The sequence below is a fragment of the Pipra filicauda genome, unplaced genomic scaffold (assembly GCF_003945595.2).
Source record: "Pipra filicauda isolate LSUMZ 115617 unplaced genomic scaffold, ASM394559v2 scaffold66_size7647185_pilon, whole genome shotgun sequence".
In the NCBI taxonomy this organism is placed as follows: domain Eukaryota; kingdom Metazoa; phylum Chordata; class Aves; order Passeriformes; family Pipridae; genus Pipra; species Pipra filicauda.
The window spans coordinates 5,431,266-5,643,370 of NW_024104831.1; the positions used below are offsets into that span (position 1 = coordinate 5,431,266).

The following is a 212,105-nucleotide window of genomic DNA, read 5'->3' on the forward strand; positions in this document are numbered from 1 at the left end:
GTAGTTGCAGAGGAGTTTTTTCCTTCCTCTCCCTCCCCCCCCAAACTGCACTACCAAGTCATTCATTTTAAGAATTGATTTCTTGTAATATGTAGGTTTTGAAATTAGGTTTGAATCCTTTGCAATGCAGTTTTTTCACACTTTCAAATGAAAAAAAAAAACAACAAACCTAAGCCAAGAAGCCAGAGGTACTTAAAATGTAATTGATTTTGCTTAAAGAAAAGCAATTGAAATCCCTATGTACAATGATGCATTATTATCATGAAGATTTATTGAAGTTGAAAACTAGAGTAAGAAAGCTATCATCCTGCAAATAAACATTTTTAAGGCAAAAAAAAAAATCTTAATTACAGAGTTATAAACAATACTTCCCTACTTCCGAGGAAGTGTCCAGCATGTGTTCCTCGGCAGCCTCGGCTGCAGAGTAACTCCCAACCCCAGTGCCACTGTGAGAGGATTATCTGTGCTGTGTGTAGAGGCTCAGCACTGCTTGGGACAACAGGGACAGTTCATCATCCTAGTAAAATTACAGATTGATTGTTCTACGCTCATAATGTTCATCTTGATTTAATATGCTTCATTCCAGTTGCATATTCTGGTTCAATAGTGGATTGTTTTAAAATAAAAACAGCTGCAGAACCCCTACAGCAGATGAAAACAGTGGTAATTCATTAACAGTCTTTATAGTAAAGTTTATTAAAGTTGATGTAATTGATTCTGATGATTCAAGGTTTCTACAAATCTCAGAAAAGCTGCTTCAGAGGAATTGGATTGTGTGCCCTGGGAATTGAACAGCTCATGGAGAAAACTAACAAAATAACTTTTCCAAGTAACTTTTCTGGTCTTCTTAAGTGACCATGATTTACTTCCAACAGAATAGAATAGGACTTACCTTGTTCCCTGCTGCTGTTTCCATATCCAGCATGGGCATGACACTGATGTATTTTGAAGCAGTACCACTTGGCCACAAGCAGCCACCTGCCTTCCCCCAACATCCTCTTAAGTGCTCTTCAAACATTAGGGGCTGCACATGCTAGAAAAAAATGGGACCACCTGAGCAACAAGGTGACTGCGAGTAGAGAAGCAGCAGCAGCTTTGTTCCAAGTGAAAATACAAAGAATGTCATGGCCTACAAGTCCTGACAGCTCCAGGATCTGAGCCTGGAAAGGCTCAGCAGAGTAGGAGGTTGACGTGAGGACACAGCACCCAGGTGTTGGCATCATGCTGCCTTTTCCTGGAGCCTCTGTCAACTGCCATCTGCCACCTTCCATCATATCCACTGCAGGTGCCAGGGGATGCTGGATAAGCACCACTGAGGAATGAGTGCTGGTTGTACTGTCCATGTTTGCTGTTGAGAGTATGTGGGGTGGAGCCTCAGGGCAGAGAAAGAGTAGTTGGAAGATCCTGTCTTCTCTCTGCAGTTCCTAACGATGATTATTGAGAGCAGTAGTAAGACATTAACACAGTAAAGGTGCAGCTGCCAGTGTTGGGATTCTCCTAACTTTGTCAAGCTCCCTTCCAAGCATTTACTGTAAATCCCTCTCTGGTTAGCCTTCTTTTACAATTTCTGCTCCTTGTAAATGTCTTATTTTTAAACAAGCCACCATATGGGGAAGGCAGGAAGCAGAGCAACCACCAGGCTTGCCAACAGCCAAGCAGCAGAGGCTTTGCCTCAGCTGAGAAGCAGAAATGCTGACACGGTCTAGCACCTTGCTGGCCAACTAAGCCCAAACGAGCTTCTTTCCACTGTGGGGGCTGCCATCCTCCCTCTGCGTGTGCTCAGCGCACATGCACACACACACAGAGCCTCCCCTGTGACAGGAAACGAGGGTACCACAGCCAAATGGGCCCTGCAGGTTCAGCAAATCTGGCCTTGGGTAACCATCCAGCCTCCAGCTCCAAGGCACACTGGCTTTGCAATCAGTCAGACCTGGGTATTCATTAACAGTGCTCTCCTAAGCATAAAATTGACTTTTCCCCTCACTAATTACAAAAACCAGTATAGCCTTCCCTTTTGAGTCAGACAAGGTACTTGCCTGCACAGGAGTCCTCCCTGCTGGATTGGGTCCAGAGAAGGGCCACAAAAACAGTCAGTGCTGGAGCTCCTCTCCGATGTGGAAAGGCCAAGAGAGCTGAGGTTGTTCAGTCTGGAGATGAGAGGCTTCGGGGGGAGACCTTACTGTGGCTTGCTTTCAATTTATGAAGACAGTTTGTAAGAAAGACAGAGAGAGATACTTTATCAGGACCTAAGGACAAGGGGCAGGTTTTGAACTGAAAGAGTGTAGGGGTTAGACTCCATATGAGGAAGAAAATTTTACAGTGAGAGTGGTGAGACACTGGGATTGGTTGGCCAGGGAAGTGACAGATGCCTCATCCCTGGTAATGTTTAAGGTCTGGTTCGATGGGGCTTTGAAGAACCTGATCTAGCAATAAAATGTCCATGGCAGAGGGGGTGGAATAGAAGACCTAAACCATTCTGTGAGTCCGTGGTGCAGTGAGGAGGCTGCTATTTGCCAGGCAGCAGTGCACAATTCCCATCAACTGCAGCAAGCTCTAACTGTTCTACCATAGCAAAAGCTTGATGTGCCCAGCCTTGTTATTAATCCACAGTGGGTTTGAAGTTTTGGCTCCTTGCAAAAAATTACAAAATTTAAATTAAAAAGAGAGAAGCATGCTGTAGCTTGGCTGAGTGACTCTACCTGCCAGCTATTTACACTGGTTGCTTTTGGAATCTTTATGGGGTAGGGAATACACACAAAAAAATGAGAAAAAAAATAGATAAGGGATTTTAGAAGAGACAGCAGACCTACCTAAGCTGTTAAAGAAGTTACAGCCAGTCTTCTCTTTAAACAAAAGTCTTTCATCTGTCCCAGAAACCTACTCTGCAGGATGTTTGGTTTTTTTTATTTTATACTTCCACATCTATTATGGCAGTAGGAAAAGCCCCAGAACAGGTGCAGGAAGCCATATGCTTGCTTCATCAACAGGCTGGAGCAAGGTAAAAAACAACTTTAAAAGTGCTACACAATTAAATCATCCAACCCTGTCTCCATCTAGGTGGGTGGATAACAGCTGGCTGCAGGAAACAAGCATTCTGAATGTAACAGGAGCAGGATCTGACAAGGAAAAAGACCAAACTCCTACTATTATTCCAAGTACAGTCCTCAAAATAAACCCTTGACACATAAAATAGAGGAATTGAAATCATGGGCCACTGAAGTAACTGCTTTGCTGTTACAGCTGCATAGTTTCCTGGACTGTTTAGGCAGTCTGGGTGGTCCTTCTATGATCATCTCTGCCCTGAACTTGAGTACCTGAGGTTCAGAACACCGAAGTCTGACCACAGAGAGCAACCCTCACTATGGCAGGGCGATCATTTGATGTTCAGAAAGACAGATTTTTAGAAGACAATACAGGTTCTGAAGAATGAGACAAGCCCTGGAGGGACTTTCCTGATCTGTGGTTCACCTGGGTCTTGGGCTGATCTGACCTCTCTGCAAGATCATCCCTGGATTTGGTGACAGCAGCCATGGATGCAAAAGGAGCCAGAGGCACAGAGGCGGTTTGAGGCTTTTCCCCCAAATGACAGTCTGTGCTGTAAAGTCAAAGAAGCCTGCCCAGGGCTCAGGTCTGTGAGCATCCCAAACCCACCTAAACGGGGGCCACCTCCCCACATCACAGCAGGCCCTTTCCAGCTGGAAGAAGAGCCAATTGAACAGTACTCAGAAAGTACTCAGGCCTATGGTCACCACTACTTTTCACCAAACCACAGCCAAGCTCACCTGCAAGATATACACAGCCATTGCTGTTCTTCATGCAGGGAAATAATTACGAAAAGCCTGAACTGAACAAAATCTTTTTGTCAATTCTTAACCCTCCCTCCTCCTCTCCTACTGAGCACTTTGCTGCTTTTGCTTTCATTTTTAAGGGAAGTGACCCCAATCTCTCAGAGGCAGGAGACCTCTTGACTTCACCAGCCTTTGCCAAGTTCATAAGTTACTGCTGCTGTGCTTTAAAGCCTGGACAGACATCAAAGTGCACAGGTCCATCTCACTGCTCACAGTTTAAGCCATGGAAAATGTTTTTCTTGCCAAAACAAAGTATAAAGGGAAACAAGATTAAAAAGCAAACACAAGCATTCAGGAAAAAAGGCTGCACTGACACTGCATCACAGGCCCCCTCTTGCCCCACCCATTTTAACAGCCTACCCTATTAGCAAATATTAAATGCAATTGAGAAACACTAAAAATCCATAATGGGTCACTTTCTACTTGAGATTCGGAGGAGAAGATTGAACTGCCTGTCCTGGGGTGGTTTTTAATGAAGACTGCAGCTTGTCTGTAAGTGGTTTGGGTTCCCTCTCTGTTCCCCATAAACATGTGAAGTATCTAATGCAGAGCTTAATTGAGGTTGAGGTACATAATGTTGTTTTCATTCATAGCTGTTATCCAAGTGAAAAAAAGGAAAGTGTTTTAAGATACAAGAAAATGCTTTTATGGCCCCAAAATAAGTCTGGTTGTGTAGCATACAAAACAAGTTCCTTTCTGCAAGGTACAACTGTCAAAGTGAAGCAAGTCCCTTTCTGCAGGTAAGACTTAATCCAATATAGACACCATCAGCAATGACAAAATCTCTATCAAGGAGCCTAAATTTCTGCACCAGGGCATATGAAAAGAAACCACCGGACCCACAACAGCATCAAGTAGCTTGGGGCCAGTCTCACCATGACTCAGGATGATGTGCCTGTCCCCAGCTCACTGCCAGAGCCCAAAACAACACTACAGTGCTGCCGGCCTTAAGGCCTGATGGCTGCAGGATACCAGGTCCCATCCTCTTGGTTTGAACAAGGAGGAGAAAATATCTCCCAGACATTAGAGATGGTGGAAAAGACTCCCACACAGGAGGGGCCACCAGAGCCCATACTTACCATGTTGCAAAATGGAGACTCCCATGATGGTGAAGGCTGAGAGCTGGAGAACAGCTCCTGCTCCACTGCCAGACCTGCATCCACAGGACAGAGCCAGAGCCCTGGGGCTGTGTCCCATGAAGCCTCTGGTCCGGACAGAGTTACTGGGAGGCAGCAGCAACTGACAGCAGCTGGACACTCCTGCTGCCAACACCACTGGCCATCTAGGGAGGTCTGCAGGGACTTGGCTCTGGGTCACTATGGAGACACCACTGAGCCCTGTTTGGTCAAGTGACAAAGTGGTGGCTCAGCTTTGGTAAACAAGGCACAGGGTGACGTTGTCAAGCTCAACCCCAGAGATGACAAAACCAGGGGCCCACCTACAGTGAGCCCAAATAAGCAAAGTTTCAAGATCAGAGCCCTGTGGGGAACTCTCACAGTGCTCTGGGAGACCTGGGTGGCTCCAAAGGGGGCTGTACACAGCCCGGGGAGCAAACAGGAGGAACTGGAGGCTGCATGCAGTTGCAAGGCTACTATCTCACTGGGATCAGAGCTGTGGTGGGAGAGCTCACAGCTGGAACATTGCCAGTGCTGGACAGGGGCTCTTTAGGTGGGACCAGACAGGATGGTGAGGAGGGAAAGTTGCCCTTTATATGGGAAGGCATGGATGCCTTGGGATGAGTGTGACCCAGATGAGAGCTGATTGGCTCAGGATTAGAAGGCAGACCAGGATAGGTGACACTGTGGGGAGTTCCTGCTGCAAGAGCACCTGATCACACAGGACTACATGAGGCCACCTTCAGAAAACTGGGAGAAGTCCCACATGGACAGGCCCAGTTCCCTGGGGGCCTTGAACCACCCTGAGATCTCCTGGAGGGACAACACGGCAGGAGCCAAGCAAGCCAGGAGATTTCTGTAATGCCCTGGTAACTTCCCGAGACAGTCAAGGAGCTGGTGAGGGGAGATGCTCAGATCTCCTATCTACAAACAAAACACCGGGTCAGGAACAGGAAGGTTAGGGGCCACTTTGGCCAAAGATACCACAAGATGGTAAGGTTTAGAATCCTGGGAGGAAAGGGGAAAAGCAAAAGCAGGATCACAACCATCAACTTTAGAAAAACAGACTTTGGCCCCTTCATGGACCTGGCTTGGAAGAATCCCATGGGGTACAGCCCTGAAAAAGAGTCCAGGAGACCTGGTTGATTTTCAAGGATCACCCAACTCCAAGATTAATCCTTCCTCTCTACTCGGCGCTATAGAAGGTTCAGGGGAGAATCTTGTCCATGTGAACCAATACCTGAAATGCGAGGAGGGGGAATTGGTGACAAAAGAGATGAAGCCTGACTGTTCTCAGTGGTACCCAAACACAATGGGCACAAACTGAAATACAGGAAATGCCATTTAAACATATCAAATTACTTTTTTTTTACTGTGAGTGTGGTCAAACACTGGAACAGGTTGCCCAGGAAGGTTATATGGTCTGTCCCTCCAAACCCAACTGGACACTGCCTGAACAACCTGCTCCAGCTGACAATTAGGACATTTTTGTTCACAGGGATTATATCCACAAATTGATTTTCCACATCCAGAATATTCTTGCAACTCTATTCAACAGTCCCTAATCCTTAAGACACATAAATCTTTAGACATTTATTTTCCCTCAGTGCATTTCCACGGGCACCACAGGGCAGCTACGTAAGTACCAAAGACCCCAGGATGCCCCACACTGCAGTACTTACAGGATTCCCACACAATATTTTTTTCATATCTAGTTTGTTGTCCAGTCTAGCAGGTACATTTTCTCCCTTACTGAATACAAAACCAAATCATGCTACAGTGGCATTCAACAGTCTTTCAGTCAGGATGCTACCAAAGAGACAGAGTGCAATCTACAGATGGCCTGATTTAGAGAACAAATGACATTTATCCAGGCTAATGATCCTCTGGAGTACTAAAGCATCCATTCTCTTCCTACCCAAAGAACATTCTGTACACAGAAATACAGACATATAGGGTTACCCTCCAGATCAACTACAAGCAGAGCCTAGGCTGCCTTTGCTTTCCCATTGTTTAGCAAGTGCAAGACCTACTGATACTATTTTCATCACTCCTCTATCTCTGAAGGTTTAGTATTCCCCTGTACAAGAGGAAAACCAAAAAATCCTCCCTAGAGGAAGGCAGGTTTCTTAGGTACACAATTCAGAAAGTATCTAAACTATCTCCCTGGAATTCTTCACTTGAACCAAAACTAGGAAGTGGCAATCCCTAAAACACACCTACATGTGCCATCCAAAACATCTCTGTACTGTCACAGAGATGTAAAGCTACACCTGAAACTTTTTCCAGCAACTGACACAAAAATGCTGAATGTTTTTCAGCATTCTCAGGAGGTACAATAAATTAGAATTCAAAGGAATCACAGAAGCAGATTCAAGCTTTTTTTTCTTTTCCCTGTTTTCTAAAAACAATATTCAGTTTCCAAAGGCAACACTACTTTTTAACCTTTCACAAGAATGTTCCTCCTTCCCTATGTAACAAGCCCAAAGACCCTATGGAAAGGGAGGCTGCTACTCCCCGGGAAAGCTCTGTATCACAAGAAACAAGGCAGAACTAGAAATTCTTATCCGAATAAAAAATCAGAAAGGAAGTAATTACATCACCCAGCCTTTTGGCACCAAACCTTAACAGAGAGTCTAATTTCTCTGAGTTTTCTACTCCTTGGAGAAAGGACCTCTGTCCATAAAAATCTCAAAAGCACTCCGATCTCACCTGCAGAAAGCAGCTGAACACCCAGATTTAGTTAACATGACTGTTAAGCCAGGCAGTCTGGGATTTCGATGATGCCATTTACTTACAACTTATCTGGAGAAGTAGAAGTTTGTACTGGGTTTTTGTAGCTAGGTTTTGGTAGCGGGGGATGCTACAGGGGTGGCTTCTGTTAAAGCTGCTAGAAGCTTCCCCTGGTGGAGCCAATGCCAGCCGGCTCCACGATGGGCTTCCTGCTGCTGGCCAAGGCTGAGCCCATCAGGAGTGATAGTAATGTCTCTGTGGTAACATATTTAAGAACAGAAAGTTTTTGCACAGATGAGAATTCCAGCCAGGGAAGAGCAGAGTGAGAATATGGGAACAATAATGCAGACAACCAAGGTCAGTGCAGAAGGAGGGGGAGGACGATCTCCAGGTGCCGGAGCTGAGGCCCCTGCAGCCCATGGAAGACCATCAGGGTGCAGAGACCCACCTGCAGCCCTTGGAGAAGCCCATGCTGGAGCAGGTGGGCACATGAAGGAGGCTGTGACCCCTTGGGAGGCCCAAGATGGAGCAGGGTCCTGCCAGAGACCTGCAGCCCTTGGAAGCCCACACTGGAGCAGGTTATTCCTGGGTGGGACTTGTGGCTCCTGTGGGGGACCCACATTGGTACAGCTCATTCATGAAGGACTGCACCCCATGGAGGAGTGACCCACGGGACAGCAGTTTGGGAAGAACTATTGCCCGAGGGATGGACTCACGCTGGAGAGGTCCATCAAGGACCGTATCCTGTGGGAGGGACCCCACAGGAGCAGGGGAAGGACTCCTCTCCTTGAGCAGTGGCACAAACAACATCTGACCATAAGCCCCATTCCCCATCCCCCTGCACCACTGGGGGGGGGGGGAGGGACAACATGGAAGGAAGGAGGGATGGAGGGAAGGTGTTTTTAAGATTATTTTACTTCTCACTCTTTTGCTCTGATCCTGTTAGTAATAAATATAAGTAATATCCCCACTTTGAGTCTGTTTTGCCTGTGATGGTGATCAGTGACCTCTTCCAGCTCTTATCTCAACTCATGAATCCTTCGCTGCTTTTTTTTTTTTCTCTCCTCTGTCCAGTTGCAGAGGGGAGTGAGAGAGCAGTTGTAGAGAGTATCTGGTGTCCAGCCAGGGTCAACCCACTACAAAGTTATAAACAAAGGTACAAGAAAGAGATTACTATGGGTATTAGTAAACCTATATTGCCCTGAGCAAACCCTGTTTCTCAACCAACAGCTGCACAAACCACTGCAAAGTTTAACCACACACTTCACTATGCACATACACAAAAATAAAACCAATTAAACCCCCTCAGAACTTAGTTTTCTACAGGAGCAGTTATTAGCCTAATTGTGCATCATTAACAAGCTCAGTCTCTAATTCAAGGGGAAAAAAACCAAGATTACCCAACTCCCTCTTCTCCCAAGCTTCCAGCTCCTCTGCATCTGAGCTTCCAAGTTGCAGTTTCAAGGCATACCATTTATCAGCAGAACTTGTTACAATCCAAGGTAAAATTTCAACTTGTTCTTAAAAAGGGGATCACCTGTCTACCCAGCTTCATGTGATTGCTGTTCTTTCTTGATGACAATTGAATTTGCAGTTTAATTTGCATGTTCACTCACTTCCACTGTGGCCTTTACTAAGGAAACACTCTACCTTCTTAATCAGTGTTTTCCTCTCAGCCCCACTTGAATGACACATTAGTTCTGTGACCGGTTGCACTACAAAAACACACTGCCTATTCTCCAATTTCTTGCTATCTCTTCATAATTACAGTGTTATTGAGGAGGTGGAAAAAAACCCAAACAACTAATAAAGCCACTCAACTACCCTTGCCTTACTCAAGACTCACTGACATTTGACAAACCAAAAATTTTCAGAAGCCAGAAGTTATCCTCAAAGATCTATTCCAGACAGTTTAAAAGATGTGTTAACACCCTAGTTAAAATTACTGCAGCATCTGCTTTTTTAGTAAGGCAAGAATACTGATGATCGTTAAAAACCTCCACCTCTTTAAAGTCAACTGAAATTTAAAATGCCTCAAATAATCATGAGCTAGTAAGGCTTATAAAAGCATCTTATTTGAGCACATCCTTTGCAAAATCATCTAATTTTAAACATATCAGTATTGAAAAAATCCACCTTTGCAAATTGGCCCAGTACTTAATTATGCTTAGTGCTAAAACAAATCCATATTTTTAGTGCGAATTCATCTATTTTCATATTCCTACTGCTTTAAGATTCTATGTCTGTTAAATATAAAGCTCGTATTTCATATATATGCATTTACTAACCAAAACTAAATTACTCTTTAACCATCAAGTTAATCATGTTGAACTCCTACACAGCTTTCCTGTTTTTTCCAGTACTTTATTCCTATAGCTCTTCCCTGGGCCTTCTCCAGTCTCTCCCAAACTAGAGTTTTCCAGGACTGGAAACAGAATGCAAATTCCAGGACTAATGCAAACAGAAACAAGATACACATATATTTTAACTGCATGACAGTCTCTGATCACAAACAACTTTCTTCAGCCAGGCACCAAGTATGGATGGCTGTATGTGTAATGTGTGTAATTTCCCAGCTTTAACTCACTTTTTCCTTGTGTTTAGGTTCTGGAAAGACACGGCAGGAACTTTGGTTATTTTCTTCCACGTGAGTAGCTTCAAATCTCTGCTTGCATGGCTGTATTTTGCAAAGCAAGCCAGGCTGTTTTACAACAGTAATTGATATATACTTTTACAAGTTATCTGTCATCTTCAGGCTGCTTGGGCTTTACCTCAACATAGGAATGTACCAATCCACTACCATGGAATAAAGCCAGAAGCTAGTTTGCTAAGACTCAATAGCCCTTACTTGCAACTGAATGGATTAGAGATGTGGGATGGCAATTTGTGTTTATTTTTTATTACTCCTTATGCTTTAATACTGTAAAGATATTAAGACTCTACCCTTGCGCCACTATCTGGCCCTTCCCAAGATCTGATTTGTCAGGAAGCCATAAATCACTTCCCTGACAACACCCTGCTTCCTAAAACAAGGTCACTATCCATTACACCCTATCCCCAGCACACATAGCCAAGGGCTCCCCTTACACAGTCCCCCAGTCTCTGAAGAGAGTTCAGTTCCAGGGCCATGAATTACTAGAAAATGTAACATTCAAGTCAATGAAGATCTTTCAGTCACAAAGCAGGAATTCAAGGCAAAATTATTTCATTAGGTCTCTCAGTACTTTTCAGACTGGTTGTTTTGGCTTTGAGGAAGACATAGGCAGTAAGTTACACACAGCAAACAAATTAAAAGCATGGCTAATGTGGGAAAAAACCCAAAATGTGACTAACCAGCTGAGGCCTAGGTTCCCAGGGATGGTTAAAATTTGCCCGTGATACAAGCTGCATCACATCTTTTCAGAGGAAGCTAAACCCTTTTGTCAAAGTACTTCTTGAGAAAATGCCCTCCCACTGAAGGACAGCCCAAAACTGCTGCAGCCAAATCCATTTAGGGGACAAGGCAGTCACAAAGCTCTTCCCAGTAGCCCCTTCAAGCTGATGATGAAATGGCTGAAATGCTGCTTCTGACTGAAGGACACCGAGTATTTTTGTAGCAGGGTGGGATCACAGAATATCCTACAGCATATCCTTAGTTGGAAAGGACCCACAAGGATCATCAAAGTCCAACTCCCAGCCCTGCATAGGGCTTTTACTTCAGTTTCAGTTAATGATTTTAACACAGTCACATAGAAACCCTGTAATCTTTGGGATATTGAAAACCTAAATTTCCGCTGACTGACAACAGCAAGCACTAAACCATTCTTGATGGTTACTGCCATAGTGCTCTTCAGTAAACACCCACTCTGGAAGATTTACATATTTTTAAATATTATCCTTCTTCCTTCCCTCACCCCCCATCTAGAAAGAATTATTCTGCAAGTCAAATGACAATCATTTGACTCATACTAAACAACATGAAACCAAGACTGTCAGTAGATTTACACCACATCCTTTAGGTGTTTAGTTTAGTTTCACATAGTGAAACATCTAATGGCTTTCATAATTTTCAACAGATAACTTGAAATTAGCCATACCACAAACACAGCAGTAAATACAGTTTCAAATAACTCTTAACTGATTTTTTTCTGTGCTGTGAAGAAAGATCTCATTATATGTAGAAATAAAATATGCTATTTAAAGCATATTTAAGCATTCGACTATTTTTTAGGATTCTCCCCCCCCAGCAGAGCATTATGCAAAAATCAATAAATATTACCTTGTTCTAAAGACAGCATGGTTGACATTATTCTAGGTGTAAATTTGGAACAATATTTAACTTCAATCTCATCCTATAGTATTTCATGCACAGTTTCCAAAACAAATAAATGAGGCACTGCTTTTTTGTGTTGTCCCCACCATTTTTTTTAACTATAATTTTTATTTAAATAAGACACAGGAACTTCTATACCGAAAAAAATACAAAACAAAAGCCACACATTTCCTTGTGTAAAGCAATATTGTGTGATAACTTGAATACTGTTCAGCACAGTGGCTAGAAATAACAGTACAACTATGTACAAAACTTTAAACAATATTTGACAAATTTCTACAGCTGCATGTAGAATACAATTGAGATAAACAACTGCTGGGAAATTTACATGACAAAGCATTAGCTTTAACACATTTGGTTCAAAACCTCCAAATCTGCTAAGAACAAATGTGCAATTTAATTAATATTTAGTTTCTCGTGGAAAAAATATAAAGAACATGTTATGGCATTGCAAATATTGTACAGAGTTCAGCACTGATCTAAAAACCACTCATCATATCCCCTGGTAACCTAACACCAATAACTGAGACTACAATTTCTTATCTGGACACAACCAGACCATAAAAAGTTCATCATACTGCAATGTTAATCTAGAAAGAAAAATATTAAAAGGAATCGATACTTAAGAGTATTTCCTCCCCTTTATCTTCAGTCTATAAAATATCTAGTGTTTTCACCTAGGCCTGAGATTAGTAGGGTTAAAGATGGTTGCTGTGTTTAAAGGATTTTCACATGAAAATGGTTAGAGACCTTTTTCTCCTACTATATTTTCTGAAAGGGGAGTCAAAAACCAGTAACTGTTTTGTAGGCTGCAAATTCCACCTTGTAAGATAGCACAAACAAAAACTCAGTAATAAAAAGAAAGCGATGCTTTATCTCCAAAGACAGCACATATTTAGTGAGTAGTAACTGGTGGCTCTCACCCCCCCTCCAACCTCATCTTCAGAAAAGGAAAAGAACATAAAGGAGCAAGTTTAAATGCTCAGGAGCTGCAGGCTACTAATCTCTTCAATTCCTGGAAAAGGTGAACTTTATTCTCTTAGGAGCAGACAGCATAAATGTAGTTCCACTGAGCTGAAAGCAACAGAGCAAGAACATCGAGTTATTTTGCCTTTGGGGTTCTCTTTGTATCACAGGAAATTATCTCTGACAGCAATGCTCCTTTTTCCAGTACAATAGAAGAGCACCACGAACCTGATCTTGCCATGTACTATTTTGAGAAAATGTCCAGCCTGCAAAACCAGGATTATTTTACATGGATTTTTCTTTTATTCACACTTAAGGAGAAGGGAAAGCACACTTTTACACACACAACTTAAGTAACTGAAAGTTATGGGAGAAGCTTTAAGTAACATGAACTTAAAACTATTCTTTTCCCCACCCCTCTTAGAACACCCACTTGCTACTTTCGGACTTTAATCCAAACACAATTACTCACTACATAAATAAAACACTGCTCATCTAACACTGCTTGACAAAATCTGAAAACCTATTTCCAACCAGCAAATGAATGAACATTTCCAAAAGAGAAACTAAACATTAATTTGACTTTTAGACAGTAACAGTAGCATTTCACATCCTTAACTGCCAACAAAAACCATGAGAGGAAATCCCCATCAACCCCTGTGAAACCTGAAAGCATTTCTGTCCTTGAACAAAAACATTCTTGTCTTTCAAAATCCTCTCACACACAATGTGGAATGTTTCTCATGTACAGCCTAGTACTGAACACTTTATTTGCAACAGTTTAACAGTCATTAACTGAGCAACACCTGAAACCTTTAAATGCCACATTTTTACATCTATTGAAATGAAAGTAAATGCAACAGTTGTTTTACTTGTAAGCACATGACAACGTGATATACACCACAGATTTGCTGGTTCTCCTCATGTTCACCCATGTCCAGGGTCACTGTTCACCTGGATCTGAATGCACTTATTCCAAGAAAGTGGAATGTAATGAGGAAATATTAATGCATAAAACAAGGAAAGGCAAAAGAGTGATGTTCCCTCTTTAGCTTTGTAGCTGTAAAATATTTTATATTCCAATATGATATACATTCCAAGTTACCTGAGTTTAGACTTCAAGAGAAGTACCTGAAGCTAGGCCATAGGGTGGGCACTGTGCAACTGTTGTGGCCATTTTTTTTTTTTTTTTTTTGCATTGTGTGTATTACAGAAGTTAGAAACAAACACCTGGATCAATTGTAAACATAATCCTGAAGTACAGTATTTTCCATAGGACACAACACAGCAAGACATTTTCTATTCAGACAGGCAACATTTTTTTTATATATATATAGAGAGAAGGAGCTTATTTATACTGTAGAATTTGAAACAGAGCACAGGACACAGTACTAATCTGGTCAAACGTACTATGAAATGCATAGTCTCCACTTAAAACGCTTAATGATATATGGATTCTGCAGGCATTACTGCTTTCTCACAAAAAATGCTGAATACGGATTCTGTCCCTGCCAAGAACAGTGTTGAGATATTTTTTCGAGTGCTGCTAAGTATTCCGTGTTGTTCTGAAAGGTTGCCACCTCATGCAGATGTATCTGAGCTACGATCTCCTCAGTCCTTGTTTCGGGGCAGAGGCCTGCTCCGCCTTGTCTAGATTAACACGTAGCTCTGAGCAGAGGAATGCTCTTCAGTCTGAATTTCTTGCAAAAGCGGCTGCTGCTGCTGGGACGGCTGCTGTACCGGGACCTCTGTGGAGTCCATTGTGCTGGTGTCATCTGACAGAGATGAGAAAGAGACCCGAGACGAAAGCTGCTCAACAGTCAGGGTGCTCAAAGCTGTGCTTTGTCCAGAGTTTGGAGAGCTCTTCAGTGTCAGGTCTGAAGCAGGAAGGAGGGGGCCCAGAAGTTTTACAGGACAGAAAGCTGATCCGGTTGGGATGAAATTAACCTTGTTTTTGTCAGGACATGAAAAGAGAGGGGCTGAGACAGGCTGACGAGACCTACAACGAGAAAAAAGATTATATATCTGGCCGAACGAGATGTTTTTTACGTCACGAACTTTGTGGTTCTACATGTTGCTAAAATGTGAATGACAAGGAATGGGATTAATTGGACAGAGGGGCAAACATCTTCCATATTGGTAGTCAGCTAACTGATCCACAGCATTAAAAATAGTACAGTCACAAAAATGACTTGATAATTACTGGACAAACATGCAACCTCCAGCAAGAAAAATCTGCAGTACATACGCACATGAAAAATTGCAGTAATTTGGAATGGCACAAGTTCTTCTTTGATAAAAGCAATGCAGCAATAACACATTTAGTCATTTTAAATCCCTTTAAAAACCTCCATAAAATAGACCTCTCCTTTCTCATACTCCATAATTTATTTGGAGGCTTTCTCCACAACCCAACACTGCTCCTTCACCATCCAGCAGGCAATGAATACTGTCAGAGCAAGAAAGATCCCCTATTTACTTCTTTCATCCACAGGAGCTAAGCATGCAACCTCGACAGCATGTGCTGTGTTCAAATACTGCTGGGTCTAAGGAAAAAAGACATGATGTCCAACGGTGTAATTTCCAATTTCTTGCTCAGCAAAAATATTGAGCAAAGTCTGTGTCATAAGCATACTACCATCTACAAACCCTTTACATATGTTTCACTTCATTGTATATGTTTTATACGCATTAAAATGCAGCCTATTCATGAAACTGATCATTATGACAAGGAGAGTTTCTGTTTAAGCCGTGAAAATTTAAAATCTTATTAGAAATATACAGAAAGAGGTTTATAAATGTTTAGGAAATTAATGTACCTTATTTTTTCTGCTTGGAGTTTAGTTGCCTTTTATAAATGCACAAAAAGAGTTAAAAGACTCCATTTCCTCTTCAAACCAATTTAAACACTTCAACTTCTCTTCTGTACAAACTGTAAGAATAGTTTGCTCCTGAAAAACCCATCAGCTGGAATAGTTTATTCATCTGCAGTTGAATAGGCTCAGTAAACAGGTTTACTGCTTTGCAGATACCAGCTGATATAAAAGGCATTACTTACGACATTTCCTCAAAGACCTTCACTCGCTCACATCCCTCTGGGGGCTCTCGTTTGAACATGTAGCTGTTGTTTGGTTTGGGAGATGAGGCATACTTGGGCAACGGTGAGCTACTCCCACTGTCTGAAAATTTAAAGCAGTTATATTACTAGAGATTGAGAGTGCTTTTTAATTAAATTCGATTTCCAAACAAGATGCCTTTTTTCACAATTTAGCCACTACGCCGGCTTGCTTCTACCACAACGCTTCCTTTATTGCAGGCTATTTCTAACACCCTTGTACAGTACATTTCTTCTGAATAACAGCTTCAGTGCAGGAGTAATCTATCATATAACAACACGTAACAGGAGGATATTTTTATCCAGAACACTGCAATCAGAACAAAGCAGAGCTGTGATCCTGGAAACAAATACATTCTTTATTACGTAGCTCAAAACCCATAAATGAACAGGGTAATATGCATAATACATGCAGAAGAATTATGAGTGGTAATGATAATATAACTTCTCACTGTATAAACAGTGTTACTGAAAATGTGTGCATACAACATGTATCTTATTTTAAAATAATACTTTACTGGAATATTGACCTCGTTAGTCTCATGAATAGTTCAGAAGTTGCAAAGAAATAATGTTCGTAACACAGGTACTGATACCTCATCATTACAATGCCCTACCTTACTTGCTTCATATTGTGAAGTTGTTTTAATATCCAAAATAAAACTTCTACAGTTTAGTTCTCTCATCACTACTAGCTATATGATACAGGTATACTTCATATATCTAGCCATCTGTGTATATTTTAAGACAAACTCAGATAACTTAGGACAAAAGGTAAGGGGCAGATATATTTGTACTCAGAAAACATCAGAGAGAAAGCTCAAGTCTGATGAAGCACAAAAGTTTGAAATATTAAGACTATGAAAGGGCTCACTTTAAACAGTCATGCTGACAACACGATAGTCAATGCATTAAGGAAACAAATTAGGTACAAAAATATTCATAGAAAAATAGCTTTCTGCAGTAGCTTCTACCTTTTCAAAGAACAACAACTATCTCAGGCTAGTACTAGTGGTTCCCTATTCCCTGCTTGGGATTACAATGAAAAAAATGAAATAGCAAAATTAAAGTGGATCTCCCAACTTACTAACACACTTTAACTGGAGAGAAATAGCTGCTCTTGCTTTAGGTCCTTTTGAGTCTTTCCACCAATCTGGGGTACCTTACCATTTTTAACTCAGTTTATGTTTACTTTGCTGTTGTGCATGCGTATTTTGCCTTTTCAGCAATAGTGGAAAACCAACCCAAGCTTCAAGAACTATGATCTAGCTTCACTGAAGTGTACAAAGTTGTCTTTAACAGCTTGCAAAAAGTAGCTCCATAAACTTTCGTATTATCATGACTTAAATACAAAGACTAATCTTTAGACATGTTAAAACATTTCTGCTTCCTCTTACAAATCAACTCAAACATCACACTCCCCTTTGAAGATTCACTATGAAAGATATGAGAAGGAAAAAAAACCAAAACAACCAAACTGAAGTGAACCTCAGCAGTATATTGATTATTCAGCTCTTTCCTGCCATAGAGTGAATACAGAACTTCCATTTACAGAATTTTCAGTGTTAACTATGAAGGCAGAAAACACTTAAGAGATGATACAGATATTTGCCAAGTTGGGAGCATGATCGTCCTGTTGGCATCTTTTCACTGTTGGCCCACACAGCTCATTCCAAACACAGAAATCATTAACAGAACCCAGACAGTTTGTTTCCTCCTTCTAATATTTAAAATTGAAGATCCAAGTTTCTATTTAAAAAATCTGAGACATAAAATGCACTACTGTTCATTCCACCAAATAGTGGAAAACCGTGGCAGCACATCCAAAGGAAGAATCAAACAGAATTCAAAGTTAAGTCAGTTCTTGGAAGATTCAGTCTTGTCTACTAGCCAGTTCAGTTTTCAATCAAGGTTTTCGTTTAGTTAGCCCTGTCTGGCTGAAACTTTCTATACAAGACAGCTGCTAAACAACTCTCTCTCTTTACCCTCTCTGCTTTTAAAGTTTGCGAAGCTGTTAGACTTTCATTTTGACCAAACGCGTTGCGTGCCACTCTTCCAAACACACGTGTGGTTGTCAGGAGGCTCACACGTGCACACTGGCTGTTGGTCCAGCACGTACAGCAGCAGGGCAAGAGCAGAAGGGCACTGGGAACACAGGCCTCGAGTTGAAGTGGCAAGAGGTGGAATTCACAGCTTAACCCAGCCTCCACTTGTGTATCCTGTAAGCTCTTAAGTGCTAAACTGTCACGTTATTAATCCTTAATGACACTGCAAATAAATGCACGTTGTCAAAGTGTTTTACGTGCAGGTTTGTTACTCTCTGTGGCCCCATGGCCGAGCCTTTAGGCCTGGGCTGTGTCTGCGCCTCGTGGCTCCCGTCAGCAGGGGGTGCCCTGCGGGCGTGTTCCATGCCCCCCATCCCACCCCATCCCGCTGACAATGATTGAACATTAACAGATGGAACCTTTAACGGGAGTTTTGTTACCACAAACACACAGCAGACAATACGGAGCCCTATCACGTGGAATTTCTAAACATAAATATTTTAAACGGATATACTCTGTTATCTAGAAAAGGTTTTAAGATTGTCATTAAAACACTAAAAATACTGTATTAACCAGAACACTTAATATCCATAATTATAGCCTGCATATTTTAGAACAACAAAGGAGGCTAACTAAAAAAGAATCTGTAAAACATTTTTTTAAATGACAAAACTTTAAGGAAACAAGAAACTTTGCCAGTGAGCACACTGGGATTTGTTTTAATAGGTTCAAAAATACCTTTGCTTTTTAAGACTATTCTAAGACTTAACTAACAATCTTAATTAAAAAAAACTATGAATCAGATGCCCAGAATTTAACAAGTGTCTTCAGGTCATCTTCATGAATGTGTTGCTTGTAAGAGTCTACTAGCAACAGTGAGAATACACAATGCACCTAAAATGCACACAAAAGCACCTAAACCGAAAGCCCTAAAAACCAGGTCATACTATATATTTTTGTACAAAAAAGCTCCTCCAAATTTCATCCTCTTATAACTTTGGATGCTTTGAACTTTACCTCTGCCACAGCTGCTGAGCATGCTACGCAGCACTCTGAATTATAATCTCATGGACCAGAACACCATAAAACAGATCTAGTGAAACCAGTAGCTTTAATACAAAATCATACAGCCAGGTGCCATTAAAATACCTTCTCTCCTCTAATCAATACTGTTCAGTATCACTGCTCCATTCAGAACAATACTGTCTGAAAATTAACTTTCACTTTCTTTTGAAAAACTCAGTAATTTTGCAGTTTCTTGCACAAAAGGTAAACCCAACAGCTGATACGGTCCGAAGGGCAGCTGTGAGGGCCTCAGGCCAAAACACCACTTTGCACAAGAAATAAAAGATGCTTTAGGAATGTAAAGCAGTGCTGTGTCTGCACAGAGCACTGGCTCCTCTCACTGCTCATGTCTTTCAGTTAAACTACTAACCTTCCTCTCCCATTCAGCAAAACACCCAGAAGCATTATTAGCACTGATAATTGTATTTTTTAATGGTAGTGTCAAGTTATTCTCATAGAAAGGAAAAAAAAAATCTTGGGGTTGAAACATCTACATTTGGTTACACAACAGCAAACTCACTACAGTTTTATCCCAGCATCACAAAACCCTTTAAAACGAAGGTCTGAAAACCTTCACAAGTTTTGGTCTTATAAAGCAGTTAATATTCACAACAAATGTAATAAAATGTCTCTCGAAATTTGCTGTTCCCATATAATTTCTACCTATATGCCTCATTTATCTGTAATTTAACTATTTTGAAGATAACATTCTTATTCAGAACAACTGGCCTTCAGGATCTTGACGACTTGAGAAAGGCATCTTTCTGACTATACTTTTATAAGCTCTGAACAAATTACTTTCTCTCAGAAAACCACACCATGTTTTCCTAATTTTTACCTTGCCTTTAAAGACCTAAGTTGTGATGAGCAGTTCAAGCTTTTATCTTTCATGTGTATGAAAGATAAAATTTTAAACTAATTTAAAAATGCCATTATCATGACTTTACAAAGCTGGCTGTTTATCGCTGTCACCTACACACTACTACTAGAGCAGACTTTTGATACAGGCCCAGCATTAAAGCCACCCTTAAAACTGAAATCCACAAAGAAGTAACTACTCATAAATTTTACTCCAGTTAGCTATTCAAAAAATCCAAGACAGGAGATAAAAACCCTTGAAAAGCATTAGGAAGGTTAGATGCACTATTTCAAACTGTCTTCACTTGCTACAGCTGACAGCGTACCACTAAAAATTTCTATTATTGTGATAAGGGAGTACTAACGGCAAAAGAAATTTTTCATTTCCTCACTTTTTAACTTTTATTTGCTATCAGGACATATAGGAACCAATTTACCTATCAAGATAGATTTTTGTGTGCTAATACTTTAGTGGATGTTTCTATAGTGATTTGGTCTTGACAACACATTAAAATTCACGTGTGTAGTATAAGAAAGAAGTAGGGTGGGGGGAGCTAATATCACTGTTATTTTTGGAGCACGGCCAGCTATCATGTTGATCTAAGACTTTTACTTTAATGTGGTTAACTTACACATTTGTACACACCCACCCTCAATTCAAGATTTGGGCAGATGGATTTGTTTTCATTTTGTCTTTTTAAATCCAAGACAGGAAAATACTACTTTTCATAAACCAAGAAAAGCTAGTATTTCTCCTGACTTCCCCAATCTTATTGACAGATTCCTTTAAGAATTATTCAACAGATAGCATTTACAAAAAAGTTTACCCTCACTTACAGCCTCAAAATACTGTTGTCTTTAACTCATTTGTAAATCTATGCTAAATCTTAACATTTTTCATTTCCTCTGTGAAACTTACTACTCTTAGCTTGCATGTTTTACCCAAATTCTGCATCCTCCAAACTAAAGTCCATGTTTCAGCTAGCTGACCAGAAGCACAAGGGTAATTTCATTAGTAAACAGTTGTCAAAAAAACCCAGTCTTTTTACACCGGTGCCTCTATTTTCACACTACATGTTCTGTCAGTAACTCTTAATTACTGGAACACCAGTTGTACTCCCTCTATAAAACCAAAGAACATTTTACAGGACTTCAAAAAACAGCACAGCATATTGACATATAAACACATAAATTATTCAGAGTTTCTGAGTTGTTATGCAACATACATAGAGAAGTAATTACTCTCCATCAGGTTGTTCAAACTCATATCTGAGCTTCTCACCAAATAGCTTCAAGTGGAATGCAAGAGTTCAGAAGCAGAGTATTTTCAAAAGCAGTCCAAAACTTCATCACCATTTTGAACAGCAAGTAACTCACCCACGATGAATATACAGTCTACCACAAATCTTCTTGAAACCTTTTTTAAACATAAACATGTTACAGTCTGAATTCTTCACATTAGAATCTTCATAAATAGTTAACTGTTTGCTGTGCTCCTCTGACGTATTTATGGAAGATGTTTGTGAAGTTCCACAAACAAGAGGGAAAAAGATATGTAAACAAACAAAACCAATTTTAAGGTAAATCCTCAATCCCTCCACAGCCATCAAACAAAAACAAAAACTGATGTAATGAGTAAAATGAAGGTAGTTGTAAAAGCAGGACATCACATGCCTCCCACAGATAAAGGCAGGCCATTCTACTCTCACCTTTATCACGGTCATAGAGTAAATCTTCTGTTGAACAAGGACTCCCATCCTGAGATTCAGGAGGGCAAAAGGGAGAGACACATGGTGAGTGACTGCTGCAGCTGCTGCTGCGCTCCTGGACAGACGGAGTCTGAGTGTCAATGCTTCGTGTACTACTACTACGATAGTGAGCAGGTAACGGGGCCCTTCGACCGTCAGGGATATCCAAAGGCTGCAAAAGAGAAACGAAGCAATGCAGGTTACAGAGAAAAGATCAAACTCATAAGCAATGTCAGCCAGTAGCACTCGTAAATGAAGGCCTTTAAGAACAAGAAGCCATTTTTCAAAGAACAGGAAGACTTTACACAGATGCAGTGTGCAATGGACACAATATACATTAATTATGCTGAATTCTGGGACAACGTGCACATGTTCCAAGGCAACTACATCTTCTTAACACAAAGTTAACACCAAAATGCACTGCAACACAGGCTAGTATTATGTTTTTATGTTGTTTCTGATAATTTAAAAAGTCAAACCTCACCAACAAATGCCTCTAATTATACTTAGTTATACAATTTTCAATAAAAAGGTCACTGTTATTCTAAAAGAAAAACAAGTACCCTGACAGAGAACACATTTGGATAAAAGGAAACAGTAGAAAATGTCAAATACAATGACATACTATTGCCATGACAACCAACTGAAATACAACTATAAAAGAAACCATCCATGTTTTGCTAGTAAGTCATAATTCTCTAGCACAGCCCTACGTTCCATCCTTTACTTCTACAGAGGATGCACACACAGGCTTATAACAAGGTTCTCAACCTCTGCCTTGAACCTAAGCTAGTAAGCTCTGCCTGCCCATATCAGCATAGCTGGCACTGGCCAGAGTGATATTGCATCCCATTCTGCAATATACTGCGTAGACATGTTCACAGCAGCAGATTGGCACGCTCTACTTACTTGTCCTTCGTAGTGGAAAATTAGTTTTTATAATGCAGACAGTGCTGCTTTAAATGTAAGAAATCAAATGGGAATTATAGTTTTGCTTAGAAGTGAAAGGGAAAAAATGCCTGCAAGATTTAAACATAATTTTTATCCTCACTTCAGTGAGGATTGTGACCAAGCCACAGAGAACAGCTTAAATGTTCTAGCTACAAAAAATGTCTTTTTCCTTCTCACTTCAAGCGAACATTTTTATTTTATTGCCTTCCTCTTGCCCATATATTCCAAAACCATTACAGCTTGTTCCAGAGCCTAAAATTCAACCCCACACTTTTGCCAGCAACAAGGACATGAAACCTATTGGCCAAGTATCGCATTCTCCCCTTTTCAGCAAGTCTATCCAGAAAACTACCACATATTAAACAAAAAGGCAGACATAGCAGAGCAGAAAGATCATTTTCCTCTTATGAGCCTTCCAGTTAATACCATTTCATATTTCAATTAAGAGCAAAGAAACACACCATAAAGAGAACATTACAGTTCCTACATCAAATGCTGTGAAGTTTGGGCACAGCTGTGTGGTCTGTTCCAACAGCTCAGTTCACATTGCAAATGCGTTACAACATGACTACATGTTGCTATTCCCATCACCCCCAACAGGCCACGACTCATTTAATGCACAAGAAAGACCCGAAGCATTGTATCACTTGTTACACCACAGAAGAGAGGTTAAAAAACAAAACTGAAGCAAGAAGAACTGAAGAAAGAAATTAGTCTTATAATTATCATAACAAAAATACAAACCTGCTATGCAGAACAGCATTTTTATTTCTGTCTCTGCCACAAAACTTTTGTGAGATGTCAGAAAATCAACTGGATTTTTCTGGATGCCCACTTTATATAGGTCTGATTTGCAAAAGTCTTCTGTGTTCACAGATGCAGAAGGAAACTATGGGAGCTGCACCTTAAACTTCAAAAAATGGGATGAAGTATCCTATTTACCTAAAGAGCCACAGTATAGAACCCTGATGGATTTGTGTTTCTCCATCCATAAAGTGTATATAATATCTTTCTTCTCATAGAAGTGGGGTAAAAAAAAAGAGAACAAAATTTCACACACTCTCCTATTATACAGAAGCAAAACCTCAGAAATTCAGATTTCTGACTTCAAAGCAAAGCTTAACAGTAAGCATGGGGACACGAATCTAATAAGGAGAAAAGAAGAACACCAAACAACTGCTCATGAAGGGCAAATACTATGCTCTACGTAACAGGTAAAGCAAGGATTCCAGGCAGGGGGAAAAACAAAAAGTAAGTGATCACATAATTAAAGGCTTTAGGATAACACAGATGTTCTTCCACACCTGGATGAACAATGTAATCTTAGGTAGTCAGGAAGCATATCCCAAATCACATATTTCAATCCCCCCTCAATTAAAGCCTGAGATACAAAAATACTCCATATTTTTAGACATGTATCTAAATATACACGCAAGTAGAAAAAGCTAAATATTTGTCATTCTTTCCAACTACAATAACTTTTAAGGCATAGAAAATGCCAGTGAGTATTTCAGATTACTGTGTTTTTGTATTTATTTTTCCCTTAATACTGAATCAAAGTTTTGAGAAGTGCAAAAATCTCCATGAAAATACCAACTAGAAGTATTCTGCTTGTTAAAAAACTGTATGTATTAAACCAAATCAACATAAAAAAACCACTTTCAAAGTTAATTTCCATGAGTCATGCCCAAACTATTGTAAAACTGAAGTTCTCACAACCTTACAACATCAGAAATAGGGTAACTCATTTGGTGCAGCTGCTATTAGTTTCCATAATGCCCAATGCATGGAAAACAATTAGAAACTACTGCATTCTGCTGGTTTTGAGAGTTTTTTTGCAAGAATGTCTAGTCATGTACTAACCTTATGCCAAACGCATTCTGACAGGACACCTGTCAGCCCCTACAGGACAGTGTGTTCTTGGACACAATTACATACTGCTCTCATCTCCCTGCAAAGGTATGGAAATGCTCCATCTGACAACCACATGTATTTCTGAATACACTGTTAATATTCACCACCTTGTTGTCAGTATAAATGTTTTTGCTGGAAAAAAAAACAAGAACACCCAACTTAGGAGGAACATCAGGAATGCTATAAGGATATACCACTGGAAGCCTTAAAAAATCTGCTCCTCACAAGCTGTACATCTATTTTGGACACAACTTCTTGAGAACAAAGCATTCAATGCTTTTGATTTTAAAACCTTCCCCTTTGGAACACAAAGGTGGACACAGGAAAGTGCTTCTTCCTACTGGCATCAATGAAGCCATCAATGCACTAGATGAGGTTGCAAGTGCAAAAACCATAATGCATCCTGGGAAGGAACCCTTGGAAAAAACTCAGACTTCTCAGATGAAGGCTATGAAGATAAAAGTAAAGCTTCTCTGCATCTGTGAAAATTAGGAAAAAGTCCTTTTATTACAGGATTAAGTTTTCTGATAGGTTCATAAAACCATCTTGCTATCTCTTTCCAGAAGCATTAGAAAGCAAACAAGGAAAACAGTAATCATTTTATTTCTGTTGTGTGACCGTCCATCAAAATTGCCTCATTTCTAGTTATTTCTGTACACTTGAAAGATAACTCCAGTACTATGTTTTTCCTAATAGGAGACCTATGAGCCCATGTTCTGCTACAGGGCACTTTCCATGATTTTCATAATGTATTCTGTAAGAGGGAACATCTCTTATCCCCCAATCCCTACATTAAGGGAAATAAGTCCATCATCTTATTGTACCACAATCTCCAGTGTTTGTGTTGTGGAGTCACAATGGGTTAGAGAACAAAAGCCTGCCACAACTTCACAAAGAGCTAATTCCATCTTACAAGTATGGTGGGAACAGAGACACACCATCACAGTTTTTCAATGTTAATCAGGAAACTACAAAAAAGGAAGGAAAATATATCCAAGAATTTTGAATAAATGCATTGGAACATGAATTAAAAGTTTATTAATAAATTTAAAAGAAAGATGATTAAGAAGTCACTCAATAAAGTCAACTTAGTTTTATGAAAGCAAAAAGAGAACATCTTTAGCTAACTAAGCAAGATGAATTATCTGAAAAAATATACACATACCATAGCTAAACTGCAAAGACTAAAATATTTTTAATGTTTTGGCCACTTACAATGCAATCCCTCTAAACTTGATGGTCAATTAGGTTATTAAAACATAATGACATAATGACATTACTAATCATAAACTACCTTTGTGAAACACAAAAATAACAGGACAATAATTTTTTTACTTTCATAAGTACAATTTCAATCAACATTAAGATACTATTAAAAAAACAAAAAAGAAGGTTTCATAGAACTATCAGAACTAAGTCAGCATGAGAAAAGACAGAAAACATTTTCAAATGGATCTATACATTTTTAAAGTAGGATTACAAAAATTCAAGTCAGCAAAAGGAAAAATAAAGTATGTAATGTCATGCCCTACAAAACTAAAAACAAATCTAAAAAAAAAAAAATTAAATTGATTTGCGTATCTGAAGATGAAGCAAGCATGAAACTAGGAGGAAAGTTTCATTGGTTATCTATTTGAACTGGGAGCTAAATTCAAAAAGTAATTCAAGTAATATCTATAAAACTATCTTTGAAACTGCTTTAACCTTATATTTGTCCTATATATCACCTGATTTCAATATATATGAATTAAGAAACAGCTTGTTAGAGAAAAGAAAATTGTAAATTTATACTGAAGAGAGACCAACAGAAAAAAAATTCAAGAACATTAAAGTAAAATTTTAAAAATTAACAAAGTTAAAATGCATTTTATTTTACTTGGGACAGCCCAAATGTGGTTATCAAAATGAAAGAAATCACAAAGCTACTAATGTAGTACCTAAATTTGGAAATAATGGATAAAAATTGAAAATTGGGTACTGAGCTGCAACTAAACTAAAGATATTATTCCTTCTCAGTGGTTTTAGCAGGATTTGTGTTATTCCTCATATCTCTCCTGGCAAGTGAATACAGATTCATATTAGGGCACAAAGTGTTTCTGCAGCTGGATAGATCAATTCATATGAAAATTAAGGTTTGAACATGCACTGTTAGAACTGTGAAGTAAACGTGGAAACAGGCTAAAAGAAACCAGTTGAAAATGTAGATGCACATCCATTACAAGTGAGTCTATAGAATGATCTATCCTTCACACATCACCCAAAGCAATCAACTACCTTTGATTGCTCTTTTAAAATAGTTTCTAAAAATACAGAACACTACAGCAAGAATGGCAGAAAACAAAGAAAAATTAATTGTTTCTCTAGCAGTGAAACTAATGAAATTTGGTTTCCTATGGTTTATCTTTTGTTCAGTAATTCCTAACCTTTAACCTAGCTACCCCACTCCCCCAGGCTAAAACACAGCTAAACTGTTGTATTAGGAGAAAGTTCACCAGCAGTAAGATTAAGTAAATTACGATCTTGTTATGATCCTCTATAAGCAAACTGAGACCTAGTAATCTCAAAGACAGCACTAGGAGTCCCACTTTAGGTCCCACATGGCCAGACTTTACAGAAATTAACAGTTACATAGCAGGAAACAACCCTCTGCCCACAAAGATGGACTTGACTTCAAGGGCAATGTCTGATTTATGACTTTCTTTTGTGTCTGAAAACTCTTGCCAGCTAAATGTTTGGAGGAAGGGTTCACTATTGCCTTGGTTTTGTAAACTGCTGAGCACCTCTGGCCCAAATCCAACAATGCACTTAAGTATGTGCTTAACTGTTTTGCTGGATCAGAGTCAGTACATTCAGTAACACAGGAGAGCTCTGCATCCCAAGCAATAAGCTGTTAAAAACCAAGGACAACATTTACAAAGATGATCTGCCTGATAAATAAATGAAATATCCTCTCACTATAGGTTATTACAACCCTAGCCATAGCAACATCAATGGTTCCACTGCAATACATACATTTTAATTCCCTCTTTGAAGATGGTGCAACAAGGTTTATTGATTTAGGCTTACCGTTTCAGTTTTCACATCTGATTTTTTTTTCCTTATTCCCCTGTTATAATACACACCTCTTCTAAAGGAATAAGACATCCATAGGAAAGCAAACACCATAATACTTCTACTACTACAATATTCCAATCTTAAGGCTGGTTTGCCCACACAAGTAAGACTCTGGAGAAGCCAAAATTACTCCAAAACTTTTTAAGTTTACTACCAAAACGAAGAACTACAAATATCAGGTTTTAGAATCTTAAACCTCTGATTAAAGTTTTATAGCTTGACTCATATACTGAATTGCTATTACATGACCATTCATGAGAAAAGCACCTACACTTTGGAGAAGATTAGAAAAACAGTGGAGTAGTTTATTCCACAGCAGAAAATTTTCATTGGCTATTTAGGAAACCATGGCTGTAAACCAAGTATTTCACATTTAAAGTGTCATCAAAGAACTAAGATCCTTAATGACAACTCCAATGTTCTAATGCAAAGCTGCCTCATTTGTTAGTATTTCCCATGCAGAGCTCTCCCACAGGTTTCATGGAAGTAAAATGGTCCACATTCAGTTTATGGGGAAAAAAAGCATTAAACAAAAAAAGGAGAGCATAGCACAGCAAACTTACATCTTTCTCAAGAAAAAGAATGCAAAAAGAAGCAAATACAATAATCTTCTGGTCTCTAATTATTTATTACTGCAGCCTGAAGTATCTGAATTTTCAAGCACTTGCACTTTGCACAAAAACTTTCAAGTTCTCTACAGAAAGGGCACTCTAAACAAAGTATGTTTGGGCAGAAGCCCTTTAAAAATAAAACAGAAAAACCAAAAAAAACCCCCACCATGTTAAAACATTGAAACAAAGTTTTCAAACAAACATTTCTTTGAAGAAAATTATTTGTAATTTCAGCCAAAAGGAAAGTTTCTCACGAGGAAGGTTTTCCATGTGTTTATAGATTACAAAGAAAAAACCACCATAAACATGTTACTATAAGCTTACCTTGGATACTTCTTCTTTTCCACTGTTCTCCTTAATGAATACTTTTTCCAGTTCAGGACTTATTCCTTCTACATTACACGGCACACGTGACACAGTTGATTTTGGCACTGAAATGTTTGACAGTGGCACGGGGACTGATCTGGAAATACAAGCCTAGAAGGTAGAAATCAACATGATTTGAAAATGGAATAAAGACAGAAGTCTGAGACCAATGATAAAAACATCAGTAAGAAACTGTGTATTAATTTTGCCATCTAGAAGATCACCTTCACTTGGCGAATTCAAATAAAAACAAATGCCTGTATAAATCTAAATCCAATAAAATCACTTCTACTTAACTCATAGTAGTATTCTATAATCAAAGCATTCTACTACTTCACTTATCAGTAAGTAGACATATATATGTACTTCCCAGATGCAAAGACTATGGAATACACCACAGGGGAATGGAGAGCATGTGGAGCACTGACGCTGATGTTTTAACACGATCAAAAGGCATTTCATAACATTGCTAAAGCGTAACAACTGAAATATTCACTTAATGCACTTTTATTCTCTTTTGGTTGGCTTTAGCAAACGAAAAATAGAACATTCATTCATTAGCTTATAGCTTTTCAGAACTTCATGTCAAAGGTTGTAAGAGAAATCATCCTGAATTTAAGAATCAATCACATAAATAAATACAAATATGGCTTTCAGAAAAGCCTGTTGGAGCGGAGCTCTGTTACTAACAGAAAACATTCACAGGAGTGCACATACATCAACCCTGAAAGCTTCATCTTGGCGGCAGCTACACTGACGGCCGTGAACAGCGCTCGCTTGTCACTGTGTTCTCCTCTTGCTCACAGAATCACAAGATGCTTAAGACAAAATGTAAAAATTTTTTCTGAGTTCTTATCAAGTGAACCTTGCACAATGTGCAGCTCCAAAGGTGATCTGCAAGCATTCTTTGACTCTGACAAAACACTACCTGCAGGACAGCTTCATCAGAGAACACCTTGAGAAATCAAAATGTTGCACAAGCAATGACAAAGTAAGCTCCAAGTACTAAGGAATGCCATGAAGAAACATATGTCCTAGGTAGGTTTCAATCCAAAGACTGTTTGTACTGTGACTATAATGGCACAGGTACTTGCCACAGCTTACTTTGAAATGTAAAGCAACCCCTTTCCTGTGCAAAATGTAGTAGAATCCCTTGTTATAAAGGCATAAAAGGTTCAGGACGAATATCGAATTCCTATATGTCTTCATCCCAAGATCAGGTTTTAACTACAAAATTTTATCCAAACAGAAGAAGGACCATAAAGGATCAGCCATCACAGCTCAACCACTCCTTTATAAAACACAAGGTAGTTAAAAAGGCAGTCAGGAAGTAGGAAATACCAGGACAGAACCAACATTTCAGGTGTTCAAACAGGGGCCTGTTACTAACACGGTCCAATTTAAGGATCCAACAGGTGAAATTTAATCAGGCTCAGATGTCTTGAAAGCAAGTACATATTGCTGGAAGCACAGCCTTATCTGGTCACGCTCAGAATTTTTACAGCATCATAATACATTTCAGTTGCTATCCTGCTGCAACGCTTCTTTTTTTAATTATATGACGACCATCAGATAAACTTCAGCGAAGATATGGTAGCATCAGACTGTTAAGCATTTTTGTGTGCCACACAAGAGCACAAACAGAAGACAGATGGGAAGGCTCAGCAGGCCATTCTCCCAACCCTGATAAGGCAGGAGGCTACTTACCTGAGTCTGACTGATTGCTATATGGTTGCCATGGAGAGGTGACTGACGTTCTTTCTCTTTATTGTGACGGCTACTCTGCTTACTGCGCTGAAGCTGCTGCCTCAGTTTGGCAATCTGCTGGAAAGAAGTTCAGGGGAAGTGAGAATGAGTTACCGAATGGGTAACTGCTCAAATCTTCACATAGAAAATGAATCATAGACATTTTAATTCTCTTTGGAGGATTTTATAGGCATATAGGATTGCCTTTCCTTGAAGTATGAGCATTAAAGCTTCTTTATGCTTATCAGACACTTTCTCCAAAGTATCTGCCCTATTCACCAACCTGAATACACCAACAGGCTGAGTTTAATTACTGAATTTTCCCATTTACACACAAGGACTGCAATAGTTGATGCAAACAAAAGCAGTAAGAATGACAATTTGTAGCAATTTCTGACCTATAACTGGTTTAAGCTGAGGACTTTGAAGCCTGCAGTTTAATTTATTTGATCTTAAACCAAACCAAAGTTTTTCAATAGTAATTCATCATAAAAGCAAAGCGCCTTCACAAACAACTGACAATCAAAATGCATTACTCATCTTAGAGACCTTATTTAATACATTTAATAGCATTTCCCTGCAGGCTAAATTATCACAGATTCCTTGAGACAGACAGAATTATCTTTTCTGCTGTCTGCTGCAAAGATGTCTAATCAAAAGTTACATATTTTAAATGTCAAATACAACTAAAGACATTATCCATTTGACCTCCTCCCTAACAAGAAACCAAAGAATTTCATTTGGGGATTCCTCCACTTACTTATTCCTCCTGGGAAATTTCTACATGAAAGCAAGCATTTACCTCTATAAACACTGTCTCAGAAGTTTAGACTGTGTAAATTCACATAACAGGTACAGACTCTTCCTTAAAACTGGATAATTTGTTCCCTTTGGGCTCAAATCCCACTGTTCCTCAGGCTCAGCACACTGGAATAAAGGGCCACATATAGCCCCATTTCATTTTTAACTCAGAAAGAGATACAATTTTTAAAAACCTGAAGGGCAAGTAAGGAGAATGAATGCACATAGAATTCATATGTCAAAGAACTTCTTCAGCTGGAAACTAACCTCTCTTTCTGAGTGACAGCTTACAAGTACACACACTGTGTGGTTAATTCGAAGCAGTTAAATATATCACTAGTACTCTTGCAAAGCAACTCTGTGGTACAGAATCACTTCAAGTCACTCTTCAAGTGTCAGAGATGACAGTGTGGTTTGGATGGAGCTTTGCTCCAGGCCGTGGAATTTTCCTTGTGATGTTTCTGGTAGCACTCACTAAAGAACAATCTACCTTCGAGGCTTCATATCACCTCTTGCCACAGCTCATTACCCATATTCAGAGAACTGCTACTCAGAAATGGCTGAAAACTTTCATCTTTCAACAACAAACAGTTCAGACTTCCAAAAGGGTCTGAGTATAAAACACATCAAGAAAAACAGAGCTCTAATACAACTGAGTTACTAACACAGATGAGCTACATTTAGAGAACTGGTTCATAATCTCTTGATGAAGGGTGCAACTCAAGCACCATGTTGGAAGAAATTTTGCAGTCTGAAGAGATATTTCATCTCTAAAAAAATAAATTTGTCCAGAACTTCCCCATTCTCCCTGTAGGAGTACCAGCCACTATGAAACCTAACTCCATAGATGAAAAACCAAGCAGGTAAGTATACATACATCTACAAATATTTATGTCTTACATTGGAATGTTGGAGAATGGAGAGAACTGGGAAATAATCTTCATCTTCCCCTTTAAAAATTTAAAAACAGTAGAGAAAAATGATGTCCAGATCAGAAGACAGCTGTGGATAGAGATGGCTGGCTACAATAATAACCAGAAAGCATAGGGAGTGCTGTATATAAATCTTTCACTTCTACTGTGTCTCCTTGATGCTGAATACTTCCTCCTAGTAAAAAGTTAAATGCACTGTTTTCTTTAATTTAAAGGAAATCTGGTTTCTGGGCTTTCCCTAGGAGCACACTATTCAAAAAAACTACCTACACAATTCCACCTCAGAGATCTGGCTGACTGATTTCTGTCACAAATAGCTTGCAAATCTTTGAGAACACAGCCTCTCACTGTACAATTCAGATAGTGAAAGCACTAAATGGAAGAGTGTTGATAGGCTGGTATGTCTCTAGGCTAGCCAAAGCCTTGAAGCTCTGATACTGTGAAAGGAATCATGGATCCCTGCAATTTAAGGTTCTCTCAGCCACCTCAAGACTATGTATATTTTGGCAGACAGTAGGTTCTTGACAGTAACAGACAGAAAGAGTCATCCGGAAGAAACAGAAAGATGAAAAATTGTTGAAGAATTTGACTGTATCTGGAACTGATATGATCACTTAAGCCAAACATGCAATGCAGAGAAGAAATAGATATGCCTTTTCAGAACATATGTCCTTAACCCTGAACTTGAAGGACCATGGATGTCCACGATGTGGTAGTTACCACTGGACAAAAAATGAGAAAGTAAAGATGGGCATATAAATTTCTTATTTATGCTCTGGACATGGGAGACAGAGGCTTGCCAGTACAGGCAACCAGCAAGCAGGCAGTGTTCGCCGAGTATACAAAATCCTCTAAACTAAATTATGCTCCATCTCTTCATCAAGGGGAGATCACAATGAATCTGCCACTTGCTAAAGATAATCCTGAAATTGCAATAGCTTTTTTCTTCTACAAGACTACCTTTTAATTGCTGATTATTCTCTGTCTCAAACTGAAATAAAGTCACTACTACTAACAGGAAGAGGTGCAGTAACAACACGCTCCATTTTCACAGAGCAGTTAAAACAGAAAGGGCTTGGGACACCACTTCCTTCACACGCCCAAGTCCTGACCATGAATGTGACTGGGGCATACACAATAATATTAAGGAACACACGTAAATCAGCACAAAAGATTTGTATCCTAAAGCATCCACTCGTCAAAGACATCAAAGCCTTACACATATGTGCATTTGGGTCCATAAAATATTACAAGTATTTTGGTATACCAATTCAAATGGTCAGCCTTTCTTCTTCCAGCAACCATTCTCTGCAATGTTGCTCATGCATCGGAAAGACTCTTTTCTTCACCTACTTCAAAATAATTTATAAAAAAACCCCAACAACAAAAATCCCCAAGAAAACACAAAGATTAGTGCATCTTATCAGAAATAAACCTACACAAAGTCATTCAGGGCACAAACTTTCAGTTCAGCTTTGATGGTTTACTGTCATACAGCAAAAGATAAGATGACCATCCCAGATTATTAAAAAAACAAGCTAGGAAAAAAACCTATAAATATATTTTTTGCTTGCTGAATATTTTTACAACTCAAAGTGTACTTGAAATAAATACGAATTTTGTCTATGCCACTTGTAATATGCATGCAATAGAATATAACTAATGGCAAAAACCTGAGAAATAACCAAATTACCTTGGTTCTTTACAACACTGGGATAATCTGAATATCCTGGTAATTCTTCCCTTTTGAAGGGACCTAGATGCAGACTATTAATATAAAGGAACATGTCACTCTCCACATGTTCATTAATATTTACCAGTCAACAGGCTGTATTTCTCCAGGTCAGGCTACACAACATGGTAACTTCCTACTGCTGAACAAACCATGAACCCCTTGTTAATGAGTGAGCTCCATCTCATTCATTAGCCATTTGTTAATAAACAAGTTAAGAGTAGGTCAAAGAGCAAAACAAGCATTAGAAATTCACTCTAAACCTTTGAATACAATCTTTCAATTGGTATATGAAAGCACATAAGGCATGCAAGCTCTCATATTGAATTCTCTTTTATTCCCACATCCTTTTCAAGTACTCTGTTGGAGCAGAAGGGACCTTCCAATGGGGGGCTGCTGGTGTCCATGTAACAGGTACAGCACACAGAGCTGCTTAAGGGAAGTGAAGTATCAACTGTCTGAAATATGTCTTTAAAAACCTATACAGAGCAAAAACTACTTGTTTTAAATAGTGGGGTTTTCCCAGTTCTGGGTAAATTTCAGTTCAGGGTAAGCTGTATCTAAAATTGTCCCTGAACAACTTCAAAGAATTTCAAACTAACTCTTCAGGTTGCAAGGGGAAAAAAATACCAGCAGTTCAAACCACTACTTGGTCTGTGTCCAGTACAAAGACTTGAGAGCAATCTCTATCTCTCAGTCAAGATGTGTATCTATTAAAATAACGTTAAAGCAGTTTGGCATTATTTTATGCAAGTTAACTCAAGGCTTTGTAAAATCAAACAGTTCACCCTTTAGAATAAACAAATTTTTAAAAAGTAGATTTTGTCAAGAAATTATTAAAAATGTACACTCTATCATTACAAAGTTCATAGTGACAGCAGGGGACATTTAAATTTTTAATAGACCCACTACAGGAAAGCAAACAGTGGTGTCTCTTTCAGTGCTAGACAGATTCGATCCTAACACATACCTATTTCAATCAAGGGCAAAATAAGCTTCACTACACAAAGTGAAATTCCTTTTTTAAATGGTAATACAGAATTCATTTTCTTGCTTGGGATCTTAAGTCTATACCACACCGACTTTTAGTTTTTATAACGCAGACCTTTTTCAAAGAGCTAACCAGTTGTATTAAACAAATCTATTTGATTGTAACAGTACTCAAACTAACCAAGGAAAAATATTTTTTTAAACTTAATAGCATATTCACTCTTATTTTATCAAAATCAATTAAAATTCTGTGTACAAGTGTTTGGCTAGTTTATGTCAGCAATGTAATAAAAAATACACGCTAAAAATCACTCCATTAATTGCTGAAGCAAGAAAACATGAATCCAAACTCTTAAGACAAGCCAAGGAAACTACACACAGCTACCTACATGTTTACTGTTGAATGCTATGGGAAACAATTCAAAATGCTGAGCAGAACACTGTTACCTACGTTACACATAACAAATGCAGTCGCCCAGGAGAAGGTGATATTTTTATATCCATTACTTAAGCTCTTGCTTTCAGGTGTCCACAGCTTTGCCAAATTTTCTCTGAAGTCTACTATGCAACGTTCTGCTCTCCTATCTCCTTCCCATCAAGAACTTCATTACAAGTAGCAGAGGTGTTTTAAGAATGCGATTCAGAATGAAAAGGGGTCAGAAGAGATTTTTACCATTTTATGTGCCAAAACACATTATTGTAGCTTTTTCCCCAAGAAGCTCTGTTTTCCAGTGCTTTGGATAAAAAAGCCAAACATTTGCCTGGGGGTTCTTTATGCTGCAAAGGTCCCTTGGAAGAATCTTCGCATTTGGTGAAGCTTTAGCAAAAATTTCAGTCTGCACATGTTCAAGAAAGATGTCTGGAACTGGCAGTACATTTACTAGTAATTCTGTCTCTAGTGGGTTTTACAGTTTGAACAGAACTGCCCCAAAGAATTTATCCTTCCAGGAACTGCAGATTACTGTGGCACAAAGAAACTGAGTGCCTAGAAACTGTTAGTATTGAACAAACTCTTAACAGCCCCCATCCCCCAGGCTTAAAGGTGAGCAAAAGGAAAAAGAAAGGGATAAAACAGAAACCAAACAATGCAGAGACAGAACTGATAAGGAGTTGGAAAGTAACAGAGTAAGAGCTCAAACAGGGGAAGGCAGGTGAGTATTGGCTGAATAATAAACACACAATGACACTGGGACTATGAACTTGAGGAACTAGAAGGGCAAGAAAACTGGCCTGAGAAGCTGGAAAAAGGAAAACAGAGGAAGAACTGTAAGCTGGAGAAGACAAAGGCAGGTTTGAGAGTGAACAACCGTTGCAAAGTTTAGATAGAAACAACTCCCTTCCAACACAACCTATTTTGTCCATTGCAGTGTTCTAGCAAAAAAAGGAACTATGAAACACATTGGTCACACATTTCTTATCTTTCTCTTGTGGTCAAGTACATAAAGAGGGTGGCAACCTAGCACAATAGGTCACTGCTATCAACTGGCAGAGACTTGCTTCCATGCTGAAGGTTTCACTATCACTGACAGCCACAGTCCTGTGGCGAAGAAGAGCTGCTTATTGCACAACCCGATAGGGAACTGCCAGAATATGAAGGATAGTGTCTCAGTAAAAGCAAGGAAGTGTTATCCTAGAAAAACAGATGCTACTTCTGTCCATGCCATAATTTCTTCGTGCTGGTGGACTGTTTTAAGCCAAGACTTTTCAGAAACAAAACTCCTTCTGCACTAATTTCTGGTCACTTCATTTGTGATTCTGAGTGCTTCCTCACAGCTGAAGTCATCCAGGCAACTGAAGGCCCATGTACCAACACATCAAGGTTTCATAAGAGGTACTCAGTGAGGTGGGAACAGACAACCCTCTTTGGATTAACCTCTCTTTGGCCCAGCTCCTCATCTATTGCCACCACTGGATTGCAAGGTTATTCTGTATTTGTCAAATCTGATTTTAAAATTAAAGTAATTAAACTCCTTTTGACAACTACTCTTCCTATCAATGGCTTTGCAGAAGGGAACTATATACTGCCTCTAACATTATCTCCTTAGATATTGCTCTCATTTTTGAATGCCCTATTCAACAGGGAGTCAGGAGAGAGGATGCAAGAAGCCTAGAGTACCAGTGAAAAGTTCCACCTCATGGGAACATGCTGCAAGACTCATTTTATAAAAAGAAAAGCGCGGTTCTTGAAGAGAGGCTACACACTTCCTGACAGTGGCATGATGCCAAATGTAGGCCACTTATTAGGTTCTGGACAGACCTAGTTACATAAACTCTAGACAAAACGGAGGTTATTGGGAAAAAACTGTAACACTGTCATTTCAGCTGATCTGGAGAACATTTTACTATATCTACTTTCTCATGATGCAAATCCACTTCCCTTTTGGTGGGTTCTTCCTAGTTGCAATTGCAGTCTATAGCAAAATATGTATGATTAAAGTGCTCATACCATTACTGTACCAACACTTTTTCATTTTTGAAAGTGGTGTCCTCTCTATCTCTAACCTAAAACCTGAACAACATTTCTAAACAAGAATATGCTAACATACCACCTTACACTCTGCCTCCTTCAGGAGAGCATCATTAAAGAATAGAAAGCTAATTAAGGTAACCCTGAACAGAAAAATTAGTAAGCAACAAGTTGGTTCCTCAATGCTCACTCCGACCACTCTTTCACAGCAGAAACTTCATAGTATGCAGGGAGAAATTTCAACAAGCATAAAATAAGAATCACTCGTCAAAACTACTCTTACGTTGGAGGTAAAATCTGTTTCAAAAGCAACAAAGGGGAGGGAAAGGGTGCAGTTTCCTGGACTCCAGATAGGGCTTAAAAAACGTCTTGGGCTTATCAAAACTTGAAAAGCTCCACTTTGCAAAACTTCTCACCTCTTTCAGTTGATCAGCACTTCCCCATGATGCTGAGCGCTGATGTGATCTCTTTTCTGCTCCTTCTTCAGCCCAACAGCTGGGTGTCTAGAGGGGAAAAAAAAAAAAGAAAATACACTGTACTTAATTCTCCAGGTAAGAAAAACTTCTGGCACAAATTACTGCTTTACCATTTAAGCAGCATCAGAGTTTAGGCATTATACATGAAGAATAAACTTCAGAATCTGATATGCAGCAGTAATAGTCTCAATAAATAAAAAGCAATATAAAAAACCAAGGCTTTGTAAACTTGCATTTACAAAGCATGAGGACAATGCACGTTACTGAAGAAGCAATCAGAGGCCTGGCAATCCCAGAGACCATTCTGCTCAGGAAGGAAGCTGGACACCACCTTGGGGAACACCACAAAACCAATGCCTGCAGCTCCTTGTTGCCCTGCAAAGGTAGGTGGGAGCAGCCCCCCAGGGCCAGGCCACCCTACACAAACGTGCCAGGCCAGGCATGGTACCATCATGCACAGAACTGTAATTTCAGAGCACTGGCTACACCTTCACAACCACCACACTGCCACAGTATTATACAGCCTACAGCCCCACACCTAACTCATCAGTGCTAGTATTTAATGTGATCGGTCTCTCTGTGTGCACAGGGCTACATATCCCACTTGTGTTTTCTGCACTTTCCATGGTTTCAGCAGGGCTTTTTCTCTGTTATTTTTACACCATCAGGAATATGTCACCCAAAGGCCCAGTAAGCTGTGTGGATGACCAGAAAGCAAAACTGAAAAAATCTGTACTGAACTTTTTGCTGCATGTTCCCAGACAAGAAAAAACAAGTCCTTATATAAAATATTAAGAGTTTTGTGTGCTTGTTACATGATTCTGTCATATAATACCCCCTTCTATTTGAGTGTGGGGAAGAAACCAGGAAGGTAATATGGTTATTGAAAAAAAAATAAATCAAAAGTGAAGAGTTAAAACAGCTACTTAAAAATATGTGGAAAACACAGATGTGCCTTAGCCAGGCAATCCTTGACTCTCATCACCCAAAGCACAGCCTCTGTCACATGAGTCTGCTAACTGTGTGTGCATCCACTTGCTCTGCATTTTAACACAGCCACGTTCTAAGTAATTACTTGTTTTTTGCAGACTGGGTACTTACCATCTCCCTGAAATGTGTGAAAACCATTGTGTTGGTTTTAAATGGTTTTTAAAACATTGAAGTGGCTTGTAGATTTCTAAGGAACTAGAGAAAATGGGAAAAATTTGGTTCTTTTTCAGAATCATGGGCTTTCACAACCTATTACAACTTACTTTCCAATTTAAATTGTTCTTTTCTTACAGTATTTTACTACATCCCAAGTACAGCTGGAACCATACAATTATACAGAAACAGAAAACTAGCAATGCAAAGGGAATTTTATGAAAATTTATCTTCCAAAGAGTGTTTTCTGAATACAATACTGCTCCATAATTTGGAGAACAACTCCAGGATGAAGGAGAAGCAGGCATTTGGGGTGTTTAAATACTTACTTGTAGTGCAGGAGGGTATAGCAGGGATCACTACAAACTCACAGCCTTTCAACTACATCTTAATAAAGAGAAAAGATACCAAGAATCTAAAAACCCAAAGTGACTTTCTCAACAAAGAGAAGTACACTGTTCAAAAACAAAACAAATATGTAGAAAGCAAGAGCTTGCTTGTATTTTTTAATAAGCACAGACACTGATCCAGATAGCAAGGACAAAAAATAAAGTAGTAACAACACCCTGAAGACCTTCAGCAACACCACCAGTGACTGTTAGCAGAGAGGTAAGACTTCTTATATTGCAGTTGAAAATCAAAAGTAAAAATTAGAAAACATCCATTCATTTAATACTAAATTTTGTACTTTCTCAAGTATGCTTTGACATTCTCTTCCACTCAAATACTACCTCCCTTGAGACAAAGATTACATGGTTGCTTCCACCTCTGGTAAATTGAGTCCAAACACAAGCTTTCAATAATATATATACACCATCGGTATACAGGGGGTAGACTCTTTGTGAGCCTCAATTTTATTAGCAGCATTAGATTACAAATACTATATGATCTTTCTAGCACAGTATTGAAGTCAGGCAATGTTATATTACTGTGCTATTTGGAATCAGATGGAAAAAAAGAAAAAGCATTAAAAAAATAACATAAGCGGGTACCAGAATATTATAGCGAGCTAGTCCTCCTCAAACCCTAGAAAATGCTGTTTCTAATTTACTGTAATCCACATTATATGAAGATTAGTTTGGGGTTCATAACCCCAAATCTTGATATTCGAGCAAAAGCTTTTAAAAAAGCAAAACAAACAGAAGCATTTCAGACTTGCTGCATTCAAATAGAAATTCTGTTTTTTAAAGTTTAGCTCACGTATGACCACCTCGTATCTCATTTAAATGCTGTCAATTTAGATCACAAATAAAATGGAGGTGTATGGCACCCATGATCTGTCACATTTCATGAAAACTGTTTTCTCATCTTTATTTACAACTTCCACAAAACAGGCTTATCCATGGAAGCCTTCACTCGAAGCTGCAAGTGTACTTCCCATGCGTTAAACATATTAAAAAATAATGGAAGTAAAAATATAACTCAAAATCGTGTTCGAAGAAAAATGCCCGAGTCACAATAAACAAAACCAAAGTTGCCACATCTCAAGTCAGGAACACAGTAAGAGAGGTCAGGCACTACCTGCAAAACTGGTAATAGTTCAGAGCAGAAGCAAAAGTATGCATCACACAAGTATGCACTGAACTTCATGAAGGAGGATTAATCCTGGAAGTCTGAGAAACTAAGATTTTAGGAGAACGTTGAAAATATTACATAACACATGCTGCAGCTACAAGAGGTGGATGACTAGTTTTCAAACTGTGAAGGTTCGTGGTCCACTTCAGCTGACACGTGGGACAGGACGTGCTGAAAACACCATATATGGTTGGTCTCTTAGTCTTCACGTAAACCTCAATTACCATCATTCTAACTCACCCAGCCCCTTAGAGATGAGCACTTCTTCCAATACATTAAGTAATTCTGCCTTGCTTTTCCACCCATGTCAGGGACATACACCTACATTCTTTCCACTTCAATTAGATCAGAATGACTGCATAGAATACCAACCTACTTAAATCTAAAATAAGACTGAATTACTCTAAATGTCTCACATTTTATTGACAGTCCTTCCCTTCAATTACAATACCTAGCCTGCATCCCAGAATATCTACACAAGTCTAGGTTTTACAGGGGAAGCAGTAATGTTTTTGAAGAAATTCCACATTCAGAAGAAACCCAAGAGCAACACTAGAAGATAAAACTGATGGGTTTTCAGATATTTCCAATGTATTCAAAGGCCCTCTAGAAATTTTATAGAAAGAAATGGCCTAAGGAGTTAGAAGTTAATTTGACTGCAGATGATAACTCCTAAACATAAGACAGGTTAAGTAAAGTTAGAATGATAAATTCATAGCTCTATGACACCTGTATCTTCTTCCCTGTAACTTCCGTCCAAAGTACATCATTAAATTATCTCATAAAAACAATGACAACTAATACACCAATAAAAAAGTTTCATGGAATTGAGCCTCTTGGTTTATGATGTTCATTTTAGAGCAAAAAAATTTCTACCCAGAAGGAAAAAAAAAAGTGTCTAATGAGGGCTAACTACATTAAAGCCTTGACCTACACGTAAGAAAAACATATTTTAGCCAAGCATTTCAACCTAATAACTCTGTATTATTCTTTAGATGAGAGAGAAACAAAAATTCTGAGAGCCATTTTGCAAACTGCCTTCATTTGTGTAATACCTAATTGCCATATACAATGAGAAAGGCATATCCAACAATACTGGACTCCAGTTTAAGTTGTCAGTTGGAAATCACTGGCTAATATTCCATTTGGTCATTTGTTCATTTCTTTGCATTATTTAGATTGAGAAAGATTACATAGACCAACTTTAACTGGCAATATTTAACTGGCATCAACATCATGTTTATCTCTAATCTCTCCTTTTTAATTTTGTAAGTATCTTTTATATTATTTAGCTGCTGTCAAATAATTATATTAATCAACTCTGACAATTATCCAAATGTTTCTGAAGATTTCAAGGTTAGGGATAACCATTTGAACATTGAATTATTCCATACACTGTGAAGGGTGATGAAGCATGAAGAAGTGGTGTACAAAATTGCTCCCAACAGAGACAGAAAAAACGGGGAAGAAAGCTATACTGAGTTTTAAATGACCTTAATGAAAAGTTCCGATTTTACAAAAAGGAGTGGAAAGTAGGACTGTGGAAGAGCTCAGGAAGGGGATCACAAAGTATATCAACACATGTACCTTCATATAATAGAAAGTTTACCTGTATTTCTGAAATACTTAAAACACTACTAAATAAAACTGCATACCTCTAATTATCCAAAACATGCTACTTCCTAAAGATCAGTTAGTTCTGTGTGTATGCAAACATACATACACTAATATAAACACATGCAGAATTCTGAGAAATACTGAACAGTATAAGTATCACAATGCATAGTGTAACAGTATATTTTTCCAAAAGCAAATGTAACAACCTCACTTCTCTATTTTAAATCAAAACATTTGAGGTAAGTAAGAGGGACACACAGAAGTATGAACCAGAGCTCCTATTCTCCAAGATGCAACAGAAACTAAACAAAACAAAATTCTGTTCCCTCTATTTAAATAGTGAGATATTGTTGATTTCTTTTTAATCGTGGTTTTATTTTAGAAAAAGAAGTGTTTTATTCATGAGCATTATATAGGTTGAAAGAACTTAAGTGGGGAACAAGGACTTGGAATAAAACTCATTGAGGGCTCATCTGATCACAGTGAAGACCAGAAACTGACTGTCTTTTTTTAAAAACAAGAATTCTAAGAACAGCCATAATCATCACCTTAACAAAACTGCACAGAATTTGGATTTTAAATTAGTTTAAATTAAAATTTGGATTTTAATTAGGGACTAAAGGTACCCTTGAAAAAGAAATAATTATTCCACCTACAATGTAAGTTATATTGACAGCATTGTTCACGAGTTTAGAAGTAAAACAAGAGATAATTTATTCCCCAATGAAACATGCTCATAAAAAAATAGTTTACTGATTTCCATTATCTTTTTTAATTTATTTCGTTTGTAACATCTTCCATTCTGCTAAACTACCAAGTGTTATTATTTTTAGGTAGTGTACACTATATGAAGTCCCATGACTTAAACTACTACTTAGCCAACAAACATGAAGCAGCAGAAGCACTTGTGCTGGTACTCAGGCAAAGTACAAGGCTTTAATTTAATTTAACTTAATTTGCCATGCATGCATCCTATCAACAACTTGGAAATCAACCTTAGTTCTTGAAATTAGATATACTTCAAACTACACAGAGCTCAAACAATAGAAAACCACACACACAACCAAAACATAAGACAATGTTTTATGATCATCTACAAGCCTCTCTAGGAGCGTTTCATTTGAAAACAAAACAAAAAACCAAACTGGAAATCACTGTGCAAATCACTATGCTTGTTCCACTTCACATATTCATATGGTCCCAAGTAGTGACTCAACCTAAACACTGATACATGCTCGAGTTTGGCTAACATAATTCTTTGTTAGAAGATATCCACCAACCCTGCTCCTATCCCTTTGAAATAATACTTTAACTTGCAATGACAACAGTACTGCCTCTCTTCTCTGTTACATTTGATTATGCTGAAAAGGTAAAACTTCAGTTTCTGAATGAGGCAAAGGGAGGCAGCCAACAGTTCACATAACCTAAACACTTACTTGAGCTCACTAAGAAAGCAATTTTACTGCCAAATACTTGAAGCTCAAATATTTATAGAACAAGTTTGTTTATCTTTTCTGTAACTGGTGAAAAGGTTTGTTTGTGAATGTTAAAATATTCTATATTTTCTATTCATAACAGTACTTGCAAAGTTTGATATGGATATACGTTTTAAGAGAGGGGTTGAGAAATACGATAACTACAAAGCAGGCTACTGAAAATCTCCTAAGTAGAAATTATGGTTTCAAACCAGAAAAGATCTTCAAGGAATAGTATTGTAAAAGGAAGGCACCTTGAAAGCCAGTCCAGGATTTAGAGCTTTTTAGGTAAATCTTTCATGACAGTAAATATGACTGCTGCTTCTTTTTTGCTAAAACTGACTGTTTTTAAAATAAATAAGCAGGACATGAAGACAGCATTTTCTTAAAGGGTCCCATACAGTTCCTAAAAATTTTCTTGGAACATTTTAATCATCAGACTACCAAGTTCATTAAATAAGATTTCTGAAACATACAGATAGATCTTTTTTCTTTTCTAAGTATTCTATGCTTATCTTTCCCCCATCAGAGGACTTCCTGTGTTGCATTACACCGTATTTTGAAGAGATGAAGAAAATTATATCTACTTGTCCAGAAAACTTCAGTATTACACAAAAAACTAGAATCACAGAACCTATTTAAAGATCCACAACTATGGACCAGAATCACAGCACAAGAGATAAGCAACTAATTAAAAACCATCCCTACACAGCCTATAGACTGAAAATACAACCAAAGAGAGTTAGTTTCTTTTCATTTCCAATTTAGTTTGGAACACAAACTCAGATGACTGATGACTTACTCCATATCCCAACAGCACTGCTGAAAAATAAAGAATGCAGCTCCTCTGCTAATAATTTGGGAGGGTTAGAATTATGTGGGTTTTATTTGTTTGACAGTGATTATCTTTGACGGTAACAAGCTCCAGGATGAGGAGGAAGTAGGCAAGAAACAACATTCACCTTTCTAGCCAAAGAGCAGTATGAATGCCACAGCAGCCCACCTGCCAGAGGTTCCTGCTAAGGACAGAGCCCTGAAGAGAATCCAAGGCTATCAAAAGGGTATCAGGCCATCAATAACCTCAAGTTAGCCTTCCCTCAATTCCCCCCCGGACACAAATACACTTTTTGAGACTGGCAGATTTTTTACCCCGATTTAGTAAACTCTTTAGTTTGTCAGCCACTGCTATATGGAATTTTTTTCTTTTTTTTTTTAAATAGCACTCAGCATAATTTTGCATATAGCAGCTTAAAAATAAACCAGATACAAGGCTGAGATGGAAATCTGCTTATTTAGCCTCAACAGATCTGCCCACATACCGAAAATTATTTTTAATAACTGTTTTCTAAAAGCATAAAAATATTAACATCACACACCATGTTACTGCATTGACACTGCTTAAAAAAAGACTACCGTACCCTATTTTAGGGTTTCATATTTATAGTAAGATTACGTGAATCCACATTTCTTCAGAATTAAATTGAGTAGACATCAATTAATTATTTGAAACATCTCTGTTGTCTTGTTTTACAGCTTTTACCTGAGTAGATTTATCTTTCATACATGAAGGGTAGTGTACATGGGGATCACGTGGCCACTGTCCTGTGAGGTAAGGTCCTGTTATTGTGTCCAAAGAAGAAGTTCGCCTTATGGTACCAGAAGTTCTGATTTGCTGGGATTTTGGCCTGTCCACTGTAGAAAACCAGAACAAAACCAACAAAAAAGTCAGGCTAAATTTGATGTGAAATGTTAAAAGCTAGCTATGACAAATAATGGCAAGAACACATCAGAAACCTTTGTCTCAATGCCAAGCTGAAAAGAATGCCATCCCATCAAAGCAAATAAAAGACAAAGAAGAAAAACAAATACAAAAGAGAAAACAGTCACAAAACCCCCAATGCTTAAAGTGTTTATATCTGCAAAGAACTGGGCTACTTACGCTATATATTTTCATCAACAAAAAACATCAAGCAAATTAAATACAGTGATGATGCAATTCAGGAAAGCCAGACACACAGAAATAGAAAATATAACATAGTATAACATTAAGTTAGCTTGCTTAGCTTTCTAAATACTAAAACACAAACCATGACAAAAATTATGGTTCTTAAGAAGATGTACATCCAATTTATTGCTCTTGTGTACGTCATTCCATATTATTTACAAGATCCCACTACAGGCCTTAGCAAGTTGAGAGCATGACTGTGTCTTTCCCTCTGACAGAGCTCGGTTCAAAGCAGCTGCCTTGCTCGCTTTTGCTCATCACAGTGCCTGTACTTCTTGACTCCTTCCTGGACTTCTCTCCCCATACACCTAGATCATGGAACACTTCTTGCATTTCGTTTGGAAAACAGAGTGTGGGGTGATTTGTGAGATTGATGTGGGAAAGAACAGTTTTAGACCATGTTCTCTTGATCATCCTGCTTTGTCCTTTAGACAAAATTACTTCATATACTCATTTTCTAGACTTCACATTAACCAACCTAAGCCCTACATTGCAGCTACTGTCTGTTTTCCTCACCCCTACTAAAATAAATTAGCAAGTATGCTAATTTCCAAATTAATCATGTGCTATGCACTGATCTGACCCACCAAAACCCTACTCACTGCTCAGAACATGAGAGCAGACCTGCTGGCACACTTCTGAATACAAACATGACCACTGGCCTTCACAAGCATTTTCAATATCACCTAGAACTGATGGATCTCCAAAGGCTGAGTCAATCATCAATGTGGTATGTAACATTCAGAACAATTATTTGGGTATAGCTTGCACTAATACAGCATGGTTATAGATATATGAACATGACAATGTTAAAACAGACCATTTTAGACAAATATAAGCCACTGAAACACTTCATTAGCTACTCATTTCAAGTGAAGAATTCTAAATAATGGCATGAATTGGACATATGGTAATACATCATGCTGCCCTTTATGCAATATAATTGTTCTGACTACCTTAAATATAAATCAAATCCCTACCATTTCAAACAGAACTATCCTTACAGAATTCTAATTGTGACCAATATGCATTTTAAGAAATATCTTTGAACAATTAAAAGCAGCATGAAATCCAAAATAAAGATGACAAATTTTAAAAACGAAACTAGTTTTTACATTTGCACTGAAACACAAGTGTACCTAAGGGGTACACAGCTACAAAGCATTCTTCCAACTGTCCTTGTCATGCTATGGCACTACGCTACTCTCTTAGGTAGCCCAAGTTTTGAAAATTTCTCAAAAACACTTTTTAAAATAAGTTAGAGACAATGCACAGATAAACAGGCAAAGACAATGTCTGAAGATGAGGAAATAAAGACTAAGTATACCTTTGCAAACTTTACATTTAAAAAGTCTTGCTGCCAAAAGAAACCAACCAAGAAAGCACAAGCCCAAAAACCACAAATAAAATATATACAATCAGATAATGAGCTAAGGTCTGTGTCTTGTTCTACACCCAGAGGAAAGGCAACAGCAATCCCATAACGACTAACATAATACCATTACAACACAACAGAAAAAAAAAAAGCACTACCAAAAGTTACTACATTTTTGTTTTTCCATGGTAATCTTGGAAGTGGACTGCAGGACACTGTCAAACCCTAAAGCCAGGAAAACAAAAACTTGAAGACATGGTTTAAAAAGTCCCTACTCTTCTTCAGCATTCCTATGACTTACAGGAAACAAACCACTTCTCAAATGCACGAACCAATTCAAGTTAACACTAATTTAATGCCATCCCTATTCCACTGTTGTCTACGCTCTTTCCATTGCCTTCAAGACGGCATGCACAGATATGTGAATCCACCTACTACAGTGATTCACTGAGTTAAACATAAAGACAACTAAAATGCATTCCCTCAAAGTCATAAATACACAGTTTTCCCCATGACAGGCAGAGTTGACATAACAGAATGGGCAGAAACAACCCCAGGAGAGCGAGAAGGAACAGCAAGGCTGCAGCAGCATTGAGTTCTGTTCAATAATAGTTTCGGCTCCTCCCCCTTGATATCATTAGATCATAAAAAACACAGAAAAAGGGATCTGTAAGCATGAAATTTGAAGGGACATCTACAAATTAGCATTTGACAAACTGTCTTGTACAGTAATGTACTTAGAGATGACAGGATGTCACAGAGAGCAGCATTGTACTGGACCACAACAGTGGCACATCAGATCAGCTTAAACTGATCTCTAAATATTAAACCTGCTCTCAGGATTTATTTCTTAATCTTGCTTTTCTCACCTCATCCTAAGTCTGGCTTCTCACTATGCTAGGGAGCTACTACAAAACTTTCACTTCTCCCCAAACTTTCATTATCAATGAAATGTTGATGCTACTGTCATGAATATCCTTCTCCAGACCAAATCACTTTCTCTGGATAGAAAATTAATGCTTCTCACAGAATCAAGTACCATCTGACAGCTGAAGCACTTCAACAGCTCCTGGACACAGCCAACACACTTCAGTATTCAAAAAGGCTTCAACACTATCAAGACATCTCTAAAGTTATAGACTGATTTTATGCAAGTTTCAGACTACACCTCATCTGACAATATCTAAGCATATGAATGAGTGAGTAAGAAGGATTCTATTGTCTTCCTCAGTAACATCTAACACATATCACAAGAAGCTCAGCTCTACCTCCAGAACAGGTGAACTTGGGAGAACAGCACTGAAGCAGTGTAATGTTACCTGAAAAAGTCAGCTAGAAATTAGAAAAGCAAAATATAAGCTCGCAGGAAGGTAAAATACCCCATGTGTTATTTAAAATATGACACAAGAGCCTACTGCTACACTATTCTAGTTATAAATAACATTACACAGAATGACAGAAGGGTCCACCTCAATACTACAGTCGGTGAAATTCGGCATGATCCTACCTCCCAGCAGGAATCAACTAAAATAAACTGCATGAAATCACAGTTCTGCATGCTGGATTGAGAGCAAAGAGAATCCTAGTTATACCACCTAGACTGACTGAAAAAAGGTTTTCATTTCTCTGACAGCAAAATGTAATTCAGTAAGAGACTAACACGACAGTTCTTTTGAAAAGGACATAGGGCTCAAATAAAACCATCTGCTACAGCTCTAAAATGAAGAGCTTACCTTCCCATCCAGCATAGAGGCAGCTAACCTGTGCATAATCTGAAAGCCATGTTCACAGTCCATTTTTAGCTTAAAGAATGCTTTGTGCCACACGTACATGGAGGAAAATCACCTGCAGCTGAAGAGCACTGGCAGCATTATAAAAACTGCTTCAGCTAAATCCAACAGAACTTGTCTGTCAGCATCTTTTCTTCCCATCTTTCTCTCAGCAGCGAGCAAATGCTGTTCAAGTTTGGCAAGAACTTTTCCATTCACATCCTTGCATGGATATAACCAGCTTCAAAAGACTGAATTACCTTAGGAACTTCTCAGATGACAGAGACTCTTCTCAAGTTGAGTCAAAAACATGAAGTATTAATATTGTCATCTCATGATTGATGTCAGCTAATTGTGACACTCTCTCGCCATAAGATTAGACAACATTCTTGCAGTAAGATCTTGATTCTTCTCTTGAAAGTTTGTTTTAACTTAAACTATCAAGCCAAGAAGCCAAGTTATGACATCATGAAATATCAGTACTAAATTCCACAATAAAGTTTCATGAGATGTTTCTCTTCAGTTTAGTTACCAGCACTCTACACAACATTCTGGTTAAGAGCTACTACTGAAGTGAGTCCCAAGCTTAGGACTCATCCATTCCTGAAGAATTTCAGATTTTACATATGAAATGAATATTAATTCCAAAAATACTCAAGACTCTTGGAAGTTCTCACTTCAGTGGACATCCCCAGTCTGCTTAAGACACTCTTCAAGAGCCACGAAGTCAGAGTTCTAGCGTCCAGTTTGAAAGATATGCAGAGACTGTATATCACCCTACGGACGAGTATCAGGTATTTCTAGAGCATTCCTACCGGACATGACAACAAATTTACAACAATCTACAAACCCAACCAGATGCAGAAGTGTCTGTGTGAATGCCTCTTAAATAATGAAGCACCTGGGAATGCAGTCCAAGAAATCATAAACTAGAAATGGAAAGCTGAATATTAAAGAATGGTGACCTTTAAGAAGGATGGCCCAACACCACTTAGGTCACAGTTCCCACAGCAGCTACTGATGACTGTCACACACATCTAGCTAAAATTCCCCTCTTCTGTTACACCTTGTTCAAGCATGAAAGATGGACACCTCTCCTCTTCCTTGCTTTGGACAGCGATTCCTTGAGTACCACAACAAGCAGATTTTCAGATTCAAGACGAGTAAGTCTAGGACAAGTCTGGGCAAGGGGTTTTGCCTTTCTGTTTGCTTTTTAAGCAAGTATATAGTGACACTGCACTGATTCCTGAATGTATATCTGATTGGTCTTTTCTGCTCTGATTATATAGGTAGATGGTCAAACTGGTGCATGTTTATTTGCAGAACTTGTCTCTATGACTTTGCGAGGAAAAAGACTGAATAATGGGGATTTAGAGGCCATTCCAAAAAATATTTCAATCTTCACTCTCAAGAAGGCTTTTCTCTTGTAACTGGAGCCAAAATCTCTCATGAAAAAGATTAACAAGGGATTTGGGGTACCCTGAAGTTTTACTCCAGAGGACAGATCTACTGGCTCAAAAGACATTTCCCATTTGCCAGTGACTGACAGACTTGTTTCTGACCCAATCTGCAAACTGGTTGAATGACTGCATTAATGGTTCAGAGCACACTGTTTCCCATGTACTGTTCATAGAAAATAACTAAAAATAGGATTTTAAATAGCATCTTAAAAAAACCACTACACTCTAATATGTAATTGAAAAGACGTGAAGTTACTGCACTTTCCTTCATAATTTCAAATTATACAGCTTAATATCTTTAGTAGCTTAAAACAAAGCAAAACACTAGCTTTTTCAAACATTTAAAATGCAGTACAATATTTTGCTACCAAAATTATACTTGTAAGAGGATATAAGAAGACACAGTCATTTTAAGTTACCTTCTGATACATCTCTAAAAGTACTGTACATTCAGCTCCATACAACGTCTGTCTTCATTATGTGCACCACATTGGTTTTGGTTCAGTTGTACCAACTTCAGAAATTATTCCCAAGTTTCTATTTTTAGAAATCAAGAGAGAGAATGACTAAAAATGAAGAGAGAATGACATTCTGAAGTAAATACTCTAAACAGACTGACACAATCCACTCTTAATTTCCTCTCATTATCCTAACTGAATAAAAAAGGCACAGAACAGCACCATAATCTAACCAAGGTTCCAAAAACCAAACTGAACAAGCAGAAAACAAGATCTCTCTTGATGAGATCTAAGATCTTTTCAGAAATCCAGGTCCATAAATTATGTTCTTTCTACATGCAAAAATCTTCAGGGGAGAAAAAAAAATAAAGAGGGGAACTAGTCTTCCACACAGATCATTCTACAGTTTGGTAGTCGGGGTAGATTTGGTTTTGTACCTGACAAGGCTTATGAGGATTCAAACTGAACTGCATAAAACACAAGTCTGTGAAGACAGGAGGTAGCCTGTACTGGGAAAACAAAGTAAAACAAAACTAGCTTGGTGCTTCAAAGGAAAATCGTACACACTGACCCACAGTACAGGACTTAGAAATCAACCACATTGCTTTGTCTTTTATCAATATGACTAACACATCTAGAGAGGGAAGAGGTCTTCTCATTAGTCACTGAATCCAACCAGCATACCAAGGCATTTCCTTCCATCAAATAGGCTTCATGCACAACCCTTCAAGGACACATAGCTCCATTCACCTAACTGCACATACAAGAAGGCACAAGGCACAGAGCTAGGCTACAGATACCCAGAGGAAGTGGGACACGTTGGATGAATTTACTGGCATATTTCACTGGACCTACAGCTGACTCAATCTTGGTTTCCTATGCATGTATGTTGAAGTGAGGTCTCTCCTCCTGTCCCTTATTCCTCTCAATTACAGATCAAGTAAAACGTGACTGCAAATATCTTTCAGAAGTCAGATTTTGTTCACAGCAAAACTCCCCTGTTTAAAATCAACATTATCCTTAAGATCAAACATAGAAAGAACGCTCTAATCTCAGTAAGAAAAGTAAACAAACCATCTGGCAGAAAGTTTCAGTGCTCTAAAGCTAAGTTATTCGTCTAACAAGGATTACTGCTGGCATGTATAGGACCTGTGGCATTTAATATCACAAAAGCCTGCTTTGTTCAACAGATGTAACCTACACATTTGCACTCTTCTAACAGGACGCCATGTAGGTAAAACACTACTTTCAAATCTTTCAGATTTTTATGCATTTCACATGTTTAGAATTTTTTTTTCTTAAAGTTATTACTTCAACTTTAAACACCACACAAATACCTAAATTTAGTATCATTTAATAAAGTATCTAAAAATGTTCCTAATTTAAGAATTTAAAACAAAATTGACTGGAGCTCAGCAGCTAAGTACTTGAGAAAAAACACACCAAAACACACAATCGGCCGTTAACTGTTATGTACTTCAGTAGATACAGAAAATTTTCCTCATTTTAGTTCATTAATTTAGATCTTCTGAATGATCTGTTCTATCTATCCAATACTGAGAACCAATTTGGGAACCAAAAACAGTACTAAAGCTTGGGGTGTTATTTTTTTTCTTCCAGTATATTAATAAGTAAAGTCTTGAAGGTCATTATAAACACAATTAATTCAGTAACTAAAGAAACTACCACCTTTGTTGAATAAATTTGGTGACACTGAATGGATGTCTGGTGTTGTTATAACAAAAATACTTAAAATCTAAGATGTAGAAAGTGAGGGGTTTGTAACACTTTATTCTAATTCCACTTTCCATAAAAATGCAGTTGGACATAACAACAAATTAAACAACTTAAATCAGAATGCATGATTCACCATTTTCATAATCAAAATACTCAAAGAACTGTAATCAATACACGGGGGCTATACAATGCCATCATAATGATCAACAATTATTAGAGATAGAAAGCATTCTCCTAGCTAGGGCTAAGTATACTAAACAAGAATAGTAATCTAATCTGAAAAAAATATTGAAAAACAGAAATGTAAAACCAGATTAAAACTGATTGCCTACATCAGTGTCCAACTTTAATGGTTAAATAAATTACCTTTTCATTATCAGTTTAAGACACAGAAACAAAGGACTAGAAACAACTTCCTAAACCTGGAGCCCACTTCGCAGCTATCACTGACAAAACACAATAACTTCAAAAAAGATTACAAACTCAGTCTTACAGCAGCTGAGTATTTTGCCCTCATGATTCCTACTGGAAATGTGATCCAGGAAGATTTTTTTCCCCTGATGGTTTCAAGTCTTCTTATAGTTTTCTATATAAACATTTACCATCTCAAACCAATTCACTAATTGTGTTCTAGCACTAACTTCAGCTCTTTCTTCTCAACTCTCCATCCTCTGGATTCTAAAAAAGCAACTGTATTTTCACGCAGAGCAGATTTTTTTAGCATCACACAGTAGAACTCCTAACCTAGTAGTCCTTCTCTGGGTCTGCTCCAGTTTGATTTTACCTTTCTTGAATTGTGGAGCACCAGAGGAGCGTGCAGGATCCCATATGATGCCTCATCAGGCTCCTGTGTGGTCAGCTACTCTTCATGCAAGACCTGCCCTGTGCCCAGTACTTTTTCAGTCACTTCTTGTTGGCAGTTTAGAGATCTCATGATCACTCAACTCCACCCTCCAGCATTTTCAAATCAGATGTTCCTCCTTTGAGGAAAAGATATTCTGCTCAAGTACAACCTCGCATACATATACCTCCCCTTTTTTCTTTTTAACTTTTAAATCTCACTTTTCAAACTTATTATTCCAATTCCCATGGTTCTTAAACTCTTCTTGCATAATCTTCCTGCGTACTAATTAAACCTCTCAAAATTCATGAAGCATTTCATCACCCTAATTTTAAAATTTGCCTAAGCAGATAAGATCTACTTCCCATCTAGGAAATCAGTTTTCCTATCAAAACCACCAAGTTAGCATGACACAACTTGGAAGCTCATTTTGCACTTCAACAGTTCTCTCTGGTTTCCACCATCCCTTCAAATTTCTTCTGACGTTTCACCAACTGGTGTCTACATTTTAGAACTGGATGCAATGTTTTTCACATATTTAAAACACCAGCATTGTATATTCTATGCTCAGGTATCTACTATCAAACGGTGTCACCTCCTATTTACAAGATTGCCTTAGAAATTTGAAGGCAAGTGTCAATTTCTGAGTAGGCTTTTCTAAAATCCTGCAATGGAGATCTCTGAATTGACTTTATTAAAATATGCAATCTGTATTTATTATAGTCTCAGTTATTCCTAATTCCAAATTACTCTCATCTTTTACAATTTTTTTCCTAAATCTTTCTGGGTTAAAAATCACTGCCATTATGGAAGTGATTTCTTAAGACTTTGTTCTGGTGAGCAGAAAGCATTGAAAAAAATATCTGTGTTATTTCCTCTGAGATTTTTTCCTACTACTCCTTAGAGTTAATTTTGAAACCATACATTCTAGCAAATCAGTCTCAGATCACTCTTCATCTTTTTTTCTTGGTATCGAACAGCTGCAACTACTTTTTCCTTATTTTCCAATTTGCTTGTTTCTACTGTCTGTCTTAAAGCATAAAAAGTCTAAGTCTGTTCGGGTTTTAACAATTCTCACTTTCAAAAAGTGATTGATAATACGACATTCTTTCCTCAGTTCTCCCTGCTGTATCTTGCAGGCTCTCTGTTTATTCCTAGCAGCCTTTTTGAGGTAAGTGTCCAAGCAATCAGATCAAATCCTTGAGGTTTTCTATGTCTGAAAGACTCCAATAGTGTTTATATTTTTCATTAAAACAGATTCTCTTTGTATTGAAGACAGTGTAACACTGTTCAGACAATTTTTCGAACTATTTCCTTCTGAAATCCAAAACTTTACTCCAGATTTATAGATTTTAAACAATATCTCTATGTAGGATCTTTTGTTTTGCTATATATGCATGCAAATTTGCAGAACTAAACAAAGGCTAGATCTAACATTTACTGTATATACAGTGTCAGCACAATCATTTCTTCCCCTTCTCCCACATTTTCAATTGCCACACTTGGTAATTCCTATCTTCAGTGTGGCCAATCTGAGTTTCTGCTACAAGTCTTGCAATCAAAAGATCTCTCTGCATCCTTCAACTTCATATTAAAGGCTATACACAGCACTAAACAAAATCATGAGACTCCAATCATCTTAATAGGCTATATCTGTCTTTGGAAGAAATTCAGGTAGATGTATGCATCAGTTTCTCACATCTAATACTTTAAATAATATATGGACTGCACACATTGATAAACAATTTGTTTTGAAAGAATGAGTCTCTCTTTCTTACAGTAATGCTTAAAGTTTATTTGGATCTCCAGTGTGGACAATGTCCTACATTGAATATGTGTCTCCAGTCACTTCCTCGTATGGATATTTCTCAAATACACATTACTTTTCAACATGCACTAGTTAATTACATTTTTGCCCATCAGAATTTTTTCTCTTTCAGATTAGGACTTTTTCTTGTCCCCCTTGAAAAGAACATCAAGTATTTCAAATGTATTTTATGGTTTCTTTGTGGGGGAAGAAAACATTGCAAAGATAATTATTCTGGGTACAGTATCAGGTACAAAAAAGGAGCCACTGAAAGTGAAATACCAGAGAAATCAGAGGATGAGAGAAAGAAAGTATAAGGTATTCCATTGTCAATTGCCACAGTTAAGCAGACACAGTTATCAGTTAAGAATGAAAATTTAAGACCTTCAACAGAAATTTACTGCTGTGAAGACAGTTTCTCCTTTAACCTGGCAAGCTTCCCAACTACTGTGTAAACCTAAGTTTCATTCTGCATTCTTCAGCAGTTAGCTGATATTTTTAGAGTCACACTGGTCAAAGTCTGTTCCGGGGCACTCAGCATAAAGCTGGGTTTAACTTTTAGTGACCAAGTCAACTCTCCATTGCTTTGAAAAGCAGAAAGTTAAGATAACACGTATAACAAAAGATTTGGAATAATATATGCTGGATACGGAGGTGTAACACCTAAATGCATAGTGTCAACACTGCAAAGCTTCCTGGGTTTCACAATGTACTTTCCAGGGCTCCAGCCTCCAGAAAGACTGATTAGCTGACACATGGCACTGAATTTAAGTTGACTCTGTACAAGAAGTGCCCTCACCAAATCCCTCCAGAGCACAGACTGCACCACAGTATAGATACCTCCTATAATCACCAGCATTTTCTAGTCTTACTGGGTTAGTGAGGTCTGCTGTGACATACAGAAAGGGTGTCACTGAGACCATGCTAAATACCTACAGAAACTCATAGGTCTTGTGCAGCTGGCTCCTCCACACTGTGTGTCTTTGTGGCCTGATGTCCGGAAACACAGTCCAAAATTTACAAGGTTTATCCAGCAACATTTCTGATCCAGCATGGGTACAGTGCTTCATCTATTGAAAGCAACTGCACTGTTATCCCTGGGAGCTACACGTTCACAAACCTGGGCATATATGCACTTAGTAGCCAACTGCTGACTGCATGACATAATTTGAAGAAGTAGAGTTTGTATTTACAGACTAATTTCTGCAGACTACAATTAATTGAATTAGCTAGTGATCAAATACTGAATAATCAAAACTTGTTTTCTGATAAGAATACATTATTTCCAAATCACAGCTTAGTCTCCAAATGCTGACAAAGGTTGAGAAATTAGAGTTTTGAATTTTTTTTAGTACTGCAGCCTAAGCATCTGTATTAGAATATTTAGCTTTTTTCTAACCATGAAGCTTTCTTAAAAATGACAGTATTCAGGTAAGCCAGCTAGCAAACCTTCACAAATTATTTATTTCAGAACTCCAGAATAAGCACTGTACACCAAAACAGAGATTAAAAGGCACACAATATGACAATACCCATATTGCCATACCATTTAATTGGTTCACAACTGAGCGGTTACTTTTACAGGAAACATTTCTAAAAGACAGATGTAGACATACTGCATAAATTAGTTTCAAGTTTGTAGTACGAACACTAGTGATCTTGCAATGAAGGCAGAAATTAGTGTTAATTCTTGAAATTCAGAAGTGCATCTACAACTAACGTCCTTGCTTAATGCCTGGTGGTGTGAGCAAAGGAAAGGAGGATGCAGCTAACCTTGTTCATGCAGGCGACTTGCACTGTTCAAGGAATGGGACACTTAACTAATTATTATTCTGGTCTAGACTATCTCGCTGCAGATTGAGAAGAAAATATCCTACAGTGGATTTCAAATTATTCAAGAACCATGACAGAGCTGCTATCATACTGTTCTTAGTCACTGCTCTTATGAGTAAAATATGACACACCTCCTAAAGAGGAAACAGAATATGCAGTTTGGGTAAAACCAGCTTCAGGTTGTGCAAAACAAGTGGCATATAAGAACTAATGCTGTTAAACACTCACTTGTATTTGATTCAGAGAATAATACCCATTGCAAACAGCTACTCTTCAATTTAACACTCTCAACAGTGAAAGTTACGTTCTTATAAACACCAACACCTTTGTTAGCACACATGCAACACTAAATAAGGAGGTCTAATACAGTACCTTGCATTAAGGTTTCAAAACTAGCAGGCTCATAACATTTTATGACCTACTGGGAAGCATGTACAGTCTCCAAAGCAGCAACATCTAATATGGAAAGCTAATTAAGAGATCTACTACAACAAAAAATGTAAACTTTCTATCAAAACCATCTTCACTGACCCAACACCAACTGGTTAGGTTAACTCCTATTTACAAATTGTTTGTGCGGGAAACTTACGTGTAGACACCCACACCTCCTCGGTGTATTTTTCTCCCTATCAGAGAAAACTAATCTGTTTCTAACAGGGTGACAATAGTTTGGTACAAAGCAGCAGCAGCAGCTAATAAGAAGTGGTGCATAAAAGGAGCAGAGAAAGTGAAGGAGTGAAATGAACACAACCAGGGCAGAGACAGGATTACAAGGCCAGAGACAGCAGGCTGAGGGCACTCCCCAGCATGGTCTCACCTGGCCTGGCTGTGTTTCCAGATTTTCCAGGAGCTACATGCCTTCTTCTGTCTTAGTAACAGAAGACAGACACAGTCTGAGCAAAGTTATCACCAGACAGTCCAAGGGGACAATGTAAGGAAACAGCTCTAGTCCTAAATCCAGATCACACAGCTGGTAGATTAAGAAAGGGTTCCTGACAGAGCATGTATTTCAGTGTCAAATATGGATTAATGCTTCCATGGATGAGTTCACAGCTTTGGAAAAATAAGAGCTGGAGAGACCAACTCACCATTCAAAAGGATTGCTATTACACACTGTATCATGATACTCTGTGTGGTATCCATACTGCAGAAGTCTCAAATTGTCATCCCTTTCAGGACCCATCAGCTATTTTCACACTTCAGCATTTAGTTTCCAATTCAAAAATAGTCGTAATACAAATACTAGTAATGAACTTCAGAGTCAAATCAGATGGGGAAAAAAGCATAACTGAAGGACAATCTAATTTGGGAAGAAGTAAATACACACTGGGAATTATTACTCTGAATTAGATTGTTAAGTACAAACACCCATTTTCTTTCACCCTAATTTCCAATTCTCCTCAGTTTGCAACTGCCCATACCTTAAAAATGGTGACACAAAAGAAACGGGCATAATCTCAGGCTGACAAGTTGCTGTGATGTATCCCTTCTAATGATGAGATATGAATAATATTTTACTTGCCTGAAAATGCCTTAAGCCATTAAAATGCCTTAAGCTTGTTTAGGCACTACAAGTTTACATGAGAGGCAGCACTGAAACAGAGAGAACTCAATGCATTTAAACACTAACATTAAAGCAAGATAACAATCATTAACAGTTAACTATCTTAATCCTTGAGCCAAATTTTCCAGTTGTATATCTTTAATACAGCATCATTTTATTCATCTATAAAAGACATTTAAAAAAAAAACCAACGCTAATTGATGTTTAAACCCTACTACTTTAACAACTTCTCAACATATGCAAAACCTATGGGGAACTAACTATTGTGTCAAGTGCTGGCAACACTCTTTTCTACCAAAGCAATTGCCAACTGATTTAAACAGGAACTTTCATTTTTCACTACGGGTTAAAAAATGTTATTACCTTCTTCAGATGAAGATCCACTGATGAAGTCCCATTAAAAAAGTATTTAAAATATTCACTTACACTGAAACATTGGGGAGCATATACTCTATTTCCAATACATCTGCATTGTTACAACTACTGCTTTCAAGTCCAGACTGAACTTAAACTTCAGAATTACTTCATCAGTTATCTTTATTATTTTTTTCATTATATGTAGAGTAGTATCATGAACTCCATTTTAAAAATAACTGGCTTTCCACTGTGAATTTTAGCTATACAGCAAAATGTGTCAGTCTACACCTGGCAAACACTGATTTTTTTGGTAAGATTTTAAGATACACTCCCTTCATCTACCCTCTCTGCATTTTAAGATCTCTTTTAAGAACCTCCAGTCCCCCCACTATCACGGGAAAGAAAACAACAAAACACAGGAACCATGAATTTCAGAAACCAAACCGCAGTATTTGCCACTGTCTTACTATGCACAGATGTTGGCAAGTAACTTGAGTTTAGCCATACATAACGCACATACATTACTTGCTTACACCCAAAGAATAAGAATTAAAGGTCAAGTAGTGATTTAAAATAGGTATATGCATATACTTTGTAAGTTATTTTTTTCCATGAGGCAGGGAGGTTCTTTCTTCATAGCTAACGCCTTGCCACAGCACTGCTCAAATTCAATGGAGAAAATACCTTTCTATTTTTCTTTCCTGCAGTTCAACACCTGAAAGAAGCTAAATTAATTTGTTTTAGGAAGCATATTTATACAGGACATCTAACACACTATTCTCACTTAAAGTGATGTTAAAACATGTAACTAAAAAGCCTTTCAGTTCAAGACAACTGGATCAAATTTAGCCAGTGTCTATATTCCAATGAAAGCTATTTTGAGAAGAGAGAGGGACAAAGCTGGAGCAAAACTGTTTTGGCCATACAATTATGGGAATACTGCTATTATTCAAGCATCAGGAAATAGGAAGCGTCACAAAAATTACTTCCTTACCTACATTTGTTAGAAATAAAGGAAAGGTCTTCTTGATCTTTTGGCTTATGATGCCAAAATATTGGATGGCTTGAATCCAGGCTATTAAAACACTTCTGCCTTTTGAAGTTTGAATTTTAGGGTGGGGGGGTTTAATACCGATATCCCTTACCAGTCTAGAGATCAGCAATATTGTCTGTCTTATGCCACTCCTCACTCCACTAGCCTAAAAAGAGATATATATACTTCTTACTCAGGACTGGGTTATGCAGTTGTTTTGCATCTTTTCTAATTCCTTTCTCTCACTAATGTTGGCAATGCTTCAGGAGTTATTTTGGGAAGTAAAAGACACTGGGAACCTTTAACAGCCAAATTGATTACAGAATTTTTCCTATGTCCTTAAAACTAATGTTTGTCTTCAGAATTTGACACGGAAAAAAGTTTGTGCCAGAAACTGTGTAAATGAAAGTCAGAAAAATATGAAGCATAATATTACAGTACGACCAGAGTTAATACTAAACAAATCAAAGCATTTGATGAAAAAAATGTCGAACCTGAATCATACAGAAATCATTTACACCCTCCACGTAAACAAAATATTCACACGATGTGAAAAAAAGCCACCCTAACAGGAAACTCACTCTCATATTTATACAAGCTACTTTACATAACAACAGAAACTACTGATTTTATCCAGGCAAGGCAAAAAAGAAAACAACTTGCTTTTTTTCTTTAAAGACACATCCACAAGCAAGTAATAAGTTCTGTTTAACAGGTCCAAGGGTTTGGCTTTTTTTGATTATTACTGGAATGTACTTTGTCATAAACCACACAGCTTCAAATTCTGTTGATTATGTTATGTACTCAGAGTTCTATCAGATATATTCCCTCTTAGAAAACCATGTGTTATTACATTCAACCAGATGCTTTTTCCATTGCCAACTCTCCAAAACATGAACACACACTATAAAAAAAAAATAAAAATCTGCTAGTAAGGAATAAACATGTTTCAAGAAAGAGGAAAGGAGCAGACTTGCACACAGCAGGTTTATCCTACGGTATCAGAAGGTTTTTTGCTATCTTCTTCCTTTTTTTTTTTAGCACCCTGAAAACAGTATATAGCATTCATGATTTCTTGCCCATTCAGTATCAATACTACCAAATACTAATACTGGCATTGACGGTTTCCAAACAACTAAAAATACCCAAATTTTCTTAAAGGAAATATCATCAAATTATTAAATGTTTACATTCTAAATACGCAGGGTGCTGCTGCAGAACAAAAACATTTACAGTATGGTAGAAAGAAGGGAGAGAAAAAGATGATGATGGGAAGAAAAACAGAACATGCTGCTTTCATTCATGTAGTGGTGATGTCAGTGTCTGCAATGGTAGTTGCAGTGACCTGTAGAGGCTCAAAGCTGGAGTGTTTTCACAGAAATCTCCTTTATAAAAAGAACCTCTGGCAAATTACTAAAATATCCACAACAAAATGGCTTAGTAAAATAGTCAGTTCGAGGAATCTATAATGGAAAATCTAAAGGGAAGGGGCAGGTGTCTTAAGAAGAAAAAAACATCCATCCATCAGAATCATAAGCAGTCTCCAGAACGAGCATATTCGTGAAACAATCCAAGTCAGACTGCAGAGCCAAAGACAAACATCTCCTGCCCTGGTGAGAAAAACAACAGGATTAAACCTACAGCCTAAGCTCACATTTTACAGCAGTGGGAAATGGCTTTGAAAAACTGACAAAAAAAACTTAATCAAGCCACTTCCCCAAGACTTGCATACTGATAACAACTATAAATAGCTGGAGTAGTACATTGTTTAACAAGCCACAGCAAGATGGTCCATGTCTGAAAACAGAACATTTTTTAATTTTTTTTTCCAAGTCCTCCATTATTACTGCAGCAGTACTCCAGTTCAGCAATCAGTTTTCTATATACTACTATCACCACACAGACTACAAGCAATGCTTTTAGTACCATACATCATATACTGAAATGCTGAGGAACGCACAGGGAAACAAAGACAAAATACTGCCCCATGGCATGCAACTATATTCCAAATTGTGCAAAAACAGATTTAGGTTTTGGGGGTAGAAAGGGCTAGGGGTTGGAAACCTTTTTTCATTCCCAAAACTGAAGAAATAGAGTATCTTATTACCCGGCCCGCTAGAAAATGGTGCCTGTATTTCGGTAAAATAAAGCTGTTGACGTGTGCAATTGTGGTCATTATTAGGGCGATCACGTTGTTTTCATTCATTCATTCAGGATTTGCTAGAGGATGTCAGCTTCTGCAGCAGCAGCTGGCTTGACCTGGAGGAGGGGGAACGAATTCCTTCCAGCGCATACAGATTACAGGGTGCGCTTCTTAACGGACCGTTCAGGATTTTATACACTGCACCCATTAAACCGAATTAAGCTATGTGTGCTGTTAACGAGGTTCACCGGGAGGCAAGCTCAACCAAGTTGAGTGACGGAAAAGTCATTCAGTACTAATCTACAATCTGATTTATTAAGGCTAAAATAGCCCACAGATGAAGATTGAAACCACTTTCTAAAATTAAAATGTCCCCTCCAACAAAAAAATTCGTATGCAGTAACGAAATACTTCACAGCTTTGCAGTAATTTTCCTTGCTTGCAGGTAACTGCCTGCATTCCTCCCTCTTCAATACACCTTAAGCGTAGACTTTATACACTGCACCACTACAATGTTTTCGTCCGGGTTCCCATAATTAAATAATTTAGAATGCTCATCATCAGCACCATCGCTACTCATATGCACTGACTTTTTTTTTTCTCTAGTTTTCCATTAGCATTTTCAAAAGATTTAAGAAGGAAAAAAGGAAATCTACATTTAATGCTCCATACCGTGAAAAAAACTATGATCTTTAAAAATAGAGCTTGAATGAAGCAAAACCACTGAAGCTCAGTTCCATTTTCAAGCATGCAAAACTTCTGCGTAAACAGATGATCTTTTTCAAAAATAAATTACAAAGTATCTCTGCTCAGATTATAACACAATCCATTTGGTCATCTGCATAAACGGATGCATAGGGCAAATTAACTATGCCAAACTGGTACTGACATTTTGCTCATTCGCAAAAAACTGCCCCTGTCCTAATGACAGATCTGCCCAAGTTAGAAATACTACAGATCGTAAGGTTTTACTACACAGAAAAACTGAAGGGGGGAACTGGGGAGAAGGTAAGATTCCACTGCTACAAAACATGTTGGCACCCAGCACCGACCACAATTTGCCACAGAAATCAAACACAGTAAGACTTATGGAAGGGATAGAAAAAGCGAGGGGTATTGAACCATATAAAACGTTCCGAGAAAGAGATGATGTGAGACACCTGATAGCTACAAGAGGATAACATGAAAAGTCCATTTAGTCTGATTCATTCAACTGCTAAAGTGATGGGGGAAGGAGGGAGGGAGGTAAGATGGCCACTGCTACTTTAACACATTCAATAATTTAACAGACAACCTGACGCAGGTTAAGTTGGACTTGCTGGGAATCAGTTTTACATTTTCAACTTTACAGGCCTATTTTGGCTGCACCGGAGGTGGGTTTGTTTGGTTTTGGAGTTGGGTTTTATTTCGTTAGGATTTTTTTACAATTTCAAGGATTCAGTATTAAATATCACAAGGAGACTGTTATTTGTTTTTAAGGATCTCAGTATGGGAATTTCCTTGGTTTGGAGTCTGTGCTTGAAAACATCCCATCTTTTAACCTAAGATGCTATAAAAATGCAAGTCTAAGAAATTAAGCTCTGCAGAAAGGAAGAGCGTTTGAGGCTTGGGTTTAGCACACACTTTGGAACTCAGTTGTGACATCCCAGATATAAATCTAACCCATTAACACTCCTACTAAATAGTTACAGCTGTAGACAGGGAAGCGGGTTAATTTTAGGCTCGTTCCTCTACTACACACCTCCGCTGCCAGGGCCAGAGCTCAAGGGTAGAAAGAAGGAACACGGCGGTCGGAGCCCCCGATGCTCGCCCCCGGAGGGACCGGGCTGGGCAGGGGGAGCCGCCGGAGGGGGACCCCTGGGCCTCGCCCCGGCTCCGGTCCTCCCGAGGCCCCGCGGATGAGAGCACAGGGGTGTTCTTCCCAAGCAGGATCTCCACCTCGACCGAGACGGAGGATGACACTTCAGGGGGCGCCTCCCCCCAACCTCGAGGGAGGGCAACGGGACGAAATGTTTTTTCCCCTGCTCGGCTGCACTCCTGGCAGGGCAAACGCGGGCACGACACCTGACCCGGGGAGGGGGGGGAGAGGGAGTGTTTTAGGACTCACCCTCGCTCCCCAAGGCTCCAGAGGGGCTGTTCCGGCCGGGCCGGGAGTCCCCCAGTCTCCCACCTCCTCTGGCCCAGGGGGAGGGCAAAACGCAGCCCCACAGCGGGTAGCAGAGCCCGGGGTGCCCGGAGGCTGGGCGGCCCCAGCCCATACGGCAGCCCGGGGGGCAGGGGAGCGGGACCGGCTTTGTCCCGGTGCTTTACCTCTGTACACGGGGGAGCTGGGGCTCCGTCTCTCAGGTGAGCTGCTCCTCCTGCTGCCGCCGGTCTCCGGCGAGCGCCGCTGCCTGCCCTTCACCTTGCCCGGCTCCGCTCCGCCGCCTCCCGCTGCCAGCGGCGGCGTCGCGCTAGGCGGCGGAGGGGGGCTGCCCCCGCCGCGACCCCCCGGCCCCGTGCCGCTGCCCACCGAGGCGGAGGGGGACCGGGTCGGGCTGTGCTGGTTGCCCCGCAGGAGCTGGTACGGGACGGTCGCTCGGATGGGCTGGAGCAGCCGGCTGGTCCCCGCCGCGCCTCCCCCGGCGCCGTTACCGGGGCCCCCGGCCGTGCCGCAACCGGCAGTGGGGGACCCGGCGGCGCCGCGCCTCATCCTCTGCGGCGGGGGCTGGTGGTGGGACGGGGGAGTTTGGGAGGAGCTGGACGAGGACATGGCGGGGATGCGCAGGACCCCGCGGGTCACTCGCTCCGACGACTGCGGGGAACCCGAGCTCGGCCTCCGGCGCCCCGCATGCACCGGCCGCGGGGAGAGGAGGAGGAAGGGGGGGAAGGAGAGAGGGGGCGGGGCGGGACAAGCGCTGCACGGCCCGAGGGAGTCTCCGCGCCGCCTGCCCAGCTGCCCCCGGCGCTTCCTATCGGCGACGGCGGCTGCTGCTCCCACGCCAGGCTCTGGCCATCGCTGCCCGCCCCAGCGTCGAGAGCACCGGGGGCGCTGCCGAGCCCAGCGGCCGCTCACATCGTACAGCGCTGCCGGCTCAGGGTGGTCGCCGGCGGGGCGCGACGAGGGTACACGCTGCCCGAGGAGGGAGGATGGGGAGGGGGGGAGGCGCTCCCAGCCAGCTCCTGCTCCAGCTCCTGCCCCCGCCGGCGCCACAGAGCTGCAACGACCACCATCCGCTCGCCGCGCCGCCCGCCCTCCGAATGGCACCGCGCAGCCCCGGCGCCTGGCCGCGACGGGCAGGGGCGGCGGGCGCGCACGCCCATTGGGCGCCACAGGAGCGCCAGCGCAGGCTCCATTGGCCAGCGGCCCTGTCGCTCTTAGCATTTAGCCAATGAAAGCGCGGCGACCCGCGGCGGGGGCGGGGCGTCGGGGCAGGGGGTGTGGCCGGCGGCGGTGGGGGCGGGCTGTGGGAAGTGGGATGTGGCGGCCGCGGGAGGGGCGGGGACGGGCCCGGGCTCGGTTTGGGATGAGAGGGGTTCACCGCCCGTCGGGGGAATGGGGGACAGCAGCCCCTGAGGTGCCAAGACGCGCTTCTGAGTTCACAGTGGACTTTATGGCGATGCAGACTTGGCACTGACTAAAGAGAGCCAGTGCTCTGGACCGAGTCTTGCACTGCCCCTATTCCCAGAGGACTCTCTGCCTCTCCTCGCTCACTCCACTCCCTTGCGGGGACGGCTGAGAAACAGCCAACATTTCCTGCAACAAAGTTTATTCACACCCATCAAGCCTTTAAAATATTGTTACTTCTGTTAGAAGATCAAGACGTTCTTCAAAGTCTAAAGTGTAGTTTCATCGTTTCCTATATGTGTATATGGAATTAATTTTTTTTTTCCTAATGTACGTCCAAAAACAGTTCTCAGAGAATGTCAAGAGGAAAACAAAGAGTTTTACAGTAATATTTTAAAAAGTGCTTTTGTTCTAGGAGAAAAAGCTCCCACAAGATGAATTGATAACACAAGACAATGAGACAGAAACAAAATAAAGATTAGGATGAGTAGCTTAATAGCTAAGAAAATAAATGGCTGTAAGATCAGAAAGATAAGTTGAGCTGAGTCCATCAAGAAAGCAGTGTTTATGTTGGATCTGATGCAAATAGGATGCTAATGGAGGTGAAGGAAAATGCAGGGAGTCTTGCTATATGGAGGAAGTCAGCTCAGTGTGATGGCCTCTCAGATTCAAACTGCAGGCATTAAGAGAACAAGAAGGACACGGAATATAGATAGAATTAAAATAGTTGGTGTTTCACAAGCTGTATTCTACTATATTAGCTACTGCCTTCCAATCTAATCAATCAAAAGTGTCACAAAATTAACTATATCCCTTGTACTCTTTTTGATTATATAAGAAACACTCATAATGGTCTTGCACACTTCAGGTTACTACACTTTATAATTCCAAAACTGTCCACAGTAATCCTTATCCCTTGGTAGCACAGGAACCAGTCGATAGTCCCAGTGAGAAACTGTATTCTCGGAAAATGCTTCTATTCATGGGCTGTTAGCGAGACTTTGTTTGCACTAGCACCATGTGACGCAGTCGCCGCGGTTATGTTACAGAAAGGGTTGGAATAATACACCCCACATCCACATGAACATGTGCTCAGTCAACAAAGCCACTCGTATAAATTAATTTTAAGAAAAATCAGCAGCCGTGTATTTTTCCATTAGTCCAGTCTTTTTGTTTTCTGTTAGCATGAGACGATTTTTTTTTTATAACTGGACTGTAGAGACTTTTTCCCTCAAGTATTTTACACTGTGCTTAATCACAGCTATGAAGTGCATCTAGTTTTTCTGCTTCAATGCACTGGGATCAAAATGGCTGGAAAGCATTCACCTGTAGTAGCCATCTGCCCACACTGACATCAGTAAGCACATTTTCCTCTGTCTGTAACTTTGTCAGCTAACATTGCTGAGACCGTAATGTCTTATAGACCAAAAATCGTTCGGTGTCAGCTGAGAGAGAAGGTGCATCTTTGACTAAGACAATAGCTGATATGTTCCAGCTATTGCCGGTGCTTAGGGTCACATCAGAATAAAATAAAGATGAACTAGTATAACTCTTGAACTTATCTGTTTAGAAACTGTTTTACAATGCCTAAATTTTGCAGTTTCCATCATGTTCTTGCCCATCAAACAAGCAAGGTATTTGAGCATGAAGAACAGATGCATAAAGACAAGGTAAATGTCTGACACAAAGAAAAGCCCCAAAACAAGAACACATATACACCACACCACAGCCTTACAGTTCAAACTGAACCAACATTTTGCCTGCCTTCAAAGCAACTGGAGAAGAAAAGATCAACTGAGACTGCTTCCGGTCAAATGGTTACCAGGCACATCAACAGCTGTACAGGGGAGACTTTGCTCACCAAAAGTTATTTCCGTCCTCATTCCTTCTTAACTAGAGTTAGCATACATAGTGTAACAGCACAGTGCCATGTGCCCAGGAAACAGTGATTTCAGAAAAGATGAAGAAAGTATTCTTACTTGTTTTAAAGTGGAATACCAACTGCTGAATTTTTCAGTATGTTTTTCATCTAGGTTTCAGAGTACTTCCCTTAGGGAATACCATTGCTCTGTAATATTCAGAAGATATTACAGGGAAAGCGAAGCAAAAACTGAGCTCCCATCAGAGTCTTCATATCTTTCAGAAACCCATGTTTATTTTAAATACCCTGAGACAACTTTTCAAAAGCCATATAAAAGGCATTTCTTGCTTTTCTTTTCCATTTTAAGAAACTACCTTGTCATCTGGTATGTGCTTCAGGGAGTCTATACTGGAGGTAATGGGTATTTCTGAATCTTAAATCCTTCTGGGAGACACAGAAATCGTTAACAAAGCTTCTGGGAGAGGCATCCTGAGAACAGTGGAAATTATACATCACAGCAAGAGCATGAGAGCCAGGGAGTGAACTTAGGGAGTGGGGCAGTGACAGGCAAGTGTGAATCAAAGCTACACACATCTTTTCTACTATTATCAGTTGATAATAGGCTCACCTCTCAAGGTCAGAAACAGGTTTGAGTGCCATGAGCCATGGAAACCGAGAAGTTTCAAGAAGTCACTAGACACTGCGCAATCCTAATCCTTATTTTGTTCCTACTTCAAGGTTTTAGAGAGGAAAAACTCTTAAAATCTGGACATAGCTTTTGTTTCTAGGCATTTACCAGGTCGTAAGGCCATCAGTACTCTGCTCCCAGTGTATCTACTTGCTTATTTCATTATTTTTATTCCTCTCTTGTCTCCCTCTATGTTTTCTTTGCTGCCCTTTACCTACTCCACTTAGAATCAAGTCCTTTGTGACCATCTCTGAAGTATTCACACAGCACCTGAACAAAAATAGTAATGAGAAAGACTGCATTGATTTTCACATATGTTCAAATCTATCCCCTGCGTTTCACTTATTTGCAATAAATATTCAATTGGGAATATTATATTTGGGAAGAGAGAAATAACAAGAAGTACTTACATCACTGTAATATTCTGAAGGAGATGATGACCAGAAAGCATTATCTGTAGCCAAAGACTAGAATAACCCCAAATGACCCAAGGTACAACTCTTAAATGATAAAACTGAGGCTAAAACAGGCTTGCCTCAGTGGACTTGCAGCATCCCTAGGCAGGAATGGGAACACCACCTGTAGTAAGGGCCCCTGTGTGAAATGCTCCTGCTATCTGGAGCTGAATAACTCTGCTGAAGCAAGAGTGACATGTTTTCCTAGAAAATACCTGTCTCAAGCTGTGGAGGTGTTGGTTTAGTTTTTGGCCTCTTTTGCCTTTAAACAAAGTTCTAGCTAGAATAACCCAGGAATGGGAAATATATATATATATATGGATGGAATTATTTTTACTGCAAGGTTTCGCTGCCTTCATTATCCCCACTCCATCTCGTCACAGCTCCCAAATGATGCATGGCACAGATATGATCTACTGAGATCAGCCGAGCACTCTCTATCCCCAGGCCTCTTGGATTTACCTTGTAGTTGGGACCTCAAATTCTCCAGGGCTGCTGATACAATGTCATTATCTCCACTGCTGGCTTTGTTGACACTCGCCAGGGAAGGGACTTCCAACTCGTGATGACTTACAAGTCTCTACATGCTCAAGTTATCTTCCAACAATAAAAGGAAACCCACTACTGAGGACTTACCTTAACATTGCTGGTCATCCAATTTAGGGCCAAACATGTGGTCAAGTGTTAGATTTCCTTTCCTCGTGTCTTTGTTTTCCTGGATATGGGGAAAAGGGATTAAGTAAAGGGCTGTTAAACCTATGGTCCATCAGTATTTATACTAGGTCAAATTTAGTATTTAGGAATACTCACAAACTGGAAAATTTCAGAATTAAGTTTAGCATCAAATTTCAGTCAGAAGGTATTATAGTACTGTCTTTTTAGTCAAATGCTATTGTTACTGTATTTCATTCAGTGCATAGGATTGTCACTGTGAGTAAGGACTGCATAATGAACAATCCAGGAAACTACAGAATAAAAAACGTAAGATTTTCCCTTAAGAAAATTGAATACCTTTTTGGATAATTATCTTTTATTTCCTATCTGTCAGAAGCCCTTTTGTGATATTGAATAACTCACTTAAAGCAGAATCTGCCCATTAACATTACCTTTGTTATAACAAAGTCTTATCTCATCTGGAATCAGACCTACTGCTACATCCTCTTCTCTTCTTCAGGAAAATAGGCCAACCACTTGGGACTTTTGAAGTATGTATTCCTTAGGCATCTGCTCTAACATAAAGGCAAACATTCAACTCACAGCTAAAATCACCATACCTTTCTGGGCTCTGCATTCAGTCTCGAGTTTTTCTTTCTATTCATTGGTACAGGTGATTCCATTCAACACTTCCCTTTAGCTAGCAAGTTAACCATGTCAGACTGTACCCTGTGACAAGCTGAGTTTTCTCCAGCCAGCAACACTGCCCTACATTACTACTTTGAATTTGGCTACTTGACTTAATCACCATCTCCACCTCCCTTCCCCAGTTCATCATCTGGAAAAAAATCAAATTGGTACAGCTGGGACTAAGCCCAACTTCTTTCACAGGAGAAGCTGAGGGGTTTTGCAGGTTTGTTTTCCCTTTTTTCCATTTTTAGGCAATTGGTACAAGAACACTTGTGGACAAGTATGTGTGGTTGCTATACACCAAAGTGAAGCTGACTGAAAGAGTGTAAAATGGTCAATATTCCAATAACCTGCCATGTCAAGCGTAATGGACACTTCTAGCATTTCTTTACCTTAATTTCTATTGCCAGTCTCTTACCTGTAAAATATCAATAATAATAGCAAAATAATGCAACACGTCATGTTGCACAGACATAATAAAAATAATTCTTCCTAAAACGTCTCTCAAGCTATATCACAGAACCATCTGTGAGGAAACAAATTATGTTTTCAAAGTATCTTAGGTACTTTATATTACGTACAGCAATAATACTTTGAATGGAAAAAGTAGAAACAAGAAGCAAATACCGGTAGCAATTTGAATATATTTATATTGTTATATCTATTACCAATCATACCAATATAATAAAAGAAAGGAAAAGCACCATTTCATGCAAGCAGTTACCTTGCTAAGGATGTTAGGAAAGAACAAATGTACTGTATAGTACTTTGATTTATATGATATTTAACTTTTTAAATGAGCAGCATCCCCTTAACAAGATAGATTTGAAGGCATTATGATCCATTAAAACAGTTATAAGTGTCTGATAGTACAGTCCCTGACATCTTTCTACTAAGATTTCTTGATTTGGTCTGTATCTGGTTTTGTGTTGTTCTTTTTGAACTGCATTAGGCATGAATGCCCCTGCCACACCAGTGCCCTAGCTGTCAGGTTTGTGCTGGTGTTAATAAGGGTACATTTCAACAATTCTGATTTGAAAAGCAAATCTGAGAGTTCGGGAACTTCAACCTTCATTTTAGAGAGTCCTTTTCTGGGTTGCTTCTACCTCTCTTTTTATCCTACGTCACTATTTCTCACAAATAAAGCCTTGTTCACTACAACCTTTCCTTCTAGGCACAACAAACAGCACTATACTTTATTTGGAGCTTATCATCACTGTTCCTTTACCAGCCAAATGGGATGCTGTTGAGTGATGTGGTAGACTCCACAGCTACTACTGGAAGATAAACATGCTGTCTCTGAGTCTTCAAAGCAGGAGAATATTCTCTTGTTAAATAGATATTGCAGCCTGGTAAGAAGAATAAGAATCAAATGCATTAGAGACCTACATTACTTTAAGAATTTTAGGGTATGCTACTCTGTAAGCAATGTTCTATTCTGTACATACAACAGGTCCAGAGCAGAGTCACAGCACTGAGTCAAAAGGCTGGAAATAATTATTATTTCCAGGTAGGTAATATGTTTGCCTGGAGAACAAATATTTATTTGTAAATGTGTTTTGTTGGTGTGACAGCTATAAAACAGGCTTTAAGAGTTTGACTAATGCTAATTTACATACAATAAAAGTGCATTTACTTAACTGTAAGGAACAAACCTGTAAAAACAAGGAAGTGTGCAGTTAGATTAAAAGTGTACCATTGAGATGGCACAGTATTTAAGTGAAATATATGATGCATTTCTGTTCTAACTGCATGTTTCCTTGGATTTGTGAGTCCATGCCACAGCTTTAATTGTATTTAAAAGCAAGTTTGGGGATGTGAATTTCCTTTGTTGCTTTTACATCCCAAACTAAAATAGAATGCAAAACTTAGGCATCATTAAAAAAAAAGAGAAAGGAAAGGGAACTGCTAGTACGTCTCAGAAGCTGGGATAATCTCCCATGGGGAGAGGTGGAAACCTTATTCCATGAGTCATGTAATACCAAATAAACAAAGGACTGGAGAATAAATTGTAAGACATTTTTTTGTTGTTCTTCATTGATAGAGGGAGGGCTACTTGACTTAATGGAGCTTTTCCTTTTTTTACGTTCTATAGTAGTTGAAAGCATGTACAATGTTATGGATATAGTTTATTTATCATTGTCGTTTTGATTCTTGCTGTAAGTGTAGTAGAGTTAAGGCATGAGTAACTTTACCCCCTGGACTGTGAAGTAAAACTTTATTTGCAAGATCAAGCCCTCGAGAGTTGCTGAAATTCAGGATCCTCTTAGGTAGTAACTACACTGATGTAGTTACATAATGGCTTAATTACAGTTCCATAAAGGGTTTTGCACACCCGACTATCACAGGTCCTGCTATTAAATCCAATACTTTAGTGACAAAACCCTGAGGAAGGCAGCTGAGTAAGCTGTGTATGCTGGCATGGCATGCTCTTGGTCTCCAGTGAAATCCAGGAGTCTGATAGAAGGCAACAAATAACTCCCTTGCATTGGCACAGGTCCTGTCTGTAATCAAACATAATTATGGAATCACTACCAGTCAGAGCTGTTATAGTCTTGCCTGTAATCAAGAACAGCATTATTGCAACAGTCATTACTCTCAAAAGTAATCTGAGATTTACGGATCCTTGGAAAGAAAAGCATTGTTTGGCATCTATAAGTGTTACTTGCCCATAAAGAAAGTTCTTCCTCTGAGAGATCAGAGCAGTTCCAATGAAGCATATCTTTTGGATAATTTCTTCAGATTCTTCATAGTCTTAAATGACAAAAAGCACACATATTACTTGAAGAAATTAAAACTTGGATTTGCCAGCCAGGTAGATGTAGTCACACATTATTTCCATGAGATATAATGTAACCACTACTGGTGGAGATAGAGCTACTACAAATACACAGTGGGAAACAGTGTGATCATACAGAAACTGAACTCTGATGTAATTGTTCAATTATTATAAGCCCAGGATGAAAAGTTTCAAGGGGAACACCTTCTCCTATAGTACTGAGTTATGGCTTTGACTCTATGTACCTGTCTTATTTGAGAGGTAATGTTAACCAGAAAAATGTATTTGGAAAAATGATGATATGTGAAATAACTCATTATAAGACGTCAAGAGAAAGGGAGTAAGAAGTGCAGTTGATCATGCAATGGTAGAAGAAGCTGTATCTCTTAATTTTGGAAAGAAAAGGGGAAAAGAATTTTTTTGTGACTACTTAGCTCACAAAGAGACAGAAGAGAGCTGGATGTAGGAGGGAAAGCAATGGGTGAAGAAAAAGCTTGTTACATTAAAAATGTTACCTCAAAAGGTTTGGAAATCCATTAATAAAACCACCTCAAAGCTCCCCAAGGAAATTGGGTGTTTTCTTCTACTACTTACATAGGTGATCTGTAGAGTTGATCTGGAGGGCACAAGAGCTGATGCAGACTACTCCTCATACCAAGCCTCTGAGGTTAGGAGTGTCAGCTCCTGTTTGTGTATATGGCGACAGTTCTGCCAAATACTTTTCAGATATAGCAGCTTTATCAGTGAGAAAGATCTGGGCTGCCATGCAAATATAATCCTCCCAGTGGTGTGTCAGGCTCAAAGAAGGGAAGAAGGGTGTGATTATCATTCCAGAGGAGCGTAATATGAACCTATGCCTCCCATTCAGTCAGGTGATGGTTAGATCAAGGAGGCTTCTGCTCTTTACTCACCGTCTTTCTTTATTTTTTTCTCTCTTTCCTTTTTTATTTTTCTTCCAGCAAACAACTTATCTTCATATTAACTCCTTTTATTATGTACATTTAAGATGTCCAAAGCATGAACCAATGTCTCAAGGCACAGTGGTCCTTGGAAATGGATCTCCAACTAGACAGACCATCAGCAGAGTATTAGGTGGATGGGAGTTTCTTGTCTTGGGATGTTGGATATTTTCTGTCTCTGATTAGCATTTTACCAAGATAAGTTTTCACTGAAAACAGTCTAATGGAGTCTGTCGCCGTACTTTCAGCTCTGCTAAGCCTAGTGCCTCAAGATTTCACTAGCAGCTATGGTCTGGGACACACAAGCCTCCAGTCCCCATATAAGGGTGACCCACACGTTTGATTGAACAAGTCTTAAAGGCGAATGTTGTCTGTTCTGTCACTTTAAGGAAGCAGGTCCTCACCTAGTGAAATCAGGTGTGTGATCTCCCAGGTCTCCTCAACTCCTGTATATCCATTTGTTGGGGTTTTTTTTCTCACAGGAAGGACAAACACATCAAAGAGCAGATGGGAGAATGGCCATCCTCTAACCACATTGGGTAGTGCTTATTCATGGGTCATAATCCAGAAACAAATTATCTCTGTGTGTTTGGGGTTTTGTTCTGGTCTTGTAGGTCCAGTAGTAATGATGGAAGCCTGGAATTTAATACACAAAAAAGTACAGAAAAGTAAGGCTGGCAAAACTCAAGATTAAACAAGTAACTACGGCATGACAACAGCAAGATCTTGATCTTTAAAACCAGACAAATTTCTGGGCCAAAGGGCCTTTCCTCACTGTAGGCTGCATAAAGGAAGGAGTGAAGGCAGCTGCAACCACCTCAGTTTCAGAGATGGGGTTCCCAGTAGTCAGTCCTGCAAGAAAACACCTGGCTGGCCTTAACGAATGTTATTTTCTAGAATGTTCCCTGAGCTCTGCTGGCAGGGAAATATACCTGCCTTGTAAGGAAGAACATAAAGAGACAGTTCTCAAACAGCACAGGGTTTGACTTATAAAAGCTTTCCTTAAGGGCAGAATTAATTTTATATCATAAAGATCTATTATATATTCTGTTTATACAAGTATAAAGCATTATGGTTAATTAGTTGTGGTGCAGACTCCTGAAGCAGAATCTGGTTAGAGAATAAACAAAACACTCAGTCAGCTGCGACTGTGGTTAACAACTTGCACTTTCATATCACCTTTCACATTTAACTCCCTTGAAGTGATTTATATGTTATGCAATCCAGTGGGCTTGAGCTTTGTGTTTTTGCTGGTTATTAGGTCTATATAAAATTATAATATGCTGATCAGAAATGGTCGAAGATTCTCACACCTCTAAGAGATTAAATTAAAAATATTCTCTAACCAACTTTAATGCAACTGTTTTCTCACTTATTGGTTAATCATGATCCTATTATGTCTGGCACTGTATATACACAGAACATAAGTACTTCTCCATCCCCTTTTCCTGTCCTAATATTGACAGTTCTAACTGGAAGCAGTGGGAATCTCTATCTACGTCATTATCCTAAAAATAGGGGTGAAATCCTGAGTGTGAAAAGATGTTGGTAGAAGTGTGCAATACTATATAGGCTTTGTTTTCAAACTATATTCTTATAATATGTAAATCCTATGAAATGAGCTAACATGCCACAATATTAATGTCTCAAACCATCTGACGTCTTTGAACTTGATTATTTTTTTTTGCCATCACATCATTTAGCACTGAGTCTTATTGTCGTGTATATGCTGCAACAGGTGTCTGGGCAGAGTAAGTGTTTTTGGAAATCTCATCAGTGTCATGGGATTAGAGCTAAAAAAAAAATGAAATTAGTATTATTTGTTGTGTCATGGGATACTGTACTGGTTATTGTGCATGCCCAAAAAGGCACTTCTTAAAGCAAAAATAGCTTGCAGTATTTATAAGGGAAACTGAAGGAAAAAAAAGGAAGAAGAAGGAAGCAAGAGTATGTATTTAGTATAAACTAGATATCCATACTGTAAAATGTAGCACACAGTAGATTTAAAAATCTACAAATACATTAAAATGAGCACTCCCCACTGAAAATGTTACAGCCAGATATTATTTCTGTTTCCTGAATGCATCATAAAAGTAGTGGGATTTAAGATAACTTTGAAGGAAGGCTTTGTAGGTTTTTTTAGAGTTTATTTTGTGGTTAGTTGTCTAGAAGAAAACCTGAAAGGTGTATATGAAAGAACTTCTGAGAGACAGAGATGTATGGGCAACTGAAAATATCATTGTCAGCTTGGAACAACAAAATGCACTTTAAGATACAGGACAAAATTATAGATGAGTGCCCAATGGATGCTCCTAACTTATATTCAAAATGGCACTGAAGGGGAATGCCAGAAAAGGATACAGAGACAGGCTGATAAAATCATAGAGAGAAATCAGGAAAGTTATCTTGACTTCGGTGTTTTAGGCTCAAGTGGAAACCAAGTATGGGTAATGAAAAGTTGAGAACTTGCATTGTAGAGATGACAGTTGCATTGATGCAATCATAAGAAATCACCTAAGACAACACACGAGTAGAATAATAAGAGGTAAAAAAAAAGAGCCTGATGAGATATCTCTTGAAAGTTAGGATGGAGATCTGTCCTGGCTGAAAGTAGAATTAAGGAATTGACAGTCATTTGAAAAAGCAAACAAGAAAAGATGGAGACTCAAGATAGGACAGGATTTCAGAGTCACAGTATGATCAATAACATCACAGGCCATGGAAATGGAAGGAGTCCTGAGATTTGGTCACATCACTAAGAATGACCTCAAAAGATCTGAGTGGAGTGCACACAGCTGAAATTAAAGACGACTTGGGAAAAGGTGAAATCGGCAAAAAGCCATCTGAGGTCACAGTTTCAGGCTATGTATCATTTTATTTCAAAAATTATAGACAGGGGGAAAACTCAGCAGAAATATGAGGGCAAATTAGGTCAAAAGTAGAATTTTAAAAAACATGGATGAGATAGATATCATTCTATGTGTGTTGGCATGTCTGTGAAGAGTTAAGACAAACAAAGAACAAGGGAAAAAACCAAAACAAATAGAAAATTAAAAGATTACTGGTAAAGGAGGAGGGCTAAAAAGAAAATCTTACAGGAATTGCCAGAAAAAGGGATTGGGAGTAAGAGAAAACAGTGTGAGAGTGAATGAAAGGCAAAAGAACATGGATTTGTTGATTAGATCTTCTCTTGAAAATGAAAGAACTGATAACATGGATAAGAAGAGGCAGAGGTGTGTGAAGATGATTTCAGGAGAGCATTATTTAAATTAAGTGTTTGTATTTACAGATTAAATATCTTTTTGGCTTATAAACATGGAGAACCCATTACATAATTTGAATCAATGTTACAGATATGTAAAAATTTAAAAACTTCTTCCAGTCTCATGCCTGAAGTGTAAATAATACTAAGATCCTTGGACAGTGACAGAAAATTTAAATATTATCTTGAATTTGTGTGGGAACTGATTATTTTTCAAGCAAGTATCAGAGAGTCAATTTTTGTCTTCTGCCACTCAGGAAACAGATGTAGATGTGTAGATGAAAACAAGAAGACATTTTCAAAATTGTTACTCCCCAGTAGTCTCTTTCAAGTGACAAACTTTCCAAAGAAGAGTTCTCATTTACAAACTCCGCTCAAACATTTCATTACATTTAAATTTCTGTATTTTGTTGCTATTTAGCATATATAGCTATAGCATATATTTAGCATGTATAGCATAGCATATATTTCGCTATGCTAAATAACACTAAAAATATCCCACTTTAATATATGCAAATAAAGAATTTTAATTGGCATTAGTTTCATAGAAACATTCAACAACTTGAATAGGTGTACAGGAGGGATGAGCCGTTATGTAAAGTATAACTGTAAAGTTATTCACACCAGTGTGATCACTTTGATCCACACATTGGATTTGATGCATGGAATGGACATAGCTGTGACATCTGAGCACCATGTTAATACACTCCTCTCACTTTCAAACGTTTACAGTAGGCAGGTAGGCTCTTGGTATTGGTGTATTGGCTTTAAGTGTGCCCATCGTCCAACACCATTTTTATGAGGATGTCTTAGTGTTTGGAAAATCCCCAATTTTCCCAGAGCTAGCACAGCCCTTGGTAGCCCAGCTGTGTCCCCCAGCTTGCGTGGGCTCTTGGAGCCGCTGGCATGCAGCTCCACAGCCACAGAAATAAAATATAACTTTGCTTCCCTCCCACTGCCTTTCTACTTCAGTGCAGGGGGAAGGGAAGATATTTAGTATTGAAACTAGAGGGAGTTCAGGTAATAATAGCATTTTAGGAATAAATTATGAAGATACACATATTTCAGGCAGTTCCAACCTGCTCCTAAATTACAGCCTGTAGTGCATCACTCCCCTACACACTTAGTAGAAAAGTAATGGGCTGAGCCTATGTATAAACTAAAATGTAACATGTTCAAAGAGTAGCATAAATTAAAAGTACAGAACAAGCTGTTAAAGCCATTTAAGTTTAACTTGAAACCACCATTTTCTTTCCCGATGTGCAGCATACTCACAACCATGAAGCAGCAGCTCCAAAAAACATCGTTCTCCAACATTCCAGCATTTATGGGTGTGCCTTAATAAAAAAGATTCTGCAGAAAAAGGAAACCTGAATCTTTAGGAGAAAAGCATTGATTATATAAGGACACTATTCCAAATTCATACAGATTCAGAAAGAAAGGGAGTTGCTTATTGTAATTACGTGACAGACTTTGAAGAAAATCAAGGAAGTTATTTGATATGCCAAATTCTGTTATATATCAGCAGTTTGGAAAGAGAAACCTTGATTTCAATCAACTGTTATCCTATCTCTAAATATTAATGATACATCAAAAGTCTGATATAGTCCATGGTTTATTTGAGGAACAAACTTCTTGAGGAACAAGAAATGAATTAGATTATGAGAGTCAGAATTTTGAGTTAAGTTTCATATTCACATTTCTTATTTTCATCCTGAGTTACTTGAGCATATGACATACACAGAGAAAATGTGTAACTATTTGCACCAATAAAACATGCCAATGGATTTCTACAAGATGTTTTTTCATGCTTTCCCAAATCAATCCTAAATGGCTCAAATTCTATATGATTTCTTAGAACATGTCTTTCGTACTGGTTACAGCACATTTACTCTGGAAAGGCAAACAAGCCCTATCTAAGGCAGTTCTGCCCTTTGAAGCGTTTATTTGTGAATATCCTTTTTGCTAATAGTACATACATCAATCCTTTTGCCAGTTTTTCTTCTGAACAGATATTTCCTGTCACTCCTATACTACTTGTCCTGGAATAGTGTTTCAGTCTTGAAATAAAACACTTTGCACAAAATTATTTGCTTACAACACACATGACATATGGGGGTTGACACACTTGGAGCCACAGCTGCAAGATGAGATTAGACCTCACTGCATGGAAACTATCAAGGTTGATTTCAAAGGAGTGTTGCTAGAGGCAAAAGTTTGCTTTTCTGGTATAGGAAAATCAGAACAAAATTCATCTTTACAATGGGGCTTACTCCATAAACACTTGTTAAAATTGAGATGGCCTTTTTCTAAGGAATTTCTTGATGAAGTTGCATCTCCTCTTCACAATTAAGTGTCTCTCAAATAAGTTGGTGAGATCATAAATACAGAATCTATACATTGTAAGAGACAAAATAATCTATGACACTACCTGAATAACAGTGAAACTGAAGGATTAACCTGCTGCTTGGTTTTGGTAAACGCATCATGGGTGTGAAATTCAAGCACAGCATGAGCCCTTTGCACAGCACATAACACACAGTGGTCCAGCTCACTGCTCGATCGTCAGGATGGATTCCTGGAGGACAGGCATAGGGATCAAGTGCTTGGGCTTCTCCCTCTCCCTACTGGAGAATTTGGTTCCCCCTCACCAACTAAAGAACTGTCTGGGTTGGCACATAAGGGCAGACTGCAATGGAAAGGACTGTTTCTGGAAAGAGGAGGAAGCCAGAAAGGATTCCTCCAAGCAGTACAGCTCACCCAGCCAATGCAGTGCCAATCTGCCACCTTTTGCAATGGGATTCAACCCAAAAATTCTTTCCTACCTCTCTGGCAGTACCTTTTACCTGAGAAGAGCAGCTGCATATCACCTGTTATCAAGAGAGTTGTTGCTGGCCAGGAGACGTGTTACTCCTTTCTGGTTTTCAGTTTTAATTTTCACCTGCTGTAGAGAGATAAAATGAATTCCAGTTTAGCTTGACAATCCTGCCTGCACAGGTGTGCTGTAAGAATACCACTGTGGTGTTCAGCTGGGTGAATGTTTTAGATGACTACAGTAATTATCAAAAGTACCGGGTTTAGTTTCCCCCCACTTTAATCTGCATCAGATTTGCCAAATAGTTTCAGCTGGTTTTTTTCCCCCCTAGATAACTAAAGCTGGAGGAGGAACCAAAAAGGCTCATTTGATGCAATACCTGGTACTTGAATGATGCAGAACATGGGAGCTGTACAGCCAAGACCTTCCTTTTCATGAGCTTATTTGAACTGAAATTTTTAATTTCCTATCTAAACTAGTCCTCTAACTACCATGTTATATTCCTTTTCTACATGAGGTCCTCAGTACCTGCTCCTGATACTGATGTATTTTGTGTATGTAAGTAAATATCCAGTGTGGAGCAGCACCTCTACAGGCAGGGCAGGGTGAAGGCCATCACCTTGAAGGTGTCCATCTGCACAATTCTCTGTCCTCCTCACCGGGGAAGGGAGGCAAGAGCCAGTGCCTCTCCTTCTCTGTCATCCTTCTTTCCATCCCTTTGTTCCTTTGGCAGAGAAAAAAAACCACGTGAGGACCAGAAGTACGGAGTTTGTGTCTTACAGGGTTGGGCTCTGACTGACTCACTCATGCATTTTATGTAGAGGGAGGATGGAAGAGTTGCAGCAAGGGAGACTGAGCAAGATTCAGCTCTAAATATCCCATCTTCTGAGACTGGAGGATCCCTCCAAATTTAACCCAGGTTTTCGCATCTCAGTGGGTGAAGTAGCACGACCATGCAGCTGTTTAGCAGGGGGAACACCCAGCTCCAGATTTCTGTGAGCTGAGTGCTTTGATTCTTCTTGTTCTAGCTACTTCTAAATAAAATAAGCAATTTCTTGTCAAAAGGAACAACTTATTCAAATTGGGATTTCTCCAGTTTTTCTTTTCATCACAAAAAAAGAGAAAAGGAAATATTTTGGGTCAGTCTAAACAAATTTAATTTACTTTTTCTGTTTGGCAACTGATAAAAAAAATTGCACAGTTCTAGTTCCACTGATATCACTCAACAATTTTTATAAATATAGCATTTAATTTGAACTCTAGAAAGCATTAGCACAGAAAAAAAAATCCCTAAGATACAAAAGTATGCCTAGATGTTTTCTCTCTGTTAGTACCAGCTGTGTCAGTCAAATTAGGCCTTCTGTAATGTCCTTGTAGCCTACAATTTTAAATTCCCATCCAGCTACACCTACGCCACTCCTTTGTTTCCAGTAGCATTAGATAGGATTAGATGAAGAAGGAATCGAGTCTTCAACGTTAATTAAAATATTGTTGATGATGACTAGGAAGGCATACTTTGAAACTATAGGTAAAGAGATTTAGGTGCTCAGTGTGGGGCAGTGGTGCTCTGGCTTTCAAGCTCCTGACCTCTGGAAGAAAAATGCCTCGGGTTTCTCATGGCAGTGAACCTGTGAGCTAAACACAGAGTGAAGTATGGCTGCTTCAGCTTCCCCTGGAGGCTCTCAGCCTCTTTTTTCTCTGGAGGCCCCATCTTCTCAGTCTGGTGCTGTTACATCTTTAATAAGATCAATAATCTTTCTTGGCTTTAGCAGCTTCATGAATTCTGATTAAGCCCTGGGACAGTGGCTGTGTATTAAGAATAATAGGCAAGAAGAAGACACTAGTGTCTCAGTCCATGAGACATGATAGTTTCTTCTTTAGGCAAACTGTTATTGATGTGATCTTGGGTTTTCTCAGCATGGCCTCTGTAAATAAAGTGCTAGCACACAGTACACTTACTGTTTGGCTCCTTTTCCCTGCAGACCAATTTTTTCTGTGGAAGATTTACTCTAATTGTTCCATGACTACTAATGTGTTTAATTAAGGCTCACGTGGTTAAGTCTTCAATGAGAAAATTAGACGTGCTTACAAGAATTAATATAGTAAGAAATCACAAAGCTACAGTCAGGAACAAAAAATTGGAATGGTCTCTAGCACTGCTTTTCAACCATAAAACCAGTGTGTGAGCTTCTGCATGTAATTACAATTCAATTAAGTATTTTGGGGAAAAAAGCCTGGCACTGACAGGATACGTCATCTGACCACAGGAAGCTGTGCTGACAAAAATTCATAAAGTGGAAATTGGAAACCCATACTCAGAAGCTTTCCTATATTAACAGTTTAGTGTCCAACTATATAATATATAATTTATGAGAATTCTCTATTGTGATCTAGACTTCCATATTTTGCAATTTATTGTTCTTATTTCAGAAGAAGTGAAGACCAAACTATTCTCTGATTTCTGAAGCCATTTTTTATAATTTTTAATATATACATCTCGTGGTAATTTTCCAAAAACCCCACTTTGCAAAACCCAATTTTCAGTTCTCACTAGTGGGTTCACTTGGGCTCAATTCTTGGCCACAGTTTTCCTTTTGAAGACAGAGAAATTTTCAGGGAATTAGGCATTTGGGGTGGGGAATGATGCAATTGTGCAGAAAAGTAGATAGAATTATATTGTTGCTTCACTGTTTTTTGAGAAACCGTCATCTAACTGCAGTTCTGGAATGATTCCTATTGTCAATTTTTGAGATTTTATGTAGCCAAAAACATCCACAAATCTTGTTTCCGTATGCCGAATGTTTTGTTTTCTACAGCGTAATATATACTTTGTGTCCTTCTGTGACTACAGTAGTACCTAAGCATCTTGGTTTAACAACTTTATGGGGTTTGTGTATTTAAACGCTTTCATTTCTGCTACTTTTTCTGAAATGGGCTATGTGGAAGAATATTCTTTGTAAATCCCGCTTTTGTTTTCTAATATCTACAACTAGCTGTAAGTATCCTCTCCACTAGGAGCCTTGAGAGATATAATACATGCCCAAAATACTATATTTGGGAGTAAACCTATGATGGAACAAGAATAAAAAAAAAAATCTTTATTTGGGTAGGAATCTGTGCCTTTTAAGAAATAGAAAGGGAGGAGAGTGGCCAGAGAGTATTAAAACATTGACTAGGCTAACAGGCAGTACCTTACTGTTTGAAAATATGCAGGAATGCAAGGAGAAGGGGCAGCCAGTGAGCCCTCTGGTAGCTGCCATGGAGAAGGTGACCCTGTCCTTCAAAGCAGTTACTTCTACAGTTAGATTGGAAAGCAGATATCCACAGCCTTGGGGAATAGCTTGCAGCAGGATAAATATTCCACAGAGATGAAGCTAGGGGAAATTGAATTCAGAAACAGGGAAACTAAAAGTAGATGGAAAAGAGTCTGATAAGGAAAGGTGAAAGAATAATCAGTGTGTAGTGACTAATAGAGATATTTGTTTTCAAGTTATTTCAATCAAGATGCAAAACCTTCCTCCATTAATTTCTGTTTGCATTTTAAAGTAGTTAGGCAGCTTGGACTCCAGGTATCTGGAAGATAGACTAACCTGGAAGCAGACTAACCTGCTTCTGGTCAGTTCAAGGGTGACATAGAAGTGTATTCAAAACACATTTGTTAAAAAAGTAAACTCCACTGAAATTTACTTTAAACTTTCGTACACTGTTTTTCCAAGAACTGTCTGAGTTTTCTGTAACTGAAAAATAAAGGTGATGGTGTGGGAAAGCTGAATTTTTATATGTAAGTGTTTTTATGTTGCCTTTTTTTTTTTTCTTTTAATAATAACAATAACACTCCTATTGATTGTCTGGGTCTTTCATACAGCAAGAAGAAAAAAAAATGTTTAAAAACTTCACTGTACAAGCCTGAGTACTTACCACTACTTTAAAGTCACATTAGAAGAGAATGACTCTTGAGCTGGTGGTACTCTTACAGATCCCAGTATGACAACAGGCGAGAAGTGCCAGAAAGGTCTATAACAACACCAAGGACAAAGATGAGGACCTAAATCTGACCAGCACACCGTTAACTTCAGTGGACTCTTACCTCTCACTTGCAAGAACTCAGTTTATGGTGTTTGAGCACAACTGCTTTTTTCTCACCAGTTCCACACACAGAGACAAAACAGCTTTGCCAGTGGTGCAAAATAAAGGAAATTTCCCTCTTTGTCCTTTGTAAAGATTCCTGTTTCCAGCTTAATTTAGCTTATGCTGCTTTACATGTGCAACAAGGTTTAATTACATAGAAGCCAAGATGAAATGAGGAGCCTGGTAACCATGGAGATTAGAGATCAATAATATAATACAATACTATTTGTTTATAAATTATCCACAGCCTGCATATGCTTTTGTAAAAGGGGAGTAGGGAAGTGAGATCCAGGCAGCATACTCAATTTATTATTTTTTTCTAAAATGAAATGTGATTATGCTTTCAGGGGTTGACCACCTTCCCATTAATAATGTTATTTTCAAATTGTTCAATACAGTATGGATTAGGGGAGATGACTGTTTAGAGGAGAAATATAAAGCTGCTCAATATAGAAGCCATATAAATATATGAGTCATACAAAGCTACATATATCAATATAGGACTCTTATAAGGCTACATCTGAAGGCTGTATAGTGAAAAGTGCTTCTTCTTTGGACCTTAGTACGCACTAGCAGGCTGTGTTATGTCTCATGGTGTGATTAGGGAAAAGTTATGAAAGCATGTGTACAAGATACAAAACACAATTCACAGTCCTAATTCTTTTCTCATCTTGAAGCTCACAAATGGTGGCAGTCATAATTTAAAGTCTATCTCAGATAGTGATGGTGAAGAACCTGGAGGAGATTTCAAAACTTTATAGTAACTTTTCCATTTGGATAGCTAAGACATCTTTTGACTAAATATTGTTTATCTTCCTCCTTGCTTTAAATGAAGCAACTAATCAGTTTTACTGAGAATATTTTCCACTGGTAATTCAATAGTCGTCAAAATTTAAACTCTTCACATGCTTTACTATTCTGGTAACTTTCAACTTGTAGGGAAAAAATTGTTTGTCATTAAAATAGCTTTCAGTGTTTTGTTGTAGTTTGTTTTCAAAATTACTTTGCCAAAAATGAATATTAAAAGTGGAAAAGACATTTTACGTTATTTCACAGTTTTAAGTAATGCAAGCCCAGAAGTGTTTCACTCCATGTTGAGTTTGTTTTCTTTCAATTTGGAATAGTAATTGTAAAAAATCTTCCAAAAATGCAACATCTCTCTCCACAACATTTACATGTATAAAAGGCAAAGTCTGGAGAAATAAGAGCAATTTCAGAATAATTTATTTTAGTGTTTCAGTATACCCAGAGAGCAAATGAATGTAGGAAACTAGATAATTCTTGAATAGAAGTATTGTTATCTGATCTGCATCAAGAAGCTAAGAGGATAACTGATTTTATGACAAATCCCACTTTTGTAGCAATTATATAATTATTATGTAATTGCTATAACAAATCCCTGGTTTATGATTTCACAAGAACATTCAGTATCTCCTCATCTCGAGTCTGTGCTTGCTGTGCTCTTGTGGTGAAGTCCTATTTAGACACAAGGGGAACATGTTAGCATTTCAACTCAGGACTCTGTCTCTAGAAGATTCCAACTTACCGTGTTTCCATTTGAATCACAAAGCCATCTCAGAGCATGCAAGCTGGTTTCCCATTGAAGGAAACTAAACCAGAATACGTGCTGTGGAATTCAAGGGACACTCAGCCTGTAGGGTTAGAGCAACAGCAGTCTTAAGTAGAAATGCATGTAAGAGCAAGTGTTAAGCCTTCAGCTTTGCTATTTTTTCACTCTACAGATCCACTTCACTTGGCAGCATTACTTGCTGTAGTGTGGACATGGCTAATTAGAAGCATTACTACTCTTATGTATGAACAAAGCATAGTGTTATATGACCCTGAGCGTCATCTTAAACTGATGTCCATTTAAGAGGGTGGATAGGGCTCAGGATTTTCTGAAAACCTCCCATCCTCCAAAGATGCAACCATCCTATTTGAATTTCAAACCCAGCTATTCCATTGCTCGCTGCTCCCTCTGCATGCTTGCTCACCATGTTAAGAAACTGCCATTACACTATGTCCACCCTGAGACAGCTTACATGCTCCCTTAGTAAGCAGCAGATTGATTTTAAGTTGGCTCTACTGGATATCAAAGTGCCTAAAGGCACTGGTCCTGGTGGGATGTGAATGTTTGCCCAAGGACCTCCAGCCAAGGAAAGGTACTTCCACCACGTGCAGGGATTGCACTGCTCCACCTGAGGCGTGGAGGGAACTGCAGTGTTGCTGTGGTGAACCCAAGCGTGTAGAACTTGTTTGCCCATGCCATCAGGCTTATTTCATCCTTCACTCTGAGCCAACACCTGGAAACTTGTTTTCCGATGGTATTTGATGATGAACAGACTGTACTCGAATGATCTCTCTCAGAGTGTTTTTTTCCTTAAAACCTTCAGTTCATTATAACCAGCCTCTAAAGGTAGAATACGTACTCTTCTGCTTCAAACAGAGGAGGAAGGCAAGGATTTAAGCCTGAGTATGAAGATCGTTTATTGAAAGCCATCAGACTTCTGCTGAATGTGAACTTTGGGAAGAGATGCTCTGGGATGCAGAAAGCTGTATCCTGAAGGCATGGACCTGTGATGGTGCAGGTGGGGATTTACTGAAGTGCAGCACAGCTCCTCCTCTACCTGCCCAAATTCTTTTCAATTGAAGGCGAAATGGGGTAAAAAACAGCAGATGCCTTGACCTTGATGTGCACTCAGGATACAATTTGAGTGTGTATTGGAGGCAGGAAGTAAGTCTTTCTGACCCCTGAATTAGCTGTATAATTTCTAGCAACTGCAAGGTAGGGGTCTTTGTCCATGAGAAGCAGAGTTCAGATCCGGCAGGAGCTTGGAAATGGGAGCAACAACCAGTCATGGGAGCAAAGTTTTGCCTTCATAATCAAAAAAAGTTCCTGCCTCCCAGTTGATCTCCTTGCTTCTACTGAGATCAGTGATCACTCTGTCTCCAGGGTCAGCAGGTGAACCCAGTGAGGGGCTGCAGGCCCCTGTGGCAGCGAAGCAGGCAGCTGGTGAAACATGCTGGCCTACAAAGCACAGCTCTTACATTGGCTGCCTTTTAGGAACAGCCACTTTGCTGAGCTTCTGGAAATACTCCAGGTGTAGACTATTCCCCCTCAAAGCAGCAGAACTCCCATGCTATGCTTAGCATTGCGATCTTAATCCTCTTTTAGATTAGCATGAAATGGCTTTAATTGTCTAGATTTAAAAAAGAACCTTAGGACAACATGAATCCAGCTCTTGCCCCAAAATTCATTACGTCGGGTTGAACTGCAGCCCCACCTGGGCTATCCACAGCACAGGGGTTCAGCTGCCCCAGCATTCTGATAGTTGAAACCATTGTGGAAAAGGTATAGATGATTGTACCAGCATAATTCTCAGATATTTGCTAAGAGCAGAGAAAAGGTGAGACAGAGTTGCCCAAAAATGGAGATGAGATACAATTGCAGGGCGTGCACTGTTGACTGGAACACACAAGATGCAGACGGACTCTTTGGCAGGCATTGCACACATAAACAGCACATTTTTAAGAAGCATGGAAGGCAGCCACATTTTAATAGACTTTCTCCCTGTCCTTTTTTAAATCCTACTTCAAAGAAGAGGTCAGCACAATTCCTTTTGCCTGAGCCTTGTTCTTGGAAATATCTAAGTCATTTAGACTAAAAAAAAAAGTAGGAAAATGTAGACTACAAAGAAAGACCTGGACGTGATCCCCTACTAAGAGAGATCACTGTTTTTGACTAGATTTTGCCAGCAATTTCATTATGAGAATTTTCTCCTCATTTGACACTTGAAGTCAGTCACAGGCAGAGGGATAGAGAAGGGGAGTGAAGAAAAGACAGTGATCAAAATAATAAAAAATTTGGTGCCACCAGTGCCTCTCTTAAATGACAAGAAAAAGATAGTAATGTGTTTTCACACTAAGTCAGTACTGACATTTTAAAAAAACTTTAAAACATACAATCAGGTTTTGTAGTTAAGATGGGAAAACATTTTAAATTGGAAATGTGACTTTAATCCCCTCAATTAAATATAAAATATTTAAATACTTAACCTGATTGCTGCCAACTGCAATTTCCTATAATAAGAAATTATGAGGATAAAGAACAGTTCTTAAAGGCACATGCTTCACCTGAAACCAGCAAAGATTCAGGAAACTGCAGCTTTGTTAGTGTATATAGCCTCTTCCTCCCTTCACACAAATTACAATTGGGAAAAGTTCAAGGTACTATTTTTTTTACATGGCATTAAAAAACAAAACCAAAACCAACCTCCTTTTTTTCTTTTAAATTCATGTGGACTCTCTGGTAGCTATATTATTAACAGCAGATATGGCAAAATGACAGAGATTTTCAGCCAGTAGAGTCATATGAAGCATCTGACATTTGAATTAAAGTACATGAGAAAATTCTTCTGCTGAAGACCAATCTCACTCAATGTAGAATTCACTCTTTGTGAATAATTACCTTATGTATCTATCTATATCTACATATATAATATAATCCATATTCCCTGTCTATGTACCTTTTACATTAATTTTGGTATAATATTTAGGACAAATCCTGTTCTTAGTTGTGGTGGTGTAAAATATAACTTTGCTGAAATACGAGTTCATGCAAACATCTCTTTTTCCTTTCACAACTGCTTTTCTTGTCTGTGCATAAAATATCTCTGTGCTGCGGACAAGATGTAGGCACCAACTGGCAACTGAGCAGTTATGTGAACTCAGAAGTCTGTTTTCTCACACATTTGGAGAAAGCAGCAGATTGAAAGGCTCTGGTTGCTGGCCTACAACTAAGCACTATATTCTGAATTCCACCTCAATCCATTTGAGGATATGTGGTCATTATAAATTGCCTTCCTCTACATCTCTCTTCTGTGAACTGCAGTTCAATTCATGAGTAAAACTGTATTGACAGAATTAAGTTTTATTTTTATCTGACTTTTTCCTTAAATGCTGCATATTCTAATTTCCTCCTCCTCCCTCCTCCATGGCTGGCAACAGACCAGCTCTTTCATTACATTTGGAGCAAAGAAACAGCCCACTGAATCTTCCCCAGGCCACATCATCAGGTCTTAAACACTTTAAACAAATCAAAATACTTATTGAAAAATAAATGAATTCCCATTTGTAATACAGCTTTCCACTGCTAATGACAGGTCCGATCTCTGCAGACTGAATTCATCGGGAGAGAAGAAGGACAATAAAGCTGAGATAGATAACTTTGGCCTGTTCCAGACGTTGCTGGAGCTGTCTCTGGCAGCAGCTGGCTCCCTGCATAGACAGCCAAAGAAAGAGAGCATAAACCAGAGGGTTATTCTCATCTTAATATTGGACAAAGAGCTCCTCTTTCCCTTCTCTCCTCCCAGCAGATGGAAACTAGGATGACTGGGATTGTAATTAAGCACATCAGCATGGAGGAAACAGAGAAGAGAGATTTGTGTCTGAGAAATTCCCCACTCAGACTTTCTGGCTTGAGCCAGCATACCATCAGGCACTTAGGAAAGGCACCTATGAGGCCAGATTGGATGTATCTGGGACAAAAGGCCCAAGGTAGGAAATCCTCAGATAAGAATCATCCCTCTTCTCCCTTTACCTCAAATTTCATCATCTTAATAATGTAATAAACACTGTGGAAGAGGCTTTCTCTAGGTCAGAGGAGTTTAAGATCAATAGATATATATAAGGGTAAAAGGTAAACAGGGCAAGCCAAGTGTTGCTGAATTACTGTGCTCTCAAAAACATTTCTCTCAGCTATTGCAAAGTAGACCCTCAGTATTTTTAAAAATAAGAGCAGAGTGCGAAACTGCCACCTTTTTTTTTTTCCTGATGAAAAGCATAGGACATTTCCAAAAGCATAAACATTTTCAATGTCACCAGTGCTCTACATTAAATCTCACTGTGGGCATGCCTTCTCTCATTTTCTATCGCTCTGGCAATGCCAACACTGATCTAGTTTGCTGAGATAGTTTTGCACAGATTACCTGTTCTGATACCAGATTCGGAGTAAGTTCTACAAGAGTGGACTGTTCTCTTGGAGACTGACAAATTACTGGGTCATGATCTCCAGACTACAGTGATATATCAGAAATGGATGGTGTTTCAAAGGATAACTTTTTCAGTGTTATCTTCATAGTTTGTTTCTTTGGGGAAGCAAATATTAGTTTGTGTATGAGCCAAAATAACTCTTTGAAGCAAGATGAGGCAGTAGGTGCCAGAAAAGCCTTGTTCACTTAATTGCAATTTATCTAAAAACAAAATAACCTATTTGCAAATTTCCAAGTAAGATTTTATCCTTTGCTTGAATTAGCTCATCTGTTTAAGAAGGGTGGCTTTTATTCTTCCTAACAATTATTTTTATATTGGAGAAAATAATCTTTGTACAGCTAAATTGCTGTTGCCAAGGACACAGTGGGAACACTTTTCCTGCTCTGTGCCATGAAGACAAGACTATATAAACCAACCTAATACCAAAAAGAGACACTGTGCATGTATTCTTATAAATAGCCAGAGACTTCCATTGCTACAAGAGATCCTTGCAGAGCAAGTCTTATCTGATTTCTTTTTGATGTCTGTGGTGAACAAATCAGTCTTGGGATGACTTCTTCTTCTAGGAAGTAACCTTTAGCATCATGTCTGAAATCTCCCCTTTTGGTTTAGCAGGGTGAAATGGCACAGGCAACCTCCTAATACTGGCAGATCACCAGAAGATGAATTTGCTCAGATTAAAAAAAGGCAAGTTTTTTCCCAAGAAGACAGAGCAGGACTTCAGCACCACCTTGCATGCTTAGAGGAGCTGTGTCAGGTATTTGTCATCATGTGGCTGGTCATGTAGCAGATAGGAGTGGAAGTCGGTCAAGTCTGCATTGTTTTTACCCACAGGGTATCTATTTACAACATCCTTTTTTTTAAGGACTACCACCCTGGAGATGTTCGTCTACCAGGATATGCCCCATGACAGAAACCATCTGTCCAGTCCCAGTTGGATGGAGCAGAGTATCTCCCAGGAGGCAATGAACTGATGTTTCTAATATAGGACACAGCTTTCATCCGAAGAAGAGGCAGCCACTGGAGGTGGCGGTGAAGAGGGCTAGTTTGAAGAATCAGAAGTCTTAAATATGAAGGTGAACAGTTTTGGACAAACATGGTATCACGGAAAATGGCTTTTTCTTAGAATTTCTCTCAGATTTGTACAAATCAATAGCTAGAACAACAGTCTGCTACACAAAATTTCTTATGGAATTAACTGTAATATGCAATAACTTATCTAGCTGGCCTCTAAGTAAACAAAACTACATCAACCATCTTTGTTCGTTCGCTCACTCTATTTTTTAGAGCTGTCCTAAGATTTAAAATTTGCCTTCAATTTAATTTATGGCATTAAGATTCAAGATGAATTGAATCTTGAAGACTTAAGATGAAAATACTGATGAATCTTAATACTGATTTCTACCTTAAAGCATTTGAGAGATCTACAGCAAAACACTGCATTTCCATTTCTCAATCAACAGCCTCTTATTTGATGCCATTTAAAAACCTGACGGCAACTTCTAGCTTTGGAGCAGTTACTTTAACTTGATCACTGTGTGGATGCATATATTGCAAACTACATGTGGTAAAAAGGAAGTATATATAAAAAGGAAGTAATTTTGAATCCCTCTATTAATTAAATATCAGTTGCCAATAGGACAACTTCCTACTTTGTCTACCCCCAAAACACAAGTTAAATTACAACATGAGTTGAACTACATAAAAAAATAGAGAACATTAACCCTGTGTGTCCAATTTTAGCCATAATTATACTATGACTGATATGTAATATCTGGAAGTACTGTAATGCTACTTGAAATAAAATTTGACAGTCCTTTCTGGCAAAAATTTAATTCACATTCTGTTCCACCCTATCAAGTAGAGGGAGAAGTGTAAATGTTTCTCATTTGAGAAACAACTGAAGGAGAACTAGCCAAACTACAGAAGACATAAAAGTCAAATAATAACAACAAGATGATACTTTGAATCAATTGGTAAGATAAATATTAAGTCTTTGACACAATCCCTATTTAAACATAACATAGACAAAATTGGAGTTGCAGTAATCTAAAAATATCTTTAAGAGTAGAATAAGCCAAGCAGATGCACCAGTAGTTTCTAAAAACAGCTGAGAAAGGAAATTACACTACAGTTCTCAAAACATCATGCGTTACTTCATTTCTTAAGGAAAACAGATTAATAGCAGAATGCTTCATAAAAAGGCTGACACATCGATCAGATTGAAGTTCTAACAAGTATCAGTTGCTTTAAATAAGTAATTCCCTTCTCACTGTGATGGGCTATTTCACCTGAGGCTTTGTTTTCTGAGTCCATTTGCTTCTTCTTCAGTGAGATTTAGATGGATGCCCGAAGCTGACCTCCCAGAACAGTTACATGAACATTCGGATGCACGTGGCTACTCTAACCATAATGCTGATAGCCACAAAGAGTTGGATGAAGGATGTACATAATCGAGGCTCATTTTTTTTGTTTGTTTGCTTGTGAGCAGTTTCTTTCATGTTCTGTTATTGAAGTACATGTGTCAACTGACGAGAGGATAGCCTTGTAAATTAGATCTTTGATCTCAAGAGTTTATTTTATCTTTGCAGCAAGGAAAAGTGAATTGAATTGGCTGACAGAACTAAGCCCTCTCTTGTCTCTGGTCTACAGCTGCTGCATCCTTCTGGGGTCACCATAACTTCCACTTCCATCACTAGATACTCTCTTTTGCTACAGAATTAAAAAAAGGCTTCTTCAATATCTCATCATAACCTGCTGAAAGCTTTACAACTTCTGGTTTAGTTTATGAACCATGCAGCTGGCTCAGACTTTTGCTTCTGCAGAAGGGATGCATTTGACAAAACACTGAGCTGTGATACAGCAAAGCTCTTCGAGCTACTCTGATACTGTGTCAGAAAATAAACTTAAATGAAATATTCACTGACTGGTTTTTGGAGTAGAACACTGTTTAGAAAGGCTACTACATGGAAAGCTGCAGACTAAAAAGAAGTATTTTCTCTGAAATGTTGAAAAGAGTATGTGATCTATCATTACTCTCCCATTACTTTTGTTAATGAACAGAGGCTTTAAGCATTAGGGACCACTGTGCTGTCTACTACATGTACACAAAACAGACTAAGGGGCATAATACTGATTTACGTCCAGGATTAGTCAAGGTCTATTGCAATCCCCAAAAATGTAGAAAAACTCTCCATTAATATGCTTCAGAAAACAAAGTTTAAAGCGTTTGTTTTTTAGGAGTTCTTAATGCTTAAAATATTTATACATGGAGGAAAAAAATTCTCCACACAGAGGTCAAAGTAGTGCTTTGGATCTTACTCCTTTTTAGATCATTCAGCCAGCCCAGCAGCACATGCTGGAGAACTGGACCAGTCTTACTCATTAGCATCAGGTAGTGTCAAGAAAAACTTCATGTACCTGTATGTAGAATCTAAAATGTGTGCTCCAGAACTAAACAGACAGCAAGATGCCACGCCTAGAAGATCAAGTTTACTTCTTACACTCTTGGCATCTGAAATTACTGAAATTATGAATTGACCGAAATCGCAGTTTCTTTCTATGGGCAGTAATGCTTCCAAGTTAACTGACTGTCAACACAACAGGAACAAGGGAGCAATTTTTCTCTCCTTCCAGTAAGCATGAATACTTACACTTCTTCTTCTGGATAGCTGTGATTCAGACAGAAGGAGAGGTAAGAAACTGTCTGTGGGAACTCATCTCTCAGAAGAAGGATGCTGAAAAGAAAGAGGTAGTTCTCTGGGAGACTCAAAGAACATAAATATCTATCTCTGGTAGAGAAAGAACATGGTCTCAGTGGAGCATACAGACAAATCAATAATTTTGCTTAGTTTAAGGAATTTGCCATATTGATGGGAAGAAATCAGGCCTAACATACTTGCTTTCTAACTTTGCAAGCTTAATGCTTAATGCTGATGAAGAGTTGCAGCATAGCAGGTGGCCTGAATGAACTTGGCTACTAAACCTTTGTCTTCTACGGCACCAAACAGGAGTGTACCTTTGGAATTTTAGGAGGATACTCTGCCTCTTTCTTGCTGTACAGAAAGTCTCTGGCTTCGAAAATGAATCTGGTTAATCTGGAATTGCCCTGTCATCCGCAGAAGAGTTGCAGTTACTTACCCCTAGGAGTTGCATTTCTGGTTCCTCTCCATACTCACTAGGCTGAGCAGAGGAAACACAAAGCAAGATGAATTACTGTGTCATAAAAAAAGGGTGGTTGTGGGGATGAGGACAGTTTCTCAAGCTCAAGGTTTATGCTATTGTTCAGAACAACTTGCTCATCTTGCCCAAGAGACTGCTATAGTGCTTTTGTGAACATAACAGGTTCTCCAGCTAAAAATGCAAAAACCTGTGTGTTATTTTGAGATACTGTAATTGCTGTGGTGAATGTGCTCTTTGCCTTTTTCCTTTAGTTGCTTTAGGTCAAAACCTCTCCTCTGTGACCGCACAAGTGTATATTTGCTGACTGTCATATCAGGGTTTGGATCATACTTTAGAGAAAAGAGCAGAAACTGGATCTGTAATCACTGCCTGACCTGCCAGACATGGCATTGTCTGGTTCCATTGCTGCATTTGTCACTGGGGAGTTCTCTGTAGGGACCAGCTCCCACTAAGCCTTCTGTCAGGCTGTTCTGGATGCAATTATTCTTTGATTTACCTTTGAACATGTGAGCTTCACTCCCCTTTTTCTACATTTCAAATTACACTTTTCCAGACCCTGTATTTACAACCTTTCCAGAGAAAATAATAAGAGTCTTTTTAGGTTTGACTTATTAAAAAGTTCAATAAGAAAACTATCACACAACACAGAGTACACCTTTTGCAAGGAAAATGTAGAGAATGGCAAATGAAGCTCAAATTCTCCCATGAACTAAAGTAACTAAATATTTAACAAAGGAGGCACAGGAACACACCTCAATCTTTCATTATTAGTCCTAGAGTTGGCAGTCTGTTGTAATTCTGATGTTAATGACATTAGCTATTAAATTTCTTTCTGTTCTGTCAAAAAAATTTACATATATATGCATAACACAAAGCAAACAGTTCTATTCATGTTCTGATTATTATATACAGAACATACAGAAAGGAGAGCCAAGGTGATTTACTGTTTTGATATTGATTTTATTAATAGTTTTTAATTATTTTTTTAAAATTAACTATATTCCTTCATCCGTAGTCAAAGGTTTGAATAACAATACATAGAACCATCCAGTATTTGTTGGTAGTGACAGATACACATATATTCACACATATGCTATGCAATAATCAGCGTATGATGTCAAACATATCCTACACAAGCAATTCACATCTTTTGTGAACTGAGACTCTTCGAAATCTTTAATGTTTTGAAGATTTTGTGCCATCTTCATGTTATTAGTGGACAAATAGTAGTAGTCATAAATCTTACTAATTTATAACAGTTTAAATGTATTCTTTTTCTTGTCCCAGTGGGAAGAAATTCACCTTCACTGTCTGGATGCAATAAGACTTCAATTGACTTTTAGGGATGAACTCAGGCAAGAGAGGTGTTTGAGCCTCAGCTCTTGCTAAAGAGCAGTCAGAAGACACATTCCTAGTACCCTTGGCCATTACTAGTACCCTTGCTACTCTTACCCTTTATGGAAGATGATTAAGGTGAAGGCCAAGTTTTAATCTACCACCCACATTTCTCCTCCTGCTGAATACAACCTCCTCCCTACTCTCCTTTGTCTCTCTTTTTCTTTTGAAGGGGTACTTGTGAGTGTAACAGAGCTCAAATCTGACAAGTTGTAATTATTTAGATAAATCATCTAACTTTAGGCAAAAAAATGAATGCAAAAAATTACATGCCAAGTCAGCTAGCAAAGAAAGAACAAGTATTGTGAGTTTGTTTGGTCTTCAACAGTGCTTTACAATTCTGCTTCTAGACTAGCTGAGCTGCATAAACATTTCAGATTCAAAATAGATAACTTGAATGGAAACATACTATTTGCAGAATGAGCCATTTTTTAACTATTAGATATAAAACAATAATTAAAATTAAAATTAGTGCTTCAGGTATGCCTTAACTAGAAAATTCAGCACACAAGACAGTTCTGAACAACTTTGTAAATGAATTGTTCCTTCTAAGAGGCCTTAGTACTTCCCAGCTCTCAGCCACACTATCCTCAAAGCAGTATCAGGGACGCCTCCTAAGCCATCACAAGTCACCAGCACAGCACACAGAATCCACCAGATGAAAGTGTGATATAATTTATTAGAAGGACCCCAATTTTTAAATGACACTGAAAAGATTTTCAAGAATTTTCAAGTTCAAGTTCCCATGAAAGCTGAATGGTCGTGGCTGTAGTAAACAATACAGATGAAACCACATGGTAACTCTCACACATAAAAAATAACTCACTATTTTTTAGCATCTTTTTATTGTAGTGCAGCACAGATACACTCCCTAAAACAATATCTTCAAAACATTTAAGAACATAGCTGTCAAAAATATTAAATACATACATTAAAAAAAATCTAAACCATGAATATTTAACAACCTAAGATATATTCACAATATAATTTCTTCATCATTTACAGTACTTACCTCAAATACTGTAAGAGGATGCAAGTCTAAAAATATATGTATTTTAAGCTACCACAGAGCATAGAAAATATAAGAAAATATCCACTAACATTTGGCACAATATAAATATTGCACCCCAAGAGAGAAAACCAGTGTAGTCTTTTGTGTGCCACAGACCATTCTTCATCACAAACTGTGACGTTACATCAGAGAGCTGTTGCTCGTGAAACAGCAACTCTGGTGTTAGTCAGGAAAAACATGCTCAAAGCTTGCGAGGGACACAGTGGTCTGTGAGAATGCATGTTTAGGTACTTAGCAGTTTAATTTAGTTGGATAAGAAACAATGTAATGTTTTCCTGTTGTTAAACATTGCCATCTGTATCTCTGGCACACAAATTAAAAAAAGAAGGGTGTGACCATTAAAAGTACGTGTCCTGAGATTTCCTTCTTCAGGGGGCAAAGAGGTTAAAACGGAAAAGCTGATCTGTATATAAATCAGGAACACATGTGGTAATGAGAACAAACAGCAGCCAACAGGCAGGCGGGGAGAACTTCTCCGGGCAGGCACAAAATGAGATGGACAAAATACCATCTACTGGAAAAGGGAAGGAAGCAACTAATTTTCATTTTAAAATTGGTAAGTTTAACCAATTTTAACTAATTTTTAAGTTTAATCTATTAAGTCTTCAAGATTATTTAAGGACTCATAATTAAGTCTGAGTTTTAAAACTCGGTTTCACAGAAAAGTTGTCTGTCCAGTACTGCAGAGCAGCATTGCTTTAGCGTTAATATTGGTTTCTATCTGTACAAAATCAGAGCTGATCTCAACACATGTAACAGGATCTATGTGTTTGGTAACTGACTGAAGTAACAGAACAGTGCTAGCCTTCCTCTAAAGTTATGAAATGTTTGTGTCTGCAGCCTACATATTGAAGTAGATATCAATAGCCAGTCTCCTACTCAGGCTGAAACAGTTGCTCGATTTCTTTGAGGATAAATAGAATATTTAACATATTAAGTTACAGATCATTTAAAGCTAAGAAATATATCACAGTTGTGAAAAACAATCCATTTGATACACCAGTGGCAGGCCCCCAAAATATTAAGTCGATCCAAATAAGTCTTCATCTTCCCTTTAAGACTTATTCCTCGACAGAGGCAGAGAAAATAAAGAAAACATTATGGATCACAAAGCACTGAATTTTCAAGGGTAAAGTCATACCAAAATCTTGATAAATTATCATTGATGTCGTAGGTGAGCAATCGGTCAGGAACGTCACTCTGGGTGCCCTGCACTGCTAACACGTGTGGTGCTAGGGCAAAGGGTACGTCGCTCAGCAGGTCTGACATGAAAGGGCTGCTTTCCAAATTTTGACTCCTTTGATTTCCCACCTCTGCACTTGGTACAGTCAACTGCGATCTCTGAAGAGAACAGAAGAACAGACGTTTAGACACCACAAATCATGCAACTACGGCTTTGTACTTAGAACCACAATGACCTACAATAAAGGGAAACAAAACAAACAAAAAATAAATAAAAGCACATTCAGAGTTCAGTTCAGGTAGATCTAAAAGAGCAGTTCTCAATACACATTGATATAATTCTTTGGCTCAGGTTGGCCTGAATTAAGGCTAAACCAACAATAGATCTTTTGGACTGATTACTGAGGTATCTCCACCTAATGTTACTCTGCATTTATGAAACCCATATGGCCGGTGGACTTTTTGTCATTATGTTCAGTCTGGTTTAGGGGAAATTACTTCATATAATTCATTTCATAACTGATGAAGCTCCATCTTTTGTTCCCCCTGTGCCTTTTCAGAAGTTGTCCAACAAAGGCATGACTTTCATGATAAAAACACTCCTATCTCAGTTATATCAAAATATTAATGACGTTGCTTTCCAATTTGAAATAGAATTGCACAATTGGCTGTCCATTATATGGCAATGCATTGCCAAGTATGTTCTTTACAGAAAAACACAGCTGAAACTTCAAAAAAAGCCAACAGCAACCCCTGAACCAAAAAACAACAATGAAATAAAGAAACTCTGCCATACAGAAGAAGTCAACACAATTTACAGAAAATTGGAGCTGATCAGATGCTGGACCCAATAGACTTGTAAGCTTTCATACTGACCTGCCATTTTAAAAACACAGAAAAGACTGTTTACTCTGCCTCTGGAAATCAAATCCAACCTGTTTTACTATTTATAGCAATAAAATGCTAAACAAAGTCATAGCTCTCACATCAGGCACCTATAATGACATTCCTGACGAATAACAAGCTCTGAGCAACCTGATCTAGTGAAAGGAGTCCCTGCCCACAGCAGGGGGCCTGGAACTAGATGATCTTTAAGATGCCTTCCAACCCAAACCATTCTATGATTCTTTGATCTCTAGGAGTAAGATGTTTGTTATAAGAATTTATATTTTATATCAGCAAACATACAGAAATATTTAGTAATTTGTTCAAAAGTGCTTAACAAGTCATGTCAGAGGCACAAACATAGAAATTAATTTCTGATTGCAGTCCCGTTTTCTTCCCTTCAACCCACCACACTAAATACACAGAAAAATCCAAAGCTTATACTGTTATTAGGGAAGGAAGAGCACCGAAAGCTTTAAACACTAATGTGGTGTTCAGCAGATCATAAGAGTTAAACAGATCTAGTCGTATGGAGATGGCTTTAATCCTAAATTATACCATGATTTTTAGGGGAGTTGTGCTGCTCAACATCTGATCTATGCTGGAGTTGAATGTCACAGATCGTGGCTGTTACAGAGAACAGGTTGTTGCTGTTTGACAGAAGGACAGTTTGGGTGGTGGGATGGCAGTGGGTACTGTGTTTTCTAGCCTGGAGTATGTAACACAGCTAAGCATTTAGCCAGGGAAAAGACACTCCATCTCCTTCCCAAAGGAAGGACTGGATTTGACTTGAACATAACCCGAGTACTAGTAATTCCTTACACAACCCAAGATTTTATCTAGTAGAACAGATAAACCAACGCTAAACCTTCTATTAACGTGCCAGCAATGAAACAGATACTCTTGCCAATCTAAGCCTGTTCAGAGCCAGTACTTATCTTGGGTGTTGGAGGAAGCACACTCCTCCACAAGCTGGTGGGACAGAAGGGGTTAGTGGTGCTGCACACTCTGAACTCATTTGGAAGCTTTTGTTCATACTTGCAATGATTTGAAACCTAAAGCATATGATAAACTTCCCAAGATCTGTCACTATCATATCACAGGATAATAATGTAAATTTTCTGAAGGTTAAGAAGTTTATTAAAAGGAATGACTGCTACATGACTGCTACTAACCTTACTGGTTATGATCCAAGACAAAAGAGGAGTGATATTCTCTAAAGCTACTTTAATTCCAGCATGTCTGTACTACATAATTCCTACAGCTATAGTTTACAGATGTTTCTTCATGTTCTTTATTTCCCCTTGCTTTCCTTTTCTCAGTTCTCTGTTCTTAGGAGTAGCTAACAGCTCTTCATAAAGCTACATGCAACAGCAGAGGCAAGAGTTGATAAAGTTGAAAAGTTTTGGCTTTCCTTACTGATTTTGGGCAAGGAAAATAGGAAAGCTAGCAGGGAAGTCAGGAAGATGGCCTGTGTAGCTCTACTACTACAGCTTTCAAAGCTTGGAGCGAAAAAACCATGGGCAATAGCACCATAAGTCTGTAAGTTCAGGAAAAACCCTAAAATCTCTTGTACTTTTATAATGAGCCAAGTTATCTCCAAGATGAAGATAAGCAGCTCTTGAATTAAAAGAGATACTAGCTTCTCTAGCTGCTCATTGATAACACTTACAGGGAAGTCTTCCTTCTTGTCAGGGCCAAATAGGCTCAAGGTATGCAACATAACAAAATTCACAAATATCTTCCACTATAGACATATTCTATTGCAAAAAGCACTGCCAAACACACAGAACGTTTATTTATGTTAATGATATTTATCTGAAAGAACACCCCACGACACTTCAAAGGAGTACTTAAATTTGTAGCTACTGTAAACTTAAATACTTCCCTTAATTTCTACTGTGCATGAATTAATCTGAGGGGGAGCCAGAAAGCCCCAAAGGAAAAACAGGGTTACATCGAGGAATCAATTAAACAAGATCTTCAAAGACCCTTCAGCCTCCCTCCGTTCCTGCATTCCAGGCAAACATGATCCCTCACTCACTATCCTCTCTATTCCCACCACTCAGATGATAATCAGAAATCCCTAGAATCTAATGTTTATTTTGATTGGCAAATTATACTTTTATGAACACCTGTTTATATCTTAATTGTCTCACAAGCCAGATGAACGTGATTTACAATAAGAATTAAGACTATCATGGGTTAAAACTAACTTGAAAAAGAAAAAAAAAAAAATCAGAGAGAGAGCAAAGCATCTTGGATCTTCTTTTTTCTTCCAGAAACCTTACTTTTGTTAGAATAGTGCTAAAGGGGCAGCCCTGGAAATTAAAATCCTTTCTGTACACAGCAGATACATGTATTGACAGCGACAGAGCAAGAAGTAGCTTTTCTTGTTCCCAAGTCCCACTCCATATTTGAAAGCAAGACTGCAGTAAGGAAGGATGAATTATGTTAGAATTATTTTACTGTTCAAGTATCATTTTACCATACTCCATCTCTGCTTACTATCAGTGAGGTTCTTAATAGTCTACTATTTGAATACTATCATAAACAAAGCCTGAAATGGCTGAGAGCAACATTGTACAGATAAGTCAAGAACAAAGAAAAGTGTCAGGTCAGTATAACAAATGCCACAATCTGATCTTAGATCCAATGGTCTTTGGGTCTCACTTTACCCAACCCCTCATGAGAAGGTTTTGGACCCAATTATGACAAGATCAGTTTACTGCATAAATGGAAAAGGCGTCAAGATTTCCTATTTTAGTCTCACACATAAACCACTACTGTCTCTCCCACGAAAAATGCTATTTTTCATTACCTAAAAAAGTTCAAATTCACTTTTAAATTTTTAACAAGTCACATTTTATATTACTTTCATTGGACTGATATCCCAACAAATTATGCACTGGGAAAAATACAAAACCTAGGGAAGATGATCTGTTAGTCCAGTATGAAAAACTCAAACCTGGGTTAACCAAAGTTAACCTGGAAAGTTAACTGAAAATAGGCTGCTGCAGACTTGTTGCATTTTTAATTTAATTCCTTGTATATTGTGGAGCCCATCCCTTTATCTAGTACACAGTGTGCCATATGTGTTACGGCATATATTATATTATCTATTAGGTATCTATATACAAAGAAAAGAGTTTCATTCCTGAAGAATCCAGGTTTCAAGAAGTAATTTTTCAGTTCTGCCTACTGCAGTCATTACAGGCAGTAATGACTCTTTAGCCCTTGGCTATGCAGGGCTATTTGTGAGCACTCCTGCAGTGATATCTAGATATCGGCTTCATGTGCAAGATTCTACCAAACAAGACATATTTTTGTGCTTCCAAACCATAAAGATATTCTTTAAATGAGCTAAGACATATTTCATTTATATGCTGGAGAAGCCACATGAGTGAAAAGACCTCGATGAAGCAGGCTTTCATAGCACCTGTGGTAATGTAACAAAGGAACTGGACACTCCAAGAGAGAACATCAGTCACCCCTTGGTGCCGAGGTCGCCCAAGCTGCTTCCAATGCAAACACCAGCACAAAGCAATGTGATGCAACCAAAGTCAAGGTTATGAAATGGCTTATGCTTTCACGCATGCATTCTTCAAGCACATATAGAACTGCAAGACCTAGAGAATTTGATATCCCACATTAGTCACACTGGTTTCTACTTAAATGTCTAACTTACTTATCCAGAATACAATCCATTCAGAGCATATTATCTGGACATTAGCTAAACTAAGCACTGCCAAATGGTATGACACACAATCCTGTTATGAGAAATATTAATTGAATGGACTGAGAAGATCCACCGGTTTACGTTTCACCAAACACCAGGGAGTTAAAAGAATCAGTTAAAATTACATAAGGTATGGAAATAAAATTTAATTCAAATAAGCAAGGTGTCTTCTTCATTCCTGGTTTACAATCCAAATGAACAGGGATAAAAGAAACACAATGTAAATATATACAGTAGCTGGCCACCAGATACTAATTGCAGTCTGGCAGCAAGGGTGTTAGATGCTATTTTGAAATTAACAAAGTATAAAATTATCCTCTAAAGAAAGTTATTCCTTTTTGCTCTTTTTTTAAAAGATGTTTCTCAGCTTCCTTTAAAAAACATCTAATTTGCTGCATGTCTTTGTATTAACCATAAAGCCTGCCAAGAGTCTCGTAAAGATGAAAAAATGCATAGTTTACAATGTACTGAGAAGCTGGATTTATAGTGCTCTGAAGGAGAATCAAAGATCAGTGCTAGCATTATATTATCATCCAAACCATTGAACAAGGTTTTCTATAAAAAAGTGATTAATTAAAAAAAATTTGTACTTTCTGTAAGAAAGGGTGGTCTTTTTACCAGAAACAGACCCATTTTTCTTTAAAAAAGAGCCTTGAGAAACAAACGGTACCTTCAGTCTTCCAGAATATTTAGTAAATATCCAGCAATATCATAATTATGACAGAGATCTGCCATGCCACTGGTGACATACAAGAATTATCCTTATTTCAGGCAATTTCATAGTATTACAGGAAATATTGTATCATAAGATATCTGAGAATTTATTTAGCATTGTGCAGTAATTTTTTGATGTATCTAGAAATGGAAATTGCCTTATGGGATTGTTCTTCCAATTGTGTTTCAGTTCATGCTTTTTAGGGTATTCAATGGACCTTCTTAGAAAATCTGTAGGAATTCCAGAGTATCTCCATTGATGACAATGATTCACTTTTCAAATAAGAATGGTAATGGCGAAGATGAACAGAGGGGAAAAGAAAAATGACTCACAAGGTTTGTATCCAAAAATTTAAGCTGAGAGAAGAGAATCACAGAATCATTTAGGTTGGAAAAGACCTCCAAGATCATTGAGTCCAACCTTTGACTGTTCACCACATTGTCAACTAGACCATGGCACTAAGTGCCACGTCCAATCATTTCCTCAAAACCTCCAGGGACAGTGACTCCACTACCTCCCTGGGCCATCCATTCCGATGTCTAATCACCCCTTCCATGAAAAAATTCCTTCTGATGTCCAAGTAGGATCAATAAAACCTTGCTGGAGGTGGTGAAAGTGCATGACATGACAGGTTTTAAGCGCCACAAAAAAACCCAGACCAAAACATTAGCAGTAAAACACCCCAAGACACCAATAAGTATGTGACCTACATCCTTACCAAACTGTAAGAAGGGAACAAAACCACCTTGACAAACACAATACAGATGCCTCTGAGATGGTTCAGAAAACCACATGTGAATAACGAGAGCAGCTCTTCTTTTGAGGCTCATTCAAAAGTTTAGTCAGCATCTCCTCCAGAGACTCAAGAAAAAAGTTACTCCTCGCTGGGAGAGCAAAATTAGATGTAAGAAGTGCTGGAGATCTTGCAGTAGATTGTTGCTATATCCAAACACCCTCTGGTCACTTGCTTTCTTAACAGAAATGCAATGGCTGGGATTGTTATACTGGCCAAAGACTGGTGTTGTCAGGGTTTGCAATAGAGCACACCCTGAGTTTGGGCTTTTGTTTCCAAGCTTCTTATGCCTCTCATTCTGTAATACAGCACGATTTGTCTTTCTTAAAGAGCTCCTGCTACCTGTACAAATTTATTTTATTGCTGTTCAGAGCAAAACAGAATCAGATTTTTAAATAAGCATTTAAGAATATTTTTACTGATTTGGGACATATATTTTAGACATTTTTCTTTCTCCTCTAAAACATGCTTTTCAGCTCTTTGTTAGATTAGAATGGAATCCAGGTCAGGTTAATGTCACTAAAATCTTAAAGAAAAAATTCTAAAGAAATGATGAAAAGTATTTCTGACATTCTACAGTTTTTTGTTACAGCAAAGCACCTGACGGAGTATCCTGGCCTGCAAAGAACAGTAGCGGAATCTTTGCTAAACCACACTTTAAGTATCAGTAACGATGTATATTTGTACATCCTTACTGACATTAAAGCAATTAAAAAAGTGTAGTTATAGGAACAATTCTATCATTTGAATGTAGAATAAACTTGCTGTAATTACTATGTGCTTCTTGCCCTCTCAAACAGCTATAAAACTGTTACTCTTTGCAGAGGGTAAGAACTGCAAAGTTGTCATTTGAACTCTGGATACTCTGAGTGTTCCACAGTTAAAGTGTGTTAGTTAAATTATCCTAGTAAATACTAGAGATGCTTGTGAGCTTTATTTATGAACTTACAGAATGTAATTCTACCCTGAAAAGTATTCTTAAGTACCACAAAAGACTTCATATCTAATGTCTAAACCAACTATCTCATTTGTTCATCCTAGAAGAAAAACACCGGGATTTTTTCGTTAACAATTTTGTAATCTCAAGCCAGTACAAGATGAAGGTTCTGTTTTTACTCAATCCCCTATAAGAACAATTTGGCATAGAAAATATTTCGGGGGGGGGCTAGTGATAAATTTAGCAAATATATTGAACTTAATATAACCAAAACTGTATAATAATATTTTTATTTCAAATTCCTACTTTTACTCCTTTATTCCTAACTCCTATTATTTATTTCATTCAATAATTGTTTGAAGACAGAGAACCAGAACATCTCAAATGTGAGCGTCTATAATGAGAAGCTATAAAACTGTAAACAAAAAGGGATAAGATGCAACATGAAAAAAGACTGCAAACCTAAGAGAAAGCAGAAATAAGAAGAAAGCAGAAAAGGATTCTAAATCTTTATTAAAAATGCTAAGTCTTAATTTCTCACCATTAACTAAAGTAATTATGCTCTTATCTTTCCTTCTATCCCAACCAATTTCAGCACTTTTGAGTATGATAATTGAAAAGCTGTATCAGCATTTATGCTCCCTCAGTAACAGGGTTCCTCTTCTTGCTGCCTCCCTGTCCCTCTCTGGAGGCCCCTGAGCTTTACAGGTGAATTTTGGACAACATTCCCCTCTGCAACATGAATATTGTGATAAGAATTATTTCAGAAGAAAGAAAGAGGTGTGGGTTCAGTAAGGAACAGTTTAGTTCCTCTGTTCCTTCAAAGTACTACACAAGCTATTCATAGCAAAGATCTCATACATTATAATAAGTAACATGAACAATATTCAGCACATTGTGCTTCTGCCAGTGCCAGGAAATGGTACTAACTAGGCCAGATTTCTTTTTCTGTTTTTTCTGTAGCATGTATGCTGGAAGATTAAAAAGTTCATGAAAATTACTATAGCAAGTGAACTGCAAGCCAGAAGAATTGTAATTGAAAATGCAGGCAGCTCTAGCCATCCAGAAGTGCATTCCACACCATCAAAAATGAGAAGTGAAGGACAAGTCAATATATTGCAAAATGAACAGACAAGTCTGATAAATGCTGATAATGGATTTGTTTTGTAACATCACTGTCATCCAGAAACAAAAAGTACTTACATTTATTTTGCTGCTGCCTTCATGATGTACTACAGAACTCAGAGAACTGAGTTTCAATATAACCAGAGAATATACTAGGAAATTAATTTAATATAAAGCTTTAATTGCATATTGAAATAAACAGTATTTAAATAATCTGTTTTAATTTAGCAGCTACATTTGGTTGATGTAGTTAGTGACAGCAAGATTTGAGATTGTCTCTACTGCTTCAAGCAAAAAATATCCTGAAGACTTTTTGGGAAGCTGATGTCCTGAATAGCAGGAGCTTAGACAAACTGGGTCTCAGCATCCATGTCTCTCTACCTCTTGTTCCCAACCCCTGCTACTGTAGAAGCTCCAACAGGGTAACCTGCTATGGCAGGACAAAGATGACAGCTTCTCTGAGATGGTAGATGCCCATGAAGCAGAAGCTCTAAAATGAGTGTTAATATTGCATTGTCTCGTTATTCTACTATGTGTATGAAAATCCAAGGATTTGAATGTGAAAGAAGGCTGTCTACCAAAAAAAAATAAAACATAAAATAGTAAGAAAATATTTAATAAACATGGTTTCACACGAAAAGAGAATCAATAAATTTTTCAGCAAATTAGAACAATTAGCAAAAGTATAAACTAGAATTTTTTTTTTTAGAAGAAAAGGAAATCTGGAAATCTCTCCTTGAGTAACTGAGGGAGCCAGCAAATGTCAGTGAAATGTCTCCCCAGAATGTCAATATCAATGACAGGAAAAAGACAGAGGCATAACAATTTCCATCAGAGGAAAGGAAAAGGAAAGTATCTTGGATTTGGTTTTCAGAAAAGAAGACAAGCAGAGTGAACAAAAAAGAATTACTAGTCTGAACCCAGGTGAAGCTGCCTAGAGCAATACCTGGGAACAACATCCTCAGCCATTTCAGGAGTTTTGTTAAGTAATTAAACCCTTGGATCTTCCTAACAGTCTCTCTCCTCAGTCTTGAAGAATATAAATGGACTAACACAGACATGTGAATAAAAATTGCTGTACTAAATGATATGTTCTGAGATTTTTACTGTGTTGCTTAAATGGCAACCATGTGGCAAGACTAGCAGTATGTTCAGTTTACAAATTTAAAATATTCTAATCCCAGAAAAGTGAATTAGGCAAGTATCTCCTAACACAATTTTCCACCTGCTCTCTCCATAGAGATTTGAGTCAGTAAGGAAAAGGAAGGATGGATATTTGACTTTCATTTACTCCATACACAGTCTGTGGTTGGAGCACTTGTCAACACCACCTTCAGTAAACAGGTTACCAGGAGCCAGAGTTTGTAAAGCTTCAGTCTGCAAACAGCAACAAGACTGAGTTGTCCTTAGCACTTACTGCTCAGGCTTTTGAGATTCAGGAATAAAACTGTGAGGACTCTTAAAGCAGTAAAGGGCAAAATAATTAATTAAATAAATAAAAGGAAACAAATATTGGTCATTTCTTTCAAATAAGGTGGCCTCTTTGACCCTCCTGGTTCTCTATGGCTGGAAAATAATTGGACCACAATGAAGAGGAAGAAAGGTGCTTTTTGTTTTTTTAACATAGATCTGTTTTTATCAAGCAGGACTACTAATCGCATTACAACACCAGAAACATATTCTTAACATTTGTAACACCGTGGGAGCAAAGAAAAGAAAATTGCAAACAATAAACTTACATTTTATCTTGTCTTTTTAAAAAGTGCTTTAGAACAAAATTTGACTATATGCTTCCCTATGCACAGTCTTTCACAGGGAGGACAAGAATTGTGAAGTTCTGGTTTGGTTTTTTTAAGGTAAAAATTACATCACTAGTCCATTGTGGTGACAGGATCAAACCACACTGATGGAAAGTACAGAGAAACATATTCCTGTCTTATCAATACTAGCATTCTGGCCTGAAATGGGGCAGTTTTCATGTCATGCTTCCTTTCCATTAAAATGGACTGCCCACTGCTGTTTGTGGTGAGTTTTGTGTTTGGTTATTCTTTTTCCCCTGGAAGTGGCAGTGCAACTAACCTAAAGACCTTGTTATTTTCCTTACTTAGTTTTTAGAGTAATTATTAATAAGCTATCCTATACTACAGTCTTTCACCCACCGTTTTATGCTAATGCATCACATTGTAAATATCACTGTACCATCAGGCTATATTCGCACACAATCTCATCAAGTGATGCATGATCTACACTGCATTGTAGATCAATTTTAATATTTGGAAAGCCCAGAAGGGTTGCTCTGAGAGGCAGGATGACTCGCCGATCGATTTGTTGACAGCAGCAAAGTGAACCAGCATTACTGGCTTTTAGTCTAACCACATGTATTTGGGCAAGAGACACACGATAATCAGTACTTTTATCTGGGGATTAAGCTATTCAGAAGATCCCGAAATTAGAGAAAGGCTAAAAAACGTGATGGGAACATCTGGGCACCCAGTTTGAGCATCTCCTGCTACAAATAACCAACCAGTGTAACTGAATAAGCACATAATTAAGTCAGGCATATAGTGAGTGCCTGCCCAAGCTAAATAGGGAGGTATGCAAACTGTGCTTCTGGATACATGTGCCTTCATCACCATTTGGTGTGTAAGTTACTTTACTAAAGCCTAGCTCTCAGTGTAAAGAGGCTGCAAATCAGGCCAATTATACTACTTTATGAATTTATTACCTGTGGGTATGTACATTGCTATTTATAGACACTAAGTTATGAAAATATACCACACTTGTGTGTCTGTCATTCTTTCCCCAGAGGATGTGATTTTTGTCTTCTGTTGCTCAAACCTCACAAATTGTACAAACTGGCTTCAGCGCTGACTCCAGACTCCACAGGCAGGGCTGTGGGAGGAATGGATGCTCCAATCCCTTTATTGTGTTTACACGTATTTGGTGGCCAGACAGAATATTCACATCCCACTTTAAAAGACTCTAAGGCTTCAGCAATTCTTATAATGATCTCTCAACTGAAGTTAAACAAAGGGTTAAGAGTATTTCGCACTTGCAAAGTGCTATAGAAAAGTGCTTTGTAAGACAGCACTGCACTACTTTTTTGAAAATGAATTAAGTTCAGAGAGGAAGTTGGTGACAACCAGGTCAATTCACCTCTCCCAATTCTCACTCAAGTTCCCTATATCTAAAAATATAGTTTTCCTTTAAGAGAAAGACAATGGACATTGCATCTTGATGGTATTGTCATTGCTAAGTATCTGAAATAATCCCAGCTGTGTGTCATGTTACACAGATAACAAGCCTAACTATTCACTTCAGAATTGAGAAAAACCCTACAAGATTATAGTCTTACAAGACACCCCCAGGTGTTGATCCTGGGTCAACAGATAGTACAAATCAGAGTTTATAAAATGCTGTTTGTGAGGCCACTGCAACTAATCCTTTGTGACATGAGAAGGAGACTTTCTCATGGATGATCATATTGCTTAAATTTTACATATGTATGTACATATACCTAATATTTTTATACATAGTATATACATAAACCCTGCCCTTCCCCCTGCCTTGCCCAACTGCTGAGGGCAGACAGAAGTCCACTGGTCCGTATGTTCCGGAGATCTTCCTATTATGAAAAAGCCTCTTAAATATTTCGGTCAATTATCAAACAGATAGCAATATGAACATTACAGTATAATGAAGCTTCACAAAGTAAATATGCTACTGCATAGTGATAGTTGTAATATGTAATAGTTGTTCTTTTTTTTAGCTGAATGGGCTATTTACCTTCATTCTCAATAAGATCACAACCATATACTGTGCCCTTCTTGTCATATGGCAGCTCTACTTCGTACATAATTTCCATCTGTGGCTGCACATGGATCCTCTCAAAAAACTGCCAGCTATTTACCATACGTGCAAAGGATGAAGGAAGCTAAGAAAGATCATGTCCACTGCAGCTGCCTCCACTAAACACAAGTCATCCTTCTTCGAAGTAATGTTAAAACTTCACTTCTTATAGCTTATGATCATGCATGATAGTTGAGTACAACACAAGATCTTTCTTCTGATGGTACCAGCATTCAGAGAAAAGTACATGCTTGATGACTTGCTGCAGACAGTCTTATTCCAGTCCCTTTTAAGAGTGCATTATTTCATTAAGTGATTACTGCTTTACATACGCAATTAAGAAGAGAGAAAATATGGACCAACATGCTTTAAGAACTTTATCTGTAAAAAAGAAGGTCTTAGAGTTAATATGACATATGACAAGCAATTAATCTAACCAGGCCATGACTAGAATTCTACCTTATGAGACCGTTAAAAAAAAAAGCTGAGCTAAGCAGCAACATTTTTGATAGACACTGGGTTTTGTCAAAAAAGAGCAAACTAATCACAAACGATGTGGTCACAATAATTTTGAAATACAAATACTTCCTCTGAAGTAAACGTAGGGAATTTAAATTGATGCAACAAATCTAGCCCAGAACACCCCTCTCGAGAGTTTAAATATGACACTCCCTGAACCACAACCTAAGAGTTAGGTGACTGAACAGAGACAGGATCAGTAATACCTCCTTTTCCAGTAATTTGTAAAAATAATCCAGACACCCAAGCTTTAGTTAAAACCAGGTAATAATAGCTCAGATAGAATCAACTAATTTTAATAATAATAATAATAAAAATAATAATAAATTAAAAACAAGATAACATTAATATATTCATGCTCTGAATTATACCATCTGGTCTGCTCTAAAGGATATCTTAAAAGTCTATCAAATTCAGCAACACTTGTTAATTTCACTAGAAAGGTAAAAAAAAAATTAAATTATTTTTCCCCTATTCTGTTTATTCACAACTCTCATTAGCTCTTCCTTAGTATTTTATATCTCATAGTATTTCTGTCTTTTCAATTGACTCATATGTCCCCTGACCAGATGCCTAGGAAAATATTATTTACCTCCATTTAGAATCCTCACATAGCAGCTTTACAAAGGATGACTTTAATGAGGAGGATATCTGCCAGACATAAAAATATTTTTTCTAATTTATTTAGATTCTTGCCCAAAATGGTGCACACCATTATTGATATGCAGAAAACCATAGATAATTTTAAACTTCATTCAGGAAACACGGGCTTTCTATCTGCTATGTTCTCAGCTTTCAGTAGCAAATTATGAAAAGAAAGGGCACAAGAACCGTAATGCAACTAATACAATTCATAAAGAAAACGAAGTCCTAAGATGATAAGTATCACAGCAAGGTATATAATTAAGAGTGGCTATAACAACAACATATAAATTAGATAATTATGGATTAAGCAATCCCTTGGGGGATTCTCTCTTGCCCTAGAAAACGTATAACAAGCTCCTTAGATAGAAGGCAATGGTTTTTAAGTATCTGAGGGAGAATTAGGACCACAAAGAAAAACAAAAAAAAAAGAACATACAGCAAGATAAAAATCTTAATTTACAATCTAAAGATGGCTCTTGTTTTTGGTAGTTTATTTTAATACATTTATTGGTACAGTTTTCACCCATTAAATCCGCTGACATCTGTTGGCTAAAGAGCACATGTCAGATTATCAAGAAGTGCAATATCAAATGAACATGAGCTGCTTCTTAAGGTGACAGTAGGGAGATACAAAACACTGCAGTGATTACCAGAAATGTAATTTTTTTTGTTGTTGTGTCTTACATCAATGTAATAATCCCAGGTGTCCTGGACACCAGACATACAATAATCTTCATAAATCCTAATTCACAGCCATACCATCTGTCAAAAATATTTTTTATGTCTCCTAATAGATATGCTACATAATTGTACTCACAGTAGGGCAAAAATACATGGTCGCACTAATTTGCTTTACCAGTGGAATAGCTCCTTCTCAAAAATGATTGGATAATCAAAAATGGGGTTTCTAGCACTCTTCATATATCAAAACTAACCCTTCCATTCTGTCATTTTCTATAACCTTTTCAGCAAAAGCAGATAAAGATTGAATTATCTGAAAATTGTATTAAAATAATGGAAAAATCACAAACGTAAAAAATAAAAACAGAGTATCTCTTTCCATTATGATGGTGTTGCAGTTAAAATTAGAAGCTTTGTATTTCGCAGTCACAAAGAGACTAATTTAAGTTCTTGGCCCTGCAGAGCACTAACCCTTTTGGACCCAATCCAGAAAAGCACTTAAATGTGTGTATGACTTTTAGTTCATGAGCCTGAAGCAACTTCAGTGGGATCAGACATGCTTGATTAGGCCCAGAGCACTCATTATCCTGCTGGACAACATGTCCCTCTAGGACTGACTCGGCATCGGGAGATGACCCTCCCAAACCTCCGTCCCTACTCGCAGAGATGGAGATGCCATGAGCTCCTGTTCCTACTGTCTGAAGCAGAAGATGAAATGTTCAGGCTAAAGTTGGCCTTTGAGAACACCCTTCCTCTAACAAGTTTCTAAATATCTGCAGTTCCTCTAACATGAATGCAATACTGAAACATCTAAAAATAACGCTGACTGCAGGTATGGCAATTGCTACAGGAGATTCTGTAACAAGTTCCTAGTTCCAGCAAGATGATTTTGGTGTGAATATTTATTTGTACATTAGTTTAAATTATCTGTACAAGATTATACATAAATATGTACATGAAAATTCAGTAATTGTACAGTGAACAAATACAATAGTACTTAAGTAAATGGGAAATTCCAAAGATGATGGCAGTTATCAAAAAATGCTCCAGAAAATACTTTCTTCAAAAAATCAAATTCAACCTTCATTTCCCTTTTGAATAAGGAAGTGATCCATGAACAAAGTATTATTTCATTCTTCTTTAAATCACACTTCCAAAAGCACTTTCCATGTTCCACAAAGTTTATATTTAATAAGTTGTTAAATAGTTTATATTTAAAAATAAAAGCAAATTTCCAGCAATTGAAACATGCAGTTGATGAACTAAACATGCTGTTGTTCACTTCTGCACTACAAATATCTGATGCTACTTTGCAGTCTAACAAGTATCTTATAACATACTGTTCTATGTTTATCAAGTATTCGTGTTTTAATGCTAACGAAGTTATTATTTAAATTGATGTTCTATGTCTCAATGATACATTGAATATGTAATACAATGTTTTTCCAGTTTCTCTAAATTGGTACAGTTCTCCCACAAATTTATAAAAATATACTCACCACTGAAAATAGGAATATTCCTTTCCTAAAGGTCAGAATTATCCATTTAATTGCTATGATCCTTAGTTACTCTACTTAATTTGAGAACTTGAGAATTCCTTTGACTAAATGTGAAGTCCAAAAACTATCTAGACTGGAATGAACAGCATAGATACTACCAAGTGCTGTATCTTAATTTAACTGATGCTGATGCAAGCCAGTTCATACAAGTAGTTTTGTGACATATAAGTCTTTTAATAGAAAGGTGAAAACAAATTTTTATTTTCACTGTAATATCTACTATTTTACTTTGAAGACTTTTCTTCTTCCCTTTAACCGATACAGCTCAGAATCTATACAAGTTCCTCTATTCCTAAAATTCTACAGAATTGAACCAACCATCCATGCTGCAATAACTGGCAGTTCACCATATCCAGCAAGAACATCACATCAAAGGAAACTATGTCTGTACAGTAGGTAACTACAACACCTATTAGTTATACTGCCCAAATTGACAGGACTTCAGCTGCAAAACACCCTGGCTCAGATGTGCATGGATCCAAAAGTCAGATTAAAAACTTTGTGATTAATTGGAACTTATTCATACTTCCACAAAACCACTCATTACTTACAGTGAATTAAAGATTTTGGTATAGAACACAGGTTTTAATTTTAAATTAAAAAAGAAGACTACAGATCTCACATACATATTGACCACCCTTGAAGTTGCAACATTGTCACACACATCTCTGATATACCAAGGGACTTAGCAATAATAGATATTGAAATAGCACTGAAAAGAGACAGATTGACAAACACTGTCAGTTCAAAGGCTAGATATAGAAAAGACAGACAGCACAAGTTAAGCAAAAAAATGAACCACCACAAAAGCACAAAACCTCCAAGCCAAATGTCTCTCAGTTATCTTGAAAATATCTAAAACTATATGGCAATGGAAAACAGGCTCATACTTAGTGCAAAAATATTTTCAGAGGAGGAGGAGGAAGAAGTACGCGTACATCATATGCAGAAATATTCTGAAAAATATTTCTTCAGTAAACATGTATCAAATAAATGAAAGAAAAAGAAGTCCAGATTTACAGCCACATATAGTGAAACAGAAAGGAAACATACAATAAGGACAGTCTAATTATACTCACACATTTACAACACCTTACTTATAATGGTAGTTGTGGAAATAAATGACTTACGTAAATGTGTGACATTTTCCATCACTACTCACCACACTAATGCTTCTATGCAATTCATTAACATTCTAGATACAGTTTCATGCCTGCACAACCCAAGTATAAAAATAAGATACTCAGCAATACCATACAGCCCAGCCTTCTACTATTTCTTTTTCAAATTGATAGTGGTGAGCTTGATATTTATTGCCATCTAATCAGTAGCAGTGCTGCTTTTATGACAGATGACAAGGAAGGCTGAGTAGTCACTCAGCCTATGATGGAAGATGAGATTATGGTGACACCATCTCCTGCAGGACATTCACGCTTCTTAAATGAGCTGCTATGGAAGTTTTATCATGTATACAAAAGGAAATAGTCCCCTACCTGTGGAGGTTGATTATATGTTGGTCTGGTCTCCGGAAATGAAGTTTTATCCTTTGACTCTCTACTTTGATCATCAACTGTGTCACCTAGAGAAGTAAAAAAAACCCTATTAAATCACTGAAATCATTCATCTTTTATACAGAATAAGAAAAAATCATCAGTCTTCCTAAAATCAAATTATATGATTCCCTGAGAAACGGAGAACTCTGTTACCACATCTGTATTTTACAAATTTGAACGCAAGTAAAGAGAAAAAAATTCAGAAGTGGTCTGCAAAACCTGGGAACAAATCTGTGTCAATTATTGAAATTACTTAACTCCTTAAACAGACTGGCAACAACAATTCTAAATGAAAGGGTTCGAGTTACTGTAGTTTAACTTCTTTGATGGTTTTGGCTGTCCTGTTTCATTTTGTCCAGAGGTTTAGTCAGAGCCAATGCACCTGGCAGAAGCCTTTGGCAAAAGCAGCCAGCGTCTGCCCATGCCCAGTTAGCCTGGAAAGCCAATGACACCCAAGGTCCATGTATGTTTGCTCCACACTGTCATCAGTCCCCCAGGTCTGACTGGTCACATCCCCCAAGTACAACGCGATATTTGGTAAAGCTTTTTATGAAAACAAGCCATAATATCTGGTCATCGTGCCTGCTTTTTAATACCCCAGTATTATTCCTAAAGCACGCAGGATCACCCTTGAGGAGAAAAGGCAACGCAGAAAGAACCGTGCCTTGCAGAATTTACCACCTAAGGAGTCTTTCTGCTGTGCCTTTTGCAATCGGACATGCCTGTCTCATATTGGCCTTTTTAGCCACCAACGTGCTTGTGACAAACGTGGGTAGAGACCCTTCCCAAATCTTCGTTCGCGAAGCCCAGCCGTGATTATTCCTAACAGTGTATGCTGAGAATCATCATCATCTTTGTCACAGGTCTTTATTGCCTATTAATTCCATTAATGTCTACACTTTCCAAGACCTTTTCTGGAGTTGAAAAATGCTTCTCAGGAAACTAGTAATTCTCTGCATAACATTCCAAAGCACTTGAACTCACAACAGCTCTTAAAAAAGGAAAGGGGGAGGAGAGGAACCAAAGGAGGTGGGGCATCAGTCATTCTTCAATTCCACCCCGACTATTTGAAAAAAACACAATTTTTAAGCACCTGTAGACAATAAGATAAATAACAACCATGAAAAGAAATAATGTCAAACCATTAGTTTATGTTTGCAATGAAGTAGAGTCCTACAAATAAAAATTATTACGGGCCTTGTAAACACACCCAGCCTCGGGCAGGTGTACAAATGGTTAACAGATGATATGAAGAGGACAGTAAGCCATATTTTTGATACATTTGCTGTGGATGAGAGTGCAAACAAGTTTAAATTGTACCAGATTTAGGCTAGACCAGTTTCTCCAGGAGTAAGGCTACTTAAGCACTTTGAACAACCTAAGGAAGTGGTTTCTCTAAACAGTGGTCCATCTCCAAAGGATTTCAGAGGTAGGTTGAAGAAACATCTGTCATGAATGGTTTCAATCCTGGCAAGACAAAAAAGATGAATGACCTTTTTGTGTTCTGTTCTGGTCCTACATTCCATGAACGATGCAGGAGGAAAGACTCCACAGGATACCCTTCCCTGAAATCAAGATTTATCACGGGAACTTATGCTGGCTGCCTGGAGACTTGTGAGGATGTAAGTAGACTGCAGTGAGTTGGACAACAACCCCCCAAGTGTGCAGGGGCAGAGCTGCGTAGCCAGTCAGTAGCAAAGGGACATACTGAGTAAAGTTGGGTGTATGTATAAACATACTAAAATAGTTAACACCAGAGATTTAAGAAACAAAGGAACCAATACCATTCCTGAGAAAGCACTCAGAAGTTTTTATGTGAAAAAAACAGTAACAAAAAAATTTCATGTGTGTTAATGCTATCCAGAATATACCTTTTCCCTGTGACTAGTTTTCCTAAAGATGAAAAGACATCTTGGTTTGAAATCAGGACCAAAGGTCAAAAATGTTTACAGGAAAGGAAAAATAGGAACAGCTCAATCAGAGAGAAATGACTTTTTTTTACTTAGAACTTTGACATCCAATTCCCAGAGCTCATAAGCTCTTAAGAAGGCTAAAATGTAGCGATGCCTATAGTGTTTCACAATTCAAATTGCCTTTAAACACCCTGAGAAAAAAAAACACAAACAAACACAAACAATTCCTCTTACACAATCTTGATGTAAATAGGTATATAATTACAGTTTTGCCAAACTAAGCAACTGAAATCTCGCTCTGGAAAAAGATCACAAATACATGACCTTAGTAAGAAGTGCTACCAGATATCTGCCAACGCTCCCCCAAAATGTCTTTCATCAGAGCTGAACTGCAAATATACTCATAGAGAAGGCCAGAGGGACCACCATAATCATCTAGCCTAACCTCCTGTAAAAATATAGGCCATAAGATTTCTTGAATTAATTTGTTTGAACTAGAGCAAGTTTAAAGCTGTATTTTAATCAAGAGATAAAACACAAAATTATTCATTTTACAAAACAATTAGATTCTGGCTCAGATATCCCTTAGTTTAAGCACTGTGCAAAGGTTTAGTCATAAAACTCCTACAGAAAATAAATCTATGTCATATATCAAGAAATGTCATATACTGTTTAAAGTCTGTAAGAATTAGAAATGAAGGGCACTTCATTCAGTGTAATTAGGTTTAAATATCAGAAGCATAATCTGTAACATGCAGAACATCACTGGGAAAATTTATCAGGAAGAAAATAATCATGTTTATTACTGTAAAATATTCCCTTACTTACCAGTGGAAAAATATTTTAAGTTTGAAAGGAAAGCAGTAGGTGTATTTATCCTACTGTTCAGATAAGCTCGTATTTCAAATCCTTAGTCTAGGGAGGCTGTTTTTAAGTTATTTTATGCCTTTTCCAGGCCCAAATAATCAGTGTTGCACTGAAAGGTCAGACATGCGTTTCTCCTTTCACTGAGCTGGTGCTGGATTTATACCAACATTCTCCAAGTTCCATTGGTATCTTCTTTTTCCAAGAACCACAGCCAGGTGTTCCACAGGAAAGAAATACCCAGCCCAGTCTTTAGTATGTACTATGTGCATCCTCCCTTAGAACGCAGAACTGTTGGTGTCTTCAGAAATCTGCATTCAGCTGCCTATCTGGACCTCAGCAAACTCTCATACAGAAAGGTTCAACCACAAGTTTGGCTTCTACTCAACAAGGAAGTGGTGCTTCTATTTATACTCTTTCCTCTTCCAGCATTTTGTAAACCTCAAGCTGTGTAGTCTCTTGATCAAAAGACAGCATTTAAAAGTCTAGCCCACCCTCAGTTTAATAAATTAAAACCAATTGTAAATATATTTTAGAGTCTTCTATAATGTAGATTACCATGATTTATCCTGGTCTATGCAGGAATCCTGTGAGACAGTGAAGCACGTACAACACAGCAAGCAGTAACTAGCTACCAAATACATGGATTTTCAAATGTCACCTTCAGCTTCAAAAGGAAGACAGCTATTTTCCATTATACTTTAGTTAGTTGCTTAACTCTTTGTTGCCTGTTATTATCCTGCATAGACATGGCAAGAACAAAGAGTATTCTGGCTTCTACTTGGCAGCAAAAAGACAAAAAGTTCTAAGAGAGGATTAGTAGGATCTGAAAATAGGAGAGAATGACTCTGTGGAAGCATCAAGGTTTTACTGCAGTTTCTTTTCCCTCTTTCTTACTCATAAATCTTCCCCTCTCTGAGATAAGGAAGAAAGGCTAGGCACACCAATTTTAAGTCACCCTGCTCCAGGATAAACTAATAGAACTTCAGGCTTTAGTCCATCAATAGTGGCAGTGCTTTCAGTCTAGGGAGGTATTTCACAAGTGCTGTAGTTCACTCTGCCCTCTGAACATCTGAGTCTCAGGAGTCCCTGTGATTGCCCTTCCATGTAAAGGGGTTTGATGGTACCACTTTTCTGAGTCCTGCCCTTCTCTCAGCCTCATTTAAGTAGCCTCCAGCTCCTTCAGCCGGGATGAAATATGTTTCTGTTCAGCCTCTTCCAGCCCTTCTTAGTTCTCCAGCACACACTGCCGGGGTCTCACAGCTTCAATTTACCAGCCAATTCCCACCCAAAGAGTGAGCTTGAGACTGCAGTAGGGAGCCTTGACAGAAGAACCCAGAACACAGAATTGTGATAGTTTTATGTGATCAAGATAATAGAAGACAGGACAGAGGGAAGACCTTTAGAAATTTTTGCTAATGAGCACAGAATCACAAAATGGTTTGGGCTGGAAAAGAACTTTAAAGATCATCTATTCCACCCACCCTGAATGGATTGTACACAGTAAACTGTAAGTAATTTAACTGTTTCCATTGGTGATCAACAGACCACTCAGTGATCCATCTGAATCAAATAAGGCACTGGCCAGTTGCTGTCTTTTTCAATGGGCCAGATGGGACATTGATGAATAGTTAGTTCTTCTATTTTCTTAAAAGTGGGACTATCATTCTGTCTAGTATTAGTGCTATAAAACCTACATATTAATCCTCATTAACTTCCATATGCATGTGGCCAAGACATAATAGCCTTATAAGAATATATATAGTTGGCAAAACAATGAAGTCATCCTAGTTCCAGGTCACCTCATCCTGGTTTCATATTAAAGCTTTTCATATCAACAGCAGTTTCATTTCAACAAGCTAATAATATCCCCTAAAAAAACCCAGTATATCAGCAAAAAGATGCTCCACAGCTGCAGCTTCCAGCAAAACAAAAGTTTAAGAGCTTATGCAGCACAAGGGTGAATGAGAAGGAAGTCTGTGTAAGTCCATGCTAAGGCAGAGGTCTGGTAAGTATTTGGTAGCCTTATATTGAGTTTCAACAGTGTATTAAGGGGCCCTACAAATAAATCTTTGATTAGGAGTAGAACTTAACCAGTATCTTCTCTAATTCTCCTGACTAACCATGAGAAAAATCTATATAAACCCTGCAGTGAAAATCCTGAAACACTGATTTCTTCAAACTTGTAAAAGGCAGGGGGGAAACTCTTAACAAGGTAAATATTATCATGAATGTTTCTGCATTTACAGACATGAAGCAACAAGGTTCAGTCCTTTCCCAATTAAGAGGAATAGCAAATCCAACTACAACACATGCCATTGAAGATTATGGGAGTGGCACTCCAAATTGCCACCCAGTCTGATTTTGGTATCCCATCCTTCTGCAGGCAATCTTAATGTAGAGTCTTGATTTTCCCAAACAATTCTGTCAGGGTCTTCTCAACCCACATCCCACTATCAAGACCACAGTGAAACCAAAAACTCCCCTACGGAAATTTTTTTCCCCAAACAAAAACTTTTAGGAAGATAGCAATAGAAAAACAATATGAGATGATTAGAGGCTCCTGTACAGTTTCCATATCCCAGATCTACATATTTTTCATTTTGCAAGAAGTGTTTTATTTCTGTGCTTTTCTGTATTTCAAATTTATTAAAAGTTTGACTACTTTCAAAGCTTTACTGAATCCCAAAACAAAGACCCTTAGAGTTTAAATCCATTTCCAGTCACTTCACTGAAGCTAAATATTGTTCCAACTCCTCCACCCCCATATTTATATGGCTCTCTTTTAAGAGGTGCCCAACTCTTTCAGAAAGCTGATGAATCCAAAGCCAAAGTTTCATAGCAAAATTTTGGTTGGAAGGAATCCTGGAGATCACACTAGTTCAACCTCCAGTTCAGTGCAAGTATAACTTCAAAAGAAACTATGTTCCCTGGGTTGTCCAGCTGAATTTTGAAGCTCCAAAGATGGAGATTCCACAGCATCTCTCAGTTATATCTATCCCACTACTATTTGTTACTTCCATGTCCACAGTCACATTCAAAGCAAGCCGTAGAATTAATTCATCCATGAGCCAGGATCCCCCATGAGAAAATGTTGTTTTACTTTGGTTTTAACTTGTGAGGATTTCATGTCAAACATAAAGAAATGCCTAGAATTAATCTCATTCTGATTTACTGGTGTGATGCATCCATATAAGTTCTGTCTCCTCCATTATACGTGCATGGCAGTCTTTCTCAGTAGTCCACAAAAACACTGAGCCCGCTCACCACAGCATATCTTTCCACGGATCTCACTTTTCCATCTTGCTATTTGGAAATCCCATTCTGGAGTTCATTACTGTAGATGCTGCCACACCTTTCTTATCTAGTTGTGCTATCAGAATGAGCATGTGATGTGACTTACCAGCTACTCAGTATATCCTTAGGACTGAAGCAATCAACAGTATAGATCCAAGTAAGAGCTTATAACATGTTCAATCATTTTATAAGGGAAAAAAAAGCTACACACGAGAAATGTATGTCCTCTAATTCTTCTGACCAAACAACTGTGCTTATCTGGGCATGTGTACCAGTGCCTCAGGGAAAACCTCAAAACGATTCACTGCTGTTCCCATGTTCACCTGATACTGTTCTGCAGATAAATCCTCAGCATATCTATTGCATGTTAGCATTTATCATGAACATTGGCCCTAAAAACAAAAAAAAAAAAGCAAAACTGCCTAGAAGGCATAGATTAGATGCCATAGGCCAGCCTCTGCATGCACTAAATCACAGTTCTTGACATTCCTAGAGAACCTTTAAATCTTCCTGTCATTCACTTCATCTGTCAGTTAAGCCACTCCTCTTCACAGCAAAACAATTCCAAGCTCAAGTGAATCATACTTTTCTGGAGAAACAAACCATTTAATCTACTTTTTTGAAAGGAAAAGTTTTAGAAGCTGATTAGCTCTCTCTTTTTTTTTTTAGACATAATCACTGAGTGATAGCTGATTGTTGTGGTCATCTAGACCAGCTTGTTATCTCACAGAATAAATACATTGTTTTAAGGTTAAAAATAAAGCATAATGTCTCTTAAATTTTTAGACTTAAGAGCAGTGTAATGTTAATTTATTCAATTTCTTTCTACTTCACTCTCAAATCTGCTTCCTGCGTAGTGGAAGATGTCTACACTTCACATAATCCAAGTTCACTGTATGGACAGGCTGGCATGCAACAAGTGCAAAAGAAGCATCAGTGTGCAAGCTACATTTTCTTCTACGATTACAGTCTCCCACTAGGTCCTTTTTGCTTTTCCAAGGGAGGGGGATAAAGACAACTCAATTGCCTTTATTTGTTCTGTTTCTCTTGCCTAAATTTCTCTTCTTTACCTTTGATGAGAATATGACCCTCATGATCTTCACAATACTACCTAAGTTTTCTTATTTTGCTTGTATGGATGATAAAAACTTTACTCTTAAAACAATAAGACTCTTTACATCTTCAGTTCCTGATGAACAGTAAAAGGTCTTTGGAAAACATCAGTAATAACAACAAACTCAGACAAAGGCAAAGTACAGCTCACACAGAGTAGTGCTGGCAAGCAACATCCCCTTTAACACATCTTAGCAATATCATTTTCTTGTCACTAGTTATCCAACCTACAAAACCTGTCTCAGATTACAGGCTCAGTTGTGGTTCAAAGGGTAAATATTTATTGTAACATCCAACTTTTCACTATGAAATTCAGATTATTTCACTATCCTTACTTAACTATGACATTAGGACTCCCCTCCTCCTGTTTTATTCGTGAAGTGGTTCTAAAGGTAATCCTGTCTAGAAAATAAACAGCACACTGAAGCCCGTAGATGAGGACAAGGATTTTTCCTAGCAGTTAAAAACTTGATGTGTGGTCTGCCTGTTCAGTCTTTTGGTTACACTGTGTAACTTGCATGTCAGTAGGTCCAGCATGCATTAAAATTATTTGCCAGTCAAAATCCGAGGTGCTGATAGCCTGATATTTGCATGTGAAGCTTGCTACGAAAATGTAAATTATGTCAGGAAACAAACAATGCAAATTTAAGCTGGTTTCCTAAGGAATTAGATTTACATGGCCAATCATCTTTCCTTGATAACGCAGGAAAACATTGTCCAATGTGGCTGAAACTGGCACAGAGGTAGAAGACTTGGAGATATTTACAGAATATAACCATCTGCAGCTGGGTAGTAAAACGAGACCAAGAGTAATGCCCCAGCTGAAGGAAAAACTCATTGCTCTGTTATTCTTGGCCTGCTTGGTCAACTGGCAAATACTGCTGTGGTTGGTCACTAGGAACGAAGGCAAGGGAGGCCACTGCAATAATGCAGGGAAACTTCCAGGGCCGTTCTAGCAGGGTAGAAGGACTAGGAGATCCTCAAGATGATCGTTGAGAAAATGTTCCAGGGAACACTGTGTGTTTTACTCCCTCTTGATAGCATTTCAGCTATGTTGAAACAAGAAATATTTCTTTTACAATGAAGAAGAGGGGAAAATCCCACTGCAAAATTTGTAAATCAGTCACTCAGTCTACCCATATTAGGGCCACTTGCATCTCAATAACTAGACTTTAAGTCAGCAGCTGCCTACAACATTCATATTAGTTACTACAAACTCATTTATTGTCATATCTTCTAGAAACTTTGAAAGTATCAGAAAGCTGAGCTAATACTTTGTGGGAGAAGAATTAATGCATAGGACAGAAGACTCATTTAAGATAACTTTTATGCAGCACGGTTATGAGAAATTTCCAAAGTAATACTCATTTCATACTTAAGAGTACTATGATGCTCTCAGAGGCATGGAAACCCTCACTAATTCTGAAACAAAGTTAAGGATAATTCATTTAAAACATAAAGACCACGCACACTGATACACACGTCTGCGAGACATACAGGCGCAATACACCTGATGCAGAAAGTTAAATCACAATAATCACAATATCTAAGATTCCATCAGAAGACTTACAAATACTGTGGTTCAAATAAGATTCCCTCTCCGCTTTTTTTTTTTGAAGTTATCTTCTAGACAGCGGCCTGGCAATATTGTGTCACTGTGACTGTATCATGTCAATTCTGAGCAGAAAACCTTATCCACTGCTGCTTTTGCATTTCTGACACGTGCATGCAGAGTATTTCTGGATGCAACATGCTTTGCTTTCCTATAAAATAAGTATAAACTCTCCAGATTTTTTAGTAACAAGCATGAGTTTATAAGCATACCTAAAAATTGGTACACAGAGGTTCTGAATATTTTAAAACAGGAAAACCTACATCCAAAAGCAATCTCAACAAAGTATTCAATAAAACAAAGACAGTATCTCTGCTTTCATAACTCCTTGAAAAACTATTTTTGATTTACACAATATAATTCCATTATATTAGTACCATCTTCTGATCTCAGATTTACAAAAGGTATCTAAAACCAACCAACCAAGTTAAGAAGTAGGCAGTTCCCTCAAAACTAAAACATAAATCCATTTAACCTGTCCCAGAAATGGCAAAAACCAGCACAGTAGCTGATCTTTGGATCAAAGCTCTCTCATGAATAACTAGCTCCACACAGATGGTTTAAGGACCACATAATTTTATTATTTATTTATTTATTTATTTAGAGCACATAGGTCAATAATGTGGATTAACTAGGATTAAAGTGTTATTTTTCCGATTACTTTTGTGCTTTAAGCTGGTTTAGTATTTCTAGGAACGTTAAAGCCAGCTTTGTAGAAGAAACTACACTATGGAACTTGTGGTTAACTTTTGACTTGTGTGTAAGCAACATGAAAATGTTCATTTCAACATATTATGCCTAGATTCCTTGATTTTAAAGGCAATTACATAAATAGTATTAAATATTCACAGATTTTTAATATTTATGACTTCAATACTTTAAAACCTTGCTATCCATTTAATTGCATTTTCATGTTACACAAACATAGTAGTGGAGATCTGTTAGGAAAAAAAGGTATCAGCACAAAAAAGCACGAGAATAACTCTTTAAAAGTATTCAAAAAGCAGGGCAGAACTTATTTTGGAGGGGGAAAAGGAGATGAATAAAAATTTCTGAACAGAGGAATTTGGTTTAAAAAGTCTAAAAAAGCCCCACCACGTCAAAATATCCATTTACAAAGGCACGAGACCAACAGATGTAAAAGTCCAGCTGACATGTTTTTGGCTGTATCTTTCAATGAAATGCCCAAGTGTTTGCATGTACACCAAAAAGTGACGTTAACGCTGCCCACAAAGCAAAGGGACAAACCACAGTAATTTAATACTTGAGTAATTTGTTTAAAATTTGTTTTAAAAAAATCTGCCAGGACTTTGTACCATATTCTTACCAGACATGGACAAAATGAAGAAAGGTCAGAGCAGCTGTAAATTTTATCATCAGCTGTTCCTGATGTGAAACCATCTGAGGGCTGTGAACGCTTATGTTAAGTTATACCTACACTTTACATCAGTCCCTTCCCTAAACTCTGCACAGAAATGGCATTTCTAAACTGAAAATAAAGCATTTCAGTTTGTTAAAACAACAAAACACCCCTGTAGGATCATGCCAGCTTGAAGAGCACAAAGGCAGATGGGTAGTTTTTGAAAAAGAGTATTTCCTGTCTCCTGAGACGGCAACTACCCACTTCCACACAGGCCCTGGGAAGCCACCACGGTGGAATTCAAACTCTGCAGCTAAGTTTTCAAGGGAACTCCAGGCTTATGGGCACTCAAGATCCATGGTGATGTGTAAGGTGCATTAACAGGGGCTACCAGATCTTCCAATCAAAACTTCCTAATGTTTAAAGATGAAGGACCATGCTTTGGCTCAGACTTTCAAGTCTGCAACATTCAACAGACTTGAAGTACAAAGGTTTCTGAGTTTCCCCAAATTCAACAGGCGAGTCCCAGAAGCTAAAGTACAAATTTTTCCAGGTTCTGTGGCTCCTTACCCACTTGCTCAACATCAAGTTCCCAGGCAGGTCTGCCCTGTGTATGTAATTTTTCTGCAGAATGTTTTCATGCAATAACACAATTAGAATAGAATAAGTATCTGTTTCAAAACACAACACACTGAAAACAGACAAGGCTACCCTACAAAAACAAACTACATACAGCTGGTAACTCCCTTCTGGCTACTATTTGAAGAACTGTCAGTCAACCTGTGGCATGAACATTATTACCTAAGGGTGAGCTTTCACAACGCCGCTGAGTCAGGCTAACAGCTTGGTACTGCCAAAAGGAGCAGTCCTGCCTCTCCTCCCAGCACCAGCGCTCCTCCCGTTTCCTTTGTGGTGGCCCTCAAATTCTCCTGAGTGCTTGTGAGCCACCTGAGCTCACTAAACTAGCTAGAAAAACGATAAATACATACTCCCTTTCTCGCTGGGTTAGTTTTCTGCCAGTTTAGTGAGCTAAACCAGAGATGTCAAATGAGCTGGCAAGGCTGGCACAAGGGTAATGGAAAGAAACCCTGCTTCTAGGAGTAAGAAGCAAGAAGCAAGATGACCCTTTCTTCAGACAGTTAAGTGGCTCAGCTGTTCTATGGAAACATACCCTGTCACACAACCAGTCTTGCTTTCCACTGTGAAAAACCAGAAGGCAATATTTCGGATCTATATGTAGTCTCCACTCCAGACATTATACAAATCAATGTGGAAAGTTTTAAAGGTGTGTTTTTTTCATCAAAAACATGATGAAGTCTTAAACATACCAAAAAACCCCCAAACAAATTATTACATTAGGAAATATTAATTTTTGTTATTACCGGTAGGCTGTAGAAAACTATAGATTATTACCTATTTTTTGTTTTCTTCCTTTTATCCCTAAGCGTTCAAAATTGCAACTAGTTTTCTGTCTTTTGCTTTTTCCTCATGAGAAAATTGCCTTTGTTTTCATTTTGTCAACTCCAGGGAATCAGACAAGTGAACCCTCACTACACAATGCTAATTGCTGTGTTCAAGGAGCCCTCTCTGGATGCAAGCAGTCTGGATGACAGCTCTTTCAGGACTTCTATAAAAAGGCTTTAAAAAATAACTATGGGCAAAGTAATTTTATGAAAAATCTGAAATCTTACTCGGTTAATGCAAAGAATCCATCCAAGTATTTTAGTTTCTTGCGGGTATGAAAAAAGTAGGTAAGGTCATGCAATTTTTGTAAATTCTGTTTAAGGTGCTTTGACCTGAACTATGAACATGAGGAATTTTGTGAAGAGAAGATCTGAGACAGTCTTGATTGGTATTCTTTCCCATTTCTAGCCATACTCCTTTACCACATCCATTTTGAACTTGGTACTCAGAGAAAAGTTCAGACCAACAACGTCACCCTGCTGCCTCCCTACAAAACAAGCCAATGAATCAACCCATCCCACGCACAAAGGGCTGTGTTACCAGATACCTATTCAACTGGCTGCAAACTGGCAGATGAAATTCTAGGTCACAAAGACCAGTACACCTGTATCTGATAGGCAGGCACTACAGTAGATTAATGATTTTTCAGAAAACAAGAGAGAATTAAGTTTCCATTATGCAGTTACTCCTTTACCTGTGCTCTGCTCAGAAACATGTCCTATATTCAGATCACACTGCAATCTGCCCACAATCATTATACAGCCTGATGTGTAGAAAAACTAGAAGGAAAAGAAAATACAGGGCGATGAACACAACATGACACCCTTTTCTTTGCCAAAGACACAGCCTCTGTCTAGAAGACAATTGATTTCATATTTCCTTTAAGAAGAGGTGAGGACAACAGATTTAGTGCCTAGAGTTTTACACACAAAAGCACTGTAACAGGATAGAAAATGTACACAGTTGACAAATGCTGCCAAAATTTGTACCTGTCTTTCCTCTTCACTCTGAGCTGTTTGCTCCCGCCATTCCCTTCATCCTTTCTGAGGGTAGTATGGCTCCTTAGGCTCCACTCAGCTCATTAATCCAAAAGAACTGTTTCTGCTGGTTGAATTTGCCCTCACCTTAGTCCTGGTTCAGACCTCGTTCCAGACCTGGGTCTCTATCAGGTAATCTGAGCAAGGATTTCCATTCCCACCTCCCATTTCTGTTTTCCCTCTGTTCCATCACTCAACCCCTTCAAACCAATTCACCTTACCAGAACAGCACAACACTAACTTAGATGAAAGTTAACAACATTGCAGAAAAATTAAATAGCAGGAGAGCAGAATCTGAAGCAGAATGAAGGGACTGGCCTGTCTTCAGGGCAACAAAAGATCAGCCCAGCTATATACAGAGCTAGCCTGAGACAGAGTGATTTTCTCAACAGAGCAACTATTTCTGCATGCAATATGATCAGTCATGTTTAACTATTGCCTGAATAAAGGTGATGTTGTGTGAGACCACGAGAGCTCATCTAATCACTCACCACCACTACGGATGAGTGTCTCACTCAAAGGCCCTGCCCTTGCTCAGACTCTGACAAACAACAAACTTTCTGCTTATTAACCCATCTTCTTCTGGGAATTGAGCCAACTGGCAAAGTCCAGCAAACAGCAGAGCTGGAGCAAAGTAAGATTCACCTGAAGTGGAGGAAAGTAGCACCTTTGCTTTTGAGTGCCAGTGAGCTGATAAAATCAGATCTTCACTTGCAAAACCACTACCGACCAAACAACTCTTAAATGAGTAAGATCAGAAATAGGAGAAGATGGCATACAGGATTTTGCCTTTAAGATATCCCACAATATTTAACTTCAAAACTTTTGTGGTTAGAAAAAATTCCTTTGCATTACTGTCCTGCCCCAAAGGGATTAAATAGGAACAAAGGCCTCAAAACTAAACAGTCTCCAACTTTCTAATCAACTTGGAGGTTAGAAGACCGTGCCTGTTGTTTGTCAAAATGCAGGTGTAGTGTACAAATGCACAGAATGTTTTGGGGCTAATTTATTGGCAAAGGGGAATAGCTGCAACATAGATCCCTAAATTAGGAGATCTGGTTCCCCACGCAGGTATTACTAACAGGCTTCCCCAAAAGGTGCCCAGGAAGCTCCTATGTTAAACACCTGCTCTAGATGCAGGGAAGCATCTTTCCATCCAGTGACTAAATTGGAAGAATTGCTTCTAAATGAAAACATCTGAAGTCAAATACTCCTATAAGCAACCTAATCCATGATTTCTACATCATCCTCCAACAAGGGTAGTCCAAACCTAGGCAGCTGTTCTGAAAAGGTTGCGATCAGAAGACAAGCTCTGTTACAGTAAAAAGTTTCAGATATGTGATGTGACCCTGCCTCTGAGATCATTCCAGCAACTGGAGAGATTTGAGAAGGAAGAAAAGGCTCTGGCACCTTTTGAATGTAAGCGTAAGAGAAGGATTCTGAGCTTTCTTGCCGGAATTTTTTTCTAAACTAGTAAAAAACATTGTAAAAAGTAACCGGACTACAAGTGTGTCCTGAAGCATGATTTCCTTCTCCCCATCTGCATTTTTAATCAATTTACAGTTCTAGTTGCAATCAAAAGTAATGAAAATACAATACATCTTAGAATTAGTGTCTCTATTACTATCCCAGAATCCCAAATTAAAAGCTCAGGACAGACCACAGAAACATTACCACTGTATTAATACTCAATCAAACCTTTTCCAAACTTTGTCACAAGTGGTCTTGGATTTAAGAGAGGGGCTCTCAGACATGCAAATAATTGCTTTCTTTCACCATCTCACTTTTAATGCATGGGTGTCAGGTGAGTATATCCAAAGCTCAAATCCCAGCAGCACACTTAAGAATGGAGTTCAGAAAACAACCTGCCCACCTTTTGATCTATCACGTGTGAGCTTAAAATATCTGAGCCCTACCACCACTCTCAGTGTTCTCAGGGGTCCAGCAAGAAAACAGGATTATTTTCTTATCTCAACCCACATGGCATGGATTTATTTACCTGTGTTAACCTGAGACAAGGCTGTTCTCATCTGAGGTCTGCATTACCTACCATCCTCACAGCTTGCTTCCCACAAAACTAAGTGTCATTTGTGCTAATCGGTGCTAAGTGAACCAGAAGGGAGAGAATGGCAGGGATCCAGCTGACTCATTAATACCAGTGTAACGGATTAACCCTTTTACATTGTCTTCCCACCCCCCCCAATTAGTCAGCATCAAAGAGGTTTAAGGCTGCAAACACTGGAAACATAAAATGGGACAGAGTGTTTGAAAACAAAGGAGAACATCTAGGAGCAACATCATATTCTGCCACAAGGACTGTTATCTTCCTATTATTTAGGAGTAGTATTTTTTTTAAAGTTAACCTAAACTTTATTTAAAAAGCAGCAAGGGAATGAAATAGCCTGTCTGTAGAAAGTGAAACATTCTGTTCTATATAATAAATCCATAGCAAAGTTGTCACATATATGAAAAATGTATAGTTCAGCAGGAGACATATAACTAGCCACTCCAAGTTCAAAATAGTTATTAACTGTGACTATAAAATTACTACAAAATGTTAAAAGTCAACCTTTTTTTTTAACATATGGGCAGCACTTTTTGATTTGTGATGCGAAACAAGATATTTTTGACTTAGTCAAACCGCTATTTAGAAAAATCCCTTCTAAAACAAACTGTCAGTCTGAGGTTTTACTTTATACAAGATGGAGCAGTTATTTTCACAATACTTACCTGCTTGAACAAGTTTTTCTAAATGTGTAACTGCCATAGCTGCCACCAAAGATTAATGACTCCTCTCAGTGCCTCCAGTGGCCTCCTATTCCATTTGATAAAATACAAGCATCTTTATTCCTTAAAATAAGTATCTGTATGAATGTCTGATGTATATACCTCCAAAAATAACACATCACAGACAATTTAAAAAAGATACTTCAACCATATTTGCAATAATGTTTTTGGAAAAGTGGGGCATTTCTCATTATGCAGTTATATACAGACTTTACAAAAACTTGGATTATTGTACTTGTATAACTTGAAGGCTAATGCTGAAGACTTAAACTCTGGTTTATGCAATATATGCAAGAACATCACTATACATAAAATGTTTTATTGTGCAGTAAATTCTTTGCTGTATAAAAGCTTCTCATCCTTTTAAAAATTCAGTTACAGCTTAGCGAATATTCTACTTTTAAGACATCCATTCAGCATTTATATTTTCTTCACATAGTCTGTCTCAATTATACTACAGCTGTCTCACAGGGCAGAGCTGGCCATCTCCATCATAAGCAAACACCACAGAATCTGAAGTTCTTGATTAAAAAGCAAATGGTTTTGTGAGCCAAGCTAAAACTACCGCAGCTGCTCCATTTCACAAACCAAGCGCCATTCAGCTGGGAAGAATGGCACCGACTCTGAATTGTTCTTCCTGAGAGTTTTCACAATAAAAACAAACCACACTACTTCCAAATTTTAAAAGACTTGGGGGGGGGAGGGGGGCGTGGGGGGGGAAAGTCTTCACTATTCTGGAAACAAGTGTTTTCTTTTTACTCTGAGCTTTTGATTTCTACATCAATGTTCCTCTATGAATAAAAAACCACAAAACTAAAGCCAACCCTTCCCCCAAGCATGCACACTCCACACGGGTTCCTGTAGATGCTTTTAATGGCCATCTACAGCAAGTTTGCAGATGTATTAAATAGGAACTGCAATGCTGAACTTTAAAAAAAGACAAAACCAACAAACCAAGACACTGCTAATTAATTGATCACTCCTGAAGCTGTTAAATATCGTACTCAGTGAGAGTATGATGGAAATAATAATAATTATTATTGATATACATTAACACAATGATAAAAAATTGTAATTTCTTTCATCAAGACAAAATATCAATCAACTTCTGATCACTTCCTCTCCAAGAATGTACATTTCTCCACAAAATATGAAATAAAACAATCTCATTACAGAGAAGGTACAGCAAATTAAGTTGCAATACTTTGAATAAAGTCATGTTTAGTACAACTTGCAATGCACAACTTCTATATGTCACCTCATTTTTTAAATAATCACAACAAAATCTGTCGATAACAATAAAAACAATAAGACACCCAAAACATACTTACAAAAATGCTGAAATGGAATTTTTTTCTACTTTACTGAAACTTCTTTAATGAACGTATCAGAATCAAAACCACACATAAGTTTCCTACAATATCCTAATAATACTTTCTTTGTGGTCAGGCTGGGAAACACAACTCAGTTAAATTTTGTACTTCATAAATAGTGAATGGTTAGGCAGATTTTTGATTTTTAGTTTTTTGGCTACATTAAAGTTATTTAATGTCCTAGCTAGAAATAAATTTGATGTAGCTGAAAACACTTTCCATTTTTTTATTCAAACGAAAATAATCAGGAGTTTCCTCCAAGGTTATGTTGACTGATGCAAAAATAAGAACCAACTCCTTCAAAGTGTTTAAATTAATTAATTTCCCAGTAATAGGGAAAAAAACAAAAGCTGAGTTGCATTAAGGATTTTTCTTTAAAATATTGCCTAAAGCTTTCCTGCCACTATTTCATTTATTTTGCCTTTATCATCCCTATTGTACTTGAGCCAGATTAGAAACACCAGGTTAAGGATAGACCAGACATTACACAAGGCTTCAGGATAATACAATTTTTAGCATATAAACCAAAACTTAGTCTACCTTTTCATTCTACCTTTAGAAGTTGAAAAAGGTTTGATTTTCTGTTGCAAATTAATGAGGGCTTTAGGGTTAATGAGAGTTTTAGGCTACACATATCACTGCAGCATTTTTAGAATGTTTACAAGGAAATTTTACGTATTCATTGAATTTTTTTTAATGCAGTCTGAAAGTAATAATTCAGGATAACAATCTGACAACACTGAATAAGTCTCAAGTATTTATTTTATAAATATCTCAATATTTTAAGAACTACTTCGTAGATTTGACTTCACAAATCAACACACTTTATATGAAAAGGTTAACAGATTTGTAAATTGTTTTTACAGGATTTTTTTTAGATGGTTCTGTAAACAAAAAAACACACTCTGAAAGATGAAAGTAAATGTTTATCTGCAAATTATAATTTCAGATGTCAATGGGAACACTACTTTCACTTTCAAAACCTTATATTTCATAGTACAGAACTGGTTTGGGGCTTTTTGCTTGTTTGTGGTTTTTTGTTTGTGGCTTTCATTGTTTTATTTGTTTTTGTTTTGTTTTTATATAGACAAGCTCTAGCTTCCATCACAAAGTTATTGAGCTGATTCCAAACTGTTTGGTTTTTGGGTTTGTTTTGTTTTCCTTTTTTTTTTATGTCTTTGAGGTAGTTAAATTCAGCACAACTCTCGAAGCAAAACTACTCATTTCATTTTATAAATTACTCTATTAACTGACAAACTGTACGTTCACTTTGGTAAGATTGCATAAAAGATACTGTAAGCATTGAAAATTCATACTCCTAGGGGCAAAAGTTAACAACTTGAATCTACATTTGATTTTTAGTCTAGTATATGCATGTATCCAAAGGAAGAATCCTGCCCTACCTCCAGTTTTCAATTTTGTTACTTGAGAAACGGGACTTTGCAGGCTGTCTGGAAGGCACTCAAAATGGCAAGGAAAAGTCTTCAGTTTGTTATGGCATTCACCAAATCCAGGTCAATGGATCTGATGCACCGGTATTCCCCAGCTCTTTCTCTAATACAAATAATGTTTCTGGAATTCAGCTATTTGGAGAGTTATTATGCACTTCTCTAAACATTAGCCTGGTTGAGAGACAGAGAATGTTCAAAATTTTCTCCAAAGTGCAGTTTCCTGCAATTTTCAGGCCAGACTAAGACTGAGAAAAGCAAACCAAACCATGTTCAACACAATGCACGCAACTGCCCCTCTTTCAGTCTGATCTTCTAAGAGGAACAAGCAACATATTTAAAGCAAATGACACAAGGATATAAGTCTCAAAAATTATTATATCTTCACAGATTTCATGAACAAGGCAGCTGTGCAGACAGAAATTAATGTTCCAACTGAAGAAAAGCCAGATTTTGTAGTAAATCATAAGAAAAATACCTACGAGTTGGGTATTTTCCAACATAATTCCAGTATAATTCCAACCCCATTAGAAACAGCAGTGTGGTTCTTATGCACAATAATTTTTTTGCGTGTGCATGTTTTCAGGATAACTAGCCTACAAGGAGAGGGATTGGGCGTAGGGGGTGGGGAGGAGGGAATGTGGGAATATATTGAGTCTACATTCACTTCCTTTTCTTTAGTTTCTTCAAAAAGTAATTTGTCATTGTACTAGACCTCCTAATAATGCCTACTTGAAAAGTTCTAGGATCCTTGTCTCCTCCAAGCTCTCCAGTGCTTTTTTAAAGAGGCAAAGTTACTTATTTGTTGGCCATTCCCCTATTTTGAATCCTTATTATGCTCTGGTTGAGCCTAGACCTTGAGCAGGAAAAAGGCTCATTTGAATTCATTGGGGAGAGGGTGCAGGGGAGAAAACTATTACAAGTTTTTAATGAAAAATATATTTGATACATATTATGTGTGCATATCACATGTGAACATTTTCATATAGCAACTGAATATTTCTAGATGGAAAATAAGCAACTGAAAAGAAACTCTAACCTTTAATAATCTAATAAATGTTTCATCAAGAACATTATCTAGTTTAGAGGTTTTGAATTAGAAGAAATGCAGAATCAGTTTTAGGGTGCAAATTAAAGGAAGTTGTTTCAACCATGACAGAGTACTATGCGACTTCTTTTGTAGTTTTACTTTTGGTAATAGTTTCTAATTCCCTCAGATAGAAGACTTGCTACTCCAGCAATGTTAGCATGATAAATCAGGTGACGTTCCTTAAGAGCTCAAAAGAATGCTAGTAAGGAGCAGTTAAACTAAAGTCAAAAACCTAAGTGACACCTCAAAACCCTTTTGAAACAACATTTTCAAATATCTATCCTTCATAATAGTTGTAAGGTAAACACAGACATTTAGATATGTAAAATAAAAACGAATACACATGAATATACTTTCAGAAACATCAAAATGCATTCCACATATACAGCAGTCATTGTGAGGTGTTCAGCAGGTCTGAAAAGTTGTCCTGGGTATCACAAGGCCATAAAATACTTGTTTTGAAATCCCAACTATTTAAGATTGACACGGATTTTGTGACAAAGTGCAAGGCACAACCTCCAAGGTCTAGATCGAAAATAAGATCAGAATGAAAAATAAGCAGGTCTAACAGTATTTCAGGAGGAAAGGAGTGTTTGGGTTAAATTCTCACTTTGATAAAAATATCCTGGTATTAATGGAATCACCTGGATATTATCATGACCTTTGTTAAGAAGTAAATCTAGATAAATGCTTTAAACAAGTTAAATCATTTACTATGAAAAGCAGTAAAATCCCAAGCATTTCCCTCCCACTTAGTATTACTATATTTTAAGGTTGAGTTCTGGCTGAAATAATCCAGGATTAAAACCATTTAAATCACATGAGCCCTTTGTTCTCAATCATTTGCACTTCCATTAATTTAAAAGTGGTAGTGCTGATACTGATATTAGAAAGAGTATAATACCACAACATTCAAAGGCTACGACATGGTTCTCCATTATAAAACTCTTAGTAAAAAAGGCCTTTTTAGTGTGGACAACTGAAAGAAAGAGATAATTTCAAGAGGCAATAGATAAGCTTCAGTAGTACCACACTAATATTATTAATAAATGGATATATACAGCAAAGGATCACCAATTTCTTCTTAGTGAGGTGGAACATTTTCCATATTGCACAATGGTAAGGTGAGAGAGTCGTGGGATTTTTCTAGGCAGTATTTACATGTTTGTTCTGAAAAGGTAATTAACTCTAGAAACAGGCCCTGTGAGTGGGAGCTAAAGAGCTGAAGACCAGACTGAGAGGCTGAACTCTCTCACATACTGGGGAAGTGGAGGAAAGCAAAAGCACAGTGCCTTTGCAATCCAGCTTGCATGTGAAGACTTTGGTTGGTGTATGTCATGTGAGTCATCACTCTGGACAGGCCTTCACTTCCAAATTTCACAAAGACACTCATCACCCATTTTGCACAGTGACCTCCTTTCTCCAGCATTAGATTAGTGGCCAAGTTGCTTCTGCACTTTGGTTTATATTTCTCACTAAATCTGCAGCATTTCAGAGAACTGCCAAGGGCTGGTTTTACCACATGCATATCTTAAAAATTAGAGAAGTTAAAGTAACTAGTACATAGAAACAGCAACGTACTGCCTGCAAGGTCCCATATAACTAATAAAAAATGTTCAGTGATCAATTTATGCTTCAAGTCTCCTCAGTCATTAATGAAGCAATGCAAACATGAAGCTACTAGATTTGAAAGGGCTAATTTTTTTTTTAAATGTTTCTATATTTATCATGCAGCAGAAAAATGTACAGCATTGCTGCTTAGTCCCATGCAAAAGTTAAGGCAAAGACCATGTTCCTTTGGACTGTGAGACACAGCTTAAATCGGCTTCTCTTGATGGTAACATTTGCCTTTGATGGCTGTTGTTAGTGGGACAAAAAAGCCACCCTCTCATTCAATACCTTCTGTCTTATTTTGCTCTTCATTGATCCCTCCTGTGTGTTTTTATCTCCCAGTTATGCCACTTCCTTTTTACACTCTCGTTAGTACTTTCCACCTTTGCTCAAATATTTGCTCAACAGCAGTAGAAAGTCTGTGTTTTTACTGGAACTCAACACACATGACCTCTGAGTGGTATCTCCACTGGTTTTACAGAATATTTACCTGAAGTAACATGATTCTGTTTCTTATAAATTATGTACCATGCAGTCATCCCTAGCCTGTAGTTTTAAGACAGCTACACCACGGTAAGACTTCACTAAGGGAGCTGGTCCTTCAGACTGTCTCTGCTGTTCATCTGATATGTCAGTGAGACAGTTCAGGTTATTAAGCAGGCAGGAAATCCCAAAGCACATGTGTGTGTGCGTGGATGGGTGACTTGTTTTTCACAAGCTTAGTGAAATGAATCAAATCATCAAGAAATCAGACAAATGGCTAGACTGACTCAGGTGCAGAGGAGAAGCAGCCAGCCCCCTGCAGTCACAGAGATCTGTTAAATGAACTCATCGGTCCTATCTGAACCTTAAATGGAAGCCTCTTGGGCAAAGCCCCATGAGATTACTCTCCCATTAATCATAAATTATCTCTCCTCTTTTTTTTTTAACAGAAGGGTGTTATAAGAATGGCCTTTGAAGCTAGTACTAGACTGTGCCTCAGAACATGGGTGTGTGAACACCGATTGACATTTATTGCAGATCAACTAAAAATCAGCAATTCACTGAGCTCTAAAATTTCATCACTTATCACACAGAATGCAATACTGTTTATAGCAGAAAGTTTTAATATGCAAATATACCAATCAAGAAGCATCATGTCTTTGGCAGTGGAAGTCAGCTATTTTATATGAAATATTTGTGATGGGTATTTCCAGGGGCATATGTGAAGGGTTGTTTTCAAATTCTTTAAATTCATCCACAAGTACAATGTTTCTTTAAAATTGTCTGCAGCAGAAGCTGCTGGCATTTTAAAACTGCCATGGTGCAGTAGTATCCCCACAGAGAAAAAAACCCCACTATTAGAGCTCTGCTGAAAATGAAGCAGGGGAAAAAAAACAAAACATTTTATGCAGGTCCAATAGAATCCAAATTACTTTTTAAAATTGCAGTCTGGGATTTAGTACAAAATGTCACATTGCATATACCCTAAATTTCATTTGCCTTTGACTCCACAGTGTCTCGAGATACTAGTACTTTTTCAGCCTCTATGCTGAATCAAGTGTTTTGGGGGTATTCTCTGTTTCAAAGATGTTGCCATTGCTTATCACTATTACACCTAAAGTACTTCTACAGTGGACAAATGTTTTAAACACTGCAGAAGAAAAAAAACATGGAGACATGCAAACCAAAGACAAACCAGTGAAGTTAAACATTAACTGTTGGACAACATCTGTACGCACGTATCGGACCGCAGCCCCACCACATTAAGCATATTACACTCCATATATGACTGTTGGACTGCATTGCCGTGTCTAATGAATATGGTGTCGCTGCATTGGCCCAGAAGCAGATATAAAAAACCTTGAAAAAACCATCAACTCAGACATTCATTTTGCTTTTTTTCTGCTCTGTGTAGGATCACTTTATTTAATTTCCAACAAGTCCATATTCTTGTTGGCAACATTGCTCTGTGGGTAAAAGAGGCAAAGCAGAGTCAAGTTGTTCTCCCCCTTCCCCGTTCCCTCCTTATCCACTGTTTCTGGAATTGATTTTCATTAGCCTTCTTCTCTCTATTTTAAATGAGGGTAAATAGTTTCCTTCCTTTTTTTCTTTTTTTTCTCTTTTTACTTTTTGGGTGAGGAAAGAGAAGAGGGAAGGATTTGAGGGTTTTTTTCCAAATAACCAGGGGTGTAACATCAAGTTTGTAACAGGGCATTCAAAATACTAAGTAAACAAGAGTAAAAGCAGCACCATCAAAACTCACAGTATCACTAGTCAACACAGCACAGCTATTAGAAGTCTACTGAATGTCTATTTGGCATCAGCCTCTCTCAAAATAACCCCAATTCAAAAAATGGCTAAGTAGATCCCTACATACTCTGGGGAACTAAATGGAAAGTTGTACCTTTCCCAACTGCCCTGACATGTGATGTTTGGAAAAAGTGAGAAGTGAGCCAGAAATTCCAGATAACAGAACATTTCCAGATAATGTTATTTCTTCCCTTCATTGTGTTACCCTTAAAATATCCTTGTATCCTCTCATGGGGTTTGATCCTGATCCTATGAAAAGTAACTACCTTTAGTGATGCAAGATTAGGGCTACTATAGGAGGAGAAAGCATCTACTGCCTATATACTGAAAATTGGCTTATTACTGACATCCACATGATCCAATGCAAAAAATTCAATGAAAGTTCCTGAATTGGAGCCTAGTGAGTTTACATGGTTACCAAAGCTTTCTGGGGGCATTTCAAGGTATTTAAGTAGAAGTGCTAAATGTTTTGGCACAAGATACGACTTTATTATAAGAGCTTGAGCTCTCAATTTGGTTAGAACTACTTTCTCTTTGCATCTAACACAATGCTGCTGCGCCCCTCTGTTTATCCAACTTAGATCACTTCCATTATTCTGGTACTGAGGAAAAGGAAGGGAAGAAACATTAATCATATCCTTACTAGCTAACTTTGAACTGATAATTTGAGTTTTGTACAGTTAGTTTGAATAATGATGGCTATGCCTTGGTTATCAAGCCTACAATTACATTGCACGTGTTATTTGTGTGTTGCATGTGCTTGTTTTATATAAAAGAACACCATTCATATCTTGTTTAAAAAATTAAATCCATCAATTATTAAAATGTACAGAGATAGATTTCTTTGCAAAGAAATATAAAGTCAGTCCCTTCTATTTTTTTTCATTCATGACTTATGAACTATTAATTGCCTCAGTTTTGTGATTCTTTGTATAGACTTTATGCCGGAAAAGCAGATGATGTTTCTTAGTTAAATGCTTTGCTGTTTCCCGTTGTGAGAAATTAATTGACTGTTACTATTCAAGTCCTAACAAAACAGCATTTCTACTGTCCTTTGCTAATTATGCCATGCCTGCATTTTACATAGCATTTCACACTACATTTGTTTTTCTACTTTATATTTTAGGGCAGCTTATTTGTAAGAATGTGCATTTATGTTCATATTATCTTGACCTAACAGACCAGATCTGATTGCTTTTTAAATGTATGCGAATAATTGGCTTGGAAACAACACAAAAACAAGTGCTGCATTTAGTGTGAGTGCAAGAAAAGTTAAATTGGGCTGGCACTTTAAATAAGCTCAACTTGCCAGTGTAAGGACATGCTTTGCTTTGGGCCCAGTAACAATACAATGGACCCGTAGTTGGGATAATAACAATTATGTCTATTTATCTCACCAAAAAAAAGGAGCCTAACCTGCTGGAGAACCCAAGTAGTAGATTGTGTTAAATGTAAAATGGTGGTCAAGAAGGAGCGAAGGGGGAAAATAGCCAACATGCCCTCTTAATATTCCCATATACAGTTTCATACAACTACCAGAATAAATAGTCTATGTTTTGTCTAACAATACTCATGGTTAGTAGGAGATATTACCTCTGCGTACAAAAGTTGTTCCACCTAAAGGCATTTTAGCAAACAAGCATACAAAGTATGTAAAATAAAACATAAATGAATCAAAAAATAATTCTGAAAGACAAACTACACCAGTTACTGAGATCAAGTTATCTAAGAGTAACAACTGTTCAGCATTTCCTTTGAGAGGCAGAGGAGAAATACAGAAGCTTTCAATATAATATGCAATGTTCCCAAACACTGTTGTTTAGGAAGAGAAAATCTGAACTAAAAATTCAAAGACTAGTCTGCTTTTGAAACACGAGGCAAATTCAATTAAATTTCTGCAATTTTAAGTTCAAAGACATTAGAGCAAAGAATCCAGAGCATAAGGCAAAGATAATTTTTAAAATAGGCTGTTGTCATTAATTAGAACTGTTAATATGTGTATGGATAAACAGTTAACACAGTGTAACCAAGCCTTAACTTCTGTATTTCCTGACTTTGCTTCTTGGTTCCATAACTGACACCACCTGGTCAAAACCTCAAATAGAGTCTTGCATGTTATCTCAGTAAGGATATGTGATACCAGTTGGGGCAGCTCAAGCAGCCCCTTCCCCACAGCTGCTTCACCAATCCTGAGGAGGAGCCAGCAGAAGAGACCATACTGATGTTCTTCATCTCTTTTCAAAGCAAAATGCTAGGGCTATTTGCACTAGGAAATACTGTGACTGTGACTTGCCAAAAAATTAACAATCCTTGCAACTAAATAAGTTTCCTGTGCTTTTAAAAGTAATGAATTGAGATTGCTGTACTTTAAAAGGTAGTAATGGCCTGAATACAATGGATGACTAGAAAAAACATTATTCAAAACTCAAACATATGCTCACCTGGGGCATGATACTATAAAGCCAGTGCAATGGACAGGTCTCAAACCTTTTGCTGAGATGACAGTCAGGTTGATGAAACTGGTCTTAAACCTGTGATGGCTGGGAACTCACTGCATCAGTTAATACAGTAATGCTATAATTAAGACGTCTCTCTGTAATGCACAAAAATTTGTAGCTACTGCTAGTCTCTAAAAGTTGTCCCTGTGTGTGGAGTGGGCATCGTTTTAGCTACAATCACAAAGATTTGCTCCAGATAACTATATTGCCAAATTACTGCTGAAAAATCATTCTGAGCTCTTTTTAACTCTACACCTCACTACAACTCTTTCCACATTGGCTCCTTCACCATTTATGTTGCTGCTGTTTTTCTTTTCCAGTGTACCCATAAAGATAACATCAGCTGGTTTCTCTGATGAACTCCCAGATGCCATTAGTCATTCATGTGTGGGAAAAATTACAAAACAATTCGTAAGAGTTTTCAAGACAATCCCCAAAATTCTGCTCCCTGGAACATGTGCACCAGTTGCACCATTTTGCAACAACCACCCAAATTTTATATTCAGAAAAGAAAAAAACTTTCAAAATCTTCCATATTTTTTTGATTTGTGCAACTCTTATCTATCTGTCAGATGACAAATTTTTGGTACAGGGACATTTTCCATAATACTGCATCATAAAGTTGGCTACTAAACAAAACAAAGTTATTACCAAACAGGAATTATGCACTTTACTACTATGATATTGCTTAAATCAGAGGTGAAATGTAGCTTTTATTACAAAGACTAAAGGGACAGGATGAAAAAGAATAAGTAACTGCAGCTGCAATTTTCTGAAAGTAATTTATAACTTTTTTTATTTCATCCCTAAAGTGAAAAATGTCTTGCTTTGGCCTTTAACATGGTTTTGTCCAAAGGAGAAATTAAGGCAGTTTTTACCTTGTATTTCCCTTTAATGGAATGTTTCTTTTCAAGCTATAGTCCCTGTACTAACACAATAAAACCCTCGTTCCCCTTCCACCCAAAACACCCCCATGTTGCTTCAGCAGGGACTTCAGAACTAGATGCTTAGGAAATAATCCAATGTCCCTTCCTCTAATGACTAGCCAGGAGTGATCCGGCATAGTGTAATCACTCCTCCACCATACCCAGCACTACTGCATTAAACTGTAATTTAGTTGATCTACTTCTGGGAGTCATTTATTACATTCCAGGTTCTGTGGATAGTGATAGGGCCATAAATGGAGCTATAAAAACAAACTCTTATCAGCTGGACATCTATTTCTATTACATGGAAGTTTGGTAAATATGAAGACTTATTACTTGAGCAATGCTCTATGAGAAAATTGTTTATTCAGTAAAGTGGAGTTGATTTTTCTTTCATTCTGCAGTTTCCTTCATTTGAAAGTGTTCACTGTTTGAAAGTGGAACTGGTTACAGACTTCTAATGTTAAATGTATTTCTCAAAGAGAGATTTAATTCTTGACATACTAATATAGTCTTGTAAAGCATGTCTGAGCCAGATTAAAGCTACAGTGTCAGTATCTGCATGATTTCTTTAGGTTAGTGAGCAATGACAACACATGAAAATTGCTATTTGCCATGCACCTAGTCCCATGCTCTGTGATCGCATGCTTTGTGAATGCTGACATCTCATATGTAAGGCTAGATCAAAGCCCAAATCTTTATATCATTCAGTTAAAACTGTACATTCTCTATCTGTCAAACAGATAGAAAAAAAATCTGATTTTCAAGTTTTAAGAAATAAATTCTTTTTGCTGTGTTTAAAAAAACTTTTTGGTAAAAACAGATTTGTAAACTATCTATCATTTAGCAGGAAGTTACAATCAACTAACTAGACAACCGAGACAATATTTTTCGTTTTGAAAAAAATCCCAAAATACTTATTTAACATTCTTCAAAACATGCCGACTATCACTGCAAACAGAGGTATAATACCAGGCATATAAAAAGTGTGTTAACACATACATCTTCATTGATGTTTAAGAATCTGCTCCATTTGCATGATTTTAAACAAAGTTGTGAAAAACAGAATTTTTCACCCACAGAAAATTCTGACCAAGCCTCTGATGGACTCAAAAATCCCTCAGAAATGTGCATATAGATGTATCATGGTCTCTACCTCCTCACTGATATAACCTGATACATCTAGCTGGGTAATACCGAAACAAAGAAATTCACTATGAGCAGCAGGCCAGATCATTAAGAGAGCTAACTGCTGAAAAACTATGTTAGTGGAATCAATATAGTCATTATACACTAACTTAAGCTGATTTTTCATTTATGTTAAGTATATTGTCCACTTAATTCTAATATATCTCTAGTTGCCTTTTTTTTAATGCTTTTTTAAAAGTGACTCGTTTGCAGAAAAAGGACTACTACTGAAAATAAGTCTCCCTTGCACTGCCTACACACATTTTCTGATTCATACTTGTGAAAAAGAGCAACTTTGACTATGGAAATTCACAGAACTGTAATAATTATAAGAAGCACTAGATTTTCTTCATTGCATGTTTGTTTATAAAAATGTAGTAAGTATGGTCTATAGGTTTACCTTGAGGGCAGATTTCACAATCAATCTCACCAACATTAAGTGCAAGTTGCAGCTGAAATCCCCTCTCTCTCTCCACCCGCATCCCTATCCCAGCCAGACTTCATCATCACCCTCAGGCCAGACACTCAATGTGTGCCTGACTTAGCTGATCAGTTCCCTGATCCAACTTGTGTGCAGCCACACCAGCAATGCTGGCAAATGGAATATATGTGGCTGCCACTTTTCAGGGGATACACACAGTGGCATCCATGGAACCATGGACTAACAAAAACTATCTGCCAACTTATCCCAAAATAGCATGCAAGACAGCAAATGTCATGGAGAATAGTAAATGCTATTTAGAAATTTATATCAATTGTCATATATGTTATTTGGCAAATGATGTACTGATTTTCTCTATATAACCCCTCTATCAGCCCTACAATCCTTTTACAGAAAGTTTATTACTGCACTCACAAAAATCTTATTTAAAAAAACCCACAGGTCTTATAACAGGTCTCTCATTTGCTTCATTTGAAATTAATTAGCTGAAGTCTAGATTCTAGATGCCCAATTCTCATAAAGTACCAAAAGTGTCCCTAATTGTCATACAACAATGACAATTCCTGTTTAGTCTACTACAAAGTCTGTATGGGGTCACTGAAACCATCCATGTTATTGCTGATATGAATGTTGAGCTTTTACTATGATAAGAATGCACTGTAGCTGAGCCCTGATATATTGAGACAACAGACAGCTACTAAGTTTAATATTTTACAGAGATTTGGACTTCAGTAAATTGATATGACAGAAATCAGAATTTTCAACATTCAATTACTTGTTTTCAAGAGTACACCACATGGATGCATGATTAAAAGCCAAAATAGATCTTAAACATATAGCAACACACTACAATGACTCACTGAATACAAATGTCAACAAACTACTTCAGTAAATTTAGTTTATTTTTAGTATGTTATTCAGGGGCAGCTGAACACAAAAGTGAAAGAAAAAGATCAAGGATGAAGATCTTCACTAGCTAAACACGCTTATCACAGGATGCAGTGGAAAACTAATGTGGCTTACCATATAAATTAACAATAAAAATCCCCCAAAACATCAAACTCACTAATCAGCATACAAGTGTAAGAGGGAAATAATCATTGGCAAGAGCCTGGATTCCTCCATACCTTCCAAACTGATAATGTGGACCTTGATATCAAAAAAACAGCAAAGAATCAGACAAGATATTTAGCAAACACACATTTAACTATTACAGATAAACTGGAGCAGATCTGTGCTATTTGCCAAAGAACATATCTCTTAAGCAAACAAAGAAAACAAAAATTCAAACCCCAAAGAAGTCTTTCAAAATATTCCACATCTGCAATTTTACAGGCTTTCCTAAAGTCAGCAGCTGACCAGAAATGCTATGGCAAAAATCAAATGTAAATACACCTGACAACTATTTACGACATGTTTTATACAACTTTAATTATTTTACCTTTAAAGTTGACATCTACAAGACTTTCCAGTTAATGGAAAACTTCTCATAAGTTTTCTACATCAAGCCCTGACAACCTGGCTAATTTTGCTGTGCTATGTTAAACACTATGTAGTGGTGGGGGAAACACTGTCCTCCCTCAAACCTGAATTTTCTTTTTTTGTTGTCAGTTACTAATATGAAACACTTTTAAATCAATATAAAATGGAAATTACTTAGTCTTAATGTTAACACTGTTAAAAATATGCTTTAAAGAACATGACAGCATCTATGGTGAAATATTCCTAGGTACCCCACAATCAGCTTGTATTTTGAACACCATAGACACATATGTAAAAATCAAATATAGTTGTACCCTGGTATCAGAATCACACAGCAGGAGAAACACAGTCTTTTCAAGGAAGTTTTCATACCCAGTACATTCAGCCATAAAATATAAATGTGACTTTTTTTTTTAAGGAAGTGCTGACATATCCTTGAAGAAAAATCAAGGCAAGTCTGTACATCATCAGATGTTAATTTCTATTCTATTCTGGACAATCTATTTATCTGGAGACGTTGACATCGTTAAAATAAAACAAGCGGATTCCAGGTAAGCAAATAAGAAGGGTAAGAGGCACACAGATACACTGCTCTGCAACACACTATAGTGTGCCTTGATAATGTGCAGGATCTACCATTAAAAATAGAGATCTATAATGAGTTAGAATCTACATCTAAATTTTTTGCCCATTTCTTCAGTTTACTAATGCACAGGAAAAGAAATGGTACATGATAAAAATCAAACTACGTCTTCTAATAATTTGATTAATGATAAGATGCAATAAAAAACCCACTCGAAAAGCACAACTTGCTTTCAGTTTCTAAAGATGGAACACATAACTAAAGGAAAAAAGTTTATCATGACATATGCCATTTAAGAATGACAAACTCTTAAAATTGTTTGAATCAGATATTAAACTTTAAAGAAAATTCCCAATTTCAATTCAAATTCTTGACTAAAAACAGTCATTCCAGGGAAAATGATACCAGTTGACAAGAGATTTAAGAAAACTTAATAAGCTAACATGTTTGGAACAAGACTGATGCCCAAAAAAGGCATTTAATAGAACTTACATGCTCAAAAGACTGTAAAACATATGACCTTAGTTCAATTATAGCCTCTCTTTGTTACATTTTACTGGACTGACACTGTAAAGAAAGTTATAGTATAATTTCTGTAGCAGCCTCTAGTAAAAAATTAAGTATTTTTCAGTTCTATTTGGCTCTTGAACCTAAAGAACCACCTCATCTCAAGAACCTTTTATACCAATCAGTTTCCAGGCAGGAATGAGTAACACACCTGCCCCTGAGACTTAAGATGTGCTTATACAGCTATATGCTGACAGACAAACTCCTTTGCCAACCCTTGGAACACAGGCAGGAGTTGAGGCAGCTCCAGCCCAGACAATGGAGCTCCATTACCGAGTCACTTGCATCACGGTAATCAAACCTTTCCCCTCAGCGGGTCATCAGCTCAGGCACAGATCAACACTGTGGCATATTAAAAATTACAAAAGTCCCATGTCCAGATAACCTACCAAATTCAGGCCAAATAACTAGGAAACTGTCTGGACTCATCCATACAGATCAGACATACCGAAGACATAACTTAAAGTTAAATCAATCACAAAATCCAAAGGCCATCCAGGCAGAAAGTTTAAGGAAACCCATAGGAGTATCACTTCCATTCTCCTTCCTACACGGTTTTACTGAGGCAACGGTATGGTAGCAAAAAGTTAAAAATACTGTGATGGCCTTGGTTCAAGAGTACAAGAAACAACCCACCACTCCAGTCTTGATTCTGACACACAAGGGTGTCAACACAGTTTTGTAGTCTCAGGTGCAAAAGGCTGGCCAAAACTCTGCTGGCATGCCCCACTCCTCTTCCTGCAAATTTTGGTGTTCATCTCCCTCTGGTGGACTGTGTACAGAGAGGGGAAACTGCTCCACCTAGAAATTCACCATCTAGAATATTGACATTACTCCATTCATCTTCCAATTATTAGGAACCCCTCACTGCAGATGCACCAGCAGGAAAAACCAGCACGACCACCCAGAGTAAGTGGTTTCTGAGACATCAGTGTGACCAGCATGTGGCCAAATTGGCAGGTGTAACTTGCTCTGGTACTCATTAACACTTAAACCCCCCAATTTTAACACATATGCACAGATTTCTCTGCACTTACCTGCTGTGCAGTGGAAAACAGAATGAGACTTCCTTTTGTACTTGGCCAGGATGAAATGGAACAAGGTATGAAAGACTATCCGTAATTATTAGAGACCTATGATGTGCAATCTGGATCAATAACGCATGAGAGCATACAGCATGCCTCACAGACTTTCTCACATTCTCTAAAAGATGCCAAAACACCATCCTATTGCCATAGTTACTATCAACTGAAATGCATAACGACAGTGAAAGAAAACTCAGTCAACCTTTCCTGGCTGACACCAAAATAAAGCTTCAGTCAGCAGAGCCAAGAGAAGCTCTCAATGCCAGACCTACACTCAACCTTCTAGACCTACTCAACACAAGCCATCTCATGGATTACTGCAGCTCCCTCACTTTTATACTGGGCATTTCCTTGAATTGCTTTGCCTCCAAATTCTGTACAAAGATTTCAGGACACGGACAATTGTTTGGCATTTGCTCTGCACTTACTCAGCTATTTCCAAAAATCTGCTTTCAAAGTGTGGGTGGCACACTTGATATTAAGTCTCAACTACAGGCACATTTTAATTTACAGGAAAAATATCTACGTGCTTCTATTCTATATTTTCTAGGTCTCTCAAATTTAGCATTGTTTACACAGTAAAAAGGAATATAGCAATAAAGACAAAGTACATGGATGAACTATTTCAGTGTCAAACCAGTTCTACCAACTGCTCTGTTTCATTCTCACAAGTCACCATTGTGAACAGAAACTAAAAGGTATGTCTGCTCCCCAGTCTGAGTTAGTGCAAGCTAAAACTTGCCACTGTAAACTTTCAGGGTGACAACTGCTTTGTTCAGCACTTGGGAATTCTTAAGTACTTACATTTTACTAAAATTAACTTTGAAGGTACTATCTATAGGAAATATTAAACACTCTACCTCAACATGTTGAATATACAAAATTGTTTCACATTCTAAAACCACTTAATCATATCAAGAGTTTGTAATTCTTAGTGAAAGCTACCTTGGTCAACACAGAGGAAGGAGAAAAAAGATGAGTCTGACCATGAAGCAGAAGTACAGATGATGACTACTTTTTTTTGGAGACTGACAGATTTTTTTTTGCAGCCTTATACAATGTTCTAACTTCATCTGAGTCTGTTGATAATCAGACATCTTTTGTACTGGCACTGGAGTAAGTTTCTCAACCTTCACCAATCTGAATTCACTGTGGGACACAGCACATGTACTAAATTAATTGTGGAAAAATGCATTTGTATACTTAAAGGCATTATGTCAGTATTTTCTCCAACAATGCCCATCAATTTAGGGATCTACTTTCTTTGGATGATGCTTGGCTTTAATAGTTAGGTGCCTCTGAAGATATCAAAAAATACCTCTGCAGACTTGACTTCTTTCTTCTACTATGTATCATACTTTATTAATCTATTCTCAATCACCTTCACTACAATTCCAAGTAGTAACATTTGTTCTCAGGAACAATGCAGTAGCATCCTTCTCATAATTTATGGGATTCCTAAAAAGCCACGCTTTTTGGTTTGGTTTTAAAAATTTATTTATTTAATGTTTCTCTTATATACTTGCCTGTCCTCCTATTTAAAGGATCGTCATTTGAGATATCCAACCATCCAGGTATGTAGTTAGCATAGATATTTGCAAAGTTAAGCAACTTAGCAACTTTTTTTTATGGCAAGATACATTTGTGAAACATCATTGGCTTATCAGACCCTTAGGTCAGTTTCTGGCATATGGTTGTTCTCAGACAGGTTGCCTATATGTTTCTACTCAAACGAATAAACTCACCAGTGACAGGCTTTGAACTCACCTAATAAGATGTTTTTAGGGACAGCAAAGTTCATAGCTTTATTTCAGCAGAGAGTCACCCTGATCAATATACATTCCAGCACATTTATTTCAGTGCCTACCCTCTTGTTCCATTGCTCTCGATGCCTTGCACACATTCTCATCTACTTTGAATTTGGGGATTGCAGCAAGTTTCATAACAGGAAGGCACATCCCTTAACACCCAGCTTTTATATGGCTAGATGGCTTGTCATCTTTCCCTGGCACAGGCACAAATGATGGAAAACCTACTTGCCATGTAGAACCGGGAAAATCAAGTCCCTGGGAACAATTAATGCTAATTTTTTCCACAAAATCAGAGCTAATGTTTTCCACAAGAGTAACCTTTTTGCAGCTCTCCTGAAAGTTACTTTCTTAGTAACAAGGCAAGGATAGACTTGACTACCCTTTATTTAGCAAAACCAACAAAATCACACAGAACAAAACAACAAACTAAGTTTGGAGTAAAACTCAGCAGAGTTTAGACAGTAATGTGAAATAATTCCAAATAAAGGATAAAAATAGTATAAATCAAAAAACCCAAAATAATTAGTATCAATCAGGTATCACAATATTTTGGTTGTGTTTGTGAAACAAACTAAGCTACAGCTACTTGAGATTTTGTAAATGTAAAACCAAACTACCAAGACTTGTATACATACATGCTACTGTTATACCAATAAAAGAATTCCTTGCTGAACTACCCAATTTTGAAAGCAAAGATAGCAGCAAGTTGGCATGAAATTCTGAGACTTTTCCAACTTTTAATAAAGTTTTATATAATAGTTACAACAGAGGAAAAGATTTTTGAAAGGTTGAAAAATGTTTCTAAAAGAAAAAGTTAGTTTATAATAACAACGCCTACCTTTTCACAGCTAAAGGGCAGAAAAAATAATTTTTAAATCTTCAAGCAGTACACTGCTAAGACTTCTAAAAAAAAAGGCTTCTGCAGTTGGATGGCATGTGGGTTTCCCTTTGTTATTCATTAATAATTTTCGTGATCATTGACCTGTGTCAATTAAGCTTCCACCAAGTCCTTAAAACAGAGCTGCTAAACCAGATCAGCTCAACCAAGGGCTTCAGGGCTGTGAGCAGCCTCTCAAGTCAGCTGTCACCCACCAGCACCCAGAGCCAAGTGCTCCATGAGGCTGATCTGAGGGTGGCCACCAACCTGTGTCCTGGCTACATGGCTTTGGGCCAGCACACCAGCGAGTCTCAGAAGTGCCATTCCTTGCCAAACCCCATGAAATGAGAGATCCGTGGGAGAAGGGATAGGACTGAAGGAGGGTAAGGGAGAGGGGCTAAGGCTAGTGAACAGTAGTAAAGCCATAGGAGAGCAGGTGGTATGGGGTTTGCTCCTAATGGAATGAGTTCTTTTGAAAGGTGCTTTTCCTTTCAGATACCTTATGCATTGTGTGTTATTGCAGCCTGCACTTATCTGATTAATAAAATATATAATTTTCATGCCTAGTTAGAAGTGGGCAAGCCATACTAGTTTAGCAGATGATGATGGCCATAGAAAGCATAATTAGCCTATTTAAAATTTCAACTTTTTCATCTAGAAATGAATATTTACTAATATTGTAAAATAATTTTTATCTAATTAGTTTCTACTAGAAGGACAAAAATGAGGACTGAAATCTATAATTTTTCCTCTTAACTCAGAAATGTACCAATTGGTTGTCAACATAACTTTTAATGGGTTTAGCACAAAAACATATTGCATTCTTGCTTTCATCACTATTACCTGCAATAATTAAATTTTTTACCTCCAAAAAAATGATAAAAACATGCCCAAAACATTTTTATAAGATGGGCTCTATTTTACTGTTATGTTTCTCATATATGGGCACTGCTCTGTGTTTTAACTCTGCATTTTTAAAACAGAAATACAACACCCAACTTTTGGTTACATCATGCCTTACAGTCAGTAAGGCATATGACAAAAATAAATATGCAGAGGAAATGAAGGTATCTTCTAGAACTATTCATAGTAATTCAGCTATGCTGAACTGATTGTATTTCCTCCTATATTGAAAATGCACAGACAGCTACATCCAAAATACGTCATCAACTTTCAGCTTTTTTTTTAATTAAAAGAAGCTCTAAAGCATAATTATAACCTATGGTTTCCCCCAAGTGTCTGAAAACTGGCCAAGAACTATTGGTTTCTGTAAGATATTAGTCTTACGAACAACAGAAGCTGGATTTTGAACAGGGAGACCTAATACTTTGTATCATGTCTTTGGTGAGTTATGCTTTTTCTATCTGTCTACCTCTTCATTTTAAAATTTGTTAGCTTTGGGGTCAAAAGGGCACTCTAATTTACATGGACAAACAAACCTACTAGACAGGCCACCTGAAATCAGTTAGTTCAAAGGTAAATCAAAGACATATTTGGTGCCTCTCCCATTTCCTCTCATGTTCTAAGCCATTAACAGAGGATTTAGTTGCAGCGGTTCCATCATGTGCAATGTTTAACATCCTGAAATTCCTCTTTGTCAAGAGGGCACGATCATGGGAGATACTAACACACCTGACTCTATCTTGGTATTTTCTCAGAGAAGAAGAATAGCAGGATATAAGAATTAAATGGTGTTATGAGATCAAACCAGTTATTCAGTCTTTTTTCAGCCTTTTTTTACTCTGCATACCTGTTATTGGACTGCTTGAAGATCCCCCCTGGAAGATATCACAGGAAAAATTCAGGAACTGTGGGGCTCTGCTTTACTTATTAACTCCACATTTAGCTTTGAATCTTTTCAACTTTAATACTACACCGAATTTATCTCCACTGCACACACTTATTTGAATTGAGGCTATTCTTTCAATCCACTGTTCAGAAGTAATTCATTGTCAGTAGAAAAGCATATACATATGGATTGCTAGAAACATTTTGTTCAAAAGCAGCTGGTGCACATGCAGTGAAGTTTCAGTAGCGTTCCATAAGCATCAATTCCACAGTGCAGTATTTCTGCTACTTTGTGTAAGCCAGGGAAAAAAAGGCAAGAGTTAACCGTCCCATACTAAAAGAGGGACAGAACTTAAAGGGAAAAAAAGGGTAACCAGACATTCGGTTTACAATAAACTAAAACCCTATAACTAAGCCCCCTTGCCATCTGCAATGCTGTTTCTTCAAACTGTATTTATTTGATCTATTTACAAAGTTTACATCAAGATCTAAAACCTCCAAACACTTCCACCATGACTATAGCATGAATTATGCTCACTGGCAAGAACCTTAGTTTTATCAACAAAAATAAGTATACATAAATCCACCTTGGGAAAGTAGGAAGGCTGCAGACACGACCCCAAACAAAAGGTTTCAAGGGAATCTACAAACTGTTCCTGAGCTGCTTCACCACATCTTTAGAAAGACTTCACCACAGTTAGCTTTTGGGTTTATAGTAATATGTACAAATAAGATTTTTTCATTTAAGAAGAAAAATAACTTTGTACTAGAATATGGGGAGTGTAAGAATATAGAAAGCTCTTCCTTTTGACATCTTTTTGCCCATCAAATCTATAAGCCGAGAATCTTCTATCTGTCTTTTGATCATAAATATATCAGAGGTGAGAAATATCTAAAACCAGACAGGATTTTAACAACTGGCAAAAGTAATATCCTGGACTTCAGGATATTTCTGCCTCTGCTTGACTAGCATTTCAGCATGTTTCCAAAGCAGTGAGGGTCACATTACTTATCCTGATTAGCTGCACACTACTTCACAACTAGGTTTCATACACATAATTGAATTTATAATTCAGAACATGAGTTTGCAGTTAGAAGCTGTTGTTTTGGAGGGAAGAAAGAAGGACAAAGGACCATGTAACATTATGTTCTGACTTTCAGATAATTTCTGGGGGCAGTTTATATAATATTTATCTATTTAGTTATCTTAAAAAGTAGACCTAAAATCCTGAGCTCTCAAAAACTGCCTGCTTTTTTCAACACTGGTTCTGTTCTTCTGGGTGGTTTCACGGTAATAAAAAGCGTACCAGCCAAAAAGTAAAGCTAAATGGAAAAGTCAAACAATACCCCCACAGTACACCAGCTATCATCTTCTGCTTGCAGCATGTCAGCATAGCACATGGTTCAATCCCATCAAAAGGGCAGAACAGACTGGACTCCTAAAACACTACATCAATCAACTGCTCCTTAACACTGCAGGTATCACATCAGAGCACTTATGCTACTTCAAGTCACACAGACAGACAACAAAATTAAGTGTTGGTTGCTCTCCAGCGGGCAAAGTTAACAGAGGGTCTACATGAGGAAAGTCATCAGTAGTAGAATGAAAATAGAGGGTTTAAAACAAGAGCCTCTCAGAGAGCTTTCATTTGCACCCCATGTTAAGCCTGATCTCCAGAGTCAAGATCAAAAGTGCCTAGACATGTTCTCACCAGAAATGTCTTAACTTCATAATTCATTCCCCGCACAAGAAGTTCATTGACTTTAGCTACAGAATGTAAGCAAACAGATGGCTTATGCTGCCAGGAATGTGCTGAAGACTTAAAGAAATATAAACCCAGAGGATTCAGAAGTCTCACTGACCCAAGGGAGAGGGTAGAAAAAAAGAGAGAAAGGAAGTAGTAGACAAGACCACTTACACACATCACATCTTCTGAAATAAGAACACAAAAAATAACATAGACATCCTTAGCTTTACATCTGATTCATCAAACAGAAGTTAGAAAGGAAAGCATTTCTTGCTCAAGAGTATCTGTTACAAAGGTCAGTGTGTAAGGTGTGCAGCTGAAAGATACCTGCTGACATTAAGCAGGTATGAGCCTGTATTGCTTAACCTGTAAAAGATATAATGAGAAATTGGAGGGGAGGGGAGTCTTTAAAAAATAAAAAAAAATAGCTTTGCCTTTTTGTTTTAAAACAGGAGACTGTAAAAACCCCCAAACACTGCAAGACAAATTAGCTCAGGCGTATAAGGATGAAGAGAAGAAAAACACTATTGCACTATGGCCCTGAACAAACTTAAACCAACTTCCTTGGCACTACTGAGGGCTTCAGGTTTTAAAAAAAGCAATATGCAGGCAAATAAAATTTACAGAACATTTTCTAATCTAAATTTTTCAATAACTTTTTATAGTCAAATCTGAAATCAGGATGTGCTGGACAGCTTTTACTAAAGTTTTGCTTTTTTACTATAAGGTTTTACTTTATCTAGTTCATCAAGGGAAGCCAGTTGATGTAATCTTTTTGGATTTCAGTAAAGCTTTCAATCCAGTCTCTTACAGTATCCATCTGGACAAAATGTCCAGCACACAGATGGATAAACACATCATGTGGTGGGTGAGCAATTGGCTCATGGATCAAGCACAGAGGGTAATAGTGAATGGGGTGGCATCAGACTGGTGACCTGTCACTAGTGGGGTTCCACAGGGTTCCATGCTCTTCAACATCTTCATAAATTACTTGGAAGCAGGACTGGAAGCAATACTAAGCAAGTTTGCAGATGATACAAAACTGGGAGGAGCTGTTGACTTCCTCAAAAGCAGGGAGACCCTGCAGAGGGATCTCAACAAATTAGAGGGATGGGCAGTCACCAACCATATGAAATTCAACTGCACTGGTGCAGCTTCACCTTGAATATTGTGTGCAGTTTTGGTCACCACAATATAAGAAAGATATTAAGCTGTTAGAGAGTGTCCAAAGGAGGGCAATGAAGATGGTGAAAGGCCTTGAGGGGAAGACATATGAGGAGCAGCTGAGGTCACTTGGTCTGTTCATCCTAGAGGAGACTGAGGGGAGACCTCACTGCAGTCTACAACTTCCTCGTAAGGGGAAGAGGAGGGACAGGCACTGATCTCTTCTCTGTGGTAACCAGCGACAGGACCCAAGGGAATGACCTGAAGCTGTGTGAGGGGAGGTTTAGGTTGGATATCAGAAAAAGGTTCTTCACCCAGAGCGTGGTTGGGCACTGGAACAGGCTCCCCAGGGAAGTGGTCACACACCAAGCCTGACAGAGTTCAAGGAGAGTTCAGGCACATGGTGTGACTCTTGGGGATGATTCTGTGCAGGACAAAGATTTGGGCCTGATGAACTTTGTTGGGATCCTTCCAACATATTCTGTGATTCTGTGATCCTAATATTTCACATAGAAGAAGATCACATTTGTTTTACCAGCCAGCACTGCCAGCCTCCTGGGGGGCTGGGGGTCCATGCCCACTGGATCACTAAGCTGGCAGAAGGAACACGCACAAACAAAATGCACCCTCTTCCACCAAACAGCTGTTCCTGCAACACAACACCTAGCAACAACTCAACAACAACTCAAATTTTGATGGACAGTGAATGCATTCACAGCTGTGACAAGTTGAATATCACTCAAAAGTATGATGCTCAATTATTTTGCTTGAGTTTCCTCCCTTCTTTCTTTTAACGGTTTCTTAATCCTCCGAAAAAGGTAATTTACTCTAATAGCAAAGACTTGCAAGTATAGAATTTGACTGCTGCTTATGCTATTTAAAATGAAAAGCATATTATAACAAAGCACGACTCATCATCTCCACACAGCATGCATAGTTTGCTATCAACAAGATTAGAATGGGTAGGAGGCCTGGAAAGGCATACTCGAAGTAATAATCTAAGAAAGCAGCTGTCTTAGAAGCCACAAAATGCATTAGGGATCTAAATTCATTAGCTGTCACTTCTGCAGCAGAGTTCTGGATCTGACTGGGAAGCAGTTTAATTCCTGTTTACCCTCGTGTCTCCCACTGCATGTTTCAGGCACAATGGGTACATTCCCCTTGTCTTAATGTCCAGGGAAAAGGAGAGCAGATCTTGCTTTTGACCTCACCCTTTAACTGGCCCACTCGAGAAACAATGGATCTGAGATCTGGTCCCTGTAGTCTGATGGTATTTAGGCTCCTGGCTCCCACAGAGAGCTCTCCCAGTCAACTACACATTATTTGCTTGGGGCACCTTTCTCCCCCTCCTTTTGAAGCTGGACCTGGTTCACCTGAAAAGGAAAGGTTGCCTGGGACTGAGGTAAAACAAATCAGAACGAGTCTGAGCCTGATGCCTGAAAGTTGGCAACACACTCTGTCTCTTCATGCTGCTTTGTTTTTTAAACCTTCAGTCATTTCATTTTAGGAAAAAAAAAAGCACAAACCCACAACACATACAGGCTAGGGAGTAGAGATCAGTATTCCCATTTTCTTACTCTCAGGCCACCGAAGTTCAATGATTAATGCAGTGTCTGAGAAGCTCCTACATCTTGCATTATTAAAGTAGCACCGCTGTGCAGCCAATATAAACACTGGAAGTCCTCTCACTGGACTTTTAGATTTCCATGTTGGAAGAGGTGCATCTGACAGCACTAAGCCTATGCAGAACTAAATTTGAGGTCTCCTGCTTTTCGGATGAATGCTTTAATAAGCACAAGTACACACCAAACATATTTCAAGAAGAACATGTTGTAACTACAGCTGTTGGTTTTGAATCAAGTGGACAGAGTGCTTGAAGTATGGTGCTTTGATTCAGACACTTCAGCTCCAGAGCATACCAAGAATTCAAGCTTATTGCTGGTCTCTGCTTTTGCAGTGGGTCATTTTAAGCAAATATGATTTTGTAACCTGAATTTCAGAGATGCTTAATTCTACTTCTTGGTTCACTCTTTGCTATTTTTAAAAAACACAATGCATGAGTTGAAAAATACTACTTGTTCTTTCCTGAGTCTCATCTCTGGTTCACTCAGTGGCAAAGTAGAAGTAAATTTTCAGAAGAGCTGGTATACCCAACTGAAGTTTATGTTCAACTGGATGAATCTAATAAAAGCTCTTTGTGCATCTCTTTATAACAGTATTGACATAACTTGCGTGGTAGTAAAAGAAAACAGTTTCAGCAAACAAAAAAATCCTCCCCACAATTTTGCCTCTTAATGAAGGGTGCATTGGTATGTGTACTTAATATCCATGTTTTAAAAATAATATTGGCTGCTTTCTGCTACAATAGCTTTTCTAATGCTTTTGTAGTCATAGCCCTGCCCTTCTGCAAGACCTAAGGCTGAAATAATTCATAAGAAATTATGTAGGCAAGTTCCCATTGAAAAATAAAATAACCATAAAGTCCCATTCCCTCCCTCTTAAAAAACCTGAAGTTTCATACAAGCTGAAAGAAGGGCAAAAATTAATCTCGTGGGTTTTAAATTGTTGCTCTCCCTCATTCACCCTAGAACAGGAAAACTATGAGCTAAACTCCTGAACAACTGCAGTACACTGCTGGTCCAGACAGCTCTCAGTGGAAAGAGATTTAGAATTATATGGTCTAACGGCAAAAATAATTTTGTTTTGTTTTGTTTTGTTCCAGGAAAGGTCTGGGACTTCGGATCATTTTCAAGAAGCTTGCTCAATTTAACTGAAAAAAATAGTACATTGCACATGTTTAATAGCAGCTACATGCTCCAACCTCGTCTTTAATCTGGGAGTAATTGAAAGAGAAAAACAAACAAACAAACAAAAACACACAAAAAACCCAACCAAACAAACCACCAAAACAAATGAGCCTCACCACCGATAACTTAATACTTCCAATTTTGAGAGCTCTCTCAACAGTTTGTACTTGTATTCTTACAGACAAAATACCAAATCCATATTTACCTAATTCATATTCCCCTAATTTCACCTAGATGCCCTGACAAAAACAAGAAGGAAATGAAGAGACTGTATACACCTGCTGATCGAATTTGAAGTCTCATATTTATCTCCACTTCTGGGAAGAGGAAAGACAGAGAAATGTGCACACTATACCAATATTCCTCAGTTAAACCAACTTAAGGTTTTGAGTGACTTTCCATCCGTTATAATTTTTGCCCTATACACAGTTTTTGTAACAAACAACTGTGTGTAAATTGAAGAAAGAATAAACGGAATTAAGGCTGGGATTACAATCTGTGATGTATATGGGTAACTGTACTAACAGCAAGGTGTGTGTGCTAACAGATAAACAAACTGCATAAATGAAACAGCCCACTACTTCTAGTAGTAGTCTTTGCATTCTTCTTTATTCTTTACTATCACGTAGAAGGACATCCCCAAGAAAATGGAAATAGTGCTATAATCACTTACTAAAAGATATAAAAAGCACAAAGTGAAGTGATCATGGTCACAAATAATGATTACTGTATAATATCTCTAGCAAGATATGGTCAATGCTGTGAACAAATGCTTCTTTTGGACTGAAGGAAGAGAGTTAATTTCAGAACTGAGTCCACATAACCCTCATTTGTGGGGGAAAAGCACCATGTAAAAGCTGAAGATCATTCAGCTGTGTGAGCAGAGATCAGAAAGCACGTTACATTTTTGGCAAGCTCCAAAAATGTGTTATGGCAGAAACAGATGAAATAACACTGAAGTGCAAAACAAGTGCACTTGTTTTGGATAAATCCCCTATATCCTTTAATTTCTTTGTCCTGACTGAAAGGTACTTAACTAGTATACCAAGGAGTAGCTAAAGAAAACATCTTTATGCACAAGGTGACAAGCCATCCTTCATTTTATAAGGAAAAGCCTTACACTTATGTTACTATTTCACATTGAGGCCTATGACATGACTGACTTAAAGCACTTGTGAAACATAAAACATCATCTCCTTGAGTTTCTTTATAATATCCAATTAAAAATAAATAAGACAATGTATCTTTGCTCATTTTTCTTCTTCCACTGAAAAAAATGTACAAAAACATTTATTTGCTGGAGATAGGGAGGGGTGTGTGCAAAATCAGTTCAACGTAACATTTCCCTCAGAGAAAATTAACACTGAGTAACATCTGTAGAAGCCTGAATGACTCCAACCAGAGAGGCAGTGATTGCATGAACTAGTGACTAGGGCTCTCTTTGCAAGGAATGATCATCTAAGTATGCTGTAAATTGCTGAAAGAGGGACTTCAGCCTGAATCTATCACTTGCTAGAATAGCAACTTGCACTCCTGCAACACATTTTTCACCTCTTCTTTTTCAGTTGGCTCTAGCTGTAAGTCCACCATATATAGATAAATCAGACTTGGGTTAAAAATATGTTGTCACATTTCGAACTACTTTCTTTGCATCAAAAAGCAAAAGAAACTTTTAATTCTAAAAGAGACTTAATGACCAGCATATTCTGGGAAACAAAGTTTACAACCAGCACTTGAAAATCTATATTTTTATACCACATTTTGGTATTTTTCCTCTGTTTTACAATAAGCGATAGGTATTTTCCTTTCTTATATTTCAACTTCAAATTGTTTAAAGAATGCTCTATAGACCAATAGACTATGGTACTGCTACTAGAGAGTGAACTTCTATGTATGGGAGCAAAAGTGTCAGAACCCAGGTGCCAAAAGTGATCATCCTACCATAAGAAAGGTTAAAGAATACTATATCAACTATGTAAATATATCATTGCAGAATAGTCACATCCAAGAAATGTGTTCATCTTTTCTGAGAATAAATTTCTAGCAAAAAAAGGATTTTCTTACTTGAGCACATTCTACTTCCGTCAGTATTTGCAAGACTTAAAATCAGTAGGACCAAATGTCTCAGGAGCACTTTGGGGACTTCGATACATAGAAAGTGACCATCATACATCAAGTCAGAAAGCAGTTAATATGAAAAACAGGAGAGTAAATCCAACCAATATTTTCTTAGAGGGCTGGCAGCAAACTGCCAGATGCATGTGTGACCTCAAAACAACCCTTTGCCAGATGCCTCTTTAACCTCTTACAATTGCATCAACTTCTAAGAAGACCAATACATTTTACCATTTTCTTCCTTTGGTTATGAAAATTAAGAAGATGTTCTTAATTGAGAGATTTAAAGTGTTTGATTCTATGCATTTTTGTCTCTTAAAGCCCCAAGCTCTCTAATACAGCAGCATATACTTCTTTTTTTCTTGCCAGGATTAAAACTGCTGTACAAGTTAAACAAGAAGTCTTCATCTTCTTTCTTTTCTCCTCCCTTGAGTCCGTGTTCAAAACCAGGTAACTTTTTGAGAAAGTTGTGAGCTAAGGGCAAGATAATATTCAGCCAAAGCAAACAATAAATCACTTTTGATACTATATACCATTTTTAAGTAAATAACCTTTTCTTTCATAAAAAGTATGGTATACATCTTATGTTGCGATCAACACAAGCCAACACAACCACTCATATTATTCAGATTCAAAAATGGCCTGTATGCTAACATTTTGAGAAGGGTATTTCTGCAAATTTAAAAATAATCAAATTCGTAGCATGGAAGCATCATGAATATATTCCAGGGGCTCAAGCCCTAGAAAGGAAAAATAAAAAAAAAAAAGAGAGAAATTATGTGGAATGAAAACTAAGTAGGTCATGTATATTAAAGTGTTAAATATACTAACATCTGATTTGTGGATGAAAGGACTGTTTTTAAAATCTAGAGTACAAGTAAATGAAGACATGCACAGTCATTTGTCAACAAAAACATACTTTGATGAGGCATTAAAAAGTAAGATTCTCTCTGCTGTACAGAATCCAAGGGAAATAAAAGTATTTCCTTTAAGAAATATACCTCTTTATACAGCAAAACAATGAATTTCAGTTGTTCTGTAACCCAGATCCTTTAATCTGCATAAGAGATGTTGAGTTCACTCAACCAAATCACTACTGGCTTTCAGAATACAATCAACACATGCTTTTCAACAGTATTAATATAGCATGAAGCTTGTGCTCCTAATTATTCATGTTTCTGCATTCTGTTTTTTCCCCCTGCTGTAAAATATGCAAATTTACTTCTTTGTGTTATTTAGGTCCCACATGGGCCTCAACAGATCTGTTTGGAAGGAATTACAAGCCAACATCTAGATACATGCTGTCAACATTTCAAGCTTCATTGTTTTTATTAGGTTGGAATGTCATTATAGATTTGATATTAGGCTTTAAAAAGCTTTTTATAAATCCGTTGAAAACCTACAGTCTAATCAAATGGTGTACTGATAATTACTACTGCACTTTTGTGTGTGAAAGGGGGAGAGCAAAGCCCTTCAGGCCCTGAATCCGAGGGAAATCCCCATCTAGTGGCACCACTGAAAACCGCAGGTTGTTTTTGTGCGAAATTAGTCCCCAAGAGGATTAGTTTGACTTCATCACTGAATGAAGGGAAGACATTACCTCCTTATGAAACTAAGGATCGGTAACAGGAGGGGACTGTTTCTTCTGAATTCCTCTTCCTCCCTTTTCAATCAACTCTGGCTGTAAAATTCAATGCCCAAATGAGCTACTAACAATTTTTAAGTATAAAACCCATAAAGCAGCACTTCAGGAAACAGGTCACTTTAACTACAGTACCTTCTCAGTGTGCATCAAAAGTGTTCACTTACAGTGGCACATGCTGATCCATATAAAGTATTCTTTACACAAAAATATTAAAAAATATCCCCAAATCTCAGATTATTATAAAGTTAGTATTAAATATTTTAACCTCAAACAATATAATGAAATAGTAGCTTGGTTATTTGAAAACTGCAAGGTTGGAAATAACTACACAAGCTCTTACTGTTATATAAAAAAATACATATTATTCCATTGACGCAGAAAGTGAGAGGACATTGAGACACTGCTTTTTTTCCAACTGGCACAAAGCCTTGTGCATTTCTTTAATGTAATAGTATATTTTAAAACACTGCAGCAGCCCAACCTTCCATACTAGCACCACTAAACACTCCTTAGATATTAAAGAAAAACCAATGTAGAGATTCACGGGGATCTACTACACATTACTACTGACTCCTAGAAAACAAACAGCAGCAGTAATGCTACGATTTTACAAATCTCTTAATGCATTTAATCTTCGAGGTGTGTATGCAGAGGGGAGAAACCAGAAAATCATTTGATTTGCTGTAATAAACTAGAACAGGGGTAGTCCTTTGATTTGGGAGTCTCAGTATATTAAATTTCCTTTTCATAACAGACTCACTCTGGAAAATTTATGAAATTGCACATTTCTCTCGGAAGCAAATATTTAAGAAGTTTTAAAAATATATGGAGAGATCTATAGTACTAAGATCAATATGGAAACAGTAAGGATCTTCTTGCCTTTTTACATGTTGGGTGACAGCAGGGGTGTCCCTTAATTCAAATATGCAATTTATCCAGTTCTTCCTTCCACAATACAAAGTATCCCAAAAACTATGTGCATACAGAATAAATTCATGGTAAAACAGAAACGGCAAGTTGGAGAGGAATGTATGTAAAATGTATGTAAAACATGTAAAATTGGTCTTCGGAAAAACAGTCCAGATTTCCAGAAGTAAAGGCTGACTTGGGTTGATCATTTTACTTTTTTGTATCCTCGGTATAACAGACTTCCCATTTGTTAAGGATGTTCTTCTGCAATATAACTGCAGTTAACAAAGGGAAACATTCAGTTGGATGTAAAGCATACTTTTCACAGCCTCAGAGATGAGTGAGGATGCTCCCGCCTAGAGATGAGGATGATCCCATAAGAAGGAATTATAATACTGAATTAACTAAGTAATACAGATACTGAATACATCAGAGGAAGGTTCGAGTACCTCATTTAAAATAAAGCGAAAGTTCAAATGGCTTACATCTAAAAAAATGAAACAGAAAGCTGTCCTAAACCTAAGGAAGAAAGAGAAGTTAAATATGTCTCAAAATCAGATTTGTCAGCATCTGCAACTGAGCTTTTCTCCAAATAATTTACTCCATTCCAATATAAAACATAAAAAGATCCCTGAGAGAAAACGAAACAAAACAAAACCAAAACCCAAGAAGTCTTAAATCCATGACAGTGAACTCAGGATGGTCAAAGGATCAGACCAAGAGCTCCTCATAGAACTGTGCTGTCTTCAGACTCGTGAGAGACAATCCAGCCATCCTGGCTGCTGGGCCCTGAGTGCACTGGGGGGCTCAGCAGCCCCTTCCCCAGCCCAGGCCTTTGGCTGTCTGTGCCCACAGCCAGCACAGAACACAGCACAGCCTGAGCACCTCCATCAGGGCAAAGAGCTGCAGGAGAAACCTCAATTTTTGGTCCTTGGCAAAGGCACCCTGCAGGGATGCCTGTGGATTTTGATGACTGCAACCCTCTGACCAGACTTCCCCGCCTGGCCTCAGATCTGCCTAATCCCTGCGGACTTGTCTGGCAATCACTGGACTCTAGGCTGACGCTGGTCACTGCCACCAGACGTGCTCTGTTGTCCTTGCTCAGGTAGCGTGGGACTGCAGTGCTCGTCAGTGCTCGACAGCTTCTGCCCTCTTGGCACCCTCACTTCGCTGCAGACTCACCTGCCTGGTGGAGCCATCAGCACTTACTGCTCCCTCATATTGGCTTACTTCAAATTTTTCTGGAAAAGTTAAGAAGACCCTGCACATCAGGATCTTAAATTAAACCTAAAAGTAAAATTAACTTCTATCAGTGTTTTTTAAAGAGGACATACAGAACAGTTCTAAGTAATTTTAGTTATTTATCTAACTTTTTTATGATGAGGGTGATGAGACACTGGAACAGGCTGCCCGGAAATGTTGTGTTCAAAGTCAGGCTGCACAGGGCTTTGAACAACATGGAGGCAGGTTGGACTAGATGATCTTTAAAGATCCCTTCCAACTCAAATCATTCTATGATTCTATGATCTTTCAGTTGCTTCAAGCAAAAACCACTCACTACCCACCCCAGAGGAACCATCAGCACCATGGGGATGTTTGCAGAGTTTCTGACCATCTTGCCAAACACACACGGGAAGCAGCACTGCTATCTCAGTTTTTCAGTTCCTGAACTTAGACTGCAATTTTGACTACCAGTCGCATAGATCTTTGAGATCAATGGGAGATTTTTAGCTGTGTGCCAAACCCAAAAGCTAGCATTAAACTCATATTTTTCTCTGTGGCTAGCAAAAGTAGGAATGAATGGTAGGTTGGAATTTATTTTACATTACAAAAGCCACAAAACATGAGAAATTCCTTGAGAAATACTACTCTCCAAGATGCCCAAGCTAACTGAAAACTTACTTGTTTTCTTAATTCTGGCATTCAGAATGTTAACATAAAGACAATTTGTGAAGATCAGGAAAAGTTTTGAAACATTTTTTCATATTTCTCCACTTGATCAAAAACAACTGCATGTGTTTTGCCTATTTCATTAGCCTCTTTCCCCTTTCAGAATAATAGTTCTGCTTGTTACAGAACAAGCACCACTTTTACAGCTTCATGAAGAGATCAGATGGCCAATAACCAGAAAATAATTGAATTGGTAGTTAGATGTAAAAATACTTTAATCCCTGGTAAAAAATTTTATTTTATATTTATTTTGTAGAGTGAGAATTATGACTTATTTTTTCTTGACTTCCCCACATGCAATATTTGCCCCAAAAGCTAATATAGAGAATTTCTTTCAGCTACTACACTGTAAAGTTGGTTTTTTTGCTTCCGCTGTTTTTATGACTCATCTTTCTAGTCAGATATTGAATTTCCAATTGCATTGATACTTTACAAGGAAAGGTAGATTTAAAATATAGGAATATATAACAAGACTTGGAGAAGTTATGAAAAAAAAAGAAAAAAACCCAGATCTTCAGGATGTGACAGGGCGATGGCTCTGGTGGATCTTTCTCAGTAAAGCATTGAACTTGCTTCCTTCTTTTTCAAATATCAAATGATGCAGAAAGATTAAAATAATTAAATATTGTTAGGTAAATCACACTTAATCATCTACATCTAATTTTGATGATCAGTAGTCTCACTACATTCATTACTGAATAGACTTCATTCATACTTTAATGAAAAAGGCATTTTATTCTTTCTTGATTACTTCCATTCAAACTTGCAGTAAGAGTCCTGGATGCCCTTAATAGTAGTGCATGATGTGAAGAATCTTGCAAGGGATTTGTGATAGACAAGCTCTCCTGACTACAACCGTGGGAATCGGGAGCAGGTGTCCCCTCAGGATGTATTTTTCCTCTTCTTTCTCCAGGAAAAAAGGCAAAGCACTTCCTCCCACGTCCACAGAATACCAGTGAACTAGGCTTTTTGTTCTTATATGTTCTGAAAGTTCATGTAAGTTCTTATCTGTAATGAAAGACTGGATTCAGGAACTGACTTAAAATTCTCAGTCCCTTCAAGACTGCTCACTGCCTACAGTAGTGTTCACAGTATTGGTTCTATAAATATCCTGCTGTCTTAAAGATATTTAGTGTTGGTATTCTAGAATATTTGACACCAAAGTTTAAAAAAGCTTTAGAACATTCCCTCCGAGTAATAAAGTAGTAACTAACAGAATAACTAAGTGATGTGGTTTGGGTTTTTTTTTTCTACTGACACTATTCCTAGACAAAAACACCCCTTCTACATAAGTATCTACTTAAGTGCTGACCCACAATTCTGCAGCTACATCCGTCTTGCAAGACAGTGATATGTTCCACTGATAAGGTTGATGGTAGCTCTTTTGCCCAGTAAAAGTTAGTTAAGACGAAACTTACAGTCCATTTGATTGCAGATTGCTAAATTAACTTCTGTCTGAGCAAAAAAGTAACAATAAATAGAAAAAAACAAGAGAAGACTCTAGCAAAGTTGATCATTCTTAAGTTTATATTTAACAGATTAATTTAATGTGAATTTTGTGAACAAAGTTCAAATAGTCACTGACAGCATTTCAGGAAAAAGGAATGAAGCTAAATTGAATGCAGAATCAGAACCAGCAATTGTGGGACTTAGAAACATTAGAGTGCAGAACTCTGCCTATCACAGAAACTGAAATGCTAAATAGTCTCTGGACTTTTGGGGGATGACAATGCTACTCCTTTGACCTTTACACGATGCAAGTGTTGGAGTGACTTGATGTAGTCAATGCAGGTGAACAAAATCTAGTAGAAGCCATTAAGCATGACAACACAGTCACAGATATGAAAACAGATTTGTTTTAACAGAGAACTATCACAAAAACAATCTAAGTTCTCCTCAGAAAGAGTTCCAATAGCCTCTCGTATTGTTAGACTTTGATAATCTAGAGGGTTTTGTGACTTGAAAATGCTCAAGAAGTAACACTTTAATGGAGAAACACTGTAAGATTCCTGATAAGAACAAGTCAGTAAATCAGAGCAGCAGAAGTTGAATATTGATGACGACAGATTCCCAAGAAGGAAAACAAATTTTCAAAAGAGGAAAAAGAAAAGGATCAGTTTCAGTATGACAGCAATAAATTTTTTATCTTCTACACACTTGAGCCATCCTGCAAAACTGTGAAAGAGCTTGATCAAAGCTGCAAATTTAGCCAATTCTCAGGTGACTACACTCCAAATTAGTTTTTGAATAACAAGAAGACTTTGAAAACTCTAAACTGCTTAATTTTTATCAAACGAGTCAGATTCTGAGACAGAACATCTACATTTGCCATGACCAGAAATTCCCAGATGATTCTTGGCTTCTAATATAGAAAGTCTGAGGGTAAAATGAAATGGAAGGAACCTGAAAAAAGCCAGTCCTTTAACAACTGCAGTAAGATACTCTCTTCCCACAACTCTAATCATAAAGCTGGAAGCCTAAACTTTACCCTTTCTTGTTTTGTAAGGACGTAAATTCTCCTTGCTCAGAGTATGAGAAGAAAACAAGAAACAACATTTTCAATGCTCTTGAATGTAGTTCGGATCTATGTAAATAAAACTTCAGCTATTTAGTCCAAATGAGGAGACCACAAAAATTAACTTCTTCAGGAAAAATAAGAATACTGAACAATTTTTATCATAGCTTCTCTTAACATTGCATTTGGTCTAAGCATCTCAGAGAAACTTCGACATTTTAAAGATGAAATAATTATTTTAGACAGAAGCACCACTTACCCACAATAACAAATCCATCTGCTTCTCTCTCTGGCACTGTAACCTTCTTTGAATCTTGACTTTTTCGGAAGAAGCTGAACATAGTCTCTTGGGGGGTTTTTTGTCTTCTAAGATGCTACCTAAATGAAGATAAAATATGTTAAATAAATATAACAGAATTAATCATAAAATGTTCATACCATTCCAAAGGCCACATACCTGATATTATAGCTTAATCTTTATTATTGGATTTGAAATATCAGGCATTTGTATGTCAGACAGATCGCCTTGTTGATGCTGCAATTTACTTCAATAGGCAAGAAGAGAGTGAAGTACAAAAGGCTTTTCTACAAAGTTAGGAGTGGAATCATTAAAAAACCCCACAACTTCGACCTTACTAAAGGAAAATGGAAGAAGGAAACCCCCTTCAGCATTCATCCAGCATGTTTCCATATTTTTCTTCCATTTCTAATTGTTTTTACACAAACTTTCTCATCAGAGATAGTTCTAAAGCATCCAAAATTTTAAGCCCAAAACATGATATTATAGAAAATGCAAGTTTATAATGCAGGAATAATTGAATGACACAAATTGCACTAGATATTTTCAGTTGTAAATGTCTGTGCATCAATTAAAAAGAGCAACCACCCACCCCTACAATATTAGTGTAGTAACTGTTTTCATTTTCCCCAATTGCAATCTTAAAGACAGCCTGTTTTCATTTTCCCCAATTGCAATCTTAAAGACAGCCTAACAGTTGTGTATATTTGATTAACAGTTACCACTGATTCTCTAAAAAGAAACTACAACAAAATAATTTTTTGCTAATTTTTTGCAACAATAATTCACTAAAAGAATACTCCAAAGCAACTAAGAACTCCATTGCTAGAACAAAACAAGGAACACATTGGGATAAAAACGTGGACTGCAAAAGAAAATTCTCAGTATATCCTCTCTCTCAAGACTGGAAGACTACACAGAAGTAATTCTGAGTAGCTTAAAAGGCACAAATTAATATTAAAAACCAATGAAGGGACCTGTGGAGGTGTTCTCATCTCCAGCCCCTGAGGGCTGAACTGGAACGCCTGGACAATGCCAACTATGGAGCAGTCTGTGGTCTGGCTGAAACACATTATGTGCTGGACACAAAGAGGAAGGTTTACATAAAGGCATGTGAAGATCTTCTCTACTAATATACCCATATAAAATTCGGAAAAGTGGAATAATGTCGTTTCAGCTTTGAAGTAGAATCTGAGGAGCAGAATCCTGATTTATTTTGCAGACATCAACATGCTAAGGAGAAGGTACTGACAAACCAATAGCAACATCTAATATACACCTCCAACAGTGGGAAGGAGTCCAAGGTAAAGAATTAAAGAGGCATACAATGTACAGTTTCAGTAACATAATTTCACACTAAATGTAACAAAGAAGAATCCTTAGAAGGTAGAAAAGAGAGAAGAGTGCTACTACGAAGTGTGTGGATTAAAAAAAAAAATAAAAGAAAGAGCGATAAAAATTCTGGATTAATTATTTGCTTGAATTCTTCACCCTCCATCTAAATATTCATGGTACCATAAATAAGACTTTTTTTTGCCCTAGCCAGTGACCTGCAGCAATTAACTGCACAATCAGCACTGACTATTCATATAAACTACCTCAAACTCTGCTGTTACAGTCAATAGCAAATAGTTCTATACTCCATAAAGTCCTATGTGAAGTGTAAGCACTGGCTTTCAGGAGCAGTGTATAAGTAGATCATGGTAAAAGCAGCAATGATTCAAACTGTGGTCTGATACCTGAAACTTGCAGGCTGAATACCCGGCAGCCTGGCCAGCTACTGCTTGCTTGTGCTGACACAGTGCAGTTTCTCACAACCAAATGAACTACACTGATGTACACAAGAACAGAACAAACCATTCTGTGATCCAATCCCAGGTATATAGTAACTAAAAAATGTTACTTATCTGCACTTCATTCCCTTTTGCTTGTTTTCCTACCTCCGCAAGTGAAATACTGATATTTCCAGTTCCATGGAGATTACAGAGTAGAAACTCCTAATTATCTCATTTATTCCTTACCTTCCCCCACACCCAGGCTCAACACATGGCGCCAGCAGCATATTCCTTTTTCAGCCCTCAGGGAATAAGTCTTCTCCTGCTACCAATTAGGGTTGTCAGTCCCATAGCTCAAGTGGTAAAAACCTGTGCTGTAATGCTCAAGAGTCAGGTTTCTGCTCCAATGATGTATGAAGGAGAGGCAGTTGCAGAACAGTTTAAAACGCAATTTTACCTTCATTCTAAGTGTTCAACAACAAGAAGCAAAATCAACTAGATGAGTAAAATCTTACAGATAGCTTTGGTAATGGCTCAGATTCCAATCAGCCACTTCAGGTGCCAGAGCTGTAGTTGCTCCAATCACCTTTTTTTTCCTCTTTTGAGATCTGGATTATTGTACAGTGTTCAGCTCTGTCACATAACGTTCCCCCTTCCCTTCTTTCTTGCACAAAGAAAAGCATCCTAATCAGTATATACATGGCACAAAAGACTTGTATAGGGAACCGTGCACTTGTAGTCTTTTAAATCCTGCATACTTAACATACATAAACTTCACTGCTTAAAAGACAATACCCATTTAAATTCTGAGTAAATTAGCAATCAGGACAATTTGATCCAACCAAATTAATGTTACAAACACTCTCACATACTAGATTTTATCCTTTCATTTACAGGAGACAGCCTGAGTATCCCAACTTTTCCTGAATCCCACAAAATTCACCTTATACATGAGTGTTGATCTTTACTTTGTAATTTTCAGTTTCTGAAGTAGCTTTAGCTTAATTCCACTGCCATCAATATTTCTCTAACAGAAAACAAAACAAAACAAAAACCTAAAACCATACCAAAACCCACACATACTTTTGCTTGAAGCAGAAAACCAAACAAAGCTAACAAAAGTACTCCCTAAGCTCAGGCCTCAAGTGTTAAAACCACTGGCCCAGCACTAAGAAAACGGTACATGTTGTATTTTGTGATTGTGAATTTGGGGAGGAGGTACGGAATCCACATATTAAAAAGACTAATGTGAAGCTGTTTCTTTCTCGAGGTGTTCACCTCTTAGAAACAAAAGTTGTGCTTGTAGATCTCAGGTCTGTGTAATGTATGTGAAGCAACTACCACTTCCAGCATTTCAGCAGCTTTGCTGAACACAATATTAAGTGTTATAAATAAACTAAATAATAAAGAATGACTAATAAAATAGAAGGAGAGCCCAGAAACAAAAATTAGAGCTGCATATGGTACAGCGTAGGTAAAGGAAAAGCTGTGGACAAGCAATGCTGAGGCATTTGCGTTATTTGCTCTTTTAAGAATTTTATCAACTGTGGTACTTCAGAAGTAAACATAAATCTCTCCAGCAATGGGAAATGCAACCACTAAATTTCTTGAATTACATGTTAAAACAGAACAAAGCCCCTGTCCAACGAAGAAACACAGAGCTGAATGGAAACACTCGTGCTCTTTAAGATAAGAACACAGTTTAAGCACTTGCAGAGTCAGGCTGGAGTTTTACTACTTGTAGATAAGATGAGGTTTCAGGTAATGAAAGCTCAAAACAACCAGTTTCCACACAAGTTTCATTTCAGAGTAAAAATTAAATTTGAAGTCTGGGGATTTGGATGCATGGTCACACAGACTTGACGAAAAAAAAGCACTTAGTTGTGGGGTGTTTTTAAAAGCTGTCAGCACAAAATCACAGAAAATACACCCACCATTCAGAGATAGTACTACATTCCTGCAGTCATTTCTCCTATATAGCATAGCACTTTTCCCTTCCAGATGGGATTAATTTTATTTCTATAGGAGACCTGAAATTGAATTCACTGCCTAAAGATAAAAATCTCCCTTGGTAGGAATATATTATTCTCTTCTACTCATGTTTCCCCCTCCCCCCCCAAAAAAAGTGAACACAATCACTGATAGTTAAGAATAATGCTTTCGGCACCGCTTCAGTCATTAGCAAGTAATAAGCTGTGAACTATAGCAATTCTGTGAGGCTGCAAAAAATATTTTGTCTTTTTGCGAGTCTCTGAGAACATATGTGGCACTGGACAAAGATGAGTTACAGAGCTGCACAAAGGGGTTAATTTATTCCTCCTGCATTTTGTCAGCCTCCTTTGACAAGAACTATGTGTGACCTCTGAGCCAAACCAATACATTAAATCCAATAAAATTTTTCAATGCAATGAAGATCCTAGTATATTTAGCATTACTTTTCAGCCTTTCCTGAATGTTCACAATACTGGAGGAGAATCGTAATTTAATATTAAAAATACCAAAGATGCAGACTAAGATAAAGAGAGGATGCCCAGGACTACAGCACAGCAGAACTGCAGTGGCACTGTCAGTAATTACATAAATGATGAAATGAGGACAGAACGAGATACAAAACTGACCCTAAAGAAAGAACCAGAATAATTTCACATCTAGCAGCTTAAACTATATAATCTATGGAAGAAGGAAACAGAGCATCAGAGCAATTCTCACTTCCATATTACCATCTGCTGTGATTCACCAATAAAGCAGCAATCAGAAAAAGAGCAAGATGTTTACAGCCCTGTACAGTCCTGCTTATCATGAAAACAACCAATTTAAGAGTCAAGAACATGCATGTTGAAAAGATTTCTCTGTGACACCAAAAGAACAGTTTAAAAGCTTTTGGTCTAATGTAAATTACTATGTGAAGAATAAGAAAAAAAAAGACATATAATTTCTTTTCTCTGGCATCAACATTAGTCATAGTCCTTTAATTTGTATTTCTTGAAAACAGAAGAATGGAAACACGAATACAAAAAAATAGATATACATATAACGAAACATTAACAGGTTTTTTTGTACTACATAAAATGTTAATATTTATTTTTAAAGTTTTTATAAAATATAAGAAAAGTAGAAATACTAAGAACTATGCAACCCAAATTACCGTAGTATAAAAACACTTGAAGAGGTTGAATCATAAAAAATCAGCCACAATCAAGTCAGACAATAAAAGCATAGGTGACAAAGGCAAAGCCAGGACTATTTGGTATTAAGTACATCAGTATTAAGACTGATGCAAACATTCAAACCCCTGATAGAAAATGCTAAAAGAGAAAGCTAGGTGTTTATTAAACACAATACTCAGTAGGTTGAAACATACTTCTTTCCCTGCAAACAGTTCTCTTTTGACTGCAAACCTTCAGCACCTGCTAAATATGATACAGACACAAATTAGTAAGATCTTGTACAGCATTTTTCTAGCAGCTGACCCTTCAAATCTTTCAGCCCTAGAAGAGCCACTGTGCACCAGCCTGCTGCATCTTGCTCCAATAGCTACATTTATGAGACCTTTCAAGACTCTGAAGATATGCTAAGGAGATGAGGATATTCTCTTGCAAGTAAAATACTGAAAAGGTGAATGGCATAGTGACACTGAGAAGATGACAACCAGCTAAATGTCCTCAAAGATATAACTCTGAGCACTCCCCAGTCACATGCTGGTTCTGCACAGCTTCTGGCAGTAACTTGTTTCCTTGGCAAGCTGACCCAAGCTACTGCCATATAACAACACTAACCCAGCCAACTAATAAAACCCACTTTCACCGGTTAGCAATATGAACTGACCTGTGGGCGGTTAGAAGAGACAGTCGGCACGAGTGGTGTTGTGACTGCCCTTTTAAGCCAGAGCAGAGTTAGATTTTCCCCAAGTATTTCTTGAAACACCAGTCCTGGAAATGGAAAGAAAATCACAGAACCACAGAATGGCTGCAGTTGGAAGGGACCTCCAGAGGCCACCTTGTCCAACCCTCTTCTAAAGCCCTTCTTAGGGCTGATTGTCCAGGATCATGTCCAGATGGCTTTTGACTATCTGCAAGGATGGAAAGCCCACAACCTCTTGGGGCAACCTGTACCAGTGCTTAGTCACTCTGACAGTGACAAAAGTGTTCCCTAATGTTCAGGGGAAACCTCTTGTGTTTCAATTTGTGCCCATTGCCTCAGGTCCTGTTACTGGGCATGACTGAAAAGCGATTGTCTCCATCCTCTTTGCACCCTCCTTTCAGGTATTTACATTCATTAATAAGAGCCCCCTGAGCATTCTCTTCTCTAGGCTAAGCAGTCCTAGCTCTCTCAGCCTTTCCTCATATGTAAGGTGCTCCAGTCCCTTAATCACTGCTGTGACCCTTCTTTGGCCTCACTCCAGTAAGTCCACGTGCCCTCTTGTACCCAGCACTCCAGGCATGGCCCCACCAGTGCTGAGTAGAGGGAAAGTAGCAGCTCCCTCTACCTCCTGACAACACTATGTCAAATGCAGACCAGGATATCATCGTCACCTTTGCCCCAAGACCAATTGGAAGGAACCTTTCCACACAAGGGACAGACAGGGAGAACACATGGAAAAAGGCAAGATGTGTGGCAAGTGCCACATCCAGATGCCAGCTCTGTCTTACATCAGTTGCTCTAACCCTGGGGATTGAGCATAAGCTCTTTAATGGTGAAACAAAATGAAATTAACAGAACAGAACAGTTCAGTTGCAATGATCATCTGGTCCAACTGCCTGACCAGATCAGGGAGGATCAAAAGCTAATGCATGTTATTAAGGGTATTGTCCAAATGCCTCTTAAGCAGTGACAGGCTCAGGGCATTGACCACCTCTCCAGGAAGCATGTTCCAGTGTTCCCTCTTAGTAAAGAAATGCGTCCTAGTGTCCTGTCTAAACCTCTCCTGGTGCAGCTTTGAATCATTCCCATATATCCATAGCTCTGAGCAACCTGGTCTAGTGGAAGGTGTCCCTGCCCACAGCAGGGCGATTTTTAAGGTCCCTTCCAATCCAAACCATTCTGCGATCCAGAGACAGCTACTGACAGCTACTGAGATAACTACTGGACATCAGGGAGATGAGATCAGCATCCCCCTCTCCACATCCCCTCCGGAGGAAGCTGCAGATAGCAATGAGAGCAATCAGCCTTCTTTTCTCCAAACTAGAGAAACTCTAACTCTTTAGCTATTCTTACAGGACATTCCTTTCCCCAGCTTTGACTCCCTCCTCTGGATGCAGATGCAGTGCCCATAACTACACAACACTCCAACTGAGGCCACACCAACGATGAATATAGCGGGATAATCACCTCTGCTTGTGCCTGATGCACCCGAGGATGCCTTTCGTCCTCTTGGCTACGAGTCCACGGTGCTGACTTACACCAGAGGGGAGCCAGCATCTAAAGCGAGAGGGAAAACGGCGGGGAGGGGAAATATGGGTTGTTTTACAAGGATTAAGTGCCAGGATACGGGTAGAAGCGGACGGCCGCGTTCCCCGGCTCCCCGGGGCTCGGCCCCCGCCGCCCTCCCCGCGGCAGCACCGACACCATCGACACCCGCCCGGCCACCCCCCGCCCGCCGCCGCCGCTGCCGCTCACCAACCTCCGCCTCCGCTTCCGGGTCGCCTCGGGGAAGGGAAGTCCCGCCCCGCCCGTCCCGCTCCCGGTGCCTCGGTCCCTCCCTCCGCGGAAGGCGGGAAGCGGCGCCGGCGATGGGCGACATCCACGAGGTGCCGCGGCCGCGCATCGCCACCGGGCAGCTGGCGCAGCACATCGGGCAGCCCGTCTGCTTCGTGGGCCGCGTCGAGAAGGTTCGCGACGCGCCCGGCGGGGTGTCGGGGCGGGGATGTGGCTGCCCCGTCGCCCTGGGCAGGGCTGGGGCTCTGTCCGGAGAGTCCGGCGCCTTCCTTGGGGTAGCCCGGCGGCTCCAGCCGGGCCGGGAGCAGGGCGGGGGGCCGACGGATCCTCGGGGGAAGGTCCCGCTGCGCTCTTCGGGATGAGGCGGCCAAACCTGTGGCGCTTCCAGCTGCCCTGAGAGCGCACGGGCCTAATGTCTTATGTAGATTTTAATGTTCTTTTGTAGATTCATCCTACTGGAAAGCTTTTCGTGCTTTCGGATGGCGTAGGGAAACATACGACTGTGGAGCTGAGCGAACCTGTAAGTTAGGGAATGCTTTCGAAGTACTTAATGTCGCCTCTTGTGGATACCGGAGGGTTTGTCTCTTCTGAAACCTCTGCATGCCTTCCATGTGTTGAGTTTTTAGTCGGGAAAAAAAATACTCTGTTTCCATTTTCCACCGTATTTCATTGCCTCTGCTTCTTGCATCTTTCAGCTAGCTTGCAGTCTTACCCATGAACTGCCTTGGTCTTCATTAATTTTCAACTAGTGTTAAGAGACAGAACTCATTCCTTGTCAGACACCACATCCCTGCCTGGCTATTTTCTCTTACTCTATTAGTTGTTTACAGTGTAATATATATTCCACTACATGTGTTTGCTTTATTGTAATTTCACTTTTTCCTCCCATTTTCATATTGTTTTTATAATCAAAAAGACCCAAGAATATAGTATTCCTAAGACTTTTTTGAGTTGACATTGCTACATCCTCTTAGAACATTTGTCATAGCATTCCAGTAAACTTCAGAGTTAGCTTGAAGCATTCTTTCTTAGCAAAAAAAAAAAACCAAAAAAACCTCACCAAGCAATTAATGCAATGGGTATAAGATATAATCAGAACTATTGAACAAAAATACTGCTTCCTTTGTTTTCACATATCACTGAAGGAATAACACCCTGACACACTCTTCTGTCTCTAAGTATTTTTTTTTCTCTAGCAAATGTTGTAATTAAAGGATTATTTTCGTTGTGATGGCAAATGCTCTAGCTTGTCTGAGAGCATGTGTATATTTACATCTTTTTCTCTGAATGAGTTGTTAAATGCTGAGAAATCTTGCCATTTTCCTGTGAAATAGTTGCATATGGTCCTCTTAGACTTTCAAGACAGGATTCTCTCCTTGTTGATGAAAAATGCATTTTGATCTGGCACATTTTTGTCTTATAAATGTGAAGCTTGCTGACTTTAACTTCCAGTTGCAAGAAAATAGCCTTTTTTTCCCCTGTTCAACCAAAGGCTTGCTAGTGTCTTTGTGTTCTGAACACTTACTGACAGATTACTTTAGAAATAATTTCCAAATATATCTCCTGAATCTGGAACACTGGAACTGCTCTCTGGCATGTGTGATACCTCCTTAGTTCTTACAGAGTTCTATAATTGACTAAGAATTTAATGCAGTGCATTCAAATCTGGATTCTTCTGCTCTCTGTGTCCTAGATTACTCTCTGTTCAGCATTTAATTGATACAGTTTTATATACTTATAAACTGTTATCTTCCTTCTGATGCCTCTTCATATGTTTTTTTTGTGTTGGTACTGAATTGGCTATTACAAAACCTGTAAATCTGTAAGTGGGCCAAGGCTTTTGTGTTTTTTTGGGGGGAGGGCAACAGGGCCATCCAGTAGTACTCTATTGTTTGACATTAAACAGAATCTGTCAGGAACAAACCGTCACTGTGGAGAGTTCCTAGCTTAAGTGCTGTGCTCTTAAGTAGAGATAGCAGCTAATTTAGTGTTGCTAATTTCATCTTTGGTATGTTTTCTAGCTAGATGAGGAGATCTCAGGAATTATTGAAGTAGTGGGAAGAGTAACAAATCAGGCAACCATCATGTGTGTGTCATACGTCCAGTTCAGAGAAGATAAAAGTCCATTTGGTAAGTAAGACTATACATTATAACAAATTCATTTTGAGGTCTGAACTCTTCTTCAGTAAATACGAAGGGAGAGCCTGATTACCTTTTCTTACAGACGAGGTCTCTCTTCAAGCTGCCAGATATGGAGCCGGGTGTAGAAAAGGAGTGTCATGAGAAAAGTTCTGTACCAAATGTAGTGGTTTATGGTTAAACTGTAGGGAGTTACTCAAAGCCAAAGCCAGTCTTGATCATTGCCATGCTCTGATTTTCCTCCCACTCCTGTTGGAGTGCAGTTCTCACCTTGGCCTAAACTTAGTGTGATTGTGCAGCCACCAGGCCTAAAAATAACCCTCCAGAAAACAGGGAATAAGTGTTGCTGTCTTGGGGAAAATGGGAATTTGAGGGAGACTGGGATCACTCAGCTATACTGCTTTAAAATAAGCAGTGCTTTAATGTTGTCATTGACTTCTGGGGAATTTAGCTTATGCATCATAACCATTTTCTTTGCCCTCTTTCAGATCTGGAACTCTACAATGAAGCACTAAAAATTATTCATGAATTCCCTGAATACTTCCCATTTGGTACTGGGAGGAACACTTGATTTTTCTTAGCATATATTTATTGCTTCAGGGGTGACAACAGTACCTGACAGCATGGTAACAGTTGCATTTATTTTCAACAAATATACCGAAAAGATGCTGTTACATGTGCTAAGTATTGCCAATGAAGAGCATTTTCTTTGCAAATGTATTTATTCAGCAAGGAGAATACTTCTGTGGATGTCTTGCTCACTGTATATATCTAACCCTTTTGCATCCATGAGGAGTGTTCTCTTACAGGATTACATGTGGCAGAAACAGAAGTTTTGTAAGAATCCTTTTGTTATTAGGAGAGGTTCTAGGATATTTTACTGAAGTAATTTGGTGGGGTTTTACTATAAAGATTTTTAATTTCAGTTGCTTTGATACAAATTTATTGAACAGGGGGCAGTATTTTGGATCTTGAAAATGGTCTCAGCCAATAAAAAAGATCTCACACTTAACTATTTGTGTCAGTATTGCTTGTTAGAGTGCTGTTTTCAGTGATATGTGGTGACTCCTGTTCTACTTTACCTGAAACTGTTAAATATAACAAAGTGGAGTACAAGGTACTTGCCTTTTGCACTGATGTTAAACACTTGGAATATGTCTAGTTAGTCTTGGGGATTTCAAGCACAGTTGACTGCCCATCACAACCTTACTTCTTGGTGGGAATCTAAGCAGCAGTACCAGTATTCAGCCAGCGTGTCATGATGACTTTTAACAATGGGAACTTCTGTACAGTTCCCAGTTTTGTTACTATCCAAGTTACTTACACAACTCATAGCAGAATTTTTAAGGTCTCTTAAGGTAGCACAATCAAAGTAAAATCAAGCTTTGGATATACGTTCTGTGAATTACTAAAATATTTCAAAGTATTTTGAATAAACCTTAGCCATGTTCATTAAACTTTCATACAAACAGGTTTCGGGTTTAGTAGCTAGATTTAGTGCCTTAATAGGATTGCTAGCTTTGTACTTATTTATAGACGTCTTTTTTCAGTCAAGGAATTTGTTTCAAAGACTTATTAATCAAAATTACTACAAATTGGGGAGATGATCAATTTAACAGGGGATCTATTTTTTAATCCCTCTCTACCTAGAGGACAGACAGCGACTCAGTCACTGTCACTAGGAAGGAGGAGGCTTTCTAAGTAGGAGTCAATCTCATATAGCAAACAAGAACACAAGGGCCATGTGGCACTATACCACACTATCCTGTAGTGCTATCGCCACCACTATTTTAGTGCTCAGCAGAATGCAATGTCATTCTTAATAACTGTCTGCATGTTTTCCTAGCATTTAGAACTATTTTGTTCTATTCTGCTTTAGAAAATTGCTATTTTGTGCATGTACGCAGTCTGTAAATAAAGCAGCCTACCACTAGATGGCTTTAGTATTTTAGAGGGACCATCCTTGGGTATGAGGTCTTGTGAGTAAATGTTTGAACGTGGCTACATTGAGTGTGAAATGCCAGTTTCCCTTTGTCAGTCAAGACTCTTCTTGTTCATGCAGTCCCACAGCAGTGAAGGGTGGCTGGGCAAGCAGGACATAACTAAAAGTTTTCCCTACTTTTCATTTATCTGCTTCTCTACAGACTCTCAGGCTGTGGGAATAAATGGCCTACCCTGGCTATGTGGCTGTACTAACCAGACAGCAATGCAAGAAATTGTAAAATATTCTTGCTATTAGAGTAATGCTCAGGTCATATATGCATTTACCAGCATAATTTTCCACTGCCAGCTATTCCAAATACCAAGGGAAAGGCATAACCATGGGGCCTGCTACCTGTCAGCTAGGACTGATGGTTAGCAGGGCCGCAGGCATCACACACACAAGGAAGGTGAGAGAAACTGCCACAGTCATAGATAATAAAATGGGAAGTAGTGGCAGCAGGGGTCGCTGAGCAAAAGGGAGTCACCAGGGCAACTGTATCATAAACATCAGCGAGGGATGTCACCAAAGCCAGGGCCAGCAGCAGGACCAGTAACGGAAGGTGTGAATAGCTGGTGGCTTCTTTGGGAGGACATGAAGCTGCTAAAAGGCAGGAATCTGGGAGAGGAGAGAGGGGTATGAAATGAATTCTGTAATCAGAGCTGACTGAGAAGATCGTGTCATTTGGGACAGGACTGCTCCCACCATGTTCCTGAGTGACTTCTGAGATCTGGCACCTTTTTTCAGGGCTCTTGGCTGACCCTGCTCACCTGCTCTGCTGTCCCTGCTCGAGACACGGGCACAACTCGTGTGGTGCTCATGTGTAATCAGCCTGTGCATATGTTGATAAAGTGTTTTTACTCAATCAAGGAAGGGAGGGCAGGCTGGAGCATCTAAGGAAATGGAAACAATGAAATGTAATCGGCCTGAACCACAGGGACAAAACATGCTAGCATGCAAGGCCACTTTCAGCAGATACCAGGGAACAGTAAATATAAAACTGCAGCTAATAAAATGAGTGTAGCTATAGTTTTTGTTAAAGACAACAAATCACCCCCAAAAGCACAACTTTATTAATTTAAAAGCAAAACAAGGAAAAAAAATCGGATCATTAAAAAACATACAGCTCTTGCTCTGTAAATTTTGCAAATAGTGTAATTACTGGCCTAAAAGCCTGATTGCTGTTTAACAGCCAAAACTGATAGCAATGCTGTACCAGAATATGCAACCTCCATAATCCAAAACATTTCAAAGACATGATGAGTATCGAAGTGAGCATTTAATTTAATCTAATGCAATGACAGAATTTGACACAAACAGGTATAGTCAAGTTGAAGATGTTATAGATGAATTTTCTTTCCATAAGAAAGCGAGACATTGTATGGTGGTAGATGCATTCGACTGGAATGGAAATTATCAGGAAAATTTACTAAATGTTACTGCAGAAGAATAAAAACACACGTGACACTTAAAAATCTTCATTTCCATAAAACAAAAGCTTTATTGCCTATATTTATATAAATAGGGTACCATACAGTAAGCCCCAGTTTACATTTATAAATGGAGAACATTTTGAAGAGCTCTTCAACAGCAAAATGAAGTGTGCAAAAATACTGGAAAAAGAAATAAATATTCTAACAAGAAGAAAAAGGAACTGCTCTCCTATGCCTAAAAGTATCAAGTACCTCTTAGATTTTTAACTTAAAAAAGATTGTTTTCAATTAGGCAAGAATTTTAGATCAGAAAAAATGCAGCGGATTTATTACAACATTAATGCTAAATCAGAAAATGTAGCCCAAAGTCCTGAATGTAATCTCGTATATCCACAAAAAACACTTCCACATTCTATCTTCTTGAAACTACATTGAGCATGTAAAACTAGTGGTATATTACAATATATTCTCTTAAAACACCAATTTTCACAGTCCTGGCAATATAGTACCAGTTTATTGCTAGCATTCCATTTAGTATTTTATAGCACACAAGTGTTAAGTAACTCATATACTATAAATAAACACACACCAAGTAAACTGATGTTATTATCATATACCTTAAAACAGGTTTGGGTTTTTTCCCTAATTTGTGTGAGTTTTGTTGCCTACAAAATCAAGGACAACAATACCAATTAGCTCCTAGCACAAAATACCATTGATGCTCTCTCAATTTAATAAATAATCTTAATTCTAGCTGGTTACTCATCTAGAACTAGTCTGATAAATTACTTAAAATTGTGCAGCCTTTTGGGAGCAGACTAGTGTCTGCTGGTGACAAGAAGCAGGATTTATATAGGTTGATTCCACACTTCCCAGTATATTTCAGAAGTATGGTGAAATCCTGATTATCCCAGAGTCTTCAAATATTTTTGTAGTCAAAACTCAGCATGTAGTTTAAAATAAATATTTACAAGTCTCCAGTCCTTGAGATTTCAGGTCTCCACAGTACTAAATTAATCACTCAACTAAAAACCTCCTATAGTTTATCTGCACTCTGCACTGAAACAGACACATGACTTCTCACTCAGGGAACTCCTCTCTACAGACTTCACTAGGAGAGCAAACCCCCAAATTCTTTAGCTTTATAATTCACATCAGCTAGGTATGTAGGCAAATTAAATAAGAGCTTGAATGCAAAGACATTGCTTTACTATGAATAAAACTTGGGGACAGGAAGAAATGGATTTTTCTTTAAAATAAAAACCTTTAGAATACAGTTAACAGTAGCATTTTAAACGAAGTTATGAGGAAACCATCATTTGCATACAAGAAAGTGTGATCAAACAATGAACAGAGGAATCCACAGCATCACTCTGCCATCTTCTGAAGGACACTTTCCAAGTGTTTATTTTGAGGGTCCACTTTCACAGCATATAAACACAGCTTTGGGGCCGATCAGCATTATCCTGAAAACTTTACTGAAAATGGTCTTTGGATTTCAGTAAATCCAAAGAGTCCACAAATCCAGGAGTGCTTTTCTTCAGTCCTCTGAATAAGGACCACACACTACAGAGGCTCACTTCAGGAATACCTGTTTCTACCAAGCACACTCATACACACACAATTTTACTAATTTGATAGCGTTTTATTTTTTTTTTTCCAGTCAGTAAGTCACAAATTACCTTTGTCTAAAATATATGCTTGGACTATGATGGACATCCATTGGAGAGCCACATATTTTCAAACAATATTTATGCCTGGACAGTCTCTGCTGGAATGAGATTCCCTGTTGTATCCAGCTGCATACACTTACAAGAGCAGGCAGAAACCGGGCACTCAGTATGGTCTCTAAGTAGCAATAACAGGAAAAAAAGAAAAAACAGGTAAAATAATTTGGCAATCTACACATTTAACTATGTGCAGGGGTGTAGTATCTCAGAAAAACTCAGCATCATAGTTCAGTTTTATTATTTAAACATTATAATGATAGATACAGCAAAGGAGGCATGTCCTACTCAGTGCAGCACACACATGTGAAATAACTAAGATTTTAACATCAACTTACCTGAACCAGCTCAGCATATGCCCAGCATGTCCACCATGCCTACAGTTGTGACACCAAGTAAACCAGTTGCTGAACTGGGCTAACTTCTTGTCTTTGCTAAGATCCACTTTTTCATCTGACTTGGATCCTCCTGTGCGGAAGCAAACCCACCCCCACAAATACAGCTGTAAATCATTAGACTTCATTTATATTTCAGCCCCAGCAACACTATTAAAATAAATTTGAAATTAGGAACATTATGGGAAGAAGCAGCCTGATTTTAAAAGGGAAGTCAGTAAAATTATTAAGAACTGGTGGAATGCCAAAACAAGAATTATATTACTGAGCTGTTGTTTCACATCATACGGACATGCTAAACTTGCCTATTAAGCAAATATTACAGACAAAATGTCTTTCAGTGGTGATTTATGTTTCAGTCATTGATTTATGTTTCAGTCATTGATTTATGTCCCAGCGAATTATGGGCCTGTTCTGCTGCACATGAAATGTTCTGCTTTAGAAAAAAAAATCAACAAAATCTAAGTTAGGAATTAGAACAAGTACAATATAGAAGTCCTAACACAGATCAGTGAAAGAATGAGAAAAGATATAAACAGATAACAATTGCACAGCTGTTTGTGGCTCTCTAACAAGACTGTCTTAAAAATATGGACAAAATCAGTTTCATTTAGATCTTACATAATGCTGAGCCCAAGACATTTAGAACCAAAAGAATTCTAGTTGTAATATTTCTTAGCTGTGACAGCATGACCTATACTGTCTTTCATACTTAGTGACAGAAAGTACACATTCCTCTTGCAGCTAAAAATTAATTCATTTACCTTGTAAGATTTATGTAGCATCCCTACAATTCATCTCAAGAAAACACATTCTCCATTTCTTTCAGTTCCAAAGCTCACAATACTGACCTCCAGAATACTTGAATCTTTACATCAGTCTAACTATGGAATTTCACTGACAATCTCATTGGGAAAACTGTCAGAACCAAGTAACTGTGCATATTGTCTGACTCCAAAGAACAGAAACAAAGGTTTCATCACAAAATCAGATGGGATATAAACAAGTTCTTAATTAGTCTTTCTCCCTTCAAAATGATGAATATGAATACTTACAGTATGAGCAAAACTAGAAAGAAAAAAGTGCAACAGAAGATCTTCCAATAGGAACTGCTAATGAGGCCTCTAACTACTACTGCAGCTGAGTAACTAAAACCCACTGTGTCATACCTGGACAGCTGGAAACTGGCGTTCCCATATTTATCAAGCAAAGTGCACAGCGAGGAAGGGGCTTACGGCAACCAGGACAGCTTGTAACTTTTGACTTAGTTGGAGAACCACTGACTCCATATTGGCTAAAACCTCGCCCCTGATGAGGAATAGCTGAACAGCTGTAAGAGATTGATTTTCCACAGAAATTGCAACTCACAAACACCTAAAGAGAACAAAAGCCCATTAATTTTTTTGTTTGGTTCCACTTTTGCTACACCTATGAGTGAACCCATTCAAACTAGTAAACATTTATTTACCAGATATTCTAGCCAAGGAAAGCCAAGGCTACTTGTGAAGGAGTTCTTAACATCTTGGCTTATAGATGTGGCACACAGCTCTGAGGAGCATGCCTTAACAATGCTCTTATGTACTTCAAAAGCACATAAAAACATGCACAACTCCTAAAACTTCAAAAGGTATTATTTAAGATAATAAAAAGCTACATCTGCAGTAATGGAAGAAATTAAGTTTACTTACTATATAATTGTCTGGTCTCCCTCCTTATAGTAGGGTGACTCACTCTAGAGTCCCCATCTTAAGGATTATCCTAATATTATTTATCTGCACCCCTCAGGCCACAAGTTGTGACTTGATACCAAGGAGCACATATTTTAAACTCTTTAGGGGCTATTTGTGTTAACCACATAAGGAAGAAATAATAAACTCAACTCCCTTCCACTTGGAGCAGCACAGATGCAGCTCTCCCCAAACAGCTGTGATGGACACATGAATTAAAAAAACAGCCTTCCTCAGAAATCCTCGGGCCCTAGAACTTGTAATGAACATACTTAGAAGACATGAGAGAGTAAAAGGTGCTGTGAGTAAAACCATTTTGGCTAAAAATGCCACCAGATGTTAAGAAGATAGCATTTGGGCAGGACGTTAGTTTTTGGGTCAGCTTATATCAGAACTGATAATGAAAGTTGTTGCTGTTGACTTTTAGTTCCAGGTTCAAGGGCTTCAAAATAGCTTTGAGGTTTGTTTCAATTAAAACAGAGCAATTTGAGCTAGTTCCCTGGTCTCAGCATCATTTTCACTGACACTGAATTCAGCTTGATGATACGCCTCTGATTTTGTTTTTCAACATGTAAGGAAAAAAAACGAAGAGTTTCCAGTTTCCCCAGAAAAAAAGGTGTTGATAAGTCATAGGTTCTGAAAGACCTGTTACTTAAAAGACAAAGTGACAGGTTCTTGTTTTAGGGCAGCCTTAGCTGAAATCCTTCTTTTGCACACAAACTGTCCTGAAAGCCAAGGTGCAGCCAGCAACTTTTTTTTTACGGGAGTGTCATGCCATGTTTCTTTCTGGACTGGTCATACTTCATACAAGAATTACATTTACCTGGGCTAAAGGCTTTGAACTGGGATCCAGCTTACTCCTGTGGATATCAAATTCTGCACGTTTATGCCAAAATCTCCAAGCATCTAAGAGATTCCTGTAGTTCTCAATCCAGTACTGAACTCTTTCATCCTTAAGTACATCTGATGGAGAACCCTAAAGCAGGCAGGAAAAAATGTCAGACACACAATACCTATTATTCACTTTTTCAAAAGGCTTTACAAAATGCACAAGATATGTGAAACAATACAGTGTAATTTGTCTTAAAGAACATGAATTTTCTGTGAGTTTGATAAAGGTTTTCTTCGGTCTGCCTCTCTGGTTGAAAATACTTGTGCTGCCACATCCTCCTAAGAACTCATATCAGTGAGATGAAGGATTTGAAAGTTCTGTCATATATCACAATCCATATCACTGTTAAGATTACATATGCATTTAAATACTGTGCTGGCAATAGCTGCTACTGTGTAAGGGTCAAGGTAAGTCCATCATTAAAAAACCCAAATCTAATGCTTACAGACAAACAAAAAACCTCACCTTTGTTCTCCATCAAAATCCTGGAAGGAAAAAAATTAATGAACCTGTCAGGAAACACACCAGCAATAAGGAGAGAAATGAGTATTCCCAGTTTAACTAGTGAAAAGGACAATGATTTCCTTTTGTCTCTTTTCTCTACCATCTCAACCAGAGGGTGTAAAGACACGTGCTTGTCATTAACACTTAAGTGTTTCAGATGACTCCACATAACAGGCACAATATATATTGTCCCAATTTAACACAGAAAATACTTTTTAGTTCACAAGATTAGGTACTACACTGATAAAGAAACTATGTTTTTTTTCTCCTCTGTAAAGCTTTATTTCAAGTGAAACACTAACCTGTAGCATGCAATAGCTTGCTGTCTGGACATCTCCAGTTCTGTCAACATAACTTTCCATCAAGTCAACCCCATCTTTTGTCAGCCCTGTTAACAGTATTCCCTCCAGATTCCCAGCCTCCTTCATTTCATTCGTCAGCTTTTCAATAAACCTGTTCAGCTATAAAAAAAATACATAAGTAAATATATAAATATATATAAAAAGAGTGTCTTCTGCTAACAGAATATGCTGCTTGCTGGATGTTACACAGAAAAGGTTAAATTATTATACTGTACTGCATTGCATGAAATCAAGTATTTATAACGAACTTTAAGCTTCCTGATAGGAAGTGCAAAGAGGGAAGTTATGTAATCTTTAAATACTTTGGTGAATTTAAAATAAAATGTTCCTGCTGTAAAACCAAACTTTAACTTGAGAGAACATAAGCATCTGGAAATAACCACTGAATAAGTACAAACACTCTCCAGTAAAACAGGTCTACAGGTAATGCAATAGCACTTAAACTACCATGTAATGAATACTAATAGAAAAAACCCAAAACAACAAAACCAAACAAAAAATATCCCCCAAACCAACCTAGCAAAAACCAAACCAAAAACCAAGTTGAAGGTACAAACCAAAAACCAGCTTACACCATACCTTATATACTACTGTGATGACAAAAACCAAATCACACATGACTCTACTTCCAGTGTTCGCCCCTCTAACCCAGAGTTTCTTCTCTGAAAAAAGACCAGTTTAAAAGTTTGCTTAGAAGTGCAACCACAAACTCACCTGAGCATCATTGAGAAACTTGCAAGCAAATGCCACTCTGTCTCGTACAGCCACATTATTTTCATACTTCAGAGAGAAAAATGGGAACATTAACATCACATCCAAGTTTCCACTTTTTCAATATATTGTAAAAAATCAGAGCATTTCCACTACTGTGTAACTAATACAATGAAACCAATTGTGTAAAAAGAAAACATGGCATCTGAAGAAAGCTGACACTAAGTATAGCACCGTAATGGTTTATACTCAGAGGTATCAGAGGAAGACTGGGGCTACTGGAACAGTCTATACAAATGGCAGGAAGGCCTCCATCGTTTATGAAACCCTACAAAAAGAAACTTTGCAAGTCATGTAGAGCTGGGCTTAGTGCTTCTAGCACAAATAGCCAAGTCTCACCAAGTCACAGGTGAAAGAAAAACAAACTATTTTCATATTTACAAAATCTCACACTAATTCCTCTCTTCCTTTTCACCCTACTCCTTTATCCAAAACCCACTGCTGTGTGCTTATATAGTCGATCAGGGACTAACATATCAATTTCCACGCCAACTGTGTAATTTACTAATAAAACTTTCTGACTGTGAACCCTCTGACTTTTGTTGTTCCTTTCGACCAATGGGCATTTATGAATCTTAGGTGCTTCCTTCCCCTTAAGGGTGAGTAGTCACATTTATCATATTTGCAAAATAACTAGCCTAACCACTCAATTCCTTCCTAAAATTGCAAATAAAAGTTAACAAAGTAAACAAAACACCCCATGCAAACAAAAACTAACTCCAAACACCCAGAACATGAATTTCTCAGAAGTATATTGACACTCGAGGTGTAGTGATATTTACTTTCTGCTTTTTAAGCCTTTTACTAGATGAGATACTGAAGAAAAAAAGTACTGGACTAGATTAATTCTGGTACTTAGCTATGCCCACACTTTTCCCTCTTGATAGCCTCAGAATAGAAACTGTGATTGACATTGCCAAAACAAGATGTGCTTGACAAAAATCTCTTTCATGCAAACTTCAACAAGTCTTAGTGAAGGAAAAATTAAAATAAAAACAAACAAATAACACCTTATGATCAGTGCGTTTCCAATTCATCAATAAAAACCTAGAAAATTACTACCAGAGAACAAGAATACTCATTTTCAAAGAGAGAAAAAAAGACTGAGGTTTCTCTCCTCTGGGATTCTAGTCTTTTATTTATTTTATTACTGTAAAAGCATCATATTATGGCAACTTTGTTTTCAACAGCTTTGGGCCAATTACCCTGTTGCATTACAGGAGTCCTCCCTTGGGCTAAATAATTCCTACTGATTCAAGTATTTCTGTTGTTCGCTAACCAAGAAACAAGTATGTTACTCCTCCAAAGATTCAAGGTATCTCATGATTAAAGATTTAGTTTGCTCTTCACATGGCAATTCTGTATCAATTTCAGATGTGAAACTGCTCTGCTTACCATTCCTACACAGTGAAATTATTTTAACAAGTAAACAAGGAAAAATAAAATACAATTCAGTGCAAATATAGCTTGGTGAATAGTTCTGCAAACTCCCCTGCATTTATTCAGCTTTTTGCTATTCCATTATTAACCTCTCTCCCCTTTTTACCCACTGTTTAAATTATTTTGATAATGTATTTCTAGTGATATAATAACTCCATGCCAAAGATAAAATCCCTCTACAAAATGTGTGAACTATAATGGATATTTTGGCTGTTTATGCATGATTTGTTCACTAATGCAACATTCGCTAATATGAGATGTCTGTTTAGAAGAAACAAATGCTATTTGCCAGCATCAGGATAAAAGAATATATTCTAATCTGATTAATTCATGGAGTATATAGCACTTCCCCTACATGTTTCCATAAGCTCCTATTACACAGAGGAATTTTAACCTAACAGAAATTTACTCACCAAAACACCGTCATATGAACCAGATTCACTTGTCAGGAAAGCAAACATTGCACACAAGTAGGGATTGTTCAACTGCAGTCTCAGAGTACTGCACATTTCTCTCCAAAGTGAGTTCTTCTCATCTGTGTAGCCTGACAGAGCCATTGCTACTACGTTAAGGTTCAGATCACCTGATTTATGAAAAGCAATCAGTGAAACAGCATTATTCAAGTTAACGACTTTAAAAAATCCAGTTAAAACTGTAATTGAAAGCATCCATTTAAAATGCAATGTTTTGTCAGGATGCAAGACAAAATGCAGTAGAATTAACACTAGCTAAAATAAATGTGCATACACTAGCATGTATGCACTTGTTTCTGCATTAAATGCCTCTGTTCAGGTAAGTTAACATCTCTAAAAGTCACAAGCCACAACAGCCTCATTACACTTCAAACAACATCACACTGGTTCTGGTATCTTGAAATAGCTATCAAAAAAGATTGTCATTATCGTAATTCATATCCAGAAAAAGTGAAAAACGGGATTCTATATCCAGCCACCGCTTAACAGCTCTAGCTGGAGGATGACAATGTTATATAGCAGTTTCAAGTTAAGAAGTTTCCTAAAACATGAAACTATTTCATCTAAATATTCATTCTGTCAGAAAGTTCAATTTTATTCTTGAATTTGAAGATAGCATGTCTTCAATCCGAACCCCTGCATGAAAAGCAAGAGACAGACACTCGTACCCCCACTAAAAGGGGAAATACTAAAAATAAAGGAATCTTTAGAGCTTGTCTTGTCTTACCTACCCACTTTACTGGCACAACAGCCTTTTTACTTTAATAGAGAACACAGATGCAAAGCAGCGCTGTAGGAGGAATACTGGCAAGAAAACAGAACAAAGCCACTTCCATCTCCCGGATCCAGTATCTTAACTTTTCCATCATACACCACAACTCTTAACAGATATTACCCCAAAACAAATGTTTTCTGCAGATCCCAAACATTATGTTTTAATTATTCCACAGCCGCTGCACTGGCAATACAGCCCAACAGAAGCAGATTTACATGACATCCAGCCAAGAAGCAAATCCATTAAAGTAAAAGAATCCCACTAGTTCCGAATGTATGTCTCTCTGGGGTTTGTATCAGTAAGAAATTCTGAAACATCTGATCTATTTTAATTAGACAGTATGACATATGGTAGTCTGAGGAGCGAAATACCAGGATTGTCAGATTTTCAAGCTCCAATACAACTGCTTCAAGTAACAACTTTATAAGACAACAGGCATCTCTTCCATACTATCTTCCATAATTCTGTTAATAGAAAACAAATCTACTAATCTGATATAGTGCCAGAGTAGAAGACACTAAACACAATACGCACCTTTTCCTGAGATAGCCCCTTTATGCAGAATTTGTATTGCTCGCCGTATGTCCAAGTTGAAAAGTGCTACAGCAGCAGCTCGTTCCCAGTCTCCTTCCTGCTCCAATGAATTTAGAAAAGGTTCCACATCTAAGTCTGTTCCCTTCTTTATCCACCCACAGAGCTGCAAAGCCAAGTATCTCTCCTCACTCAGATATTGAATAATATCTGCCTGTCTATCAGATCCACTCCTGCTGTGCCTGAGGTTCTCTGTTGTTCCTAGAAATGAGAAATAAGTTCAATTATGCTTAAATCACAATTTACATCACAATGAGGTTTTCATTTCAATCATAATGCAGAGTGCAAAAGCTAAGTGTTATTTTTCAGTACTTTAAATTAACAGTGCTTACAACTCCACAGTAAGGAGCAGCATACACAAAATTATTTTGATCTGCTAAAAAAAAAAAAATGCACCTAAACTTGACACACATTCCCCACTAAGTTTTTTTTTTGATTCCTCTACCTCTTGTTACAGTTGACAGGGCTTTTCGGTATGTTCAAAATGAAAATACATAATACACAGTCAAGCACCTGCTCTACCAGTTTTCTTCTTAGCCAGTATCAATGTGCTAGAAGCTTTCCCACCACTGAAGACTTATTTTTTGCTCCAAGGAGCATATATATTAAAAAGACATATAATGAATAGAGAAGATTCAAATAATAGATTATACTAACAAAAACTTCAGTGAGCATGAGAGGCTGAATGTGATACACCAGGGGCAATTACCACTTCAGAACAGGACAACTTATCTAAACACAGTTGTGCAAATGTACTTAATACGTTAGCAGTAACTACAGTAAAGTCACATTCCTAGAATTATATCCAGATGTAGAGCTTTGGAAAATAAAATAGTCTTGTGGGGAGCAAGAATTCTCAGTGCCATAGTCAAAACTCACTATGTTTCAAATAGTTAAAAGATTTATCTCTGAGGATATTATGCTTTTATGATTACTGAACACTGAAAATTCTGGAAATTACTGTAATATAAACTGTTAACTGACATTATTAATACACAAACAGAAATACTTTGTTTCAATATTTTTAAATAGCCTTTTTGGACAATTATTAAAGATAGACCAATGAGTGCATCATTCTGCAAACATACTACAACAGAACTTAGCAAAATTAGAACATTCTTACCCAAAGATGACTTCACAATTGATTTAATGCCAGCATAAACTAAGGGACCTTTGTTTCCTGTAAGTTTTTGATCCATATCTTCAGTATACTGCTTCATAAGTATTTTCATGTATAGGAAGCTTAATTTTTCCCAAGCGTTTGAAAAACTGTTTTTAAAAATTTAAGGTCACATCCCGTTAACATGCAAAGCATTTACAGGATGTTACATTATATTTAAAGATTTTAATGCATTTCATATAAGTGGTTTACATACAAAGGTATATTACTTCTTTAGGACAGAAACTACAGTAAAATAAAGGATATAATGCAGAGTGTACCAAAGCGATTTCAGCTGAGGATCTTCATTTCCAGCTAGGAGGTGATTTCTCCAAACTTGTTCGGTATCAAGACCATACCTTGACAGAGCTCTGAGCCGCATTTTGGTTGCTATGTCTTTTTCCAAGGAACTAGCCTTTCCTTCTTCTGTACACTCATACAAATGTCGTCCACAAGCCCACATTAAGGATGTCACTGGACTCCACGCAAGAGAAATTCTTTCAAAAACTGTGAAGTCAGACATAGTCCTGTTGGGGGTCACTACTACCATTCGATTTTGACTTGTGGGATGCCAGGCAAAGGAAGCAATGTAATTTTCACAAGGTTGGACACTTCTTTCAATTATCGTTGGCTCAGTTTCATCTCCAATAGGGGTGGGAGTATGCTGCATGTCATACAGCCTAATGATATTACTATCCCTTGTCAAAGTAGCTAACAGTCCAGTTCTTGTTGGACACCATGCAACTTTTGTTAAGGGTTTTGGTTGCTCTGTCAAGGTCAAAACAGGCTTTTCAAACTTTCTTAGATCCCATATGGCAACCTGACCTTCATAGAAGGAAGCTACACGATCATGGAAATACGGATCAACAGTCACTCCCTGGACAGCCTTAGTGTTTACAAATATTTTTTGGCTTGTGTTCCTTAGATCGAAGATAGCCAGATTTCGATGCATTCCAGCTAACAGCAGCTTCTGATCCCGTGGAAGCCAACAGAGAGAGAGACAAGCATCATTCTGTCCTAATTCATACAGTGGCTTTGTTACTACCAGTCCTGATTCCGCATCGCCTGCCGAAAGTCTTACTTTCTCTGTAGCAACTGCAGTCTCTGGGGCATATTTGCTACTGATATCCCAGATCAGCACTGAAAAGTCAGCCCGATGTTTATCTAAGCCAGCAGCCAGCCAATTGCTATCCAGTGGATTCCACGCCAGGGTATTACACTGCCGTGCATGTTTGGGAACAAACTCTTTGCCTATCAAATCTTTAGATTTTGAGTTGTGATCTTGACCAAGGCTGGTAAGTACCACTCGGCCATTGGCCTGTCCAACAGCAAGGAGACATTCGGGATCGTACTTGGGATACCAGGCCACACATTTCATGTAGGGTGTATCCGAGTTTATGGACAGCAGCGTAGCCGTAGTTTCTTCTGACAGCCGCAAGGACCCTGCCTTGAGTTCTGAACTCATAGCAGAGTCGATGTGATAAAGGCTCAGCTCCGAGTCACACACAACGAATCTGTCAACATGGTGCGGGGCCCACAGAATATCAGGTTTGGAGCCACTCATGGTTGGGGTAAGCTCATGCACAATCTAAGCTCTGGTAAGAATATTCAAGTGATATCCATGCATATGAAAACTGTTGAGAAAATAATTAGTAGGAACATTATCAAAACCCAAGTTCTTTTGCATATTGCAAAAGTTCATCACTAAACAAACAAAAATATGAATGACTTTTAGCCCAGGGGTTTAAGATGTAACACGTTTCAGGCAAAAACCTTAAGCATTCTCTGCATTACATCATTTTCCTCACAGCACACTTTGCTGGCATGTACCTACTAAGATAGAACCAACACAGCCACCTACAAACTGATGACAACAGGATTTGCTGTGTTTACAAACTCCACATCAGTGTTAAGCAAGAAGACATTAACCAAGATGGAATGTGGCACAATTCGTGGGTGGGATGCAGGGAAGGAGCCACTCCCTCAAACATGTAGAAGATAATTTCTCTCCCTAATTGAAGGGCATTAGTTGACAAAAATTAGAGTCTGTCTGTTTTATCTGAAGCCTGCTCCACAGCCTAGAAAGGCTTGCTCTCTTTGAAGATTTCTATAGAAATACAACTTGTCATCTTATTGTATAGCTCCTGATGCCACCTCCTGCCCAATGTAACCTTGTCTTCCTTCGTATCTGGTCCAGTAACATTCAAAAAGGTTTAACATCACTGTTAAACTCCATCTACACTCTCAGTAGCTTCATGCCCAGAATCATTACGCATGCTCACCTACAAACAGATCCCACAAACGTCTTTTATAACTGGGGAAAAGGACATGCTGGATTGGGAAGTATGAAAAGATAGCGGTATTTACTTTTCCCGGGCCTGTGTGTGCCTGCCCGTCCTCCACACCGCCCGGCTTCTACGAGCTCCGAGGGGCGCAGGGGCCCCTCAGCAGCCCCTTCCCGTCAGGAGCCAGGACGCTGCCACCCTCCTTCTCTCCCTCCTTCTCTCCCTCCTTCCCACCTTCCCGGGCGCAGCAGCTGCTCACTCACCTCGCGGGACCCTCCAGCACTTCCACCGCCGCCGCCGCCGGCGAGAAGGGGCGGGGGAGAAGACGGCGACCCGCCGGCCCCGTCGCCCGAGGGGAAAGCACGGGAAGCACACGCGGGTTTCCGGAGCCGGGGGCGGTGCGGAAGGAAAAGCGCGGCGGTTCCGGCGCGCGCGGCGGCGGGAAACGGGAAGGGGAAAGGGATGCTCCGCCTGGCGCGGGGCGGGGCCGTGACGCACTTCCGTCCCCGGGCCGCGCTCTCCCATTGGCCGCGGGAGCCCCGCCCTCCCCGCGCGCCGCGGAGCCCAGGGCCTGGTCGCCCAGGACGGTCGCGGAGCGTCCCGGGCTCGGGCTGGTCCGGAACCGTTTGGATGCAGTCCTGTGCCATGTGCTCTAGGATGACCCTGCTTGAGCAGGGAGGTTGGACCGGATGGCCCACTGTGGTCCCTTCCAACCTGACCCACCCTGCGATTCTGTGACCTTAAAGATATCCCATTCCAGCCACCCCCCACCTCCCCACGGGCAGGGACACCTTCCCCTGGGCCAGGCTGCTCAGAGCCCCAGCCGACCTGGCCTTTGACACTTCCAGGGATGTGGCGTCCGCAGCTTCTATGGGCAACCTGTGCCAGTGTCTCACCACTCTCACAGTGACAAATTTCTTCCCCATATCCAATCTAACCCTACCCTCTGCTTCTGGGGCCCTACTCAAGTAGCCAAAGCATGGGGTTTTGGGACTCCATTTCATCTCCAGGAAACCTGTTCCAGTATTTGATGAAACTCAGAGTCATAAAGTTTTCTTACTCATAAACTACCTGAAAGGAAAAAAAATATATATATATATTTCCTTGCTCCTATATTATTAGAATTTCACAACCTGCTTTTCTTCAAACCACAGAGATGTGAATTTTAACCTTTTCTCCTTTTGTTTATAATGCTCCTCAAACTTGTCTGAAATAAAAATTACAAGCTGAAGTATTAATTGGACAATTTCAAGTTCTCTCTGAATAACTTCCTTCTTCATATAGAAACTAATATTTGGTCTGGAAATATTTAAATGTCACATTTGTATTTATTTATCACTGTTAGAGTCAGGATCTTTGTTCCTTATTTTAGCTGCTTCTCTTATTTCTTTCTTTTCTCAGAAAAGAAAGGGAATGCATACTCTTTGGCTTCCTTATTAAATATTTTCCTATTTTTTCTTTTGAATTACAGTAAATAATTTGTAATGGTGTTACCAGTGTTTTTATAGCTTTTCAAAAATTTTTAAGGAAAATGTATGATAAAGTACTGTCTATCCATCTTTTCAGTAACCTCCCTGTGTTCAGTACCTTCAGTTTAAAAATGTGGATTGAGTGGCTTTTAATATCATTTGTGTTAATGTCTGTTTTCTGTTTTTTCTTGTCTCTAAACATACTGGAGAATTTGTGTCATCCAACAAAACTACATTTTGTATGTTAAATTTTCATTGCGTTTGTTAATTTAAGCCACAAATGTGATATAACAGTACAACAACTAGTTGGCTTAGATTTCATTCTAATATTCCTTCAATTTTAAAAGCATTTTGCCTTATAAAACCAGCCCTTTTTTCCCCCTTATTAATGGTAATCTTTAGGTACTCAGCAGTTTTTTTGATAAATAAAAAAGGCCAAGCATTGTAGAAAAAAATAAGAGTAGTTCAAATAGAGTAGCCTATCATATATCAAAGGCAAAATTGGCAGCCTGTATTTTCATGCTTATCTTTTTCATTTTTCATCATTCCATTTCCTCTGCTACTGTTGAAGTGGGACATAGTGACTTTTTCACATCTGTTTCAAATAATCACCTGCTGGTTCTTTTTATGACAAAGATGAAATTCAGTTTGCATGTTCCTAACATTTTACCATGGGAAAGTATGCGAGTTTAGTTTATGAATTTAGCTAACATTTGCAATAAGCACATCATCTAACTTTGATTTTAAGAGTAAGTTCTTTAGGTACTAGTGAATCAGTAGCTGAAGTATCTGAGATCTCATTTCTTGAGTCCTAATGATGGTCCAAATACACTACTAACATATACACAAACTACAGAAGGGGTGTTTCCTGTGTCTTTGGCACAAGAGAGATTCAGAGAAATTTAAAAATGAAAAATTGTATTTTGAACCAGTAAATGCTGTTATTCCAATGACAGGTACAAAGCAAGTTAATAGAAACACAAGCTATTTAGTGTTTCAGAATGCACAATATTTTCTGTAAGCACGAAATGGCAACACAACAGATGCTGCACTATCTGCACATGAAAACTTTGGTCATCTTTGCTTTAGGCTGTCAGTGAAGTAAAAAAATTGCAAAAATTATTCTAAATTGGAATTTTGGGTGGTTTTTTGAGGGGGTTTTATGTGTTTGGCTTTCTTTTAAGGACAACAAGGTGAGCCTGGTCCAAAAAGGAATTGTGGCATTTCAGGAACTGGACTTCCACGAAGTAACATGAATCTATTTTAAACAATTACTATTTTAATATTTGCTCACTTTTCTGACAAATATAAGCAATAATTTACCTTAAAACTAATGCAAAACATTTCTCAGGTCAGTATTACGTGTGTTCCTAAGTGACACAATAAGACCGTAATTTCAATTCTCTGACAACTCAGAACTGTACTTATTTCAGCAGATTACACTACCTTGCTGGCACACTCACTGATCACTTTTAACTTCCATTGATTTTGTAGTGCTCAAAAGATCTATGTGTCAGGTACTGGCATTCCCAATCTGGGTATTCAAAAGAGAGGAATGTACGAAACAAGTATTTAGTTTCTCAGGATCAGGTAAGAACTAAGGAGTAAAAGCAGTTTGTTCTTCCAGGAGATATCCTCCCTCCTTGAAACCTTGTATTGTAGTCTTTTAATATCTTAGTCTCTAGCTTTCACCTTCTATTAGAAGGACACAAATGTTTTGCCCAGACAGTAGCCTCATTTACCGGGTGTGTGCAGATTAAATGCTGAATGAGTCACCCAGTGTGACTATCATTAAATCATTGTGCATTATCACGTAGATACACCAGAGGGCAGAATTTAGATACCATTGATATCTTTATAGCTTACATATTCAGCAATTAAATGATCCTTTTGATACACTTATTGCAATCTGGTTTTAAAAAGGCATGTAATCATGACTCTATTTACAGTGTATGAATAACAATGACACTGAATTAAGATCTATCTAGTATTAGGAACAGGGATTTTAAAAAACCTTTTTAAATATTTACTTCAAATTGCATCTGTTGGTGATGTCTCCTAGCCAGAGGAAAAAATCTACCATTCTTTGTAGTAATTATTGTCACTCTTATTGAGTGAAGAGCACACTGGGGGAAAAAATGTAAATTTAAGGCAGTGAGTTTTGATTGATATCATCAACCAAACTGATCCATAGTGTAAGTCCTTTGACACTTTACATTTATGTACTCTAGAATAGTCACCTACTTTCATACTTTTATAGATCTGTATCACATGCACATTCAGTTGTGGCTTTTCAAGCAACAGAATCATAATTTACTTTGTCTTCATACACAAGCTATCTTTTTTCTTTGTGAACTCTCTCTTTTTATTTCTTCTTTACTATTTTTGAGTTGCAGTAATGAGAATAGCAGGAAATATTCAAGAAGGGCAGGTATGTACCAGGAAAGAAAGCCGATACATGACTTTTTCCAACAGAAGAAGTGACTTAACATGAATACAGGAACTAAAGGCTTTTAACCTGAAATTCACTAGCAACATAAAATGAGTTTTACATATAAAACTTCATACTGCAGACCAGAGCTTTAGTATGGTCATGTAATGGGTGCATTTAGACAGATTCAATAGTCGTGGGAGCTGTAGGTACTGAGCATCTGGTTCAGAGCATCTGGTTCACGGCAACCATTGGAACACTGATGTACTAAAAAGCTTTGCAAGAAGTATTACTGTTAAAAACAATGCTGTAAATTTGGAGTCGTAACTTCTGTCAGATTTGATTTCTAAGTGAGTACAAAGCTATGAAAATATATACAGACAAGACTAGTGAAAAAAGAAAGCTTTGAATTGTAAATCAACAATCCTGTAATGGAACTGTCAAGATTCTTACTGTACTTCCAAAGCACAGTAAGTAGTGAAGAAGAGCTTAGGCTGTGGCTGGAGACCAATTACACACAACATGCAACAGATTTAGAGATTTCCTAGTCAGAGAAATAAAACCAAACTTGACCTCATTGCTGTCCAAATACTGGACGTTTGTCAGAAGACCTTTCCCTTCTTTTTTTCTTTTTTAAAGTTGTCTTTTATTATTGTAATTGCTAATGCAATTTGAATGATACAGTCTTGGCAGACTCACGAACCATCAGGTCAGACTTCAGTTCTAGCCTACAAAAGATACAGTACTGCTCTTACATCTCTGATCTAGCCAGTGCTGCAACATTAACAGGGACAACCTGAAGATGTGACTGGCAAAGTGAAGGGTAAAGATGTAGATTGTCTAAAAATAATTTTTTTAATGTGAAAGTTCAGTTACTTAAAGTGGGAAAACGCTCGTGCTCCCAGACTGACACTGTCCCTTTAATAAAATGTCTTGGTCTCTCACTCAGCCTTGGCTAAGTGCCTGACTGTCTTCATTTAAACTTTGGCCAACTAAACTGCAGTTATGGACCATAAAGGATGTAGATGAAAGGTAGAGCCATTTGCAAGTGGATAGGTTATTTATTTGTAGATTGCTTTATTTTGGTAAGCAAAACATATTTTCCAGTATGACCTAGTGGGCCTATTTTCTACGCTGACAGCTTTTTCATTCCACAATTTGCTTTTTGCATGCCTTCAAAGGTAAGAGACTCAGTTGTTTCCTTTAGAGGACTTCATGTATTATCTCTATGTATGTACCTTCTTGATGCATTTTAAAAGAGGATTTAGGGAGGATATTTATATTTAATATCATGTCTTTGTTATTAACGCTATTTAAAATGAATTGTTGTAAATTACAGGCCTTTTTTTGTAAATCAGTTTTAATGGAGTTCATTTTTGTCTAGAAATACGTTGAATTGCTGATTTAACATTGTAATTTTAATTTTATTAGTGTATATTGTAATTATAATATAATATTGTCTTTATGAAAAAATTGCACATATTCTGTAACATCCGTGTAATATTAATAGTACATTCATGTATTGAATTTCATTACTAAGCCACTGTTTCTTAGAAGAATGAGTTGTTCATACTGATGCTTCAGACCTAGGTAATATACCTGCATCCCAAAACACCCAGATCTTTGCTTATTCCTAATAATTAGAGATTTCAAGAAACAAACTACATTCTATATTTCTGCTAATTTAATATAATTATTTTAATATCAAAGTACATTAATCACAATATGCTTTAGTAACAATGTATTTTGCCCTTCTTTTTAGATATTCAAATGAAAGCTAAAGATAACACTGATTTTTGTTAAGAAGGAAAAAGCAGCATTGTGTTCTACCCATATTTCTTCTCTAGTAAAACAGGTTCTAATATACATGTGAGCTACAGCTGGGATAGTGCTGGCTGCTATGCTTAAATTATCTACGCAGTGACTTTTTATAATTGTTTTTATATGTTGTCTTTAGAATTATGCTTCCCACAGATGCATATTCTGTATGTAAAGTATCTGTATTTATTTATTTGCATCTATTAATGAAGTATTTACAGGTGGCTTTCTACTTTTAACCGAAAGGAAAAGTTGTCTAATTTGGGATGAAAGTCACTATGCAGGAAAAAAGTTTTTTTTTTTTCTTTTTACTTCTGGCTGTGACAACAAACCAGATAGTAAATGGGCAAAACAGAAAGAAAGGAAAGAATACTTACTCTCCTGTGCAAAAAGATGAAGGTAAAACCATTTTCGTGAAATTTCTGATTGTCCATGTTGCACATCTCTATGTATTTCAGGATAATTAGTTAGTAATTGACGACTTGTATATGAATTTATAAAATGTGTTATATATATTATATATATGTATATATATATATGTGTGTGTGTGTGTGTGTATATACAAGCTTTCTAGTCCCCACCTTCATATTCCTCCAAAGAGTAATAATGGTTCAGTAATTTTTTCCTTAGGGCTGTTCAATATTGACACTAAGCTATTCTGTACCCAGATTTTTTCTATGCAGAGATCAGACAGTGATGGGTGAGTAACTGAGAAATGGGAAGGAGGAACTCTGCATGTTTTCTGTAATGCCTTCCTGATTAGATTTTTCAGATGCTCTGTAAAAAATTTAGCTGTGAGTGAATATTGTTTAAAAAAATTGCAGATCCTTTATAATATCAGAGTGATTTTAGCTAAATGAATGTTTTGTCACCATACTTTAATCAGTGTGAGTTTCTATCTATGCTTATTACAGAGTGATTTTGGAGCAAGAATGGTTTTGGGACTAAGATAAAGTCTTAGAGGAACTGTAAAATTTTATCTCATAATGGTAATAACTTTTTTCTGCTTTGTTTCAGGGCAGTGGTAGCAAAGGGGAAAAAGGTGAGCCAGGACCAAAAGGAAACAAGGTAATGTGAATTTTAAAAAATAAAGCAAATTTCTATCTAGTTATTCAAATCATAGAAGTGAATATAGCAAAGGAAAAGTATGTTAAAATAGACTTTATATATTGACTTCTGCTATGAAAGCTTTATAGTTAGCTGCTTTAAAAATGTGAGAGAAAAATTTAAAACTAAACTGCTACCAAATTAACACTGCCTATTATTCCAGTTTTTCTCTGACAGCAGAGGTATCTGAATACAGCTGAAGGCTCTTTAAGTTCCACAGAGCTTTCTAACATTTCACAGACTTCTTGATCAGAGTGGCTTGCTCTAATGACTAAGATTTCAGTCACCTAATGACAACAGTTGAATATTCTTTGTTAATCTTCATGAATTGTGTGTCCTTGATTGTGGAAGGATGAAGTATGAATGCTAGTAAATAGGAAAAGCCACTTCCGCTCCTTAAACAGTGGTCTTGATTTTAGTGTAGCAGGGATAAATGAAAGGGCAATATATATTTCAGTTGTATTCTTTGTGTCCAATAGGACGATACTCAAAAAGGAGATCCTGGAGAAAAAGGTGAAGAGGTATGTGACTATTGGAGTGCTAACTCATATTTGGTCTTTTCGGATTTTCTGAACTAAAAATGTCTTTTTCATTTTTCATGTGTCTACTTTATTCAGTTATTTAAAGATCCTACACTAAACTGTGGTTTAGAGAAGCATCTACGCTGAGAGGTGTGGTCTAACCATGTGCTAAAGTGTAGAGATGGGGTGCTATTGGCAGAAGGAACTTTTGAAGCTGTGTGATTTTGTATTGACTTGCATTAGGCTTATCCCAAAGGCAGAGCTGAAAATGTCATCACTAAAGACATCTAGGTAGTCCTCCGGTGGCTTCTGACATCTGATATTTTTCAGCCTGAATTCTTGTTGATTCACTGGAGAAAGACTAACTCTACTGCCTGTGTGAGATTAATTCAGCTTAAAAGTCCCGTTTAAATGGCAGCATATATCTACTAAGAGGCTGGCAAGCTGAGTGGCATATTTACAACTAATACATGAGTAAAAAAGGCACATCTAGATTTGGAGAGAATTATATGTTAAATAGTTCCAGAGAGATATTTTATTGTTGTAAATAGTTAAACTTCTGAAACATAATTCTTTACTGTGGGAGTTGGTTTTTTTCCTGTTTAAGTTAGCTATACATTAGGCCTTCACTTTCTCTTTTATGATTTTTTTTTTCAATTTTTGATTAGGGAACTCCTGGCTACAAAGGAGACAAGGCAAGTTTTTTGTAGAATAGAAGTAGCCTGAAAAGAAATTGCCACTTGCTGACAGTGTACATGAAAGAAAAGAAAAGCTTGGCTTGTCTTTTTGTCATGAGAGCTCCTAATGCAATCCCTAGAAGTAAGTTCATAATTTATGTAAATGCTTACAGTCTGGATTGTGGGAAAAAAAAAAAAAAAAAAAAAAAGGAAATCTGAAAATGTAATCTAAATATAAAAAGAAAAGTGTCAACCACCAGAAATATAGTTTCTGGAAGGAAAAGAAAGTTGAGGGTTGAATAAGAGGTTAAGTAAAAAGAATGTGAAATTGTTTACTACAAACACAATGTGGCAATCATTAGCTGTAAAAAAACTTACCACAAGGAAGTTTACTTTTAAACTAATTATAACTTGCAAGGGCTAATGCTTGATCAAAAAATCCTCAAGATAGGCTCTCCAAGAAGTTTGAGAAGTTAAACACTTCAATGACTTACAAGATTCTAAAGCCAAAATTTGCGCTGCAAACTGGAACATCATAGCCAGAAATGAAACAGAGATAATTCCATTTTGACTTTGCTTGGTTTAGAAACTTATCTCTCTGCATTGTTAATAAAAGCAGTGCCTCTCTTTGTGTTCATTAGAAAAATGAATATGGTGACATTTCTTGGAAGTGGGAAGAGTCGACTCATATGTCTACTTTCCATGTGTCTATTGATATGTTAAATCATCAGTGTAACACATTAGTAATTCTCTTTCTTCATTCCATCTGGACAATCTCACAATTGCTATTCGGAAAAACCTCAGACATCGGAGTAATGAAATCAGAGCATAGAGAGAATCTCTGGAGGCAGTGCAGTGAGGTGGAAAAACACAGCAAAACTTATTAGATATTAAATGTATTATCCTCTTATGATGTAGGTTGGGCATTTTGTAGGTATTCTCAGAGAGAAATAGATCTATCATGAGTAGAACAGACTATATCTTCTAGAGACCATATCTGGTGATCCCACTTCCAAGTCCTCAGAATCTACTGACCCTCTATTGCTGCAGTGTAATCAAACAACTTGTTTAGCTGTGAACCTTCTGATTTCTTATAAAGGGCAACAGAGGGCAGTGTGGACCCCCAGGAATAAAAGGAGAAAGAGTAAGTATAATTTTTATTTGAACTGTTTTGTGTTGATGAAGATACTAGAAAATCTTGTAACATATTCATAAACATAGCTAGAAAAGATTATTGTAAATTTGGAGCATTATTCCTTGGTGTTAGAGATACATCATAATAGAAGTATGATTCGTAGGAACTAAACCCACAGTTCACCATATTCTTTGTTTTCATTTTACAGAAGAAATGCAGACCCTTACCTAAAACAAAAGTTGTCCTGATCAGTGCCAAGCCCTGCTTACAGGGCATCTTACAGAGAGCACCAGATTTATTTCCTTAAAATTTTAATTGCAATTTGAGTGTATAAAGTTATATTGCAATAGAAGCAGGTTCTTACCCAACATGAACAACTTTCAGGTTTTCCAGCCCGTCTGTGCTGGTATGCATTTACCCTTCTATCCAGTCCTCCTCTTCTTTTAACCTGAAGTGCGGAAGTGTTGGGGGTGAATATAGATTTTTAGCTGGTTTTTTTACATTCTGAAAGATGGAAGGATAGTGTACTCCTGAGTGAGATCATCATGTATCTTGAGTTTATATAAGAAGATTTGTATGAGTACTGTAAACCACTGATTTATTGTTAGAGTTAAGTACTACCAACTAGATTGCACTTATCATTCTATTAGAGCACATTTCTCCAGTTTACCATCCATATTATGCTTACCTTTATCAAAGACCACCCTGAAAAGTTTTTGTTTCTTGGAAGCTGTTATTTGATGATTCGTTTCAGGAAGGAATTAGGAAATATTCATGAGAAGTATTTGTTGCAAAGAAAGAAGGGTATTATACTATAATTAAAATCTGAAGGTTGAGAATATCTTGTGAGATACTGGGGCTCAAAACAGCAGCAAGTGACTCAGAAAAGTCTGAAATACCAATGAAAAAAGGAGAAAGTTGTGTCTCTCAGAGGAATAAAGAAAGATCATAACTTCTTTATCCAGTCAATATGTGAGAAATAGCATGAGGTTATGTGAAATGTCTACTAAGTCAAAAGGAAGCAGTTCAGAAACTGGCAGAGAACAAAATCAAAGCAGCCAAGAAATCTGGATGGAGAAAACGTATGTCAGGGCTGCCAGAAATCTGCTTGTTTCATTTGTGTTGAGGTCAATGATGAAAAAAAGTTTGTCATCTGCACCCCCTGCAAAGATTATAATGGGTTATGCAATTCAAGAATTTAGTGAACAAATAAAAATTACAGTCTCTTTCAGAATTTCCATCTTCACATTTACAAATCCAGAGGATTAAACAGTTATGTATTTTTTTTAAATGAAAGCAGGACACATATGGCCAAAAGTATGAGAAGTAAATTCAATATTCTGAGATGGATCTTTAACTGGAGTGACAGATATTGAAGCATAATTGTGAGTAATGTTGTCTTATTTGAAAATGTTGCATTATTCCACCACCCTTTCTCATCTCACTAATCAGGCTGAATCCAGTACAGGTTTTGGTGCTTTGAATCAGAATTTTTTCAAATGTTTGGGCTTGAAATTCACACAAATTCTGTTTGGCTTTTAAATCAAAACTAACTCAAGTCATAGGTTTGTATGCTACCAAAAGCAGAGACCGTTGCATCACTGTATCATTGTTTTTGCCTTCCACTGCTGATTGAGCTGGAAATGGGATGGGACTGAGGGGGGTTATGACTCACTGTCACAGCTGATGCTTGGCCAGGTAGCAAATGCCAGGGAGTAGAGAATAGTTTAACAATTCTGACTGAATCTGTAGGAGAGGATGGTTGATGGAGTGTGGCTGTGTAGGTATCACTGCTAAATTCATCGGTCTATTAGAAGTTTAGAATGTGACATATGCCTTGAAAAATGCAGCAGCCTGCCAGTGCCTCTGTGTGGAAATGTTGCTAATTAAAAGAAAAGTAAGAGAGAGAAAGAAAAGACCATTTAGCTATTTGCTGAAAGCTGTTTTTGCTTTAGAAATAAATTATAACTTAGTATTGACTTCAATGGAATTGAAATTCTGTAGAATATGCATTATGGTGACTAAAGGAAAATACAGTGCAGCAGAAAGGTTTGTGAACAATCTACAGTGGTGGTGGCTGGTAAGAGCTCATTAAATGGAGAAATGACAGCTAATAGAAGAAAAAAGCATGGCATTTTACATTTTTTGGATGAATTTTTAATGTATTTTGTGAACTATTGTGTGATTCTGCAGTTTGAGTTAGTGAAACAAAGTTACCTGACATTATTCTGGTATAAACACAGCAGCATTTTTAGTAGGAATTCTGTATCTAATATGCTTCTAGGAATTGAATTTAAAGACCTGTTATTTAAATGAAATAACAACTTGTTAAGCAAGTAGCTAAGTTGTTGAATAGCTATTCACAATGTTTGTTGTATATGAAAAATATTTTAACCCTAGAAAATGCTTGAACAGAGATATGAGTCATTACATGTACACTGCAGTTCTTGACACTTTATAGCATATAATTGCAATTTCCTTTTAATCCAAATCTTATTTTTCCTCAGGGTTTGGAAGGTCCTTCAGGCCCTAGGGGACTTCGGGGACCTCAGGTAAAGGAACTAAAAGCTACAAAATAAAAAGAAACCCCATTATATTCTATAAGTTTTTTCTAAATACAACCTGTCAACTCTGTGGAGAGCAAGAGAGCTGTGGAGAGCTGTCAACTCTGTGGAGAGCTGCCAAGGCAGCAGACTCTGGCAAATAATCATCTTGCATTTTTTGCCAACCCTGGTTGTTGAATGTTAACAATATTTAATGTGTTTGGCATTTCACAGGATATGATGCAGAACACTCTTGTCCTTTTGAGCTTAGAATTGGGCTATATTATACCTGTACCCTGTTTCAGCCAAAATTAAAAAGAAACTTTATATAGGTCTTCAAAAGCAGCTCATTCTTTACTATGACTTTTGTGTAGGGTATCAGTGGACCTCCAGGTGAGCCGGGCCCTAAAGGCATTCAAGGAAGAAAGGTAAGATGTAGTTGTATATGAGTAGTTGTATATGCTATTTGTATAGGGAAAGAGGGTGCAGAAACTCTACTGTCAGTTTTTTTATTTGTGTTATTATTTGCACGGCAATAATGTGCCCCACCTGCTTGGTGCTACACAGTATCATCATGTGATGAAGGCTTGTTTTTGTTGGCACATACAGCCAGTTCTCCATCTGGATCTCCAAGAACATTTTGTAGGGTCATGATAGGATGTAATCAAGGACCTGCCTAGAGCCACAGCACTTAGGCTGGAATCTCACTCACCTCAATATGTGTCTTGTCTTCTACCATCAACTGGGAAGTTTTTTCTAGAATATTTTTGCCTGTAATGCCTTGTGTTTAAAGACATAAAGTAATTGTAGATGATGGTTAAAAACTTCAGATTGAGTATTTATAGTAATTTTTCATTGCTTGAGTACTGTAAAAATACTGTAAAAACTCAAGACAACTTTGAAATTGGTAGAGGTGAAAGATTTTATGACAATTAATACCTTACATATATTTAAAATAGATAATGACTACAGCTTGTCAAGCAAAATCAGTTGGATAAAGTATCTGAATAATTTAGGCAGTCTTCTGATTTGCAAACCTTTGGGAAATTGCTTTATGTGAATACACTTGTCTTGCCTATGGGACCACTGTTAACATCATTGTTCGGTACAGAAAGATCTTTCGTTTATTAATTTGATACAAAGACTTTCTACCACTCTGCGTTGGTGAGGCCACACCTTGAGTATTGTGTTCAGTTCTGGGCCCCTCAGTTCAGAAAGGATATTGAGGTGCTGGAGCGGGTCCAGAGAAGAGCAACAAGGCTGGTGAAGGGACTGGAGCATAAGTCCTATGGGGAGAGGCTGAGGGAGCTGGGGTTGTTTAGCCTGGAGAAGAGGAGGCTCAGAGGGGACCTCATCACCGTCTATAACTACCTGAAGGGAAGTTCTAGCCAGGTGGGGGTTGGTCTCTTCTCTCAGGCACTCAGCAATAGGACAAGGGGGCACGGGCTTAAGCTCCGCCAGGGGAAATTTAAGTTGGATATCAGGAGAAAATTCTTTACAGAGAGAGTAGTCAGGCATTGGAATGGGCTGCCCAGAGAGGTGGTGGATTCACCATCCCTGGAGATTTTTAAACGCAGATTGGACGTGGCACTGAGTGCCATGATCTAGTAAATGGACTGGATTTGGACCAAGGGTTGGACTCGATGATCTCGGAGGTCTTTTCCAACCCAATCGATTCTATGATTCTATGATTCTATGATTCTATGATTATTGATAGTCTGGTTAACACAATCTAGGTTATACAAGGCAACTGAATTCACGCAAAGCTGTTTGTCAAAGATGCAATATATAAATACTTATGTTTTGTTTCTTAGGCAACAGTTTCATTTGAAGATTCATAGAAGAAAATTTAGTTATGGGAAATGTTTATTGTAAAAAGTTTGGAATACTGCCATCCATCATGATTTTCCTCTTCCTGACAAATGCTTTTTCATATTTCTCATTTCTTCATCTTCTCAACAAAATTCTTGATTAGCAAAGCTGCCACAGAATTTCAGAAGTGGAAAAAGAAAGAGGATGATGAGTCTGAAAGAAGCTATTCATACGTGTGGTGGAAAAGTCATGTCTTGCTTTAACTTCAGCACAGCAAATTACAGTTATTTTTTTATCTGTCATTTCACAATAATAGTACTACTAGATACTTTTATTATGTACTAAACTTTATTTGTTGAATGTTGTTTGTCCTCCTATCAGTCTCTTCATACGCTTTCACATCTGTAAAATACATGCAGCTCTCTCTAGAATCTGTCTACCTGGATACCATATTTATGGTCTCTTTTTAGGCCTTAGCTGCAGATTTTCAGTAAGAATAAGAAAATTCCTTTTTTTTCAGCTTTCAACTCCACAACACATTGTTTAAAGTCTGTAGTCAAGGTTTTTCCATGCCCAAACATCTATCATAATAAAAATATTGCCAGAGAAGTTTAATTAATACCCTTAGATAATTATACTTAGATAATTATACCTAAAGAGTATAGCAGAAACATATGTATGTTTAAATGTTATGTCTTGTCCATACCTACTGCCAAAACTAACCTTTGGTATTTTGGAGCTTATTTGAGATGAGTGAAAAATTTTTTAATTATCAGTACAGTGATTGTTTACAGCTTAATAAACACCCATTCAGCTAGTAAAGGTCAAGGCCTCTTTTGGTTCAGTCGCATAGCAGTTTTTCCAATATATTTTACCCTTACAGTAGGACTATTCAATTGCTCTTTTAAAACTAGTTTGCATGATACATAATTCAATATCTCTGAAAAGTGGCAGTTTTTTATAACTGCCTTGGATAAAATAAATGTCTATTCTTACTGCAGTTCCTTATACATACGGCCTTTCCATGCTAATACTTTCTGCTTTTTGAGCTGAACTAGCAACTTCATCTTGGTGGCATTGGTACTACTGTGACATAACATAGAACACCACTGCTGAGCTTTTATTCTTTGTTAGTGGGCCATATTGAGGTTTGAAAGAGGAGATCCTGTTCCTCAAAATATAAACTCTAGATCAAGCTCAGCCTACAGATGGTTTGGGTTTCATTTGTGAAGGGTACAGTTCACCCATATATCTGGCCAGCTCAGCCCATCCCATGTGTCTATAAGGCAGAGTACGGGTACGGGTCCATCCTCTCGCAGTGTCAGGCAGCAGATACAGCTGGGGACAGTGTCATCTGTGAGCTGTCTCTGTGCTGCTGGCTCTGGCACCCACTAGCAGGAGAGGGCTGGTGGCATTGCACCCTCAGCTAATTCAATTTGACTTGTCTGAAGCAAGGCGGCATGGAGTTCAGAAACATTGTACAAGAAATTACTTAAAAGAACTTTTCATACTTTACTTCCTTTATTCATATGCATTTTCTTATTCTCTCTTAAGCTGCTGGCTAATCTCTCAACATGAAGTTTCACTGGCTGCACAAGAGTTCCATCCCTTCTCATGATATTGCCTAATCATACTGCCAGTAATAAGTTGTAATAAGTCCCACTGCCTGTGTTGAACAGCTTTCCACTGACAGGACTCAGCCAATTTGCCTCCATGTAGACATATAAGTTTAGGAGCAATAATATGGAGCTGAATCACATCCTTAACCTCTTGGTCTTTCTGATGCACTCTGTAATCCTTATATTTAATAACCTCTTTAATATACAAGCTCATTCCATCACTTTACTTACACCCTCTTTTCAAACCATGTATGAATATGTTGACAACCTAGATCCTGCCTAGAATGCAGCTCGGTGTGGGATTATATAAAACCAGATTTTGCTATTATGTAAACCTTAAAAGAAAATTCTCTATTTGCATTTCTGCAAAAGTCTAACATCTCAAAAACGTCTGAATAATTATTTTACCACAAACCTTTTCCATAAAGAGGCTAAGCTATTTAACAGGACATTTCACTCAAACACAGTTAGGAGTTGGGAACTGACCGTTTTCACTGTGTGTCTCCTGCCTTCTGAAGTAGTCATCTTGGTCCTGTTCCCAAGCATGTCCCAAGTAAAGGACGAGGATTATTCCACTTCTTTTCTCTTTTACTGACTTTCTATGTGTTTCAATACAAAGATGTTAAATTTATAAAAGAAAAAATACATTGTTAAAGTCAAATTCTATGTTGCTTTGTCTGTTTCACTAATTTGAAATACCAAAAAGAAATGCTATTCACAGCTGTGCTTTGTATTTTCTTAGACATTTTCTTCACTTTAAGGCATTCTTCAGCTTCCTCAGCCATCACATATTATCTACATTGTAACATAAAACAAAAGCTTGGATCAAAGTGTACCTCATTCAGCTATAAAACACAAAGTAAAATTTTAAAAAAAATTGCAGTTATTTTAAGTTATCACACAGAATTAATTAATTGAATTTGCAGGACACAAATTTATAACTCTGGATCTGAGGCAAAGACATGACTCTTGTCAAACTGCAGCTTATAGGAGCAAGGAACTCAGATTTTGTGTTCCTTATGTCACTAAGAATTCAAGGGTGGCTGATGCAGTCATTTCCAAAAATCTAGAAGACATTATCTTACTTACAAAAACACTACAAGTACCAGAAGCAGAAAGTTGGCAAAGAGAAAAGTCATTCTTGGTTCTGCTCTGTAAATGTAATATATTCTGTAATAAACAGTAGTGTCCATAAAAATTATCCAGTGAAAATCCCATCTATTCTCCAGCATTCCCAGTAACCCAGTTTCTGTCATTTTCCTACTTAGGTTCTACATATCTCTTAACTCTGCTGGTTAATACAGTTAAACAACGTTCTAACTGGTTACTGTATTTATTTTGTTGGATTTATTTACTTCCACATACTGTGTTGTTACATTCTCAATAAAAGACAGCTTTGCCCTTTAATAGTAATAAAACCCAGAAAAAATATGACGTTCTAACAAAAAACCATTTCACGCATCTTGGTTTCCTCTCTAGAAAGGAAACAGAATCACTATGGTATTTCTGTAAAACAGAGTTCTAAGAATGAATATAAGATTTTTGCAAAACTAAAGTAACTCATTGGGGTCCCTTAGTATTCTTGGTATTGGATAAAAAATTGGTTTTCAACATGGATATGTCTATTGAGTTACTCAAAATATTAGGCATTATTTTGTCTGTTTTAATTAATTTATTAAAAAATGCTTAACTGATATTTATTTTAACAAAAACCCTGACAACAAGGTATTCTATACAATAGCACCAGTAAGATTCCATAAGAGTGTATTCAAGGTACTTTTAAAAATGCGTTTGTTAGTGAGGGCAATAATAGTACTTTTGCAAATTTCAGCCAACAATTTACAAACAGAAATATATGGTTACAGATTATAAAACTGGGACATATAATCAGGGCATTTCCTGTTTTCCAGGTAATGAGCAGGGAATACTTATGGTTATCATTTCAGAATTGGTATGAGGTTTGTTTGTTTAAAATCTTAAACCAGCTACGAGATATAAAGTATGCATTTCTAGAAACCGTGATATACCCATGGAAAGGCTGAAAATGACACATTCTTAAAATCCACTGCTGTTGTAAAGAACCTCTCTGGAAAATTTAATTTGCGTAGTAAGATTCTCAATTAGAGGCTAAAGTTGTATGAATAAGCATGTATTCAAACTTATAAGGAAAAGGTTAAGTTTGAATGTGGGTATTCAAAGCATTTATTTCCATAAAAGCATCTTGGCATAATCCTGTGAAAAATCCATCATTGCATATTTCCCTGAAATGAACTGCTAAGGGATGCTACTTCTTCTCCAATGACTTATGAATTCTTTCCTTACTTATGTGGCAAGTTACATCTTTCCCAGGAGACTGAAAAATCCAGTTTTCCTGTAAACAAGTTTAGTTCCTAGATATCTCAACTAACTTAGAAATACAAAATATCAATAATATCTTTTAAAATATCTATATCTACTTGCATGGTTGTTGCCAATGTTTACTTTAAAGATAAAATCATTATATTTGAAAGATAATTTTTTACTATAGCTTAATCATTATCATATTATAGACTGAAATACAGAGTGCTCCTTACAACACATATGGGCTTCCTGAAAAGTAAAGAATTATTTATATTTGCGCTAATTGGTATCCTCCTAACATAATGAACTATTTGGGGGGGTGTTTTTTGGGGGTTAGACTGTTGAGTATGTCCCAAGCTTAAAAGGGTACAATTTTAATATGTAAAAATGTTACACTCAGATCAAGTGTAATTTTCCTTCCCATTGCTCTAGATGATATTAGACGCCACCTGAAGGAAAATCCCAATAGGAAAAGAAAAAAGAATGTGAAAGAAAGGGCTAAACAAAGAAAGGTATTATAAAAAAGCTACTCTGAAAAGCACCCTTTTCCCCTCTACATGTAGAGATAAAGATATTATTGCCAGAACGTTATGGTTCTAATAAATTCCACATTACCTGTAGCACCAAGACCACAGAAAATAAAAGCCAGGTTTACTAATAGCCATATGAAGTTTTAAATGTATAGTCTTTAAAATAGTCTTTTAAGTTTCCAAATTTTGCATGTTATCTGGTAGAAGGTTGGGTTTCTTTCTCCATTAGTATTCAATCATCCTCTTCTATCAGTAAGAAAGTGTTCAACAAAACATTTTCATACTACCCTACATGCTTTGTATCACAAGGGCTTCTTATGCTGCCTACGCCAGTACCTGCTAGTACCATATCTACAGCAACATCTATTGCAAGGTACATGACACCAGTCCTTGGAAGGAAAGCTGTGTAATGTTTTTAATCATGGTTAAAAAACCAGAGCTTTTGGAAAAACGTTAATTTCATCAGGACTCCCATCTGCATTCAAGGCAAGTGTTAGCATGTGGGTGAACTTGCAAAGGAGTGAATTGTTTGCAAAAGGAAGAATCCCTCAGGATTACTGTCCTTGGCAAGTTTTGCCAGAATCTATCAACATGGATATGAAACACATAATCTGCTTGGTTGGCAGGAAGAAAAAAGTTGGAACACACTTTCCAAATATGACAAAGGAGGTTGGTTTATTGTTTCAGCTGAGAAATGAGCCTGTATTTGTCAAATATCATTTTTCAGCATGCAACAAGTTCCTATACCATTTCAGAGGTTTAGTTTTGTCAGTTGGAGCCAGTGTGCTTAGTGGCATTTGTTGTACCCAGGGCACAGTTACACTGTGTGTGACCCACTTACACATGGTGGGGCTACATGCTGCTGAACTATTTTTTTTTAACCTTATAGATTTTTTAAATACATTTTCAACTTTGCATATCTTTGGGATTTATTCTGTGGGGTGTGATGGTATATCATGGCACCACAGAGATCCCAGTCTGCCTTCTCCATGAAAGAAGCAAGGACTGTGATTTTGAGCAGCTAATATTTAGCAACAGCCTGTGCCTATTTCTTTCTCACTCTGACATCTCTTACAGTAGGCATGCTCATCCCTAACTAAACTGTCTTCAGGCCTGGAAGCTGCATGGGGCTGAACCTGTTAATGTTGCTTGTCAGGTGGAGAGGTATTGAAGAGTTGGTGGTAAGGTAGGGGAGCCTATGGGCTGAAAGGCAAAGCTTCCTGGGCACCAGGCTGGAATTCTTGGCTTAACATTCTTCCAAAACCCCTGTTTTTTCTCATGTTGACCAGATTTGCAAGAAGACCAAGTGTGGGTGGAAGTGGCAGAAGTGTCTCTGCCCTTATGGGAGCGTCTACACATAGAAATTTTATTGCAAACTTCCTACTGAAACCTTGATACAACAGTTTTACTTGTATAGCTGCCATGGGGATGGTTTTGCCCTGGAAGCAGAGCACGCTGCCTGGCTGGGTGTGTGTAACTACAGCACTGTGGCTCTGCTGATACCATTCTGACAGTGCATTTCTAGATACTGATGCACAATCAG

General features: G+C 38.1%; 5 protein-coding genes across 7 annotated transcripts; 2 read left to right on the top strand and 3 right to left on the bottom strand.

Moving 5' to 3' along the window:
• Positions 1 to 12,075: 12,075 nt before the first annotated feature.
• Positions 12,076 to 65,323, bottom strand: GLCCI1 (glucocorticoid induced 1). 2 transcript variants are annotated; one of them, XM_027749094.2, is made up of 8 exons: positions 64,408 to 65,323; positions 45,256 to 45,407; positions 37,846 to 37,932; positions 30,469 to 30,582; positions 28,720 to 28,872; positions 21,767 to 21,977; positions 16,033 to 16,153; positions 12,076 to 14,973 (listed from the first exon to the last, which is right to left on the bottom strand). In XM_027749094.2, the coding sequence occupies exons 1-8, from the start codon at positions 64,847 to 64,849 to the stop codon at positions 14,625 to 14,627; spliced, it is 1,629 nt and encodes a 542-aa protein (XP_027604895.1). In that variant the 5' UTR covers positions 64,850 to 65,323; the 3' UTR covers positions 12,076 to 14,624. The 2 variants fall into 2 exon arrangements, with proteins under 2 accessions (XP_027604895.1, XP_027604894.1); XM_027749093.2 differs by having other exon boundaries at positions 30,469 to 30,585.
• Positions 65,324 to 95,107: 29,784 nt separating this feature from the next.
• On the bottom strand, positions 95,108 to 173,781 carry UMAD1 (UBAP1-MVB12-associated (UMA) domain containing 1). 2 transcript variants are annotated; one of them, XM_027749175.2, is made up of 5 exons: positions 173,580 to 173,780; positions 172,077 to 172,180; positions 166,438 to 166,556; positions 114,758 to 114,843; positions 95,108 to 97,976 (listed from the first exon to the last, which is right to left on the bottom strand). In XM_027749175.2, the coding sequence occupies exons 3-5, from the start codon at positions 166,517 to 166,519 to the stop codon at positions 97,734 to 97,736; spliced, it is 411 nt and encodes a 136-aa protein (XP_027604976.1). In that variant the 5' UTR covers positions 166,520 to 166,556; positions 172,077 to 172,180; positions 173,580 to 173,780; the 3' UTR covers positions 95,108 to 97,733. The 2 variants fall into 2 exon arrangements, with proteins under 2 accessions (XP_027604976.1, XP_027604978.1); XM_027749177.2 differs by lacking the exon at positions 172,077 to 172,180 and having other exon boundaries at positions 173,580 to 173,781.
• Positions 173,782 to 173,907: 126 nt separating this feature from the next.
• On the top strand, positions 173,908 to 177,057 carry RPA3 (replication protein A3). The gene is made up of 4 exons (XM_027749181.2): positions 173,908 to 174,079; positions 174,352 to 174,426; positions 175,928 to 176,036; positions 176,534 to 177,057. The coding sequence occupies exons 1-4, from the start codon at positions 173,981 to 173,983 to the stop codon at positions 176,614 to 176,616; spliced, it is 366 nt and encodes a 121-aa protein (XP_027604982.1). The 5' UTR covers positions 173,908 to 173,980; the 3' UTR covers positions 176,617 to 177,057.
• Positions 177,058 to 179,503: 2,446 nt separating this feature from the next.
• On the bottom strand, positions 179,504 to 192,962 carry MIOS (meiosis regulator for oocyte development). Its single transcript, XM_027749132.2, has 11 exons — positions 192,824 to 192,962; positions 190,543 to 191,909; positions 190,240 to 190,338; positions 189,060 to 189,317; positions 187,691 to 187,860; positions 185,781 to 185,846; positions 185,007 to 185,165; positions 184,132 to 184,284; positions 182,751 to 182,955; positions 181,525 to 181,654; positions 179,504 to 181,307 (listed from the first exon to the last, which is right to left on the bottom strand). Exons 2-11 carry the CDS (start codon positions 191,837 to 191,839, stop codon positions 181,211 to 181,213), a joined length of 2,634 nt encoding a protein of 877 aa, XP_027604933.1. The 5' UTR covers positions 191,840 to 191,909; positions 192,824 to 192,962; the 3' UTR covers positions 179,504 to 181,210.
• Positions 192,963 to 198,518: 5,556 nt separating this feature from the next.
• On the top strand, positions 198,519 to 206,121 carry LOC120324717 (collagen alpha-1(XXVIII) chain-like). Its single transcript, XM_039388604.1, has 7 exons — positions 198,519 to 198,677; positions 199,296 to 199,346; positions 199,865 to 199,906; positions 201,683 to 201,727; positions 204,226 to 204,270; positions 204,636 to 204,689; positions 206,076 to 206,121. Exons 1-7 carry the CDS (start codon positions 198,621 to 198,623, stop codon positions 206,100 to 206,102), a joined length of 321 nt encoding a protein of 106 aa, XP_039244538.1. The 5' UTR covers positions 198,519 to 198,620; the 3' UTR covers positions 206,103 to 206,121.
• The last annotated feature ends 5,984 nt before the right edge of the window (positions 206,122 to 212,105 follow it).

Excerpts from the sequence above, each read along its gene's own strand:
- GLCCI1 (XM_027749093.2), bottom strand. The coding sequence starts at position 64,849 with ATGTCCTCGTCCAGCTCCTCCCAAACTCCCCCGTCCCACCACCAGCCC. Across the intron at positions 30,586-37,845 it reads GTGCTGATCAACTGAAAGAG|CAGATTGCCAAACTGAGGCA; the intron begins GTGAGAAGTTTT and ends ACTTCTTTCCAG. Across the intron at positions 14,974-16,032 it reads AAGGTCTTTGAGGAAATGTC|GTCTCGTCAGCCTGTCTCAG; the intron begins GTAAGTAATGCC and ends TTCTCGTTGTAG.
- UMAD1 (XM_027749177.2), bottom strand. The coding sequence starts at position 166,519 with ATGTTCAGCTTCTTCCGAAAAAGTCAAGATTCAAAGAAGGTTACAGTG. Across the intron at positions 114,844-166,437 it reads AGATGGATTTGTTATTGTGG|GTGACACAGTTGATGATCAA; the intron begins GTAAGTGGTGCT and ends TTACTTCTCTAG. Across the intron at positions 97,977-114,757 it reads CATATAATCAACCTCCACAG|AGATCGCAGTTGACTGTACC; the intron begins GTAGGGGACTAT and ends TGTTCTCTTCAG.
- RPA3 (XM_027749181.2), top strand. The coding sequence starts at position 173,981 with ATGGGCGACATCCACGAGGTGCCGCGGCCGCGCATCGCCACCGGGCAG. Across the intron at positions 174,080-174,351 it reads TCGTGGGCCGCGTCGAGAAG|ATTCATCCTACTGGAAAGCT; the intron begins GTTCGCGACGCG and ends GTTCTTTTGTAG. Across the intron at positions 174,427-175,927 it reads CTGTGGAGCTGAGCGAACCT|CTAGATGAGGAGATCTCAGG; the intron begins GTAAGTTAGGGA and ends TATGTTTTCTAG.
- MIOS (XM_027749132.2), bottom strand. The coding sequence starts at position 191,839 with ATGAGTGGCTCCAAACCTGATATTCTGTGGGCCCCGCACCATGTTGAC. Across the intron at positions 190,339-190,542 it reads GCTTTGGTACACTCTGCATT|TTATGAAGCAGTATACTGAA; the intron begins ATATCCTTTATT and ends ACATGAAAATAC. Across the intron at positions 187,861-189,059 it reads AGGGGCTATCTCAGGAAAAG|GTGATCTGAACCTTAACGTA; the intron begins GTGCGTATTGTG and ends TTCATAAATCAG.
- LOC120324717 (XM_039388604.1), top strand. The coding sequence starts at position 198,621 with ATGGGCAAAACAGAAAGAAAGGAAAGAATACTTACTCTCCTGTGCAAA. Across the intron at positions 198,678-199,295 it reads TCCTGTGCAAAAAGATGAAG|GGCAGTGGTAGCAAAGGGGA; the intron begins GTAAAACCATTT and ends GCTTTGTTTCAG. Across the intron at positions 204,690-206,075 it reads AAGGCATTCAAGGAAGAAAG|GCAACAGTTTCATTTGAAGA; the intron begins GTAAGATGTAGT and ends TTTGTTTCTTAG.